The sequence below is a fragment of the Chlorocebus sabaeus genome, chromosome 12 (assembly GCF_047675955.1).
Source record: "Chlorocebus sabaeus isolate Y175 chromosome 12, mChlSab1.0.hap1, whole genome shotgun sequence".
In the NCBI taxonomy this organism is placed as follows: domain Eukaryota; kingdom Metazoa; phylum Chordata; class Mammalia; order Primates; family Cercopithecidae; genus Chlorocebus; species Chlorocebus sabaeus.
In genome coordinates, this window is record NC_132915.1 from 108293469 (window position 1) to 108580699 (window position 287231).

At 47.7% G+C, this 287231-nt stretch overlaps 4 protein-coding genes and 1 non-coding gene across 39 annotated transcripts; 3 read left to right on the plus strand and 2 right to left on the minus strand.

Annotated features, from left to right (window-relative positions):
• Positions 1 to 2715: 2715 nt before the first annotated feature.
• AK8 (adenylate kinase 8) lies at positions 2716 to 158245 on the minus strand. 5 transcript variants are annotated; one of them, XM_008005845.3, is made up of 13 exons: positions 158106 to 158245; positions 155076 to 155160; positions 146898 to 146947; positions 143867 to 143980; positions 133379 to 133447; positions 107895 to 107976; positions 107277 to 107348; positions 105802 to 106002; positions 102165 to 102296; positions 95309 to 95398; positions 73209 to 73350; positions 4567 to 4647; positions 2716 to 3062 (listed from the first exon to the last, which is right to left on the minus strand). In XM_008005845.3, exons 1-13 carry the CDS (start codon positions 158187 to 158189, stop codon positions 2825 to 2827), a joined length of 1440 nt encoding a protein of 479 aa, XP_008004036.2. In that variant the 5' UTR covers positions 158190 to 158245; the 3' UTR covers positions 2716 to 2824. The 5 variants fall into 5 exon arrangements, with proteins under 5 accessions (XP_008004036.2, XP_008004040.2, XP_008004037.2 ...); XM_008005849.3 differs by lacking the exon at positions 95309 to 95398; XM_008005846.3 differs by lacking the exon at positions 4567 to 4647.
• Positions 158246 to 158253: 8 nt separating this feature from the next.
• Positions 158254 to 171128, plus strand: SPACA9 (sperm acrosome associated 9). 5 transcript variants are annotated; one of them, XM_008005856.3, is made up of 5 exons: positions 158255 to 158370; positions 165014 to 165194; positions 168454 to 168656; positions 169375 to 169522; positions 170701 to 171128. In XM_008005856.3, the coding sequence occupies exons 2-5, from the start codon at positions 165051 to 165053 to the stop codon at positions 170701 to 170703; spliced, it is 498 nt and encodes a 165-aa protein (XP_008004047.1). In that variant the 5' UTR covers positions 158255 to 158370; positions 165014 to 165050; the 3' UTR covers positions 170704 to 171128. The 5 variants fall into 5 exon arrangements, with proteins under 5 accessions (XP_008004043.1, XP_008004047.1, XP_008004045.1 ...); XM_008005854.3 differs by having other exon boundaries at positions 171058 to 171128; XM_008005855.3 differs by having other exon boundaries at positions 158299 to 158941; positions 171058 to 171128.
• A 1324-nt stretch (positions 171129 to 172452) lies between these two features.
• TSC1 (TSC complex subunit 1) lies at positions 172453 to 226062 on the minus strand. 26 transcript variants are annotated; one of them, XM_073022040.1, is made up of 24 exons: positions 225961 to 225975; positions 223765 to 223829; positions 216107 to 216169; positions 209858 to 210043; positions 208124 to 208227; positions 206807 to 206959; positions 204476 to 204620; positions 202930 to 203084; positions 202474 to 202547; positions 193856 to 194031; positions 193015 to 193145; positions 192579 to 192690; positions 192156 to 192277; positions 188930 to 188999; positions 188054 to 188158; positions 186908 to 187466; positions 185786 to 185829; positions 185024 to 185190; positions 183988 to 184170; positions 182663 to 182773; positions 181795 to 181917; positions 178529 to 178716; positions 178290 to 178451; positions 172453 to 177856 (listed from the first exon to the last, which is right to left on the minus strand). In XM_073022040.1, the coding sequence occupies exons 4-24, from the start codon at positions 209961 to 209963 to the stop codon at positions 177337 to 177339; spliced, it is 3510 nt and encodes a 1169-aa protein (XP_072878141.1). In that variant the 5' UTR covers positions 209964 to 210043; positions 216107 to 216169; positions 223765 to 223829; positions 225961 to 225975; the 3' UTR covers positions 172453 to 177336. The 26 variants fall into 26 exon arrangements, with proteins under 26 accessions (XP_072878141.1, XP_072878154.1, XP_008004031.3 ...); XM_073022053.1 differs by lacking the exon at positions 223765 to 223829 and having other exon boundaries at positions 185024 to 185175; positions 192156 to 192274; positions 193030 to 193145; positions 225961 to 226062; XM_008005840.3 differs by lacking the exon at positions 223765 to 223829 and having other exon boundaries at positions 192156 to 192274; positions 193030 to 193145; positions 225961 to 226062.
• A 24619-nt stretch (positions 226063 to 250681) lies between these two features.
• LOC119622351 (U7 small nuclear RNA) lies at positions 250682 to 250743 on the plus strand. The gene has a single exon (XR_005239008.1). It is a non-coding gene; the product is annotated as a U7 small nuclear RNA (small nuclear RNA).
• Positions 250744 to 265895: 15152 nt separating this feature from the next.
• GFI1B (growth factor independent 1B transcriptional repressor) lies at positions 265896 to 279769 on the plus strand. Of its 2 annotated transcripts, none has more exons than XM_008005831.3 (8): positions 265896 to 265968; positions 266471 to 266848; positions 274679 to 274798; positions 275300 to 275437; positions 276207 to 276478; positions 277070 to 277207; positions 277765 to 277930; positions 278951 to 279769. In XM_008005831.3, exons 3-8 carry the CDS (start codon positions 274699 to 274701, stop codon positions 279127 to 279129), a joined length of 993 nt encoding a protein of 330 aa, XP_008004022.1. In that variant the 5' UTR covers positions 265896 to 265968; positions 266471 to 266848; positions 274679 to 274698; the 3' UTR covers positions 279130 to 279769. The 2 variants fall into 2 exon arrangements, with proteins under 2 accessions (XP_008004022.1, XP_008004021.1); XM_008005830.3 differs by having other exon boundaries at positions 277699 to 277930; positions 278951 to 279741.
• The last annotated feature ends 7462 nt before the right edge of the window (positions 279770 to 287231 follow it).

The window sequence follows — 287231 nt, forward strand, 5'->3', positions numbered from 1 at the left end:
CGTTACGTGCATTTCACATTTTAGTAGATGCTGTCACGGTGCCCTACAAGGTGACTGAACCAACTCGTATTTCCCCTGCAGTGGGAGAGAATCTGTCTCCCCAGTTTCACCAGTCAGTTCTCTCTCTCTAGGGCTGGACAGTGCGGCTACCTTGTTCACAAAAGGTGGGGGATTCATGAGAGGCAGGACAGCATAGTGGGGTCACATGCCCTAAGTCGGCCGCCGGCTGCCTGTGTGAGCTGAGGAAGCCACAGGCCTCTCTGAGCTACAGTTTTCCCATCTGGATGATGGAGATCATAAGTTTTCTCCTTTTCCAGGCTCTTGTGTGGATGAAATGAGCCTGTATGTGCCAAGACCTCACCATAGGGGCTGGCCCAGGACTGGTGCACAGCACATGGACTCCCACCTATTTGCTGTGTGCGGGTCCCTCAGATGCCTTCTTTTCCAGATCAGGCCAAGGAGGGGTGAGGACCAGGCTGATTTTTTAAATCTTGCCCAAATTCCTTTCTAAGGGGTCTGGGAAGTCATGCCCTACAAACCATAAATTCTCATCAGATGGGTTTTATTTAACTCTGTATATCGTGACTTACTTTCCAATCTGACTCTGGCGTAACAAGGGAAAATGTCAACATGTTTCACTCCAAAATCTATTTCCTTGTCATACCTTGGAACCGCCCTGCCAAGTCTCTTGTGGGAAAAATCCACATTCTATAGAGAGTCCCCTTTCCCTTTGTTTTCCTTCCTTCCTTTCCAGATTCAGGAGATAATCAGCTAAGAGCCAGGCACCCTTTTAAGTCCAATAAGAAACATTTTACAAGCTGCTCTCTCCGAAGTCTGCTGTCTGAGAGCTTCCTCTGCACGATAAAGCTTGATCTCCGCAATCCTTTATCTTAACCTCAACATTTCCTTTCTATTAATCCCAGGTCTTCAGATAAACTCAACCAATCGTCAACCAGAAAATGTTTAAATTTACCTATAGCCTGGAAGCTCCACACCACGCACAGCCCCCGCTACCCGCCCCCCAGCCCGCTTTGAGTTGTCCCGCCTTTCTGAACAAAACCAGTGTATTTCTTAAATGTATTTGATTGATGTCTCATGCCTCCCAAAAGTATATAAAACCAAGCTGTACCCTGACCACCTGGAGCACATGTTCTCAGGACCTCCTGAGGGCTGTGTCATGGGCCACAGTCACTTATATTTGGCTCAGAACAAATCTCTTGGCCGGGCGCAGTGGCTCACACCTGTAACCCCAGCACTTTGGGAGGCCAAGGCGGGCGGATCATGAGGTCTGGAGATTGAGACCATCCTGGCCAACATGGTGAAACCCCGTCTGTACTAAAAATACAAAAATTAGCTGGGTGTGGTGGCAGGCGCCTGTAGTCCCAGCTACTCGGGAGGCTGAGGCAGGAGAATTGCTTGAACCTGGGAGGCAGAGGTTGCAGTGAACCGAGATCGCACAGTGAACCGAGATTGCACTCCTGCCTGGATGACAGAGCGAGACTCCATCTTAAAAAAAAAAAAAAAAAAAAAAAAAAAACTCTTAAAATATTTTACGAAGTTTGACTCTTTTTGTCAACAGAGAGAAGGACAGTTCCTCCCCTTTTAACTTCTGTCAAGCATAGTGATTAACATGGCAATCAAACCAGAGCTTTCACCACAGGATCAGTGCCTGGAAGAAACAAGACTAAATGGAAGTAAGCACATGGATTAAAACTGAAAATGGGCTGGGCATAGCGGCTCATGCCTGTAATTCCAGCACTTTGGGAGGCTGAGGCAAGAGGTTCACTTGAGCCCAGGAGTTAGAGACCAGCCTGGGCAACATGGCGAAACCCCGTTTCTTCAAAAAATACAAAAATTACCCAGGCATGGTGGTGCATGCCTGCAGTCCCAGCTACTTGGGAGGCTGAGGTGGGAGGATGGATTGAGCCGGGGAGGTTGAGGCAGTAGTGAGCCGAGATCATACCACTGTACTCTAGTCTAGGTGACAGAGCAAGACCCTGTCTCAAAGAAAAAAAACAAGAACTGAAAACGGAGCTCTTCTATACATATGTAATTTTTTTAGGTGTTTATTTTATTTTATTTTATTTATTTATTTTTTGAGACAGAGTCTCACTGTGTCGACCAGGCTGGAGTGTAGTGGTGCGATCTCAGCTCACTGCAACGTCCGCCTCCTGGGTTCAAGCAATTCTCCTGCCTTAGCCTCCCGAGTAGCTGGGACTACAGGCGTGAGCCACCATGCCCAACTAATTTTTGTATTTTCAGTAGAGACGGTGTTGCACCATATTGACCAGGCTGGTCTCGAACTCCTGACCTTGTGATCCACCCACCTCAGCCTCCCAAAGTGCTGGGATTATAGGCGTGAGCCACTGTGCCCGGCCAAGGTGGGTGTTTTAAAAGCTATGTTTGTTGAGTGCTTCTAGAGCCAGGCACTGTGCTGAGATCTTTATCGGCATCACCACTCCTTATCCCACAGCAAGCCTGTGAGGCGGCTATGGTTTCTAGCCTCAAGTTGGTTGTGAGAAGAGAGGCACTGTGGGTTGGGACTCCAAGGACACACCATGCATTGGTGTTGGAGCCACCACTTGTCCCAGGTCCGACTCCAGAGACCCGGCCTGCACTCCACTTTACCACCACGGTGGGCTTCACCTGTCCTGTGTCCCCAGACCCCTACATGAGGCCAACTTCCAGCCACCTCACCTTCAGGACGCACGAGACTGTACCCAGCACGCTTTATTGGCTTTTTAGGGGAGCTTTGCAGAGTTTGGGGGGCTGGGAGCAGGGGATTAACTCTTTCCCTGGGGCGGCGCTCCTGGCTCTGAACCCATCAGGGGATTTTCTTGGGCAGCGGATTAATGATGCCGCTCTCGATGTATTCAAAGACGGTGTATGGGTCCTGGTCTCCGTTGAGGGTGATGGCCGACCCATACAGCTGCTCCAAGTCGGCCGAGTGCCTGTAGAACAGGTCCATTTTCAGCTTGACCTGCTCTTCAGCATCCTTCGGGTTCTGCAGGAGGCGAGCCTGGATCTCCATGGTGGGAGGTGGCTTGTACATGAGGTGGTACCTGCAAGGGAGGAAGGAAAGCAAGTGACCCACGGCCTGGCCCGGAAGCAGGGAAGAAAGGGACTCTCTACTCTATTGTGGACCAATTTGGGGTGCCCTGGCCACCACCACCATTGCCAAACATTTGCTACTGTGGACCGCTGTGTGCACACCTTTGACTGATGGGCCCTGGAGCTACAGAGAGACCCAAGATGTGCTCCCCACTCAAGGGAGAGGGAGAGAGATCAGTGATAGGAGGACAGAATACAATCATACATGGGCGAATTCTTTCCTTCCTCCTTCCCTCTCTCCCTCCTTCCCTCCTTCCTTTCTCTTTCCCTCCCTACTCTCCCTTTCTTCCCTCCCTCCCTTTCTCTTCTTCTTCCTTTTTCTTTTCTTTTTTGAGACAGGGTCTCACTCTCGCCCAGGCTGGAGTGCAGTGGCACGATCTTGGCTCACCACAACCTCCGTCTCCCAGGCCTGCACCACTACTGCCCAGCTAATTTTTGTATTTTTAGTAGAGAAGGGGTTTCACCATGTTGGCCAAGCTGGTCTCGAACTCCCGACCTCAGGTGATCCACCCGCCTTGGCCTCCCAAAGTGCTGGGATTACAGGCGTGAGCCACCGTGCCCAGTCTCTTCTTCCTTTTTCCTCCCTTCCATTCAATGTTTATCTGCACTGAGTCCAGCGTTAAATCTGCCGCTGACAGTGCTATGGTAAGTAGGACAGGCACTGGTTCTGTGCCTACTGAGCTCACAGTTAGCTGAGGGAGTGGGACATTACAGCAACTGTGGAGATGGAAGGAAGTTCCACAGCCGTTCACTGTTGGGAGAGACTCCAGGGACAAGGTGACATGAAGGCCACAGTACTTGAGATGGGAAAGCTAAAAACTCCCACGACAAATCAGGTCTATGTTTTAGAAAAATCCCTGCACTTCCTTCCTGCCCCGCCCCACCCCACTCCTGCGTCCCCACCAAGAAATGGGACCCTGATTGTCAGGAGAGATGGCAACACCTGCCTCTGAGTGACTGTGGGGTTTTCCACTGCGTTTCAACATGAGTGCCGTGCTTGTACTTGGTCAGACTGCAGAATCAAACTTGGAATTTACCTCCTGTAACTATGGGAAGCCTCAAAGGAAACTTGTGCCCGTGGGGATGGGTTTGTACAGCAACCACCGCCAGGATTCATCGTGGTTGGAGGAAAGGCCAGTGAGGAAACACACAGGCGACGCCCATCCCAGGCTGCCGTTCCACATGCCGAGATTAAGCTATTGACCTCAGGACAGAGTGGGTGAACATTTCACCATTGTGTTGCTTTAGACACACATTTTCTGGTTATTCTTCCAGGCAAAGAGGGTCAACAGATATTGCACAGAAGAGCCAATTGGATAAAGTCCATTTTGATCATCATCCTTCAGTGGTCACTAGTGTTATCCCTGCAATGGTTCCACCATGGCATTGCTCAGGCAGTTGGGTCTGGCCCCTGGCAGCCCCCAGATTGCCAATCGCCAGGAACACAGCACAAACCTCTCCCCAGTGACTGGATCAATTCTTCTCAGAGTCAGCCGCTCCATGATGGAATCAAATGGCACATTCAGGAAAAATACCCTATAAGGAAATAAACCATATTAATAATGGTTTTTATTTCCTGTATTTTATGATGCTTTGACATCCCGGGTCTTGCGAATCCTGGAGAGACTGCTTCTCCCAGGGCTGGCTAACTCCTAGAGCCAGCAAGCAGTGCGCCTGCAAAACACCGCCTTTCATGTACAGCCCAACCACTCCAGAACGTGTCCTCAACTGCTTCCTTCATCTGACTCTCACACCCCAAACCAATATTTTTCCTGCCCTAAATCACCCCAGGGCTGGGTGCCAAGCAACTAGAGACCATCCCTGCAGACCAGAGCCTGCCTGTCAAAATTATTCCAACTGCCCAATCCTACGCTCACTGTGACTTGTCTGCCTTCTGGGACATGCTCTCCCCTCACTCCTGTTGCCTCCTGACCAATCGTGGTGCCTCCTCAGGTGGTCCTGCATGGCATGGCGTGCCCCTCTTTTCTTGGGAGCTGTGAGTAATAAACTCATCTTTCAGTGACATTGGCTTCTCTGTATCATCACCTGGTTACCTCTATACCTTAGATTTGGGGTGCAATTAAGACAAGAACAAGCAGATGGTCATGGGGAGCTAATCCCAGGCTGGACTGTCGTCACCCCAGACGAGCGTGGGCATCATTTCCCGCACATGGGTGGAGCCACTGGAGCCACTGCTCAGCGCTCTGGGATACCACACTTGGAGGTCACCAGGGACAGATGTGGGACAGGAGGGCTCCCTGTAAGGATGCTCTCAGCTCCCCTGGTTCAGGGACAGCTCTCAGCCCCCATCCCTCCTGGGGGTGGGACTCCCAGGGATGGGGATCATTGTTTGGGTGAGCTTTGGGGGAACATCTTGTTCTCCAGAGCCACACAGTCTAGCTACAGAGAGGCTAGACTCTTACCTCCACTATGGACTTGCTGTGTGAGCTTGGACTACTGACCCAGCCTCTGTCAGACTCAGTTACCCCAACTCTAAAATGGGGCTAATTATAGTTCCCTAGTGTTGAAGATTTAATGAGATAAAGTGTGTGACAAGCTCAGTGCGAGGTCTGCACAGACTCGGTGCCCCAGCGTGGCAGCTGTTATAATTTAGTCACCGTTCCTGGATACCCTTCCTGGGAGTTCAGGCTCCCTGACTGCCCCTGCCCTCCTTGGAGAGGTGGGCTTGGTTGTTCTCAGCTTTCTCGCTTTCTCTTTCTCAAAGGAGCCCTGGACCCAAAGGAGCAGGACACTCCTGCCAATAAGCCCAAATCAGAACCCAGCAGAAGAGATGAAGCTCACTCCTGATTCTCAGACTGGGAGCACCGGGAAATTCATCTCTCAAACGCCTAGTTCCAATGGTTTAGTCCCTACCCCCCTTTTTAGGGCAATGGAACACTTACTTTATATAAAACCTTTTTTTTTTTCTTTTAGAGGCAGGGTTTCACATTGTTGTTCAGGCTGGAGTGCAGTGGTACAATCACAGCCTACTGCAGCCTTGACCTCCCAGGCTCCATCGATCTGCCCATCTCAGCATCCTGAGTAGCTGGGACTACAGGTGTGCACCACACGACCCAGATAATTTTTGTATCATTTTTTCAGAGATGGGGTCTCACTATGTTGCCCAGCTGGTCTCGAACTCCTGGGCTCAAGAAACCTGCCCCCTTCAGCCTCTCAAAGTGCTGGGATTACAGGCGTGAGCCACCATATCTGGCCTATATAAGACCTTAGGAGAGTGGTTCTCCACCAGGGGTGATTTTTGTCCCTCAGAAACCATCTGGCAAAATGTCTGGAGCCATGTTTTGTTTTCCCAGCTGGACGGTGATGCTGGAAAGCACCTTCTAATGTACAGGACAGCACCCACCTCAAAGAATGATCTGGCCCCAAATGCCAAGTGCATGGTCGAGGAGCCCTGTTCACACAGTGTGTGAACAAACACAATGACAAGAGGTGTGGCTGCTCCGGCTAGGAGAGGTGGGGCTGGGGAAGAGCCAAGACCCCGAAGCTCCCACCCACAGAGCTAAGCCAGGTCTTCTAGCGCTAAATCATCTTGGTTCACTTTTTAAAAATAACTTTTGGAACATTCCATTGCTCACTTACTATTCGCTCGTTTGCCCTTTAATTCATTTATACATATATTTATCAAGTGCTGGCTGCGTGTCGGGCACAGTAGGAAGCTCCAGTGTTTACCAGCTCACCGTATGGAATTTAGGCACTACATTTAAGAATCTCCTCCTTGACGACATTGACGGGGTCCTATGACTGGCATGTGCAGTGTCCACTGGGGCCAAAGTTGGTGACAACATCAGCGACAACAAGAAAACATCAGTGACAACAAACACTCCTTGTGCACCTAAAGCCTTGTATTCATTTCACTTTCAAGAAAGTAAACTCAGGCCAGAAGCACCTCTACGTGTGGAGAAAACACATACAAATGACACCTCCCTCCTTCCCTCCTAGCATAATCAAAAGATTAAATCAAAAGATGAACAGAAAGATTAAAATCCCAAATGTGGAAATCCCAAAAGCCAAATTCTGAGCGATTCGTGCGTTTTCAGTAGTGCCCAGGCTAGCTGCATCATGTTAGACGGGATTATTACCTTGTTATTGTCTTGGAAACTAAATATGGTTTCAGGAGGTGCCTATGGGTGCCAAGTCGACAATACGGTGGGAGATTTTTCAGTTATTTTCAGACTGCCTCCTCCAAGTCAGTGAACAAAAGCAGCCAGTCACTGACATCCTTGGAATTCTCCAGATGTGTTGAGTAGGCTGCCAAGAGGCCACGCTTTGGTAGGTCCAATGGGACACTGGTTCCCATGGGGCCCAGACCAGCCTTTGGGGTACAGGTGTCACCTGCTTTGTCCAGAACAATAAAGCATGTGCTCAGGAAATGCCTGTGAAGGAATGAAGAAATGAACCCACGGTACCCAGGCCTAGTATTCTTTTTAAAGTCTCTGCCCACTGCCTGTTTTTTTTTTTTTTTTTTTTCATCCCTGCCAAAAAAAAAAACCTCATCTAACTGGTAGAACTGAGAGTGATCTAAAATCCTAGGGTTGGGCGGGATCTTAGACATGTAATTTCCAGGGATCAGTTGCATCAGAATCCCATCAGGAGCCTTTGACAGTGGATGACTATGCCCCTCGCCCAGAACTACTGAGTCAGTGGCATTGGAGGGAGCCCAGTGTGGCCCTGGTGACTGGAATCCACTGCCTTGGAAAACACCCAGGCCAGGGATTCTGAGCCAGGCACCCCATGGGTCCCGTGAGCCCCGGAAATTCGATGCAAACTGCTGACTACATGGAGAATGTGTGCCCTCCTGGGTGCAGGGTGGGCTCGTCAGATTCTCAAAGGGCTGCTGGTCCTTAAACGTCATGACGAATCTGAGTCAAAACCTCATGTTTTAACTCAGCCCTCGGCAAAGCTGGGGCTGGCCCCGATCCTGCACGCTGTCCTCATGCTCACTGTTCTCCTTGGCTTGTAGACACCTTTTCATTCTCCTGATTCCCTCTGGGGCGCCACCCTGACCCCCTCGCATCCCTGTGGCTTGGCTGGAACTACCAGGTATGGATCATAATCCTGAAAGACCAATCCCCAATGTCCCAATCCCAAACGCTGAAATCCTGAAAGTTCAAAATCCCTGAAGTCTACATTATAATGTCTAAAATCCTGAAGATCACTATTTCAAAAGACGAAAATCCCAAATGTGGAAATCCTGAAAGCTGAATTCTGAGTGATTTGTGTCTTTTCGGTGGTGCCCAGGCTAGTTGTATCATCTTGGAAACTAAATATGGTTTCAGGAGGTGCCTACGGGTGCCAAGTTGACAATCGGTGGACTTGCGGACTTAATTTTATGTGTCACCTTGACTGGATGAAGGAGCACCTAGCAAGGTGGTAAAGGATTCTTTGGGGCATGTTTGTGCAGGTTTCTCCAGAGGAGAGGGCGGTGAGTCTGAGAGGGTGGGTGCGGAAGCCCGACCCTGCCCTCAGCGTTGGTGGGCCCTGCGTAATCAGCCAGGGTTCCAGAGACAACCAATACAGAAGGCGAACCGGTCTCTCTCTGAGGGCTGGACAGGCTGTGCTTCTGCTGCCTTGGACATCAGAAATTTGATTTCATGGAATTGCTTATCACAGGGCTGACTGTGTGTGAGCACTGCATATGGATATGGAAAGTTTAAAACTTCCTCAGTGAATGACCAGATGTCCTATTTTTGCATCTGCATTTGAGAAGGATAAAGTTTCTTGAGAGCTCAGCTCTCTGGATGACTATATACGTGGTGCTGACCCATCTGGGTTTTTGGTCAATCTTGTCAAAAGACTGAGGTTGTGCTGAAGTGGGAGGATCCCTTGAGCCCAGGAGTTCAAGGCCAGCCTAGGCAACATTACGAGACCCCGTATCTGAAAAACAAAACAAAAAACAAAGGTAGGTTGTCTGTCATGGTATTTCAGTTGACCACAGTTGCAAAGCTGGGTTCCCACAATTACCAACCATAGTAATAGGCATCTATACATTTCATTTTTAACCTATTTCTTTACGAAGATGATTCATCTGCTCAAAACTGTAATACCCGTGTGACTGCTATTAGTGTACCTGAGCGTTTATGTTTGTGAAATATGTTATTAGGGCCAATTTTATTGTGTAAAGTGGCCTACAAAGTGCTCTGTGGTGTTTTTAATATCTCAGATAAATCCCCTTTTCAAAATGTAAATAAACATCTTTTAAATAATTAAAAAATGTTTTTTCCAGAATTATATTTTTGGGATTTCGATCTTTCAGCATTGTGATTTTCAGAATTTTAGACTTTAGGGATTTCTGACTTTTCAGGATTTTAACATCTGAGATTATGGCATTCAGGATTATGTCTTTCAGGATTATGATCGGTTTCTGAACTAGTTTGCCCCAGGGCTGTAGGGCTGGGCCTGAGGGAGGCCCAGAGGTCACCAATCTGAGTGCTGGCTCCTCCTGGCCACAGGAATTTGTTTAGAATGCAAGGCTGATCCAAGCCAGGTCTATGAGAGGCCACCCCAGGGCTTGCTGGAGAGAAATGAGCTTCATTTCTGCTGAGGCTGCAAAGGCAATGAAGTGGAAGCCCGGGGTTGCCTGGGGCTTGCATCCGTAGAGAGCCTGAGAATGAAGTTCATGCCATGACAGCAGAAAGATGGCGAGACATTGTCTGGGGCCCTGGATCAAGCTGTGCCTGTAGCCAGCCTCAGCACTTCACTGATATGAATATATATCTATCTCTTCTCTTGCCTAAGCTGGGTTTCCTGCAATTGTTACCCAAAGGACACATCATATGTCCAGTTTTCCCAGTGCCACTTGCTTCTAGAAAATGTGTGAACTTAAAACAACTGTGAGTCCCTGAGCACAATCGCGTTCTCCTTCAAGGCCAGCTTCTCCCGTGGCCTTGCTTCTCCCTCTCTCACTTTGCCCATGCTGCTCGCTGAGTTTTGCTTCTGCCCAGTCGCCAGGAAGCCCCTCACTGGTGCCTGATGAAAACTGCAGCTGCCCGGCTGGGCGTGGTGGCTCATGCCTGTAATCCCAGCACTTTGGGAGGCCGAGGCTGGTGGATCATCTGAGGTCAGGAGTTCGAGACCAGCCTGGCCCATATAGTGAAACCCTGTCTCTACTAAAAATACCAAAAAAATTAGTCGGGTGTGGTGGTAGGCACCCGTAGTCCCAGCTACTCGGGAGGCTGAGGCAGGAGAATTGCTTGAACCCGGGAGGCAGAGGCTGCAGACAGCCAAGATTGCGCCATTGCACTCCAACCTGTGCAACAAGAGCAAAACTCTGTCTCAAAAAAAAAAAAAGAAAAGAAAACTACAGCTGCCCCTCCATGAAGCGAGTCCAACTGTTTCCCCAGCAGCCTGGAGGGGCTGGGAGCCATGAAAAGCCACGTCCTCCTTGCACATGTGCTTGATAATGACTTCCATTCACAATGTGCTGCAAAATAACAGCCACCCAAAAAAAAACCAAAAAAAACAAAAAAAAAAACATGCGAGATCGGGGAGTGTGTAAACACAGGGAGTGCAGGTGTCGCAGCGGCTTTCATCCCTGACGCTGTGAACACGCGGCCCCCCTCGCACCCCCGGTACTGCGAGGCCCGACAGCAACACGAAAACACGGCTATCACCGCGGCTGGCGGCTCTGGATGCCGACGCCAGTAGAAAGGAAGCAGGTTTGGAAATCCCTGATAATTGAAGCTGCTTCATAAACAAGCCCCATTTGAAAGATTTTTAACCCAGCGTATCAAGACTGCTTGTCGTCGTTCAAGGGAATGGCTTGTGAAAGGCTGGCAAGATCAGACGCACAAGGACACCAAATGGGTGCTTGAAGCACACTGCTGGGGACAGCCTCGCTGCGGAGGGCCCTGCTCCATGCTGGAAGCTTCTGATTATCCTGGCTCATCGCGCCCAATGGGAGGGCCAGGTGGCGGGGTGCAGGGGCAGCCCAGGCCACTCTGCTGAGAGCTACTGCCCTGTGCACACCCCCAGCCACTGGTTTTCTGTTTTCTGCTGTTTATTTACAGAGCCAGGAAAGGGAGAATGGTGAAAGTAAAGAATACTGAAAACAGGGTGTGCTGGGCAGACCCTCCTGGTGTGGGTGAGGGTAGTGGGTGCCTGGATTGGCCAGGGGCGGGCACTCTACCTGCCCCTGGGTTTGCAGAACTTCAGGCCGGTGGATGCGTCAGGAAGGGAGGTGGAAGGTGCCTTGGGAGGTGTCTCTAATCCCTGCTCCAGGTGGGCACCTGGATCAGCTGCCTCAGCACCTCCCTGGAGCTTATTAATGATGCTGCCCACCCACTGGAGTCCACGTTTAACAAGATCCTCAGTGATGTGTAGGCACATTAAGGTTGGAGAAGGGTCACGCTGATCCGTGTTTCCAAGATTTGTCTGGTGTTGAAAATTATCTGGAAGGCTTGCCTAAAATACAGATTGCAGGCATCCCTTCCCCCAAGAGCTACTGAACCAAAACCTCCAGGGGAGGGGCTGGGAGACCTTTATTTGTAAGTCAGCAGTTCCGGTGATTTTCATGCCCAGGCAGGTATGGGAGCCATGGCTCTCATCCATGGTCTCACCCTTGGCCGCACCCTGAAACCAACAAGAGTTTTGAGCATGCTGAGGCCTGGGCACCACTCCCGGAGATGCTGGTGTAATTGGTCCAGGGTGAGGCCTGAAAATGGGGATTTTTAAAAGCTCCTCACTGGGTGTGGTGGCTCACGTCTGTAACCCCAACACTTTGGAAGGCTGACACAGGAGGATCGCTTGAGCTCAGGAGTTCAAGACCAACCTGGGCAACATAGTGAGACCCCATCTCTACAAAAAGATTTTTTAAATTAGCGGAGTGTGGTAGTGCACCGATAGTTCCATCTACTTGGGAGGCTGAGGTGGGAGGGTCGCTTGAGCCCAGGAATATGAGGCTGCAGTGAGCTACAACCACACCACTGCACTCCAGCCTGGGTGACAGAGCAAGATCCTGTTTAAATAAATAAATAGATTGGGCACAGTGGCTCACGCCTGTAATCCCAGTAGTTTGGGAGGCTGAGATGGACAGATTGCCTGAGGTCAGGAGTTTGAGACCAGACTGGCCGGCATGGTGAAACCCCATCTCTACTAAAAAATACAAAAATTAGCCAGGCATGGTGGCATGCGCCTGTAGTCCCAGTTACTCAGGAGACTGAAGCATGAGAATCGCTTGAACCCCAGAGGTGGAGGTTGCAGTGAGTGGAGATCGCGCCACTGCACTCCAGCCTGGGCGACAAAGCAAGACTCCGTCTCTAAATAAGTAAATAAATAAAAGCTCCCTGGGTGGCTGTAGTGTGTAGCCAGGGTTGATTCAATGCCCTGATTCAATCTACTTAGTCTACTGGGTCCCAGAGAGCTGAGGGGTTCGTACTCTGTCACTCTGAGCATTGGTGTCAGATATCCAATGACAACTGGGGGCTCCAGACCCACCCTTGTAATGCCCCCTCCAGCCACACTGCCTGAGACTCTGTTTGAAGAACACAGGAAGCCTCCTTCCTCAATGACCTTGAAGCTCATCCCCTGCTTTCATCACTGGAAACTGAGGGTGAAATTTACTCTGGATCCACGGATGGATTTGGCAAATTGAGAGATATGATGTACAATAACTGACTGCAAATATGATGCCCAGTTCTGCCCAGAGGCAGGGGCCTGACTGTGTTGGCCTCTTGATCTTAACCAATAAGCCTCCACTATTGCAAAACCCTACACAAAGCAATATGATATAACCACAGGGAGATACTACTTCACACTCAGTAGAATGACTGTTACACGTTAAAAAACAAACCGTAAAATAAGTGTTGGCTAGACTGTAGAGCGAATGGAACTCCTGCACATTGCTGGTGGAAATAGAGCATGGTGCAGCCTCTGTGGAGAATGGTACGCCGGCTACTCAAAAAATTAAATGCAGATCCAGCAGTTCCACTTCCGAGGATACAACCAAAAGAACCGAAAGCAGGGACTTGAACAGATATTTGTACACCAATGTTCTTAGCAGCAGGATTCACAACAGCCAAAAGGTGAAAACAACCCAGCTGTTCATCAATAGATGAATGGATGAACAAAATGTGGTCCACAGTCATGCATTGCTTAATAACAGGAACACATTCTGAGAGATGTGTTGTTTCGTGAACATCATGGAGCACACTTACTCATACCTAGTTGGTATAGCCTACCACACAACTAGGCTACAGTCCTGTACAGCATGTTACTGTATTGAATACTATAGGCAATTATAATGCAATGGTAAGTACTTGTGTACCCACACATATCTAAACATAGAAAAGGCACAGTAAAAATACGGCATCAGAATCTTATGGGACCACCATTGTGTGTGTGGTCTGTCATTGACCAAAATGTTGTTATGCAGTGCATGACTGTACATACAATGAAATACTATTCGGTCTTTTTTTTTTTGAGACGAAGTCTCCCTCTTGTCCCCCAGTCTGGGGTGCAATGGTGTGATCTTGGCTCACTGCAACCTCTGCCTCCCAGGTTCAAGTGATTCTCCTGCCTCAGCCTCCTGAGTAGCTGGGATTACAGGTGTGTACCACCATGCCCAGCTCATTTTTTGTATTTTAAGTACAGACGGGGTTTCACCATGTTGGCCAGGCTGGTCTCAAACTCCTGACCTCAGGTGATCCACCTGCCTTGGCCTCCCAAAGTGCTGGGATTACAGGCGTGAGCCATCGCGCCTGGCCAATCAGTCTTAAAAAGGAATAAAATTCTGACACATGCTAAAACCTGGATGAACCTTGAGGACATTATGCTAAGTAAAATAAGACAGACACAAAAGGACAAACATTGTATGACTCAATTTTTTGAGGTCCCTAGGGTAGTCAAATTCATACAGACAGAAAGTACAATGGGGCTTCCAGGGGCAGGGGGAAGGGGAAATTGGGAGTTAGTGTTTTAGTGAGTCTAGAGTTTTAGTTTGGGATGATAAAAAAGCTCTGGAGATGAGTGGTGGTGATGTTTGTACAACAATGTGAAGGTATTTAATGCTACTAAACTTACACTTAAAGATGGTCAAAATAGTAAACTTCATGTTCTGTATATTTAACACACGCACACGCAAACACAAGCAGTTAGTAGACATTATAATGAAGGCAACTGGGGGAGAGAAGTTCTCTGACCTTGAACAAACTTACAATTTAATGAGGTTCTGAATACATGCATGTAAAGAAATAAACACATGGACAAAACAATGAACCATATGATAGTATTAATTCTACACGAACTGTAATGCAAATGCTACATAAACTCTTTCAGAAAATAGAGGAGGAAGGAATACTGATTTTATTAGTCAGCTTTTCCTTGATACCGAAAACCAGACAAAGACATTAAAATAAAACTACAGACCAACATCCCTCATAAACACAAATGCAAAAATCCTTAGTAGAATATTAGGAAATTTAATCTAGCATTACATAAAAAGAATAACATGTTACAACTAAGTGGGATTTAGCCTGTGAATGGAAAGCTAACATTCAAAAGTCAATCAATATAATTTACTGTATCATTAGAAGAAAAAGTTTATAATCATCTCAACAGATGTGGAAAAAGATTTGACAAAATTTTACACCAATTCCTGATAAAAAACTCTCACCAAACTAGAAATGGAAGGGAAATTCCTCAACCCAATAAAGGGGATTTACTTAAAAACTATAGTTAAGATCATACTTAATGCCCAAAGACTAAACACTTTCTCACTAAAATTGGGAACAAGGCAAGAATGTCCACTCTCACATCTACTATTCATCATTAAACAGTGAGTCCTGGACTGTACAATAAGACAAGAAAAGGATATAACAAGCATATAAATTGAAAACAAAAATATCCCATCACTCTCTCTATTTGTCATCTATTTGTAGATGACATGATTGTCCAAACAGAAAGTCCCAAAAAATTTTCAAAAAAGCTACTAGAGCCGGGCGCGGTGGCTCAAGCCTGTAATCCCAGCACTTTGGGAGGCCGAGGCGGGTGGATCACGAGGTCAGGAGATCAAGACCATCCTGGCTAACATGGTGAAACCCCGTCTCTACTAAAAATACAAAAAACTAGCCGGGCGTGGTGGCGGGCGCCTGTAGTCCCAGCTACTCGGAGGCTGAGGCAGGAGAATGGCGTAAACCCGGGAGGCGGAGCTTGCAGTGAGCCGAGATCGCGCCACTGCACTCCAGCCTGGGTGACACAGCGAGACTCCGTCTAAAAAAAAAAAAAAAGCTACTAGAATAGGTAAGTTTAGTGAATTCGCAGGATAAAAGATCAATATACCAAAAAAATGGTCTTTCTAGATACTGGCAATAAACAGAAATTGAAATTTTAAAGTACCATTTATAATAGTACAAAAATAAAATATTTAGATGTCAATTTAACGAATACTAGGTCTGTGTACTGAAAACTACAAAACACAAATGAAAGAAATCAATAAGACAAATAAATGGGTAAGCTATACCATGTTCATGGATGCAGAGACTCAATATTGTAAACTGTCCATCATCCTCTCCTAATAGAGCTACAGATTCAATGCAATTTCAATCAAAACATTCCAACATGTTTTTCTGTTTGTTTTTGACAGACAGGGTCTCACTCTGTTACACAGGCTGGAGTGGAGTGGTGCACAGCAATAAATAATAACTCACTGCAGCCTCAAATTCCTGGGTTCAAGTGATCCTCCCACCTCAGCCTCCTGAGTAGCTTGGAAGGCATGAGTCACCATGCCGAGACAACAAGTTTTTTTAATATTCTATACAAGTTAATTCTAAGATTTATATGGAAAAAAGGAATTAGAATTATTAAAACAATGTTTAAAAAGAAAAGCAAATTGATTTTAAGACTGACTACAAAACTTCAGTAATTCAGACAGTGTGGGGGTATTAGTGAGAAGATAGACACATAGATCAAAGGAACAGAATACAGAGTACAGAAATAGACTCCAACAAATGTCATCAATTACTTTTCAACAAGATTTGAAGGCAATTCAATGGAAAAAGACTGGTCTTTTCAACCCAGTGATGCTGGAACAACGGGACATCCACATGCAAATAATAATCTTGACCCACACCTCACAGCATATACAAAATTCAACTCAAAATGGATCACATACCTAAATGTAAAACCTAAAACTTATTAAACTTGTAGAAGAAAATCTTTATGACTTTGGGTTGAAGATTTTCCAAGATATGACACTAAAATAATGATCTATAAAATAAAGAATTGATAAGTTAGACTTTATTAAAAACCTAATAATTAAAAATATCTGCTCTTCAAGAGACATTAAGAAAATGAAAGATAAGCCACAGACTGTGAGAAAATATTTGCAAAACACATACCTGACAAAGGATTTGTATCCAGAATATATAAAAATGTGAACTACATGCACAATACTTGACATATACAAGGAGGCACAGACAGACCCCTTACTACCTTAGTATTTGCAAATGTGACACTCAAACTGGGAAGATCTGGCCTAGAAAAATAGTTTCCTGAAAAAGGTTGACTCTGCCTCCTCCTTCCATGGCAATGACGCTGTTTGGGTTTTAAATGAAGTCTCGGCTTCTGTCACACAGAGCCTTTTCTTGGGTCTGAAACACACATCCAGGGTGCACCCTTCTCAGGCAGGCTGCAGCTGACGCTGGCTGTGGAATAATTGTGGAGTGTCTCTCAAGGGGAGCTTCGCAGTGACCACCACAGAAGAAGGGACCCAGCGAGAAAGGAGAGCCATCCAGAAAAGTGCAAATGACACAGTGGATTGCCACTTAGAATGGTCGGCTTATCTTTAATTAAATGTGTGCCCGTGACACATCAGAGTGGAGATGTAACATCGCCGTCGAGCAATGGCAACCTGTGGGGCATTCATGTAACACAGAGCGGGAGTGGCCGTTTTGTATGGATTTGTCAGGACAAGGTCTCTGTCTAGGCTAAAGGGAGAGAGAGGCTGCATCCGTGCCTAGGGGCAGGTGTGAGCAACAGGCTGTTAGAGAGTGCAAACTGAAATGGAAGATGAGGATGAGCAGAGGATGAGAGGAAGAAAGCAGCCTTGGGAAGAACTGGGTGGAAAGTGCAAATGAGTCATGCAGAGGCTACCAACAAACAGAAAACCAAAGTGAGCCACTGTGGGAGGAGTCGGCCTCTGAGTACCCTGAGCGTGGGTGGTCTGAGCACTGGCGCTGGGACAGCCTTGCGGGCGCTGTGTCCTCCGCTCCTGGCATGTGCTAAGTGCTTATTTAGCACACGATTTCCCATTGTTGAATTACTTTTTTTTTTTCCCCCTTTTTTGAGACAGAGTCTCGCTCTGTCGCCCAGGCTGGAGTGCAGTGGTGTGATCTCAGCTCACTGCAACCTCCACCTCCCGGGTTCAAGTGATTCTCCTGCCTCAGCCTCCCGAGTAGCTGGGACTATAGGCGCCCGCCACCACGCCCGGCTAATTTTTTGTATTTTTAGTAGAGATTAGGTTTCACCACGTTAGCCAGGATGGTCTCGATCTCCTGATCTCGTGATCTGCCTGCTTTGGGCCTCCCAAAGTGCTGGGATGACAAGTTGGAGCCACCAAGCCCAGCCTAAGTATCTTAACATGGGCAGTTTTCACATCCTCAAGTCTATTCCCAATGACTGTTCGACTCTTTTTTTTTTTTTTTTTTAATTTAAAAAAGTTTTAAAACCGAGTGCCTCCTTTTCTGTTGGTCAGTACAATTTGATCACAATAAATATATCCTTTATAGCTCAGGGTAAATTCAAACATTCATAATAACACAAATGATACTTTGTTCAGACCACTCGTTTGGTACTCTAACAAAACCATTGTCCATTTCTAGCTAGACTGGGACGGGAGGGGCAGTTCAGGGATGTTTCCCTTGGGCAACCTCTCCTTTGAGCCAAGGATAGTTTCCAAAGGAAGTAATCCAGGGGACACACTTGCTCATTGGTGAACACTATTACAACAAACAACACAGAAGTATGTTCATGACTTTTTTTTTTTTTTTTTTTTGAGACAGGGTCTCACTCTGTCCCCCAAGGCTGGAGTGCGGTGGAGCTATTGTGGCTGGCTGCAGCCTCTATCTCCAGGGCTCAAGTGGTCCTTCCATTTCAGTCCGCCAAGTAGCTGGGACCACAGGTATGCTAATTTTTTAATTTTTAATTTTGTAGAGACTCTCCTTATGTTGCCCAGGCTGGTCTTGAATATCCTGGGCTGAAGCGGACCTCCAGCCTCAGCCTCCCAAAGTGCTGGGATTATAGGCATCAGCCACCATGCCTGGCCTGACATATTGTTAATTTAAAAAATCAGGTTATATATCAGGCAATATAAAATACTGTTTGATCCCACTCAAAAAATGTATAGAAAAGAAAAATAATGCAACATTAAGAATGATTATTTCTGGGCCGGGCATGGTGGCTTATACCTGTAATCCCAGCACTTTGGGAGGCCGAGGCAGGGGGATCACCCAAGCTCAGGAGTTTGAGACCAGACTGGCCAAGATGGCAAGACCCCATCTCTACTAAAAATATAAAAATTAGGTGCAGGCGCGGTGGCTCATGCCTGTAATCCCAGCACTTTGGGAGGCCAAGGCAGGTGGATCACAAGGTCAGGAGATTGAGACTATCCTGGCTAACACGGTGAAGCCCCGTCTCTACTAAAAATACAAAAATTAGTCGGGCATGGTGGCAGGTGCCTGTAGTCCCAGCTACTCAGGAAGCTGAGGCAGGAGAATGGCATGAACCCGGGAGGCAGAGCTTGCAGTGAGCCGAGATTGCACCACTGCACTCCAGCCTGGGCGACAGAGCAAGACTCCGTCTCAAAAAAAACAAAAACAAACAAAAAATTATCCAGGCATGCTGGCAGATGCCTGTAATCCCAGCTGCTTGGGAGGTTGAGGCAGGAGAATAGCTTGATCCTGGGAAGCAGAGGTTGCAGTGAGCTGAGATCATGTCACTGCATGCCAGTCTGGGCAACAGAGAGAGAGAGACTCTGTCTCAAAAAAAAAAAAAAAAAAAAAGACTGTTCCTGCTTATCTTTACTTTCTCTTTTCAGCTCCATATATTTAAAAAATTTTTACAACATATAATATATGATTTTTGTAAAGAGAAACAAGTCAGAGTTTTTTTTTGTTTTGTTTCATTTTTTAAGTCAACTTCAAGCCAGACACAGTGACTTGTGCCTATAATCCCAGCTACTTGGGAGGCTGAAGCAGGGAGGGCTGCTTGAGGCCAGAAGTTTGAGACCAGCCTGAGCAACATAGTGAGACCCTCTCACTAAAAACAATTAAAATAAAATTTAAAAAGTCAACTTCTACTAACATAGAAGTCAGGAAGAAAAGAGAAATACCCTGTGTACCACCAGCAACAGCCTTGCCTTCCGTAAACCAGGTCCAGGCCCCAAGGGGGAGGAAGGGCAGGTTGATGGCGGGGATGTTACGAAGTAGCGGCAGAACAAGGCCCTTACCTTGCAGGGCAAAGCACGCATTCTTGTTTGGTTCCCACACAGTGGCATGCTGGTAACCCAGCTTTTGGCAGTGAGGTGGGTCGACCCCTGATTTGTAGCATTTGCCAATATCCCCATCATCTAGTCAATTTCAAGCTGCCGCATGCCGTCCTTAAATGCGGAAGAGAAGTCCACATTCGGACCTCAGGAGCTGGTGCAGGCCAGTTCTAGCACGCCCCTGCCACAGCAGCCCTCTAAGGTGGAGCAGGGATTACTGTTCCCATTTTACCAACAAGGGTACTAGTCAGATGGCCACTTTTTATCAGGCACTGTGCTTGAAGCCAGGCACTTCCTGGGTGTTGTAATCCTCACAACACCCCAATGAGTGATTATGGATGATGCTTACTTTTCACATGAGCAAACACACGAGGTCCAGAAAGATCAGATGCCTGCACAAGGTTATTTGGCTAAAAAGGGGTAGAGACTTGAACCGAGGATAGTCTGCTTCCAAATTCGTGCCCATAACCACGTGGGGGTACCATTTCTCTCCAACAAGGAGCTCATCTTGCACTTAGTGACCGTGTGCGGTGGGCTGAGTTCCTTGCTTTGAGCCTTCTCCAGAGGTGTGAGACAAGGAACAGACATTTTTAGGGAGGTGAGAGGGAAGAAGTAAGGTTCCTGACTACGCAGTGGAATGGGCAGCTGAGATGGGTGAGACTTGGTTCTGGTCAGCTCCCAGTTTGGATTTGGGGATGAACAGAGACCTGTGCACCTCTGGCCTCCTGCAGTCTTAGAGCTGAGCACTCCCCCACCCTACTCTGGGGCTGCATCCCTCACCTGCATGGGGGACCCAGGCGAGGAACCCACCCAGGCCTTGGAAAATGCGGTTGATGAATGGTCACCTTCATCTCCAGGGCTGCACTCCTTGTCAGAAGCATTTGGCTCCTTTGTTGATGGGTGCGGATGCAGAAGGGTTGACCAATCCTAGTATCCAGAAGACTTCTTTGAGGTGGCATCTGGTGTGTTTGTCCTACTCTCAGAAGATGGTGGGCCTGGGGGTCCCATCCCCAGCCTGAGGACCCTCACTATCATCTGGCTGTTCCCAAGTGGCACCTGGCCACCCAGCCTTCCCTGCCACATGGGTGGGAGTGCCTTTTTCCCTCATTTCCTGGGATACCCTAGGCAAGTTGAATCAACCACAGCAAGACCAGCCAGTCTGTGCCAGGTCATGGCACCATCTGCACCAGCAGCTCTCAGGTGCAGGTATGGAGCACAGGAGCACACTTTAAAAACTCTGGCAGGGTCTTTCTCCTGGTTCCAGGCAGGGCCTGTGTCCGAATCCCCCCCGACATTGCTCTTTCACGCCTGTGCACACTTGGGAGTTAGCAGTCAGTGCAAAGTTCCTGCATGCTCCTGGAAACCCATCATCTTCGCTGGGCACTGCACCGCACCTTCTACCTGGCACTCAGAGCTCTAACAACCACTTAGCTTGACAGTGGGAACATTAGTCAACACCGATCAACACTGAAGTGGCCCTGTTTGGACACCAGTCAAGATCCATTGGTCAGCAACAGCCCCCAAAAAACAGCTGGGTTGCTGAACATTTCCTCTACGTCCTGAGGTACGGCCGGTGCCGAGAGGCCCCACTCAGATCCCCCTTCCAGAAAGAGCCTGAGGCTCAGCTGTAAGGAGCGTGGTTACCACAGCCTCCAGCTGAAGCATCTTGAGGGTCTGGAGCTCTAGTTTTTGTTTTTGTTTTGACATCTTTACTGAGCTATAATTCACCCGTGTAATGAGTCTAATTCAATGGATTTAGTATATTCAGAGTTGTGCCATCATCAACACTATCTAAGTATGGAATATTTTCATCACTCCAAAAAGAAACCCTGAACCCACGAAGTCACTTCCCCTTCCCCAGCTCCCAGCCCTAAGCAAGCACTGATGGACTTTCTGTCTCCACGGATTTTCCTATTCTGCACATTTCACAATACACGGCTCTCCAAGTCTCCATCTAAGATAAAAAGAAAGTGGACTTCACAAGATTGTGTTAAGGATTAAATAAGACGATCCATAGAAAGCACTTAACACATAATTACACAGAAGATCCACGAGGGCCAGTGTGCCAGGCTGCTTTCACTTAGCCTGATGTTTTCAAGGTTCATCCAGACTGTTGCATGGATCAGAGAACTTCATTCTTCGTGCAGCCAAACAGGGTTCCATTCTTTGGATCTCTCACATTTCGTTTATGCATCCACCAGTTGATGGACTTGGACTTTTTTTTTTTTTCTTGAGAGAGAGAGTCTCATTCTGTTGCCCAGGCTGGAGTGTAATGACAATCACAGCTTACTGCAGCTTCGACCTCCCGGGCTCAAGCAATCCTCCTGCTTCAGCCTCCCGAACAGCTGGGACTACAGCACATGCCACTACGCCCAGCTAATTTTAAAAAACATTTTTTGTAGAGACAGGGTCTCACCATATTGCCCAGGTTGGTCTTCCAGGCTCAAGCAATCCACTCACTGTGGCCTCCCAAAGTACTGGGATCACAGGCGTGAGCCACTGTGCTGGCCAACCAATGGGTTTTTAACCTAAGCTTTTGAGCCAAGGTCACACTCTGGGGTGATCTTTGGCCAAAGACTAAGCACGACAGGGGTACCAGGGCCTGGCATTTCTGCCCATCGCAGCCCTCCGAGGGGCTGTCAGGGGCTGCGCCAGGTCTGCGTCATGATCCACAGCTCCTCACCAACCTGACTTTGGGCTCTTTTCCTGGTCCAGGTGTGCCTTCCCCATTAACTCCTCTTCACTCCTGACCCTGCGTCAGCATCTGCTTCCCGAGATCACATCCTGACAAGGCCTTAGTGTGTAATAACAACACGGAACCCACGTGGGCCCCCACACCAGCGCTCTGCTGTTAGGCCTCCGTGAGGCCATTTCATCCTCATCACAAACTTGAGAGGCAGGGGGTGTCATTAGAACAGATGAGGGAACTGAGGGACAGAGGAGTTCAGCAACCAATCCAAGTTCTCCGGCCAGAAGTGATGGAGCCATGACTCAAAACCCAGGTGGCTTCTCCAGTGTCAGTGCCCTTGGTCACAGCACTCCATTGTGATTCCGCTCAAGGAATAAGGTGGGGACGGGGGGTTGGCCTCCCACTGCTTGGCTCAAGCCACAAGCCCTGGCTGCGTGTGTAGCTTTAGCTCCCCGGGGCTGCTCTGTGAGGCCCACGTTCAGAGCCAGCTGGAGTCAATGTCATCTTTCTCCACCTGCAACAGATCAGGTGGAAGAGATTCGAGGTGGGAAACACAGCAGATGCTCTGTCATGGAGGCCTACCCATGTGTCTCTGCTTGCGACCTGACCTGCCATCGGGTGGCCCCACAGGCACGGGTCTGAGAGCAGGGTGTGCAGGTCCGGGATCTTTGGGTCACCTGGAGGACAAGTGCATCTCCTTGTCACTGGTCACTGGAAACGGGGGAGCGGAGACATGCATAGGTGTGCTAATTTTGAGGTTTCCTTCCTCAGAGTCAGTCTCCATCAGTGACAAGCGCTGCTTTAAAATCTGTCTCTGGTGAAAAGTTACATAAGCACATTCCAGTGTTCCTCTGCCACAGCACCGCTGCTACCCACCGCCAGATTCCCCAGCCCTCACTTTTCTGCTATATAAATATCTATCTATCTATATAAACGTGCTGCAGACAAACCTGTGTTTTAACCTTTTCTGCAGCTGGAGCTTTTCCACGAATCCCTCTGTCTACAAGTGTTTTACTTCTTGGTTTTCATTTTAATCCTTTGCCTTCCATTAATCAGCACCAAAAGCGTTTTATTGATATTTCCTACCTGCCGGGCACTGGTAGTAAGCACGTTACATGCACGTGCTGTCTTATTTAATCCTCGTGAGAAGTACACGACCCCGGTACTGTGATCGTGCCCATTTCGAGGGTGCAAAGACTCGGGCTCTGAGAGGTGAAGAGTTGCCTCCAGGCTGGCCTCCAGGGCCAGCTGAATCTAGGTCGCTCCGTTGCTGCTCTGCGAAGCTCTCAGATGTAAAATAATCGTGCTTTGCTCCCTGAAGTTGGCAGAGCCCCCCTGAAGTCTCCAGTGAGGATCAGGAAACGGGCAGTGAACCTACCGGGACTCAGGCTGGCTAGCGGGCGGGACTGGAGTTGACCCTGCTTACATGCCCCCACTCTCCCGGGTGTGCGAGACCCCACCTCAGACTTCCCCGTGTCCCCCATTACGTAGCGGGTGTTCTGGCTCCCACCCTCCAATGTGCCTCCCTAAGGATACCGGGCACAGCTGTCTCTCAGGACTAAAGATGAATTCCACAGATTCCAAAAGACCCTTCGTCCCCAGTCACAGCTGCCTTGCCTAAAGAATCTGCCACCGTGGTTGTTAAACCCACACTTTAATTACTCCAAAATTATGTTAAATCCTTGCATAAATATTGCAGTGGCATCTTCTGAAGAATTTCATTACAGTAAGTTGGGTTGCCGCCAGAGCTCTCCACTAAAAAGTAAGAGGAGAATAGACACGTGCCAAAAAAAAAGGATAGATATTGTTTTCAAAATAAAAAGGCAAGGAGGTCATCCTCTGTCAGATCACGCAGGTGTCAAAGAGAAACGGTCTCATAATAGCAGAAATCTCCCATTTTACAGACCGAAGGGGAAAAAAATACCCTTCAGCCCTCTAATCTAATAGGATTCGCTTCTGGAAAAACCTAAATCTGATTAAATATTAATAACCAGTGGTATTAATTAAGGGGGAAAAGTCCATCAAGAGAACCCCAATATGTTTACAGTGTCCCCAGGAAACTGGGAAAATTCACAATCAAGTGTGTAAATGTTCTAAAAAAGGGTCCTGAATATTTTATGAATATTTGTCATAAAACAGAAATAATAACCACTGTGCAGAGCTATTAGAATTAATATTTATGCTGCCCGCCATGAAATATTCATGGGGACAGAGAAAGGGGGGCCGTAAGACAAGAATTAATTTACATTGGGCTCGGTTTACCCGCTGGCTTGATGTTTAAAGACGGTTGACAAGCCTCCATATGAATCCGCCAGTCACTTCCCGCAGTCTGCGGAGTGGAGGGGGTGGAGACGGGTCCGGGCTGCTGACAGCTCACAGATTGAGTTTCTGACAGCCCTTAAAAAAACCTAAACGGCCCCCCACCTTTTTCCCCTTCTTCTATTGCCCAAGGCGCTCTGTTCTGCCACCGTTCATCCGATCTCCCCTTCCATCTGCTGAAATTAACGAATTAATGAGCGCGACGCGCTTTACGGTGGGGCCCTATGAATGTTTACAGGCGATTAAATTATAATGCGGGGCGGCTGTATAATTCATGAACCAATTAAAGGAAGTGTTAGTTGATTTGATGGGATGAGGACGTACAAAATGCATTTAACTAATGGGGAACCGCGGGCTGCCCAGGGCCGGCTCCCTCTCTCGGATTACACGGCTAATTGCTCGACTTTACGGGGCTGTCACAGATAGCCATACATATTTCATTGTTCTCAAATACTTCAGTTGTGTGCGTCCGTGTCGCGGCTGTAATGTGGAGAAGGCCGGCCAAACTTGGGTGTAGTTACAGTGCCCGAGCTGGGCCCCGGCAGAAACCTGAGCTCCAGAGTCGGGTGTCTGGACCATTAGGTGATTAAAAAGGCTCAGCCTGCGATCGCCTTTTGTTTTACTACGTTCTCTTCAGGACACTAATTCCGGATGCTGACTTCATGACCGTGGCGGCACTGGGGCCCTGATCCCTTTTTTTTTCCGGGGAATAGAGGGGAGGTCCACAGCCCCCTGTACTGTTCAAGCCCTCTGTGCCCTTGAAACCCAATGTCCCCAGTGCAGGGGTCCCTCAGGACAGTCCACCTGAGACAATCCCCAAGCTAAGAGTTTCCCTCAGGCCTGACTTTGTCCATCCATACAAGGCGGTCACTGGGAACTTCTTTAAACGCGGCCTAAACTTGGACCCAAACTTGAAGCTGTCATCAGCTCTTTGAAGTATGTTTGGAAGGAAATCAGCAGAGAAGAGCAAATGCATCCTCCGCAAGAAGGAGTAAAATTATCCTGGTGCTCAGGAAGAGAGGATGCTTCCAGAATTCTGTGAGCCGAAGGACAGAGGAGACAAAGGTGGCTGACTTCCCAGCTGGAGCAAAGGAGATGCTGAGTTTAGGGAGATGCTGCCTTCATCCAGCAATCCCAGTGCGCTCTGCGGGGAGCAGGGTGAGACCATCGGAGCCCCGCAGCCAACCAGTCAGTCCTCCGAGATGGTTCTATTCTCTCCTCTCGCTTCCAAGCCAAAGCCTGGCATTCACCTGAGCCAAGCAAACGCACGCATACACACACACAGACACACACAAAACAAATGAAAAGCCCTGTGGTTACCACCTTCAATCCTCCCGTGGACACCTACAAAAGAATTTCTTTTACTCCCACTTTCGTGAGTAGGGCCTGGGCAGCAGCCAGAGCTGGGGCTTTGGGGTCTGCACTCCTGGGATCAAGGCTCACACCCTTCTGCAGACACCAGGGCTGTGTGGTCGAGGGCAGCCCCAGGTTCCCCATCTAAGGGGACAGGGATGGCAATAGGTGAGGAGGACTAAAAGCGCTAACCCGTGGCCTTAGTGTCGAGGCTGGCACGTGATAATTACCCAATTTAGTCAGTCAATACTGTTATCACATGATAATAGAGATTCCGACTCGTGCAACAGGGAGGCTACATCCATCACTTTTCTCTTCCACAAACGCACATGACAGTAGGGTTTGGCTTCCACCCCTTAATTGCGCAGTGGACACTGTGCTGTCAAATGAAGCAAACAATGAGGTCTAAAGAATGCCTTATGGAGGCAGCAGAATAGATCCAGGTGGGAAAGGTTGCAGAAGCCCGAGGGCCACATGTGAGGAGAGCACTCAAACAGTCTTAGCTTCAAGAACGAAAGAAGGGCCAACTGCACATTAAAAGAAAGGAAGTTCATTTGGTCTAAAATATTTAACTGGGGCCTAATTTAAAATGAAGTTATCAATTAGTAGCCAAGCTGGGTTTAACGCATTCTGGTTTCAAATCAAACGAAACTATCATTCATCAAATACCACTGCCTTAAATATTTTACCGTTGTTACCTTATATCATCTTACAAAGTAAACAGTATTCTCAATGCATACACGGGGCAACTGAGGCTCAGAGGAGCCAAGTGTCTTGGTTCAGAAATCTCTTTTAAGCAAATATTTGTGCAAGCATAAAGATATAGGGACAAGATTTCTCACTGCTGAATTACTTTTTTGAGACAGAGTCTCGCTCTGTTACCAGGCTGGAGTGCAGTGGTACGATCTCGGCTCACTGCAACCTCCGCCTCCCGAGTTCAAGCGATTCTCTTGACTCAGCCTCCTGAGTAGTTGGGACTACAGGCGTGTGCCACCACACCCAGCTAATTTTTGTATTTTTAGTAGAGACGGGGTTTCACCATGTTGGCCAGGATAGTCTCGATCTCTTGATCTGCCCACCTCAGCCTCCCAAAGTCCTGGGATCACAGGCGTAAGCCACTGCCCCTGGCTTTTTTTTTTTTTTTTTTTTTCCTTTTTTGAGATGGAGTCTGGTTCTGTTGCACAGGCTGGAGTGCAGTGGTGCGATCTTGGCTCGCTGCAGCCTCTGCCTCCCAGGTTCAAGCGATTCTCATGCCTCAACCTGTAGCTGGGATTACACCATGCCTGGCTAATTTTTTTGTATTTTATAGAGATGGGGTTTCACCATGTTGGCCTGGCTGGCCTTGAACTCCTGACCTCCAGTGATCTGCCTGCCTTGGTCTCTCAAAGTGCTGGGATTATAGGTGTAAGCCACCATGGCTTGCCTTACTTTATATGTCTGCTTTTTATTTATTTTTATTTTTACAATGAGACTGTACTATTTCTACAATTAAGAAAAACACTAATTATAAAATCACAGGCTGGAAGTGGTGGCTCACGCCTGTAATCCCAGCACTTTGGGAGGCTAAGGCAGGTGGATCGCCTGAGGTCAGGAGTTCGAGACCAGCCTGGCCAACATAATGAAACCCCGTCTCTACTAAAAATACAAAAAGTAGCCGGGCATGGTGGCAGGCGCCTGTAGTCTCAGTTACTTGGGAGTCTGAGTCAGGATAATCACTTGAACCCAAGAGGTGGAGGTTGCATGAGCTGAGACGGCGCCATTGCACTCCAGCCTGGGCAACAAGAGCTAAACTCCCTCTCAGAAATAAATAAACAAACAAATAAATAAAATCACAAGAAAAGGTTTATTGTTAAAAACAGAAAAGTGTGAATTTTCAGCTACAGGACCAACATAATGGTGATAACATGTAAGATTGGACCAGACTTCCTTATGTGCAGATCACACAATGCACAGATCTAAAGCTTCATGTGTCTGAGCAGTGGCCTCAGTCTCTTATCAAACCCCCCATATTATTGTGGAATCAGAACTTCATTTCAATGAGAGTGGGCAGACTGGGGACAAGGACACAGCAAATGCTGGCCACTGAGAAGGACAAACAGTGGGACGACCTTTCACCCAGGTGCCAGCCTCCCAGGTGCTCAGGTGTGAGAGGACTCAGGTGAGGAAGTGTGAATAGCTCAGTGCAAATCAATGCCACTGGTTTAAGAAAATCAAATGACGTTATTCGTTCATTCAACAAATATTTACCCAGTGCTTCCTAGATGCTAGTTGCTGGCTGCCCTAGAAACTAGAGATCTAGTGGTGAACGAGCCAGGCACATTCCTGGCCTCCCACAGCTTACAACGTGTGTTTAGATGCACACAGATACCATCTGCCTGTGGTACTTGGGGTTGATCTCGAGATTACAAGATGCAAATATGTCCTATGAAAAGACCAGTTTGCAATCGGCAAAGGGATGAGATCCACAAGTTGTTCAGTAAATATGGTTTGGAGAAGGAGGGTGACGTACACACTAATGTCTTGGATGGATAATGTTTCTGATGAAGTGGCTAAGTTGTTTTTGTTTGTTTGTTGTTTTGAGACTAAGTCTCACTCTTGACCCGAGGCTGGAGTGCAAAGGCGTGATCTCGGTTCACTGCAACCTCCGCCTCCCGGGTTCAAGCGATTCTCTTGCCTCAGCCTCCCGAGTAGCTGGGATTACAGGCGCCTGCCACCATGCCCGGCTAATTTTTGTATTTTTAGTACAGACGGGGTTTCACCATGTTGGCCAGACTGGTCTCAAACTCCTGACCTCAGGTGATCTGCCCATCTCGGCCTCCCAGTGTGCTGGGATTACAGGCATGAGCCACCGCGCCCGGCCAGAAGTGGCCAAGTTGTTAAACAGCTAATATTTACAATGTTTTTCACGAGCTAAGCATGCTACATAACATAATTTCATGTAATCTTCTGTTTGTAGGAGTTAGGCACAACCACCACCCATCCCCTATTTGATAGGTGTGGGAACTGGGTCTCAGGGAAGTTATCGAGCTTCTCAAGGTCCCATCCCTAGTAAAGGCAGACTCTGGGTTCAGGCACTGGACACCCTGGCCTGCCATAACCATGGGGCATGACCGCCTCTCTGGACGCTCTTGTGCGAGGCACCTCGTAAAGCGCCCTGGCTCTTCAGGGGCCCCGTGCCGGGCACTCTGTGAGGATGCACAGGATACCTCTCACTGCATCTTCATGACAAGCCTGGGACATGGGTATAACTGTCACCCCCATCTTACGGATGAGGCAGCTTGCCCCGATATCCGCCGATGAGTGACCCGGAAGAACCTGAGACCCACAGCTGCTGGACTCCAACATCCAGGGTGGGAAGCACTGGGCTGTGTTGCGGTTTCCCAAATGCAGGAAGGTCTCTTAAGTGTTCCGTATTTACTCTTTTTTTTTTTTTTTGAGATAGATTTGTTCATCGATAATTTTTATTTTTTAAATTGATGGGAAAAATCCTCTTGCAGGGATGGACTGGAGGTGAGGGCAGTTGAAGGGATGAGTGGGAAAGCCGACAGCCAGGAGCTCCCAGAACTAGCATGGACAAGAGATGCTCCAGAACTGGCAGGGACAAGAGATGCTCCCAGAACTGGCATGGACAACAGATGCTGCTGTTGGAGGACATGGGGCTGGTGTTGGGGTGGGCATGCACTTGCCATCCTTTTATTTCTTCCCCAACCTACTACCTCTGTCTTCCTATCCTCGAGATACTGACAGCACATTTTTATTGAGTTTCTGCCATGCGTAGGCATCGGGGGGAGGCCTGGGAGGCCCTGATACATCAGGCTTCTTGGCCTCTCTGTGCCCGCCCTGAACCAGCCTCTCTTCCTTCACCTTTTCTCATGGCCTCTGTCCCCCAGGCTGGAGTGCAATGGCGCGATCTCGGCTCACTGCAACCTCCGCCTTCTGGGTTCAAGCGATTCTCCTGCCTCAGCCTCCCGAGTAGCTGGGATTGCAGGCGTGCTCCACCACCCCTGGCTAATTTTTATACTTTTAGTAGAGACGGGGTTTCACCATGTGGGCCAGGCTGGTCTCGAACTCCTGACCTCAAGTGATCTGCCCACCTCCGCCTCCCAAAGTGCTGGGATTACAGGTGTGAGCCACCGTGCCCAGTCCCTCTTCATTTCTTCTACACATCTTTCTGTCCAGCATAGAGGCAGCAGTGGCCAACAGGAGACACGCACCTGTGGCCTTCCCAGCACAATTCTGAGGACTTCCCTGAATATTCCAACTCTGGGACATCCCCTCTGAGCTTTCATTCCAGGAAAACCATGCTTCCTTCTCGAATTTCTAAATAGGATCAGAAGCTCTTACTTGTGGACTAGCAAAGACAAGGGTTTAGATTCTAGCGCTTCAAATAGGACTCCGTCTGGTGAATCCCACCAGGACGTGAGCTCCCCAAGGAGAGCCACTTCAGAGAGAAGTTCCCTTAGGCTCCCTGCCCTCCCAAATCTGCACTAACTTCAGGCTGCATCCAGAGATACCAAGGGAAATTAGATACAAATTGTACCCTGGATTTGACTTTGCAATTGGAAGAAACCTCGATTTGTGAGGGTAAAGGTCACCGCCTGGAAGGCCTAACCCAAAGGCCAGCCCTGTGGCTTGGCCAGGCCAAGAGAAGCCTCCCCTAATTGCCTATGGAAAAGAACCCAGGGTTAAACTGTTTATCTGGGTTATGCTTCCAGGTTAAACTTCCTAAGTGAACCGACCCAAGGAGGTGAAACCTGAATTTCTAGATAAAGCTTTTCCATGTCTTTGGCCAGGTACACAGAACTGCAATTTAAAACTTCTGGGTTTTATGCCATGTGCCGTGGCTCATGCCTGTAATCCCAGCACTTTGAGAGGCCAAGGCAGGCAGATCATTTGAGGTCAGGAGTTCAAGACCAGTCTGGCCAACATGGTGAAACCCCGTGTCTATTAAAAATACAAAAATTAGCCAGGCGTGATGGTGCACACCTGTAATCCCAGCTACTCAGGAGGCTGAGGCAGGGGAATCGTTTGAACTGGGGAGGCAGAGGTTGCAGTGAGCCGAGATCATGCCATTGCACTCTAGCCAGGATGACAGACTGAGACTCCAAAAAAAAAAAAAAAAAAAACTTCTTGGTTTTGCTAGTTGTCTGTGAATTAAATCTATGATTCCAGCTGAGAAGCCTGCGACATCCTGGTGTCATCTCCCTCCCAGGGCCATCACCCTGCGATAATCCTGGTCTGTGTGTGACGGCTGACTAGCACAAACGCTCTCAAAGAAGTACTGTGCAGCCACTGACAGTGAGGCTGGGGACAGCATCTGTGAACATGGGTTCGTGGTATATTCCGTAGAGGAAAGGGCTGTGATATAATGTGTGCAATTAAGACCCTGTTTTCATTTTTATTATTTATTTATTTTTGAGAAGGAGTCTCGCTCCGTCGCCCAGGCTGGAGTGCAGTGGCGCAATCCGGGCTCACTGCAACCTCTGCCTCCCGGGTTCAAGCGATTTTCCTGCCTCAGCCTCCTGAGTAGCTGGGACTACAGGCATGCAGCACCATGCCCAACTAATTTTTTTTTTTTGTATTTTTAGTAGAGATGGGGTTTCATCATGTTGGTCAGGCTGGTCTCCAACTCCTGACCTCAAATGATCCGCCCGCCTCGACCTCCCAAAGCGCTGGGATTATAGGCATGAGCCCGGCCAAGACCTGTTTTTATAGAGTAATTTTTAAAATGTTGGAATAGACATATACCCAAATGTCAACATTGGTTATCTTCAGACATTGGAAATATTTTTACTTAGCTGCATTTTCTAACTTTTCTACAATAAGTAGATGCCCTGTGTAATAAAATGTTTGAAATAACCACCATCGCCACACCCCGCCCTCACCTTGTTCCTCCAGTGGTTTCCCTTCCCCCAGCTCTTCTGGAATAGACCTGGCTGTTCCTGGCCCAGGACATGGGCACTGGCTGCCCCACACCCATCCCCCCTGCAGAGCTCTTCCTCCCCTCCTCCTGCAGCTGGCTCCTTCCTTCCATTCAAGTCTGAGCTTCCATTCAAGTCTGAGCTTCCATTCAAGTCTGATCAGCCCTCCCCAGAAGCACTATCCCCTGCCAGCGCATCCAAACCAATCACCTTGCCCCTACTCGATCATGCCATGGCATTTTAATCCCACATAAATCACTTGGTCCTAGCAGGTATTTCTCCTCTGTTTATTTGTCTAATGTCCGCCTCCTCCCTTGGGAATGTTTTGCTTGTTTCTGTGGCCCCAGCATCTGGAACGGTGCCGGGCAAAGAGAAGCCTACAATAAATACTTCTGGAGTGAACAAATTGAAGTGTGAGTCCTTCCCTTACTACTAGGAATAGCAGCTGCCACAACTGGGCTCCGAGCTAAGCACTCCACATTGGGGAATCACGCCGCATTCCCACTGAGGAAGGAGCCAGGCCATTGTTGACCTCTTTTAGTCCCAGAGACATAAAGTAACCTCCCCATCACCCCCCTAGTAAGTCGGCTGGTTCTGGGCTCTCTCATCTTGCCGCTCCATTGCCAAGAACATCCCCCATCCCCTGCCAGTGGCTGAGCCTGGCCCTGCAGGACGTGGGCCTGGCAGGCAGATGGTCCTGGCCCCACTGGCAGGGTCCCCACAACTCCTATCTCAGAAGGGCTTAGGGGCAGCAGCCCAGTTAGAACTGCTCATGGGACATGTCCACAAAGCTGCACACTCTGTTTGCTTAGACGATGGGTTTATTTGGGGTGGCTGGGGCAGAGAGGGCTCATGAGTGCGGGGGCTGAAGCCATCCCTGGACTAATCCCCAGGTACTCACGTCCTGGTAGGGAAGGGCCCCGGCACAGGCTCAGGCTGGTGGCTTTAAACCAGTTTCCTTGCTGGAGGGTATGGCTCATCCCCAGGCTGGGGCGGAACGGCACCAGCGTATCCCCGCTGTGGAGAGCATGCAGCCCCTCCATGTTCACTGCGAAAGGAGACAAGTGCTCTCACACCCCATCCCCGCAGCCTCCTGGAGTGGCACTCAGGTGACAATGGTGACCGGAGGGAGCATGCACGAAGGCCTCCTCTTTGTATTTACGAATCCAGTCTCTCCACTGCCATCTGAATTAGGTCTCATCATCGCTTCCACTTCATGATGGAGAAGGAGCTCTCCAGGTGGGATAAGTCATTCAGACAGCGCAACCCACAAAGGGCACTGCAGCCCGGAGTGCGGGACGAGAAGGCAGCTCTTTGCCCTCACACCACGCTGCCTGTCTCCAAAGGACCCACTGCAGGGCGACTTGGTTAACGGCTGAGAACCAACTCAGCTCAGCAGAAACTCCAGGGAAAGAAGAGGAGGCCACATGGCCGCCTAGGACCTCTGCAACAACATGCTACCAGGAGACGGCAGAACAGGCAAGGTCAGGAAAGGGGAAGCGGATGATACTCTTTGATATTTCTGAAGTACCTCGGCCACAAGCAAGCACAGAGATGCATTTCAGTTTGGGATAGAAATGGCTATTTGCATTTCATCATCTTTGAGCAGGACCGCAGACAAATATGGGACCCATGATGGAGCCAAGTCAGCGTACTGCAGTGTGAGCCCAAGGTGATATCCAGCAGGCCTTCGAGAGGTGTGGGCACCCAGCGTGTAACATTGGCATTAACCACCAGTGACTCTGAATGTTCCTGGAAGATCAGTAAGCGTGCAAATGAGAAAACAGGATCGACCCCCATCCCTACCTGATTGGAAACATATCAGGCCGCCCCCCTTTCATATCAAGTTTCCATTGTGAAGGCTGAAACTTTCAGTGCCCATTCCTCTTGCCACTGCCCTCTCTGTGATGCTGGCGCTTCCTCCTGCCGCTGTTCCTGGCAGGACACTTGAGCCAAGGGCAGCTTCTCCTCCTCTGCCTCCCCGAGCCATGCCTTTCATACATAAGGAATCAACAGTTTCCAATTTGATTCCATTCTTCTCCAACCACTTAAAGAAAAAGGCCTTATGGCCAGAACATTACCACTGATTTTTTTTTTTTTTTTTTTTTTTTTTTTTTTGAGATGAAATTTCGCTCTTGTTGCCCAGGCTGGAGTGTAATGGTGCGATCTCGGCTCATTGCAACCTCCGCCTCCCGGATTCAAGCACTTTTCCTGCCTCAGCCTCCCAAGTAACTGGGATTACAGGCATGTGCCACCATGCCCAGCTAATTTTGTATTTTTAGTAGAGACGGGGTTTCACCGTGTTGGCCAGGCTGGTCTCGAACTCCTGACCTGAGGTAATCCGCCCGCCTCGGCCTCCTAAAGTGCTGGGATTACAGGCGTGAACCACCACTCCCCACCTTGCTGATATTTTTATCAGCATCTTTCCCTCTTTTAGCTGACAGAAACAAGCACTCACTGTCATGCCAGAATATCTGGATTACAACTTGATTGTCTAAAAGATTTGGCAGGTTTTCATATTTTCCATGTGTCAGGGACCTGGAACGCTACTGTGTCCTGGCATGCCCTCAGCTGCTTTCCTGCCTATGGTATCTCCCAGGTGCCAGGTGCCCTATCCTGCACCCCAAAAGCCACGCTGGGAGACAGTCTGCCGGTCGAGCACCCTCACACCTCAACAAATCCCACCTGACTACACCTGCTCTAAGGCAAACCTCAAAGAACGCACTCACTGTGAAGGACAGTAGTTAGCTGTATCAGATCTGTCTGTTCTGCTAGAGGCAAGCTCCTGGGGAAGGGACCGTGGAGGGCAGGACCACGCCTCACTCCCACCTTTGCATCTCCAGAGCCTGCACCGTGTGCACATAGCCCTCATCACAGGGCTTAATCAGAATTTGCTGAATGAATACGTGATCTTCCTATTGGCTGACAGCCATAAATCACCAGCTATAGAAGTGGCAGCCCCAGTAGCCATTGCATCATAGCATCCCAGGGCCAAAGAGAATACCAGAAGACCCTAATTTCACAGGCAGAGTTGCCTCAGCCCATTGACTGGCTCCAACTCTCAGATGTTTTTGTTTGTTTGTTTGTTTGTTTTTTGAGATGGCGTTTCACTCGTTTCCCAGGCTGGAGTGCAATGGTGCGATATCGGCTCACTGCAACCTCCACCTCCCAGGTTCAAGCGATTCTCCTGCCTCAGCCTCCCAAGTAGCTGGGATCACAGGCATGCGCCACCATGCCCGGCTATTTTTCTATTTTTAGTAGAGATGGGGTTTCACCACGTTGGCCAGGCTGGTCTCGAACTCTTGACCTCAAGTGATCCACCCACCTTGGCCTCTCAAAGTGCTGGGAATACAGGCGTGAGCCACCACGCCTAGCCTCAAAGATTTTTTTAAGAGGAGGTGTATTCCTCAGCTGCCCTTATCTTTCCTCCCATTGCCACCTTTGAAGACACTGAAGAGTTCTTTTTGTCCAGACTCTTCCTGGTCTACATAAATCCACTTCCCTTTGTTTTCCTCTCATAGGAAGTACAAAAACAGCAGCTCATTCTTGTATCAAAAGAATTCTCCCAAAAAAGAAGCTCCCAGGTTCTAGAGAGAAAGCTTTGAGGCCCTCAGTTTAAGCCATTCTGCCTTCCGCAGTGTCTGGGGGAAGCTGCTGTCGGGCTCAGCTCTCTCCTAGAGGCACCTTAAGGTGTGGAGCTTGGCTCCGAAAGCCAGGCAGGGAGCCAGAGGGAGGGCGCCCGCAACCTGCGAAGCTGTTTCTTACGTGATCATTTGCATACCTAAAAATTCACTGTTCATGGTAACAAATTCCTTTTAAACCACCTTCTGCACTGAGAACAAATCTGTTTTGCCAAGGTGAGGGGAGGGGCGATCAGCTGCCAGGGGCCACACTCCGAAGTGCGAACAGAATCTGAACCACTCTCTCACCGAAAATGCTGGCGTCTCACTGACCTGACTCTTTCTGACCTAGCAAGAGGGTACTGGGTTGTCCCACTCTTTGGAGCTCAAAATGGGCTCCTGTAAGCACCAGACACATATCACCTAATTTATTTCTCATCACACCCTGTGAGCAGGTACCATTATCATCATCCCCCCCTTTAGAGAGTAGGCGAATTCCGCACACCCATAAAACGACTCACTCAAGATCATTATCAGCCCTACATCTATAACTCACCGGATTGGTGTCTAGAGAGTTCTGCCTGGCTGATTTTCTCTGTTCTTCTAACTACTCCACAACTAAATGTTTCACAAAGCCATTTCCTCCCCAGATATTTATGTTCTCAAATGTTTATTGCCTCTCTATCATGATCAAGATTTTATGAGCACTCTATACCAGTTGTGAATTAAATACATAATTTCGGAATCATCGCATTCCAGTTTGGTTGCTACATTTGTCTCTATTACACTGCAGCAGTTGCCGTGGGCACCCGACAGATGACAACGGAACGCATGTGTCCAGGGGCAGCCAGAGTGACTGACATTTCAATCCAGAAGCTGCCACGGGGACCTGGTGATTCCCACCGTGAGCGGGAGAGAAGCTTCCACAGCTCACTGGGATGGGCAGAGGGTTCCAGAGCAGGACAAGGCTAGGACAGGTTCCCCAACTCACCCTCATGGCACCAATGCGGCCGTTTCCAACCTGCTGGCCTCTGGGGAAGGAGGGCCCGCCACCTCACGGCAGGTGAGGAAGACAAGGAGCAAAAGAAGGCCGTTTGTTTCCTCTGATGAGCAGTACCCACTCTCTTTTTTTTTTTTTTTTTGAGACGGAGTCTCGCTCTGGCGCCCAGGCTGGAGTGCAGTGGCCGGATCTCAGCTCACTGCAAGCTCCGCCTGCTGGGTTTACGCCATTCTCCTGCCTCAGCCTCCCGAGTAGCTGGGACTACAGGCGCCCGCCACCTCGCCCAGCTAGTTTTTTTTTTTTTTTTTGTATTTTTTAGTAGAGACGGGGTTTCACCGTGTTAGCCAGGATGGTCTCGATCTCCTGACCTCGTGATCCGCCCGTCTCGGCCTCCCAAAGTGCTGGGATTACAGGCTTGAGCCACCGTGCCCGGCCCCCACTCTCTTATAGAACAATCTGGGCTATGCCTGGGGGCCTACTGGTTAATCTGATCCTGTATGGGAAATACAGAAAGAAGATCGAGCCTGGAACAAAACTGCTACGATTTATTTTTCCCTCACATTTACCTGTATGCACTACCTGACTGACCCTCACAGCAGCTCGCACAATGTGGACTACCAATTCTACTTCGCAAGTGAAGAAACTGAGGCTCTGAAAGGCGGCAGCCACAGAGGTGGATCTGGTTCCTGTTTCCAGGCCTTTGCCCTTGCTGTTCCCTCTTGTGGCTAGCCCCTCAACACACTAAAAATGAAAATAACTGTCATTACTGGATATACTCTATCTGTATATCCATATAGAACTGCCGTGGGTAATAGAGCCATTCTTGAAAGAAAACATTTAGGGATATTTTAAATCCATCATTGATCCTAAGGGGGGAAAAAAACTCCGTAAACCTTAAGTTTCATGATGACAAACATTTCCACAGCTTGAGCATGAGGAGGGCAATTCCACCGAAAGGGGCCACTAACTTGGGCAGGGCTGCAGTTTTGATGGCTCTGGGGGCCGTCCCTCACATTGCTGTCCTGATGTCCTCATGGTCTGCCATGTGGCATCACCCAACTTAGATGAAGCCTTTGTTTCTTGGACGTTTCAGTCATTTCCAAAGCATCCATCACTTTCAGTCATCCAGTTCTTTATTGCCACCATAGAATTATGAGCTCTTGAGCACTTAGGTGGCACCCATTAAAAACAGAAGTGGAACCACCGTTCCCTTCCAGGGTTTTAATCTGGAGAAATAGTCATACGAATACGCAGAGTCACACATATGGCATGTTTATTACAGCACCATTTGCAAAGTGAAAAAGAAAGAAAAAAGTCTAAATGCTCTTCAGCAGGGCTTCCTACTCATCCATATCCTCATCAGTACTTAGTTTGGACAGACTTAATGTTTGACAAGCTGGTAGGAACAAAACAATGTACCATTATGATTTAAATTCGTATTTTCCGTTTTCCTTTTTTTGTTTGTTTATTTTTTTGAGACAGGGTCTGGCTCTGTCGCGCAGGCTGGAGTGCAATGGTGCAATCTCGGCTCACTGCAACCTCTGCTTCCCAGGTTCAAATGATTCACTTGCCTCAGCCTCCCAGGTAGCTGGGATTACAGGCCTGTGCCACACGCCTGGCTTTTTTTTTTTTTTTTTTTTCTGCATTTTTAGTAGAGACGGTTTTTCGCCATGTTGCCTAGTCTGGTCTCTAACTCCTGAGCTCAAGTGATCTGCCTGCCTCAGCCTCCCAAAGTGCTGCGATTATAGGCATGAACCACTGCATTTTCCATTTTCTAATGAGGTTTAGCAACTTTTTATGTTTTTTTGGCCCTTGTGTTTTTTCTTTTGTGAAATCCATGTTCATGTCTTAAAAAAAAAAAAAAACAAAACAGCCTGAGATATAATTCACATACTATAAAATTCACTTATTTACAGTGTACAGTTCCAGCCGGGCATGGCAGCGCACGCCTGTAATCCCAGCACTTTGGGAGGCCGAGGTGCGAGGATCGCTTGAGCCCCAGAGTTCCAGACCAGGCTGGGCAAAATGGCAAAACCCTGTCTTTACAAAAAATACTAAAATTAGCCTGGTGTGGTGGCGTGTTGTAGCCCCAGCTACTAGGGAGGCCGAGGTGAGAGGACTGCCTGAACCTGGGAGGTTGAGGCTGCAATGAGCTGTGATTGCGCCACTGCACTCCAGCCTGAGGGATACAGTGAGATCTTGTCTCAAAAAAAAAAAAAAAGAAATGTACAATTCCACAGGTTTTAGTATGCTCCCAGAATTCTATGGTCTGTTCCTGCTTTTTTTGCCCATTTTTTGTATTAAGCATGCTTTATCTCATTCATTTATAGGAGTTCTTTTTTTTTTTTTTTTTGAGATAGAGTCTCGCTCTGTCACCCAGGCTGGAGTGCAGTGGCTGGATCTCAGCTCACTGCAAGCTCCGCCTCCCGGGTTCCCGCCATTCTCCTGCCTCAGCCTCCTGAGCAGCTGGGACTACAGGCGCCCGCCACCTCGCCCGGCTAGTTTTTTGTATTTTTTTTTAGTAGAGACGGGGTTTCACCGGGTTAGCAAGGATGGTTTCGATCTCCTGACCTCGTGATCCGCCAGTCTCGGCCTCCCAAAGTGCTGGGATTACAGGCTTGAGCCACCGCACCCGGCCTATAGGAGTTCTTTATAAAGTCTGGATACTAACTCTGTTTTGGTTGCAACTAGCCTAATCCAGATTGAGTCTTTTCATTCTTCAGATGAAGGCCTTTTGCTGAATAAAAGTCCTCAATTTGGCCGGGCGTGGTGGCTCACGCCTGTGGTCCCAGCACTTTGGGAGGCCGAGGTGGGCGGATCACAAGGTCAGGAGATCGAGACCATCCTGGTGAACACAGTGAAACCCCGTCTCTACTAAAAATGCAAGAAATTGGCCGGGCGTGGTGGTGGGCGCCTGTGGTCCCAGCTACTCAGGAGGCTGAGGCAGGAGAGTGGCGTGAGCCCGGGAGGCGGAGGTTGCAGTGAGCCGAGATCATGCCACTGCACTCCAGCCTGGGCGGCAAAGCGAGGCTCCATCTCAAAAAAAGAGAAAAAAAAAGAAAAAAAGAAAAAAAAAAGTTCTCAATTTTAATGTAGTCACATTTATTTATTTTCTTTTGTTGTTTATGCTCTTTGTGCCTTGTTTTAGGAAGACTTCTCTATCCCAAGATCATAAGATAGTTTCCTGTATATTCTCCTACAAGGTTTTAAAGTCTTATCTTTCACGTTTAAGCTTTTAAACTGCCTGGAACTGATTGTTACCTATAAGGGGCAAGTAGCTGTCGAAGGTAATTTTTTTCCCACATTGGGTACCCAATTGCACAGCATAATTTATTGGAAAATCCATCTTTTCCCACTGATCTGTGGTGCTACCTCTGTCATTATCAAGTGTCCGTACAAGTGTGAGTGTTTCATTGGTTAGTAGATCTAATTTAGTGCTAACACCTCAATGTCCTAATGGTTTTAAAATAGATATTTGAGAGGGCAAGTCCTCCCACTTGGTCTTTCTTCGGGAATAACTTCATAAATTTTTAACTCTTTGCTCTTCTATGTAAAATGCAGAATGAGCACAGCAAGTTGCATCAAAAACCACCACCACCACCAACTTGGAAATTTTAATTGTGATTCCACTGGATCTATGATCAATTTGGGAAGTGGTGACATCTTTATAATATTAGCCTCCCTAACCATGAATAAGACATTGTCTCCCTTTTAGGGATTCTTATATGCCTTTTAATAAATTTACACAATTTTTCCAATAAAGGGCTTGTACATCTTTGTGTTTATTTCAGTGTATGTTTTTCTTCTGCTATACATTGTTGAATTTTTTTTTTGGAGATGGGATCTTGCTGTGTTGCCCAGGCTGGAGTGCAGTGGAATGATCATAGCTCACTGCAGTCCTGACTCCTGGGCTTAAACGATCCTCCCGCCTCAGCCTCCCAGTAGCTGAGACTACAGGCTCAAGCTGCTGTGCCTGGCCATTGTTGTTATTGTCTTAATTTTACATTTTCCAACTCTTTGTTGCCAAAGAAAGTGTAAATAATTTTTGGATCTTTAGTTATTGATCTTTTAGTTGGTAAACTTGCTAAACTAAAACTATTAACTACTCCATAGATTCTTTGGAGCTTTCTTAATGTTGAGAATATAACACCAGCCAATAATGACTTTTGGTTCTTCCGTCCCAAGTCCTAGAGGTTTTATTTACTTTTCTTGTCTTTACTGCACTGTTTAATAATGTTTCATAGAAATGATGATGGGGGAATCCTTGTCTTATGATTGATTTTAAAGGGCATGCTTCTAACATTTCACCACTAAGACCTATGTTTGCTATAGTTTGGGAAGGTATCTTTTATCAGGTTAAGGAAATCCCCTTCAGTTTATAGCTAAGAATTTTAAAATCATGAATAGATATTTAATTTTATCCAATGCTTTGTTTTTATCTATTGAAACAGCCATATCTCTTTTTCTTTAATTTCTTATTATGGTGAATTCAAGTAATAGATTTTCTAAAGTTGAATCATCCTTGAATACCCTACTACACAATTGGATTGGATTTGCTAAAATTTTGTTTAGAATTTTGGCAACTATATTTATGAATAACATTGGCCTGTAATTTTTCTTATTTATATTACTTTTGTGTTTCACATGAAGAATTTATTAATCTTATTAAATGTATTGTGATATGTTCCCTCTTTTTCTGTTTTCTGAAAAGAGTTTGTTCACAATGGGAATAATCAATTCCTTGAATATTTTGGTAAATTTCACTTGTAAACAGCATCTGGGCCTAGTGTTTAAGGGAGGGGAACAATTCACTTTTATTATTCAATTTATTTAATAGTTATGGGGCTTTGGATTTTCTATTTTTTTTTGAGACAGGGTCTCACTCAGTCGCCCAGGCTGGAGTGCAGTGGCACAATCTTGGCTGCCACCTCTGCCTCCCGGGTTCAAGCAATTCTCATGCCTCAGCCACTCGAGTAGCTGGGATTATAGGCATGTGCCACCATGTTCAGCTAATTTTGCTATTTTTAGTAGAGATGGGGTTTCGCCATGTTGGCAAGTCTGGTCTCAAACTCCTGGCCTCATGTATTTGCCCACCTCAGCCTCCCAAAGTGCTGGGATTACAGGCGTGAGCCGCTGTACCTGGCCTCTATTTCTTCTTACGTCACTACTGATAAATTTTTCCTATGAATTTATCTATTTTATCTGTTTCCAAATTTATTACCATAAAGTTGTTCATAATATTTTTCCTATCCTTGTAATCTGTTATATTTATGTTGCTATATTCATTATCTAAATGAGTTTTGTCCTCATTTTCATTTCAAATGTCAATCTGTTCTTTCTTTCCTTTCTTTCTTCCTCCCTTTTTCCCCTCTTCCCTCCCTCCCTCCTTCTCTCTCTCTCTCTCCCCCTTTCTGTCTCTTTCTTCTTTTCCTTTCTTCCTCTCTTTCTTTCTTTCATTTTCTTTTGAGACAGAGTCCTGTTCTGTCGCCCAGGCTGGAATACAGTGGTGCAATCTCGGCTCACTGCAACTTTCACTTCCCCGGTTCAAACGATTCTTGTGTCTCAGCCTGCCAAGTAGCTGAGACGACAGCTGCACGCCAGCATACCTGGCTCATTTTTGTATTTTTAGTAGAAAAGGGGTTTTACCATGTTGGCCAGGCTGGTCTCGAACTCCTGGCCATAAGTGATCCACCTGCCTCGGCCTCCCAAAGTGCTAGGATTACAGGCATGAGCCACTGCCCCTGGCCATTCCTTCTTTTTTTATTGATCAGTATTGCTAGAGATTTGTCAGCTTTATTAATTTTGCCAAGGAACCCACTTTTGCTGTACTCAAGCTCTGTTTCCTATTCCATTGGTTTCTGTTCTCTCTCCGGCTACTCTTTGAGTTTAGTAATTTTTTAACCTAGGTCAGAGGCTTAGATCATTAATTTTCAACTGTTCTTCTGAAATTTAGTTTTCACTGAATACCATTTGTATTCCTTCAGTGTGTGACTCCTTTCAATTAAAAAATCAAAGTAGATGATGCTGGAGTGACCCCAGCAAGATGGCTGGCTAGAAGCCTCTAGTTAGCTCTGCCTTCCACAAAGACAGCCAAACAGTGAATAAACAACTATATGTGAATGAAAACAAATAAAAGGGTGAGCCCTGGAGTTCATCAAAGGAGTACCAGATGCCCTGGTGAGCACAGAAACTCTGGATAGCCATATAGAAAACAGAAGGAAACAATCCCAGCACTTTGGGAGGCTGAGGCGGGTGGATCACCTGAGGTCACGAGTTCCAGACCAGCCTGACCAATATGGAGAAACACTGTCTCTACTAAAAATACAAAAATGGGTCAGGTGTGGTGGCACATGCCTGTAATCCCAGCTACTCGGGAGGCTGAGGCAGAAGAATCACTTGCACCCAGGAGGCGGAGGTTGCGTGAGCTGAGATTGTGCTACTGCACTCCAGCCTGGGTGACAAAGCGAGACTCTGCCTCAAAAAAAAAAAAAATTAAAATAAAAAGGGGCCGGGCGCGGTGGCTCAAACCTGTAATCCCAGCACTTTGGGAGGCCGAGACGGGCGAATCACGAGGTCAGGAGATCGAGACTATCCTGGCTAACACGGTGAAACCCCATCTCTACTAAAAAATACAAAAAATTAGCTGGGCGAGGTGGCGGGCGCCTGTAGTCCCAGCTACTCGGGAGGCTGAGGCAGGAGAATGGCGTGAACCCGGGAGGCGGAGCTTGCAGTGAGCCGAGATCGCGCCACTGCACTGCAGCCTGGGCGACAGAGCGAGACTCCGTCTCAAAATAAATAAATAAATAAAAATAAAAAAATAAAAAGGAAGGAAACAACAGGACTCCACTGCTCATCTTCCAGCCAGGGTCAGCCAGGAACCAGGAGGAACGCTTTCCTACAGTGAAAAGGTGGAAAAGAGGATTCCAGAAGCTCCCACCACCCTTTGGACACCTACAGTACTCACCACTGGGGTCCTCAGAGGCCCTATGCCCATGCAGAGAGCTGCCTAGTGTCTATATAGCTGTGCTCCCCTAGAGAAGGAGGTGACACAGCACCCTGCCACTGTGGCCAGCCAGATGCTGTATGACACCATCTTGAAGCTGGAGCTACCTCTGGAGTGTGCCTTGCTTTCGGGGGAAAGTCACAACAAATTTTAAAGAATTGATATCATATCAAGTATCTTTCCTGACCACAATGGCATAAAACTAGAAATCAATAACAAGAGGAACTTTTGAAACTGTACAAATACATGGAGATTAAACAACATGCTCCTGAATGACCAATGGGTCAATGAAGAAATTAAGGAGGAAATTTAAAAATTTCTTGAAACGAAGGAAAACAGAAACACATGCTCTTCAATTAAGTTTAGCCTAAAGCTGCCACCTTACGTATTTTAAGTCTGGCCTGAAGGTTGCTTTACACACAGTAAGCTGTAATCTAACTAGATGTTTAAACAGGTTGTAACTTATTTTTGTACCTATCACCAAGTTTTGGCCAACTAAGGCAGACAACTGTTCAAACCGTATTCAAATACAGCAAATGCCAAGCTGTAACCAATCCAGTTGTTTTTGTACCTCATTTCCATTTTCTGTATGTCACGTCACTTTCCTTTTTCTGTCCACAAATCCACTCCGCCTACTTAGCAGTGCTAAAGTCATTCTGAGGCTGTTCTGGTTTCGGGGGGTTGCCCAGTTCATGAATTGTTCTTTGCTCAATTAAAGTCTGCTAAATTTAATTTATCTAAAGTTTTTCTTTTAACAATCCCAAAGCCTACGGGGTACAGCAAATGCGGTATTAAAAGGGAAGTTTATAGTAATAAACACCAACATCAAAAAAAAAAAGTAGGAAGATTTCAAATAACCTAAGGATGCATTTCAAGGAACTAGAAAAGCAAAAACTAACTCAACCCCACACTGGTACAAGAAAATAAAAAATAAAGATCAGAGCAGGCCTGGCGCAATGGCTCATGCCTGTAATCCTGTCCTAGCACTTTGGGAGGCCAAAGTGGGTGGATTGCTTGAGCCCAGAAGTTCAAGACCAGCCTAGGCAACATGATGAAACCCTGTCTCTACTAAAAAATAATTTAAAAAATTATCTGGGTGTGTTGGTACGCACCTATAGTCCTAGCTACTCAGGAGGCTGCGGTGGGAGGATCACTTGAGCCTGGGAGGTGGAAGTTGCAGTGGGCTGAGATCACACCACTGCACTCCAGCCTGGGCAACAAAGCAAGACTCTGTCTCAAAAACACAAAAATAAAAACAAAAAAACAAGATCAGGGTAGAAATAAATTAAAACTAAAAGAAAAATACAAAGATCAACAAAATGAAGTCAGTTTTTAGCAAAATCAATTAGCTTGATTAACCAAGAAAAAAGGAGAAAAGACCCAAATAAATAAGCAGGAAAAAGGACACATTGCAACCGGTACCACAGATATACAAAGGCTCATTAGAGACTATTATGAACTACCATGCACCAACAAATTGGAAAATCTAACAGAACTGAATAAATTCCTGGACACATACAACCTACCAAGACTGAACCAGAAGAAATAGTAAAACTGAACAAACCAATTATGAGTGATAAGATTGAATCAGTAATAAAAAGTCTTCCATCACAGAAAAGCGCAGGACTTGATGGCTTCACTGCTGAATTCTACCAGACATTTAAAGAAGAGCTAATTGAAAGTAATGGCCAAAACCACAATTCCTTTTGCACCAACCTAATACCATTTCTTCTCAAACTTTTCTACAAAATAGAAGAGGAGGTAATTCATCCAAATGCATTCTACCAAACCCAGACAAAGATACAGCAAAAAAAGAAAACTATAGGCCAACATCACTGATGAACACAGAAGCAAAAATCCTCAACAAAACACTAACAAACTGAATCCAGCAGCACATTAAAAAGATCATTCACCGGCTGGGCACAGTAGCTCACATCTGTAATCCCAGCACTTTGGGAGGCCAAGGCAGGCAGATTGCCTGAGTTCAGGAGTTTGAGACCAGCCTGGGCAACATGGTGAAACTCCATCCTTACCAAAATACAAAAAATTAGCTGGGCGTGGGCTGAGGCAGGGGAATTGCTTGAACCCAGGAGGCGGAGGTTGTAGTGAGCCGTGCACTGCACTCCAGCCTGGGCAACAGAGTGAGACTCCGTTTCAAAAAAAAAAAAAAAAAAAAAAGATCATTCACCATAATCGTGTGGTGCATCTCAGGGATGCAAAAATGATTCAATATATGCAAATCAATAAATGCAATAGATCACACCAACAGAATGAAAGACAAAACCATATGATCATCCTAATAGATGCAGAAAAATCATTTGATACAATTCAACATCCCTTCACGATAAAAACCCTTAACAAGCTGGGGACAGTGGTGCACACCTGTAGTCCTAGCTACTCGGGAGGCTGAGGTGGGAGGATCACTTGAGCCCTGGAGTTCAAGACCAGCATGGGCAACATAGCAAGATGAGACCCTGTCTCTAAAATAAACAAACAAGAAAAACAACAACAACAAAACCCTCAACAAACGATGTATAGAAGAAGTATATATCTTGACACAATAAAGGTCATATATATGACAAACCGGTATCTAACTTTATACTGAATGGGAAAAAGTTGAAAGCTTTTCCTCTAATAACTGGAATAAAACAAGTATGCCCACTCTCATTGCTCTTATTCAATACATTACTGTAAGTCCTTGCCAAAGCAATTAGACACAAAAAAGAAATAAAGGTTATCCAAATTGGAAAGGAGGAAGTCAAATTATCCCTGTTTGCAGATAGCAAGATTTTGCATATAGGAAACCCTAAAATGCTCTACCAAAAAACCCTTTGAACTAATAAACACATTTAATAAAGTTGCAAAAGACAAAATTAACATACAAACAATTAGTAGCATTTCTATACACCAACAATAAACTGGTGGAAAAATAAATCAAGAAAGCAATCCCAATTACCGTTGGTACAAAAAAATACCTAAGAATACATTTTCTTTTTGAGACAGGGTCTTGCTCTGTTGCCCAGGCTGGAGTGCAGTGGTGTGATCACGGCTAACTGCAGCCTTAACCTCCCAGGTTCAAGCAATCCTCCCACCTCAGCCTCCTGAGTAGCTGGAACAACAAACGTGCTCCAACATGCCTGGCTAATTTATTTTTATTTTTAGTGGAGATGAGGTCTCTCTATGTTGCCCAGACTGGTCTCAAACTCTTGGGCTCAAGCAATCCTCCTGCCTCAGCCTCCTAAAGTGTTGGAATTACAGGTGTGATTCACTGTGCCTGGCCTAAATATAACATGTAATGATCACATTGGGATATTTTAATAAATTTAACCAAGGAAGTAAAAGGTCTCTACAAGGAAAACTATAAAACACTGGTGAAAGAAATTAAAGAGGTCATACATACAAAAATTGGAAAGACATTCCATGTTCATGGATTGGAAGAATTAATATTGAGAAAGTGCCCATACTACCAAAAGTGACCTACAGATTCAACACAATCCCTATCAAAATACCAACAAAATTCTTCACAGAAATAGAAAAAAAAAAAAAAAACCTTAAAAATTATATGAACTATGGAAACTATGGAACACTTCAAAGAGCCAAAACAATTGTGAGCAAAAAGAACAAAACTGGAGGCATCAAATATACTACAAAGCTATAGTAACCAAAATAGTATGGTACTGTCATAAAAACAGACACATAGACAAATGGAACAGAATAGAAATCTATAAATAAGTCCATGTATTTATAGCCAACTGATTTTTGACAAAGGTGCTAAGAACATTCAGTGGAGAAGGGGCAGTCTCTTCAATAAATGGAGCTGGGAAAACCTGATATATCTGTATGCAGAAAAATGAAACTAGATCTCTCTCTCTCCTCATAGACAAAAATCAAATCAAAATGGATTGAAGACTTTAAAAAAAGGCCCAAACCTATAAAACTACAAAAGAAAACATTGAGGAAATACTTCAGGACATTGGTCTGAGCAAATTTTTTTTGGTAAGAGCTCAAAGGACAGGCAACAAAAGCCAAAACAGACAAATGGGGCTTACATCAAGCTAAAAAGCTTCTGCATAGCAAAGGAAACAACAGAGTGAAGAGACAACCTATGGAATTAAAGGAAATATTTGCAAACTATCCATCCAGACTGAGATTAGCAGCCAGAATACACAGGAACTCAACAGCAAAGCCAATTAAAAAATGGGCAAATGATCTGAATAGACATTTCTCAAAATAAGATATACAAATGGCCAACAGGCGTATTAAAATAAAAGTTCAACATCACAAATATCATGGAAATGCAAATTAAAATCACAATGAGATATCATCTCACCCCAGTTAAAATAGCTATTAGCAAAAAAAAAAAAAAAGATGCTGGTGAGGATGTGGAGAAAGTGGAATGCTAGCACATTGCTAGCAGGGCTGTAAATTAGTACAGCTACTTTGGAAAACAGTATGGAGGTTCTGCAAAAACTAAAAACAGATCTGTCATGTGATTCCATAATCCCACTGTTGGGTGTGTATCTAAAAGAAAGAAACTTAGTATATCTAAGAGACATCTGCATGACCATGTTTACTGCAGCACTACTCACAATAGCCAAGATATGGAATCAACCTAAGTGTCCATCCACAAATTAATGGATAAAGAAAATGTGGTATGTATACACAATGAAGTACTATTCAGCCATAAAAAGAATGAAATTCTGTCATTTACAGTAACATGGATGAAACTGGAAGTCACTATGATAAGTGAAATAAGCCAGGCACAGAAAGACAAATATGGCACGTTCTCACTCATATGTGGGAGCTAAAAAAGTCAATCTCATGGAGGTAGAGAGTGGAATGATGGTTACCAGAGGCTGGGAGGGGGCGGGGGAGGTGAAGAGAGGTTGGTTACTGGGTAAGTAAATACAATTAGATAGAAGGAATAAGTTCTAGTGTGTGATAGGACAGTAGGGAGACTATAGTTAATAATACTTTATTGCATATTTCAAAATAGCCAGAAGAGATTTGAAATGTTCCCAAAATAAGGATATGATAGATGTTTAAGGTGATGGACATCTTAAATATCCCAATGTGATCATTACATGTTATATGCATGTACTAAAATATCACATGTACCCTCATAAATATGTACAATTATTATCTACCAATAAAAAATCAAAATCATTAACTTCTCAATTTTTTTTTTTTTTTTTTTTTTGAGAAGGAGTTTCGCTCTTGTTGCCCAGGCTGGAGTGCAATGGTGCCATCTTGGCTCACTGCAACCTCTGCCTCCCGGGTTCAGGCGATTCTCCTGCCTCAGTCTCCCAAGTAGCTGGGATTACAGGCATGCGCCACCACGCCCGGCTAATTTTGTATTTTTTTACTAGAGACGGGGTTTCTCCATGTTGGTCAGGCTGGTCTCAACTCCTGACCTCTGGTGATCTGCCCGCCTCGGCCTCCCAAAGGGCTGGGATTATAGGCGTAAGCCACTGTGCTGGCCAACTTTTTAATTGTTTATGCCTTTTGGATCAGCAATTTCATTTCTATGAATTTTCCCTAGGGAAATGATCAAAACGAATGCAAAAACAAATACAAATGCATATGTATGTGTATAGAAACGAATACCAGTTGTTACACTGTAATAGAAAAAAAAGGAAAAAAAAGTCTGCTAACGGAAGGTATTTAAATACATTATAATACATCTGGACAGTCTCATGCTATGCAGACACCCAGTGAGCTACATCTTTATGCAGTGATAGGGAAAGATGTCCATAATATTTTATTAAGTGAAAAAGCAAGTTACAGAAGGATATATGCAAGATTTTATTTGTCGTTAAAAATCTCCATGTTTTAAAATCCACTGGAAAATGAATCCCAGCCACACCACCGTAAGGGTTCCTTAACTGATCCAATCATTTACTTATTAGAGTGAGTGCAATACAGTTCCTGTCCGCATGGGGGAAACAGGCTGGGAGGAGGGCCAGGGGCAAGTAAGTGCTAGGAGGGGAAATGGGAGGCGGCTGGGCAGGCACTGTGGGGAGGGGCAGGGGTTCCCAAGGCAACGTCAAAATCTCCAAATATAGTTGGCCAGACGGGAATAAAAGAGAGACTGAAGAGGCAGAGCCGTCCTGCTCAGTCCAGGTACCTCCCTGCCCTTGAGCTCCAGACTCTCAGCATCTCTGGGCCCGCACTTTTTTCCGGGTAAGAGACTCCAACTGATGCTCTCTAAGGATTCCTCAAGCTCTGAAATTCTCTGCTGACATTTGCCAGCAGCAAGGCTGACTCGAATCTGAAATCTCTGAGGAAAGTGGGGGCCTCTCCCAGAATGGAACCCTCTCTGAACACTTTCCCGGGAGGGACCTTAGGCTGTGCTGCCTGTTCCCAGCGTCGCAGGCAAGAGGAGCGCAGTCACTATGGGTGGGGTGAGGGATGAGTCACTACGGGTGGGGTGAGTGCACGGGAGAGGGAGTGAATGAGCAAATGTCCAAGGAAGGGCATAAGAGAAAGGCTCCAGCAAGAATGCAAAGGAAGATTTGTCTAAAATGGCTTTTCAAGGCGGTCATGAGCTTGCCTCTAACCCAGTAAAGCGTGTGCAAGAAACATCGGCAGTGAGGGCTCCCATCTCTCATTTCTCAAAGGCCGAGCCTTTCAGCGAGGCCACTTGCCATTCCTGGTAGGTAATCAGATCGCTGTTAATTAATAAAGCTGTCAGGTGGCTCGTCCTCTCTGGTCATTAGTATCCTTTCAGAAAGAGAATCCTGCCATCGCCGCCTTGTCCGCCCCTCCGCTTGCCAGCAATTAACTTAATGCTATGCAAATGAGAGGCTCTTCCCATCATTAGCTTATAGCCACGAATGTTAATCGCATAATTGGGCCTTCAACAGGGTAATTAGACACGATTTCCTCCATTAGTCTTACAAGGCTAATTATTGTTGAGAGGAGAAGGGGACTGCTCCCAGGGCTCCAGGCGAAGAGGGGCATCTGGTTAAAGCGAATTCGGGGGCCACGTCCGCCAGGTAAAAACGGCAGTCGCGATCCATTGTCACAGCCCACTGTCTCCACCCATCGCAGGGACGGGGCTAGGGAGGGAAACGGAACCAGGGGAAGGCCTGGGGGGATCACGCCCCTGCCCCTCGCCTGGGTGCTGGGATGCACAAAAAGAACGTGGCACTTAAAAGTGAAAGCGGAAACAAACAGCAGCCCCTGCCAGCCCGGCCCGGAGGCCCAGCCCCTCACCAAGGGCCACCCCTCGGCGCTCAGCTTCCCTGGGCCTCCGCCGCTTCCTCAGTGCCATGAGGACCGCGGCTCGATGGCGTCCAGGCGCCTCTGGGTTTGACTTTCATGGCTATGAATCTCAGGATGAAAAAAGAGCCCAGAACCCTGGCTGGGGGAGGGGCTCGGGAGGGGGCGAGGGGACACCCTGCTTGAGGAGCGGGCTGGGAGCACGGAGATGACCCGGGACTTGCACATGCGTCTTGCCCTGGCTGTAACATGAGCAGCCCGCGTGAGGGTCAGCGGTGACTTCCGGGACTGAATCGGCTGGGAAGCGGGTCCCCTTTCAACAGAGACCTGGGGCAGCATGGTGGGCAGCGGGCTGGGCGGAGATGGAGACCGGGACAAGGCCGGGAAGAGCGCAATGGGTTGGCCCCTTCAAGGGGAGCCCTGGGGCACAGTGTGGGGCGGTCTTGCTCCCTGTTGACCCCCAGCCCCTGGAGCCAGGAACTCAGTGGGCTCTGGAAGCAGGTCCTAAGCGCATGGTGGACCCCCTGGCATGGGGTTACACCTTCTCTCAGGCCCAGCGGGGGTGGGCCTCCCCCATCAGGGAGACACTTTCCCCATCTCATCTCAGTGGGGAGGGAGCAGCTGGTGGCCTGGGCAAAGGCAGCACAGGAGAGGGGAGGGTCTGGCTGAGGAGGGGGCCGCAGGAGGCCTCTGGGAAGCCAGTAGGGCAGGTGTGGACTTAGTGCCAGGGTGTCCTGAAGACTCTGCGCTCAGCGGTTCAGAGCACAGGAGTCCAGGGACCCCGTCTCAGTCTGAGTCCGTCTCCACTGCCACGATGTGCTGTGTGATGTGGGCAAGATACTCAGCCTCTCGGAACCTCAGTTTCCTCAGCTGAAAGGTTCGGGTGATGCACCCTTTCCTGAGTCTTGCTGGAAGGACCAGGAGGGAAGAGGTAGGCCAGGTGCACAGCCCAGGGCCTGGCACTCCTGCCCACAGGAGACAGAGATTATGGAGGAAGGTGCTGTGGCAGATGGTGGTCCGGCTTATACTCCGAGAATTATGTCCCTGGCAACAGAATGGCCCAGGAATCCTGAACATGGCAGCCTTCTCTGGATGTTTTTATGAGATTCTGTCTATGAAAATGTGTCACCCTCCCTGGATCGTCCAATCCTCCATCTTTATATGCTTAAGCCCCTACCACAGGCTCTCAATAAGGCCATTAAGGGGTCCTTGATGGACTGAAAGGGAGCCTCTTGTAAAGAAACAAACCCTAAGGTGTCACTTGATTGAAATGTGAAGGCAGAATGAAGGTAAGCTGGAAAGTACCAGGTCTCCATCCATCTAGAACGTTCTGCCTGCAATTCCCTTCAAAAGGCTCAAGGCTCCCACCTTGTTATGGCAGTGTGGCTCCATTATGAATGGCCATTGACAAGCATGTGGTGTGAGGTCACCAGAGGGGAAAGGCTAGGATGGAGCTTCCTTTCAGAGCCTGTGTATCAGTCCGTTTTCACGCTGCTAATAAAAACATACCTGAGACTGGGTAATTTATACAGGAAAGAGGATTAATAGACTCATACTTCCACATGCCTGGGGAGGCCTCATGATCGTGGCATAAGGCAAGGAGGAGCAAGTCACATCTTACATGGATGGCAGCAGGCAAAGAGAGAGAACTTGTGCAGGGGAACTCCCCCTTAAGAAACCATCAGATCTTGTGAGACTTATTCACTATCACGAGAACAGCATGGGAAAGACCTGCCCCCATGATTTAATTACATCCCACCAGGTCCCTCCCACAACACTTGGGAATTCAAGATGTGATTTGGGTGGGGACACAGCCAAACTATATCACCCCAGAATGCTCCTGCCACCACCGTCAATGAGAGGAGCTGCTCAGCTGCCTTTGAGAGCTCATTGGGTGTTAGACTGGTGATTCCCAAATTTGTCTTCCTGAACTACCAGACTCAGAGCCTGCTGCCTACTTGATATACTGTGTAGATGTTGTTAGGGTTGAATTGTGTTCAAATTCATCTGTGAAGCCCTAACCCCCAGAACCTCAGAAGATGACTGTATTTGAACACAGGGCTTTTAAAGAGGTGGTTAAGTTAAAAGGGCCCTAAAGGGTGGACCCCAATCCAATCTGACTGGAGTCCTTATAAGAGGAGGAAATGTGGACATGCAGAGAGGCACCCAGGGCACACGTGCACAGACAGACGACCATATGAGGATGCAGTGAGAGGCCTCAGAAGAAACCAATCCTGCTGGCACCTTGATCTTGGACTTCTAGCCTCCAGGACTCTGAAGATTCAAATAAACTTCTATTAAGATATCTCGTCTGTGGTACTTTGCTGTGGCAGCCCTAGCAAACCAGTAGATTTCTAAGAGGCATCTCAAGCTTATCATGCCCAAAACTGAGCTAGTGGTCCCTCCCCAGTCCCGTTCCTCCAGCCTCCTCCTCTGGTCAGCACAAGGGCAGCCCATTCTTCCTGCTGCCCCAGCAAGCACTGGAGCTCTCCGCAACACGTCTCTTTCTCACGTGTCTTACATCCAGTGTGACAGCAAATCAATGGTACCAATTCTACCTTCAAAGGACTTCTCACTACCTCCACGGCTACCACCCTGGTCCAGGCCTCTGGCACCTCTCTCCTGGATTACTGCCAACAGCCCCATACCTGTCCTCCCAGCTGCTACCTTGTCCCCCTGCCTAGAGCCCATTCTCCACCCACTAGGTATCCTTTCACAACATCCTCTGGACCCTATCAGTCATTTGCTCAAGCCCCACACAGTGGCTCCCACGTGACTCCAAGGAAAAGCGCAATTCCTTCAGGGTCTGTGGTCTCCTGTGACCTCTCGCACCTCACCTGCGAGTCTCCCTGCTCTATAGCCAGTGGCCTCCTTGATGTTGATCAGAGTTGCCAGGCACATTCCTACCTCAGGGCCTTTGCACTGTGGTTCCAGGCCTGGACCACTCTTCTCTACATCTGTCCATGGCTCATTCCCTTACTCCATTTAAGCCTCTGCTCAAGCATTATCAGAAAGGCCTTCCCTGATGGCCCTCTATAAACAGACCACCCTGTCCTCTCCCTTCCAGCTGTCCATCTTCCCTATTCCCCTTTATCCTGTGTTATTCTCCATAGCACACCATATATTATGCATCTGGCATTAATAGACTTTCTCACTCCAGCCAGAATGTCAGACACCTGAAGCGTCTTAGCTTTTGTTTCCTTTTGAGTCCCAAGAACTCAAGTAGTGCCTGCATGCAATCGATGTTCCATAAATATTTGTTCTCTAACTGAATAAAATCATTGCCGTGTTACATGGGAGGAAACCGTGGTTCAGAGTAACAAATACCCTGACTAGCATCACACAGCCCATAAATGGCAAAGCCGGGATTCCAACTCAGTTGCCGACTTCAGAACCTCTTTCTTAACCACTGTCCTATTATGCTGCTTCCCATCACGAGAACAATATGTAAAGTCTTATGGAGGTGCAGGGCAAGGACAGGCATCAGGGGAGGCTTCCTGGAGCAGGTGGCATTTGAGCTAGGCCTTGTAAAAAGATAAGATTTGTACGAAATCCCATGATGTTCTGAAAGAAGAAACACCATGAGTAAAAACTCCGTGTTTAGGAAACAGGAAGTGGGCAGGTGTGCTAAGGTGTTGGGGGGAGAAGGGAGTGGTAGATGGGAAAGAGAGGAAGCATGGGAACCCCTCTTGCCTTGGCTTCTGGATGCTCCCCATTTCTCCTGCTCCCCACTCCAGCTTCTAGTGTGGGAGGAGTTCCTGGCCTGGCAGACCTTTATTGGGATGCATGAAGCCCTTCCCTATGACCTAGAATCCAGGCTCCTGAGACAGGCCCAGGAGAGAAAAGGAGGCTCAATGCCAGCGCCCCTGGACGGACACTGTCTGGTGGCCAGCATGGCGTGGGGGTGGCTCTGACCCTCCTGCTCATGGGGGATTGGGGCTGGTCTGGAATCTGCAGAAATCTCAAAGCCAACAAGGAGGCGATGCCTGGAGTCTCACAATCTCATAAAAAGTAAGGCTGCACTTCTATTTGTGGAAGACTCTTCTTAAAATTTTTTTTATATATTAAATAATTTCTGTGATATTTAGGAAGAAGAGCTTCAAGCTTTTAGACATCTGCCACCTGAATCTGGCAGAGGCTCAAGCTTTTAAAGCACAGTGCCGAGTTCAGCAGTTCAGCACTTTAGTTATGCCTCTAAGGAAGATGGAAAATTGAAGTATACTCTGATGTCTCCCAAAGTCCCCTATGGGTAAAGAAAAACAAATATGATTTCTCCAAGTCATCTTGGTGTCTCTGTCCTCTTGCCTTTCTCTGAGAAATAAATTTAAGTGAACGGTCGAACATCGCGCCTGCCAAAAATGGGGGCGTCTCCATCAGAGCTCGATTCAAATGCCAGCTACCCCGGGCTCTGTTCTGTTAAAGGTCAGCTGTCATTCTCCACCCAAGGCATGGAGATTGCTTTGGAGCTCTGATTTCCGTGGCGGGGAAGGCATGTTTATCTTCTCCTACGTCTTATTCACCACTGGCTTAGGCCGAACTGTTACCAGTTGAGTACAACCCGCTGGGCCCCTAATAAGAGCTTGGAATCCACAGGAGGGAAAGAAATTGAGATGCACTTTCCCAATGAAGAGTTGTAAACCTTAAAGCTAGGAAAAGAAAAGTCAGTTGGGCAGGAGGGGAGATTTCCTGGCTGTAAAGGCTGTCAGACACTACAGCAGGAAATGGAGAACAGTCATCTCTTTCTCTCCAAAGGGCATTTTACCCAGAATGCTGTGCTGAGAGCAGGGGATGGCAAAGGGACCCTGGAAAGCTCTCCCTGACCTCCAAGAGTCACCAGGAAAGTCGAACCAGCAATGCAGGCTGCACTGGGGGGCTCTTAGAAAGCTCTTAGGAAAAAATGTTAAGTGGTAAATAAACTGAGTTTCAGTATAATGCAGTGAGACTGATCGTGTCTGTTTATTTTATTTTTATTTACTTTTTAATTTTTATTACTATCACCCATGCTGGAGTGCAGTGGCGCAATCTTTGCTCACTGCAATTTCCACTTCCTGGATTCAAGCAATTCTCCTGCCTCAGCCTCTCCAGTAACTGGAATTACAGGCATGCACCACCATGCCCGGCTATTTTTTGTATTTTTAGTACAGATGGGGTTTCGCCATGTTGGCCAGGCTGGTCTCGAACTACCGACCTCAAGTGATCCGCCTGCCTCAGCCTCTGCCTCCCAAAGTGCTGGGATTATAGGCATGAGCCACTGTGCCTGGCCTCATGTCTGTTTTAAACTAGCAAAATTACTCACCAAGAAAAGACCACGCAGAGCCCTTGCTATATGGCATGACCCTATCTCTTCCTCAAGATTAAGTTCCCTGATAGAACAGGCCATCTCTCCATGGCTCCCCGGAAACTTCTTCCCACCTACCCCAGGCACCATGCAATGCTCCCTCCCAATCCTCGGCTGCCTCTTGGGGACAGCAGAGCCGTGCCTGTGGTCGCCTGGGCACTTTCTCTGCAGAAATTCACTGTATTTTTATACTCAGAAAAATCCATGGGGCTGCAGGCAGAGTTCAAAGGTTATGTACATTTTTTGATGTTGCTGCTTCAAAAGTAATTGCTCTTATGCTCTCAAACACAGACAACATACCTAGTAACAGGCTGTCATAAACTAAGTTTTAACCCAACAAAGCAGCAGCACCGGCCTCTCCCGTATTTGCCCACATCATCCTCACCGGACTCCCTCTTACACAAACACTGGAAATAAGTGGTAAAATGTCAGTGGTCCCCAGGCAGGAAAATAATGGGAGAACGTTCCTTTTTCCACTCCAGTTCTGAGTTTATTTACTGAGAGATTAAAATGCTACAGCTCCAGGGGTGGTGGGCTGCTGGCCTATCACCACTATTACTGGTCACAACCTCGGGCTCGAGGCCCAGGGGGGCATCTCTTCTTAACTGCAGGCCGGATGACCCAGATACCACCTCCCTTCTGACCTCAAAGGATTCACAGGGCTCTCTTCCCCCAGCTTTGAAGTCATGACTAAAAACTTTTGATTCCCCTTCACAGGTAATTGACTAAGCCCCCACCAACCACTTCCCTTATCCGGCTCCCACAGGCCACACTTGGGGGCAAGTTCTAGACCACCTGGGACAGCCTCTGTGCTCTGGAGCCTCCAAAATTATTTAAATTAGCCATATTAGACCCCTGGCTCCATGGAGTCTCAGACATCAATGTGATTTCATCTTTGTCTTCTTGCAAGATTGTCCTCCTGCCCCGTGTGTCACCTGGTGGAGAAGGAACTGCCTTTCTCCAACTCTGCCCCGCAAAGCCAGCCCAAGGGAAGCAGGCTGCTCAGAGGGGCCAGCCAAGGCCACAAAATCTTGTGACTGGTATTTTGGTGAGGAATTGGGTTGACCGTACTTCTCAGAAGCTCTGATCTCTACAGAAAGGCACAGAGCTCCCAATATGTGAGGAATAAATATGGTCACACAGGTGGAGCCCCTGTCGATGCCAGCTCTGCGTCCAGTGCCTCCCTGTATCAGCTCACTGAGTCCTTTCACCTGATGTCCCAAATCCCACTGTCCCTGGTTTTTTTTTTTTTTTTTTTTTTTTTTGAGACGGAGTCTCGCTCTGTCACCCAGGCTGGAGTGCAGTGGCCGGATCTCAGCTCACTGCAAGCTCCGCCTCCCAGGTTTACGCCATTCTCCTGCCTCAGCCTCCCGAGTAGCTGGGACTGCAGGCGCCCGCCACATCACCCGGCTAGTTTTTTGTATTTTTTAGTAGAGACAGGGTTTCACGGGGTTAGCCAGGATGGTCTCGATCTCCTGACCTAGTGATCCGCCCGTCTCGGCCTCCCAAAGTGCTGGGATTACAGGCTTGAGCCACCGTGCCCGGCCTGTCCCTGGTTTTTAATTGAGGAAACTGAGGTGCAGAGAAGCTAAGAACTTGCCCAAGTAGAAGCAGATCAGAGATGAGTTGCTCTGACTCCACACCGATGTTCCTTTACCCCTGCTGCCTCCCCGGCTACAGACTGAGCCTGGCTCTCTGTAGCAAACTCAGATTTCAACTTTGAATCTGTTGATAACATTATTTCAGTTGTATAGGGTATTTTCCAGTTCATCATTCCCGCCAATACATATTTTCCCAGCAAATATGTCCATTAGCCCAGCAAATGGTGGGCGGGGCTATTACTCCATTTGATGGTTAAGGAGACTTGACGCTTAGAAAGGGTAAGTAGCTGCCTATAGACCACTTGGCCAGTAGAGCAGCCAAGCAGGGCTGAGGGAAACAGGCTGTGAATTATCAGGAAGCTCTGGGGGCAAGGAAGGAAACTTGGGGTTCAAGAGAGATGGCTGCCAAATGTTTAAAGAAGGAGAAGAGCCCGGAAGAGGCAAGGCTGTGGGTCCCACCCCCAACATATGCCCCACCTTCTTCTTCACCCTTGTCCACAGACACTGTGGAAACAATGGCCACTTCCACCAAAGCTGCTCAATTTGAGGCAAAGACCTCAATCCCCAAGTGGACCTCTGTCTCGAGGTGCGAAGGGGCACGGCAGGCCTTTGCTGCATCACTGCCCATGAGACAAAGTCAGAAAGATGTCAGGTCCTGTTGCGGTCGGCCGCATGGGGGCTTCTGTTAGGACGGGGTTTCTGTGAGGATGAGGCTCGCAGCAAACTCGTCTTTAAGAAAGAGCTTTCTTCCAAAAAGAAAAGGCACCATGGCGCACACAGTCAATGATATGTATTCCAGCCCATGTCTGGTAAACTCTCGGATGATGGCAGCAAGGCAGGGTCACCCGGGTTCTATTAGCTCAATTAATGAGGAGTAAGATAAGGCTAACACCCTGCTCATCGGGCGGCTCGGGCCCAGAGCTGCAGTAATGGAGTTATTAACCTCCGTCAGCCACTGGATTTTGCTGCTGATTCCAACTCCATTTCCTAGTTCAGGCCTCCATTAATGGGCTGTTTATTATCCATAGTCCGCATAAGGATCAGCTGCAGAAATATGAGCGCTTCCTGGAAGCACCCGTGATAATGAAAGAGAGAGAGAATGGGGCGGGCAAGAAACCCTCTCTACTTTGCATTTGAATTTTTCTTAGGTCCTACTGCCATCCTCTTAAGAAATTATAGCATCCTTCTTACTTTGGACCACGTTAGAAATGACAAAGTCATTATCCAAGGGTTTCACTGTGTTGTCCCCCAAAAGCAACTGTCATGCGGAAATAAATTACGTCAAATGAGGAAGCTCTGACCTATAAACTATATGCCAGTCTGGTTTTCAATTTCATAAAGTACCACCATATTCCATCTTTTAAAATTTGACATAATCGAAACAAAAAAATCAAAACTGCGTTTAGCAGAATAATTTTATCAACGTTGTTAAATGCCGATTTAAAATTTCCAATTTGCTTCAGTTTGAACTGAAAAAAAAAAAAAATCCAGTTTTCTTGACTCGATGGGGTCCTGAACAAAAGGGCAATTTTGTCTTTGACTATTTCGGGGTCATTCGCCTCATCTGCTACCAGAAGAACAGGCTACGTTCCCCACTTCCAACTCAATGAGAAGAACAGGCTACGTTCCCCACTTCCAACCCAGGGAGAAGAACAGGCTACGTTCCCCACTTCCAACCCAGGGAGAAGAACAGGCTACGTTCCCCACTTCCAACCCAGGGAGAAGAACAGGCTACGTTCCCCACTTCCAACTCAATGAGAAGAACAGGCTACGTTCCCCACTTCCAACCCAGGGAGAAGAACAGGCTACGTTCCCCACTTCCAACCCAGGGAGAAGAACAGGCTACATTCCCTACTTCTAAGCCTTGCATCTTTAAAATGTCTTCCATAGATAAGGAAAGCAAGCAGGTCGCCATTAGAGAAAAAATATTTTTAAAGTTATTTGTACCAACCCATAGCGAGTGGATGTAGCAAATACTCTTTGAGGGTCATCCCTTCAATGTTTGCCATCTTACACTCTTTGTATTGAGCAGGAATCCAACATCACATGGGGAAGTGTCATAGTAAATGTGTTTACACTTCTTAACATATAGACGAATCTGTAGCATCCTATTCGGGGGCTGTGTGTGTGTATGCATGTATGTATTTATTTTCAGAGAGACAAGGTCTCCTTCTGTCACCCAGGCTGCGATGCAGGGGCACGATCACAGCTCACTGCAGCCTCTGATTCCTGGGCTCTGGCAATCCTCCTACCTTGGCCTCCCAAGTAGCTGGAACTACAGGTGTGCACCACCATGCGTGGCTTAGCGTGTAACTTGTTATGTGAGAACAGGCGAGAAGACAAACTCTCCCCTACACATTTGAATGAGAGTCGGCCCTGACAGGAAGTGCTCTGGGCACTCACATGCAGAGCAGGTCATAGCATCCACGGTATCCGTACAAGCTATCAACCACAGGCACACATCCTCCATCTACTCTCCAGAGCAGCAGTGCTGTGAGGTTAAAAGAGTAGAGATTATTGCCCCACTTAACAGATAAGGAAATTGACCTTAAATGTGTCTTCTTCAAACCAGCTAGCCAACAGGGAGGGATTAATGCAATCCCATTGCATAAAGGATAGAATGTAACAGTTCAGAGCAAAGAGCTGGGTTCAGGGCTGGCCCCTGCCATGGATCTTACCTGGCTGTGTGGCCTGGGGCAAGGACATGGCTTCTCTAAAGCTGGCAGACTTTCACCTGAGCAAACCTCCTTTACTGGGCTGTTGAATGGACAGAATCACATAGGAAACAACTGCATAATTGGCACTCAGTAAAGGCCAGATAGCAACACTATTACTCTTGTTGTTAAGATAATGATGATTATGAAGCAGGAGGGGGCAGGAGAGAGGAGGAGGGTAAGGGAAGAGTGTCCTCAATGGACGTGATCTGGGAACAAAGTGGGAGGGGCTGCTTCACGGCAGTCAGAGAATAAAAGGAGAATGAACTGAAAGATGAAGAAGGAGAAAGAGAAAGGCAGACAGGAAGTCGAGAAAGGCAGAGCAGAGATGCCCTGTGCAAAGCCATAGCAGTTTTGTCCTTGCAAATCGAAAAAGAAAGCTTCCAGACCCGAGGGGACAGGCTTGGCCCCGGCAGGCTGCACTGGGTGTGGAAGTTCCAGCCCCTTGTGCCTGGGGGTGGGTGTCTGCCGGCCTCCCTCCCCTCGGCAGCTCTGTTCTCTCCCACTTTCTGGAGGAAATGTCTCCGTGTGGATGGTCTGTTTAGCAAAAGCCAACAACGACAACTACAAACCCAGCACCAACGGGGAGCCATATGCAATGAGAAGAGACCTGTCACTGCCTTTCTGGGGACAACTGAACCTCTCTGGGCTCCTCTGGATGTGGGACACACATACCCATCTTATTTAAACAACAGTAATAAATAAAAATTCAGAAACCACCACATCCTCAAAGGAACCTATATAGTAATTTCCAGTTTGCACAAAATGACCTGGCACCCAAATGAGTTAATCAGAAATATCATTCTTGGGTGGTTTCCTGAGAGTCCTAAAATGTAGTCCAATGAATAGAGAAAAAGATACTCCAGAAAACAACACCAAGATTAAAACTCCCTGCTACCATTTTGCTGAATTTCATTGCCACTGACTCATCTAGGTCCCTCCTTTTACATCTTTTTCCAGGGATTTCTGAGATAGCATGACCAAGACCTTGCGGGGGAGGGTTAAGATCACAGCTTGCCCTGCCCCCTCCCTCCTTGCAGCGCGGAGGGAAAAGAGGATGCAAAAAAACAGCGGGTCTCATACACGGCAAACTTCCCAACATCAATCAGAATCCTATACTCTTTCTCTGTAGTAAGCATTAATTTTAAAAGAAAATACTGGGCTACAAACTTGCCGCATGAAATGAATTATTTTACAGTCAGGCAGAGGGCAGGTTTCTGGATGCAGCCATGAACACAGTTCTTTCTTTGTTTCTTTCTTCTTTCTTTCATCCTTTTTTTTTTTTTCTTTACTATTATTATTACGTTTTAACAAACTTTATAGCCCATTTTATTTGTTCTCAAATAACTTTTTCTCCTTCTTTTCGACAGATCAATTACTTGGTTTGTTTCCCTTACTGTATGATGTTAGAATCAAGAGATTGATACTGCTCAGTGGAATATAATTTAGTATTATGTGCCACGGGTTTATGAGGTAGGAGTCAGACAAAACATTGCATTTGAACACTATCCATTTATTAGCTCTAAGAAGAGATTTATATTTGACAAGGAGACAATAACTTTGTTTTCTGATAAGCCAAAGAAGTCTATTTTTGTGTCCAATACACGGAGTAGCTTACCCTTCCCCAATAACTCTATTTACTAGTGTGAATATATTTTAATAATAAAATTGATATATATGTAAATTTATTTTAATCTAATTTCATCGACCCTTCCTTAAAAAAAGAGCCTTTGTAGATTGTTTTCATATCTGAATTATAGATTTCTGTATCGTATTCCCAGATTGATTTCTAGGCTATAATTCTGTCAAGATTTCCTCCTGGTGTCAAAAACAGCAACACCACCAGCTAGAGTGTTTTATAATTGGCATCACAGCCGAACCAGAATTACAGTCCTGATAGTCATCCCGGTGCTAGGTGGATTCATTTTAGAATATTTCTCTTTCTTAGCCTGTATCTGAACTTGAAGGTTTATGGCTAAAATTACTTTCTGAGTTAATCATAAAAATGTTTAATTGAAAGCTAAGGTGCTGGAAACGGAAGGGACAGAGATGAGAAAGGAGGAAGGAAAATGCAACCTCAATGACTACAAAAGGATGATTAACAGCAGCATATGATTAAATCTACATTGTAAATAAAGATTTTTTTCTTCCTACCTGTCCTTCGCCCTAGGGTCAAATAAATTAAATTGGCATTATTTACTTAGTCTTTAGAACGTGATTTTCACTCCGTGGTGAACGGAGGAGGGTTTCCTTGCACCCCTGCCCTAAATCAAATGGTTCTTGAATATTCCTCCTTGTGTGCTTTTGAGCACTGTGCCCTCCCCTGTGTTGGTCCTGTAGTACTGGTGCTTGGGCTCCATAAGTAAAACAGTCATTTTTCCCCTCAGGCTTCAGAAAGCCAACACTAGATTCTCTCCCCTGACCTGTTAATGACACCCTGCCCCTGCCTTCTTTAAAGTGATTGTTGTGCATTTTCCCCAGTGCCTTTCATCTTCAGGTAGCTGATGAGCTCACAAAGAAGCTATGCAGGCCAGGAGCAGTGGCTCACGCCTGTAATCCCAGCACTTTGGGAGCCCAAGGCCGGTGGATCACTTGAGGTCAGGAGTTCGACACCAGCCTGACCAATGTCAGATGGTGAAACCCCGTCTCTACTAAAAATACAAAATTAGCTGGGCGTGGTGGCATGCGCCTGTAATCCCAGCTACTTGGGAGGCTGAGGCAGGAGAATCACTTGAATCTGGAAGGCGGAGGTTGCAGTGAGTCAAGATCGTGCCATCGCACTCCAGCCTGGGCAACAAGAGCAAAATTCTGTCTCATAAAAAAAAAAAAAAAGCCATGCAGCTGGTGCTGTGACATTAACCATGTCTGTGGCATTAACTGTGTTAGGAAGAACAGAGGGTGGACGCTTAGCCTTTGGGTACTTGGTCCCCGGAATTTCACAGGAATAATGATAGTAAAACAGGATGCTCAGGTTAAGACGGTCAGATCCCTGCTGCCCTGGGCCTAAATAGAGGTTTCAGTCTTCCAATGGGAAGCTCGGTAGCCCAAACTCTAGGGATATAATTCAGAGTTGAGGAGATTCTAACTGTGGGAAAGGCAGAATAATGCCTGCCCCCAACTCCAAGATGTTCACCTCCTAATTCTCAGATTCTGTGAATTCTCAGATTCTGTGAATAGGTTATCGTACAAGGAACAAGGAACTTTGCAGACCGGATTAAGTTAAGGACTGTGTTGATATGATAAGATTATCTCAGGTTATCTGGGTGGGCCCAATCTAATCACATAGCTCCTTAAAATCTGAGACCCTTTCCCAGCTCTGGTCTCAGGGAGACATGAGTACAGAGGAAGCGTTGGAGTTGCACTATGGCCTCAGAAGATGGTTGGAGGGGCCGTGAGCCAAGGAATGCGGGCAGCCTCCAGAAGGTGGAAGAGGTGAGGAAATGGATTCTGCCCTAGAGCCTCCAGGAAGGAATGCAGCCCTGACAGTGCCATGATTTTTAGCACTACAGAATTTAAAGACAATAAATTTGTGTTGTTTTAAGCCACCAAGGTTGTGGTAATTTATTACGGCAATATAGGTAACTAATATGCCAACTCACACTATTCTTAGACAAACCACCAGCCTATTCAAAGGTAAAGGATTTACAAAATATATCCATCTTGGGACTCAGTTATAGGTGCTACCAAAAAATGGAAGGAAAGGGGCATAAAAGTAAAAAAAAAAAAAAAAGAGAGAGAGAGAGAGACAATGAATAGCCATTAGAAAACAAATTACTCCAGGAAACATAAGAACATTTTAGATAAAACCTTACCAGAATGTTCTAAATAATTTAAAGAGAATGGGCTCCATGATACAGGAAGTGAAAGAAAAGATGATGAGATTTTTTTAAAAAGGAGATGCAAAGAAAGCTAACAAAATGAAGGAAAAATACCTAAGGGAAAAGTAAAAGCATTATGGAAACAAAAAATCAAATGAAAAGCAGCAATAAATAAACACAGCAGAGAACAGTCAGTTACCATGAAGGTCAGAGTCGAGAAAATAATACCCAAAGAGTAAGATAAAAGCCACCAGCAGAAAATCCAAATTATGAAAAGCTGATGACAAATATCTTATACACACATAATTGGTCTTACTGAAGAAGAAAACCAAGCAAATGAACCTGAAAAATATTAATATATCTACTAGAAGAAAACTCTCCTGAAACACCGTAAGTGAAAGGGTTCCTAATGTCCAGAGAAAAGTAATAAGGAGAACCAAGACTGAGCTATGGCCTGGTGATTGTAAATGAACTTAAAGAGAAGGGGGTTGGGAACACAGACAGGCAGAGAGAGACAGAGAGATCTCATGAACACCCAGGCAAAAGAAACACATGTATAGGCCGGGCGCGGTGGCTCATGCCTGTAATCCCAGCACTTTGGGAGGTCAAGGCGGGTGGATCACCTGAGGTCAGGAGTTCAAGATCAGCCTGGTCAACATAGTGAAACCCTGTCTCTACTAAAATACGAAATTAGCTGTGCATGGTGGCACACATCTGTAATCCCAGCTACTCAGGAGGCGGAGGCAGGAGAATCACTTGAAGCCAGGAGGGGAAGGTTGCAGTGAGCTGAGATTGCGCCACTCCAGCCTGGGTGACAGAATGAGACAGACAGACAGAAAGAAAAGAAAAGAAAAGAAAAGAAAAGAAAAGAAAAGAAAAGAAAAGAAAAGAAGGAAGGAAGGAAGGAAGGACGGAAGCACGGACAAGATAGACATCTGAGAGAAGGGATTTGGAACACGGAGGGCCGGGGAGGAGCTTGAGGGGAGAAAGACAGAAATACGATCAAAGAATTCTTTGCTAGATGTTGTTTACAAGTAAAAATAACAGAGAGACATTCTCAAGTATGCAAGAATTCAGGAAGTTTAGTATCTATGTACCCTTGCTGAAAATGACTCAAAGATAAATAATCCATTCAAATGAAAGGCAAAATCAAAATTAATAAATGAAGAGGTTGAAATACATAAACAGCTGGTGTTGAAATCTTAATCCAGTTTTAGAGAGAATAAAAACTTTATAAGTATAGCAATTATAGTCAAAAACAGAATATAATTGTTATATTTCTAGAAAGAAAAGTTTAATCAATACTGATTAAAAACAATAATCTGTGCATAATAGACTGGCACAGAAAAATTTCAGGATATATCTGTCCCTGGCTCCCCCAAAATGGAGAATGGTTGGAGAAGGGGGATGAGGAGGCAGTACATGTGGGATCCTTTTTTGACATCGTTTTTTTTTTTTTCTTTTGAGACTGAGTCTTGCTCTGTCGCACAGGCTGGAGTGCAGTGGCACGATCTTGGCTCACTGTAACCTCCGCCTCCTGGGTTCAAGCAGTTCCCTGCCTCAGCCTCCTGAGTAGCTGGGACTACAGGCGCCCGCTAATTTTTGTATTTTCAGTAGAGACTGGGTTTCACCATAATGTCCAGGCTGGTCTTGAACTCTGGACCTCGTGATCCACCCGCCTCGGCCTCCCAAAGTGCTGGGACTGCAGGCGTGAGCCACCGCGCCCAGCCGACATCTTTCATATGAAGGCGTCAAGATATTCTGCTGCATTTCAAAATCAACAAACTGAGAAATAAGGTTTAATCAAGTTATGTTGAAGAGACTATTAGAACTACAAACGGATATCTTCTAAATTAATGGAAGTGGGGCAGGTAAGAAGCTAATAATAACAAGAACAAAACTCAAAACACATCCCATAAAGAAAAGATGGAAAACAAAGGAAACCATAACGAAGCACAAAATAAAGTAAGAAAAGCAAAAATAAGTGGGATAGACCCAACTATTCAAGGAAAAAGACACTCAGATTGAAGAAAAAATATCAAACCCAATTTCATCCTGTCCACAGTGAAGACGACGTCTACGGGTTCCACCCATGCAACCAGAGCTTCCACATAGCTTTTTAGTAGTGTCATCAACAAAAAATAAGAGAAGCAAAATAGCTGAAAGTAAAACTTAGGAACATGCAAATGTAACAAATTAGAGTTTGGATTCCAGATAAAAATGGCTTTTTGAAAACAGCACCAGATTTTGTTTCTTCCCCAAATCCCACAGAAAAATGACAAGAAAGGTACTTTGAAAAACTAACCCGCAAGCACAGAAAGAACAGGGAAGAGGAAGGCAGTCAGACAAAGGACTTTCCCTTTTCGATGCTGGAAAGCAGACTTGGACCACAGGCAACGAGCTGAGGTGGCCTCAGAAAGCCAAATCCTAAATCAGTAATAGGAAAACTGAGAATCAACCTCATCTTCCCCAGAAAATCCTCAAAAGGCTCAGGCACAGGTGCCACCTGGGAGCTGGTGGCTGAAATAAGGGGGCTTGGTTGAAATTTGTTTGAGAAGAGAGTGAGTCCTAGATCCTTTCCTCACTCCACCCAGGTGAGTGAATGTCTCTCCTCCACTTGGGAAGAAATGAAACATTTATTCTCTAGAGAGGATAAAATACAGGCTCTTTGGGCTGAAGAATGCCAAGCACAGTTGAGAGCCTGAGTCTATGGCAAACACAAGGGAATTAGGTAAAAGTATGCAAACTGCATGCAGTATGTCAGACCCCTCCCCTGCCCTTCCCACTGTCCTGCTTCTCCCCTGGACCCCCAGAGAGGGGCTCCTGGCAGAAGGCCTTTATCCTCCAGCAGGAGACTGCATGAGTCCTCTCTGGGGAATCTGAGCAGCCCAGAGAAAAAGACCTAAAGATGTTGACACTTGGTGGGAGGGATGGCCCAATTTTATCACCCCAATGATATCACCCTACAGTGAAGACTAAGCCTGTGGGCTCTATCCATGCACTCAGAGCTTCCAAATCGCTTTTTCAGTCTCCCATGCTTAGACATGAGCAAACAACCAAGGGTAATCCAACATCTAAGGGTAAAAAAAGACTCTGCTGAGAAAGAATAAGACCAAGACAAACAAAAATTCTATAGAAACTGATTATGCAGAAAGGAAGAGGAAAAAAGCCTATCTCCCCATCCTCCCAACAAAATCAAACATGTCATTAACATTTTAAGAGATAAAAAATCCACAAAACAAGATCAAGAAACTATAAAAGGAATATTCAGAAAACAAAAAGCTCTTGAATATTACAGAAATAAACAAACCCAAGAGCAGAAATTAGAATTCAATAAAAATGTTGGAAGAGAAAGTTGAGGAAATCTCCCAAAAAGTAGAGCCAAACAAAACAAAAAGCAGTAATTGATCACACACACACACACACACACACAAAATACAAAGGAAAAAAGATATTTTTACAACATTTAGAAGGCCAGTCCTGAAGATCCAATGCCCAAATAACAGGAGTTACAGAGAGAATAGAAAAAAGGGGAAAAAATCATTAACAAAATAATTCAAGAAAATGTCCCAGGACTGAAGGACACAGGTTTCAAGATTAATTTCTGGTACAGTGGAGTAAATCTGACCTATACCGAGGATATAATGAAATTTCACTGTGAAATTTCAGAACCCTGGAGACAAAGGAAAGAGCCTACAAACTTCCACAGAAAGAAAAAAGTCACATATAAAGGATCAGGATCAGATCGGCATTGGACTTCTTAGCAACACTGGAGATTCAAAATTTGACGGGAAAATCATTTCCAGCCTATAATTTCTCACCCAATCAATCTATCCAACAAGTATGAAGATAGAATAGACACTTTCAGATAGAATAGTAGGGCCCCTCAAAATTTACCTCCCATACACTCTTTCTCAGGAAGTTACTGATAGATGTGTTCAACCAAAACAAGGTAGTAAACCAAGAAAAAGGAAGCCATGCGATACAGAAATAAAATATCTAACATGGGAGAGGGGTAAAGAGAATCTTCAGTGTAGTAGTGAATAACAATCCCAAAATGATTGTTGTGTACAGGCATAAAGGGTGACTTCTTCAATTTAGAACACATATGTTGCCGGTGTAACAGCCTACTGCTTTTAAACCATCTTTTTAACTTAAGACGCAACTAGAGGTTATGCTTTGTCAAATCAAGGGGGTATATAAAAGGAAGATGTATGACTTAGGAAACAGAGACTCCAACTCAAAAGAAAGCCAAAGGGAATTCCTCTGATTATAGTAAAGAAAAGCCCTTGATGATCAACTATGCAGTAAGCCTAGAAAAAATCCAGTCCAAACAGGAGAGGAATGGGAGTAACCAAGAAGAAAAAACAACCTGAAACTGATAGATTACACAGTATGATGGACTTTGTGGGAAACTGTTCTGAAAGGCTATTATGAGATGTGGAAATAATTAACTAATAGATACAAAGAAAACTAGACAAGTGAAAAAGCAAGATGATTATTAACTTCAGGGAAATCAAAAAGAAAGGAAAGGCAAAACAACAAAAAAAGCTAACACCTTCCAGCTGAGTTAGATGCCTTAAAGCAGGTTTCCTAGAAAAACCACACAACTGTATGCTTATATCTCATTGGCCAGAACTTAGTGTTGTGGCTCCATATAGCTGTAAAGAAGACTGGAAAATAGGATCTTTTATTTTTAGACACCAATGTACTTTTCGGAAAATTGATCTTTTGTTATTGAGGAGGAAAGTTAGAACAAATGTTGGGGTAGATAATTAGTTGTCTGTCACTGATGGTCACTTTCATCAAGAATACATTTCACAATGAACACATAGCTGACAGAAACCTTTATGCACTAAATAACATAGCACCAAAACACATAAAGCAAAAACTGTAGGAAACACAATAAAAATTAATGGCACAAGATATTCAAATTACGTTAATATATTTAAAGATAGGGAAAAGGATGATTTTCCAGGAAGAGATCAATTGCACAAGAAAAGAGAGAAATCTGAATTGACCAAACACCATGAACAAAATCAATCAAATTGTTAACAAGCTACCTCTGCCCCATAAGTGCCAGATCCTAAAAACAGTTACTGCTGGAGTTTTAAAAACTCTCTCAGATATGGAGAAAGAAAGAAAATCTATGAAACTTTCACATTACTGATACTAAAGCCTAACAAAGCACAAGAATGTGGAAAAATTCTAATCCATCCTATATATGCATATTAATGCAAAAAAACTAAATAAAAATGTAGCCAATACAATCCAACAGCATGCTAATTTCCTTGTGCTGCCATTATCATGTTATGACAAACTTAGCTGCTTAAAGATACTCAAATTTGGGCTGGGTGTGGTGGCTCACACCTGTAATCCCAGAACTTTGGGAGGCCAAGGTGGGCAGATCATGAGGTCAGGAGATCAAGACCATCCTGGCTAATATGGTGAAATTCCATCTCTACTAAAAACACAAAAAATTAGCCGGGCATGGTGGTGGGCGCCTGTAGTCCCAGCTACTCAGGAGGCTGAGGCAGGAGAATGGTGTGAACCTGGGAGGCGGAGCTTGCAATAAGCCAAGATCGCACCACTGCACTCCAGCCTGGGAGACAGAGCGAGACTCCATCTCAAAAAAAAAAAAAAAAAAGAAAAAAGAAAAAAAAAATACTCATATTCGGCTAGGTGCGGTGGCTCACGCCTGTAATTTCAGTGCTTTGGGAGGCTGACGCGGGTGGACCACCTGAGGTCAGGAGTTCAAGACCAGCCTGGCCAACATGGTGAAACCTGTCTCTAATAAAAATACAAAAATTAGCCATGCATGGGTGGCACACACTTGTAATCCCAGCTACTCAGGAGGAAGAGGCAGGAGAATCACTTGAACCTGGGAGGCAGAGATTGCAGTGAACAGAGATCATGCCACTGCACTCCAGCCTGGGCGACAGAGTGATACTCGTCTCAAAAAAAAAAAGAAAGAAAGAAAGAAAAGAAAAAAAGATAATCAAATGTATTATCTCACAGTTTCTGTAGGTCAGAAATCTGGTATGAGTCTAACTGGACTTAGGTCAAGGTATCAGCCAGAGCTGTAGTTCTCACCAGGGGTTCACTGTTTGTTGGTCGAATTCATTTCTTCTCACATTTTCCATGGCCTCCATCTTTGAGCCACCAATGCTATGTCATGCTTAGAAATCTCTCTGACTTCCTCTTCTGCCCTCAGTCAGGAGGGAACTCTGCTTTTAAGGGTTTATGTGATTATTCTGGGCCCACCCAGATAGTCCAGGTTGACCTTTCTATTTTAAGGTCAACTGATTAGTAATCTTAAGTATATATGCAAAGTCCCTTTTGTCATATAATATACATTCAAAGGCATGACAGCAGGGGAGTAAAGGTCATAAGGGTCAAAAGTCTATGTGCCACAAGCAGGAGAATCATATACCATGAAAGAACAATATGCCATGACCAAACCAGTTATTACAGGAACAAAAGATTGGCTTACTATTATTAATATAATTTATAATATCAATATGTCAAAAAGAGAAAAAACAATTTTAAAGGATGCTGAAAAGCTCTTGATAAAATTCAACAGTAACAAGAGATTTTAAATCATAGAGCTATCTTCTTTAACTTCATACGAATTGTATGCACTTCAAACCAAAAGCCAGTAGCACCTTAATGTCAGCAGTACCAGGACAGCCCTTATGGTCAGGAAAAACCACCCTGTCGATCATGACACCCTATTCTGAAAGTACCGCCCAACAAGAGTAAAATGAAAAGTATAAATATTGAAAAGGAAGAGGTGGCTGGGCGCGGTGGCTCAAGCCTGTAATCCCAGCACTTTGGGAGGCCGAGACGGGTGGATCACGAGGTCAGGAGATCGAGACCATCCTGGCTAACACGGTGAAACCCCGTCTCTACTAAGAAATACAAAAAACTAGCCAGGCGAGGTGGCAGGCGCCTGTAGTCCCAGCTACTCGGGAGGCTGAGGCCGGAGAATGGCGTGAACCCGGGAGGTGGAGCTTGCAGTGAGCTGAGACCCGGCCACTGCATTCCAGCCTGGGTGACAGAGCGAGACTCCGTCTCAAAAAAAAAAAAAAAAAAAAAAAAAAAGAAAAGGAAGAGGCAAAAGGATGAGTATTTGTAGATGACATGATCATCTACCTGAAAAACTCAAGAGAATCAACTGAAAAACTATCCAAAACAGTAGGAGGGTTTGAGAAGGTGGCTGGAGTACAAAATAAGTAAGCCAAAATCAATGTCTTTTATACACTCTTGAAAAACCCACTTAGAAAATACGGAATGAAAAGATCTTACTATAATATCAGTAAGAAGAACAAGAGATAATATACCTAGAAATAAAATAAAAAATGCGAGACCCAAGGAAGTGTTCATATTTTCACTAGAAGCAAAGACAGGATATAGCCATGTCAAATTGTAATGGGTTATATTAGTCCATTTCACACTGCTATAAGTAACTACTTCAGATTAGGTAATTTATAAAGGAAAGAGGTTTAATTGATTCACAGTTCCACATGGCTGGGGAGGCCTCAGGAAACTTACAGTCACCGCAGAAGGTAAAGGGGAAGCAAGGCACATCTTACATGGCAGCAGGAGAGAGAGAACAAATGGGGAGGTGCCACACTTTAAAACCATCAGATCTCATGAGAACTCATTCACTATCAAGAGAACAGCATGGGGGAACCGCCCCCATGACCCAATCACCTCCCACCAGGTCCCTCCTTAACATGTGGGGATTATAGGTCAAGACAAGATTTGGGTGGGAACCCAGAGCCGAATCATATCACAGATCAATTTGAAAATCTAAGGCAATTCCAGCTAAAATTTCAATGGCAGTTTCTTTTTGTACATGATAAAATCATTATAGTGTTCAGTTGGAATAATAAATATATAAAATAGACAATAAAGATTAATGAGAGGGCCTTATCCTGCATTGACTATTGAAATATAATATATGACAAAAGTAAAGCAGTTAAACAGAGTGGTACTACTGCAGAAATGGACACTCAGACAAGAGAAAGTTCAGACATAGGCCCAGTATATTGAGAGACTAAACACACAGTTTGATGATGGTCAGATCATGTGTAAAAACAGAACTGGAACCCACAACCTGCGGCAACCTGCCCAGGGAGTCAGACCACAATCTCTGCAGCAATCAGCCCCAAAGGGCCAGGACTTGATCAGGAATTGATAGCTTCCCTCATTTTTGCCACCATTTGCAAGGTAGGACCAACCAGAGAAAGTCAAATATGTTCCCTTAACCCGTCACATAGGAGGCCCCACCTCTAGTTAGCCCACCCAGCTTCCCCAAGCCAACAGCCTCCAACTAGGGCACAGTAGAACCGAAGCCTTCCCCACCTTCCACTAGAATGCTGTCACCTCTGCTGCCTGCCTGTGAGTGTCTGCCAAAACGCCAAGCAATGGTGGCTGACCCCTTGCTATTGCAAGCTCAGACTAAATAGCCTTTGTTTGCTTTTACTTGGGTGGGCTTCATTGCTCACAATATATACAATTGCGATGAGCTCTCAAGTTCAAACTAGTAGAGGGAAGACAGAACATCCAATGATAGTCAACAGTCTGAACAAATGGTTAACCATTTGGAGGGGAAAAAAAAGGCGACTCATACTGCCTACTTACATCAAAATAAATATCAGCTACATCAAAGATTTAAATGTAAAAATGAAACTGTAAAAATAGTAGAAGAAAACATCCGTTGATTTGTATAACAATTTCCCAAAGAAGGCAAGACTGGTATTTATTACTGTTTTACAGATGAGGGTCCAGCAAGGAGAGTGAAAGCCAGTATTTGAACCCAAGCCTGACTCCTAGTCCACCAGGCAGATGGGGTGAGTGGGAATGGGGGTGACCAGGAGACATTCCACTTCAGGAACACGTGAAGGCTTGTGTAACCTGGACCCCATCAGCTGAGCCTTGGAGGGGGGGTGCCCAGGGGCTTGGCCAGGGCTGCAGGCTTGGCTGAGGCCACTCACCTGTTGGGATTGTAGCCCAGGCTGTTTAGCAGGTGTGCCTGGTCCAGGTCCCGCGGGACGCCGTGCAGCACCCAGCCTTTCTGGATGCAGTCCTGCTGGTCCAGACGCTGGCTCAGCACCTTCATGAGGAGGCTGTCAGGAACTGCAGAGAAGGGCGACAAGTGAGCACCCTGCTGGCCTGTAGCCCATGGGTCCTGGGCTTCCTGACCATACTTGACCATTGATCGAGCTGCTGAAGAAGTGGGTCTAGGTGGAGCCACTTGGACAAGGCTGTCAGTGCCTATTTCCCAGGTCCCTCCTCGGTCCCCAGCAACAGGGCTGCGTGAGACAGGAAATGCGCTGGCTGACCTTGACTTCAGTCTTTCCATTTCCTGGACAAGACACCATCCCCACCTGCAACCCAGTGAGATGTAAGCAGCTGTCCCCCTGTCTTAGTCCATTTGGGCTGCTATAGCACAATCCCATAAACTGGGTGCCGGGGAAGTCTAAGATTAAGTCAGATTCAGCGCCTGGAAAGGGCCTATTTTCTGGTTCACAGATGGTGCCTTCTTGCTTCATCCTCACCTGGTGGAAGAGGTGAGGAGTCTCTCTGGGGTCTCCCTTATACGGGCACTAATCCTATCCACAAGGGCCCCCACCCTGTGACCTCACCACCTCCCAAAGGTCCCACCTAAACCATTGTCTTGGGGATTAGATTTTAGCATATGAATTTTGGGAGGACACATTCAGACCACAGCACCCACTATGGGCCCAGTTTTGACAGCAAACACTTTGCCTGGAAGCACACCAGCCCCAGCTGCAGTTTCAGTTTTCCTCAAATGGGATCGTGCCAGTGCCCCCAAAGCTCTCTGCTAGTCTGTAATGCACTAGCAACCCCCACTCCTCTCTTTCCCCAAATTCTCCAATTTTCCCCTCCTTGATGCTGAGAATGAAGTCTCTCCCGAGAATCACAGACTAGTTATAACCAAAGACTGAAATAAAGTCCTATGGAGAATGAGATATTGAGAAGCCTCTTGTTTACATTGCGGCAATTGACATTTTCCTGAAATTCATACCTCTCTTCCCAGACTCATTAAATGTCCTATGTTGCTAATGTACTGCGTTCTAGCAATTTGCACTGCGTTTCCTGCACTTTGCACTCATTTTTCCAGAAATACTTGGTAAATATTACCATTGTTTGCTATGACTGTGGCCCCGATTGGAACTGGTTCCTAGGGGTGTGGTGGCAGTGAGTTCGGCAGTTTCTCTGGAAGCTGCCTCGTTGCCCTCCTACCGACTGCCCGGGTGTCTGGCAAGAGGGCCTGAAGCACACATTTGAAACCTTCCACAGGGCCCCCCAGGCTGACAGCCAGGTGAACATGGAAGGAAGAGATGCCGAAAAATCACTACCAGCCGTTTTCCCCTGTGGCCGTGACTTGCTGGGTTGCTGCCCTTGCCACCAAAAAACCATAAACCTAATTCTAAGCAATCTACATTTCCCTGAATGTGTTCTCTCTCAAGTCCTTCATCCTTTCTTCCCCAGTCCCCAGGAAAGAGCAGAAAAGGGTTTTGCTTTCACGAGAACATCGGGCTACCTAGCATGAATGAGAAGTCACTTCAGCGAATCCCATCCCTTCTTCCCCTGCTTCAAACCTGCAGTGGCCCCCCAGTGCTCTGAGGATAAAGAACAGTCTCCTTTCCAGGGCAAGGTCTGCGCCCTGCCTTCCTCCCAGGTGAATCTTCCCAGCTTGCACCTCCCTTCGCATGTGCCACCTCCTCCATCCGGAACACCCTTCTCCCACACCCTGCCTGGGTTCAGCCTTCAAACTCAGCCTCAGGGCCACGGTGGGATGTTCCCTCCCCAGGGAAGTCTCTGCGGACAGCCCTCAGCCTGCACTTCTCATCCTCCCTCACTTGCCACCCTTGTTATCACAAGGGTACTTCTCTCTGGGTGATTCTTTCTTTAATGTCTGCGTCTCTCTCCTGGGTGGGTCCCATCAGAACAAAGGACCATGTCTCTCTCATTTTTCCCTGCCTAGAACAATGCCTGGCACATAGTAGATGTTGAATAAATAGAAGGCTTCTCTTTTTCAAACGCTTCACTGCAACTAATCAACTCTGTTAAAACCAACTTGACCAGACTTTGGGGAAGCCAGGTGGTAGAGAGAAGAACATGGGCTTGGGGCGTTCACAAATCTAGGTCTCATCTCAGCTCTTCCCTTCCTTGCTGTCTCATCTCCAGTCTCTCACTCTCCGAGTCTCAGCTTCCTATCTGCTGAAAGTGGGTCACAGGACCCATCGTGACCAGTTCACACCACATTTACAACTCCAGCACATAGCGGACACTCAGAGGTGGTGGCTGTTACTTTTCAATTCAGGAGATGTGTGTGGGGAAGTGATGCTTCATGAATATTTTCATGCTTGCCCGTGGTCAGGGCGTCTCAGCAAAGACTGTTGGCACCTGGGATAAAGGATGACCAATTAAGAACAGCCTTGGAAGTTAAAGACAGAGATCGGCAGAGAGACTCAGGGACCTCTGCCCCAGACATTTGTTTACATTGAAAGGGCTGTAAACCTAGTGATCTCCTCCTCCTCTCCTCTGAAGAAGTCGGAGTCGGTTCCTTCCAGGGTAAAGCTCGGGAGGGAGCTGGCATGTTGTCCCGCATAAGCTCCAAGAGTCACAATGTTGGGGCTCCCCTCCCGCTATAGACCCCCTGTACACTCGGGGTGCACTTGGCTCTTTCCACATTGCCTGTGAGGACCTGGGCGTGGGGAGCCAGCTCTGAGATTACTGTGTAAATGAATTTAGTCTGTTCTCTGATCCAGAGACCTTGTGTTTTCTTGCCAGGATGAATAAACACTGATTTAAAACAATGTGGGGTAAGAATCTGCCATAGAGCCTTCCAGTCCAGGCTTATCCTTAATATTTACAGATATTTTCACGGAAAGAAGAAACCAATACAGAAATAACCCTTTCCCCACGATTCACCCAGTGGGTAGTCGCTGACCATGTGGGCTGTGCCAGGCACTGTGCTTGACATGGGCTACGGGCTACACAGCAAGCCTGACTGCCAAGGCTCGCGGGCTCCTGAAATTCACGCTGTCTCTGGGAGACAAACATTACCCAGGTAACAAATAACCATTTCTGAGAGTCATGAGTACTGTGAAGAAAATCAACCAAATGATGGGAGGCTGCTGCTTTCATTGGGCCTAGGACGGCTTCTAAGGAGGCCGCATTTGGCTGGGATCAGATGGCGGATCCCGCTAATAGTCTAGGCCCACGAAGGCCTCCACTGTTCAGGGGTGAGAATTACTTGGACCAAATATTTTCTGAGTGTCATCTCCAATAATCAGGGATGGCTTGGAAACCCAGCTGCACTGCAGGTGGTCTGACCTTTGGAGCCACAGCTTTCTGAGGGCCTGGAAGGTCCTCCCATTGACCTCTTGCTTGAAAGTTAGGAAACTGAGGCCCAAGGCGGTTGTGGTTTAAGTAACGCACTCAAGGCCATCTAGTCAGCTGGAGATCAGGCTGGGATAGGACCCTGACCCCCGGCCCATAACACCCCCAACTATCCTGCTGCCTCATTACCCAATGGCCTGGAGCCCCTGAGTTCCTCACATTGGCCACTGATGAACCAATAAGGGCAAAGTTTCTCAACTGGGGAGAAATCTGACTCACAGGAAAAATGGAAGGCCAGACAGAAATACAATGAAGTTTTTGTTTTTTGTTTTTTCTGTTAGTTAACAAAGATTTCTAGAGAGAATTTCCCAACCTGCATCAAAATTTAAAATGTACATGTCTTTTGACCCAGCAATCCTACTTCTAAGAACTTGAACCTAAGCGATAATAGCCCAGAGGGGAAAAAGATGTGTACACAAAGATGTCCATTTCAGTGTTGTTTATAATAGTGACAATTGGAAATGATCTGGGTGTCCATCAATAAAGGACAGATTAAATCAAAGAAGGTTCATCTCTGCAATAGAATATTAGACAACCTTTTAAAAATAATCTCTATACTAACTTGGAAAGAGATCTATGACAGGTCGAGGCAGAAGTCTATGACAGAATGAGAAAAAAGCAGGTAAATCAATGACTTGTATACATGGTCTAATTTAAACATATATTCATATCTAATTATATTAATATATATACATGTATACATGCTGCATACACAAACACACGCACACACAGAGAGAGAGAGAGAGAGAAAAGGAGCGAGAAGGGTGGCCGCCACTTGATGGTCTATGAATCGGACCCAATCCCTCTGCTCATGGAGCCCAGGGTGGTGGAGATGAGAGGACCCGGATGTAATGCAACACAAACCGGGCAGGAAAGCAGAGGTCACAGAAGTAGGAAGTGCTGGGGACGTCGGAGGCAGGGAGGGCCAAGTTTCCAAAAGATTGAGGAAGAAACAGAATGCTCACACCGGTTCCCACTTTGAGCCAAAACCCAAACAAACCCCTCTTTGCAGGAATCAGGAAACGCAGGCTCTGCAGTTAGCACTTCCCGGAAGGCCTCATCACAAGCGCACATCAGTAACAACTGATGTAGTATCTGTTTAATACCTGCATTCCCACCCCAACCCCCATTTCATGAAAGCAGGGATCCCCCTAGTAGGGTCAGGCTCATTGCTATACCCCAGCACCCAGCACAGTACTGGGCCCATGGAAAGCACCTAATAAACACGAAGGGAGGGAGGGAGGGAGAGAAGGAAAAAAGAGAACCATTTCTAAAAACCAGGAAGTTCTTTAGTTCCTCAAGTGTTCATGGGCCAGAAAACTTAAGGATTTTTCTCACCAAGCACTGAATCAGGTCCTGCGGCAATAGAAAATAACCAAGGGAGACCCTTCCTCTCAGTCATTCCATTCATCTCTACGTGATCACCCACTCGCGAATTAAATATGCAGTCAAAAGAATGAGCCAAAAGAACTAGCACCTGGGGTTTGCTGGGAGGGGTCTCTGGGGTAGGGGAGGGTGGTTCTAGACGCAACAAGGGTGGCCACAAGCACGTGAGGTTCATTACACTAGCGATGGGTCCCACAGGTTCATTATTCTATTCTCTCTCCTTTTTAGATGTGTTTAAAGTTTTCCACTAAAAATGTGGTGTTTTTTTTTTAAAGGAACCATTTAACACCTAAAATAGGTTGAAATGGCCCCTGTGAGAGACCGTTCCTAAAGTGACAAAGGACATAATCTCCCCCGAAGGCCATGGGCGGCTCTCCCTTTCGGGGGACCTGCAGTGTGGGTGGCCTCCGGCCGTCCTGTAACTCCATCAGTTCTGGAAGCTCTGCCCAGAAGCCTGGCATCACGGGCATTTGCCCACATCTGCCTGTGTTAGCAGTCCTGTGAAAGCTCCTCTTTCGAGTCCTTTAACCTTTTATATGGAACAGCAACACATTTTTGCTCACAGTTCCTCATTGGGGCTGCGTGGCTGAGGGGCTGCACTGGTCCTCTCCCAGCGCACAGGGATTCTGTGTCATGTAGGGCTCTCCCAACTGGGTCAAGACAAGCAACAGACCCCACTGGGTGCTGCTCTGAGGCTACCGACCTTTCCCAGTCAGCACCTCTCCTCAGCGGCACGCAGGGTTGAGGGGTGAGGGGCGAACCCTGAAGACGCCGCCTTTAGTGTAATTTCCCCAAAACCCACCTGTGTCTCCTGTCCCAGCCTCTCTGAGGCTTGGTGTCTGTTTTGCTGCGGCTTGTTTGGTTTTTCCTGTCAGCTACAGACTCACGTTTCCAGCCCCGCGTGGTCTGACCAGCCAGCTTAGCACAAAGCTGAGAACGAGCTGCTCCTTGCTTCACGGTGCTCTGCCAGAAGTTTCGAGTCCCCTTGATAATGCTGTCCATTTACCCTTTCTCCTCCTCTCAGATAGAGATTTTTCAGCGTGGTCTAAAGTCTTTCACCATTAAGTCGATGCCTCAGGCTTGATTTCCGGGCTTGACAGTTAACATCTCACCCTTCATACAAGCTACCGCCAAGGGCTACCTCTCTGGAATGTCCTGTCAACCCTAAATTTAGCCAAGTGCAAGATACGAGTATCCCATTGTTTCATAACGTCACACCACATGGTTTCGTTGTGTTTTTTTTCCTCAAGATCTTCCATAAAAGATGGCAGTCCTCGAGTTGACCTCTGGGTTATTAAAATCTCAATCCATTTATTCCCCGCGGGGCTGGGTGTGCCTGGGGCTTGGCACGGGGGTAAGATGGGGATCCATGGTGGCAAGTGGGATGCTCCCAGCCCTCCACCCCCGACTGTGGGCCCGTGGCCCACCCTCCTGTCTCGAAGGGGAAGGAGTCCTGTCTAAAGGCCCAGGATCCCATCGGGCTCCCTCCTGCACAGCAGTTCCACGGCTCGGGACAGGAGTCCCAACACCTATGAGATGGAACTGGGTGACACTGACTCCTCCCGGGCTGCAGGTCTGGCTTCAGTCACCCTCAGTCACATCCAGCTCCAGGGCTGATGGGTGTGAGCAGGAAAGGGGCCGGAGAGCGCACCCAGGCCAGCTTGCAGTTTTGCAGCAGGCACCGGAGGCCCCTCCTGCTGCGCCATGCCGCCGCCTGCTGTCCGCACCGCACCGCAGAGCCAGCCCTGCAGGGACCTTGGCTTTCGGCCCATCAGTTATTGTCCCTGGGGCTGTTGAGGGAGAAGATATGAGGGGCACTAAGGTTGCTGGGGGTGGCACACAAAGATAGGACAAAAAGTGGAGCAAAGGAAATAGCTCCTTCAGCCAGTGGCTTAAAGGAAAAAACATGCCAAGGTTGATTGCTAGACCCATGATAAGCCGTGTGACCCTCCTTGGCAGCCTAGGGCAAATTGGAAAGAGCTTAGTACCTCCCCACACACCCTTGCACATGCCCCGCACACGCCACCCCTCCATGTACACTCATAAACTCTCCCACACACTACATACATGTCTACACACAACACCTGAAACTACAACACACACAGGCACGCACACACACACGTGCTCATGCACTCAGCTGCAAACACCCACACACACATTACACACCCCACACCCCTACAGCCCCCCACATGCACAACACGCAGTGTATACCCACTTATCCACACACAGTACACGAACGAAGCACACAGCCTCATTACACAAACACATTTAGCAAATACACCTACATACCTACACCGCACCCACACTCCCTCTTCTCACCCCTCACATTCGCTTCAAGCTGCCCCGTGTAACTTCTTTCCTTCTTCAAGACCTCCTTGAAATTGACGTCGGCCGGGTGCGGTGGCTGACGCCTGTAATCCCAGCACTTAGGGAGGCCGAGGCAGGCGGACCACGAGGTCAGGAGATCGAGACCATCCTGGCTATCACGGTGAAACCCCATCTCTACTAAAAATATAAAAAATAAGCCGGGCGTGGTGGTGGGCGCCTGTAGTCCCAGCTACTCGGGAGGCTGAGGCAGGAGAATGGTGTGACCCTGGGAGGTGGAGCTTGCAGTGAGCCGAGATCGCACCACTGCACTCCACCCTGGGTGACAGAGCCAGAGACTCCATCTCAAAAAAAAAAAAAGAAAAAAGAAATCGACATCAAGGTGAGCATCAGTGTTCATAGGGGCAGGCTAGCATTTGCTTCTCTTTCTCCTCCCAGCACAGTTCCTGGTCCCTGGGTCCCCGGGTCCCACCCCTCCTGAAGGGGACCCAATGGGATCCAGGAGGTCCAGGAATCTTAGAAAAGGAACAGGACTGTGGAGGAGGAAAGGGGGTTGCTTTTGGTTTTGTTTTTAATTTCCATTTCACACAACCTGGTGCCTGAAAGAAGCGGGGCTTGCATCCCGCCAGGGTCTTTACGCTAGGCTGCTGGGAGGTTTGCCCAGGCCCTGACTTAATTCAAGGAAAGCCGAACGCCTCCCATCTCTGGAGGCCATCACTCTCGGGATGGCATGGATTCCCGGCAGCTGGGCCTGCAAGCTCGTCTCGCTGCTGTCGCCGGAAATCCTGCGTGCCCTGAAGGCCCCGCAGCGCCCCAGTGCCAGGACCTGGCGCCAGGTGTTTCCGTTGGTGAAGCCGTTTGTTTGTTATTTACTACCACCTGCTGGTGGAACATGGGTTCTGCACCCCCAAGTGAACGCTGCCAGCAACGCACAGAACATTTCCAAACCAGGAGAAGATAATGAGGAGAAACCGGGATTGTTCCATCGGCCACACCCTGCGATTCCTAAGGGAGGGTAAGGCCCACCGGATCTAGCTTGCTCTTTGGTAAACTCTAGTCACTTGCCCCAGACAAACCCCCATTTGGCCGGGCCTTGGTTCCCCAAGTAGGAGATGAAATAGACATCTTCCACGGTTTCCTTAGACGCCAACATTTCTACTCTGATACCTCTATTGCTTAACAACATTTAAAATTGCCTGGCAGACAATGGCGCCAGGAAATAATAATGTTTTAATATTGGATTTTCTGTCAAGTCCAGAGAAGTAAGTACATCAGCCCTGGGTGCCCTGCAGACTAGGAGGCCACGTTGTGTCCCTCCTCCCTTGGAGAGGGCCACCCACTTTCTGTCACTCCCTTCTTTACCACGTCTACTCGGGCAAAAGGCAAAGACAACACTGAGGTGCCCACACGGCGTTGACATATCTACCTGAGGCTCAGAGATGCCCAACAGTGAACATTTCGGTTTGTCCCCTTTTTCTTCTTCTTCTTTTTTTTTTTTTTTTTGGAGACAGAGTAGTCTCGCTGTGTCGCCCAGGCTGGAGTGCAGGGGTGCAATTTTGGATCACTGCAACCTCCACCTCCTGGGTTCAAGAGATTCTCCTACCTCAGCCTCATGAGTAGCTGGGATTACAGAAGCGTGCCACTAGGCCCAGCTAATTTTATTTTGTATTTTTGGTAGAAATGGGGTTTCGCCATGTTGGCCAGGCTGGTCTTGAGCTCCTGACTTCAGGTGATGCGCCACCCTCAGCCTCCCAAAGTGCTGGGACTATAGGTATAAGCCACCACGCCTGGCCAGTTTGTCCCTTTCAAATGAAGGGGTGACAAAATAGTCTCTTTTGTTTTAGGTGACAAAAGAGACTATTCAAAAATAGACATTCTTCTATAAACAACTGGTACATCACTTAGCAAATCAGTAAGACTTCTTTATTAGAAAAGCTCAGCTAGCCTCACTGTGCAGAATGATTTGATAATTCCTCTTATTTTAAAGTACATTTTTACATCTTTCAGTGGAATATGAAAGTATCTGGGAAAATGAGCAGAGGTCAGCTAGTCTGCGTGTGAACTGGATTGTTTTAAAGTATGATGTATTCACTAAGTGTACACTGCAGATCAAAGAGTTTAAGGAACATGATTTTCCTTCCATTTTAATGAATTCAGGGCTTAGAATCGGTTTTTTCCTCCCACATCTCAAGGGCAGCGAGGATGCCAGAGCCCACACAATCTATGAGAAGAAAGTCAGCAGCAAGCAGAACCATGAGCCTAGTGTTCTGGGAGAGAAAAGATACAATAGGATATTGACTCACCAAGCATGTATGCTAGAGTGCATATGATGAGCCTGGCCCTGTTCTAAGCCTGTCTTTGTTCTAATTCAAATATTAATTCATGTAGTTTTCTCCCTATGAAAGAAGTAGCCACAGAATCCCATTTTACAGATTAGAAAACCAAGGCACAGGAAGAGGAAGTGACTCGCCCACAGCCATACAGCTCACAGGGAGTGGAGCTTGGATTTGCATACAGCCAGTCCAGCTCTGGGGCTGCTTGCTGCCACCTGACTTTTAGGAGGACGAGCACTGTGATCATGAGGACTAGAGGCCTGAACTATGCCCTACAGTCTGCATTCCACTTGCAACCTGCCTTTGGGTGACTCATTTTACCTCCTAGCCAGGGCTTCCTGTTCTTCATGGGGACAGCATTGGGCTCCAAAGCCACCGAGGTATTGGTAGGCCCCTGTGTGGCGCCCGATGTCGCCTGGGGACCCAGCTCCTGAGGGCTGTTTAGGCTGTAGCTGCCTCCCAGGCATGTGGGGCAGCCCATCCTGAACAAAACTGAAATGCTCACATCAAGCCTTCCCCGGTGTGGGAGACTAAAGATGGCCACGCCTTCTTTGCTACTCTTCCCAGGGCAGGGGCCGGGAGGGGGCCGGTGTCTCAATCCCCTCCCTGGAACCTGGGCTGGCCCCAGTGACAAGCTCCATGAATAGAATCAGACAGAAGTGCATGCTGGGGTATCTATGGTGAGGTCATGGGATGCCTGGCCGCTGGCCCCATCTTCCACCCCAACCACTGCCGCCCTTGAACTCTGTGGAGTGCTTAAGCCAGGAGCAGCCAGCCACCATGTAAAAAGGCAGGTGAAGCCAGCCCCAGGGAGAGGCTGTGAGGAGGGAAGATGCCTGGCCAGCCCCAGCCATTCCAAGCGTGCCCTCCCAGGCACCAGGCATGGCGATGAAGAATCTGTCTTGGACACACCATCCTGGCAGATGCAACATGGAGAAGAACCAAGGAACCAACCTGACGCCAGAACTGAGATCCAGATGTAAGTCCCCAGGTGAGCCAGCCCAGCTCTCTTAGGCAGTTCAAGGCGACCCACCTAAGCCCAAGTCACTACAGAGCAGAGTCGAGGCCTCCTTGCCATGTCCTGCCCCCAACCCTGACCCACTAAATCAGGAGCATAATAAACTCAGTGTCATTTTATGCCATTAAATTGGAGGGTAGCTTGTTGGGCTACAAGAGATAACTGGGGGACATACCCAAGACTGGGTAATTTACAAAGGAAAGAGGTTTAATGGACTCACACTTCGGCGAGGCTGGGGAGGCCTTGGGAAACTTACAATCATGGCAGAAAGGGAAGCAAACATGTCCTTCTTCACATAGAGGCAGCAAGGAAAAGTGCAGAGCGAAGGGGCAGAGCAGAGGAAAGCCCTTTATAAAACCATCAGATTTTGTGAGAACTCACTATCACGAGAACAGCATGGAGGTAACCACCCCCATGATTCAATTACCTCCCACGACATGTGCAAATTATGGGAACTACAGTTCAAGATGAGATTTGGGTGGGGACACAGCCAACCATATCACCGAGCATCAGAGTAATGCAACAGGAGCTCTGTCAGTTCCCAGTGACTGCAGGGACCGGGTCCCCAAAGCTGGTAGCAGTCACAGGAAATAAATAAATATAAAAAAATCTCCTGTATATAAAATATATTCACACCCGACAGGACTTGCTGTGAGTACCATTACTACCACTAAGATGATGACGATGGCAACTCCATTCTTGTTCATAATCATGGTGAGTAGTCAGTGATTGTAACCAGTGACCGTAGTAAGTAATTAGTGAATTACAGACACAATTCCCTTTACACAGAGCAAGCCAACAAATGGGATCCTAGGAAAGCTCACCTTACTGATAGGAAAACTGAAGGGAGCTCTGACGGGGTGCATGGCCTGCCCAGTAGCACAGCTGGGAGGAAGCAGAGTCTGAATGGGAACCAGGTCTGTGTGATTCTGAGCCCTGACCTGTAGCCACGGCCCCTCCCATCTGGGAGTGACAGTCACTCGCCTGTCTTCTAGAAACCCTTCAGGCTGCATGCTGCCCTCTGTGACCTGTCTGCTCTTTGTTCCTTCAAGACTAATTCTCTGGACCCTGCACGGTAGTTCACGCCTGTAATCCCAGCACTTTGGGAGGCCGAGGCGGGCGGATCACAAGGCCAAGAGATCGAGACCTGGCCAACATAGTGAAACCCTGTCTCTACTAAAAATACAAAAATTAGCTGGGCGTGGTGGCAGGTGCCTGTAGTCCTGTTACTCAGGAGGCTGAGGCAGGAGAATCGCTTGAGCCCGGGAGGCGAAGGCTGCAGTGAGCTGAGATCACGCCACTGCACTCCAACCTGGCGATGGAGCGAGACTCCATCTCAACAACAACAAAAAAAGACTAACTCTCTGAAGCCACTGGGGCTGCCCATGGAGAGGGGCCTCACCCAAATAGAAATGCAGGCAGCAGAGGGCAGCATCTGGGCCCCAGGTGCTGGGGACAGGCTGGCCTGGGATTGTCCACACCACAGGGACCCAGGTCAACTGCCACAGGCTCGCTCTTCCACTAACCTAGCTGAGCTCCTACCATGGGCCCTGCGGGAGCTGGCTCCTCAGCCCTGGAAGCGGCCGGCCGAGCAGACAGCGTGAGCAGAAACAGGGGGATCCTGGGGTGGGGAGGTCCCAGATGAGGCCATCTTGTCTCCCAGTAAACCAACCAAAGACTAGGGGGAGGTCAGAGTTCTGCAATGAAGATCATGGATGGAGTCGATCAGAGGAGGTCTGCGGTGAGGGTGAGGAGGAGGAACTCCCCTTCCCCTTCCCCGGCCTCCCGCATCCCCTGCTTCCTCAGGATCTTCCCAGGGAGGGGGTGGGGGCAGGTATATCCCTCTGTATGCCAGGAAGCCTCTTCCCTTGCCTCTCCCCGTCCCGTGTCCCTCTGCTCCCATCTTGCTTCTTCTGTCGGGTGTGCCCTTGTCACCCAGAGCAGCAGCGACAGGTGTGAAGCTGCAGGGTGTGGTGCCCGCTTCCCTCCCTCCGTGTCCGATGAGGCTGTGCCAAGTTCCCTTGCACAGGAAACCTCAGAGCCAGCTTCTGGTTGACAAACCCCAGCAAGTCCCATGTCCCCGATCATAGGTGTAGAGGCTGCAGAGGGTCACTGGGGCCGCCTCTTCCCCACCCCTCATGTCCTGCCGCTGCCTCTGCAGGCCCCACTCACAGCCCAGTGAGAAAGAACCCGTGTCAGCTCCCGTCAGGCGAGGACGTTCCCAGAGGCAAAGAGGCTTCAAGCTGCACCTGCCGTTGCGGGGGTCTGTGAGGGGCAGGAGCACAGCTCTAGGCATGCCAGGGGCTGCCCAGACAGCTACACCGAGAGACCTCCCGACTGGAGAAGAAGGCCCGGGGCCTCCAGGGTCAGGCCTGTCAGAGACAATTTCACAGCTGAGCGCACTGGAGGTTTGCTCTTCTCTGAAGCCATTGGGGTTGCCCACGGAGAGGGAAATGCTTCTAGAAGCTCTGGTCAGAGCAAGGATGACTCTGTGCACTCCGGCTCTCCCTGGACTCCCCAGAAATGTCTGGGCTGGGTTTGGTTTCTTTTTTAATCTGGATACCGGACACACAGCAACACCTGACATTCAGCCCAACAGGAAAATCTGGCTGTGCCCCTATGGTGGCTCCAGCCAGGTGACAAGGAACAGTGCTAAGCAGGCCAGACCTGCCCCCACTCCGGCACAATGTCGTCGAATGGATGCATGAATGATCTGGCATCACTCACTGCCTCAGTTTCCCCACTAGACTAGCCATTGAGCAAAGGCTTTTTGACCTTTCGGTGACGGGGCTGCCCCCTGGCAAAGCATCATTTTCATACTGGAGAGAGACAATGCACAATTTCAAAATGAAAGTCTCATGTACAAAAACTGAAGAGAAGGCCCCTCGGGAGGCACAAACCTGTTGATAGGCAAAGGTGCTCGCCCTTCCTCTAACTGTCCTCATCCCGGGCCCTCCAGCCCCCAGAACGCAAGCAACACTTTCACCCTCCCGCTCTGCTGGGCTATCTTGGCCACAGCCTTCTCTCGGGCTGAAAAGGACTCCTACCTAGTTTCCATAAGGAAATCTTTGTAGCGGTCCCAGCGGAAAAGTCAAAAGTTTGACTTGAAAAAAGGAGCTACTTCAAAAGCATTGTCAGACCGAGGTGAGGGTTCCTTTAAAATGCATAAATTACAGGGGCATCCATTAATCCACCTCTAGGCCACCCTGCAGTGGGGGCTCTGGGCTGGGGGTGCCAAAGGGACAGAGGCCAGCACACCTGGGGGAGGCAACGCGAAGGAAATCCACATAGGATAAGAGTAAATTAATGTGTTTATTACTTACTGCTTGGCGTGTGTGTGTGTGTGTGTGTGTGTGTGTGTGTGTAGAAAAATGAAAGAAAAATGTAGAGTTTTTTCAATAATAAAAAGGGAGTTGCACTGCGGGGCCCCGAAAGCTTGTGAAAAATTAAACTCGACGGATTCAAACTGTCCTATTTCCACTTCAAAAGAGAAGAGGCACTGAGCTCTTCCCAACTTATCTTCAAACGCCCAGCACCCTAGAAAGTTTCTTTAAAAAAATAAAGGCTCCTGTTCCCCCAAGCACTGTACCGGTTACTGTACCCACTGTCTCTCCCTCTTCTAATTATACCCCTGTGAGTCTATTAATCAACTGGTAAATTATTTAGAGAGTCATGCGCTGTCTTCAGCGAGTACAAACACACCGCATGCAAAGGCTTGCTGGAAACGGGCAGCGGGTCCCTCAGGGTCTCCCCTCCACGGGAAGACAGCTTGCAGCTCGCCGAAGCTGCTCTGCTAAAAACAAGAAATAGCATTCCGCTTACCTCCTCAGATGGGGAGATTCACTTTGTCTTTCAACTCAGCAACTCTTTGCAAGTTTTTAACAAAAGAGAAAAACTGGTCTATTGTCGATCTTTAGTGCGCATTTAGTGATGAGAATATTAATTCCCCCTTAAAAATGAAGCACTTTGGCTGAGCTCTGATCCATGCCTCCTGGGATCTGGACTCACAGAAGGCTCTTGAAAACACATCATCATCCCAATTGGTGGCTGCTTTGGCTTGTTTGTATTACGATGGCTGCATTTGCTAGGGTGAGGCCTCATTACCAGAAAGGGTGCAAATTAGCTTCTTGAAACGCTCTCAAATCTCCCGCCTTTTCTCGGGTTCTATTAGGCCATGAGGGACCTTTCCCAGCAGAAATATTTAGGAAATGTAGGGATGTGTGGGAGGGGCACAGGTAACAACTCGATAATGATCTGTCTTCCACATCACCTCTTCTACATACCAGGACTTTTGCTTTTAGGGGAAAGTCATTACCAATTAAATAGCTGTTTTCTCTCACGACAATGAGAACGGGATATGTCTGGTATGTGCCAAGGAATGTGAGCCTTCCTACAACAGAACTGCTCTAGCTGTTGGGAGATGCTGGCGGGGCGGGGCCACAGGGGCAGCTGCCAGTCAGGAGCTCATTGTAACTGGGCTGACAAACCAGTTGGGCAGGTGTCGCAGAGTGTATGGAGAGACAGGAGATGTGAAAAGCTAGAGTCTGACTCAGAAGCCCCACTGCTGGGGAGGTGGCGTGGCTGGCGAGCAACTGACCATGCAGTTCCAGCACGTTCCGAGTGCGCTGTGGACAGGCTGAGATGAGCATGTCATGCACCTGGAGCAAAGACAGAAACCAACAAGGACAAGACCCGCCTTCGGCTGTTTTTAATCTCTTCCCTGGATAGCTACTCTCCAGGGAAAGTCCAAGCAACACACGAGAACGAGAACAGTTCCCTGGGCCAGGGCAGAAGCCAGGCCTTCTGGCTGAAGAGCCGGTGTTGTATCATTAATTAGGCCTGGCAACCTGGGATAGGTTATATCCACCATCAACAGTCCCTGGACCCTAATTTATGGCTAAAATTCTCATGAGAAACGCTAAAATAAAGCAGTGCAGACTTCAGACTTCTTTGTGTTGGGTGAGTTTGAACAACAGATTGAGGCCCATGAGCAGGGATCGTTTTATATTAAGTGAAAATGGGGAAACAACATTCCAAGGGGCAAAGACAGAATATGGCCAATTTCCTTGGGAAGCTCTGGGCCTCCAGAATTCAGAAATTTCCAACACCCTTTGATAGGAATGGAGCTGTGGGGAAGGAGCTGAGGACATCATTTGGCGGTGGTGGCCACTGTGGGCCACCGCTGATTTAAGCAGAGAACTGAGATCTAGTAGCACCTTTGCTTGGGTTCCGGGAGGAAAGAGGGCATCCGCGCACACTGCTGTAGCACACGGTGGCACTGGAGGCTGTCGGCGGCAACCATCTCATTTTAAATGATACAGAAACAGCTGAGAACTTCTTTTTCCAAAAGCCCAGAATCGTTTTTACTTGTTTTGTACTAGTGTAAAAGTGACAGGAGCTCCCTGGCAACTAAGGCTGCATGATTTAAGCTCGACCCTGTTTATCGTATGCAGAGCAAACTCCTGGTGACTTTAATGGAGGTTGCCTGCATAAAGAACGCCACGTGTGGAGCCCTGGGGAATAAATTTGTTCTGTTCACTGCAGCTCAAGTCGGAACGAGTTTAGGAGGTCAGACCTATATATTTCAAAGTCCAGGCACAGAATAAGCATCTCCCCAGTCCTCTGTCCACAGTGCCGTCATCAAGAGCCTGGGATCAAGGGGTTGAAGATGCGCTAAGATGGGGCCCTGGGGTCCTTTGCCCAGTAAATGTGGAAAGATGGGAAAACAGCACAGTTATTAATTTTGCTGCTGATTCAAAGGAAGGAGGTGTTGGCAGCACCTGTGAGGACAAAAACAGAACATAACTAAGTCTGCAGAGGTCACGGCTGGGACATAACATCATGAGGCCTGGAGTGGGGATAAGAGCAAGAGGCTCCATGGGGAAAAGATGACATCTGGATCTATTCGGCTGAGCCGGTGATGGTGGTGAGCATGACTGTGAGGGTGGCGGGGATGCACAATAACAAAAGCTCACATCTCTGGGGCACGCAGCTCCCTGGAGAGAAGGCACAAGTCTGCAATGGCAGGGGTCCCAGTGAAAGACCAGCAGGAGGCCAGCAGCCAGGAGCACAGGCAGGGTGGAGTCCCCAGGGAAGGAGGTCCAGTACCCACTAGGGCGATGAGGGGGTGCCCAGGAAGAGTCTATAGTGCCTGGCTTGGGGAGTGGTGAGGATGGGGTTTCTGCACTGGTGGCTAGACGGTAGGGCGTTCTGGCAGTGACACCTGCAAGCTCAGAGATGACAGGGGCCTCTGCCCCACGGTGATGAGGTCTCCGTGTCTGTACAATAATCTCATTTGCTGAGCTCCTGAACCTTACAGATGAAAACTCCTAACAGGCAGGGGAGTGACTGGGTACTTTCCTATGTTCCCAGGAATGCTGCTGGCACCCATTACAGACCTAGGATTGAAGAGGGGAATCTGGAATATCTCCAAGGACTCCCCAAAGGTATATGGGGGAGCAACCAACCAGCGGCTCCTCTTCTGGAAGTTCTGAAGGCTTCAGGGGATACAGCAGCATGTCCTCCAGTTTCAGGAGGGCCCTTCTGGCTGCAGGGCAGTGCTGGGAAGCTGAATTCCACTGTTCCCTTCACCCTGTAGCCTCCCTCTTCCCCAGAGTGGGGAGTCACTCCGAGACGGGCTGAGTCCCTCCGGTTCTGCCTTCTCCCGCTGGCTGGCCTTGGCCCACAGTGCATAGGAATTTCCTTCCACGTCTGCCCCCACTCAGTCAGGGCTCTTTCTGGGGCAAGCATGGGGGCCTGTCTCCCTGTCCCCACCATTGGGGTATGGCCATACAATGGGTGGCTTGTCTCCAGGCCTGGCCTCGGAGGGGCATGTTAAGCCCAACTGTGACCTGGGATCTCAGCCACATTATCCACTCTGCGCTCTCAGCAAACTCTGAAGTCTGTCTCCTAACGGGTTCAGAACTCAGCGTATGGGGAAGGGATGTGGTTAATCACCACCCCTTGAGCACAAACAGTGGGGTACACCTGCAGGCTAGGGGACCCCTGAGTCACAGATGTCACCAATGCTCAGTGCTCAATTCGGGAAGGAGGTGGTCTCAGCCAGCTGGGCTTACTCAGAAATAAGCAGGCTGTGGTCGGCTAGGCAGAGTCTCCCTGTTCAGCCTGACCTTCCCTTCAAAACCAAACTCTGTGGAGAATCATTTAAATTTTCTTCCTGTTTCAGCCGGCGGTGAAGCAGGCCCCTGCCAGACCTGGGTGGTTCCAGCTCTGCCAGCCGAGCGCTTTGGTTTTCTCCGCAGCTTCTCTACAGCCCACTAATGAGACCCTGTTAGTGGTTATGAATGTAAATGCATTCTTTGTTATCCCTGCAAGATCAGGATTAGTGAAATGACAGAATTTATTGCTTCCGTTAGGGAGATATGATATTGGTTGTTGTTGTGTCTTTAATTTTGTAGGAAGAGCGAAAGTATAGAGGTACATTGTCTAAATAAACAAAAAGCTGTGGAAGAAAAAATTTAGCATGAAACATTGAAGATCGAAGTGATCCGGGTCTCGCTAACTTTATAGAAAATTGGGAATTGTGCCGTCAGCCTCCTTTGCATCCCCCAAATACAAGAAACAAACACAAAAACGACTCTGTGCTTGGACCACCTTTGAAAGGACTCTCGGGTTTGCTTTTAGTGGTGGATGAATTAAGCCGGCTCTGTACAAAGTTGATGTGCTTTGATTCAAGCAAATTCATTTCTGTCTCTCGAAGAGGAAGTAACAATAGGCCCCATTTACTCAAAAGATACAGTTTGAATAAGTCAGTAAAATGGTGCCCATATCTGATGGTTAATTAAGGATCTGTAAATGCCCAACTCCCTATAAGACGAGGAAGATAAGACTGTGCTGTCAAATGGTAGGAGAGAGGAGGTGAGGAAACCAGAAGGCCGAGTGCTCCATGACCTCAGAAAAAAACAACATCCTCATATGACCTTCTCAGTGACCGTGACATCCCACGATGCCTGAGAACTAAAGGGCTGTGAGGAGTCACTGTTCTCTTTCCGAACAATTGCCAAAACTACCAAATTATAACATGACTTGAAACATAGAGATAAAACAAAGAAAAATTAATGGGAAAAACGTAAACAACCGTAATATGCAAAGAGCACTGACAAACCAATTAGGACCAAAAAATAGCTTAATTGGAAAATGGACAAAGGGAAAAACAGTCAACAGACCAAGGCTATAGCGAGGTAGTTCACAAAGATAAAATACACATGACCAATTATCTTATGAAAATATGTTCAACTTTACCAACGTCACCGACAATCAGAAGACCACAATTAAAAATAAGCACATCTTTTGTCACCTAACAAAGTGGCAAAGATTCAAATGGCTGGCCATGGTAGGCAGAGTAAAACCTCCCAAAAAGATGTTCACATCCTAATCACTGGCACCTGTGAATATGTTCCCTGATATGGCAAAAAAGGGCTCTGCAAATGGGATTAAATTAAGCATCTGGAGATGAGGAGATGATCCTGGACTGTTCTGGGTCATCCCAAGGGTCCAAGGAGGTAAGAGGGTCAGAGTCAGAGAGCGAGGTGTGATAGCAGAAGCAGAGGTCAGAGAGAGAGATTGGAAAATGCTACTCTGCAGGCTTTGAAGACAGAGGAAGGGGCCATGAGCCGAGGCATGGAGATGGCCCCCAGAAGCTGGAAAAGGCAGGAAAGTAAATCCTCCCAAGTGACCCAGGAAGGAGCACAGCCCTGCTAATACCTGGATTTCAGAAATTCCAACCTACAGAACTGCAAGATAAATCTGTGCTGTTCTAAACCACGTTTGTTACGAAGCAACAGAAGTCAAATACACTGGCAATACCCAGAGGTGGCAGAGACAGGCAGGGAATGAGCATGTGCACACTGCTGGTGGGAGCGTACGGCAGTACAGCCTCACCACTGCCACTGTCCATGGACATCGCCACAGACTCAGGCCTCAGTGTATCCTAATAAGATCACCAGGGATGTTTCTCCATACAAGAGTGTGCATTTTAGTATTACTGAAGGACTGCAAATCTGGAAACCACCTACATCTTTATTTTTGTCATTTTATATTTTGAAAAAAATTCAAATGGACAAGGAAACTGCAAGATGAGTCAACGAATTTCTGCAGACCGTTCCCTGGGATTGGCCGATTGGCACGGCCTCAGCTGCTCGGCCACTGTCTCTGTTTCTGAACCACTATGCTTGTTAGTGGGGAATTAATTTACCTTCCAGACATACTATGGAATACTACCAGTAACTACTTGAAACTATATAAATTAGGTTAATTTGGTATCACATTCACTTATTTTTTAAACAAATCTTTAGGGTGCTAATCCCCACCTCAGTAAATGGGAATTTGGAGAGAACTGGAGAGAAATTATGCTTGAGGATACAACAGGTACTCCACCACTGCTGCTGCTTGCTACTGTGACCTTTTTTTTTTTTTTTTTTTTTTTTTTTTGAGACTGAGTCTCACTCTGTCACCCAGGCTAGAGTGTAGTGGTGCAATCCTGGCTCACGGCAACCTCTGCCTCCTGGGTTCAAGCGATTCTCCTGCTTCAACCTCCTGAGTAGCTAGGACTACAGGCACCCACCACCACACCTGGCTAATTTTTTTTTTTTTTTTTTTTTTTGTATTTTTAGTAGAGATGGGGTTTCACCATGTTGGCCAGGCTGGTCTCGAACTCTTGAGCTGAAAACATCCACCTGCCTCGGCCTCCCAAAGTGCTGGGATGACAGGGGTGAGTCACCGCACCCGCTGGGATGACAGGGGTGAGCCACCGCACCTGCTGGGATGATGGACAAGCCACTGCGCCCGGCCGCTAGGTGGATTTGAAGAGCAGCAGCTGCCCTGTGGCCTCCCAGGCCCTATGCACATGGATGAGGGCTGCTTCCCAGGACAACCCTGCAGGAAGGTACCTCTATCTCCATCCTGTCACCCAGAAGCCTGGGGCTTCGAGAAGGGCAAGGTGGTTTATTGGTGCCACATGGCTGGTGGACGCAGCGCTGGAATCTGAATCAGACTGGGAAGCATGAGAGCTCGTGCTGGTTTTCACCCTCCCTGGTGCCTCCTACCTCCACCTCATTCTGTGGACCACTGCAGACGCCCAGGACTGGACCCGCTCACTGCCCTGCGCCTGCACAGATCACCTCATTCTGTGGCCACCCCAGACACCCAGGACCAGACCTGCTCACTGCCCTGCACCTACACAGATCATTGCATCTGATGGCTCCTACGCCACACACTGGAACTCCGCCCTGCGGACTAGGACATCTTAAGGAGGGACTTGGGAGGGCCGGCCAGCACATCTCCCGGGGAGGCCCATTCAGCGGATGGCTGAGAGGACAGAGCCTGTTTTCATGTGCTTCCTCATCAATCTGCTCCATCTAGAAAGTGGTAGGAGAAAGCCACAAGCTTCCACCAGAAGGGTTCCTAGCCAATGCCTGCACTGCTCACTATAATGGCAGCTGCTTCTGGAATTCACTTTCTTCACAATAAGCACGTGTGCACGTCAGACTTGACAAGTGGGTGTGCACTGATTGCTGGGAGGAGCCGCAGCATGTGCAGGGGAGGAAGGTGTGGGTGAGTGAGTGGGAAATTCACTGCCCCAGGGAAGAGACAGACGGAAGATCCAGAGAAGCCCAGCCACCAACTGGCTGTGTGGCCTCAGCAGCTCAGTCCCATCTCTGTGGCTCCTTTGTGGACTCAGGAAGCCTGACTAGAATGCTCCTAAAGGTGCCCTTGCTGGTGGTCAGATCTTAGGAACGCCTTCAGACTGTGGGTCACAGAGGGCACCTGGAAAGAGGATCTGGTCCTGCTTCCCCTGTCAAACAGGCGAGCACCTAACTGCTGAGGACCAATGCCGGTCAACACTCACATCCGCAAAGCTGTCTGAACCTTCTAGCTTCTGAGTGCTGATTAAATTGGAATATTCACCCACAGTATTTTTATATTCCAAACAACAAAGGGTGTAGGGGCAGGGGGTGGTGGCTCACGCCTGTCATCCTAGCATTTTGGGAGGCTGAAGCAGGAGGGTCACTTGAGCCCAGGAGTTCGAGACCAGCCTGGGCAACATGGAGAAATCCCATCTCTACAAAGAATACAAAAAAAATTAGCCAGGCGTGGTGGCATGGACCTGTAGTCCCAGCTACTTGGGAGGCTGAGGTGGGAGGATCACCTGAGCCTAGGAGGTTGAGGCTGTCGTGAGCTGAGACTGCACCACTGTACTCCAGTCTGGGTGACAGACTGATACCCTGTCTCAAAAAAAAAAAAAAAAAAAAAGATGTTGGGAGGTCTGTGGCCTCTCCTGGCTCTCAATCTTAAGTGGTACCAGTTACGAAAAGCAAATAGTCTTGAGAAATAGGAACATTCTAAACCATCAGGGATAACCCCCACACATCCACAAACTCACCTCACTGGGGATCGGGCTCAGACACCAAGAGGCCTTACTAGAAACAGGCAATAGAGCCTTAGCTGACAAGAAAACCCAATTTCCATTTCCCAGCTGTTCTCCCCAGTTTTGAGCCCCTGGATGTTCAGAGAGCCGCACAAAGAGAAAGTTCTCTCTGCAGCCTGTAAGGTCGTGACAGTTAGTGGGAACGTGGCCTACCTGCCATCTCCTTTTCAAAAAAGGGCTGAATGAGCTCGCCAAACGTGGTCCTGTCTGCCATAGCCTCTTTCAGCAGTTGCCCACAGCAGACTGAAGGAGAGAGGAACAGAAAGGCACCCATTAAATTTTAAATAGGAGGAAGGATGAGAAAAAAAGAACCCCCAGTGCTGCCTGCTGGGGGAAAAAAAAAAAGGTCACTGAAAAAAGCATAAAAGGGTTTTTCTGTGTGTGGGTATGTGTCCAAGTAAAAGTAAATATCAAAAAGGAGCCGGGAAATAAAGAAGAGGGAGAGGTGGAATGAAAAGGAATGCATTTGGCAAAGAACACATTAAAAATGGACGGCGCGGGGAAGACACTAACGAGGATGTTGCCCACAGAGGAGCCCTGCAGGGCCTTGCTGCACCTGGAATTGCTGTGCAGAACTCGGCGCCCTCCAGGTCGCTGCGGAAGATCAGCGTTCCGGTGGAGGGCTGCTCGTCTCTGAGCAATGTGCCTCAAGTGCGTCCACATTCGCACCATTGTTACATGGAGAAGGGATGCGGCACGTTGCTTCCATAGCCCTTCCAGCTGGCAGGTCATCTCCACGGGATGGTAGGGCCACATAACAGGATAGATTCATATTTCAAGTGGGCTGACTCATCATTAAAAGGCACCACGTGGCGGTAATCCCAGCACTTTGGCTGAGGTGGGCGATCACTCAAGATAAGGAGTTCAAGACCAGCCTGGCCAACATGGTGAAAACCTGTCTCTATCAAAAATATAAAAATTAGCTGGGTGTGGTGGTATATACCTGTAATCCCAGCTACTCGGGAGGCTGAGGCAGGAGAATCGCTTGAACCTGGGAGGCGGCGGTTGCAGCCAGCCAAGATCACGCCACTGCACTCCAGCCTGGGCGACAGAGCAAGACTCCGTCTCAAAAAAAAAAAAAGGTACCATGCTGGAGTCACCTGGCCAGTGGCAGCTGCCCCCTTCTGGATACCTGCTCGCCCTGGGCAGGAGCCTCCCTCTGGCCCCACTTTCTCGAGCCCTGAGCCAGGGCTGGCACATAGGAGGTGCTGGGCAACAAGCATGACTGAATAAACACAGGCGACTCCTCCTTGGCCGTGAAAGCCCTTCCTAGCCAAAGCCAGAAGATTTAAGCTATATTTTCATGAATTGTTCATTGCACACTTTTGGCTTTCTTACCTTTAGGGCTAAGAAGTTTTCTGCCTATACTAAAGAGACCAAAAAAACATCCTACAGTTAACTGGATAGCATGAATGTTTAACAAAATTATCGTCACCAAGGATTCATTCCTCAATAATGATATGCATTCTGACAACCAAAGTGAGAGAACTTGCTGAACACCCCAGACATTCAGCTGAGATTCCAGAAAGGGCAGACCTTAGCTGCAGGGATACTCTAGCCCTAGACTAAGAACACTCTAGTCCCACTTAACAAAGCCTAAAAATAAGCTTCAATGGGATGGAGTTAATCCTCCAAACTCAATACTCTTAAAGCAGAATGATGACACAATCCAGACCGTCAAAAATATCAGAAACACAATGTCTAGCATTTAATTGAAAGCTCCTTGACATGCAAAAAAGCAGGAAAATGTTTTCTCTCCTATGAGGAGAGAAAACAGGCCATAGAATCAGATCAGGGGATGACACAGATGTCAGAATCAGCACACCAGGACTTTAAAACAGCTATTATGAGTGCATTTAAAACCTTAAAGGAAAAGATAGTTAAAATGAGTGAACAGATGGAGAATCTCAGCAAAGAAATGAAAACTGTGAAAAAGAACCAGATGGAAATTCTGGAACTGGAAAATACAGTATCTTAAATGAAACAAATCACTAGGTGTGCCGCAATCAGTGAATTTCAAGACAGGAAAAGAGGCAACAGGAAGTAGCCAAACTGCAGCAAATAGGGGGATGGGAAAGGACTGGAAGAAAAGAACCAAATCTAAGAGACCTGGAGGACAATACCATACAGTCTAACATATGTGTGGAGTTCCAGAAAGAAGAGAGACAGGCAGAAAAAAGATTTCAGAAGATAATGACAGGAGAATTTCAAAATTTCATTAAAAATTTCAACCCACACATCCAAGAATCTCTGAGATCCAAGCAGAACAAACACAAAGTAAGTCACACTTTGATACATCATAGTCAAATTGCTGAAAGCTAAAGAGAAAATATTAACAGCAGCTGGAGGCAGGGGGGGTGCTTAATATGTAGGGCAACAATGGTAAAAATAACCTCTGAGATCTCATCAGAAGAAGTGCAAGCCAGAAGACAATAGAATGACATCTTTAAAGTGTTAAGAGAAAGAAACTGTCAACGTAGATTTCTATATGCAGCCAAAACATCCTTCAAAAATGAAGATGAAATCATGTCATTTTCAGGCATATGAAAGCTGAGAAAATTTGTCACCAGCACACTTTCACTACAAGAGATGTTAAAGGAAGTTCTTCAGGCTGAGAGAAAATGATACCAGAAGGAAACTTGGATCTAAACCAAGGAGTGAAGAGTATTGATAGGTGGGTACATATAAAAGTCTTTCCCCCTTTATATCTTCACTTTTTTAAAAGATGAATGACTATTTAAAACAAAAATAATTACAATATATTGTAGGGTTTATAACATACACACAAGTAAAATGTATGTCAACTGTAAAGAAGTAAGGTAAATGGAAAAATCTACTGCTGCCGGTCTCTGATACCATACGTATTGAGGTGTAATATTCACTCAGAATAGGCTGTGACAAGCAAAAGATGAATATTTAATCCCTAGCAACCACTAACAAAATAAAGCAAAGAGATATGGCTAAAAAGGAAAGAAAGAAAATGAATTACTAAAAAATATTTGGTTAATCCAAAAGATGGCAGGAAAGGAGGAACAAAGAACAGATGACACAAGTAGAAAACAAACAAACAAAAACAGGCCAGGCATGGTGGCTCATGCCTGTAACTTCAGTGGGAGGCCAAGGCAGGAGGTTCACTTGAGCCCAAGAGTTTGAGGGTGCGATGACCTATGATTGCACCACTGTACTCCAGCCAGGGCAACAGAGCAAGACTCCGTCTCTTAAAAAAAAAAAGTGAGACCCAACTGTATGCTGCCTACAAGACACATATTTAGACTATAAGACACAGATAGTTTAAAAGAAAAAGAATAGAAGGTATATCATACAGACACGAAACATAAGAAAGTTAGAGAAACTTCATTAACATTAGACAAAGTAGACTTCAAGAAAATGAGTATTGCTAGAGAGGAAAAGCAACATTTCCTAGCAATGAAAGGGTCATTTCACCAATGAGATATAACGATCCTTACTGTATACAGTCAACCCTCCATATCCATAGTTTCTACACTCATGGAGTCCACCAACCACAGGTTGAAAATATTTGGGGTAAAAATTATGTCTGCACTGAACATGTAGTCTTTTTTCCTTGTCAATATTCCCTAAACAATACAGTATAACAACTGTTGCATAGCATTTACATTATATTAGGTATTATAAGTAATCTAGAGACGATTTAAAGTGTATAGCAGAATGTACATAGGTTATATGCAAATACTATGCCATTTTGTATCAGAGACTCGAACATCCTCGGATTTTGGTATCCAAGGAAGGTCCTGGAACCAATCTCCCATGGATACTGGGGTGTGACAGTATGCACTTAACAATAAATTACATGAAGCAAAAGCTTGCAGAGAATAGACAAATCCACAATTCAGAGTTTGGAGATTTTTGACATTTTGGGCTGGATGACTGTAAAAAATTAAAAATAAAAGAGTTGGGAGAGTTTAACACACCTCTCTCAATAACGGACATAATAAGTAGAGTGAGAATCATTAAGGACATAGAAGACTTAAACACTGTCAAACATCTTATCCTAATCAACATTATAGAACACTATATCCAACAATGCAGAATACCTACTTTTTAAGTACACTTGGAATTCACCAGTATAGACAATATATGCATATTTCAAAGGATCAAAATCACATAGGGTATGTTCTTTTACCACAATAGAATTAAATTAGAAATCAAGAATATAAAGCAATCAGGAAAATCCCCAAATATGTGGGAATTAAGCAAGGTGCATTCTAAATAGTACACGAGTCAAAAAGGAAACCAGAGGCCTAGGTGGGAGGACTGCTTCAGGCCAAGAATTTGAGACTAGACTGGGCAACATAGAGAGATCCCATCTTTACAAAAATAAAAAATTAGCTGAGCATGGTGGCATATACCTGTCGTCCCAGCTACTTGGGAGGCTGACGTGGGAGGATCACTTGAGGAGCTGGAGGCTGCAGTGAGCCATGATTACGCCACTGCATTCCAGCCAGGGTGACAGAGCAAGACCCGAAAAAAAAAAAGAAGAAAGAAAGAAAAACAAGGAAGGGAGGGAGGGAGGAAGGAAGGAAGGAAGGAAGGAAGGAAGGAAGGAAGGAAGGAAGGAAGGAGTTCATGCTCACTGTAAAAAAAAAATCTGAATTGTATAATACACAGCTCTGCCGAGATAAGTAGTTTGGTGTATGGATATTTCTTTAGGTTTTTTTCTGAGCATAAACTAACATGCTTTTTTAAACAAAAATGAGCTCACCCCCTGGATACTGCTGAGAAAATTGTTTTCTGCCCCTCTCTTACTTAGCCACGTATCACCGACATCAAATCACTTTACAGGTTTATTTTTAACAGCTGCCTCGCAATCCATTACATGGGTTTATCACAACTTATTTCACAAACCTGCAACTCTTATTAACAGAGTTGGAGGTTGCCTGTGTTTCTCATTATGCTTCTGCCACATCTCTCGCTGCATATCTGAGTGCTGGCGCAGAATAAACTCCTAGGAGTTAAATCCCAGGTCACAGGGTTTGCGCAGTTAGTGCCTTAACTAACAGTGGCTCTTGCCTTTCAGAAAGTTGTGTCCATATATAATCCCACCATCCTAAGTGGGGTCTTCTGATGAACTCTGTGGCAGTGAGTGTGGGGCTGTTTGTCTGTTTTCGTTGGTTTGGAGACGTTCTCCTATGGCTGAGAGAGTCACACATGTGAAGTTTAGAAGCAGGCCAGCGGATGGCCGCAGTGGAGCAGGCAGCACCCAGAGCTCTGGGTTCAGACAGGCATTTGCAGAGAGATCTCAAGGCTACCGCTTCCTGCCTTACGTCCCTTAAATGGGTTTGCTTAAGTATCATGATGTCTTGTGTTTATCAAGAACCCCTTGATAAATGGGAACTTCCTGAGGCAGTCTCCAAATGCTTAATTATCTAAACAAGCCCCATCATGGCTCTTAGGTAACAAGCAAAAACCATGATAAGCCTTCCTATTTTCATTTTTGGAAAAATCTAGGCAGATAATTTCATCTCTTCATAATTGGTGTGCTGAATGCAATTTAAATTTAAAAAAAAAACAAACCTTTTCTTGAATGAGAGTGTCTGCATCATAAAACAGAGCACCGAGACAATTATTTCCATAAAGCTCTGCACTGCATTACAGTATCGCTGTTGTGTGTTCAGACCCTCCCACCACCGCCAGTGCCCCTCTGCGCTCACTCTGTCCCTTCCCGTAACGATGTGTGCACGCACGTAAGCAAGTGGTGCCGCCACAGGTAGACTGCGGGTCATTGGAACAAAGAAGCCATCCCTAACACTGCTGGAAATTTTGTCTTATAACAAGAGACACAATCAAAAGGAGAAGGAATTATTGAAATTCATTTTTAAAGATGAACTCGAGGAAAAGCATTTTTTTTCTAAATGTCCTGGTTAATTTTCCATAGTAACCAAATTTGCAGAATAATTGTTCAGGTCTCTATCTTCATTTTAGGGGTGTGACTTTTGTCATGGATTCCTTGCTAGTCTCAGTGGCTTTACAACTGTAAGCTGGAGGAGGCCTAATTGAGAAGCATTTTTATTCAAAGCTTGATCCTTCCGGGGAGGCATATACATATATTTGTATGTATATACATGTACAAACATTTGTATGTATATGTGTATATACATACACAAATATATGTATATACATGTATAAACATTTGTACGTATATTTGTGTGTGTCTATATATTTGGTTGTATTCCCTCTCTACATTCATATGGTATACCTGTATAATTTGGGGGGTTGTATGCATATATTTGGGGGTGCAGGTCTCATGTTCCCTTAGAAAATACAGTAGAGGTTATTCAGGCTTGTGGAGCATGGTGTGCGTGGGGGCAGCGCTTTTAACTCCCTTCAACCTGGCAGTGTGTCTCTGCTACAGTTTCTTCCTCATTCCCATCCCTTTATCCTCCTGAACACAAGCTGGCATCCAAGACCGCCTGGGACCACACCGGGAAAGACCTGGAGAGCTGATTTCAATATTTTCTCTCCTCCTGGTAAAATATTTATTGAAACTGTGCAGAGCGAGAAGTCTTCCTCTGGTTCAGAAATTGTTTGCCTGTAAACACACTGACCTGGGTTGGGGGCGCCAAACGAGATGGGAGAAAATAAACAAACAGCACATTCCTATTATGCAGGAGCCGAGGCTTCAGGGGAGATGGCAGGGGCAAGATGGGAGCCACCCCTGGCGTATGGCACAGACAAACCCCCCGCTCCAAAGGATATAAAAAATGATGACTGAAAAATGTTCTGTCTCTTTGGGCTGTGGGCATGTTTTTAGTGGTTAATGTTTTTACGGCAATATTCTTCGGGAGGAAAAATATCTATTCCTGCAAAGATGGACTAACAGAAAATTGTTAAGAACAAAGAGCCAGAAAAAGAAGTGATACTGACCCTTCTCCCCCACACCACCCCAGATACAATGAGAGAGCTGGGGAGGAGGGGCAGGAGGCAGGGAAAGGCGCTCCAAGCTGGGCAGCCCAGCGCCTGGGGCACTCACCATTGACAAGCCTGTATTTCTGGGCCAGGAGGGCGGCCTGCAGACTTTTCCCACTGCCCACAGGCCCGAGCAGCAGCACCCTTGGAGTGAACGGGGCATTAGTACGATGGTTGCTTTGGACATAGGTCAGAGCTGGAAAGAAAGGATATGAGGATAATAAACCTAGGTCCTAGAGAACAGGAAAGCAGCTTGCAGCCCCTCTGCTTTGACTCTTTTAACGGCAGTAACTATTTTTCTCTTCACAGCACCGTGGAAGCCCTCTGTGCATCGGGCGAAGAGGCAGGGAAAAGAATTAGGTGGCAGGCCTGGGCACCAAGAGGGAGCAAGTAGTGAAGTCCACAGAAGCCACCCTCGAGCGCTGCCCTGGAATTCCTCTCAACACAGGCGTCTAAACATGTGCAGGTGTCTGCATTTCCTTCCAGGCTGAAGGAAGGATTCCTAGGGCTGGCTGTGTTGCAGCTGGGAGGCTGGTCCCAGGACATGAAAGCACTCTCTACAGGGCTGGTGGCTTTTCCTACTGATTCGGGCTGAGCCTCCCAACCGGAAGCCCCAGGACTAGGCTGGTCTTCTAGAATTGCACGCTGGCTTTCTGCTAGGTGCACCTGAATGTCAGACACAGGCTTTGATAAACGCATCCGGCCCCATAGGGGCCCAGTGCCCAGGGACTTTTAAAGGACTCGAATTAGTGGAGAGTAATTTGTGCAGCTGCACTCTGGCGACACCAACTTTGTTGCGACTCTCCAAAGAGGTAGTGATCAAATAGGTCACAAGAGTGGCCAGATGTAGCTGCACAGCCTTGGCCTGTGGTGTGCCCCTGGCATTTGGTGAACAAAGAAGTGAGGAGATGGGGTGAGTGTCTCCAACAATGAGGCCACCTGCACCATGGGGGACACTGGATGCCAAGAAGCCACAGGAAAAACATCAAACCAGTTGCCTCCTGCCGGAGCTCAGAAGCGGGGAGCCGCGAGAAAAAGCTGATGGGGTTGTAAAGGGCAGCATTTCGGGCACCTTGAGGCAGGGCAGATGCCCACAGATGAGGCACGGACCTGTGCCAGCCCCCAAGCCAGGCTTCAAAACAGGGTATCCTTCCCCAGACAGACCTTCCCCCTCCTTCCAAGGCCCCAGACTGTCCGATGCAAAGTCAGCCATGGGTGGCCCCGTTACACCTTCTTGCCGGTCTGCCTTTGCCAATGTGCCTTGCAGTGGATTCTGTGCTGGTTGAGGGGCCAGGCCATCATGCTTCCTTCAGGAACATGCCACCCAAGAACCAGGTAGATTCCTCATCCTCAGCACTACCGACATTTGGGGCCAGAAGATTCTTTGTTGGGGGGCTGTTCTGGGCACTGTAGGATGTTGAGAAGCATCCCTGGCCTCTACCCGCTGGGTGCCAGTAACACAACTGCAAGGTATGACAACCAAAAAACCTTTACGGACATTGCCAAATGTCCCCGGGGGTGTGGCGGGGGCAAAACTGCCCCCGATTGTGAACCGCTGGGATATGTTCATTGTGAAAACACTGACCTCTCAAATCTTTGCAGGACTTTTAAATTGGAAGGGTCATTAGAGAAGAACAGTCCCCTCTTTTTGGAAGGCACAGATGAGTTAGAATGGACTTTTTTCCAGGTTGTGATCAGCATCCTCGATGGCATGTACTAATTGCTACGACAAATACTCCACAGGCACCATCTCGTTTGTTTGACCCAACAATCCCCTGAGGGCTGCGTTATTCACGTCCCATTTTACAGATGAGCCAATCAGGCTGAGACTTGGCAGAGCTGGGGCAACTCTCCCAAACCTCCCGCCATGGGTACCATTCCTCCACTGAGAGAAGCCCAAAGGAAGCTACTCAGGCGAGGCTCTCTTTCTTCTCAGACCTTCCATAATCCCGTGCATCTGAAAAGCACAAATACTACAGGCAAAGCAGCCTGCTTACAAATGATGCTTAATTTACAGTAAATAACTAAGTTAATTAGAAGTAATGATCCCCCAGACAGTCTCAACATCTAATTATTCTTTTTAAAAATATGTGGTTGCTGGGTGCACTGCAGAGAGATTAAAAAAACAACACAGAGAGAATTTTGCATTCCAATTTTCAATTTATCTCTCTGCATTATTAATTAATAATAATTAATATTCAGACACTCACATTTTTATTTACAATTCCAGGCATGAATTCTTTATGAATGATCATATGAACTTTTAAATTTAATTAAGTAATTTGGAAGTAATTAATGTGTAAATTCAGAATCATGGCATAGGACAAATGTGGTGGTTGATCTTAAGAGTGCAGTGTTTGTTACTAAAGACCCTTCCGAGATGCAAAATCACTGGACAATTATAAGCCCTCATAAGCCTGGCATTTCTTCTTTAAGTAGCGACACTTTCTACTAACCCACCCGTTGGCTGACTGCCCCCTTCAGAGGGCGAGGCTGTTCAACCCACGCCGGCAAACATCGCATCTCTGAGCTCAGTGTAGCAATGAGGTTTATGTACCGAGTCTACCAGCAGGAGAGGGTGCTGGGAGAGTCAGCAGGGAAGGGCTTGAGGGAGCTCAAAACCACCTCCCCAGTGAAACAGAACTCTTCTTGGAGAGATTTGAGAGAATATATGAAAAAAAGGACTTTGTAAACTGTCAAGTGTCTTAAATATCTGTGATGTTCCCTGCGTCGTAAACGCTTCATTTACCCGACACTGCGTGGAAGGGGATAACTGGGCTTTCAGATGACTGAAGCTCAGCAAGACTTTTGAAAATGATAATACAGCTGTTCGGGGATAGAATTATTCCACCTTGCCCTTGCCTTTTTGGACAGGGTGTTGAACAATGAGAGGAGCTATGGCGTCTGATGTTTATTGAGGCCTTCCTCTGCACCAGAACTGGGCTTGTGGCTGTGGACACATGATTTGGAGAATCCCGTTTAATCCTCACCTACGCCTGGGAGGAGGGCACAAGTTTTGTTCCTATTTTAGGGATGCCAAAACTAGGGCTCCGAGGAGTTAGGAGAATTGCTGAAGGCTGCACAGCTGGGCTGCGTCGGGGCTGAGATTTGAACACGTTGCCCAGCTCAGCCATTCCCCGACCTGGCACAGGCCGCCTGCAGTGGCTCCTGAGCTGCTGGGAACATCAGCCATTGCTGTGGACAGCAAAGCAGTGCCAGGCGTGGGGCCATGTATCTCCATCCTAAATGAAGCATATTACCTGTGTTGTGTGTATGTGTGTGTGTTTTGTTGTGTTGTGTGTGGTGGTGGTGATGGTTTTGTTTTTGTGTTAATCTTTATATATTTCTTCTTTCCTCTCCCTCAAGGTCAAGCTCAAACTTCTTGCTACCATGTCCCTCCCACCCCATTCCTCGCCTCTTCTCCTCCCAACCCCATCACCACCAAATCTGCTGTGGGCCAGAGATGTGACCACGTCTGAGTGTGGTGCATTAGCCCAGGGTCTCCAAGTGGGGTGCCCCCAGGGGCTCTGCACACATGCGTTTCTGGGCAGGGAACCTGGGTCATCTGTGACTTGACTCCCAGGGTCCCAGGCATGTCCCAGACACTGGCCACTACCAGAGTAAGGGACAAAGTGGTAGAGGGCACAGTGAGCCCAGCCCTTGGCCGCCTGTCCAGGGTGGGGCTGCCTGCTTGTGTTTACCCTGGTAGAAGACGTCCACACATGGCTGGTCAGCACTGATGACTTTGAGGATTTTGGGGTAGGAGGGAATGACCCTGACGATGTTCCTATGATACTCCAGCAGTTTCTGAGCCGTCTCCAGCTCTGAGATATCCTCTGGCACCATCAGACGGTTCTGGATTTCAGATTCGGGTGGCCAGTCAAAGGTGGTGTGATAAATCTCTGCAAGGAGAGAGGTGCGCAGTTAGAAATGGCCATGCAGGGGCCCTGTGGGCGCTGCTGTGCTGGCTGGGGTGCTTGCTGTCCTGGAGGCCAGGCCCTACAAATTCCTGGGGTGTGGCTGACCATGCGGCAGGACACCGTCATTCAACACCAGCGCTTCCAGCTACTCTGAGCCTGCTCTTAACTACTGTTCTTGTTATAATACAAGAACAGGGCCCAGGGCAAGGGCTGCCGTGAACTTCTGAGCACTTATTCTGTGCCAGGCACTCTTGACAGGCACCTACCTGCAGACTCCCATTTCATCCTCAGAGCCATCACATCACCCATTAGGTTGATATTTTCTTTTTTTTTTTTTGAGACAGAGTCTCGCTCTGTTGCCCAGGCTGGAGTGCAGTGGCCGGATCTCAGCTCACTGCAAGCTCCGCCTCCCGGGTTTACGCCATTCTCCTGCCTCAGCCTCCCGAGTAGCTGGGACTACAGGCGCCCGCCACCTTGCCCGGCTAGTTTTTTGTATTTTTTAGCAGAGACAGGGTTTCACCGTGTTAGCCAGGATGGTCTCGATCTCCTGACCTCGTGATCCACCCATCTCGGCCTCCCAAAGTGCTGGGATTACAGGCTTGAGCCACCACGCCCTGCCCTAGGTTGGTATTTTCATCCCCATGTACAGATAAGAAAACTGAACCTCAGGTATCCCATGTCTACAGCCAGAAAGGGGCAGAGCTAGGGATCCACAAACCCAGGTCTATCTGCCACCATAGCCTGAGGCCCAGACCATCAAGGGCAGTCCCGCCTCCCCCCATCTTCCCGCCAGCCCCTTGCTGAACTGCCTGGTCTTCAAGGCCCAGTTCAAGGGCCCTGTCCCCTGCAGCACCTGCCAATTCTCCCAGGTAATGCTCATGCCTCTCTCTTCTGTACGCATACCAAAGAACAAGGGGTGTTAGGGAGTACATAATTTGTCCCGAGGAAAGGCAGACACGTCCCCTGGCTCCTGTGTGGGCCCCAAGCCCAGGTGCCCCGCATGACCCCCTACACTGTACTCTGGTTCTGCCACAAGAAAGTCTCCTCCTTTAACCTAAACGGGCCTCCCTTTCCTCATCTACCAGAATGTACCCCTGCCAGTGTCTTCCAGCTCAGAGCCCAGCCTGTGGCAGCCTTCCTTGTGTCCCTCTGTGGGTGCCCAGAGCAGAATGCGAGCTCGGGAAATGGTAGGCGGGCTGTCACCACCAGGGTCTCTGAAACCCCATGGGGCTGGGTGGGAGTGGCCATAGCCATACCTCCAGTTTGAGGGTCGATTCTCTTCCCCAGGTTTCTCTCGATCAGGACTGTGTCTGGAGCACTCAGTACGACTGGATGAAAAGGAAGAAAAGGAGCAAAAGCAGGCATGTCAGGAAGTGGGTGCCACACATATGAATAGCACGGACCAATATTTGCTTTAGGTTTTTTGTTTTTCTGTATAATGACGTTAAAACAACAATCATCTCCCATCCCCATGAATTCCTAAGAGAAAGGTCTTCTCACACCCAAACACAAAGAGCGTAACATCGGGACAGAGCAAGGCCCATGACTGAAAGTTTTGCCTGTTAGCAATTTCCCTCATCACAGATAACGCTATGATGGGCATCTCTGCATGCACTGAACGCCTGCATAGCATTCTAGCTGATTTCCTTCCTGGGACAAAGAATCACCAGGCTGAAGGCAAAACCCCACTTTTCTTAAGAACCAGCCGTGAATATAGTTAGCTCTGAAAAATTCAGCTGTGCTGTCCTCTTCCTTGCTGGGTCTCGGACAGTGCCTGGGCTGAGGTTGGGAGCAGGCGGCATGAGCGGGGCGTTCACTGGCCACCCCTTGGGGCTGCAGCTCTGGCAGGTGGGGGACCCTTGGGAGCTACTCACTGACGTGTCTGGGGGTGATCCCCAGGGTCTGGATCCTCAGGGCCTGCTCACGCGTCTCGGGGATGCCATCCAGAATCCAGCCCTAGACAGAGGATTCAGAGAGGTGCTCATCTGTTTTGACTTTTAGATTTTTTAGAATTATTTTAAAAGGAACATAATAGCTTTATAGAAAGACTAGAACTTTTAAGACAAAAAAATACATAAATGTTTCTGATAGCTACCTCACCCTTTAAAAACTACTTTGTGGCCAGGCGTGATGGCTCACGCCTGTAATCCCAGCACTTTGGGAGGCCGAGGTGGGCAGATCACGAGGTCAGGAGATCGAGACCATCCTGGCTAACACGGTGAAACCCTGTCTCTGCTAAAAAATACAAAAAATCAGCCGGGTGTGGTGGCGGGTGCCTGTAGTCCCAGGTACTCAGGAGGCTGAGGCAGGAGAATGGCGTGAACTCAGGAGGTAGAGCTTGCAGTGAGCCGAGATCGCGCCACTGCACTCTGGCCTCGGCGACAGAGCAAGACTCTGTCTCAAAAACACAACAACAACAACAAAACAAACAAACAAAAAACCCTACTTTGTAATATATTATTATATTCCCTTCTGAATCGTATGTTGGTGACTATAATCATAACATATATATTTTACTTTTTTTTTTTTTTTTTTTTTGAGATGGAGTCTCGCTCTGTCGCCCAGGCTGGAGTGCAGTGGCGCAATCTCGGCTCACTGCAAGCTCCGCCTCCCGGGTTCACGCCATTCTCCTACCTCAGCCTCCCCAGTAGCTGGGACTACAGGCGCCCGCCACTGCGCCCGGCTAATTTTTTTCTATTTTTTAGTAGAGACGGGGTTTCACCATGGTCTCAATCTCCTGACCCTGTGATCCGCCCGCCTCGGCCTCCCAAAGTGCTGGGATTACAGGCGTGAGCCACAGCGCCCGGCCTATTTTACATCTTGATTTCTTTTTTTTTTTTTTTTTTGATATGGAGTTTCACTCATGTTGCCCAAGCTGGAGTGCAACGGCATGATCTCAGCTCACTTCAACCTCTGCCTCCCAGGTTCAAGCAATTCTCCTGCCTCAGCCTCCCAAGTAGCTGGGATTACAGGCGTGTGCCATCACGCCCGGCTAATTTTTTGTATTTTTCGTAGAAACGGAGTTTCACCATGTTAGCCAGGCTGGTCTCAAACTCTTGACTTCAGGTGATCTGCCTGCCTTGGCCTCCCAAAGTGCTGGGATTACAAGCGTGAGCCACCACGCCCGGTCTACGTCTTGAGTTTTTCTACCACACAATAGCAACCACAAGCATCTCTTCACATCTGCACGGCTCCTCATTGTCCCCATTATCAACGGCTGTGCAATGTCCCACCAAGAGAATGTACACAGCAACTTAACTACGCCCACGAATGAACATTTCAACTGCGAGCAGTGTTCACTATCATAAATAATACCTCGACGAACATCTTTGTGCATCTAGCGCTTTCCACATTTTGGATAATTTCCTAAAGAGAGTTTCGGAGAGATTCCTGAGACCAGGGTGAAAACCCTGCTTTTGTTTTTATTTTCTGCCTCGTATATCTGCAGTAACACCCACTTTTCTTAAAAACAAACCCTGGACGATGATTCCGGTTTCTGCTCTGCAGTTACCTTCTTAAAGGACTGAAATTCCTCACTCATCAGCCCCCTCTTGGTACAGCTAGGGAACTGGTTTACAGGTTTATTTTTACTATCTATTTATAGAGATGGAGTCTTGCTACATTGCCTAGGCTGGTCTTGAACTCCTGGGCTCGAGCAATGCTCCTGCCTCAGCCTCCCAAAGTGCTCGCGTTACTGGCGTGAGCCACTGTGCCCGGCCTTTACTAACTCTTTAAATCCAATTGTGAAAGTAATATACAATCATTGCACACTGTGTGGAAAATACTGAAAAGCTGAAATAATAAGTCACTGGTAACACCTGAGACCCAAACAAGCCACTGTCAACATTCTGGTGTATCTCCTTCCAAGCAGCAAGTGCAGATACCTTTGTTCCTGGCGGCTGGGGGTTGTGGGGAGGGGAATCACACCATACATACTATTTGGTAATCTGTTACTTTCTAGCAAAAACATTTCATGAAACGTTTTCCCATGTCACAAAGTGCTCCCTGCACAGAAGTTTTCACAGCTGCCTGGTATTGCATGAACTGACCGGATGGTAACTGATCCCATATTGTTGCTCATATTGTTCAGTTTGATTCCAGTTTTCCACCATTATAAACAATGTTATATATGCATCTGGATGCCTAGCAAACATCCTCAGATAAATTTCTAAAAGTTGACACCTTCTTTTATAACTTTTGATACATTTTGCCACATTGCTGTACAAAATGACCCACCGGTTTATGAATCCAACGGCAAAGCATCTGTTTCCTTGCATCTCTGCCAAAGTTGGGCATTATCTAGGGGAAAAATATCTGTCCAGCAAAATACAGTATACCACTGCTGCTTTAATTTACATTTCTTTGATCATTAATGAGGTTCAGTATTTTTTCCATATGTTTATTAGCTGTTTGGATTTTTTTTCTTTTCCAAAATGTCTATTCGTGTCATCTATCTGTTTTCCCCTGGGGGTTTCATCCTTTTATTTATTGACAAGAGCTCTTTACATATTAAGAACGTTACCCCATTTTGGATTTTGGCAAACACTACCACAAACCCTTTGAGGCAAACTATGTTGCCAACATTTTCAGCAATTTGTCTTGCAGCCTTTTCATTTTGTGTGTGGTGTCGCTTTTAACACACCACTTTGTGGCCAAATCAATCGCTGCTTTCCTCTTTAGATTCTGGCATTGTGTGGATGCATAAAAACACCCCCCCACCCCGCAAAAGCTGATACATATTCACTTGCCTTTAAATTGTATTCTTGTGTTTTTACTCTTTACATGTAAATAGTAATGATCCGTGTAATAGGGCCGCATTTCAGTTTGCGAATGATATGCGGCTGTGATGTAATCTGTTTCCTTGTGGCTCACCACCTGTTCCAAACTCACCCCCAATACAGCCCATCTTTTCCCCTCTGAGGACACTTTTATCAGAGTCTAAATGCTGATAACGACATTGGCTCTGGCCTCTTTCTGCCTGTAGATCGTTAAATTCTTTTTTTTTTTTTTTGAGACGGAGTCTTGCTCTGTCGCCCAGGCTAGAGTGCAGCGGCCGGATCTCAGCTCACTGCAAGCTCGGCCTCCCGGGTTTATGCCATTCTCCTGCCTCAGCCTCCCAAGTAGCTGGGACTACAGGCGCCTGCCACCTTGCCTGGCTAGTTTTTTGTATTTTTAGTAGAGATGGGGTTTCACCATGTTAGCCAGGATGGTCTAGATCTCCTGACCTCGTGATCTGCCTGTCTCAGCCTCCCAAAGTGCTAGGATTACAGGCTTGAGCCACTGCGCCCGGCCTGTTAAATTCTTTTTATTTAACTGTTTAAATTGTTGTTGTTTTATAAGTTCTCACAATGTCTAGTAAAATAAACTTTCCCTTCTTTTTTCTTTTTTTTCAAAACAAGATCTTTCAGGTAAACATTAAAAATATTTTGTCAAGTTCCCAAATAGAAATTCCACTAGGATTCTGGAGTAACATTAAATGTGTAGATCAATTAACGACAAACTGACATTTTTACACTATCAAGTCAACACATTATCGTCTCATTTGCTTAAGTTGCTTTTTTATGTCCCTCAGCAATGTTCACATTAAACAATTTCTAAAGTCCTTTCAAGTCCCATGAGTTTAGAGTTGGACACACACACACACACACACACACACAGACAGTCTAATGCTTTAGACTTGATGTCCAGGTGCATTAGTAAAGTGAGCTTTGGAAGAGACTGAAAGAAAGCAGTGAATTGCTTCAAGTCTCCATTTTGCAGGTAGTGGGGTCCGGCAACTGGGAGTCAAAACTGGGAGCCCCCACTTGCTGTAAAGCCCTCCCTCTCAGCCATTATGAGACTCAGTTGCTCTAAGGTCAGAGGATGGACTGACATGGACGGACTCAGCCTCTAGGTCACTCATATCCACACCACCTGATCGACAGACACAGTGTGGGCGATGGTAGGAGATGTCTTCCTTTACAAACAAACCAAAAGGTGGTCTGGGTGCAGTGGCTCACGCCTGAAATCCCAGCACTTTAGGAAGCCAAGGCAGGAGGATTGCTTGAGGCCAGGAATTTCAAACCAGCCTGGGCAACAACATAGTGAGACCCCCACTCTACCAAAAAAGATTTTTAAAAATTAGCCAGGCGTGTTGGCACACACCTATAGTCCCAGCTACTTGGGAGGCTGAGGCAGAAAGATCCCCTTAGCCCAGGAATTTGAGGCTGCAGTGAGCTATAATCATGCCATTGCACTCCAGCCTGGGTGACAGAGTGAGACCTTGTCTCTGGAAAAAAAAAAAAAAAAAGCCTGCCTTTCTTCAATATTAAAATATTTAGGTTCCAGTAGCCTCTACTGACAGTTTAAAAAAAAAAAAAAAGCTAAACAAATTTGCAGCCTAAAGACTGTCGGAAAAATCCAGCAAGCTTTCATTAATTTCTTGAATTATACAGGAAGACTCACAGCCACGGAACCCCTGGTTTCTAGAACTAATGAAGCAAAAGTGCAAAAAAAAAATTTTAACAGCGTTTTGCTCCCTCAAGTCCTTGTTATAGCCAGCCAAGCGCCGGGCTGCAGCTCCTGGAAAGAGCAAATATCTACAGACAACAACAGAACCAGGAGACGGAGCGTCTGAGAGCTCACTCGCAGTTCTGGAAGCCGAACCAACATTTTCTGAACTTTAGCTAAATTCATACCCCCTTATTTTTCCTTTATTTGGACGGGAAGGAATTGGGAGCCCATTGATTGCTGCTGCTAGTACAAGGGCTGGTAATTCTGTTTTGAGTCCCTTTTTGAAGCTGGAAGGTTGGAACTCCGTCTTTGCTCGGCACTGAGAAAGGCCTCTGCTTTTAATATTGCATTACTGAGCAATCATTATAATCTCGCCCACAAATTTGCAGCAGGTATCAGTATGTGGTCCAAAGCTTTTAGAACTATTCAGGGGAACAGCTCTCACTGACTTTTCACTGGAGAAAGCGGGACTTCCAATTACACAGGAAAAGTGCAGCAAAATGAGGAACATCTCCCTAATTAGCCTGGCCTCACTGGAGTGTCATTCTGGTGCAGACGTGAAAATCTAAAAGGAAGAAGGTGGGGGGCTCTGGAGTGAGCCCTAGGCCACCAGCTCTCCAGGTCTGCTCTTTCTGAGTTGGGGAAATGGTACGATCACCTGGGGACTAAGAAACAAGGTCCCCGAGGAATCCCTCGAGCAGCACCCAGGCCCCATTAGAGCCGCCCCCCACCGTATGGAGAAGGCAGCTGTGGAGGCTCTTCCTCCCTGTGCCAGCCCACGCTGGTCCACACTGGTCCACCTGGAAGGGAGGGCGCCTTGACCAAACCTCTGTGGAAGGCGGGTCTATCCTACGGCACCCTCATGATGAAAGCTGCAGGCTGGGTGCTCAGAGAAGATCTTTCCCAGAGCTCTTGCTATGGTGTTATTTGCCCAGCTGCAAAATGGGCTGCACGTTCACAGGGAAGCAGCAATTTTGGCTGGGAGGACTTTAATGGCTGCAAATTCTGGCAAAGCAAGAAGTCATAAATCAGTAAATAGCACCCGACAACTGCCACGAGGGGACATTAAGACATTCCCAATAAGCCTGCGTTTCGAGGTTCGCGGGTCTCACGTCCAGGAGTGGCTGGATGTGGAGGTATCAGTCAATCCCTAATTAGAATACATTATCCATCTTCCTGACACTTCAGTGAAATGTCTATTCCACTCTGAGCTGCAGCTTTGTTCAGAGCAGGTTAATTGATATTCTGATGCCTTCGCTCACCATACCCCCGTGGCTCGGTTCTGTTTTATCACACATCAAAAAGGCCGTATGCTCAGGGCACTCCAGGCACCAGTGCAGAGCTGGAGGTCTGCACAGCTGCGAGGGGTATGGTATCACAGGAGGGACAAGCACTGAGCAGATGTCACAGATGAAAAAAAAAGGAAAGAAAAGAAGCCAGCCAGCCTGGGGAACTTGGCGAGGCCCAGCAGAGCGCGGCCTGATGCGGTACGAGCCGTCCGGCTTTGTGCGAACACTGGCCTCTTTTGCCCTCCTGACTATTATTAAAGCACAATTAGCAACTTCACATGGGAAGGCTCTGTTGCCCTCTGGGCCTCTGCCTGTTTGATGCGTTGCCTTTCCGCTCCTCCCCTCTCCTCCCAGGACCAGAGCGTGGGGCTCCCCTGGGTGCTTCCCCTAGTCCTGCCCCTGATCTGGCTCCCAGCTCCGACGGCAGACTCCACCGCAGGCATTCCCTGGAGCTGCATGCTCAATCTCTGCAGTCCCAAGGAGGCAAGGTGAGGCTGAAGACTTGCACTCAATAAATCAGTTTTGCTCAGCTCCAAGTCTGAACCAGGGCAAGCCTCACAAGAGGCACCGAAAGCCCAACGTTGCCTAATGAAATACCGCGTGGTTCCCCCACGTAGAGGAGAGAGACTCTGTCAGCCAGGAAGGAAATGCATCTTAAAAGTTCCAGTTTGGGACAGTGATATGTTCTAAAGCCAATTGGTGAGAACAATGAGACTACTTTGAGGAACACAAAAAAGTTGACAGTTACTTTGGTTTATACAAAAACATAGTAGCAGTTACTATGTAGCAGTAACTTTGGTAACACAGTAGCAGTTACTTTGGTTTATACAAAAACATAAAAACCTTAGCTTGCCATAGAACCCTAGGATGCCTTCCATATTCAACTCACCTGAAAGATGACTAGCAAGAATTTTTATCTCAAAGTTGAATCCCAAACAATATGCGCCCCCTGTTAGCACTGAACATGGAATGCATTGAACACGGAACGTTAGTATTCCACGTTCCACGTGTATGACTGTAGCAGGACCCCGTTACCCCTCAACTTGCTTTGATTCCTTCCCCTGGGCGAGGTGAGGTGTGCCCAGGGCTTTGCCTGACCTTTTTCTGGGCACAGCCTAACAGTGATTATGCTCTTACAATGCTGAAATATGCAGGAGTGATTTTTCTAAACAACAGTGTTGAATTCCACCCTTGATAATCAATGATACATGCGTGGTGTTTTTATATAAACGTGCAGATGTGGGGAGATCATTACTCCTAGATGCATAGCCTACAGGCCAATGATCTCCAGGGTATGAAAACCTGGTAAAGCCCAAATGCAGGCATTCAAGAGATGCTTTTTTTTTTTTTTTTGACAGAGTCTCGCTCTGTCGCCCAGGCTGCTGGAGTGCAATGGCACGATCTCGGCTCACTGCGACCTTCTCCTCCCGGGTTCAAGTGATTCTCCTGCCTCAGCCTCCTGAGTAGCGGAGACTACAGGCGCATGCCACCACGCCCGGCTAATGTTTTATATTTTTTAGTAGAGACGGGGTTTCATCGTGTTAGCCAGGATGGTCTTGATCTCGTGACCTCATGATCCGCCCGCCTCCGCTGCCCCAAGTGCTGGGATTACAGGCATGAGCCACCGCGCCCGACCTCAAGAGGCTTTTTACTAGTTCCTAAATAGTTTTAAAACAATTAAATCAAATTCATATCACATGTCTATGGTGCCCCTGAAGCCACTCCATGGAAGGAGACACAGTTTGAAGAACAAATTATTCTGTCCCCAGATGGAGCAGCTACCCCAGCTCTGAGGCTGGGATGGCCCCAAGACAGTCCCCTGCAGAGATAACTCACTTTGGAGGTTCACATTTAGCTCTCCAGGTCAGACATAATGTGCTTCAGATGAAAGTAACGGACATGGATAACCCAGCACCCAGGGCCCCTTCCCCTCAAACACTTTAGACCACGTCTGTGATGTAGAGCCACCTCTCTAGAAACAAGATTAGTCCTGGAAAGGATCCGTTTATTGTGATGGCGGAAAGCAGTGGCTTTGGAACCAGACGACCTGTGCCACAGCCAGTGTGTGACTTTCAACCAGTCACTTCATCCCCTCTGGCCTCACTCTCCTCTGCACAATGGGAATAATCAAAATCTCTCACTGTTGATGAAAAAATTAAACGAGGATTATAAACAAACAGGCCAGGCACTGTGGCTCATGCCCATTAAGAGCACTTTAGGAGGCCAAGGTGGGAGGACTGCTTGAGGCCAGAAGTTCTAGACTAACCTGGACAACACAGTGAGACCCCACTTCTACAAAAAAAGTAAAAAATTAGGCCAGGTGCAGTGGCTCACGCCTATAACCCCTGCCCTTTAGGAGGCCAAGGTGGGTGGACCACCTGAGGCTGAGAGTTCGAGACCAGCCTGATCAACATGGAGAAACCCCGTGTCTACTAAAAATACAAAATTAGCTGGGCATGGTGGCACATGACTGTAATCCCAGCTACTTGGGAGGCTGAGGCAGGAGAATTGCTTGAACCTGGGAGGTGGAGGTTGCGGTGAGCTGGGATCATGCCATTGCACTCCAGCCTGGGCAACAAGAGCAAAACTCCATCTCAAAAAAAAAAAAAAAGTTAGCCGGGCACAGTGACATGCACCTGTAGTCCCAGCTACTCGGGAGGCTGAGATGGAAGGATCACTTGAGTCCAAGAGTTCGAGGCTGCAGGGAGCTATAATTGTGCCACTGCACTCCAGCCTGGGTGACAGAGTGGACTCCACCTCTGAAAAAACAAACAACAAAACAAGTGTAGCGCCTGGCAACAAAGAAATGACCCAAAGTTAACTAATCTTATCATTATAATTTTGAGAAAGGTGAACGATCTTTTTCTCTACCTACTTCCAAAGAGTCCTACTTAAGTTTGTAGAACTGAATATAAAAAAATTGTTTGAAAAGGCAAATCTCGGGAAAACGGGAGCAAATGGCATTCCAGATATGAACTGAGGGAAGATCTTTAATTAAGGAGGACTTGGGGCAGGCACATTTCTCTTTTTTTGAAACTGGGGTCTCGCTATATCGCCCAGGCTGCTCTCAAACTCCTGGCCTCAAATCATCCTCCTGCCTCGGCCTCCCAAAGTGCTGGGATTATAGGTGCGCCACCACACCCAGCTGGGACAGACACATTTCAATTAGAATGCGGGGGTCTAGTGAGTTGACAGCTACTGTGATTCGCCCCAAGGTGGGCTCACGCCATTTGCCATCACTCGGCCAGCAGCCCTCCCTGAGGGGAGTTTGCTCATCCTCTAACCCACATGACTGTTTCCTTATCTGTATAACAGGAATGATGAAAATAGTGTCTGCACTTCATAGTGTTTAGGGTTACATGCAACAATGTACCTAAAGTGGTGGTACAATGTCTGGCAGACAGTAGATGCTTAATAAATGTCTCCTGGCATACACAGGCTATTCATAGTTGACAACTCATTTGAAAAACAGACCAAACTCAGCCTAAGAATGGGAGAATGGGCCAGGCATGGTGATTCACGCCTATAATCCCAGCACTTTGGGAGGCCGAGGCAGGCGGATCGTGAGGTCAAGAGATCGAGACCATCCTGGCCAACATGGTGAAACCCCATCTCTACTAAAAATACAAAAATTAGCTGGGTGTGGTGGTACACGCCTGTAGTCCCAGCTACTCGGGAGGCTGAGGCAGGAGAATCACTTGAATCCAGGAGGCAGAGGTTGCAGTGAGCCAAGATGGCGCCACTGCACTCCAGCCTGGGTGACAGAGTGAGACTCCGTCTCAAAAAAAAAAAAAAAGAATGGGAGAATGTGGAATTGGCCCCCTTCTGCTCTGCCCTTCTGCTGTGGATGCCCTGCTAGCTCTCAGGAGCAGACCTGGCACCTCTGACTCTCTGCTCAGCCTGCGAAGAGAAGAGTGATGTGGTCGGTGCTTCCGGGTCCAGTCCCGTTCCCAGCATCTCCGTACCTCTCCAATACTCTCTCCTGCTCCAAGGTCCACTTGCTTCTGCTCAAACCTCAGGCCCTGTCCTGCATCTGATCATCTCTTTTTCCTCTTCTACTGCAGTGAGAGGGATCATCTGAGGCATCACGCACCCACAGAGCATATCGGAACGCGCGTTCCTCTCCACATGGAGTGCTGTGGCTCTGTATACAGACACGTGGTCAACATGTGCCCTTAACAAGCCCGCATCACACCAACCAACTAACCACAGCCTCAGCATCAGGGTCTCTTACAGAAACACCCACAAATAAGGGGGCGTGGGGGATGTGATCACTGATCACTGTGCTCTGCCCGGCACCTCACCAAGCCCTCAGAAGCCCTGCCTCACTGTGATGCGGGCCATAAGTTTCCTGAGTGGAACTCAGACCTGCCCTTCCAATCCTCTGCAAACCTAACTGTATCTGTATTTGAGGAACACACAGTTAGGGCCTCAGCAGAGCTGTGGATCAATAAAACCGCACTCCTTGGAGGAGGCAAGTGACATCTATAAACCCGTGAGTGTCAAAACAATGGCAAGAAAATCCTGTGTTCCTACTGTCAGTGGGATGAAAGCGGTGTAATTAATGCCAGCCCAATGACACCACAAGGAGAAATAAAACAAACAGCTGGTGGTTCTATGGACCAGCATCTAGCTCCTCCACTCCGTTACCGTTTCCACTATAAAATACTGACTCATGTTATGGGCAGGAAAGCATAAATCTATGACCAAAGAGGAGGAAAAAAAGACTACAGAAATCCAACATGTAAATTCTAAACTTTTGGTTCCACAGTCAAAAGTGTGCTACATCCTCTCCCCACTTATAGTGAAAGAACCAAGTTTCCATGATATTACATGAGCTCTAAGAGGAGTCAACCTGGGAACACAAAAAAGAATTTTGCATTTTGTTTACAGTAAAGAAAACACCCCCAGCTGGTACAGTCACTTTCAGGGCTGAGGGCCTGAACTTGCTTCCCACGTGCATCAGAGACCTGACTCCAGGGATCTGCGGACATGGTCAAGGTTCAACAGAATGGTCCAAGTGTTGCATCTGATGATGGCATTCTTTCTTTAGCTCCAGAAGGAAGATAATGCAGAAGCAGACATTTGGAACCTGATGCATTTCGAGAAGGTCAGTTTTTCTTTTAGGTAATGTATTTATCCTTCCTTTGGGTCAGTGGGTGGGGCTCCTGTGCTACGGCCTCATCCGTAGAATGACAGCAGCTCTTGGAACCTGCCTGCTCCTGCCAGCCCTCTGTTTTGAGCCACCTAGAACATTTGCTGGTACACAGAAGGTGCCCCAGGAGTCTTAGCTGTTGAAAAACATCATAGGACAGTCGTGCCGTTTCAATGGGAAAATGCATCACAGTGTGACGTGGTATTCGGCACATATCAGGTGCCAGTAAATGCTAGCTGAGCATTTTGTGTACCTTATTTTTTGTTGTTGTTGTTGAGATCGAGTCTCCATCTGTCACCTAGATGGAGAGTGCAGTGGCGTGATCTCGGCTCATTGCAACCTCCGCCTCCTGGGTTCAAGTGATTCTCCTGCCTCAGCCTCCTGAGTAGCTGGGACTACAGGCGCCCGCCACCTCGCCCGGCTAATTTTTTGTATTTTTACTAGACACAGGGTTTCACCATGTTGGCCAGGCTGGTCTCGAACTCCTGACCTCAAAAGATCCACCCACCTAGGCCTCCCACAGCTGGAATTACAGGCATGAGCCACCACGTCCGGCCAATGTGTACCCTTATCTTGATGGACCATTTCTGCTCTTCACCAACTGTGTCTGGGCTTACCTTGGGCCTTCATTGTCCTTCTTCCTTGTCTTTACTGTAACATGATCACAGGCTCAATGAGTCATGGGGCAAGGTAACATTCCTTTAACACACTGAAGCAGAGACTTGTTCATATCCCATTTAACTGCTCATGGGTCCTAGTGGACAGGCTCCATGTTTCCTTCCTTTGCTTTTGATGAGAGAATAAGGAAGACTTCTCGAAGAGGTGCTGGGGAATAAGAGGCAATGTCTAGAATGCATTAGCAGGATGCGGATGGGGGCAGCATCCCTCCGTAGGCTCCTGCTCAGCAGCACCAGGGGGGACGCAGCGGGCCTAGCTTTTGTTAGTCACAGTGTGGCTTTGACTCCGCAGGGGCTGTGAGCCTCACAGTTAAGGAAGAAGAAAGAGGAGACGCTGTGAACACAATGCAGACTGAGGAGGCACCGCCCACCAGTTGAGCACTCTCTTAGTCCATTTTTTGCTGCTTATGACAGAATACTGAAACTGTGTAAATTGTAAAGAAAACATTTTTTTTTGCAAGGGGGATGGAGCCTTGCTCTGTCACCCAGGCTGGAGCGCAGTGGCGTGATCTCGGCTCACTGCAACCTCTGCCTCGCAGGTTCAAGCCAACTTCTTGCCTCAGCCTCCCAAGTAGCTGAGATTACAGGTGCCCACCAGCACGCCCGGCTAATTTTTTAATTTTTAGTAGAGATGGGGTTTCGCCATGTTGCTCAGGCTGGTCTCGAACTCCTGATCTCAGGTGATCTGCCTGCCTCGGCCTCCCACAGTGCTGGGATTACAGGCGTAAGCCACTGAGCCCGGCCCCAATCACCTCTTAAAGGCAGTACTGTGACTCTCAATGCTGCCACATTGGGGATTAAAGTTCAACATGAGCTTTGGAGGGGATGAACATTCAAACCAAAGCAAGCATCAAGAAAGCAAATTCCTGCTTCAGTCACACTGAAGGTCCTTCCCTCACGGCCCAGCTCCATTTCCAAAGGAGTGAACCGAGCATCCCACATGCTTGGCTTTCTGCATTACACTCGCGCTTGGCAACCTTTCGAACCATTCCTAACCTCCAGAGTGGTGGGACTCAATCCCAAGTGGAAACACACACACACACACACACACACGCACACACAAACCAAGGCAAGTGAACAGGCATGAGGAAGGCAGGCTGCAGCTGGCTGCGAAATTTCATTGATTTTTTTTCCTCAGGCACTACACCGAAAAGTCTGCTCACTCTCATCCACGCAGGTATGGGGATGTAATAGAACTCACTTGAGTTGTGGTTTCAAAAGTGTACCACAGGCCAGGCGTGGTGGCTCACGCCTATAATCCCAGGAATCTGGGTGGCTGAGGCAGGTGGATCACCTGAGGTCAGGAGATCGAGACCAGCCTGGTCAACATGGTGAAACCCCGTCTCTACTAAAAATACAAAATTAGCCAGTTGTGGTGGCACACACTTGCAATCCCAGCTACTTGGGAGGCTGAGGTGGGAGAATCACTTGAACCCTGGAGGCGGAGTTTGCAGTGAGCCGAGATAGCACCAAACAAAAAGTACACTGTGATGTTGCTGGCAGATCATAAACCCACCCAGAAAGTGTCCAGGACTGTTGTCTAACACAAAGCCAGGTATGAAGAAGCAGTGGACTTCTACTCATAAGGGATCCTCAAATGGCCTTCACCCAGGTCATCTAGCATGTAAAAAACATCTTAACTCTAAGTGGACCTCCGGGCCTGGCACAGTGCTAACCGCTATGCTTGGATCGTCTCATTTAATCAGAGACAGCGAGACAGCTGTTACTTCAGGACATGCGCCGCAGCACCTAAGGCCATGCTGCTTGTCTATGAATTACAGGGCGCTCTACGCAGAAAAGCACTGCAGCCCGAGCAGGCTGTCCACACCAGTCCCTGTCTGAGTGTCCCTCGCTGCTGTCTGCCAGCCCAGATATTTGAGGGACGGCTCAGGTCAGCAGATATGAGCACAAGCCACATGTGCAGCCCATAAAAATCACATTCCCGGTGCGGGAAGGCCTCTGCCTTTTGATGAATAATAAAATTCTCCGCACATGACGAGCCGTCATAATTGGGCACAAGTCTTCCCTTTGCCCCTGCAGCAGCGTGGGGGTGGCATCCGTACGCGAAAACATTTCTTTTTTTATCTGCCAGATATTTTCCAGTCTGTGATATTCCAAATGTCTGCTGCTGGTGACATAGAAATGCCTTTGTCATAAGGCCTGGCACAAGCTTACCAAGTCCAGCTGAAACCTGACCTGCCAGTCAGGGAGCCAGGAGCCTCTGCATGGTGGCCTGTAAAATGCCACACTGACCCGGCCTGTGGGACATCAACCAAATTCCTTCCTCCATCTGGGCCTCAGTTTCCCTTTTCATAAGAGGTTTTGGTGGGATGATTTCTGTAGATGGCTTTTTAAAAGACATTGATGAGACAAACTGGGATTCATCCACCAGGCGTGATCACTTTCATGTTACACATTTAGTTAATGTTTTAAAATCAAGCACCCTGGTGCTTGATTCTTGTTACAGTTGATTGCAGGAATAAAGGAGGAGGAGACAAGAAAATCTCCTGGCACAGGAGATCAGCTTGGAAGACTGGTTCTCAAAAACTTGAATCCGGGGTCCCACGGGGGCACCTCTAGCCTTAGGGTGCAGCGCTTGAACTTTCTCAAGGTGCAGGAGTCCAAGGCCAAACAGGAAACTTGAAAGCATTAATGATGGAAATAATTTTAGAATACAAGGAAGAAGTCGCTAAACAGATCCAAAATTCACAGAAAACAAAGCTAGCATACTGGCCAAAACAATCTCCCCAGAGAAGCCTGAAGACAGATGTGTTCCTGGTGTTGAAACCATTATTAGGACATTCGGATATGACTGGATAGAGTTGGTGGATTTTAAACACCTTTCCCTCCTTGGGCCACAAGCATGTTGGGATAGGAATTCACTGCCACGGTGGTGCAGAACTGGGGAATTCTCCAAATGGCATTCATTGATTCACTGATTGACTCGTTGATTGACTAACTGATTGATTGATTCATTCATTCATCCTATAAGTATTTACCCAGCATGGAGTCTATGACAGGTACCACACGAAAGATCTTCATTTCTAACTATGACAGTGCAGAGTGGGAGAGCAGAATGCTGTGAGCACGTATAACAGGCAGGTCGGCCTCATGTGGGGCTGGACAAGGTCAGGGGAGGCCTCCCTGAAGAAGTGACTTGAAGCTAAGGCTGAGGAATGAGAGCAGTTTTCTAGCTAAGGGTTGGGGTTAAGAGCACTGCGTATTCCTTTTCTATTGCTGCATAACAATCTTAGCGACTTTAGACAATACAATTATTATCATATGGTTTCCAAGGGGCAGGAGTCTAAGCACAGCTCAGCTGGGTCATCTATTCAGTCTCAAAGGCTGCAGTCAAGGTGTTGACTGGGCTGTGTTCTCATCTGGAGGCTTGACTGAGGGAGAACCCTCTTCCCAGATCATCTGGATTGTCGACAGGATCCATTTCCCTGCTGCCATATGACTGAGGGCTCTGGTTTCTTGCTTGCTGGGAGCTGGAGGCCACTGCAGTTCGTAGAGACCAGTCATGTGGGCTTCTCCAACATGGCTGCATACTTCATCATGCCAGCAAGGAGGATCTCTCTCTGGTCTGCTAAAGCACATTCTTACATAAAGTAATGTAGCACAGGAGTGACATCCCCTCACCTTTGCATATTCAGCTGGTCCTGCTCCCACTCAAGGGGAGGGGATTACATAGGCATGGACACAAGGGGGTAGGAAATCATTGAGAGTTGCTTAGTGATATAGTTTGGATATGTGTTCCCACCCAAATCTCACATTAAAATGTAATCCCCATTGTTAGATGTGGAGCCTGGTGGGAAGTGTTTGAATCATGGGGGCACCAAACCAGACTCATGGTTTGGTGCTGTCTTCACAATAGTGAGTTCTCACAAGATCTGGTTGCTTAAAAGTGTGTGGCGCCTCCCCCTCCCACTCTCTCTATCTTGCTCCTGCTCTGGCCATGTGATGTGCCTGCTCCCCCTACACCTTCTGCCATGATGGGAAACTTCCTAAGGCCTCCCCAAAGCTGAGCAGATGCCAGCACAATGCTTCCCATACAGCCTGCGGAATTGTGAGCCAATTAAACGTCTTTTCTTTATAAATTACTCAGTCTCAGGTATTTCTTTATGGCATTGCAAGAACGGCCTAATGCAATTAGGGTCTGCCAGCTGCACACACAGGCCTGAGCAAGGTGGGTGCAGGTTGAGCTGGGGAAAGGTGGCGGGTACTGAACAGGTATATGAGAGAAGTCCAGGGATGAAGCTGAGCCGCAGGCAGGCCCAGGACACACAGGGCTCCCGGAAGCAGTGGAGGGTCACAACCACATTTATTTTAAAATAACAAATGTTTCTCTATGTTTAAAATCATCCTCAGAAGGGTGCACTTTCAGGAAAGTGTGAACACCAGTTGCCTCCAGGGAAGGAAACTGGGTGGCTAAGGAACAGGAGTGACGGGGGACTTCGGTGCCTTTGGAACCATAGGAATGAATATATCGTGGTTATGAAATAAATTCCTTCATTCTTTAAAAAGCCATCCTTCCAGCAGCAATGTGAAGAAAGGATTAGGAAGAAACCAGGGTAGCTGTGGGGAGATGGATCAGGTTCCAAATAAAGGAGAGGGATTCTTAGCAATTTAAAGAAAATGGAGCACAAATGGTGACTATGGGCAAGGTAAAATTTAGAATCTCTTTGGTACTGAGCCTTTCCCTCCAAGTTTCCAGAACTTACTGCCTTATGTCTTGCCTTTTCTTTGCCCTACAGGGGTAGTCTGAAGATTCGGGCACATTCTCTTGATTGTCCCTAACAAATGGCTAATGGGAATCCAACAGGTAGAGCCAACAACGCCTTTTGATTGTTCCAATACAGAGTGCTAATTTTTCTTTCTCTAATGCATTTGATGGTCACTTCAAAAAAAAAAAAAATTCTTCAAAGAGATTGCATTAGACCAAAAAAAAAAAAGAAAAAAAGAAGAAAAAGAAACCACTCCCCTGCATTAATACAGAATCCTGATGGGTTATGATTGCGTTATTTTTCCCTGAACACTATTCCCTGCATTCTTTTTATGCTCTAAATTACCAATTCTAGTCCCTGTGTAGCTAAATAATAATAATTACCATATAAATGAATATGCATATGTGTCATTTTTCTCCCTAAAAGCAAGAAAGCCTGTTTATTTTGGATGAGGGTTTGTTTTGTTTTTGCACAACCAAAGCACATAATTAGAAGCCTAACCTCTTACTCTTGAAATCCTGTCTCCAGTGGGAAGAGATGAAAAGGCACTGGATGCCCCTTGAAGGTTAGAAGAAAGTTTAAAACAAATTGAAGGAGATATTTCTTTACTCTGCAGGTAACAACAGCGTGGACATGATCAGAATCACAGAACTATAAGGCTAGAAGGGATTTCCATGCTCAAGTCCAACCCCATGATTGTATTGATGGGAAAACTGAGGCCTAAGGAAGGAAGTGAAGCTCTCACCAAAATAACACTCACTGCCTTTTTGAGATGCAACCTTTGAAACAAGAACAGAGTGGCCAATAGTACAACACCGTGTTTGCATCTTGGTTCTGAGACTTAACTGTGGGATCTTCAGCAAGATACACAACCTCTTCAGGGCCTGGATTCTGCATCTGTGAAATAGGGTAGACAAGAGTGCCACCTCTGCAGGGCTACTGTAAGGACTCCACAGCACACAGTCCTGCCGCCGATGCTACACTCCCAGTCAAGGGGAGTCACCCAGAATATAATTGCAGCCTCTTGCATAGTGCAAGGTGCACCTGAAATGTCACGTAGCAGATAACATGCCAAACCAGGCGTGTAGGCGACAGCTACCACCATCATCAAAATAATCACAATAATAACACACATTATAAATACTCATATAGTCAATGTATTATTTATAATACAATATAATCACATATAGCGTAATGCAACTAATACCGATGTCAATCATAATTGAGATTTTAATTTATAGTATTAACGACAGATATCATCATTTTTATGATGGTGAATTGGGATGCATGGTCTTGTACTCTGTCCACACTGCAGGTGCACTATGCAAACAGGTTATGCAGACCAAGCTTTTAAATAAGTTCAGGAAGAATTCACAGAAGTTGAATGCGCATTTGAAAGACTATTCTAGGCCGGGTGCAGTGGCTCACACCTGTAATCCCAGCACTTTGGGAGGCCGAGGCGAGGGGATCACTTGGAAGTCAGGAGTTCGAGACCAGCCTGACCAACGGGGTGAAACCCCATCTCTACTAAAAATACAAAAAATTACCCAGTGTGGTGGCGGACGCCTGTAATCGCAGCTACTCAGGAGGCTGAGGCAGGAGAATTGCTTGAACCTGGGAGGCGGAGGTTGCAGTGAGCCAAGACCATGCCACTGCATTACAGCGTGGGCAACAGAATGAGACTGTCTCAAAAAAAAAAAAAAAAAAAAAAGGAAAGGCTATTCTAGATCACTGAGGGCACGTTTGGGACATCCAGCTGCAATCACAGAGAGAATCACCATATTTTACCCAGAAACTATCACTCAGTGAGGTAGAGATTTTTTTAAAAATCACGGAAACCAACCTGTCCAGGCCCGGTGGATCCTGTGTGAAAACTGTGCAGCCTTGTTAGATTCTGGAACGGGGAAGAAGCGCAGTGCGGCTTCAAGGGGGTGCACGTAGCCAGTGGGACACGCAGACGATTGTTGGCAGCCCACCCTGAGGCCCTGCATCTCTGGATTCTAGATTTCCACCTAGAATCCAGAATGCTTACCCACCAGAAGCATTTCCATCGGAATGCTGTAACTTGCAAAAATTACTTACATGAAATAGTACTGCTCCGTATGTTTTGAGGTTGGAAAGGAGAGAGACTTCAAGAGTTGCTCAGTGGTATCCAGACACCCACCCTGGGCCTTCTGCAGTGGTTGTGTGGGGTGGATGGGGCAGAGGGCCCCACAGACGCCTTGGCCCCATGCCAAGCCTCTCTTCCCGCTATGAAGTTCAGATCCACCTCTAGCTGATGTAACACCTTTGCTTGTTTATCTGGTTCACACTGTCTGTCTCTCCATGACTAGAACTTCTGTTTCTTAACAGCAAGACGTTTAACTTTCTTGTTCACTGCTTTGGCCCCTGTGCTTAGCAAAGTGATTGTTGCATACGAGAATAGATGAATGGATGAATGAATGAGTGAATGAATGAATGAATGAACACTTTTAGGAAACACTGGCTGGGGAGCCAGGTAGGCCAACAAACCATGACAAGGCTTTTGGTCGTGACTCCAGTTGAGGAACATATCAGGTGGCATGGGGACACATGGGGGCCTGTGAATGACACAAAACATGACAGGGAGTAGGTAGGCTTTGCCCAGCCTTTGAGCTTCTGTCCCAGGCTGCACGGCACAGCCCTGGAGCCCCTGGGTCACAGCGCTGGTCCTGTGTACCACATGTCTGGTCCACCCTGGCCAGCCCTGCTGCTTCCCACTGTGTGGCTCTGGGCATGCCTCAGGCCCTGCAGCTATAAAATGGGCACAATAACAGTAACATTGACCATGTAGGGTCCCATGAAGCTGGAGAAGCTGCTGGGTGCCTGATGCCAGGCTCAGACGCATGCTCAGTTCAGGTCTCTAGCTTCTCCTGGGGTGAGATGGAGAGCTGGAGCAGAGGCTCTGGGCCTGTCTTGCCCTCCTGCCTGCCTGGACCCCAGAGACTTCTGCAGTGGTCAGCAGGCCAGCTCCCGGCTTCCGCTGCACCAAGGCAGCTGGTTGAAGCAAACACTCTTGACCAGGAGAGAGGGCCGGGGGAAGAGCGGCCCGGACACAGCAGTTCCTGCTCGAGTTCCTGGGTCACAGGTGGTTTGGGGATCATAGCCTCTTCAAAGGAAATCTGAAAAGGGAAAGGCAGGTCTTCCACCACCAGGCACAGGGAAGTCCTGCTGCCTTTGCTGACTGAGACAGACTGTGGCGCCATCTCCACTGGGCCTTTCGTTTGCCAAGGGTGGTGATGGTGGCTCATGAGCAGGCTACATTTTTTAGGTGCATGTTATTCCTGAGGATAGGAACTACACAATTTCTCCCTTCCTGTGTGCTTAGAACGAATGCTCATCACACTGAGAGTCCTGGTTCCAGGAACTCTTGGCATATTGAATTTGAAACACCGCCTGATGGCTAAGACCGTATCCAGCTGTGCTTTCACAGACAGCCCCCACCCCTGCTGAGGGTGTCCAGTCCTGGGCAACTTAAGCCAAAGAAGTACCACCCCCCTATATTTGACCAAATTTGACGAGTAGCTATCATGATGAAAAAGAGAAAACGGCTTAGCCTTAAAGATCAAAGAGAGCCAGGCACGGTGGCTCATGCCTATAATCCCAGCATTTCAGGAGGCCAAGACATGTGGATCACTTGAGCCCAGGAGTTTGAGACCAGCCTGGGCAACATGGTGAGACCCTGTCGCTACAAAAAATATAAAAATTAGCCAGGCAAGGTGGTGCATGCCTGTGGCCCCAGCTCCTCAGGAAGCTGAGGCAGGAAAACCACTTCAGCCCAGTTTAAGATCAGCCTGGGCAACACTTGGGAGACCAGGTCTCACACAAAATAAAAATGAAAAATAGACGGGCATGGTGGCACGTGCCTGTAGTCCCGGCCACTCAGGAAGCTGAGGTGGGAGGATAGCATGAGCCCAGGAGGTTGAGGCTGCAGCGAGCCATGACTGTGCCATTGCACTCCAGCCTGGGCGACAGAGCAACACCCTGTTTCAAAAAAAAAAAAAAAAGAAGACTGAAGAGAAGAAAGGAAGACTCCCTTGAATGCTTCCAGCCTGGTGATCTGCTATGCAAGAATCTAATCCAACTTGGCAAATGCATAAGAAATAATGGATTAAGGCACACAGCATTTTGTATGGGAAAATGCTGGCCCATTTCCAGTCACTCGGGCCATCTTTCCCTCCCCTTTAATTCTCTGCCAAAAGATTGTTTGGCATGTCCTAGAGAAAAGAGGTGGGAAACCTTAAACATAGTGACCGACCGATGGGTCAGTTTTAGGAAAAGTTCCCGTGAGGTTGGACACTCCGAGTTAAGAGTGTGAAGTTGGAGTAAAGGGCTGGGTTTTCTGGTCCCTGCCTCACTTTGGCTGCCATTCCCTCCAGCCTAAGACGGCCCCTCCACAGTCCACTCCAGTCCCCTTCACTAGAGACTTCAGGAATAACTTGACTCTCCTGGCCATGGTTTTTCCATCACAACCCTTCTCACCATCTGCCTTGCCTTGGTCATGTTTGACTCTGTGTCCAATTGCAAATGGTGAGCCCAAGGCAGGCAACATCATCTTGCTAGAAGTGGGGGGTGCTGAGGAGGAGGGTCTCGGGTGTGGGGAAGGGTCCTAGCAGTGAAAACAACTCAGGGCCTGCAGGGGGCACTCAACTGGAAATGCAGAATCAAGCCACGGAGCTTGGAAGTCGGGTGACTGGAAGGGAACTTAGTGAAAATCAAAGTCTGTGGTGAAGCTGGCCTTTCTTCTAACACTCCTGGAAGGTGGAAGTTTGCCTTTTTTTTTTTTCTTTCTTGAGATGGAGTCTTGCTCTGTTGCTCAGGCTGGAGTGCAGTAGCGCGATCTTGGCTCACTGGAACATCTGGCTCCCAGGTTCAAGCGATTCTCCTACCTCAGCCTCCCGAGTAGCTGGGACTACAGGCACGTGCCACTGTACCTGGCTAGTTTTTTTGTATTTTTAGTAGGGACGAGGTTTCACCGTGTTAGCCAGGATGGTCTCAATCTCCTGACCTCATGATCTGCCTGTCTCAGCCTCCCAAAGTGCTGGGATTACAGGTGTGAGCCACCGCGCCCGGCTGGAAGTTTGCTTCCTATTGAGAGCTCAAGAGAAAGGACAGATACGTTTTTGTGATCGATGTGAAAGTGTTACTTAGAACAGGGGTTGGCAAGCTACAGCACCCGGGCCAAATCGGACGGCCTGCTTCTAAGATAAAATTCTTTCTAAGCACAGCCATGTCCTTTCGTGTCTGTGTTGTGTATGGCTGCCTTTGTATTACATCAGAGCTGGTCGTTGTGATAGAGGCCGTATAGCCTGCAAAGCCTCGACGAGTGTCTCTCCAGTCTTTTCAGAAAACATGTGTCCACCCCTGATTTAGAACAGCCTCTGGGCTCTGGATATCTGCCTACACCTGGGCAGAAGACCATCCACTCACAGTGAACAATTTGAGGTCAGATGTAAACACACTGTTCAGAGTCAGCGTTGCAGCCCGGCCTGCAGCGTGTTTGTGATGTAGATCCCATGGCTGAGGGCCATGCAGAACAAGCTCGTGAGAACTGCTACTCCAACACCAGCATGCTGGGAAGATTCCTGGGTACTGCTTCAGATTTGGGACTTCCCAATCAATATATATATATTTTTGAGACAGGGTCTTGCTCTGTCACTCAGGCTGGAGTGCCGAGATGCATGTTGGTTCACTGCAACCTCCTCCTCCCAGGCTCAAGCGATTCTCCTGCCTCAGCCTCCCGAGTAGCTGGGATTACCAGTGCATGCCACCATGCCCATCAAATTTTTTGTGTATTTAGTAGAGACAGGGTTTTGCCACATTGGCCAGGCTGGTCTTGAACTCCTGGGCTTAAGCGATCCTCCTGCCTCAGCCTCCCAAAGTGCTGGGATTACAGGCATGAACCACTGCATTCAACCATAATACCTTTTTTTTTTTTTTTTTTGAGACAGGGTCTCACTCTGTCACCCAGGCTGGAGCACAGTGGCATGATGTCAGCTCACTGTAACCTCCACCTCCTGGGTTAAAGCGATTCTCCCACCTCAGCCTCCCAAGTAAATGGGATTACAGGCATGTGCCACCATGCCCAGCTAATTTTTATTTATTTATTTTTTATTTATTTTTTTGAGACAGAGTCTTGCTCTGTCACCCAGGCTGGACTGCAATGGTGCCATCTCGGCTCACTGCAACCTCTGCCTCCTGGGTTCAAGCGATTGTCCCTGCCTCAGCCTCTCAAGTAGCTGGGACTACAGGTGCCCACTACCATGCCCAGCTAATTTTTGTATTTTTAGTAGAGACAGGGTTTCGCCATGTTGGCCAGGCTGGTCTTGAACTCCTGACCTCAGGTGATCCGCCCGCCTTGGCCTCCCAAAGTACTGGGACTACAGGCATGGGCCACCACGCCCAGCCAATTTTTTGTATTTTTAGTAGAGACGGGGTTTTGCTATGTTGACCAGGCTGGTCTAGAACTCCTGGCCTCAAGCAATCCTCCTGCCTTGGCCTCCCAAAGTGCTGGGATTACAGGCGTGAGCCACCATGCCCGGCCTGGTCCTAATACATTCAAGTGAGAGACAGATGGAGAGAGAGAGAGAGTCTGTATGTGCATATATATATATTTTAAAAGGACACAATTTCCAATTCTGGGAGACATGAAATGTGCACCACCCCCCTTGTCACCCCCAGTGAAAGTAGCTGTAATACATGCATAAAACACACGGGGCAGCTATTCAAGGACTCAGAAAGTTATCCAGTAGTAGGCAAGTTGGGGGAAAAGACTAGAATCCTAAATACCACCAAACCAGTATCTCCTGGCGTGGTCTTAAGGCAACCTGAAGGCTGAAGGTGGGCAGCAGATGGGAGAAGAGTGAGCTGGGAGGGGAGTGGGAAAAGGGGCTCCTAGCACTCAGAGTGGGGGTGCCTCTGTGGGGTTTTTCTTTCCTCTGTTTTCTCACACTCCTGCCTCCAGGCAGTCCTGCGTTGGCCGTGGTGGCACGGCTGTGTCAAAGGGGCCTGCAGGTACCTGAAACACTGAAAGAGGGGACCCTTCTCCAGTCCCAAGAGAACAGGGCAAAGCCCGGTCAATCCTTCCTCTCTTGTCCTCCCACCACTTGACCCTGGTCATGGGTGCAGTCTCAGGAAGTGAGTGGCAGAGCAGGATAAATAAAACCTCAGTTTCCTGGCCAAAATACCAAAAAGAGGAGCACCGGGGAACTAGGAATTACTGGGAGATGCCAGAGAGGGGAGCTCAGGGAAGTAACTAAACACAGCGTTTGATGAGATCAAAGGCTCACCCACAAGCTGTGCGCGTGTGGGCCTGACCCTAAACGGCATTTCAGAGACACTGAGACGTGAACTGTGACCAGCTCACTGCCAAGTCCCCAGGTGCCCCTGGGTGATATGCGCGCAGCACAGAGCTGCACAGTCAGTCACTGCACGGCACTGCAAAGGGGTTGAACACAGGACTGACATGGAAACCACACCCTGAGAAGCCTGGTTGGAACATGCAACCTGAACCCAACTGAATCAGTCATCTCCTTAGGCAAAAAAATGACATTTGCCATAGGATTTAAACAAGACCCAGAGCCTCATAACAATATTTAAAATGTCCAGGATTCAAAATTACTTAGCGCAGGGAGAACCAGGAACATCTCTACTCACATGAGAGCAGATACAGATGTTACCACCCCATAACTCAGATGCTGGAATTAGCGGATGAAGACTCAAAAGCAACTATTACAAGAAAGTTCCAACTGGTAAACACATGGAGAGACAGAGTCTCAGCAAAGACACAGAAGGCAGAAAGGATCGATGCAATAAAAAATTCACAGGACAAGCTCAATAGTGGAATAAAAAAATAAAGGGAAGATTCAGTGACCCTGACAATAGTTCAATACAAATTATCACATCTGATTGACAGAGAGTAAAAACAACAGGGGCTGGGCATGGTGGCTCATGCCTGTAATCTCAGCACTTTGGGAGGCCGAGGCGGGCGGATCACTTGAGGTCAGGAATTCCAGACCAGCCTGGCCAACATGGTGAAATTCTGTCTCTATTAAAAATATAAAACTTAGGCCAGGCGCAGTGGCTCACGCCAGTAATCCCAGCACTTTAGGAGGTCGAGGCGGGCGGATCACGAGGTCAGGAGATCAAGACCATCCTGGCTAACATGGTGAAACCTCATCTCTACTAAAAAATACAAAAAATTAGCAGGGGATGGTGGCACAGGCCTGTGATCCCAGCTACTCAGGAGGATGAGGCAGGAGAATAGCTTGAACCTGGGAAGCGGAGGTTGCAGTGAGCTGAGATCGCACCACTGCACTCCAGCCTCGGTGACAGAGTGAGACCCTGTCTCAAACATACATATGTACATATATACAATAAAATAAAATAAAAAGAGAGAAGTAATGACGCGACCTAATAGGGTTCCTGTGAGGACACACGAGTCGGTGTGCAAAGCCCTTCTGTGGTGCCCATCAGTGCCCAGTAGACAGGTGCTACGCTGCTGTCCTCCTGAGCCCTCCCCTGCCCTCTCCACTCTCCTCGTGCCCCGGGAGGCCGGCCTCAGTGTATTGCTCACCTGGATTCCTACCCTTTGGCTTCACTGGATCTGGCAGGAGATCAAAGGACGGGAGGTGAGAGTCTGGGGTACCCCTAATTCTGTCTCCTGCTGATGCCAGTCCCTGGCGCCTCGCCATCACTCGCCGGTTGCCTTACCCTCCCACGCTTCTGCGACTGTCCTGTCATTAAATGCTTTCCTGTGACCCCTCTGGGTGGGCTGGCTATTTCCTACGGGAACCTTGACCGATACAACGAATTCCACACTCTTCCTTTTCCTTTGACAAAAGCAAAATCCATGTCTGTAGACTGACCTTCACGGAGCTCCCGTTTGCCTGCCTTACCTTCTCTCATGCCTCTGGTCATCTCTGGTCTTGGAGATGAACACACGCCCTTCACCCTCCCCTTTATCTTGGCACTGAAAACCCCAGCTCACTGGAGTCTTACCCGCTTGACGCAATCCTCTTCAGCCAGGCGTTCCTGAATCAGCTGGACGAGCAGCGCGCTGGGAATTGTCTGAAGGAAAAAGGACACACAGAATGATGGCCTGAACCTGCATCCTGCAGCTCAGGACACAGACCAGCACACACCCCTCACCAACGCCCTGGCCTCGGGAAAGCTCTGGCCACCACCGGGCCCTGCTCTTCCTCCACCCACTGCACCCCCTTCCTTGAACTCTCTTCTACCCCCAGCATCTCTGAGGACCTCCCTCACACGTGTACTCACCTTATACTGTGCCCAAGCCCCAACATGCCCTCGCCCACCTCCACCTGAATAACTCCTGGGCTCCCTCAGAGCCTCAGCCCCAACTGCCGCCTGCAGGAAGCCCTGCCAGATCCTCCCAGGCCAGGCTGGTGCTACTTCCCGTGCTCCATCGTCCTGGATGGAGAACTCTCACTGCACTAACCACCACACATTCTAATGGCCCGCCCATGTGGCTGTGTCCCCAGTAAGTTGTAAAGCTCTTCGAGGAAAGGGACAGTGTCCTACTGACTCTGGACCCCAGACAGTGGCAGGTGGGAGGGGATTGGCTCCAAGACCCAGCAGAGGCGAGTGTGTCCATCTCTTCCCAAGTCCACGGTCAGTGACCTCATGTTGGTAACAAAATTGGCCACGGTGGGAGTGTCTATACCACAGAAATGGCAAAGGCTACGTACAATAAGGACTCCCCACCCTACCCAGTGCTGGTTGTTAAATGTTGACCAGCAGACCACTGCCCCAGCACCAAAGGGTGTCTAGGATATGGGAAGCCCTGTCGGCCATAATGAAACTTCAAATTCCTTGATTCATTCAACAAGTAGCAGTCACGATGGCTAGCGTGTGTTAAGCATATGCTATGTGCCAGGCCCTGGGCCAAGCACTCCATCCTCCGCTCTGTGTAACAACTCTGTGCCATCTGTACCTCTGTCACCCTTTTCATAGAGGAGGAAGCTGAGCCTCAGAGAGGTGAAGCCACTTCTCTAGGGTTATACCGCCAGGGAGCAGAAAGCAGGGCTTGAACTCATGCCAGTCTACCCAGAGCCTGGCATGGGAGTGACAGACAAGCCCAGATGGGTGAGCGAGGGGAGGCAGCTGGAGGCTGCCTTCCTTCTGCCTTCTCTCTTCTGAACTTTCTGACCAGCATCCATACTCCACTTTTTATAATCAAGTTTGATCTAACGTACAAAGCCTCAAACGCCCCAGGGCCAAGGCCCCCGGAAAACCCTCTCCCAAGAGTCCCCTTGCCCTGGGGTCACTGAGAGCTGAGAGTCCTTCCCAGTCCCCCAAACATTCTGCCACGGGAGACTCCCAGGCCAGCCCCAAACCACACATCTCAACATCAGGGCAAAACCAGCCTCCCAGGAATGGCAAGGAGGGGCTTCTGTCTGGGGCTGGCCATAGCCCTCGGCCACAGCTGGCTGCCCAGGTGTGCAGTTGGGTTCACACAAAAGTGCCCAGCTGAGGGGGTGAGGGCAGGGGAAATCCACCTTACACTCCTTTGTCTAAGCGGGAAGGTGCTGACGTGGGGCCAGGCAGCCCAGGTGGATGAGCACCTGTTCCTAATCTCTCAGTGTCCTGGGGCTGGTGGTGACCCTGGCAACATTCCAGTGAGCTAGACAAACATCTAGATCTTTATATTTAGAACCAACGTTTGTGAGGGCTCGGGGTGACCACCAGACCCTGAGGCTCGAGACCCCCAGGCTCGGGGTGACGCACCTAAGGGGGCAGAGCTAGGCCATCACAGAGCCACTCCAGCAGGCTGCGTGAACCCGCTGGGGCCTGCTGACTCGCAAGGGTATTTTCCTAAGGGCCCTGTGCATGGCAGAGCGTGTCCAGGCTTTGCTCTATTATGTCCTGGTGGTGAGGGTGGGGAGAATGGATAGCCCTCAACCACCTCTAACTAGTGAGGTTTGCCATTTTTCTACCCCAAATTTAATATTGTCTGTGCTCAGTGAACTGGCTTAGGTCAGCCCAAACACTGAACAACTGACAGGAAGGACCTGGAGAGACGGCAGCTGGGTGGGGCGGACAGTCCCTGCAGGGGCTCAGTTCCTACACATTCAGATGCTCTCCTGCATTCTCATGAGGCAGCCTCCTGCCTGCTTTTTCCTTGGGCTATTTGAATGGGTTCCTGACAAGAGCAGGCTGGACCTGGGCATATGAGGGTAAAGGGAGGGGATGTCCTCAGGAACCCAGGCATTCAGGGTAACTGGCTTATGGTGGGGATGGGAGGTGGGGGGAGGGGAGACAGGCCCTGGAGGGAGAGCAGGGAGGGCGGGCATGGGATCCTGATTGGGGGAAGTTAATGCTGAGTGGGGGAAGTTAATGCCGGCTTCAGGAGGAGAACCGGGTGGAAGTGGGGGAAATCTGGCCCCAGGGGGGTCCTCTGGGGACTCAGCTGCTTGTGGTCTGCACCCTGGCTGCCCACTGAGTGACCTGGATGAGTGGCTTTAATGCTCTAAGCCTCAGTTTCCTCATTTGTAAATGGGCCAAAGATAACATGTTTCAAAGAGTTTCTGTAGCGGTTAAATGAAATGATACATGTGACAAGCGTGGGGCATTGCTGGCCCTCAGCAAGGGCTCAGCACTGTGGCAATCACTGCCCCCTGAGCACCCTCGATGTCCATCTCTTCCCAAGTCCATGGTCAGTGACCTCATGTTGGTAACAAAATTGGCCACAGTGGGAGTGTCGACACCATAGAAATGGCAGAGGCTACAATAAGGACTCCCCATCCTGCCCCCAGCGCTGGTTGTTAAATATTGACCAGCAGACGACTGCCCCAGCACCAAATGGTGTCAAGGATACAGGAAGCCCTGCTGACTGATGAACTAATGAAACTTAATTCATTCAACAAGTAGCAATCACAAATCACTTCGGCTAGTGCTTGTTGAGAACATGCTAGTGCCAGGCACTGGGCCAAGCATTCCATTCTTCGCTTTGTGTAACAACTGTGTGCTATCTACACTCCACTTACAGTAACACAGGCTCCCAAAGAGGAGTCCCAAAGAGGAGTCACCCTCCTGCCCTTCTGCCTGTATGGTCTGGGTGTGCTCAAGTCCATCCTCAGATCCAGAGGAGGGCCCTGACTGGCCCAAGCCAATCCGCATACTCCACTCCTGGCCACTGTGATTGATTGAGAGGCTGCCTGGGACCCAGTCCCAGCCAATGAAAGTCAGGCCCAGGACATCAGTGCAATCATTAGGGGCAAGAACCCCTGCTTTCCACCAGATCAGAAGCTGAGAAAATGTAAGAGCAGGAGCTGCAGCAGCCACTTCACGGGCATGATGGGCGTGGAATGGAATGAAACCAGCACAAAGGGAAAGAGAGAAGCCAGACCCAGCCGCAGACTGGCTTTTCCAGGGATGGGGAATGGGAAGAAAAAAGGGCAGACTGTGAGAGAATGAGGGAGGGGCACCTCTGCTGGGAACTGGATGAATGTGTTCGCTTGAAAGTCATGGGGCCACCATGTTTCTACGAGGTAGACAGCCAAAGTCAAGACCGAGAGCAAGAGGGAGACAGAACGAATGGATGGTGCACAGAGAAAAAAGGAGACCACAGAGGCAAGAAGGAGGCGAGCCAGCATCCAGTCCCTGGCTCCAACATCTGCTGACACAGCCCTGTGTCCTTATCCTATCGCCCCCTACACCCACCCTTCTTCCCTAAGCCAGTGGTTCTCAGCTTGATTGTGCAACAGAATGCTGGCAAAGCTTCTGGAAACACAAATTGCTGGGCCCCACCCCGGGAGCTCTGATTCGGTAGCTCTGGGATAGAGCTGAGAATGTGCATTTGTAGCAAGTTTTCAAGTGACACGGATGCTGCTGGTCAGGGCATCACACCGGGAGAACCACTGGCATGAGCCCACCCACACGGGGCCCCGGGGTCTGGGGACAGCTGCTAGAGAGGGAGGGTGTCCTTCCGCCAGTGCCCGTTTCCCCCAAGTCTCCTGGGGAGCTTCCCCAGGCTGGCAAGGGAGGCAGTGGGCAGGAAGCAGCACTGTCCCTTCCCTCTGCATCTCCCCTCTGTCTCATCCTCTCCCCTCCCATCCCCTTTCATCCTTTCCCAGCCCCTCAGGTCCTCTCCCAACCCCAGGCACAGCCAGTATCCATCCTGGGGCTGTTTTTCCCAGATTCCTCTGCCCTCCCTGACAACACCCATTCAGGAGGCAGTGTTCAAACAGGTACAGGACGCAGAGGAGGGTGCCAACCAGGTCACAGAGGGTGCCAGCCAGTCAAAGAGCACCAGCTGAAAGGCGGCCAGTCTCAGTGGGACACAGCGCCCCCTGCAGCCTGCGCAGCAGGGGATAGGCCGGCGGCTTTGAGCGCAGCTACTCCTGAGCGCCCCCCGCCACTCCCCACCACTGTGCTGTCTCCACACCAGCTTTGATGTGTCATGTCAGTAGCAGGGCTTTCAGGAGCTGCTTCTCGAAGCCCTGCCAAACTGTCTTAGCAGGAATCAGCCTCCCTCCTTGCAGAGCGCTGTGATGCTCTCCCACCCAGCCCCCAAAGCCTGGCGTTTGGGGAGAATCAGGGAGAAGCTGACAGAGTGCAGTGATGCTGCTCCTGGCCACAGAGAAGGCTCAGCCCCCACTCAGGCCCCTGGCCCCGGGTCTCCCTGCTCAGTGGCACCGCAGCACCCAACTAGCTGCTTCCATGCTGCTGCCATGCACTTAAGGGCAGGACAGGCTGCGTTTGCTGCAATTTGGATTTTTCTCTTTTCCTTCCAGCACCCAGTGCAGCTTTGGTGGCTTTCCAGGCCCGGGGGCAGACTGGCTGACCTCCTAGCCCTCCAAGGTGCCGCCCCGCTGTTTTGCGGTTCTGAGGCAGCCAAGTGCGCAGGTGCCAACCCTGGCTCTGTCCCTGGGGCACCACCTGACTTCTCCCCAGTGGGCTTTCTCACACTACGATGACATGAGCCTGCATCTCCCTGTCCCACCTCCAGGCCCCACTCTCAGGGACCCTAATGTCCCTGTGTCACCATGGTGAGTGATGTCTGCTCAGAAGTTGTGGGCATTTTGAGCTACAGTGTAGCTTGGGAAGTAAAGCAGGGAGGGGAACAGGTGACACACCCCACTTCTCCATAAAGGGGCTTCTCCTGGCAGAGGAGGGAAACCCAGTAGTCGGACTTGAGCTCCCCTCAGAACTGACAGAACCTCCTTTAAAGACAATTGCCATTCCAAAGTTACAGCTGCTGCTCGGAGCTGTGAGAGCAGGTTAGGAGACAGCAGGAACTGCCTCCTAGAGTCTGGGAGGGGGAGGCTTGGGGGACCAGAGACAAGAGGAGGGAGAGGAGAGGAGAAGAGGCTTCAAAGGAAGAGAGCAGACCTCACAGCGTGGCACCCAGCAGGCGCATGGAAGAAGGTGGCAGCAAAAGAAACCCTGAACTGGACAAAGGCCAGGGAATTTTCAAAGGAGCGACAGAGCCTGGTGCTCCGGCTTCCCTGGGCTGCAGTCACCTCCTCTACCCAAAGCCTTCAAAAAAGGCCCGCTCCACGCCGCTGCCTGGAGTGGTTGACTCCGGAAAGGGAGAGAGAGACTGAGGGCGTTCCCACCGTGTCTCAGTTCAGCCTCCAGAAATGAGAGCAGCAAGGCCAGCTGGAGATGGAGTGGCCAGAAGTGAGGCAGACACCCAGCAGGACTCAGAAGCAACATCTGTGGGCTATTTCCCAGAAATCCTCAGAACTCTTTGGAGGGGACTATGTTTCTTGTGTGCAGACAGAGGTAGGATGAGGGCTCATGTTGTTTCCTTTCTCTGAGACAGGGTCTCACTCTGTCATCCAGGCTGGAGTGCAGTGGATCTATCATGGCTCACTGCAGCCTCGACCTCCCAGGCTCAGCCTCCTGGGCAGCAGGGACTACAGGCGTCCATGCCTAGCTAAATTTTCTTTTCTTTTTTGTAGAGACAGAGAAAAAAAAGAAAAGTGGCGATCCTCCCGCCTCAGCCTCCCAAAGTGCTGGGATTATAGGTGTGAGCCACTGCACCCAGCCAGACTTTTTTTTTTTTTTCTTAAACAGTAGAAATTTAAGGCTCATAAGTACAGGATTAGCACCTGAGAGTGGCTCCTCAGTGGCCTCCCCTGACTCCCCCCTCTCCTCCCTTCTCCTCCCTGCCTCTCCCTGTCCCCCCCCAACTCCTCCTCCTCGCCCCGGGTCTTCCTCACCTGAGCCTTTTTGTGGTGTTTATGATGTTGAGTCAGATTGTGGGCTTAGAGATAAGGCCAGAGAAAGCAGATGAAAGAAAAAAGACTTGGCCAAAAAGATGAATTAATTAACTTAATAAATAAGAAGAACGGGAGGCAAAGGTGGCCTTGGGCTGGGGTCCCAGGACCAGCGTTTCAGGGGAACGGGCCTGTGGAGAAGGTGCTAGAGCCACTACTGTGGGAAGAAAAGGTGGGGGTTTCTGCAGTATTACTGGAAACCACGTCCCTTTCACGGTGTTCAGTGAGAGGACTCGGGCCACTTTGACATTCATCTCAATGGCTCTCACCATGTCTTTGGGTCCCTAATCCCCTCCAGGAAGAGCTGTGGGGTCAGCATCTAGACAAAATCACTCAGGGGAGCCAGTCACCAGTCAATGACCTTGGCTGGTGTCCAGTGACAGCCAGCATCTTCAGGGCATCGAACGTCTCTTCCAGCCTGGCCTGGACCCAGAAGCATCACATGTCCCTGATGGTCGAGTGAGGGAGGGGCCCGAGCCAGAGAGGGCCCAGGAGCCATAGAATACCGTCTCCTCAGGGAGATTTCTAACCCTGGCTGGGCCCTGGTGGAATCCTCAGTGAGACTTCTAGGTGTATCATGTGTCCCTACGCGTTTACTAAAAAACGGCCCTTATCTTTGGGGTGTGGAAATAAATGAAGACCACCCAAAGGAGACAAGCCAAGGCTGTTTACTCAGAGCTTGCTGGGGCAAGGGAGTCGGCCAGCATCGTTCACATCTGGCGGACTCGAAGGCAGGGAGAGGACAGGGAGAGTTCTAGAGGAAAGGGAAGGCTCCAGGCATGCCTGCTGGAGGCTGCTGCTGGGGAGCTGGAGGCGTCTCTCTAGAGGTGGGCATTCCACAGGACTGGACAGGGGAGCACATTTGGCTTTCTCTGGCTGGTCCTAGGTTGGAAGCAGGAACAAAAACTAGAGACACTGCCAGTTATTCATGATGCCCTGGTCATTTGGGATAGGTGGTTATAGGGGTGACTTAGTTCAGCTTCCTGGACTATTGGAGGAGAATGCAGCCTGGCTTCCTGCAAGCCTGGCACAGCAGGCAGCTTCCCGGGTGGGCTCCCGTAGGTCATGGTTTGGTCTCCTGGGCGGGCTGCCGCAGACTGTGGGGCAGAGTCCTGTGTTTACGGGAGGTCTGGCCATTGTCCACGCTGAATATTCAGTCTCAGGAGATCTGGACTAAAACATCCATGGGGAAGGTCAAACGCTGTCTGGGTTTGCTTTAAAATAACCCAGGGCAGGGGGAGCAGGTGAGGGTGCAACGCGAGCCTAGACCGCCATGAGCTGACCTCTGTCGAAGCAGGGGATGGATCCATGAGGGTTCTCAGACTATCCTCACTGCTTCTGGATATTTTTATGAGATTTCATAACAAACATTTAAAAACAAACAAAAATCCCTGGCCACTGTGAACCCCTAGCATCCTGGGGCACCATCCCGGTGGGCCTCGTGACACTGCCCGATTCCAGACCCTTCCATGCCTTGGAACATCACAGTGTGCCCTTTGGGAAGGCTTTGCTTAGTGTAACTGTGGTTATGGCTCCAGGGAGTCCCTAAATCTTGCAGCCTATATCCCCTTCCCAGCTCAGAGCCAGTGCCTAGGACTTAGTAGGTCCTCAGGACTAATGTAAATGAATTAATAAATGAATTGAGTGAAACAAGCCACGGATTAATTGTTTTACTGAAGGTTCCCCGGCTCCCATACCCTGGCTTGTGCTTAGTTTTATGGCACCATCAGTCTCCTCACTGGCTGGAAGCTTCTGGGGTAAGGAGAAGAAACTCATCTTCAGCTCTCCCACAGCACTGCAGAATAGTGATTGGCAAAAAGGCAGTTAGGAAGTATTTTGGAAACTATTGGGAAATGCCTAAGATGGAGATGTCTTGGTTAACAGTGGCAACGTAAGAGAATTCTGCTTAAGACGGCAAAGCCAAGACTAGCAGGAGAAAATCAGGTATTTGAAGGCATCATTACTGCTTGCAAAAAGAGCCATAAGGACTCCAAATCAGCAGACAATTTAAAGAGGACATTTAATGAGAGGCCTTGACTGGCAGGCACTGTCTGCAGACAAGGCCACGCATGGCCAGGCCTGCCATGTGCCCACTCGCTCTTCAGAACATTTTACTCCTCGACGAGGCCTGACACCCAGGCCTTTCATCTTCCCTCCACCTGAGTTTCCGTGCCAAGGACCCCAACGAGACACCCTTGAAAGCACTTCAGTATGGTCTGAAATATGCTGATAATTAGCCAAATGAAACCCAGAAGGAATTTCCTTAAACTCCCTCCTCTCTGTTGAATTTTATAAAGCTAATAAAAACATTTTTATCTGACAAAAAAGCCTTCCCCCAAAAAGCTTATCTTCTGCAGAAAATGAGATAAGCACTTTCTTTCTTTTTTTTTTTTTTTTTTTTGAGACGGAGTCTTGCTCTGTCACCCAGGCTGGAGTGCAGTGGCCGGATCTCAGCTCACTGCAAGCTCCTCCTCTCGGGTTCACGCCATTCTCCTGCCTCAGCCTCCCGAGTAGCTGGGACTACAGGCACCTGCCACTTCGCCTGGCCAGTTTTTTCTGTATTTTTTAGTAGAGACGGGGTTTCACCGTGTTAGCCAGGATGGTCTCGATCTCCTGACCTCGTGATCCGCCCGTCTCGGCCTCCCAAAGTGCTGGGATTACAGGCTTGAGCCACCGCACCCGGCCAGCACTTTCTTTCTAAAATCACGTTCCCAGCCCGAAAGGCTGGTGTCCCCACAAGCTGAAGCCACACAGTCCAACTCTTGCAAGACCACAGGGGCGGCTGGGGGACTGAGTCGCCGTGGGGGCGGCCGCCTTGCTGAGGTGGGCTTTCCTTCTCCATCGAGCTGCTGTCATAGGCAGACTTGGGGCTGGGGGTCGGTCGAAGTCATACCCCTCTCCCTCTCTCTCTTTTTTTTCTTTTTTTTGTTAACACAGAGTCTCATTCTGTCGCTCAAGCTGGAGTCCAGTGGTATGATCTTGGCTCACTGCAACCTCAGCCTCCTGGGTTTGAGCAATTCTCCCGCCTCAGTCTCCTGGGTAGCTAGGAATATAGGCACCCACCACCATGCCCAGCTAATTTTTTTGTGCTTTTGTAGAGATAGGGTTTCACCATGTTGGCCAGGCTGGTCTCGAACTCCTGACTTCAAGTGATCGGCCGCTTCAGCCTCCCAAAGAGCTGGGTTCATAGGAGTGAGCCATCGCGCCTGGCCCATACCCCTCATCTCTGAGAACTGCCATCCCCGCCAACCAGGAGTCTTCGTGGCCACGTCTGAGCTCTGTGGCCTCACTGAGCCCTCATGGCACACCCCTCAACAGAGCTGACTGTGCCTGGGACACCTGACCAGCTAGCCTGGGCAGATCCCCCTTCCCGAGGATTTGGCTTTGAAGCTGCCTTTGTGGGTGGTCTGAACTGAGGACACAGGAGACAAGAATGGATTGGTGGTCACGAGTGGCTGGAAGCATGACAAGAAAGACAGAAGAGAGGAGGAAGGGTCCCCGCCTCAGCCTCCCAAGTAGCAGGGACTACAGGCACGTGCCACCATGCCCAGCCAGAGGTAATTTTGAAGAAATATTTTTGAGTTGCTTTTTGTATTAAAGAGAAAAAATGTGATCGAGTCTTATATTTCCCTTTAGATGTTTTTCAAATATCGAGCTGGTGGTCTTTTAGAAACAGAATACCCACACCTCCTGCAATGCTCCCTAACGTGTGTGAGAGGGACAGGGTGAATGGGCACTGCCCAGACCAGAGGGTGGGCTGTGCAGCAGGGTGCCCAGGGCTATGGGAGGGAGACACCTCTAAGGTACAGGACATGGGAGCTTTCCACTCTGGTGACAGCTGGACAGCTGCCCTTTCAACTGCTGGTGCAGCCCAGCCTGCCACCCCCTGGCGCGGGCCACCGGGTTCAGCACTTGCCTCCACGCCTTCACTCGGCTGAGCCTAAGAAGAAAAGGAGCAAGCCTGGACCATTCCACCAGGTGCTTGGACAAAACAGCCTCCTTCACTCGACTCGTGATCCTTTCCCATTGCAAAAACTCACCTCGGTACCCAGCGGGACGTAGGCCCAGTAAGGAATTATCTTCTTCCTTCCTTCACATCCTGCCTGTGTCTATTTTACTCTAGCATTTTCTTTTAATCAAAAATGAAATGGAACAAACCAAGCAATGGCTGGGTGGCAGTGGGGGTGGCGGTGGGCACTGCCACTGTGTGCCTACCCCTGTCCCCGGGGCCAGTCCTTACCTTCCTTTGCAGATAAAGCCTTTTGGCTTTGGTGGCCGTAAAGGAAAACTCGTTTAAGATCAGGTTCTCCAGGGTGAGGAGACTGCTGTTCAGATGTTTGCAGAGCCACATTGCCTGAAGAAAGGAAAGAAGAAAAGAGCATTTTCATAAAAACAATAAATACACAAATAACTCCATTAAAATGCCCAGGTCCTTCCCTTTCCTACGGGAAAAGGTTGGCCATGGGAAAGCACAATTATTTCCAGCTGGAGGAAGGCCACCAAGGGAGACCCACCCAGAAAGCACCTGCCGGCCTAAGAGCCCTGCTCGTAGCATCTCTTCTTCTACCAGCATGCACTTAAATCAAGTGGGAAGACCTATAGGCGGGCTACGTTTTAGCTGCCCTTGACATGCTTTCCAAGCTCTGTGGACCATGAGTTTCATCTCAAGGAAGATTTAGAACAGGAACTTTGAGGACAGAACCTAAGGATGGGTAACAGCCCACACTCAGTATTCTTTTTTTTCTTAAAGATTGGGAGCTGGCATGTGCTGGTCAATGGGATGTTTAGTTCATTGATAATTACTCTATAGTCTGTAACAGAAGAGTAAATTTTAAGGAAGAATAATGAACTAAAACAATCTTGACACCAAAATTGTGCTGATGACCCTTCCAGCCTCGAGATGGTTCTGAAGGCCCTTCCAGGACCCAGGGCTGGTGTGAACCTTCATTCTTCCTATTTCTGTTGCTGAGACAGAACCTCAGTGACAGCATTGGGAAGAAGCCCTTTTTGACTGTACATCGTCTTATCAGAACTGTGTGTCTCCAAAGGGCACTCAGGACTAGGGACAGCAATTCACCAAAAGGCTTGCTGCTGAAACACCAGCTGCCGGGGCCTGACCTCGACAGGGAGGACAAACTCGATCACTTCAACCATGCCGGGATGTGCCGAAAGTGAGTCTCTGCCCTCTGAATCTGCTCTGCCCGGCAGATTCCTACCAGGGACCAGAGAAGAGCTAGGACAGGACGAATTTAAATGTCAAAGACAAAAGGAGAGCCTCCCACTGAGCAACCAGACTCTTCCAGAAAAGCGAGTTCAACGAGCTTGTCTGTCTAAATGCAGAATCCGTCATCCTCACTCCCAATGTCAGAATTACCTGGGGAGTGTGTTCTAACTACTAGTTTTTTGGGGCTCTGCTCCAGGAGATTCTGATGAGGTTGGTCTGCAGGGGACTCCAGGAACCTGCATTTTTCATAGCACCCTGGAAATGCCAACGATCAGCAGGTCTGGGAGTCCCTGGCTTCTAATTGTGAAACAGCAAAATGGTTGGACTCAGCTGGGTTAAATGCAGAAACGCATGGAACCCTACAGTCTGATATGGAGGAATCAAATAGAAAAACTATAGACCAACAGGATGAGCAGATGGACAGATGAGTAGAACAGCTATACTAACTTCAAAAGCAGAGCCCATGCAGGTTAGTTTAGGCAAGGATCAGTCATTTTAACTCCTTTTCAGAAGAAAGCAGGGTGCCAGTTAAACAGGGGAACAGCCTGCCCCATCCCGTCCATGACACATGCTCACGGCGATTATACAGTCTCGGAAGAAGGGTTCGCTGATGTTCACCGACCAGGTTTTTAAAAGGTAAAAAGGGTCACATCTTGGATGAATGAAACTTTAACACGTTTCTGGCACTTAAAAATGGACTTTAGGCCGGGTACAGTGGCTCATGCCTGTAATTCCAGCACTCTGGAAGGCCGAGGCAGGCGGATCACGAGGTCAAGAGATTGAGACCGTCCTGGCCAACATAGTGAAACACTGTCTCTACTGAAAATACAAACATTAGCTGGGTGTGGTGGCACACGCCTGTAGTCCCAGCTACTCAGGAGGCTAAGGCAGAAGAATCGCTGGAACCCAGGAGGAGAAGGTCATAGTGAGCTAAGATCGCACCACTGCACTCCAGCCTAGCGACAGAGCGAGACTCAGTCACAAAAAATAAAAATAAAAAAATAAAAAGTAAAAAGGGTTCCATCTCAGATAAATGAAATTTTAACGCATTTTTGGCACTTAAAAGTGGACCTTAGGCCAGGCGTAGTGGCTCACGTCTGTAATCCCAGCTCTTTGGGAGGCTGAGGTGGGCAGATCACCTGAGGTCAGTTCAATACCAGCCTGGACAACATGGTGAAGCCGCATCTCTACTAAAAATACATAAATTCGCTGGGTGTGGTGGTGCACGCCTGTAGTCCCAGCTAGTCGGGAGGTTGAGGCATGAGAATCGCTTGAACCTAGGAGGCAGAGGTTGCAGTGAGCCCAGATTGCACCACTGCACTCCAGCCTGTGTGACACAGTGAGACTTTGTCTGAAAAAACAAAAAAGGACCTTAAAGATTGAATGTCCTAGAGGCATTCACTGTCTAGAAAACGGCATTCACTGTCCAGAAACTGGTGGTATGTGAAAAAGGGTGGGTGAGGCGGGCCCAGGCATTGCTGTATCTTCAAAGATGCATTTTCTTTAAAATGGGGAGAGAACAAAGCACATATGGCAACATGTTAAATTTGCATAACATCTGGGGGTTGGGTACATGAATATCGATGATATAGTTTGCTGTCCTTTTCTGATTCTTTTAAATATTTCACAATTAAAATGTTCAGAGTGAATCTTAAGATTCCAAGTCAAAGTCTGTGAAATGTGTGTACTGTTGGACCCAGCACTTCTACTTCTGGAAATGCATCCTAAGGACATAACGAACGGTGAGCAAGGAGAGCGTGTACGCGGGCAAGAAAAATCCCACAAAGGTGTCTCCAAGCACGTTAAAGGAATGCTCATCTCTGGATCTCTGGATGGTCGGGGAATTCTATTTTTGGTCTTTTGTAGTTTCTAGGTTTTCTGCTACAAATACACACTACCTTTCGTAATACGAAGAAAATAAGAAGGAGGAGAAGGAAAAGAAGCAAAGCTCAGTTATGCTGCAAATTCATGGAGGTGCAGTCTCATTCCAGCTCTGGAGGATAAATGAGATATTACAGCATCACAACACTTAATATGATACACTTACTATCGTTGTTTTCCCCGAGGCAGGTGGACCTAATATTACAATCCTGGGCACTGTGGAATAAAAAGATGTGAATGTCACTACTCAACATGACAAGCAGCCTCCCATGTCTGCGGTACTCAGGGTGTACTTATTTCTTTCCTCCCCAGATTTCATTTTCTGCCAGTGACACGGCCATTTGTAACCCAGCAGCTCAGAGACACTCTTGCCACGGAACGCATTCTCTGTGTTTAGAGAGGTAAGTGATCACCGAGATGGTTTATTCTTCTACCTCCAAGGGGACATGGACACAGTAACTTGTTTACCAAACTCATAAATATCAAGAACAATTGGGATTTCAAATACCATAAAGCATTTTAAACAGGGACTTTGTCTCCAGTCGCTCTCTCCAATAAGGCTGTAATTTATGTAAATCGACCTTAGAAGCTTTTCTTTATGTTTATGCCTTTTTATTTAGCAAATTGTATTCCCCATGATTTTACAGAGGGAAGTAATGGGGAAAGCCCACTACTTCCCTCTGTATGGGGAAGTGTATGGGCCAGATTTCTAAAACTCGAGAAAGGAGAGTCTGCTTTCAAAGATGGACTTTTCTATGCAAATGGAAAACACTGGCAGCTTGTTTGATTTGAGTCCCGGCTGGTTTTGGTCCCACAGAATTCCCAAGGCTACTGACAAGACTGTGATATGAACCAAGGGCTCCTGAACCTGTGACCGAGAGTCTGGGCTCACCCGGCAGGTGAAGTTCTGGTGGCAGACCCAGGCCCTGGCCATTATAGAAGCTGAGAAGGCATTTTCAGCTTCTGGGGTGGGAGCCAGGGCAGGGATTCAGCAGCCCTTTCTCTGTTCTAGGCCTGTAACCTGGGGCAAGGCTTCCCAGGACCCTCCCCATGGGGAGAGAAGCCACTGCAGGTGGAAAAACTGCTTGCAGGACAAGTCTGGAAACAAGGTGGCTTTGAGAACACATGGTCAGGTGAGAGGATGAAGTGAGACAGAGCTAGAGTGGCTGCTGGCGACGGGAAAAGAGCTGACTGGCACGGGGAGAAGGGTGCTGGAAGGCATCACCCTGGGTTGAAATGAAGGGAACAGCAGTGGGGTCCGGACAGATGCATCCACACTGCCTGCCTGCCCAACACCATCTTGACTGGGCCAGCTGTCCCTCTCCTCGTGGGGAGCCGGTAACCTTGGCCTGGCCCCTGACCCAAGGCGACAGATGAACAGATGTCCACTGCAACTCGCATGAGCCTCTAACATCTGCAAGAGAGCCTGTTCTGGCTGGGCTTCCGGGAGGGAATCTCGTCTCAGCAGAGGAGAGAGGTGCATGGTCTTCTAGTTTGGGGGCAGACACAGAAAAGGAACTAGACAGTGTCCTTTTGGCCAGCAATGTAATGGTCAGCACATCTACACCCAGCTGGCTGCTTGGGTTTAAATAGATCTTTGCCCAAAATTATGGCACCTTCCATTTTTGGAGGAAGTCAAGGTAACTCACTGAATGATCCTCTCCTCTAACCTCAGAAGCTGTGGACCTTCTTATTCTCCCTATGGCTGTTCCTTCCACGTTCCTGCCTTGCCACCTGTCATTTCCCATCAGGAACGTCCTCCCTTCCCAGTGCCCAGCACCCCCAGCCTCCCACTCCCTCTCCCTCCCTGAGATCCTTGTTCTCACTCCCTGTGGAGGCCCATGATCAAGTGGCGGGCTGCCGCAGCCTTCCACACTGGTGAATGACAGCCTGCTACTGAGAAACAGGTGGAGCTGCTGTCCCCACAGAAAGAGAAGCTCCCAAGGGCAGAGACCCAGTCTTATCCTCCTGGATCACCCCTATGGCAGCCAGAACTATGAGGGGTCACATACAGCGACCTTCAGGGCCAACTCCTTGGCTGTCCCCATCTCGTCCTATGGTCACTGTTTGTCACCTGTGTCACCACCATTACTACTGCCTTACAGAGGGCCCCCTCTGCCAGTCAGCATGTTTGGGTACAAGTGCAGAAACTGGATGCAGCTCAAGAAGAAAAGGGGGTTGACTGCTCACACCTGTAACCCCAGCACTTTGGGAGGCCGAGATGGATGGATCACTTGAGGTCAGGAGTTCGAGACCAGCCTGGTCAACATGGTGAAACCCCATTTCTACTGAAAATACAAAAAATTAGACAGGTGTGGTGGCACATGCCTGTAATCCCAGCTACTCGGGAGGCTGACACAGGAGAATCACTTGAACCTGGAAGGTGGAGGTTGCAGTGAGCTGAGATTGCACCACTGCACTCCAGCCTGGGCAATACAGCAAGACTCCGTTTCAAAATATCTATATCTATATCTATCTCTCCATCCCAGCGTGGCTCACAGAGTCCTACACAGGCTGGGAAGCCAGGCCCTCAGGGCTACCCCACAGGAACAACACCCCAAGCAAGGCCACCCAATGGGCTGGGAAGACACCACACAGTGCAGCCCGTGCCCATGATGCTGCTGTCACATGTGGGCACTGTGCCGCCATCAACCATGCTGCCCTTCTACCCAGGAAGCAGGCCCTGCGGAGCTGCCAGGTAGTGCTCCGGGCCCTGCCTGTGACTCTGAGTCTGGACTCCCCCGGCAGGTGAAGCACTGGTAGCGGGCCCAGCCCTGACTGTCATGGAAGCTGGGAAGGTGTTTTTAGCTTCTGGGGTGGGAGCCAGGGTGGGCATTCAGCGGCCCTTTCTCTGTTCTAGGCCTAGGGCCTGGGGCAAGGCCTCCCAGGGCCCTCCCTGTGGGTGAGAGAAGCCATCATAGGAAACAGTGTGGGAAACACTGCTTGCAGGACAAGTGCGGAAACAAGGTGGCTTTGAGGACACATGGTCAGGTGAGAGGATGAGGCGAGATGGGAGCCAGGGTGCCATGGGAGGTTTGTGGGGAGGGGTGGCAGGGAGGGTGGTCAAGGGTGGAGGATCCTTGGGCCATGAGGCAGAGCTCTCACTTGGACCATGGGGAGAGCGCCTGCTTGGCCAAAGTCAGATGAGGGAGCAGTGGGGAATCTGGGTCCGCTCATGCACCATCGCCTGCTGCGTCTCCGGGGCTCTGACCACAGGCCCTGCTGAAGCTCCTCCAGACACAGACGAGACCCAACAGGGCTCAGGGCGTGCAGAGCCCGAGGAGTGGGGAAACGCAGCTCGGCAAGGGCCTTTGGGGAGCAAACCTGACTCCTGAGTCACGCATTTGTCTGAGAGTTCCCGGGCTGGGGGCTGCAGGGAAACCCTCCCCTTCCAGGTTCCTGTAAGTGGCGCCCAAATGGTACACATCTATGAACAGACTTTAAAAGGGGAACATCCACGGCCTTTCTCCCCACCTAATTTCTCCCACACATTTATGTGATTAATTTCAGTTTCTTAAAATCTAACACCTTGAAACTCCAGCCCTGCTCATGAGTAATTATTTATAAACAGTGTCATAAAAGGCTGCTTGACTGCCAAGAGTAATCAACTTCTTCCAACCACTTCAAAGGAAATCAAAAAACCTTTCCATCCACAGATCCTTTTGAGGTTTAACTAGGAGCATGATTTAAAATTCACAAGAAAACCCTTAGGTATTGGAGCTCTAATACACAGCTTTCTTGGACAAACGTTTGATAAAAAACGAAACATACCATTATATACACCATCGCCTGCTTTAATATTGCCCAGGGCTACTGTAAATGCTCACTTTGTACTAAATCTGCTTTTCTGGCGGCGAAGGGGCTGCCAGCCTATGTACCGAGGCTCTCTCTGCTCCCTCGTGTGCTTGCTCACTGGGATGAGCCCGGGGCCTTCTTTCCCTCTACACCAGTCACTGGGCATGTCACTGTGTGTGGCAGTTAACCCCGGGCCCAGGAAGAGGAAGGGCTGAGGTCCTAGCTACAGTTACCACAGGCCGCTGCATGGCTGGAAAGGGGCACAATGATCTGACATACCAGCGCAGGGGAATAAAACACACATTGGATGTCACGGGCCCCTCCAAGCCTCCCGCACTCTTCTAGGACACATGAGGATTGGGCTTAGCTGATTCGAGGCTTCTCCCACTCCTAGAAAAGTCACCAAGGCGGCCGGGCGCGGTGGCTCATGACTGTAATCCCAGCACTTTGGGAGGCCGAGGCGGGTGGATCATCTGAGGTCAGGAGTTTGAGACCAGCCTGGCCAACATGGTGAAACCCCGTCTCTACTAAAAATACAAAAGTTAGCTGGGCATGGTGGTGGGTGCCTGTAATCCCAGCTAGTCAGGAGGCTGAGTCAGAAGAATCGCTTGAACCTGGGAGGCGGAGGTTGCAGTGAGCCGAGATTGCGCCGTTGCATTCCAGTCTGGGCGACAGAGTGAGACTCCGTCTCCAAAACAAACAAACAAACAAAAAACAGAAAAAGAAAAGAAAAGTCACTAAGGCAGGGTAGTTTCCCCTGTCTTCCTTCCTCCTTCCCATTTTTGCTCCACAAGCGTGGGCAGAGAGAGAGAAACCCATGGGTGTCGCTCTCTTCTTTCCATTTCAGTGGTTGGGACTTGAGCCAAAGGACAAAATGTTCCAACATCTGTAAAAGCTGCCAGCTGAGGGCCTGCGGTGGAGTGCAGGGCTGTGGGAAACAAATGAACTCTCCAAAACAGTGGTTCCTGGGACCCAGTGACTCTACTCCCTGAGAGCATCTAGCCAAAAGCTGGACTCAGCTGTTCAGGAGGACAGACCCCCAGCTGGAGGCTGGCCCCCAGCTAGAGACGGCATGAGGCAGGTCTGGATCCAAGCCCCTGCTCGAGAACAACAGAGCAGGTGCAGTGCAAAGAAAGGAGCAAGGACTCCATGGAGGGAGCTTTGGGAAAGCCCCAGACCTTCGGATGAAGGGAAAGGGGCACTAAGGAGGGTGGGAGGAGGAGACAAAGGGAGGGAGGCGGCAGCGGAGGTGGCTGTCCAGCCAACATCAACTACACTCCATCCAAACCAGAAAGATGATGTTTAAACTTTAAAATCCTGATGAAGTGGACAGTTTGACATTGAAAATTAAAGCTGCACACAGAGGAGTAAGATCAAAACATAAAGAGATTATTGAATCTGCCTCAAATTTCTTGAAATTCAAGGCTCTTGAGCTTCTAGGCTGGGGAACGAGGTAAGCCTTGAAGTAGCGGTTTAAGAACACACAGGGCCGGGCATAGCGGCCCATGCCTGTAATCTCAGTGCTTTGGGAGGCCAAGGCAATAGGATCGCTTGAGCCTAGGAGCAGGGACCAGCCTGGGCAACATAGTGAAACCCTGTCTCTACAAAAAAAAATTTAAAAATTAGCCAGGTGCAATAGCATGTACCTGTAGTCCCAGCTACTCAGGAGGCTGAGGCAGGAGGATCACTTGAGCCCAGAGGTCAAGGCTATAGTGGGCTGTAATCACCCCACTGTACTCCAGCATGAGCAACAGAGTGAGACCCTGTTTCTAAAAAGAAAAGTAAGAGGGAGGAAAGAAAAAAAGAGAAGAACACAGGGCATGCCCCAAGCAGGATTTTCAAACTAACAGCAGAAAACGTCAGTGCAACCTAACTTATGAGAGTTCAAGTGGTTACATTATTATCAAGCACTTTTTTTTAGACAGAGTCTTACTACATTGCCCAAGTTGGAACGCAGTGGGTATTCAAGATGCAGTTGTGGCACTGTGGTCTCGAACTCCTGGCCTCAAGCGATCCTCCTGTCTCAGCCTCCCAAGTAGCTGGAGCTACAGGTGCACTACCACACCCAGCTTTCAAGCACTTTTTTTTTTTTTTTTTTAGATAGGGTCTTACTCTGTTGCCCAGGCTGGAGTGCAGTGGTGCGATTTCAGCTCACTGCAACCTCCACTCCCTGGGTTCAAACGATTCTCCTGCCTCAGCCTCCAGAGTAGCTGGGATTACAGGCATGTGCCACCATGCCCAGTTAATTTTTGTATTTTTTGTTTTTGTTTTTCAGATGGAGTCTCACTCTGTCACCTAGGCTGAGGTGCAGCGGTGCGATCTCGGCTCACTGCAAGCTCCACCTCCCGGGTTCACACCATTCTCTTGCCTCAGCCTCCCCAGTAGCTGGGACTACAGGCACCCACCACCATGCCTGGCTAATTTTTTTTATTTTTAGTAGAGATGGGATTTTACCATGTTAGCCAGGATGGTCTCGATCTCCTGACCTCATGATCTGCTCGCCTCGACCTCCCAAAGCACTGGGATTACAGGCATGAGCCACCGCACCCAGCCAATTTTTGTATTTTTAGTAGAGATGGGGTTTCGCCATGTTGGCCAGGCTGGTAAGCACAATTTTTAATTTAGAAAAATCTATCAAGCTTTTTACTACTGGAAACTCGACGTCGTATCCCTGGAAGCCGCTACCCATGGTGCATCAGGGATTTCCCATTCCTTCAGCCACCACTGACCAGACCAGAGTTTCACGGCTTCCATCTGGTTTTACCAAACATGTCCATTTCACAAATGAGGAAAGTAAGGCCAGAGACAGCCACGATCTCTCACGTCTCTATATTTTAAGATGAGTGAGCTGCAGGGTACCTGACAGCGGGGAGGGAGGTGGGGGGTGGTAGGACAGAGGATTGTGCTGCACCGCACTCTCCACTCGCTCTTGGTTGACTTTTAGTCCGACTTTGTTTTCGCTTTACTTTTACTTTAGCTTTTACTTGGCTCTTACTTCACTTTTACTTTGTGTTTCCTTCTGCTTTGCCTTCCCTTTGCTGTCCATCCTTTCTCTGGTGGCGGGGTGAGATAGCTGCGTGGGGGCAGAGTTGCTGTCCGCAGCCCTGGAATAACAGAGCTTAGCAACACCCAAGCTCCCAGCACCCACTCGGCCTCAGGGTGGGGGCGGGGGCAAATGCAGGAACTTCTTCCTCTGGCAGATGGAGTCAGTGGGGCCTGGGGGCGAGCCGAGGTCTGCAGCAGTAAGGGCCACGCAGGAGGGCAGGGTAGGCTTAACATCCACCCTAAGAGCAGGTGAATCTGGAGAGACAGAACCTCCCACCTGGGCCATGTAATCAACAGCCAACCAGAGAAAGACGGTCTCTGAGAGTCGCTGCAGGGCACAGTAAACTGCACCAGGAAGGTGGGGTTGGGGAGAAGGCAAATCGGACATGGGGAACAGGGTCCCGAGGCCACCCCAGCACCACACCACCCACGCCTGGGCACACAGGACTCTCAGTCAACATCCGCTGAACAAGGGAACGTCCAGTGAATCAGCCATTTGCACCTAACCAGAGGCTCAGAAAAGGGACTCTTTCTTGGCCCTTTGTGGGGTCTCTCTTTGAACCTGCCTGCCTAGGTCCATGCAATGGCATCGGGAGCCAAGACTCCCTTCCTCTGCTGCTCCGCAGCCAGACCTGGATGCACCAGGAACTGCGTGCAGGGCACGAGGAAAAGGCTTGGAACCTCCTCTCTCACCTTTTTTTTTTCTTTTAACTACCTAGTGTCATTTCTCACCTTGGGCCTTCTGAACCTCCACACAGGGCATCTCTGGCCTCTGTCCTTAGCTGCACCAAGTGCTAATTTCACTGGTGCGCTGGTAGCTCCTTCAAAGCAGCTAATTCTCCAATGAAAGAAACATAAAAGCTCCAAGACATCAGTCCTACCCAACATCCCACACAGGACAGGACTGACCCTCCACTTGGCAAAGGGACCATGGAATAGAGTGAGGGGCCTTCCTTGTGTGAGCGCCTCCCTCCTCCTCGCTCCTGTGCTCTGGGTCTGCTGACCTGCACCGGCCAACTGCAAAGGTTTGGGGAGCTCAGAAACTCATTAACAGGCTCTGATAATGAGACCGTCGGAAAAGCCCAAGAGCTTGCCTGTCTAGGTAGACCAGAGACCAAACTTACACCTGACAAGTGGAGTGATCAGAGAGCTGAAACCCAACAGGCGACATCAGCTAGGGCAGGCGAAAGCATTAATAATTGATTCCATGGGTCATTCTGGGGTTTTCATTTTAGTAACTTGGCAAGAGAATTTTTATAAGTTGTGCTCCAAAAGAAATTAAGGCATTTTTTCAATGAACCACCACCTCAAGTTGTCGAAACCCCTCCCTTCTGACCCCTCTTCAGACACAGGTAGGACAGAATGGTGCTCAGCTCTTCTCGGGGTGGGGCAGGATCCCTGGAGAGGATGAGGAGAAGGAGGAGGAGACAGAGGAGTCAGGGAAGAAGGGGAAGGAGGAGGTGAGGGGAAGACGGAGAGGGGAAGAGCCCCAGCCAGTACTCACCATTGTCGTTGTCTTTATGCAAGTGCTGGATCATGAAGGGGATGGGGTCCTCAGGCTGATGGATCAGGAGTTGCTCCAGCATGTTCTGTGGGTGCAGGGCAGACACCCAGGTGGTTAATACCTGCAGGGGCACCTGGTCACCACACATACCAGCTACAGGGCCTGCTCTCTCCACTGCACCCCACCAAACGTGACTTCAACCTGGGACCCAGCCTCTGCCCCAGCTGGCATCTGCTTGGGTCCCCATGAGCAGAGGCATGAGGGGGGCCACGTGGTGCTGCTGCAGAGGCACCTGGGGGAGGCAGAAGTGGGGAGCCCTGCCCCTGATTCAGAGCAGGCAGTCCAGGGCTCTCTCCCCTGGGGTTCTTTGGGCTTCCCAGATGAGCCTTCTCCAAGTTCTCAAGCATCACCATTCCCCTCAGAGCCTTAGCGGATGCTGTTCCCCTAGCTAGGAAGCTTATTCCTCATCCTCATCCTGGCTAACTTCTGCTCAGTCTCAGATCTCAATGGGAACATACCTTCTTGAGTATGTGCACTAGGCAAACACGTCAGATGCTCCTACACCTGCCTACAGGCATTGCCCTGTTCCATGCCTCACCCTATTCCTACTCACCAGGCCACCATCCTCCCGGCAGGCCATAGGTTCTTTGGGCCTCCTTGTCTGCCTAGAGCCCTTGGCACCCCAGTGCCTGGTAGTCATAGCAGATGGCCGGCGCAGATGTTTGCTGGGGAACATGACCATCACCACTCCATGTGTCCCTCCAGAATGGAACAGAATATTACCGGCCAGATTTCTAAATAGTCCTGGGATGTTCTGGCCATTTCATCCAATCAGGCAAGCATATCAAGGGAAAGCAGATTCTGGGGTTGCAGAAGCCTAGGCACAGAAACGAGGAAGAGCTCACAGCAGCTGTGCTACCGCAATAAGGGGCATCCTTCAGCCCCAGGGACAAGGAGGGAAGGGCTGTAGCCCTCTTGGAGTGAAGGTGAGTGTGGGGCAGGAAAAAGAGCACCGAGCCGTGAGAAGTCTTGGTTCCAGCCCCACTGTATCTCACCAGCAAGTCCCTTCACTTCTCTGGGCCTCAGCTTCTCCGCCTGTCCAGTAGCGCAGCTGGAGTGAACTCACGTTTGTGTATCACTGGTGTGATGGAATTAGATGATTTTTCATGGTTCACACATAAATATTTTACATTTCATGTTTAAATCATCGTATATTGAACGTATTGGAAAAATAAGTACATCAAATCAATAATTTCAAGGATATCACTTAGGATGAGGCAAAAGCGGCTATTTAATTTTTTTAAAGGTGAGTTGATTAAAACCAGTGATGAGTTTAAATGGAGGTGCAGTAGTGGTTATGCAGATCTGTCCACGTGATATAACTGCACAGAACTGTATGCACAACAAAAACATCAATGCAGGGAAAAATGGAGGAAATCCAAATAAGGCCTACAGCTCAGGTAACCCTCTTGTACCAATGCCAGTTTCCTGGTTTCGACGATGTGCTACAGTTATGTTAGATATTATCACTGGGGCAATGGGGGAGGGGAGACCAGAAATCCATGCTATTTTTTAACTTCCTGTGAATCTAAAATTATTTTAAAGTCAAAAGTATAAAAAAATGGAAATGGTCAAAACCATGGGGGGAATACACAGATGACTAAGGACTGGAAATACTGGACTGAAAGCTTTCTTGTTGGGAGGCAGAGGCAGAAGGACTGTTTGAGCCCAGGAGTTCAAGACCAGTCCGGGCAACATAGCAAGACCTCGTCTCTATTAAAATTAAAAAAAAAAAAGATTAGCCAGGTATGGTGGCCTGCACCTGTAGTTTCAGCTACTCTGGAGGGGCTGAGGCAGAAGGATTGCTTAAGCCTAGGAGTTCAAGGCTGCCGTAAGCCATGACTGCATCATTGCACTCCAGCCTGGGCAACAGTGCAAGACCCTGTTTCAAAATCAGGAAAAGCTTTCCTGGGCAAGTCCTCCAACAATCATTGTGGAAAACACACTCTAGAGCAGACAGCAGGGCTCCAGATGCTCCCCCATCCTGCCCTGACCTGCTGACTTCTAACCCAGCTAGCTATTTTATTTGTGATTGGCCACTCAAGCAGTTTTAGGAATCTCTTGCTCTCCCTCTATCAGTTAACACTTTCCAAGGGGAATGTGTTTGATGGAGGTACAGACACGGGTTTCTTTGTCTGGGCTCAGCTATCTAGTGTGCAGGGCAGAGTCTCAAATGACCACAGACACCACTATGCCCTCCATGGCATGCCCCTGGTGAGCAGACAAATGTTCTGGAAACTGAGCTCCAGCTTCCCTTTGCCTCCCAGAACCTTTGAGTGGCTGAGAGTTCATCCTGTCCAGCTCCTGAAAGCCTTGACCTCCACCAAGTGCAGAAGGGAAAACTGGGGCCCTGGCGGGGGCGGGGCCCCGCCCAAAGTCACACGGTGACCTAGGGGCCCAGTCAGGCCTGGAGCCAGGATGAGAGCTTCGGAGCTGCAGGGGACGTCCGGCCCTGAGGGGGAGGGACCAGGGTGGGAGACGCTGCTGTCCCCGAGGCAGCCCTCTCCAAGGATGGAGATGCCAGCTTGAACTCGGACAATGCCCACCTCAAAAACCTGGGCCGAGAGGCTCCCCACAGATTCGACAGATGGGAACTGTCAGAGCCAGGAGAGCCCCTAGGAGACCACCTCTTCCAAGCTGGCATTTCACAGGTAGGGAAACCGAGACAAGGAAAGGACTGGTTCCAGATCTTAAGGCCCGCTGGCGGCCCAGCCAGGACCAAATCTCGGCTCAAGTGGCCCCCTTCCTCCCCCTGGGTCCGCCTGAGGCAAACCCTGGCAGGGCCAGGGGCGTCCCCAGTTCGAGGGCCCCCTCGGGGTCACGGCGACACACGAATCGGACACCTCGAGTTGGGCTGCTTCGTGGGCGCACGACTCGGCCCCAGCTACGGGTCCCGGCCGCGCACCCGACGTCGCAGTGGAGGCTCCCGAGCCGCCGCCAGCGTCGCGACAGTCAGGGGTGTCCGGTCACCTGCATCAACTCGAAGATGTGGTTCTCCTCCCCATACTGGGGCATCTCGGGGGGGATACGGTGCGGGGCGGTGGCCAAGTCCATGCAGCCGTCGCGGCGCGCCGCTCCCTAGTAACCGCGTCGCCAGGGCCGCCGCGCCGTCTGCGTCATCAGCACGCGCCGCAGCCCCGCCCTGCAGGCTCCGCGCCGGGCCCAGATACCCGAGCCTCGGTCGCGCGGGTCGCACCCGCCCCGAACTCTTCGGCTGACGCGCTCTGCGGCTCGGGCAAGTTCTTTCCCCAACCCCGACCTCGCTTTCCCCATTTGCGCATCTTAGCGGGGGACACCCTCGGGTGGCTTCCAGCTGGGCCTCCTCGTATCTGAGACCCTCGACGAAACCCAGAAGGGGGCAGGTCGGCCCTCCGAGGCGGACCCTGCTTCTGGTTCTTTCAGTGCTCCCTGGCCCCGCTCCCTGTGCCTCAGTTTCCCCATCTTTAAAATAGAGATGCGGGAATAAATGTGGGGGAGGGTGTTTGAAGAGGGAGGGGCGTCTATGGGATGGGCCGGAGGTTCGAGGATCGGGTGGAAACCTCAGCCCAACTCCTAGCGTCGAGCCCGGGTAGACCCCACCTCCGGCTCCCCGGCTCTGGCCCAGCCGCCACGTGACCCGATTGCTATGGCACCGGCGGTAACAATCAGGCCCACGGCCCCGCCCCTTCTCGCCCGACCTCCCCACCCACCCTCGCCTCCGAAGACCTGGGACGGGCCTCCCCAACCCTCCGGGGCACCGACACTCACGGAGTGACTTCAGCTTCTGGGTGCTCCGTGGAGCGAAGAGCGCTCTAAGACAAGCAAGGGTAAACAGCGATGACCGTGGGTGGGCCCACTCAGACCCCATCCCGGCCTCTGGGTCAGAAACTGGAAGCTGGGGTGGAGGATGGAAAGATGGAGGGGTCCAGAGGATGGAGGGGCCTGCATAGCTGTCTGGGTGGGTGGCGAGGGGAAGGTTCGCGCTGGAGACGGAGCTTTTCGAGTCGTGTGAATTCCCAATAGTACGGGGCAGCTTGATGTTAGTCGCAACACTGAATAGGGAGCTCTAGCTCTTGTCTGTTGCCATTAACAGTAGGAACTGTAAGAGTTTGTTGAACTCTTAACTTTGTGCTCTCGGCGAAACTCTGTTGTCTCCGTACCTTATGGAGAGGGAAAATGGCACAGTCAGTGCAGACAGCCCCAGATTCCAGTCTTGGCTCCACTTCTTACTGTGTGAGCTTGGCAAACTCTTTAGTTGCTCCGTGCCTCACTTTCCTCGCCTGTGAAGCAGGAACTGCTGAAGGATTTCAGGAGCTAATGTATTGGAGAGTAACTGGCATGCAGTAAGCACACAATATATGGGGCTACTGTTAGTAGTAGTATCTCATTTAATCGTTCCAACAACCCTGTGAAATGGGCACCTTCATTCCCATTTTACAGATGAGAAATTGGAGGATTAGAACAATGAGGAGTGGTTGGCTGGGTAACTTTGGGCGAGTCACTTCCCCTTTCTGGGCTTCTTTCCTCCTCAGTTGTTGATCATACAGCCTTAGAACCAGAAGGCCTCTTGAACAAGAGGCTAATCCAAACTCCCTCATTTGACAGATGGATAAAGTGAGGCCCAGAAAAGGGAGAAATCTTGGCTAGGGCCACCGATTAAATCGGGCAGAGCCAGGGCATGAACTCCACATCCAGGCTCCAGCTAAAGCCCTTTTCTACCAGCCACCTGCCCAGAGACGTGCCCTCCCAATGTAAAAGCCAGCACTGTTGCCTCCTCACCTCCAAACCGCTTCCTCAAAGTGTGCACACCTTGGTAGGCTTGTCAAACCCAACTGTAAAGATAGCTGGGGAAGAAAAGGAAGCTGCCTCCCCCTGAACAAAGTACACAACAGCCATGCCTGCCATTTGCACCGGAGAGGTTTGGTTTGCTTCCTGGACATTTCTGAAATGACTTGCCTTTCTCCTCATTTATTTTAAGCCCTAGGCGCTTTTCCTACCATGATTTAATCTTCTTTACCAGCCTGGAAAAATACAAATCAATTAAAGCCTAAAACCTATGGGTAATCATTTTTTCCCTCCCTGCTCCCCCAGATCGAGAAGTGCCCATATACCCTGTGCCTTTCATCCACACTAATTTGGCTGCAGTGGCTCTCGTTCAAGGGACGATCACTTCAGATAGCTTATTACAGCTCCTCTCGTGACATTCCTGGCATGCATGTCACAAGTTGCTAGGATCAAGAACGGAGTCAGTTTTGCTCTCAGCGGCTCTTGGGGCCACCAGCCAAGGTAGTGCTGTATCCCTGGAGAACTTGACAACCCCAGGAAGCTCCAAGAGGGTGACAGGGAGCTGGGCACACAAAGGGCAGCCCCCTGAATGTTTAGTCCTCCTTGCTTTGGGTCAAGGAAAAGGGAAAGTCTAGTGGTCATGGCAGTGAGGCCTAGGGCTAGGGCTCTAGTCAGTGGCTGAACCCTAGAGACGTCAGGCAGCTCTTCAGGCCCTTCGCATTCCCTATCCTCACCTCCACAGTCAGTCTGATGTCCGGTGTGTTTGTCTCTAAGTACTACCAAGGAGAAGGGGAGGAGGAAGGAGGAAGGGAGGAAGAAGGGAGGGATCCAAGTTAAGAGCCCAGACTTTATAAAGCCAGGCAGAGCTGAGCAGGAAGTCCTGACTCGCCCATTCCTTATCTGGCCTCAGTTTCCTAATCTATCCTGTGAGGATAACCATGGTACCTGGCTCTAAGACCATGGTGAGGACTTGAGCTAACATGTCCTAGAGCCGCATCCCGTGACCCGCGCTGTTCTTAGGAGGACTGGAGTGAGCCACCCTTCTTCAGGCCAGGATCTCCTTGAGGGCTGGAGCACAGCCCCAGCTGTCCTGGCACCGTACCCACCCTCCTCCTGCAAATGCCCCTCCAGCAGACAGTGGCCCTTCGTTCTCCAGGTTCCCACCTGCTTCCCTGCTTTATTTCCTCCCTATCTAAAATGCTGTTCATTTCAATCTTCCGCATGGTCTGCCTTCCCCTGTGACAGACGAGCTCCTCCAGGGCGGGGAGTCTTGTTGGACACCCCAGCACCTGAATAGTGCCTGGCACACAGTAGGAACGCACAAGTGAATGAATGCATGGAGTGCTTTTCACCCCCTTGGCTTAGAAGCTTCACCTGACACTGGGGTCCCTCAGCCTGACCCTGTCCACTGTCCTCTTCTGCATAGTCCCACGTCCCCACACACCAACCTCCAGCCCAGGGTCCCACCCCCACTGCACACCTGTCTCACCTCTCCACAGCCTCCTTCTTCTCAAGTCCGGGTTCAAACATCCCTTCCTCCGGGAGGTCAAGCCCTTAGCAGTTCCTGCTTCTTTTGAGGTACACACCATGCGTGTGATGGTGTCCCCTGCCATTGCACACACACACGCTTCAGCCACAGTCGCGTTGATGATTCTGATGATAGCACCACCACATACCGGGCCCCATGGTCCACGCCGTACACCTCTGGTCTCGTGTCAGCTCACCCCAGGCTGGGAGGCTGCTGCACACTGAGGCTTAGGGAAGATGGGCAGCTTGCCCAAGGTCAGCAAGAAGGGGTGGAACCAGGATTTGAATCCAGGCCTCTGTGATTCCAGGGCTCCAGCTCCTCTCATGACATTCCTGGTGTGCATGTCACAAGTTGCTAGGATCAAGAACAGAGTCAGTTCCTCTCAACCTCTACCAACCACAGCTCTCACCATGATGGGGGAAAAGCCAGGCCAAAAGGGCACACGCCCCTTTTCCCTGGAGCTCCACCTATGTGCTCTCTCTAACTTTCCTGGAGCTTCACCTTTTGAGTCATTTGTAAGCCCTGGGCCAAGATTAGGGCAAGGCAAGTGATGCACTCTCAGCACAAAACTTAAGGGAATGCCAACAGTTCAATCACTGAGGTGGACATTTTTCACGTTTTAATGCAATATTTTTAAAAAATCAAAAATAATGCCTAAAATCCATTTAGAGTAACATGTCAAAAATTTTAAGTAAAGGTATACTCAGTATTACTGATTTCTCCTTTTGCCTCAGGTTTCAATATGGCAAGGTGCAGCCATCTTTTCTTTACAAATTCTGACGCTGCCAGCTCATGCTCCTAATCCCAGCACATTGGGAGGCTGAGGCGGGAGGATCGCTGGAGCCCGGGAGTTCGAGACCAGCCTGAGCAACATAGGGAGACCCCATCTCTACCAAAAAAAAAAAAAAGGAAACAAGTAGTCAGGCATGGTGGCACGTACCTGAGGTCCCAGCTACTCAAGAGGCTGAGGCAGAAAGACCACTGGAGCCCAGGAGGTCAAGGTTGCAGTGAGTCATGATCACACCACCACACTCTAGCCTGTGTGAAAGAGCAAGACCCTTTCTTTAAAAAACGTTTTTGGGGCTGGGTACAGTGGCTCATGCCTGTCATCCCAGCACTTTCGGAGGCTGAGAAAGGTGGTTCACTTGAGGCCAGGAGTTCAAGACCAGCCTAGCTGACATGGTGAAATTCCATCTCTACTAAAAATACAAAAAATAGCCAGGTGTAGTGGCACACACCTGTAATCCCAGCTACTCAAGATGCTTTTTTTTTTTTTTCTTTTGGAGACAGGGTCTCACTGTGTCACCCAGGTTGGAGTGCAATACTGCGATCATGGCTCACTGCAGCCTTGACCTCCTGGGTTCAAGCGATCCTCCTGCCTCAGCCTCCCAAAGTGCTGGGATTACAGGTGTGAGCCACTCTGCCTGGCCTATTTTTATCCTGATTGCTGAGTTTTTTGGCACCTCCTTAAGTTTTGCACGGAGGCAAGTGCCTTCCTCATCTCGCCCTAGTTGGGCCTGGGTGAGCCGGACACCATGGGAGGCGCAACAGGAAACCACTGTGCGTGAGTCAGCGTGTCTGCTCCAGCCAAGGATGTGGCAGGTGTCAGTAAACCATGGCAGGCGTCATAAACCCCCACCTCATTCCCCACCCTCAGCTCTCCTTTCCATAGGAGGTTGAGCTGAAAAGAGGCCCCTGCCCTGCCTGCCCTGGCCCTGGCCCCAGCCCACCCCCAGGGGAGCTGCAACTGCCCCTGCGTCTGTTGATAGTCACAGCCCTGTGGCTCTGCTGCAGAAGCATACTCTTGTCTTTCCAGGAGACCCACTCAGTGGCTCTGAAGGTGGCTCCTCTAAGGCAGCCTTGCTGGCTTTTGGCTCCAGGGATAGACGCTCCGTGGCTGGGCTCCATCTTGCTAAAAGGCCTCTTCCCCAGCCTCCTCCAAGTTCCCTGATTTACCACACCCATCATCTGGCAGAGGCCATCTCCTGGTCTGTTCCTGTGTCTCCTTTCATTCCTCTGATGTCGTCTCCTCTTGCATCAACTGGGGATACTCCCCCTACCCCGCCTCTGTGTTGGTTTTTTTGGTTGTTTTTTGTTGTTGTTGTTGTTGTTTGTTCGTTTGTTTTTTGAGACAGGGTCTCCCTGTGTCCCCCAGGCTGGAGTGCAGTACTGTGATCATGGCTCACTGCAGCCTTGACCTCCTGGGTTCAAGCTGGACCCCCAGCTCCAGCCCTGCTCTGGACACAGCAGAAAGAAATATTTCCCAGCCTCATCTTGTTCTCATTCCTATCCACCTGGGACCTGCTTGGAAGCTTGGAATGTGCCTTCCCTGCCCCAGTCCATGCTAAATGTTCTGGCCCCTTCCATCTCCAACATCTCCCTTGGACTAGACCTGACCTCAGCACAGCCTTCTCTGACCCCTGCTCATGTGGTGACACGTTCGAGCCCGGACTTTGTTCTGGAGGCAGTGGAGGGCAGCTGAGTGTGGCAGCACTGACGATGCTGGTTAGACCTAAGGAAGCCTAGGACCCAGGGTGTCTGGGGCACAAATTTGCTGTGACACCCTAGGCAAAGCCTTTCCCTCTGAGCCTCACTTTCCCTGTAGCAGCTCAAGGGAGTTGGTTTTCTGAGTCCCTTCCCGCTCTAATGTGATAGAAATCTGTGGTCTGGAGCATTTTGCATGCACTCAGCAAAATTGTGATGTTGTGGAGCACACACCCACAGACTCTTCTGCCCACAGGAGGACTGTAGATGCTCTGTGGACCACCCAAACCACAGCAGGGACAGTCTGTGAGGTGCCAAGAGAGAGCCCTCCCCACAGCCTCCATGTTACTGATCACGGCATTCCAGCAATTAACAGGGTCAGAGAGCAGTCCACTAGCCACCAGCCCTGCCCTGAGAATGCGCAAACCTGAGACCAAGGCTCCTGCCCCCAGCCCAGGGCAGGCAGACTCACATCTTCTCAAACTAGACAGTGTAGTATTGATTCTTCTCCCCGCTTAATTCATGGGAAGGAATTCCTAGACTTTCCCACCGATTGTAGAGTGGCAGATGCTTTAAAATAATTTGATCCAAACTGATAATCTCCTGGTTTTATATCCTGTGGTATATCCCTTGATCCCAGGTTTTGCTAACACCGCAATGAGGGATTGGAGGCTGTGTGTGTACACATGTGCGTGTGTGTATGCATGTGCTTGTGTGTGTGTAGGCATGTGCTTGTGTGTGCGCGCATGTATGTGTGTGCGTGTGTGTGCGCGTGTGCGTGCGTGTGTGTAGATACCCACATCTGGAGAAACAACCAGAGAAACTCTGTCCACAGCTGATGGAAGAAGTCACATTTCATGGCAAAGAATGTGTTCATGGAGGGTAAATTTCAAGGTCAGGCTCAGCTCTGTCATGGACAGCCTGGGGGGTCTGGACAAGTGTGCAGCCTCCCAGGGCCACGCTTTCTTCTGTGGGGAGGCGCTCACAGGTGCTCCAGTGAGAGGGGCCATGGGTATCCCTCTCACCTGACAGTCCTTCCCTCCAGAGCTGGATCCGAGCACTGGGTCCCAGGACCTCATCACTATCCTCTTTCTCCCCATAGATTCCTCTTCTCCTGTAAATGACCACAGAGGAAGACAATGAATGAGGTGAAAGAATCGCTTCGCGGCATCGAGCAGAAGTACAAGCTCTTCCAGCAGCAGCAGCTCACCTTCACCGCCGCTCTGGAGCACTGCAGGGAGAACGCCCATGACAAGATCCGGCCCATCTCCAGCATCGGACAGGTGGCGCTCCCGACCCCTACCCTGGCCGAGGGGCAACAAGCCCAGCCCCCTCTCAAGAAAGATGAAACCACTGGGGCCCAGAGAGGGGAAGCACATTTGTGCCAGAATCAGGACCCAGACCCAGAACCTAAATGGTGGAATGAGTCCTTCATTTGTTTCTCCACCAAATGTGTAAGTGAATAACACAGCAGTTAAAGAGGCGGGCTTAAGACTCAGCCAGCTGGGGCTTACGTCCTAGCTCTACCATGTGCCACTGCTGTGACCTCAGGCCAGTGACTTCACCTTTCTGTGCCTCAGTGTCCTCATCTGTGACGCAGGTTCGGTGGTCACCCATAGAAAACTGGGGATTTACTGGTGACCAGAGGGATCCTGTCCCTCCCATCAGATTTCACTGGGGGTTGAGGAACGGTGGGATGCCAAGCACACTGCCAGGTGCTTTCACAGATGTTTTTATTTAACCTGCATCTCCTCCAGGGTTAGCTGCTGTCCAGGTTTGCTCTGCAGGACTTGGAGGCCTCAAGACCAAATGAGCCTTCCAGGAAGTTAGGGGCTGGAGCTGCAGTGCAGTTAGGAACACACACAGGCCGGCCCTTCGCAGCTTGGAGGGAGTCAGCTGTGGAAGGGTAACTGCCCCAAGATGGGTGGGAACAGGCACAGGGCTCAGAACTGCAGAGGAGAGATAGGCTCGGGAGGAACAAGCGACCCTCGCTGGCAGCATCCTTTAAAAACTTTTTTTCTGGCCAGGCGTGGTGGCTTAATGCCTGTAATCCCAGCACTTTGAGAGGCCGAGGCAGGTGGATCACGAGGTCAGGAGTTTGAGACCAGCCTGACCGACATGGTGAAACCCCGTCTCTACTAAAAATACAAAAATTAGCCGGGCGTGGTGGCGGGCGCCTGTAATCCCAGCTACTCAGGAGGCTGAGGCAGGAGAATTGCTTGAATCTGGGAGGCAGAGGTTGCAGTGAGCTGAGATTGCGCCATTGCACTCCAGCCTGGGCCACAGAGCAAGACTGCGTCTCAAAAAACAAAACAAAACAAAAACAAAAAAAATGAAAAACTTTTTTTCTAATTTTGGTAAAATGTTTCCTCAATTTTTTAACTCAAAAAAATGTTAAATGTAGAGGCCAGATGCAGTGGCTCATGCTGGTAATCCCAGCACTTTGGGAGGCCAAGGTGGGTGGATCACCTGAGGCCAGGAGTTTGAGACCATCCTGGCCAACATGGTGAAACCCCATCTTTACTAAAAATCCAAAAATTAGCCAGGTGTGGTGGCACACACCTGTAGTCCCAGCGACTTGGGAGGCTGAGGCATGAGAATCCCATGAACCCTGGAGGCAAAGGCTGCAGTGAGCTGAGATCACACCACTGCACTCCAGCCTGGGCGACACAGCAAGACCCTCTCTCTCTCTCTCAAAAAAAACCAGTTAAATGTACAGAAAAGCAGCACCCATATAACCCTCACCCAGATTCAGCGACTTGTGACATTTCGCCAGTTTAGCCATATTTGCCCATGCATGCAGCCCCTGAGCTACTGGAAAATAAACTTTCTCTTCTGTAAACCTGGACTTCGGGGGAAGAAAGGAAAGAAACTGCCTACATCCTTTTTCGTCCATCCTCCAGAAGCTTCGAAAGTCAACAAGTGTCCCTTCCCAGAATCTCTATCAATGCATAAGGGAGTGGCCTTCTTGCCTTAGGTTCAGCTGAAGGCTCTTGGTAAATAGTGGCCTTGTGTTCTGAGAGTTGCCTCTTACCCCTCCCCTGGCCTCCCTGAACCAAAAGTGTCCGAAGGTTCCCTGCACATCGTGCCCCGCCCCCCGGTCCCCCCACCAGTGCTCTGCTGTAGTTACACCTTGGGGCAGGTTCCTCCTCCTTGACCCCCACAGGTGCCCTTATGGGTATGTGTGTCAAAACCCTCTCGCCCTTACAAAGCTGCTGTGTGCCTGGCAATCCTTGAGAAGGAAGCACTTCAGATTGTTTGGGGAAACATCCCTTAGCAACAAAAAGGCAAACGGTTACAGCAAGAAAACCCTGATTTAGATGTAGACCTTTGTGGGTGCTGGAGGAGGTGATACCTGCATCTGTCATCAGATTGTGGAGAGTGGAACCATCTGACCGTGAAATGGGTCTGTTAACCTGGGCTGGACCACAGCCAATTCCTCCCTAGCACAAGATCAGACCTCCCGCTCTGGCTCAACCTCGGATGCAGTCACTTGGTAACCCAATAAACTCCCCTTACTCGCCTGCCCCTCCTTCCTCCAGCTTGTGAACATAGTACAGCTGAAGCCCAAAGGATTCCAGTCCCTGCTGTTTCCTCCTCAGTATGGGTGGCCCACGCTGGCATTTCTCACAATGAACTCTCTAAGTGGGATGACAGGCACTGTGGCATTAAGTCAGCGGGCAGCCCCCTTTTGCTTTAGGTAGTGGTTGGTTCAGGTGGCATGGGGACAGGTGAGGGGTAGGGCACGGAGCCACTGAGCTGGGGACAACATCCAACTAAGCCACTGGTGCCCTGGGCAGGTTATTTCACCTCTCCAGACCTCCAGTGCTCATGTCATGGTACTCATCTGTAAGATGAGAATTTAAAAAGGTACCTACTCAGTGTGTAGGGTTTAGATGAAGACAAGTGAGAGCAGGCCTGTAAAGCATTTTGCATGGTGCTGGAACACTTGATTTTATATCCGTCTATCTATCTACCCATCCATCCATCCATTTAATTAATTGTTTTTTTTTTTTTTTGAGATGGCGTCTTGCTGTGTTACCCAGGCTGCAGTGCAGTGGTGTGATCTCGGCTCACTGCAGCCTCCGCCTCCCGGGTTCAAGTGGTTTTCCTGCCTTAGCCTCCTGAGTAGCTGGGACTACAGGCATGTGCCACCACGCCTGGCTAATTTTTTTTTTCCTAGTAGAGATGGGGTTTTACCATGTTGACCAGGCTGGTCTCAAACTCCTGACCTCAAGTGATCCCTGCCCACCTCAGCCTCCCAAAGTGCTGGGATTACATGTGTGAGCCACTGTGCCCAGCCAATCCATTAATTTCATATCATCTATCTATGTATCCATCCATCCATCCATCCATCCATAGAGAGAGATACTACTATATAGAGTGGTCTGTACCTTAAAATGCTTACGCGTTACTTGCATCTCCCCCATGAATCATGGAGGGTGGGAGGGAGTAGGGTGGGTGCTCCTGGACATCTGCACCATAAGCCAGCCAGGACCTGGGTTGGCATGTCCCCAGCTTATGTGGCGGTGGCCTTTGCAGGTGCAGAGCTACATGGAACACTACTGCAACAACTCCACAGACCGGCGGATTCTGCTCATGTTCCTGGACATCTGTTCAGAGCTGAGTAAGCTCTGCCAGCACTTTGAGGCCGTGCACTCTGGCTCCCCAGTCACCAACAACCTCCTCGAGAAATGCAAAACCCTCGTTAGCCAAAGCAATGACTTAAGCAGCCTCAGAGCAAAGTAAGTCCCTCTGGTGCTGCTTTTGAGGCCCCGTGTGTGCCTGTGGGGAGGCCTCTGTCCTGCTGCTTTCCTGTTGCCTGGATCATGCGGCTCCTGTTAGACCACCCTGGGCAGGAAATCCCAGTCTCCTCTCATTTACTGGAATGACTCGGATTCAACGGAACCTCTTCTTTACGAGCATCGTAGGCATGGCAGGACACCAAGTGTCTCACGGGTGTTAGCACCAGGCAGGTGGAGAAGCGGGTGTAGAGCCCAGAGCAGTTGCCCCCAGAAGCCCACAGAGATCCTCACTGACATGCAAAGAAGTGGACGCTAGCGCTGCCTCCCAGGGGCAGCAGCACTGCCACTGAGGGCTCCTCATCCTGACAGCCTGGGAGCCCGTAGGACAGTGGGCCAGAGCCTGGGGAAACTCTGTAGATACCAGAGTGAGATGAGCCAGAGGGATGAGCCAGCCAGTTCCTCACCCCCAACCCAGGTTCTTGCGGACCATGGGGCAGTGGTTTGCACCTCCTGTCTTTCACACCAGAATTACCTGGGGCCTGTGGCACCCCAGGCCTGGTCTGCCAGAATCTCTGGGGACAGAGAGCCTGAGCATGCTGTGTGTCCAGTTCTAAAGCCTCCCCAGGTGACTCTGCTGTGCCTGAGGTCTGGCAGCTGCTTGCCACGGCATGGCAAATCCCGGGAGCATGGGCTCACCCGGCCCCCTGCCATCCTGCAGATACCCTCATGACGTGGTGAACCACCTCAGCTGTGACGAGGCCCGGAACCACTACGGAGGCGTGGTCAGCCTCATCCCCCTCGTGCTAGACTTAATGAAAGAATGGATCGCCCACTCTGAGAAGTTGCCACGCAAGGTGCTGCAGCACGTGAGTGAGCCCCAGGCACGCCAGGAGAGCACCAGGGGAGCCGCTCGTCCCGCCCAGGCCATAGGCACCCAGCCCGGGGCCACTAAACACAAGTGTAGACAGCTCACCAAAGTCAGCCTCAAACCCAGGGGATGTTCAAAACCACCCTGGAGGCCTCCTGGTGGGAAACTGTAACTCAGAGCCAGGGAGCTACATCGGTGGAGAGCTTTGCTATTTAATTTGGATTTTACTGGTTGGTCCTTTTTTCATTGGTACCCACGGCCCCTGCCACTTACTAACCCCAAAGGGAATCAGCCAATATATTACTGAGACTTCCTCTCTCTCTCTTGCTTTAACTTTTGTTTTTTTTTGTTTTTTTTTGTTTTTTAAGACAGAGTTTCGCTCTGTCGCCCAGGCTGGAGTGCAGTGGCGTGACCTCTGCCCACTGTAAGCCCGCCTCCCGGGTTCACGCCATTCTCCTGCCTCAGCCTCCCGAGTAGCTGGGACTACAGGCATCTGCCACCACGCCTGGCTAATTCTTTGTATTTTTAGTAGAGACGGGGTTTCACCGTGTTAGCCAGGATGGTCTCAATCTCCTGACCTCGTGATCTGCCCTCGTGATCAGCCTCCCAAAGTGCTGGGATTATAGGCGTGAGCCACCACGCCCGGCCCTCTTGCTTTAACTTCTAATGTTTCCGCTTCTAAGCATCAGGCTCTGTGCTGATGAAGAGGAAACCCACTTACAGGAGTTTCCCAAACAGGATGGCGTGGTAGAGGGTCCAAGGAGGGCACTGAACTGTCACCTAGGTCCTCTTTGAGCCACATCCGGCTCCAGTGCCAGGCCTGTCCCTGCTGCGGGCTGCAGCTTTGCAGTGAGCCACCAAGCTGGAGACCATCCGCTCCTTGCCCCACCACCAGCCCCAACTGTAGGCAAGGCACATGCTGTTTGCGAGCCAGGGATGCTCCCCTCCAGGATGGAGTGGGGGTGAGCATGTGGAACGCAGTGTGTTTATATTTCATTGTTATTTTTTGAAATGGAGTCTCACTCTGCCTCCCAGGCTGGCATGCAGTGGCATGATCTCGGCTCACTGCAACCTCCACCTCCAGGTTCAAGCGATTCTCCTGCCTCAGCCTCCTGAGTAGCTGGAATTACAGGCACCCGCCACCCCACCTGGCTAATTTTTGTATTTTTTTTTTAGTAGAGACGGGGCTTCACCATGTCGGCCAGGCTGGTCTTGAACTCCTGACCTCAACTGATCCACCCACCTCAGCCTCTCGAAGTGCTGGGATTACAGGTGTGAGCCACCGCGTCCGGCCAGAACTCAGTGTGTTTAGTTCTCTGGACCACAGCCAAAGGGGAATAAACCCACCTTCCCTTCTCCTTTACTTGGGAGAGGGAGACCATGACCGAAGCCAGAATTCTGATTTTACGGCTCCTGAGCAAGGGCAGTGACCTGGTTTTCACAGCATAGTTGAACCCCAACCATTGTAAAATGTGTCCCTGGCTTCTGAGCTTGCCCAAAGTAATGTCTGACTGTTGGTTTTTCCCTTCACAGGGGACGACTTAGCTTCTGTATTGTTGCTTCCTCAGGGGGAGACAGTCGAGAATAAAAAGTATTCTACCATCTCTCTGCCTGGCTTGGTTTCCTGGGATTTATCCCTGAAAGAAAACCTCCATCTCCCCTAAGACATCAAAGGACACTGGGCAGTAGCCACACATGCAGAGCCTCAGCAGACAGCAGAGAGAGGCCGCCCTAGGCAAGGGGGCATCTCCAGTCAGCTTCTAAGAGGCTCATGCCCAAGCTGCAGAGGGCGAGCCAGCATTCAGATCTTCCTCCAAGGGTAGAAGTCTAGTTAGAGATCTAGTCAGATAAGAAAACCTGAATCTTCCTGAGAAATTAAAAACTGCCACCTCCCAGTCTTAGTCTCAAAGAAGTTGCTTCAACCATTAAAATGGGCGGAGCAGGGTAGGCGTGGTGGCTCACGCCTGTAATCCCAGCACTCTGGGAGGCCGAGGCAGGTGAATCACTTGAGGCCAGGAGTTTGAGACCAGCCTGGCCAACACGATGAAAACCCGTCTCTACTAAAAATACAAAAAAACTAGCCGGGTATGGTGGCAGGCGCCCATAATCCCGGCAATTTGGGAGGCTGAGACAGGAGAATCACTTGAACCTGGGAGGCGGAGGTTGCAGTGAGTCGAGACTGGGCCACTGCACTCCAGCCTCGGCGACAGAGTAAGACTCTGTCTCAAATAAATAAACAAACACATAAAAATAAAATGGGCAGAGCAATGCTGATTTCCAGACACAGGCAGGCAGAGGCAAGCAATTGAAAGCCACATCGCAAATGAAACTCATCCCTGGTCCTTATATGGAAGTCCAGGCCAAGAGATCATAAGCCAGGGTGGATGTCAAAATGGTGTAAAGGCAGTTTCCGGCCTTCTTCCGAAGCCCATGAAGGGCATGGAGAAGGGAGTGTTGGGAGCGGCACTGTCTCCTTGGCACACTCAAATTAACACAACCCGCAAGGCTCAAGAGGGCAAGCTCTGGAGCACTGAAGTGTCAGTGCAGTGCCACCAAAAGGACTCCGAGACACCCAGCATGCCAGCATAGAGGAACGACACACCCCTGCAGACAGCCTGGCTCTGGGGGTTTCTCTGTAGACAGGATTCGAGTCACCCCCTCCCACACTATGCCCCTTGGCCACTCTTTGAGGAAGAACATGAATTTGAGGCAGATACAGGTAGGATGTGTGGCTGTGCACCAGATAATTTGCCAGAACAAAGTCTTCTTAGAGACAAAAGCCCAAATCCATTATTCATCAGGTGCCTCCTCCAGTCACCCAAGGTAGCCAAACCAGACCCTAAGGCTTCGTATCTTTGGACCAGTCCCCTGCTTGACCTATAAGCCTGCCAAGGCCAGTGTAAGCCACTCCATGTCCACACAGCAGAGTAGTGCAAAACAATAAATTTTTATTTGTTCACAGTTAAACACAAGCAACTGCCTTGACGTTTTAGAACATTCTAAGAAGGACAGCAAACCCTTTTGATTCCAATTCCCATTCACTAAGATTGTACCATTTTATCTTGCAGTTCATTTCTATGGCATCTGATGTGGATTGTTGACATGCTTTTAGGATTGAGGCGGGAAAGTTGAGACCTTTTGACAAGAGCTGACTTTCTTCAGTTTAACTAAAAGCAGTCCGTTAAAAACAATCAGTTTCTTTTCACTGATGGGACCCCTTTAAACTGCAAGTTTGCCACACATGGTTCATCCATGATTGAGTTATAAAACTAGATTATGTCTTAGCAAAATCTGTTCCTCCGTAATATATTTGTGGTCCATAGAAGTCTTCTGAAAAGTGATTACTGATTCTTCCTAGTGCAAAATGCATGGCTGCCTCTTTCATAAGCCAAAGTATTTGCTACACAGAGCAGCACCATACCCTCCTGTCCAAACACTGTAAGAGGTGGGGAAAGGGAGGGAGGGGTTGGTCTGGGGGTTCTCAGACTCTCAGGATCTCCCCTGAAAGGTCCATTCCAATGGTTAAACCAGCCTACTTATCTCAGAGGGTGGGTAATGTGGCGCTGGGAAGCGAGGAGGAAACTCCTCTGCCTTCATTAACTCGTTTCATGACCAGAAGCCGTGGGCACAGGTGTTCGGCTCTTCCAGGCAGGCTTTCCTTGTAGCTACAGCTACTCTTCCCTCAGACGAGCAGATACAGACTGCAGGACGGCATGGAAGAGACAGGAACATGCTCCCCTGGGCACATCGAAGAGTTCCGGACAGAGAAGCCACGTGGGACAAGGGTCACAGCAGCAGCCTAGGGGCCAGTCCTCGACCTAAACTTGTTTTTACCTACAGACAAAAGCTTAATCGAGTGCAATCAATGCCTTGGGGATCTTTGCAGCAGTCTGGGGGACATGTGTCACCGAACTCTGGATGTAAACAGACACACAAACATCTTCAGACTGGATACATTTTTCCAACGCTTGTTGCAGGTCAGTTTTAAAGCATGTACCCTGGAGAGTGAAGGTGCAGCAGATAAGGCGTACTGATTTGAGTCACTCCACACAAGGCAGCTTTCTTCTCCAGGTGGGGCAGAGCCCCCTGGGGGGACCACTCTCCAAGAGTATCCGCAGGAGGTAGGCGGCACTCCATCTCACCAAGGTCCTGGCCGGGCCTTCGCTCTGCCCAAACCCTCCTCCAGCCTGTACAGGCCTCCTCCCACCTCTTAGTGCTTTCAGTGAGATAAGGTGAGTCTCGCTGTGGAGAACTTCTGTTTGCTCTTCAGTTCCTTCTTCAAGTGGTATGCTCTACTATTTGGTAGAAATTCACATTGGCTTGTCACAGCACACTTCGGTTCTGCTGGCTACACGAAGCACATACCCAGTTTTCTATTCTTAACGGCGAGTCTGAGCCTCTGTGGTCTCACAGATCCTTTCATCCCCAGGACCATTTTATACATCCTCCTCTGAACAACGGCTAGACTTTTATCTTTCTCAACAAATATACCAGAAACTACATGTGCTGTTGCAAATGGGGATGGCCCAATGGTCTGGAGTTTTGTTCCCTGCTGCTCTGCTTTTACCCAGGAATGTGCGGCATGGTGGCTGAATTTTTCTAATTGTCAGTGGCTTCCAGGACCTGCTCCTGGGTTGTAACAGTTCACCTTCTCAGAACAATTTGGACTGTTTCCCCCAACCACGTCACATAAGCTTTGGCTCACAAAGTAGCTCACCTCTCGCCTCTGCACTCATCAAGCTTTAGTAAGAAGATTCTGCAGCTTAGTTCCAAAGGTCAGGCAGTTTTCTCTCCTGAAAAACTCTGTGGGCACACCTAGAGAGGCCACTCTCTGCCCACCTGCCTTAGTAATGCTGGTCCTAACACTCCTCTCCAAGGACATCTTTCACAACTTCTCCATCTAAGAAGTGACCTTGACCTTCCTACCTTTGGGTTTCAGTTTTTTTTTATATTCATGACCACGTGTTTCTTCCAATCCCATAATAACAATTTTTATAGACTTTATGGCAGAGTCTTGTCAATGGCTTTTTGAAAATCCATTACAGTTCTATCAGATGCAGATCTGTGTGTTTATTCACCTGCAGGGACTCGGGAGCTCATCTGCTCTGCGTCTTCCTATCCCCCTCCCCGCTAAAGCTGTAGTGCACCTTTTTAAAGGAATTCCATGCTGCACAGCAGCAGACTTTGGGCTCCTCGGGGCCTGTGCTGACTCTGGTTAGTGTCAGGTGGGGATCCGAGTAGGTTATGCACATTGGCCAAACAGCTGAGACAGGTACGCTCACCCACAGTGATTTCTGGATGGAGGCCATCCAATCTCAATATTTATGAATACCAAGCTGCTTAACTGGTTTCAAGATAGATTCTGCCCTGAACGCTTACTGTACTAATACCTTTGCCCAGGACTGAACTGCCTCTCAAGAGTCCTACTGTCACCTTTCCATCCTTAAAACTACTCACTGCAGCGTGACCAAGTGACTCTCGGCAGGTTTACCACTTCCAAAACCAAACCAAACCTAACTACTGACTCGAGTTCTTTGCAACATGAAAGCCTAGAGTTTTAGGCTGGGCCCCTTCAACATGACTCCAGGTCTCATTCTCCCACCCATGGTTGAGTGAAACCCACAGCCTCCTAGAACTCAGAGGCACCTGAGCTTGGAGCCACCTTTGTTATAAAGCTGAGGAAAGGGACACCCAGGCTGGATGGACGAGCTGAGGGCCCTGCGCAGACATGTCCATGGAGCTTCAGGCCTAGGCCTTTGTCCATGCTGCCCCCTTTCTTCCCTTTATTTTGACAACCTGTCCATTTCTAAAATGTGTTTTCTTTTTCACCTGGGCCTCTTTTCCTTTGCCAATTAAGGAAAAAAGCTTTAAGTGCCTGGTATCTTGTTCTGTGGCACAGATCTCTAGAAGGAAAGCACTTAAAACCAGTTTCAGGATTCACTGATGGGATTTCCTTCCCTTTCTAAATTTGTTCACGTTTTCCTTTTCTAAAACTGAACCAGGAAACTAGCATGTACTGGATTTTAAGCTTTCCTTTGGACAAAGCTGAATTAAATGTGTGGTGTCACTAATACTCCACATCTGACAATTCAGGGCCAATTGCCAGCCTGTGCTAGGCCGAGGAGTTGGGACCACGCCCTGCCACAGGCTGGGAATCCGTCACACCCAGAAAGCCTGCCTGAACAGGTTTTCTGCCGGTATAGCCAGGGTGACATAGAGTCTCCAACTGTCTACCTCCCTTTAGTTAGGAATGCTAGAATATTTATTGCCATGCTAAAAAAAAAAAAAAAAAAGACTTTTATTCTCTAGTGCTCGAAGCCTCCGTGTGCACTAAGATTTCGTACCATGACAGTTTTTTACCTCTTTGACTGAATCCTTGTATTCTTTTTAATGAAAGAATAGAAACAGGAAAGCCAAGTTCACTGGCTCCTTCCTACCAGCTCTCCTCCCCTGCCTCAGCTGGAACACCAGGCAACGATTCTTAGGATTCTAGCATTTCTTTTAGGAGCACTTGTTGAGTCTGGATACTCTGCCACTGCCACTCTTCTGACTAGTGTCATCTCTCGTGAGCACGTGGGGCAGCCTAGTGGGCATACACAGCCAGCTTTTGCCAACATTCTCCCGGACTCTGCTTAGACTGCTCTGCCATTACTAACATGGAGAGTGTGATGACATCGCTCCCTGGAGAGTCGGCCCCTGAAAGTTGGAATTGGTATGAAAAAGCTGCCCCCCTTCTGGTGGCCTAGAACCTGCTACAGTGAGGCAACCCTAACGGCCTGGGAAATGATGGTCACATACACTTTGCAGAAACTCTTTGGACCTTCAGAGCCTTTCTGCCGCACTGTCACAAATAAGCTGACATGAACAAGAGGCGTGTGCACACAAAGGGAGGCCAGCAGACAGGAAGGTTTAACAAAAGGCCCAGCAAGCTGAGATGGACTGGAGGTGCAGTTCCTCATGCTCAAGTGCTTCTCGGGTAACCTCTCCCAGTGACTGCTCCTTGCCTCCTACGGAGAACAGGTTTTACCACCTACACACCAGCCTGTGGTCACAATAGTACCAACATTCAAGCAAACACCAAATAAATAAGAGGTAGTGGGGGAAGAAGGGACAAGAGCTTTCCCAAAGGGTGTATGGTCTCCACAGTGCCAGCTCTAGATTTCTGAAACAGGCTTCTGTTTACACAGAACTTTCTAGGAAGCTTATTAGAACTGCCAAAAGAATGTAAGTGTGAATAAACCATTGTTCTTCTAGACCTGCTGCTTTAGATGCTGAACTTCAGAATCAAAAAGCAGTGGAAAAGTCTCATGTGACAGCTTTCAAGTGAAGACAACCAGCTTTGCAGGCTATGTCCTCCTGGAAGGGACAAAACCAGACTTACCTGCAATGCAACAAACTACCTGGTCTAACTGAGAGCCAACCCAGTAATCTGAGCTTCAGGAAAGCAGAAAGTGGTGTGTTAGAGTCAAAGATTAAATTTGGCCTCATATTGCACAGGTTCAAAGGACGCAACCATTCTGGGGGGAAAGGAAGAAAGTAAAGCTACTGAGGAACACCAACTGGCCCTTGGATTAGAACACACTGCGAGGTAAATGAGAGGGGTTAGGGCGGGTGGAGGGGAAGGTCAAGAGGCATTTCAATGCCAGATCCAAAAACCGTTCTGCATTCAGTCAGCTGTCCAAAGGACCTCCGTCCCATTTCCACACATGAACTTGCACTCAGACCCTGGAAACAGGAAAGCTTTGAAACGTGCATTCACACCTCCTGTTCTGTGCCAACAATATGCAAGTTAACACTGATTGACCACCATCCTTAGCTATGTTCATGATGAGTCTCATTGTAGTCCATGATATGTAGCTGTCCAACACTGTCCGGGTTCGGGGGAGATGGGTGCGGGCCATCTAGGTTCAGGGGAGTCTTGGCTTCCACACCCAAGTCTTTGCTCAGTTCCATCTTTAGGCTCTCAGAAAGGCTACTGGTCATGCCGTCCTCATCACACTGACTCTCGCTCTTATTACGAAATAACTCTCGGGCCTTCATACCCAGGAAGCTTTTTGAACTGGGAAGTGAGCCCACAGTGGTAGGGATGCTGGCGGACGGTTCTCCCGTGGTCGTCTCCCACCGACTGCTGAACGGGCCCACCCTCTGGTGTGGGGGCTTCTCCGGGGTGGAAAGCTCGCTGCTGCTGCTGCTGCTGCCTCCACCTCCTCTGCTTCCACTACTGCCCCGGGTGCTGCTGGGCCTGGGGGTCTTGGTCTCACCGTTGTGGCCAGATGCCTCTTCATTGTGCCCTACCATGGAATCTGAGCACCCGTCATTACAACAGTCAAGCCTGTAAGAAAGCCCGGGAGGAAAGAAGGAGCTGGTGATTGAGGCATCCACATTTGGAAGATGTGGAATTACACTGACACTCACTCACACTGATGCTGAACTCTGCTAGCCCACTCTCTGTTTTGTAATACTGGACTCAAGCAAGAGATCTCATCAAGAGAAACCTAAGTCACAACTAGGGATACCAGGTGGCAATCTTAAGTGTGAACACTTCCTGTGGCTGTATGGAGGGACTCAGGCCGGGAAAAGGACCATGAAGAGATCACTGGACGTTTGGAGGAAAGGAACGTCAGAGTGGGTCTCTGAAATGGAGTGAGCTGAGCGCTGCAGCCCTGTCTAATCAGCTATAACTGCTTCCCACACCATGTGACACAGTCCTTCTGCTGTAATTGACAGCTTAATCCCAAGGTCATTAATCAGTTCTTTGTTCCTACCTTTCTTCTGCTGCTTCAGCTGCTTCGGCTTTTTCTTCTTCAAGTTTTTTCAGGAGGCCATCTTTCTCCAGCCTGCCATATAAATCTAAGATCTCCAATTCAAACACCTGGGTTATCCTTTTCTGAGCCTCATACCTGCTCTCTGCGGCCTGCAGCTGTCCTCTGAAAGATATAGACCAGCCAGAATATAGGAAGTTCCACTTAATAAAAACACAGAAGCCTTTCCTGATGAAAGTTACCTTGCCTGGAGTTTGACATCCTCTAAATATTTCTTCTGTTCCAAAAGAAGGTGGTCTTTCTTGGCCAGGTGAGATTCCAGTTCCAAAATCCGTTTCTGGGAGGTGTCAAGCCTCTGAGTCTGCTGGAGAACATGGCTTCTGTTTTTTTCTAGCTCTTTCCGATAGGCAGCTTTCATCATTTCTACTTCCTTAAAAAAAAAAAAAGACTAGAATTAGTACTTATAACAAATAAACACGCTGTATCCATTTTGAAAAGACAATGTAAGAAGGACTGAGACGGCACTTTAGTAAGCTGGTAGTATTATCCTAGGAACCCTTCCTTGAAATCGATCCCCAAGGAAATCATGCAAAACATAAATAGAGATTTTGCACAAAAATAATCATCACAGCATATTTATAAAAGCAAAAACCTGGAAACATCATTTAAGTCTAATGTCAGGAGCACAGCTAAGTAAATTAAAATACATCCTATATTTCTAAGTCTTTTTAAAAAATGATATGGTATCAGTAAAAAGATTAAAAAGTGGACTACAAGACTGTGTGAATAGTACAATCAACTATGCGAACATATACGTATCCAAAACACCAAGTGAAAATCCGCCAGTATCCAGCTATCATTTCAGTCTAGTGGCACCGCAGGCCACTTGCTTTCTTTCTCCTTTTCTCCCCCTCCTGACAATAGCGCAGGTGGAACTACAGAATGGAACGCCAGTGGAGCAGGTCTGCTCAAGCAAAGCAGCCTCTGCAGACTGGGTGCCCTGACAAGGTTTGTTGATCGTGCTAAGGCAGATGGCCTGCAGCCGACAGATTGGAACAGCTTGAAACCCAGAGCAAGTACACATTAATGCTCAGAAAGAAGGCGGAAAGGATATTTTTTTAAGCCTGTGTTACTTTTGTGTGTGTATGTTTACTGTGGTAAAATGTACAAAACATAAAATTTGCCATATATTTGTTTTTTAAAAAAGATAATAAACCATAAACAGCAAGGAGATGAGCTTTCACGAAGGCGCCCCTGCCTTGATGCTGTCTGGTGAGCCCAGTGCTTCCTTGTTACAGAATGCAACTGATTTAAACTCAGAACTGGCTCTGATAATGTGGCTGTTCCAGCCGTGCTAAATGGCTCCAGACTTCAGCACAGGGTAGATGAACGCCTCTATCTGGCCTTTGTCATAAACAATAGGACTTATTCATGGATAATCATGCAAAGCACTGAACCAGGAACATCCGCCAGGAACATCCGTGCACTCTCACTAATCCTTACAGCTACCCCTACCAACTGTTCCCCCCGATTCCCCACCACTCACTCTTCCTTCTCCTCTGGATAGAACAAGAGCAACCCTAGCTCCAGGTTCAGGGGCAAATCCTGACTGGGTTGAGGCAATGACTAGGCTAGGGACGGGCACAGGACAGGCCTGGCCAACAGGGGAGATAAGTATGGTGGGAGCATCTGGGAAAGGTTTTCTTTCTTTCTTTTTTTTTTTTTTTTTGGAGACAGAGTCTCGCTCTGTTGACCAGGCTGAAGTGCAGTAGCATGATCTCGGCTCACTGAAACCTCCACCTCCAGGGTCAAGCGATTCCCCTGCCTCAGCCTCCCAAGTAGCTGGGACTACAAGTGTGGGCCACCACACCCAGCTAATTTTTTGTATTTTTAGTAGAGACGGGGTTTCATCATGTTGGCCAGGATGGTCTTGATCTCCTAACCTCGTGATCCACCCACGTCTGCCTCCCAAAGTGCTGGTATTACAGGAGTGAGCCACCACGCCCGGCCTGGGAAAGATTTTCTTGCTGAGGAATAGGAAGAGATGCTCTCCTCTTCTGTGGGACATTACTGTGTCTGCCTGTCATATCTGTGCCTGTGGCACACACCTGGCAACCATGAGTGCAGCTAGCTGGAGGACCAGGCCTGCAGGATAAGCAAGGCAGTGCAGAAGAATGGAAAGAGCCTGGCTCCTCGATGCTGTCCCTGAATGGCCAACTTGACCAACCTGAAACTCACCTGCTTCACGACCTCTTGTCAAGAGAAATAACAAAATTCTCCACTGTTAAGCCAGTTGAGTGTTTTTTGTTTTTGTTGTTTTTTTGAGATGAAGTCTTGCTATGTTGCTAGGCTTGGTCTAGAACTTCTGAGTTCAAGCAATCCTATTTCAGCCTCCCAAATAGCACTATAGGCATGTGCCACCGTGCCCAGCCCTAGTTTGGTTTTTGTTGTCTACAATTGAAGGCATCCTGACTATCACAACTCAGCTGCATCACCCCTGTTTAATGAACTGGGAAACAGGGCTCCACGAAGAGGAGGCTACTCAAGGTCCCAAAGAGCACAAGGGCTCCATGGAGGCCGCCTGTCTAGGCTTCTCTCAGGAGATGGCATGGGTGCGTTTCAGCAGCTTTTTCAGGAGCTCTCTTGTGCCGCGGATCTGTTTCTCCCCCTTTCTGTTCCCAAAGTCATTACACCTCCAAAATAAGTGATAGATGCTTTCTAGAGAAAGTACCACATCTAACATCCTTCTAAGAAAGGGAGTCTGACTCTGAGAGCTGAGAGGAGCCAAGAAATAAAGAGTAATTCTATTAGGAAAATTACTATCTCCAGTTCTAAGACTCCTCTCTACATCCGGCGAAAAGGACTCTTTATAAAGCACATGCCCAAGAAACCTAAAAAGGAGGCCCATGTGTGATGGAGAAGTTAGTGGCAGGAAGCAACTGAACAGCTACTATTAAAATTCAATTCCCACCTCATTCACTAACATTACCTGAGGCTATTTATAAAGTGACTTAAAACTTCTGCCTCGACACCACTGGTGAGGCACTAATTAACGTAAGATCATCCCAATGCTGGCCTTGTTGCCAGGACTGAACTACCATCTGCAGAAATCCAGCATTAAAAGGAAAAAAAAACTGGTATGTACGCCAATCTATACCCACAGTCCTGAGAGGTATGTTAAACAGAATTGGTCCCCCATCCTTCTTTTTTTCTCTCCCTCTTTGAAAGGGGGCCTAGGGAAGAGAAAGGAAACACTTTACACCTACTCTGTACCAATTACCATTAGGTGCTTTCAGTGCGAGTTAACTTCAAAGCAACCTAACAGGAGAAACAAGCTCACGCGGTGGCTGGAAAGTGCTTGTCTATCTGGACCAGGGGGAAGTGGGACTGCCACTCCGTCTTTTAGGAAACAAGTCATCAAGCCATTCTATATGACATGCCGGAGACATACTGTCTGGGTCTGAAATGCTTTCCCCACTAAGGTCTGGCTCCCTGAGCCCTGGCATACCTTTGTGGTATCTGAGTGCTTGTTCTGCAGTTGTTCCAAATATAGCTCGTTGACCTCCCCAAGAACCAACAGCTGCCTGTTCAAGAACTCCATCTGCTGCTGGACCGACTCACTGTTTGAGAGCTAGCCAAAAAACATAAGCAAAGTGAAAAATCCGACGACATAAAACTAGCACATGGACATGAAATAGGGAATCAGCTAGGAGCACACTATTTCAATGTTAAAGCAAAATAAACAAGTCCCATCAATTTACAGTCCCTGACATAATGGCAGGTGGGGAAGATGGCACCCAAGGACAACAAAAATAGAAATGCACTTCGGAACTGTGCTTTGCAAAGGGGACAGCACGAATGCAGTCCATCAAAACTGGCCACCCACAGAACACCTGGAGAAGGTGGACACGTATACCACCAAGGCCCAGTGGCATAAAGCCCTAGGGAAAACTCACCGTTCTTGACAAAATGATGTATGAAGTGCAGTGATTCCCAAAGAAGGAGGAATCACGCTCAAAAACCTGAACAAACTTTTGACACTTATGTAAACAAGGTGTGAAGAAAGGGTTCCATGGGATACACATAGACCAGGGTTTAGGACGGATACTTCTTTGCTGCAGGGGGCTGCCTGTGCATTGTAGGATATGTGGCAGCACCCTGGCTCTGACCCACTAGATGCCAGTAGCACCAAAAACATGAACCTAAAATGTCTCCAGACACTGCCAAATGTCAGAGAACATGGGGGCAGCAGAACTACTTCCTGTTGGGAACCCATGACACAGACACTCAAGTAATATATTTCTTTAACCTGTCTGAAGGAAGAATGTTAGCAAATGGTGTTTCAACAGATTCAGGTCTGCCTCATTTCTTCTTACCTTTTGGGAAACCTGACTGAGCAGCAGCTCAGTGTGACACACCTTGTTGTTGGCCTTCTTCAATTCTATCCGCAGCTCTGCAATCATGTTCCTGCAGTCCTCCAGTTTCGTCTACCCAAAGAGACGTGGACATGAAGTTTGAGGAGCACTGACAGGCCGGATCACAAGCCTACCTGGCCACCAGTCCACAGAGGACTGGGAATGCCTAGCTCAACGGCTATACTTTCTTGGGCCCTCAGGATTTGATATCTTAGTTTTAAAAAGTAAGTTATGGTTGATTTCTGAGTTCCTTACTGTTTAACAAAAGAAAAAAAAAGAGACCTTAGATCCTCAGTTTCCAAGTTGTGCACCAAAGAGCCCTGAGGCTACCCAGCAAACTCAGAGAGGCCGCAGAAAGATTCTAAATTTTCGAGGGAGACGCAGCGCCATCTGTTGGACACCCTGTGAATTACCAACTGGCTGGAAATGATGCTGCGTCTGTGGATGACGTCTTTGTGAAGTCGGGCTTTTTTGGGTGCAGTGATACAAAGCACCACAAGGAAAACCAGTGTGAAACAGGAAATGAGGGTGTCACTGTCCACTCTGATTTCAAGGTCTGAGATGCCATGCAGTGCCCAATAGGTGCACACGAGGCATTAGTAATTGCAGTTTTTTTTTTAATTTATGTGTATTATTTCTAAACACCTACTAAGTTCTTAGGACATTCATACTCACTAAGTTATTCAGATCGACTTAATGAGCAGAACTGTTAAGTGTTTCTTTTTGGCTGCAGAAAAAAAAAATGACTGAGACACTAAGGGAGTTACTATATGAACCAAGAAAGTTGGGGAACCTCTGCCCTAAGTAAGATTCACCTGCCATGGCCAGGCGTGGTGGCTCAAGCCTGTAATCCCAGCACTTTGGGAGGCCGAGACAGGCGGATCACGAGGTCAGGAGATCGAGACCATCCTGGCTAACACAGTGAAACCCTGTCTCTACTAAAAAATACAAGAAACTAGCCGGGCGAGGTGGCGGGTGCCTGTAGTCCCAGCTACTCGGGAGGCTGAGGCAGGAGAATAGCGTAAACCTGGGAGGCGGAGCTTGCAGTGAGCTGAGATGCGGCCGCTGCATTTCAGCCTGGGCGACAGAGCGAGACTCCGTCTCAAAAAAAAAAAAAAAAAAAAGATTCACCAGCCATGAAGAATCTCTGCCATGATTTCAGGGAGAAAAGCATTCAGCTTAGTGAAGCTGAACAAGTCGAGGACACCCAAGGAAACCAGCTGCCTCCCTCCTCACTGCTCTCCAGCATTCTCGCAGTTGGCTTTGCCTGGTGCTCCAGTTTATACCTGTAATTCCTGGCTCTGGTTGTAGAATTCCTCTCGGTCATGCTGCAGCTGTCTGATCTGGCTGTGGAGCTTGGTCACCATAGTGTCACGCTGCTCCTGAAGCTGACTGTATCTAGCTTGTTCTTTCTGCAGACTAACCTTCCACATCTGGATGTCTTTCTCTTGTAACTTCAACTGATCTTTCTAGCAGAGACCAGAAATGTCATCATTTTAGCTGTCTTCCAACACAGGCAATTTAACACACACTGCATACATTTCACCTGAATAGTCACAAGCTACCCTGACAATGTAACTACAGACCCAAACTCTTAGAGCTCTCACTACTGTTTTACTTGGCTTTAGGTCAAGGTTTTCCAAATTTTACATTAAGCAAATGGATTTTAAGTTGCTTAAAGAAATCTTCTCAGGGATCAATTTGCTTCCAATACTTTCAAAAGTCCGACTACCAACACTGGAATAAAATCTCTCACACATGGTACTAAGTTCACTAAAATGATGAGCATTTACTGAATGCCTGCAGTATGCTGGGCACTCAGCAAGTGCTACCCACATTTCTTTTAACCATCACAACTTAAAGGGCAGCTGCTGCTATTATTATTTCCATTTTATAGCATGGCTAACAGAGGCTTTAAGAGGCCAAGTTACTTTTCTAAGGAACACTGGTAGAGCCGAGATTCAAACTCCAGGTCTGACTGGCTTCACACCCACTTCATACACACTTCAGTTTTGTGCCATGAAATAGCTTTACAAGAGTTGGTTTTACACTTGGAAAAATAAAATCATCTTCTGACCCTTCATCATCATGGCCAATTACATGCAAACATACACACACAAAATCACTTGTCCCCACGGTTTCTGAGAATGATGAGGGAATTCTGAGACGTCACCATTCATGTCTTAATCTCGAGTGACCTGCCAGAAGGAGTGGGAAGGACTAGGAACTCTGACCTCCTCAGCTGCTGTGCTTTGTAAGCTATCATGCTGACCCATAACAAAACAAAAAGCAAGCTCCACCTGTCCCCTCCCCAGTCCTCACCATGGCAGCATTATGTTCCTCCAGAGCTGCCGCTTTGATCACCTTGCGGAGGAGCCGCCTGTTCCGGAGGGCATGCTGCTGCCTCTTAAAACGCTCGTAGAGTAACTGGTTGTGCAGTAAAAGCAACTGGTCTCGGAGGGTGCGGATCTCATCTGAAGGAGGAGAGCCTGATTTTAAAGCAGAGGGAGGGTGCCAGAAATGCCTTTTACAGATCGTTCCATCAAGCCCCCTTCCCATGTGGTGTTAGCTTAACAAACACAATTCTTTAAGAAACAAATCACCCCTCTCTTTGCAAATGACCACTTGGCTCCCAGCAACAGCAGGGGAGAAAGTATGGACTATGTGTCTCCCTCGTGAAGGAATGCAAAAGGTCGTATCACGTGGGATGACTCTTTCAGAGCCTGCTTTCCTTTCCCCACAAATCTAGATCACACATTTCAGACGCCCTGTTTCTCAAGACCCTTCCTTCACTGTGTGTTCTCCCGGAGGAAGACACTTCACTCTGGTCTTCTCTAGGGAAGCCTGGCAGGAAGTCTGTAGTTTTGCACTTCTACTCTCAAGTGCATGGTACTTGCCACTTTTCAAAAATAAGACATGCTGACTTGGCAACACTTGAGATCCTTTAGCCAAGCAGATAGCCTGGCTGGAGCAATAGCCAAGGGGAGATCTGTTTCCCAGAGGGCACCTCCTTCAAGGACAGAAAGGGCAACAAGCAAGCAGGAACCTTGTGGGCTGGATTTGGAGCTAAAGTAACAACTTTACCTCCAAAGTGGGTCCAGTCGACAGACTTGCTGGGTAAAGGCAACCTAGGAAGAAAGTTTTTGAGTAACAAAGTTACCGATCTTACCAAGAAAAAAACTTATCTGGACTTTTATTTGCAGCAAAGTCAGATCACTTCTTTGTGGTCAAAATCTGCAATGGCATAAGAATGTTTCAAACTCCAGGGCCACAGAGAGTTAGAGAAGCCTACAGTGGACACAATGCGAGGCAGCCCCACGGCCTAGGACCTGGTCTCCAGAGCAGAGGGCCGCAGGCTGACCTCCACTGCATACACCATGGCCTCCGTTTCTGCGGCCAGCTCTCCAGAGAAACTGAGTGGTCAAACACACTGAGAGCCGTTTTCAACCCTGTCTGTTGAAATATACAGGGAGTACACTCTGTTGTGGGGCTACTGTCACTCAAATTTAAGGAAAAAGTAGGTAATTTACCTGAGCCTATCATGCCAAATCTCATTTAAAAAGAGGGATTTTAAATATTATAATCCCTGTCAAATTCCACCATAGCATAGTACATATGTACAAGAAAAATAAAAATATTCCCCAAGCACCTGTAAAGTAGCTAATAAAAGAAGGATGGGAAACAGTTTCTCAGCTAGTCCCTTCTATGAAAACTTGGGTGCCTCAGCGGGTCTGGAGGGGACATCAGCCACCTGAACTTGCATAAAATGCTGGTGATTTTATCTCCACCTAATGAACTATACCAAAATAGAAAATAATAATAATCTGTAGCTAGAGAGGAAAACACTGTGACAGATGTTCTTATATTCTTTGAAATACCACAACCTCATTTTCAGCCTACAGCTTGCAGAGGGCACACATGAAAGCATTTGAGTGTCCTCATAGAACAGAGGCACAAAATGGCCTATATAAAAAGACTCATTTTGAAGTGGACTGCTAAGGAATCATCCCACTTTAGGTGCACAGAGGTCACACATGGTCACATATATGAAGACACAACAGCCTAGAAGGACATCTGACAAACAGCAGAGAACCAGCTGCCTCAGGGTGGGAGTGTGAAGAATGATTCTTGCTCCTCTCTTACACTTTCTGTACTTCACAATAAAATGGACCATTTAACACAGAAGAGAGGGCCCCAGTCCCTTACTTGTTCAGCTCCTTGCTGTGCGCGTCTGCTCCCTGCTGTATCAGTCTGTCCAGCACTTCCATTGGGGAGGTAGAGGGCACACCATCTTCCTCTGTGCTTCCTTTTGCTTTCTTTAAAAGCTCCTCAGTCTTCCCGATGACAAAATGATGGGCTGTCTTTGGCAATGCCACCTCAAAAAGATGATCGTACGGGGGAGGCTGCCCGCTTCCAAAGCCCACTCTCGTCGAAGGTGGAATTTTACAAGGACTGGGAGTGAGGATACTGGTCTCCAAGGAAGTCTGGCATTCCCTGTCTCCCGCAGGGCTTTCATCAGCACCGCCGCAGGGCAGGTCTATGGGAGTAAAGGCTTGCTTTGGTGTGTCAGGCCCAAGCTTGTCCAGGGAGGAGTGTAAAGGCTCAGGGTTCACGCTGGCGCCCTGAGCACTGGAGGCTGCCGAGTGGGTCTTCCGCTGAGAACCTGGGAGACTCTCTCGGTAAAAGGGAGAGTCAAAGCCTCCTCGAGGAACCACAGGCTCAGCCTCTGCTGTGGTGATCTCAGAAAGTTCTCTAGATATTGCAGCTAAGAGGAAGAAAGGAAACAAAAGAAACCACAGTCGATATTCCACCTGGGAAAGGCTAGGCAGTTTGGGATGCATGCTGCCACGTGCCAGTGTCACTGAGAGGGAGGAGAAAAAGTGGCATCTGGCTGGGCATGGTGGTTAACGCCTGTAATGCCAGAACTTTGGGAGGCTGAGGCAGGAGGATCACTTGAGCCCAGGAGTTAGAGACCAGCCTGGACGACATAGGGAGATCCCATCTCTACAAAAAATACAATAAAAATCAGCTGAGCATGGTGGTGCATGCCTGTGGTCCCAGCTACTCAGGAGGCTGAGGTGGGTGGATTGCTTGAGCCTGGGAGGTCAAGGCTGCAGTGAGCCATGATTGTGCCACTGCACTCCAGCCAGGGTGACAGAGCAACACCCTGTCTCGAAAAAAAAAAAAAAGTGGCATCACTTTACCTGGCATAGGTCCCAAACTAAACCACCCATCTTGTTACCTCAAGAGAAGAAAAATCAAGCAAGCCTGTGAGCATTGGCACAAAGTCCCAGATTCATAGCAGAGCGAGGGTCAGGTTTTATCAACTCACAGCAATCCCACATACATTACCTTCTTCTTTATCTTTTTCAATACTATCTTCTTCAGAGGCCAGATCACCTAAAAACCCTGGAAGATCACTTAGAGTGACAGAACCTTTGCTGCCAGGTGGCTCTTCTGAAGAGAAACAAAGACAACTGAAGTCAAAGAAACACAGTGTAATCCCTGTAAATGTGAAACTGCTTACACTGTACAGAATATGTCTGTAATAACTCTTCCTGCTGAACAGAGAAGGCTGGACATGGCTCTGTCCTAGGGATACTACAAAAGACTAACGTATTAAAAATAATATAAGTGGCCGGACGCAGTGGCTCACGCCTGTAATCCCAGCACTTTGGGAGACCCAGGCGGGCGGATCACAAGGTCGGGAGATCGAGACCACGGTGAAACCCCGTCTCTACTAAAAATACAAAAAAAAAAATTAGCCAGGCGGGGTGGCAGGCGCCTGTAGTCCCAGCTACTCGGGAGGCTGAGGCAGGAGAATGGCGTGAACCCGGGAGGCGGAGCTTGCAGTGAGCCGAGATCACGCCACTGCACTCCAGCCTGGGCGACAGAGCGAGACTCCGTCTCACAAAAAAAAAATAATAATAATAATATAACTAAAAGTACCAAAAATAATCCCATAGCAAATAAAATGATCAGTTCTTCATGTTTCTGAAAAGAGACATAGTTTAACCTGAAATACAGGTACTTCGCTGCAATAGCTTAAAAACTGTTTTTGATATTATTAGTTTAGCTTTCAGAATTCACTACTTGTTTCATTATTTTTAGGCCTCAGTAGTTTGGATATCCCAGAATTTCCGTGTTTCCAGTTAACTTTCTTTTCTTAAACACATACAACCCAATTAGAAGAGGCACGCAAGGCCTGTGGTGACACAGAAATTTTACCTGATCCTCTGTCATTCAGAAGATGGTGCTGTCTGTGTACACATGGTCTTGCAGAATCCATTCTCTCCTCCTGAAAAGATAAGTATCTTTATATCACAAGGCAAAAAATGTTGCACATGTTCTCGAGCATATTGTAAAGTAGTTTAAAGGTCAGCCCAGTGCAGTGAATCTCAAACTGTTTGGACGCTTTCTTTCTTTTTTTTTTTTGGACACTGAATTTCACTCTTATTGCCCAGGCTGGAGTGCAATGGCGCAATCTCGGCTCACCGAAACCTCCACCTCCCGGGTTCAAGCGATTCTCCTGCCTCAGCCTCCCGAGTAGCTGGGATTACAGGCATAAGCCACCACGCCTGGCTAATTTTTGTATTTTTAGTAGAGAGGGGGTTTGTCCACATTGGTCAGGCTGGTCTCAAACTCCCAACCTCAGGTGATCTGCCTGCCTTGGCCTCTCAAAGTGCTGGGACTGTGCCCGGCAGCTTGCTTTATAGTCTTAATATATGACTGCAGACTGGGCATGATGGCCCATGCCTATAGTCCCAGCACTCTGGGAGGCCAAGGCCAGTGGATCCCTTGAGCTCAGGAGTTTGAGGCTAGCCTGGGGAACATGGCAAAACCCCATCGCTACAAAAAATTAAAAAGTTAGCCAGGCTTGGTGACTGGTGTTTGTAGTCCCAACTACCCAGGAGGCTGAAGTGGGAGGACCACCTGAGCCAGGGAGGTCAAGGCTGCAGTGAGCTGCAATTGTGCCACTACACTCCAGCCTGGGTGACAGAGTGAGACCCTGTCTCACACACACAAAATAATAATAAGAAGAAGAAGATTGGAGAATCCCAAGAGCTTTTGTTTATGAGGCATAATTATTATATTAGAAAACTAAGAAATTTTTAAAAATTTATTAATTCCCTTAAAAATAACAAGCCCATTACAAGTTAATGTAAATTACGTATTATTAAAAAAACTGTATTTCCCGAAATAAAAATAAATTTAATGAGAAGAGTGGAACATTTTTGCCATCTCTTTAATATACGGCTTCATGAAAGACAGGGGAATTCTCATATCTACCTCTACATTCAATCTGCTGCAATATGTTATTTTGACTGAAGTGTATAAAGAAAAATTTGGGGCCCCACAGATATGTAATTACAAAAATAAACATATGTGTTGCTGTTTTTATTTTTGAGACAGGGTCTGGCTCTGTCACCTGGGCTGGAATGCAGTGGCATGATCATGGCTCACTGCAATCTCTGCCTCCTGGGCTCAAGCCATCCTCCATCAGCTCCCCAAGTAGCTGGGACTACAGATGTACACCACCACACCTGGCTTTTTCTTTTCCTTTTTTTTTTTTTTTTTTGGTAGAGATGGGGTTTTGCATGTTGCCCAAGCTGGTCTTGAAGCAATCTACCTCCCTTGGACTCCCAAAGTGCTGGATACAGGAGCGAGCCACCACGCCCAGCCACAAAAAGTAAACATATGTTGACAGACTTTTCAAATACATGTCTTTGTTATTACACCAAAATTTGACAAGTGGTAGTTTCTTAAAGTTACAAAGTGAAATTTGAAACCACATCAATGAGATTTTCCTGTGTTAAAACTCACTAGTCTACCTTGTACTTTTTGTGTGTGTGTGTGATGGAGTCTTGTTCTGTTGCCCAGGCTGGAGTGCAGTGGTGTGATCTTGACTCACTGCAACCTCTGCCTCCTGGGTTCAAGTGATTCTCCTGCCTCAGTCTCCCGAGTAGCTGGGATTACAGGTGCCTGCACCATACCCAGCTAATGTCTGTATTTAGTAGAGATGGTGTTTCAGCACATAGGCCAGGCTGGTCTTGAACTCCTGACCTCAAGTGATCCACCCGCTTCAGTCTCCCAAAGTGCTAGGATTACAGGTGTAAGCCACTGCGCCCAGCCTGCTTTGTACTTTGAATGTGCTTTTTACCTATGCATGATTCTGCAACATCATACATTGGACATTCTGAAAATATTGGCTCACCAAGTTATTCACATATTCCAAATGTTGAAACACTTCATTCATTACACAATATCAAAAACTCAAATTACTAACTAAGCTTCCAAAGACTTTTCAATTTCATAAAAGTCTTGGGGCAGCTATCAAGTTCATGGTGGTATACACACGTTTTTTAATATCCTAATTTCCACCTGAGAGTTGAATTTTATTGTTGGCAACAAATACTGTCAGTTGTTTATCTTGAAGTTACATACTCAGCTCATCATTTAAGAAACTGCCTGCCAAATATCCAAGTCTGAATAACCAGTTTGTAAGACAGCTGTTCTTTCGAATAAAACTGGCACTCCATGAAAAAAGACAGCTAGTTCACCTCTCAATTCAAATAATTGCATATGCAGTATATGTGCCTTATGCATATTTTCTATTTTGCCACAAAGAATATTACACATACATGTTCTCAAGGGCTAAGATTTAATACAATTAATAATGGTTACTGCTTAATACAGAACACTCAACTTTTTAAATTTTTTTTTTATTGTTTTTAATGGAGAGAAGATGTCAGGGAAGAATACAAGGCCTCCTAGGATAGGACACTTCAATGCCTGCCTTGATTCAGGCTAAGTTGCCACCATTTCACCCCCCATCATATTTGTGCCATCAGTGCAGATGCCAACCCAGTGGGAAAGGCAAATGACAGCTTAGTGTTATGAAAGTGGGACTGGTCAGGTGTGGTGGCTCAAACCTGTAATCCCAGGATTTTGGGAGGCCCAGGTAGGAGGATCGTTTTGAGCCCAGGAGTTTAAGACTAGCTTGGGCAACATAGTGAGACCTCACTTCTACCCAAAAAAAAAAAGTTAGCCAGGCATCATGGCACATGCCTGTAGTCCCAGCTACTTGGGAGGCTGATGCAGGAGGATTGCATGAGTCTGGGAGGTCAAGGCTGCAGTGAGCCATGATCGTGCCACTGCACTCCACCCTGGGCGACAGAGCAAGACCCTGTCTCAAAAAAAAAAAAAAAAAAAAGTAGGTTTGACCTGCTGGATTCCCTACAAGAGTTCTTCCAAAGCAGAGTTTTGGAACCACCCAGGGGTCAGCAGATCACACCTTGAGAGCAGCTTGTTAGTCTATTTTCAATTATTCTGATTCAAACCCATTGCATTTTAGGTCAGAATTCTATCTGGCATAATTAGGCTTCTCAAAGTGAGGCTTTCAAGCGAGTCACTGTGCCTTGGGCAGAGGGATAGCAGATGAGTTGGATCGCACCTTCCTGGGCGGTGTGGCTGTGGCCTGGGGGAGTGAAATGTGCACGTAGTCATCCGAATGACAGAGTGGGGCTGGAGGAGGAGAGGTTGCTGGGGTTCCCAGAGGAGTTCCTTTTCCACCTGCTTAGAGACAAGGGCAGAACATATATGAACACTGAGCCCAACTATTAGAAAAACTGCCAATTTTTTTTTCAGCCTATTACTATAAATAAAGCTGCCAGAGTTAACTTTCTAGGGATCTAGATCAGTCTCTCTCTCTTTTTTCAGGTTCACTTTACACATTCTGAAAGCCCCAGGGATTTGCAATAAGTGTCAAAAACAAGTTTACAACTGCAAGTGGTCCCTTAGATCTGAAAGAGAGCTCCTCCTGCCATTAAAAGCAGGCCAAAACCAACCAATCAAATCCAGCCTAAGACATACATACCAGTTGTACCAAAGACTTTACTGTAAGGGTGTGACAGATCAGGTGGGACATTTCCAGGAGAAGTTGGAGGAGTGGTCATACCACAAACCATAGATGGGCTCCAAAGAGTAGCCTGGGAAGTTAATAAAGAACATCAGCAGTGGCAAAGGAATGCTAAGTCATCAACAAGGTTTATATCCATGCCCAGTGTTCAGCTTAAATTTAGCTTTTTCAACTAGAAAAAGGCATCTTATTAAAAGTGTATCAAGAAACAAGTTGCATTTTATAAATCAAGACTTCAAGATGAATCTAAGAGGCAACAGTAACTTTCTTTGCTAATATGATGGATCCTTAAAAGTGACTCCTGAAATGAGCAGTGTGAAATTTTCCCAACCACATACTAAATCTGACCCAAAGGGTCAGCTTCACCAGAAAGCAGAGGAGAAAGCAGGCACACCAGTTGACACCATACTTGTGGTGGTTCAGTTATCAGCCGTGTCGATGGGGAACTCAGAGTCTGAGGTAGCTGCCCTGGCGTATTTAACAACATCAGCCGAGACGTGGAGTAAGGGGTAGAAGTAGCACACCCTAAAATGGAAGGGAAGAACACAGGGGGTTAGTGTGTGGTTTTAGATTATTCTGATTAAAAAAAAAAAAAAAAAAAAAAAAAAAAGATGATCCTCTAGACCATTTGATAATATTCAATTCCCTGTACCTAAAAAATTTGAGGGACTTAACTGACATCCTTGGGGACAAAGGAACATTTCAGAGTTTCTTTAAATGCTCCTTTGAAATCAAGCTCAATAAGGTTTGATGTCTCATTAAGCCTCAAGATAACTTGAAAAAGCACAGTACGGATAACAACTTCAGTGAGTGCGACCCACAAATGAAGCCTAGATTTTTATACGAATCCAAGTCTAAATTGTTCTGACTCATTCCAACTGTGTCAGTGCTACAGCCACCAGAGCTTAACTCTAAGTGTCTGAAAATCACAAAGATTCCCTTATGAGGTAGAGCCTGGAAGTCAAATACTTGAACCCATTTTCTTTGTTAAGGGTTGGAGACACATCACCAACTCTGTTGGCATACAATCAGGTAGGAGACCAAGGATATCTAAATTAAACTTGAAGGAGAAATTATTTAGAAGAAAATGGAGGGATATGCAAATTTAAAATATTTTGGGAAAAATTTCTAGAAACTGAACTAAGTCTTACTCCAGAAAAGAAAGTCAACAAAGACAAATAATGTTTTCCAGAGACAAAGTTGCAAAACAGATAAGTACCAAAGACACTTTTTACCATAGCTATTCTGTGTGTCAACATAAGGGCTGGTGGTGACATCGGCTGAACGATGAGGAAAGCGAGCTGAGATTTGGTGAGACACAGAATAGCCATCTTCATATGAGGCTTCTGTGGGATCTAGAGAGATTTTGGCACACTCGATCACAACATCATGAGTTTCTAATCTCTTCCACCTGTAAAAGGCAATGAAAGTCAAGAAATACAAACTACTTCAGAGTTAAATTAAATACTTCAGAGTGTCAACTCAGTGCCAGCCACGGAACTCTGATAGCAGAAAACAAGCAGGACCATGCCAGCCCAAGTCTGAAACAATTCTAGTACATAAAGAAATAGCCATTCATTTTACAATCCTATACTTTCCCTGTTTAAAATGGTTATATCAAGTTAACAAGCTAATCCGAAACAAAAATTTCCTCACTAGGCGTAGCCTCAAAATGGAAAAATGGAACATAAGCTATGCAGTAGAGTAGCAGGCAGGGAAAAATGCCCTTTGGAACAAAGGTCATCAAAAAATAGGGAGACCTGAAAACTGCCAAGCAGCTGAGGCTGACTTAAGGTCTCCTATCAAGGCCTCAGGTGTCAAATCCATCCCTAGACCAGAAACAGAGTATAAAAGACAAACTAAAGAAAGTCCAAGATAATTTTCTTTTCTTTTTCTTTTTTTCTTTTTTCTTTTTTTTTGAGATGGGGTCTCCCTCTGTTACCCAGGCTGGAGTACGGTGGCATGATTGTGGCTCACTGCTACCTCCAACTCCTAGGCTCAGGGATCCTCCTGCCACAGCCTCCCAAGTAGCTGGGACTACAGGCACATACCACCATGCCTGGCTAATATTCTTACAGAAATGGGGTCTCACTTTGTTGCTCATGCTGGTCTCAAAATACTGGCCTCAAATGATCCTTCCACCTTGGCCTCCCAAAGTGCTGGGATTACAGGCATAAGCCACCATGCCTGGATGAAGGCATGATTTTTTAAATCAATGTTAGTATGGCATAATTTGCTTACAATAAAATTAATCAATCTTGCTAAGTTTTGATAAAAGTCCCGATCATAATGAAGAACATTTCCATCACCCCAAAAGTTCCTTTGTGCCCTTTGTGGTCAGTCTCTTCCCCCACTTCTTGCAACCATCGATCTGCTAAAAGCATGCTTTTTCAGGGGGTATAATAATAGTTATTCTATAGAATATATCCCTTTGGTTGAACTTTGGGTTATTTCCTTTCTTCTTTCCATTAAAAGCTGTGCTGTGCTGAACACTGTTGTATGTCTTGACATACATACAGAAGTGAGCCACTGTGCCAGCCTCCCATGAGGATTTTTTTTTTTCTTTTGAGACAGAGTCTCGCTGTGTCACCCAGGCTGGAGTGCAGTGGCACAATCTCGACTCACTGCAACCTCCACCTTCTGGATTCAAGCGATTCTCCTCCCTCAGCCTCCTGAGTAGCTGGGATTCCAGATGCCCGCCACCATCCCCAGCTAATTTTTTGCATTTTTAGTAGAGATGGGGTTTCACCATGTTTGCCAGGCTGGTCTTGAACTCCTGACCTCAGGTGATCCACCTGCCTTGGCCTCCCAAAGTGCTGGGATTACAGATGTGAGCCACTGTACCCAGCCGAGAATATTTTTAAAACTGTCTAAAGATTCCTGTTATGTGATCCGTGGTTTCACTTCTAAGAATTTATCCTATAGAAACAGACATACAACAATGTTCAGCACAGCACAGCTTGTAATGGAAAGAAGAAAGGAAATAACCCAAAGTTCAACCAAAGGGATATATTCTATAGAATAACTATTATTACACCCCCTGAAAAAGCATGCTTTTAGCAGATCAATGGTTGCAAGAAGTCGGGGAAGAGACTGACCACAAAGGGCACAAAGGAACTTTTGAGATGGTGAAATGTTCTTTATTATGATTGGGACTTTTGTCAAAACTTAGCAAAATTGATTAATTTTATTGTAAGAAAATTATGCCATACTAAAGTTGATTTTAAAAACTATGCTTAAGGCTGGGTGCGGTGGCTCGTACCTGTAATCCCAGCATTTTGGGAGGCCAAGGCAGGTGGATTACTTGAGGCCAAGTTCAAGACCAGCCTGGGCAACGTGGCAAAACCCCACCTTTAAAAAAAAGACAAAAAAAAAAAAAATTAGCCAGGCATGGTGGCATGCACCTGTAATCCCAGCTACTTGGGTGGCTAAGACTTGAGAATCACTTGAACCTGGGAGGCGGAAGTTGCAAAGAGCCAGGAAAGCGCAACTGCACTCCAGCCTGAGCAACAGGGCCAGACTCTGAAAAAAGAAAAAAAAAATGATGCTTTCAGCTGGGTACGGCGGCTCACACTTGTAATCCCAGCACTATGGGAGGCCAAGGCAGGAGGATCACTTGAGGCCGGTGGTTCAAGACCAGCCTGGGCAACAAAGTGAGACCACACCCCATCTCTACAACGACAACAACAAAAAGCTGGGCGTGGTGGCATATGCTCATGGTCTGGCCACTCAGGAGGCTGAGGTGGGAGGACAGCTTGACCCTGGGAGGTTGAGGCTGCCATGAGCCAAGTTGTGCCACTGCACTCCAGCCTGGGCAACAGAGCAAGACTGTCTCAGGAAAAAAAAAAAATAATGCTTTCCACGTGCCTGTACTCTCAGCCACCGGGGAGGCTGAAGCAGGAGGATCACTTGAGCCCAGGAGTTCGAGATTGGCCTGGGCAACATAGCAAGACCCTGCTGCAAAAAATAATAATGCTTTCAAACATTAAATGACATAAAAGGCTTATAATATAATCTTAAATGAAAAAAAGACACAAAGTTATTCAGAGACACACCCGCAAATAGATCTGACTGTAGTAAGTATTCAAAGAACTGAAGTTACAAACAATGTTCATTTATTCTTTCAACTCTTCAGTATTTGTCAAACATTCTATAAAGGCCCTAATAATTAACAGAATATTTAAAATTGAACGCCTAGTCAAGTATAAACTATTTTCTTTTAGACAACATAACTTTGCTCTATGTGTTTCTAAGGTGGTTAGTAACTCCATCAGAGATTTGCACTTTTTTTCCAAGTTTACAGAAAATAGCACAGCAACACTAAGGGCACTCCATAGATTTACCTTAACAAAACATGTGATCCTACACAACTGCTGTAGAAAGCTTATTATATCTTAGATGCTGAAAATATGGTATTAAATACAGAAAAGAAAGTGTCCAGGGCATGGGGAGAATATAAGGCAGCATCACTAAGGAGTAAGTCTTTCGATTTCAGGGCTGCCTCTTCATTCACTACCTGGGTTCTCACTGCCTGTGGGATCTTGTTAATGGGAACAGGCTCCCATTTATGCATTCTCAGCATGACTCGAAAGTGATTGAGAGCAGGCGTTAGGACACATGTGTACACATAAGAAGATTGATTTTAGAGGAGAAAATGAGAATCATAATAAAAGAGGAATACATTTAAATGTTTTATTTTAATCAAAGTAATTTATGCACTTACAATATTTCCCTGATTCTTAAAAGGACTTTTCATATTTTAATATCCAAAACTGGGAACCATCGTCTAATCAAATGCATGCTGGTTTACTTGGCATTTTTTTCTTTCTCAGATGTATATAAAATAGAATTACAACACACATCTGACGGCATCTGAGATCCAATGAAATATGGCAGTTTAAAAAGTCAATACAGTACTAAAGTTTCCTCCCATCCCTCCCCCTGCAACCACTCTGGCAGCTGCTTCCAATTCTGTTAGCTGAATTGTTATCCCGCCTCTATAGTTCTCAAGAATATGCCCTGTGCTTTTAATTTTGTGATTTATAAATTACAGACACCATCTATTAACTTACTATTATGGGAAGTGAGGATTGAGATCTCTTCCATATATCCTTTCCTTCCTCCTCAATGCTCTCAAAATAAACATGTAACTGTTCTTGTTGTTTTCAAAACTGATTTCAACATTATGACTACCTAAGTACTACTCATGGCTGAGCCACAGAGTATACTATGGTAATATTTCCTTTATTGTAAGTTTTAATTGTTCTGTTTCTCTTCCTCACCTTTTTGTGTGTCTATTGCTAATTTTTCCTAAATGTATTCTAACAGCTCTGAAACAATGCCTAATATAACTTTTATTAATGAAATGCAAAGAATACACCAGGATTATTCCTCATCTCCCTGAAGAGCTCCCTTCTGGAGCACTTTCTCCCCCGCTTCAGATTGGACAGGCTGCTCTCAGCACTGCCTGTTATCCTGACACTTTCCCTGGACATGGTCCTGTAAAAGGGTCATGATCAGGTCCCAGTCCCCTGGATTCTGTCTTCCTCTTTCATGATTTTACTCTCATTTTGGTGGAATACATGCTCCAGTGATTAACTGAGGAAGGATATATGGGAAGGAAATTTGAGTCCATACATATCTAAAAGTGTCTCATATTTGATAGACGAGTTGGCTGGCTATAGAATTCTAGTTTAAAACCTTTTTCTCACAATTTTGAAGGTATTTCAGAAGCTAATAGCATTCTGATTTCTGATCCTTATTAATGTGATTTCGTTTTTTTCTCTCTCTGAAAGGTTAATCCCTGGTACTTTAAAATTCTACAACACTGAGACCTGGTGGCATTCTTTTTTACTGATATTTAGTTGAGCACCAGGTAAGCCCCTTTAATCTGGAAACTCACATCCTTCAATCCTAGGATTTTTTTTTGTTGTATTATTTCTTTCACAATTTCTTCCTCCTCCAAAGTTTTCTTCTCTCTCTCTTTTTTTCTGAGACAGAGTCTCGCTCTGTCACCCAAGCTGGAGTGCAGCAGCACAATCTCAGCTTACTGCAACCTCTGCCTCCTAGGTTCAAATGATTCTCCTGCCTCAGCTTCCCAAGTAGCTGGGATTATAGGCACCCACCACCATGCCCGACTAATTTTTTGCAGTTTTAGTAGAGACAAGGTTTCACCATGTTGGCCAGGCTGGTCTCAAACTCCTGACCTCAAGAGATCCGCCCGCCTCAGCCTCCCAAAGTACTAGGATTATGGGTGTGAGCCACTGCACCCAGCTCTTCTTTAAAAAAGAAAAAAAATTTAATTGGATGTTGGGACTTCCTGGACTGATCATTCTAAATTTCTCTTCTGCTCATATTACCCAGCTCTATCCTTTGGTTCTGCTTTCTGAGATATTTATCTATATCTTGGAAAAGCTGATGTCTGAGATACCAACTTTATCTCCCAATTCTTTTACTGAAATGTTTATTTTGGCTATCATTTTTAATTTTGAAGAGTTCTTCCAGTCTCAAAATGGTCTTTTTCTGTGGCATCCTTGGTAATATATTTGGTAATAAAAGTAAAATATTACTATGGTAATATTTTCTTCTGCTCTATCATTATGGTTTTGTTCTAGCTCTCTTTTCTCCTCTTTATGTTGGTGTCTGTCTCTAGTGTTAAAACCTTCCTCCAAAACCAAGCAATCTGCCTAGCCAAGGTGAGTGAGGCTCTCTATAAGCTGACTGAGGAATCTTCCAAGTTAATATAGTTGGTTGAACATATGCACCCAACTGTACAGCCTCCTGGAATCCCACTGTCTACAGTAAAGACTTCTTTGTTTTTCAATATAAACCCACAAGGAGGAGAACAGGAGAGAGAGAACAGAACCAGAAGTTTTTGAAACTAAAATACAGACAGGCAGGTGGTAACTGACACTACAAATCCACGAAAGCAGAATCCTAAGCTGCCACTGTCTCAAAGTGAAGAGTCAACTGATTATACTACAGAATCCTTAAAATCATAAGGAATTTACAGCATCTGGTACTTCTGGAACAGCAGATGAACAGCAGGTAGATAAGGGGAGCTAAAATACTGAAGACAGGGTGAAAACCACTGGAGGAGCAGTCACAGTCCCTGGGTCCTGCCCCAACTCTACACTCCTGAGCAACAGCTCTTTTCTCACCAGAAATCTGGATTATTCTCTAGAGAGAATAAAACAAGGAATGCCTGGATAAGGTATTCCAGAAATAGTTGAGGGCATGAGTGTCATTCCAAATAAGGGGACTGATTAAGTGAAGCATATACATCCTAAATGCCAAGACCACCAACCCTTCCTCACCACCCGCCTCTTTCCCCCCAGAGGCAGTCAGACCCTTACCAGTCTGAAAATCAGAAGACTATTTTCTAAAAAATGTGACCAGCTCAAGAAGAAAACAATACCGACACCACTATTTCCAACAGATGCTCAGTTCAACATACAACAAAGCTCAAAGTCAACAAGTCCCACCACTGTGAACAAAGCTGTTTTGTCTCCCCATATATAAACAGTTTACTAGATCCTTGCAGAAGGCCTCAAAGATTTAAAAAGAATAACACAAAACAGAAAAGAAGGAAGCTTAAAAGAAACAGACTATGCAAGGAAAAGAAAACTCCTTATATATGTACATAGTCATGTGTCACTTGACGACAGTGACATGTTCTGAGAAATGCATCATTAGGCAATTTCTTTGTTGTGTGAACATCAGAGTGTACTCACACAAACCTAGATGTTACAGCCTCCTAGGCTACAAACTTGCACAGCACAGTACTGTACTAAATACTGTAGGTAACTGTAACACAACAGAAGGTATTTGTGTATCTAGACATATCTGAACACAGGAAAGGTACAGTAAAGATGTGGTGGTATAATCTCACGGAACCACTATCATCTGTGGAGCCCATCATTGACTGAAATGTCATTATGCGGTGCATAGATGAACTGGATTTCTAGAAGGAAAGACAGAGAAAACAGGAAATCAAGCACAAAATAACTAAAGAAAATATCATAGAACTTGAAGAGCTTCCAGCTTAAACAATGAGAATAGATTCACACCAACGTACATCACTGGAAATTTCAGAATATTATGACAACAAAGAGAACACCGGCTCCCCTAGAGAAAAACACAGCAAATACGGATGATCAGAAATTCCAAGAGCAACATTGGAAGCAGGGTGGCAATGGAATAATACCTTCAAATTACTAACTCTCAACCTGTAAGTCTACACCAGCCAAACAACTGCATCCCTCCTCAAAAAGCTCCTAGATGATATGTCCTATTAAATAAGAGTAAACCAAGAAGACAAGATACAGGAAATGAGAGATCCAGCACAGGAGAGAGGCGAAGGAAAGCCTCAGAAGCCTAGGATGACAGCTGGGTACTAGGTACAGACGAGAACCAGTTCGGATCAGAACAGTACCTGCCAAGAGACAGGCATGTCTCAAAGTTCCTGCTGTCCTGCACTATCTTTTTAATGAGGGACAGAGCCAGGTGACCCTGGCCTGTATAACTTGTCTGTACTTAGCTTGTCTTAACTACACACTCATGAAATTCCTACTCTCCCTTCTCTGCTTGATCAGCAGAGGACATTCATTTTATCCCACAGAAGGATTCTGTCTGACCTATTCCTGGGAGCTGAAAGCAGGCACAGACAGCAGCCTCCCCCCCACCTGCCATATTTCACGCATGTCCAGTACCTTGTCCTTGCTAGAAGCCTTACCAGACGCTGTGATGAGGGTAAGCCTTGTGTTTCCCAGACTCATTCATGACCTTGTGCGTTGACTTCCCAGAAGGGGCTGTGAAACCTCAGGGACAGTGAAACCACACCAAGACTCATATGCGCTGCTCCTCCTCTCATCTCCTGCAAACCTTCAACTACTAGTGACAAGACTGACCTTCTCTTAACTAGGCTTTGCTTCCTAATCAACTAGCTTTTCAAAACAAAGCAATACCTACAGTAAAACTATAAAGAAAAGCAAGAGAATGATTAAAAGCAATCATGGTAGTTGTCTCTGAGGTAGCAGGGAGAAAGGAGAGGTTCTCCACGGGGAGCCTCTAAGGTAATGTTCTGTTTTGTTAAGCTAGGTGCCAGCTACATGTGTTTTTGTGTCCTTATCAGACTTTACATACACATTTTCTGTACTTCTCTACATATATCTCACACTAAACTGCTTTAAGCTGGCTGAGGCTCTGTGTGGTAGAGGCAGTGTCTGTGGAGAGGTAAGATTCGCTGCTGGCGGATCAGGCAGTGAGCCAGTTTTTTCAGCAGGAGATCCCCAAGTGCCAATATCCACGGGTCAGTTTCCCCAAAAAGGGCCGGGTCTCCTAAGTGAGAAGCATAATAAGCCTGGCTACCAGGCAGAGACAAGCAGAGGGACGGAGCTGGGCCTCCCACAGCTCAGTCTATAAATTTCCTCTATCTCCCTCACTCTTACCCTCAGTTCCACTCTCCACTCCAAATAATATATGACTCCCTGAAGTCCTTTCTCCATTCTGCAAAGCCAGATTTATGTATTTTCTGCAATCCCCTTGTTTTTAGCCATATGCTTCACCTCCTTCATCGCTCCATCACTGGCACTACTGAGGTGTAAGCCTTTCTGGGGGACAGGCACTTGTGCTGCAACTTTCTCCACTCTGCTAAATGTTATTAAATGTCCTCCACCTGTGAAGAGTATGTTTTAAACTCACACAAATTTTAGCTGTACGAGTGCTTCCAAGCGGACTGATTCTGTAAGTAGAACATCTATATTCCCAAATATACCTCAACAGGGATTACCTCCGAGATCACATTTTCAATCTCTCAAAAGATTCTTTAAAATTTTGACACTAGTTTCTATACCTTCGAGGGTCCAGTTCATGGTCCTTGGATCCAGTCACTAATTCCGGATGAATTCGCACATGCTCCATCATTGGCTAGAAGAGTTGAGTTAACAAATTATAAAGGGCTGAATGTTTGTGGAACATCCAAACAATGGAATATTAGTTGACAATAAAAAGGAATGAAGTACTGATACATGTTACGACACGGATGGAACCTTAAAAACATTATACTAAGTTAAAGAAGCCAGTCACAAAAGACCACATATTATATGATCCCATTTACACAAAATGTCCAGAATAGGCAAATCTATTAAGACAGAAAACAGATTAGTGGCTGCCTACGGACTGGAGTGGGGAGGAAGAAAATGGAATTTCTTTTCAAAATTTCCCTGTCTGCCATTAAATACAAAAGGTATAAATGCAGCCTATCTAAACAGTATGCTAAGTAGCAAACAAACAAGCGGTTTTAATTTACCTTGACCACTTCTTCAAAAGTCTCCAGGTTTTCTTTCATACTGTAATGAGAACGCAAAAAGGAGACAAAGTTGCAAGGGTACATTCCATAAAGGCGATGAAAGAGTGCGTACACACTGGCATGGAGATGGACGAGATAGACTTCCGCCACGTGGCCTAGAAAAGGAACCCGTTGAGAAGAGCCTCTTAGTTGGACACAGATTGAGGTTTGCAAAACAGATATAAACAAGTGGCTGCCAGCATGACTTTTAATCTATGTATATTCCCACCTCACTCCAAAGACAGGAAGAGTGGTTTTCTAAAATGCAAACAAATCTGGACACACCAGACACCCTTATCTCAAATCCATCAGTGGCTCCCTATAACCTTTGGATAAACTCCAATCTACTAGTGTGATTCATGAAAGCCCTTCCCGATCTAACTTCTGCCCTCCTCTCCAGCCACTGCCCAAAAAGGATCCCAAACATTCTCACAATACCGAACTATCTTTATGATGACAGATCTCTGTAAAATTTATACTTTTCCACTGCTGAATTCAGCATGAGCTTCTTGAGAAAAAAAAAAGTCTTACTCATCTCTCGGTGCTTTGCACTGGACCTGGTATTTAACAAGCACTCAATATTTACAGAATGAATGTGTGAGAATCTTTTAAATCAGTATGTAGTCTTAGCTATGTAGATTTATAATTACAGAGTGAAAAAAACTATTATCTAGAAATTAGCTTAAAGAACTAAGAGTGAAAGAAATTGAACATCTTAATTTAGCCTTACCTAGACCCCGTGGAAACCCATGGCCACAGTATACATAAAGTTTCTCCACAATAATGAACAGACCATTCCTTTCTCCCAAAGATTCTACTAAACAAGCAGGCACCACGTGGGCCTATGCTTATAATTGAATCCTGTATAGGAAGCCACAGTGTTCTGTCTCATAGGTCTGACAGACTTCATCCTTTTGACAGGAATACCTCACACTGGGATAACCCAAAGATTCCAAATTTCATATGCTTACAGCTTCTGATCCCTTTGATAGAGCTCTGCTACCTGCTGATAGGGGAAAAAACAAAAAAACAAAAACAAAAAAAACCCACTGCATTTGAAATTGGAGTGCTAATCAGGACACACCGCATTTCCCTCTGACTCCTACGGTACAACGAGTGGGTTCTCAAATCTGACATTTGTGCTCTGTCACAACACAGCAGAAAAGGAAGACAGAAATGTCCCACAAGCTTAGTCCTGTACTGCTGCAATACAGACGGAGGCTGCTTTTCAGTTAATCAACAATCATGAAGTTTTACATCCTACTGCTCAATTTCTCTAACAACCAATTCTTTTAAGCCAACAAAATTAAAAAGTTATCTCAACAGTCATGTTTCTTATATGTGCCTGTAATGGATGCACCCAAGGTATTCCCTCATCTGTCTGGTGAAAACCACTCATTTCAGCTATAAAAGTCTACATGTCCAGTCCTTACAGCATATGAGCAATTAATCAATAATGAAAGCATTCACCTCACAGGGCCCAATAGGTATATGAGGATATCTGTACCTGGTTTCTTCAGGCACCATGATGAAAGACGGCCAAAAATGTCAAAGAAATCAAGAAGATGCTGTTTCCCAGACTGTGGAATCATTGGTAGCATGGTTATCAACACCAAGACGCCTGTTGTGAGGACAACGACGTCAGTGTCCATCTGCAGGAGAAAAGGTTAAACAGGAAACGTCTGTCAGGCACTGGCACCAGGATCGGCATTGTACAGTATGTGAAGAGGCTCTAAACACTGAGAGAATCACAAATCACAAGTTGACTCACACACTCATTTCCCTATCCATAAGGATTACTGAGGGGACAACATTCAAACAGACTCAACAGGAACACTGAGACCCAGCTCTACTGTAATGAGTCAGTGAGGACCATTTACAACACACCTATGCAAAGGTATCCAGGAGATGAGTTCAAACTTGACTTGGGGACACTCAAGTCCTGAAGCCTTAGGATGCCCTATTTACAGCACTTGGATGAAAACAAAAGGAGTTGCTCTTCAACAAAACACAGGAGCACTGCTCTGTTTTCATTCATTCAACCAAATCTTAAGATATTTACTTTTTGTTAATTAAAACAAAACAAAACAAAACAAAAAAACACTACACATTGACAAGTAACTTACTATTTTTTAAAGAACTACAACAGACGTATAACTGAAGGAGAAATTAGTATAGCACTAACAAGTCAACTTAAAGGCTCACTTCAAAGCAGTATTTAGAGACCAGTAAATTAAAATATATATATATATATGGAAACCTTTGAGCATGCCTATAGTTTAAATATTAAGTCAAACAAATAACTTCAAGCTAACTGAAGACACTTAACACCCAATGAATACTCAATCAAGTCTCACTAGCTAGCTATAGCAGCTCACCTGAACCATAATTAAATCATGAATGTTTGCCAGGTAGATGAAATTCAGATTTATGAAACAAGATATTAATCAAAAGACTACTATGTAGGTTAAGACATCCATTATTCCTATTGGAATAGGAATCTATGAGTCTGGGAATAAAGTTTTAAATATATTTTGATTTTTACATCAAGCATCAAGTCTTTCATTGTGGAAGATATCCAGTAAGAATAATATATTGGTAGGAGAATTGAGAATATATGAGACTACATAATGATTCTCAGCAAAAAGAACTAGCCCTGATTTCATTTATCCTAACAGTCTAACTGAAGACTCGTCCATGATTAATATTCAAAACTTACTCTTTTGGAAAAGATAAGTGTTTTGCAATTGGAACTAAATGATGTGCCTCGAAATTAGATGATATTCTCACCAATCCATTAATTAGATGATATTCTCACCAATCCATTAATTAGATGATATTCTCACCAATCCATTAATTAGATGATATTCTCACCAATCCATTAATTAGATGATATTCTCACCAATCCATTAATTAGATGATATTCTCACCAATCCATTAATTAGATTACATTCTCATCAATCAATTTGCTTAAAAAATATTAAGTTGTTAAAACTGTTCCTATTTTTTCAGAATTAAATGCATGTTTTTATAATACCCTACCAATGTGACTCCTTGGGACCCACCTCTAGGGATAATAAAAGAGTTACCCTTCTTGGCAGACACAAAAATCAATTTGCATGGTGCTGTATCAGATGAATCCAATGGTACTGCCATCCTGGAACAAATACTACTGGATATTTTCATGTCTCTGTGAGGTACAGGCAGTTAATATTAACCACATTTTTCTTATTTTATAGATAGAAAACAAGTCCAGGAACTAAAACAGATTAAACAAATAACCCTGAGTATGGCTGCACACCACTGTTAAAACTAAAATCATAAAGTTCTATTTAGATTTTGACTCCCTATATAGAAAAATGAACTAAATTTAGTGCCAAAAATTGAATGCAACTTAGTAGAACTTACATCAACAAAATCTGAATTATAGCTGCAACCAGACCATATTCCTAAATGTTTAATAGAAACTTTAAGCCATTCTTCTATTAGCTAAAAGATAATTTAGAAACAGGGATTCCCAAAAGATAATCCAGGATATTTTTAAATGAGGGAAGGCTAAACGATGATGAAATCAAGAGGTTTGGAATAATGTAACATTGAACCCATCTGATCGAAATTTTTCCATATTTGCGTGGACGAGGTATTCAACAGTCACAGTGATATATCTGAGAACTTACTAAGTACCAACTCTAGACAACATTCTGTTTGAGAAAAGCCAAATGCCTAGAAGGTTTTCAACTCTAAAAGTTAAAATCTCGCTTCCTTGCTTTAAGTTACTTAAAATTTCAGAAACTATACTCATAAAGCCATTTCATTCAAATCCTTACAAACATCCTACCTTGAGACATTTTAGTAAAGAAGGCAAAAGAGGTGCTTGAGACAGCTTATGCTTCCAAGATGGCTGCAGTCTTATGACATGACCCAGTAACGAGAGGATGGATAAACGAGTGGCGGCTTTACCCACATATTCATTAATCCTGTCCAAGAGGTGCTGAAAATGCAAAAGAAGAAGGGAAATCCTCACATGAATATATGAAGTTAACAAAAATAAAGACAACAATGATGTGCCCCAGTCTCTCAAGTCTTGTCTCTAATGTAAAGCAAGGCTCATGCAGATAAAATATCAAATTCAACATTTTAAAAACCACGTTAGCAAACAAAACACTGCTGCATTTGGCCTGACAAAAGGCAGCCAGTTTGCATCTCATGAAAAAGGATCCTACAATACACGCATGCAAAAAGGGGGAGACTTGTTCACAGTCCCTCAATAACCACTAGTGTCAAACTGTGTTAGGTTATTGAAGCCATGAGGGCATCCCGCAGGAAACAGCCACTTATTGCTAGAGCAACCCAACCTACATGGTTTGATCTCAAGTAACAATTAGGTAGTAGAAGTAACAATTCAGACCAGAGTAAATAAAAAAACAAGATGGGCCAGGCGCAGTGGCTCATGCCTGCAATCCCTGCACTTTGGGGGGCTGAGGCAGGAGGACAGCATGAGGCCAGGAGTTCAAGGTTACAGTGAGCTATGATTGTGCCACTATGCTCCAGTCTGGGCAACAGAATGAGACCCCACCTCTTTAGAAAACAAAACAAAACAAGATGTACTGCAAAAGGCATGCAATACAAGGTCTTCAAATCCTGGGGCAGTTGCTCTCATATACACACTTAAGACTTACCAAAGTCTGCAATAACAATGCTTTATTACCTACTTACTAAAAACAAAAGGAAAACATGAAGGAGCCCTCCAAGTACCTGGTGCTAGGAAACAAGACTCATTAATTTGCCATGTAAGTCCTTTGTACTTGAAGCTTTTCCATATTGATAAAAGTCTAAAAATCCTATTCAAAGTATGGGTTGAAATATGGGTATCTATGGGCCAAACCATCACTATACAATTATAGTACTGGAAATGTAAGATTTCTTTAAACAAGATCTTTAACAGTCTCTGAAATATGTTTTATTTTGTAAACTTTTCAAGAATCATGGGTCCTACAAATTAATTTTTATATGTAGTTATAAACTGGGAACAATGTCATCAGTAGCACACAGAAATCAAAAGAATAAGCTTGGGATAAATTGCACAGTGGCCATGCACAGAAGCTGTTGTACTCATGGAGAACATATGAAATGCCTACGACACATCAGCTGTTACCTTGTCATGTGGCTCTTGTAAGGTGGTCAGGATGTGCAACGCCGGCTGAGAGTTGGTTTCCAGGTAATAATCCACCAAAGTGTTTACAAGCATAGGACCACGGTCTAAATCAAGAAAAGGGCAACGGATGATACTTACTCCCCTTAACATCCTAAATTTACCTTACACAGCTGCCTGTCACAAAATCTAGAAAATATTTCTTTATATGCTATTCTAAGTGTTATGCAGCATTACATTTCTGCCTTCTTAATTTAATAATAGGATAATCACAAGCTTATTTGGCTAAATATGCATAAAAACATATGAAGTCCTTTTATTTTTATTGCTTTTTTTTTTTGAGATGGAGTCTCGCTCTGTTGCCAGGCTGGAGTGCAGTGGCACAATCTCAGTTCACTGCAACCTCTGCCTCCTGGGTTCAAGCAATTCTTGTGCCTCAGCCTCCCCAGTAGCTAGCTGAGATTACAGGCACCTGCCACCACGCCTGGCTAATTTTTGTATTTGTTTTTTTTTTTTTTTTTTGATATGGAGTCTCGCTCTGTTGCCCAGGCTGGAGTGCAGTGGCATAATCTCAGCTCAATGCAAGCTCCGCCTCCCGGGTTCACGCCATTCTCCTGCCTCAGCCTCCCAAGTAGCTGGGATTACAGGTGTGAGCTACCACACCCGGCCAATTTTTGTATTTTTAGTAGAGATGGGGTTTCACCATGTTGGCCAAGATGGTCTCGATCTCCTGACCTCATGATCCACCTGCCTCGACCTCCCCAAGTGCTGGGATTACAGGCGTGAGCCACCGCACCCGGCCCTCTATTGCTTTTTTAATTACAAAAAATAATCCATATCTATTGTTAAAAATCCAGGCGATGTAAAAGTACATAAAATAAAAGTGAAAGTGCTCCTGCCACCTGCCTCCCAACCCCTCTTCACAGATAAACACCCTTAAGTTTAGAGTGTGTCTCTTCAAACCTTTTTCTACTTGTATAATCGCACACATGCAGCCCTCATGTCCACAGACGCAGACACAGTTTGTGCACGTGTGTTTTTTCCACTGAACAATGTGTTGTAACCACCTTCCCATGTCAGCATCTATGGCCTATTTCATTTCTTTCCGTCCTCCAAGTGTTCTACTGCATGGCTCCATATAACTAATTTAACCATTCACCTACTGAAGGATACTTGGGTTTTTCCAATTTCTCACTATACTTCACTCGAAGCTATAAGAAGATACAGATTCTTATAAATGGCCCAAATGGTATGTGTTTTAAAACTGATGACTGATACTCCAAACGGCTGAACATCAATTCACATTCCTGCTCACAGTGCCCATCTCTATACTCAGTATTTAATTTTGCCAACCTGGCAAGCAAAAAAGGGTACTATTTAAATTTGTATTTCTCATACTAAAAAGAGGTTAAGCACTTTTCATATTAAAAACCACATATATGATTTATAGTTAAAGCGATGTCTGGAATTTGCTTTAAAATATTTGGAGGGTGGGAGAGTCAGGGAGGAAAGAATTTGAAACTGGGTTCATGGGGTTCACTACATGATTCTTACTTCATGTGTGGGCATACTTGAGTATTTCTATAATTGAAAGTTTAAAACACATATAGATACTCTCTTTGGGTGTTTAAAAAACTCTTCAGAAGATGAAAACTAAAATTATCAGCAGGATTCTAGTGGCTCTAAATCAATCTCTTCTTTTTAGCAGATAAGCTAAAAGGATATTATTTTGCTAACCAGAATTGAGGTTCTCTTTAAAGACAGCTGTCACGTCGTCCCGCACACCCAGCATCGGGGAGTCCAGCATGGCGAGGAGCTCCCCGACATTCGCTTGTTGGGCCATTCTCTCCCTCAAAGGCGCTGTGCCAGCTCCAGGACGTGTGCTACAGGTTCTGAAGGTTCTTCATTGGCGCCACTACCAGACTGACAAAAAGGAAGATGAAGAGTCACTAAATGGCCCCATTTTTCTCCACACACAAAAAAATACCTGCAAGACAAACCAATGCATGTGTTCAATGCAATGGAAAGTTTGACCAGAATTCTCTGGTTTGAACAGTGAGTACGTTTGGCTGAGAAAAGAAGATAAAGCATATGAACAATTATTTGGCGAGTTTATGAAGAAGGTTTCTACAAAATACAACAATCAGAAAGAAACCTTAAAAACTGATACCAGTCACAGCAACTTAATAATAGGATCAAATCTAAGTTTTACTCCTACTTCTGATTCTACCTTGGGTTTTGGCTAAGACTATATTTATATTTCAAATTATTGATCTAAAAAGCAGATAATCTTTTTTCAGCAAAAGAACTAAATACACACTATTTCCTTCTTGACAATCTCATCAATGGCTAAGAGTTAGTACAGCTGGTTAGGTCACAATTCTGTTAAGTCCAACACCTAGCATAAACTGGGGGTCATTTCTCTGTTTTAGCATACACCTGTCATCTGAGACATCTAACTGTACATCCAAATACCACTGGCTGCAGGGAGGTATTCATAGATGGGCTCATCAGGGCAAACCTTCAAAAACTCACCCTTCAAAACCCAAGCTCTCCACGGTAGTAGAGCAGCTGCTTTATCTTGATATACAAAAAGCAGCTCATTCCCCAAGTGTTAACTATACACACTTATGATTTCTCCCTTACTTTGGTCTCTGAGGCTGTATTTGCAAAAACAAGTAACAACAGTTATTCATAAGACAAGCACTGTACACCTTTTACAAACATCATTGTAAATACTCCTAATATGACCACCATGTAATTGGCACTTTTGTCCCCATTGTACAGGGAGCAGAATGGAGATCAAGCCGTTTGTTCTGGGTCACAAAGCTAGCAAGAGGCAAAACCGGAGGAGAAAAACTGATATTGGAACCTGGATCTGACTTACTCCAAAGCTCCAGGCCCTTAAGTGTCACACTAAGCTAACCTGTGGTTTTCATCATCACAGCAACTCTGTGATGTGATGTGAGCAGGTATCATCCTTATTTTACACATGGGGATATGGATGTCCAAAAAGGATAACATTTCCTTTTCTTTCAGTAAGTGTAAGTAGCAGTTCTTAAGCTTCAATGTGCATCAAAACTACCTGGGGTATTTGCTAGAAATGCAATACCTGGGCCCCTTCCAAAACTGAATTTTGGGCTCAGGAATCTGTATTTTAATAAGCACTCCAGGTAATTCTTAAAATGAGACACAAACTAGTTTTGAGAAACACTATGATAAAGAAAAATCCAACTGAAGAGTTAAGCTGAGGCCAGATGTAGAGGCTGAGGCCGGGCATGGTGGCTCACGCCTAAAATCCCAGCACAGTGGGAGGCCGAGGCAGGTGGATCACCTGAGGTCAGGAGTTTGAGACCAGCCTGGACAACATGGTGAAGCCCCATCTCTACTAAAAATACAAAAATTAGCTGGTGTGGTGGCAGGCACCTGTAATCCCAGCTACTCAGGAGGCTGAGGCAGGAGAATTGCTTGAGCCTGCGAGGCAGAGGTTGCAGTGAGTCAAGGTCGTGCCACTGCACTCCAGCCTGGGCAACAAAGCAAGATTCTGCCTCAAAAAAAAAAAAAAAAAAAAAAGGGAGAGAGAGAGAGAAGCCCCTTTTGCAAGAATGCCACATTTAAATTAGCAATGACCCCCAAAACTGCCAGGTATTAACTTGCTAGCATCTATGTTCCTGTTTAATTACAATCTTGTGACATTCACTGGTTTTGGCTCTCAGTAAGTTAGAAGGTCATTTAGCAGAAAAATCAATTAAAATGTCTAAATGCCTTTTTGATACCATGGTATAGGAAGTTGCTGACTCATATCTATAAATAAAAATCTTACAAGTAAATCACGTAGGAAGTTAATTTCAAAGGGCTCCAAAATGTGAGACCACCATTGGTAAGATTCTACCGCAAAAGTTCAAAACTAAAAAGTAATTAGTATGGTAACAGGTACATACAAACATTTGCTGCATAGCACCTGTATATTATCATAAAAAATACCAGTAAAAATCTTTGGGCCACCACTTTCAAGGTGACTTTTTAATAGCACACTTGTCCAGCTAACCCCCACATTGATTTCTACTTCAGGTAAATCACAAATGATTCTCAATTAGTGACAAAGAATGTTGTTCATAAACTTAAAAGTATCTTGTCCCTAAGTTTGGTTTTGTTTCAATAAAATTGTTACTTACCTACTATCTGTCTAGGGAGACTCTGAGTTTGCCTTCTGTGTAGTCAGAAGACGATAATGTCAGATCTGGGCCTCCACACGCAGGCAGCCCCAGAGCCCAGAGTGACACGAGCTCAATTTTAAACAAAGATGGCGCCCATCCAGTCAACTTGGCGATAGTGTGGGCTAATCAGCTTGGGCTACCTAGCCTGTTTTTGTTTGCAAAATAAGGTTTTATTCTAAAACATATCAGAAACACATTTTGGCAACAAGTATTTCTCTCTGGTTCCAAAATTCTACTGTCGGCCGCGTTGGTGGTATAGTGGTGAGCATAGCTGCCTTCCAAAATACTACTGTTTGCCATAGTTTTTAATCTCCAGGAAAAATATAAACATTGGGTTTTATGTGAGATTCTTTGCATAAGTGGCTCGAGTTCAAGCATTTCTGACATTCTAAAAAGCCCTCCTAAGAGTTAAATCATAGCTTTTGGGATCAGTCCCATAACTAGAATATCTCCTTTTTAAGCACATTCAAACATTTGAGGGTACAGTAAGTGCAAGGTGTTAAGTAGGTAAGACAGACTTGGCCAGTTCTATGAAGAATTAAATGTTCTATAGCAGAAAAAAAGACATGGTTCAATATGTGCACAAAAAAGGGGAAGAAACCAGCCCAACTTGGACTCAGTCAGGGGTGGTGGTGGTGGTGGATGAAATGTACACATGTTAAACACATTTTACAGCCTATAGAGACTGGCTGAGAAAAGTCACTTAAAGATCAGCACCACAGACACAATGAAGCATCAGTGTGTTAGCCACAAAAGTCTCTAGCCATAAAAGTCTCTTTTCCACTTTGGAAGTAACTCACCATAGAAAATACCATACGGGAGAAGTTAAATGACAGCAACTGGGTGAATGGATTTCTGTATCCTATATGCTAAAGCAACATTCCATTTAGTTTAATATTATCTTTAGTGGCCACATACAGTGCACAGTACAGTGTTGTAGATGATGCTAGTCATATTAAGAGGGCATGACCTTCAAGGCCAATCTCTACTCCAAAATCCATCACTCTGCCATCTTCTGGATCTCAGTAAAAGGCACTACCATCAGTCTAAAGCGAACACCCAGGTGACTCCTTGACTCTTTCACCACCCCCAACACCATATCTAATCCATCAGCAAACCCTTTGCTATCACCTCAGTCGAAGCCCCCATCATCTCTCAGAGACAAGGGAGCAGCAGCCCCCCTCACTACTCTCCCTGCTTGTATTCATGCTACCCTACAAAATTCATTTGCCACCAAATAACCACAAGAGACATTGAGATATGAACATCAGAATCTCACTCCTCTGTTTAAAATCATCCGGTGGCTTCCCATGGAATTAATAAGAGCCAATAACATTATGGAACTTATGAAACTCATGAGTAGTCTACAAGGCCTCCTAAGATCCAGCAAGTTATTAACCTCCCAACCTCCCTCTGCCTCTTCATTCCTCTGCTCTAGTCCCAGTCTTCCCAAACACAGGAATACTGGTTCTTTCTTGCTCAAGGCCTTTGCACTTGCTGTTCCCTCTCTGCATGGAACACTCTTATCCCACATCCTTGCACAGCTGACTGTCTCACAGATCTCTGATGGGCCTCCCCTGACCACCCAATCTAAAGCAGCAGGGAGGTTCTTAGTCATCACTTTTCAATAAAAGATACTTTGTAATTCATGAGAAACCTTGAACCAAGTTTAAACTACACAGCTAGTAACCAGATTTGATCCAACAATACTTACGATCTCAAAAAACATGGAAAGCAGGGATCTGCCAAAGTTCAGTTTCAGTCTCTATACTTAGCCAAAATCTGGTGGCTGTCTGGCTTTGGCACAGGTGTTTTGTTTTTGTTTTTTAATTGAGACAGAGTCTCGCTCTGTCGCTCAGGCTGGAGTGCAACGGCACAATCTTGGCCCACTGCAACCTCCACCTCCCAGGTTCAAGCGATTCTCCTGCCTCAGCCTCCCAAGTAGCTGAGATCACAGGCGCACACCACCATGCCTAGCTAATTTGTATACTTTTAGTAGAGACGGGGTTTTACCATGTTGGTCAGGCTGGTCTCGAACTCCTGACCTCAGGTGATCCTCCCACCTTGGCCTCCCAAAGTGCTGGGATTACAGGTGTGAGCCACCACACCTGACCAAAAATGTCTTAAAAATGAGGACAAAAGTATAAGCAAGAGTACCCCATGAAAAAAGAAAAATGCTATTAAAAGTTGGGGGTTTTTTTTGTTTCAAAATAAAAATAATTGCTAAAGGCAGCCAACAATTTTTAGTAATTGAAGAGTAAGGATCTTTGAGGCTTGCCAAGCTATGAATCCCAGGTACAAGGTTCCTTCCAGAAAACCATCTACCAGAAACTTTCCTGAATTCTGCTTTGTCCAAAAATGTTACCAATGAGGCTGTGTGCCAGCTGAGATGATATTACACACCTGTGACATAGTGACCACAGGAGTAACCTAGCAGCCAGTAGTGTCCACAAAGTATTTTTCCTATATTAAAATTTCGAACTTCTAAAATCTGACTACTAAAATGCAATACAATTACTATGGTGAAAAATGTTTAATAAAATTTAAGATTTACTTTTGTATCTCAGAATTTACATTTTATGATGGTGATATTTAGCTTGGACCTCAATGATCTGAACACTTAACCATTTGACTTTGGGTTCAAATTCATATACAGTGGACTTCTAAAAAAAAGGAACAGTATGAAGCACACACAAAAACACTGAAAATGAAAAATCAAACTCAGAAAATTTTCCCTACTTGTGAGAGAACAATACTTAACTTTCTTGTTAGACAGTCTACAGTTTGTATCAAGACCCTACTTACGAACTGATGTAGAGCTGTAAGACAAAAATCTCTACCTTATTTCACAATTCCTATGACAGAGGTGAGGCAGACAGTGACAGAATATAGTAAACAGCAACCACTGAGCCTTGGCATGAGTCACACAGCTGTCCATGTATAAAGACAGCAGACCAAGCACCTCCTGCCTTCCCTAAACCCTTCCTATACACAACTCTTTGCACTTGGCACTATTACTGCTAAACCAAAATTACAGTTCAGTGATCAGTTAGGCCACTAAGAGGAAATTCCATCCACAGAAATGCCAGCACCTCAACATTTATGAAGGATATATTCTGAGACAGGATCCTCCAATTCCTAAAAACTACTATAGCATATAACTTATCTCTCAAAAATTAATTTAAGACAACAGATATAGCCATGTTAAGATGCAAATGCTCACTCACCAGCTCAAGGGTTCTTGGCCCAGGATGTACATTAGAATCACCTGGAGAGCTTACAGAAAGTCTGGAGCATATCACATTTGGTTTGTTTTTATAAACCCATGCGGATTTCTAAGGTGCAGCCAGGGCTAAGAACCTCTGCACTAGTTAAATGACTTGTGTCAGCACACAGGCTTTAATTTAATGAAGTGGTTAAAACCAAACTTTGCTGCTAAACAGAGCTGAATTGAGTCCACCAAGTACTAGCTATACTCCTTTAGGAAAACTACGTGACATCTTTGAACCTGAATCCTCACCTGTAAAATGGGGATACACCGAAAGTGTGGCTGTGAAGAAGAAAAGTAATCCATACAATGCACTTTGCACAGTGTCAGGCACTGAATAAGCAACTAATAATCATCAGTAATGCTAATTACTTCATGCCATAGATGGTCCAGTTCCTGGCAAGTAGCTAAAACTGTAAATGTTAAATCCCTGAATGCACAACCATGGGCAAGATAATTCCCTCCCATCTTCCTCTAACCACTGGCCTGGTTAGACCTTACCTGTTCTACGGACAACTGGTACTTCAGTTTCCAGTGCTGTCAACCTGGGGTCTTTCATGGTCACTGAAGGAAGAAAACAAATGCACAATGAAGCAAAATCCCAGATGCAATCAGAAGCGAGTTAGGGGTTCATCTGGCACAAGCTTCTTCCTCCGCTATCCCCAACAGGTGGCCATCATGTTTCCACTGGAATGAACACTCATAATCACTGGAAGCACGTGCCTCTCCCCGTCTACATTTCTGAACAGCTGGTTGCTGGAAAATTCTTTATATTGTGCTGAACTTGTAATCTCTGTCTTTTGTTAATGTCTGTTAGAGGTATAAATGAATGGGCAGGATAGGCCCTAGAATTAGAGAGTTCCGGGTTAAAATCCAAGCTCTGCAACTTATTAGTGTGTAACATTTGGCTATTTATCTTAAGTCTCCAAGGTCTAACTGTAAGTTACCTTGTCTGTAAAGTTAGAATAATGATGGCATCAAGCTCATAAGGCTTGTGGGGATTACATGAGATGATGCATCCTATTGCCCTCGGCACAATGTGGGGCACACCGAAGTTACCGGAGGAGCCATGTGAGGCAGGTCCAGGACAGTGAGGGGCACAAAGCACTGAGTGGGCCAGCAGGCCCTCACTGCCCGCCACAGTTCCCACAGTCCTCACCCCTCCACAACCCTCCCCACCACCTTGCCTCACTGGCCTTTCAGTTCCTTGGTCAAGCCACATGCTCCCCATTCCTGAGCCTAAGAGACTCGACCTTTGGCTCCTCCTAAACTCACTCTTCATCCTTAAAATCTCAGCTTAAATGCTCACTTCCTCGGAGAAGCCCTCCTAGGCTCCACTTCCCTCCCACTCCCACCTTCCAGACTAGGTCAGGTCCCCTGTTATGCTCTTGCAGCCTATATTTCTTGTGTCACTTACCACAACCCAATTAAATAAGCTCGATTAATCACTGAACATGTCTCCTTCACTAGCAGTTACATCCAGGGAGAGACTGCAGCTTACTCAGTACTGTATTTCAAGCAGCTACCAAGGTGTCTGGCACTTCTTGATTGAATGACTAGGAGTTAAAATCTTTCTTTCTTTTCATTTTCTTTCTTTTCTTTCTCTCTTTCTCTTTTACAGACAGGGTCTAACTCTTAGACTAGAGTACAGTGGCGCCATCATAGTTCACTGCAACCTCAAACTCCTAGGCTCAAGCGATCCTCCCACCTCAGTCTCCCGAGTAGCTAGGAATACAGGCACACACCACCATGCCCGACTAATTCTTTTTTAAAGATGGGGTCTCACTATGTTGCCCAGGCTATGCCCAAACTCCTAGCCTCAAGCAATCCTCCCATCAAGGCCTCCCAAGGTGCTAGTATTACAGATGTGAGCCACTGCACCTGGCCAGTATTTCTTAAATAAATGTCCAAAGCCTAATTCTGCCTTCAGGCAGCATGACTTAAATTTAATCCTTCTATAAGAGACATAAAATATTTGTGAACAGCTACCATTTTTCTATTTTCTTCCCCCTTTTACCCCACTTTGTCCAAATTAACTTGTATTAAATATCAGTGCTAAATGAGTATATATCAATACATTCTAGTTTGCTTTTAAAATATGGGTCCTTCAAACTATATTTAGGTACAATCTGATCACTAGATTGTAAACTCCATAAGGACAGGAACCATCTGGGACACCTAGGGTCTATCCTGGCACCTGGCACACAAGAGGCAAATACACCCTGCTCAGATCAGGTAAGATGTAATCAGCTTCTTTGGCAGGCATTCCAGAGTTGAATAGAGTGTGAAAGCTGAGCTTCATATACTACGGACACCCAATTACCCTAAACACGGAAAAAACTTGAACCAACTTCTTAAATGTACAACCATGGCCAAAGTCAAATTAGTGGACTGAGGAGCTCTCTAACAATTAAAATCACTGTTCCAGATGACAGGGTAATTCTATTTCCACGTGGAACACATTCCAGACATTAAACTCCACTGGTTTCTTCAGTGGCACCTGCAAGCCTGTGAACAATGCTGCAGGCAGGCTGGTCCTCCGGAAAAGAGGGATCATACCATTCTGTCAGGGAGTGCTTGCCTGGTCGGACTCAATGCAAGTCATAGGGCTTGAATTAAACTGCAGGAGCCCAGGCCGGGCACGGTGTCTCACACCTGTAATCCCAGCACTTCGGGAGGCCAAGGTGGGCAGATCACCTGAGGTTGGGAGTTTGAGACCAGCCTAACCAACATGGAGAAACCCCGTCTCTACCGAAAATACAAAACTAGCCGGGCATGGTGGCGCATGCCTGTAATCCCAGCTACTCGGGAGGCTGAAGCAGGAGAATCGCTGGAACCCAGGAGGCGGAGGTTGCAGTGAGCAGAGATCATGCCATTGCACTCCAGCCTGGGCAACAAGAGCAAAACTCCATCTCAAAATAAATAGATAAATAAATAAATAAAGTGCAGAAGCCTCTAATCTTAAAATCAGAATCTTAAAATAAGCAGTTAGTCCAGTGAGTCATATAGACTTCCTCTTGCAACTAATCCTGGTTGGACATTTTACCTGAGAAGAACTATCTAAGGCAAGGGTAAAATTAGGATCTACACCAGATGAGATCCTGTAGACTGCCCAGCCACAACCCCTGTCCTCCATCAAGGCCCTACTCTAGGAGAGTAGTGCACACCACCAAAAGGTGGTGGTGGTTGGTTTGTTTTGTTTTGTTTTTTGAGATAGAGCCCCGCTCTGTCGCCCAGGCTGGAGTGCAGTGGCCTGACCATGGCTCACGGTTCACTGTGACCTTCGCCTCCCAGGCTCCAGCAAACATCCCACCTCAACCTCCCAAGTAGCTGGGAATACAGGCACACACCACCATGCCTGGCTAATTTTTGTAATTTTTGTAGAGACAGGGTCTCCCTATGTTGCCCAGGCTGGTCTAGAACTCCTGGACTCAAGTGATCCATCCACCTCAGCCTCCCACAGTGCTGGGATTACAGGCGTGAGCCACCACCCCCTTACCTAGCAGAATGTTTCTGTCCAATGCTCAGTGTTAAGACTTTTAACTTCTTTATCACTGCACTAAAAATGATAATGGTACTAAATTGGTAGCAATTTTATGTTGGTATGTCAAAGGCTACCTACTATTCTACTCTTATTTATATTTTTAAGTGTTTATTGACTTATTCATTTGTATTTCAATCCTGCCCTACGGGGGGTACTACCAGGCACAATCACCCTGGTCAGTAAAGGGAGATGTGACTTGTGAACCTCCTGAAGGGAAGGGAGGCGTGCAGATGGAAACACATGGCAGAGCAGAACACCAGTATCAATCCATGTCCTTATCTTCGAAAGCCAAATCTAAAAAGAAACCTGACTCCAGATCTAGACTTTTTTCCCTTTCATATTGGACCCAAAAGTTGTGTTCTCACTTATGTTCATCATTATAACTTCACTTCTATAAGCAACCTTTTTGAATAAAACGTAGGTTTGCGGAAGAAGAAAAGGGCTCTGTGTTTTAAGTATTTTGAGATGAAACGGAAGGCACATAGGTCAATCTGTTTTCACCATTCATCTTAACTAATATCATTCTTTAGGTGTTTACAGACGGATGGCTTATATGCCTAGGATGACACATGAAGTCCAGCCTAACAGCCATGGATAGCTGTCATTAGCAGGACCCATATGCCATTTTTTTCACATATCTCTGCCCTAGCCAAGATGCATTATGAGCTGTGAGAGCCAAGAGGTATATATACCTTTTGAAAATACTAGTGGCAGACACCTAAGATGTCTTTAGAAAGGGTTTATCTGAAATTACAGGGGAATATTCGAACTTTTCAAAAACAAGTGCGGCGATATGTGGCCTAGACACTACCCTCCACGACTCCTCAGGATTGTAGGTAACGTCAAATAGGTGACTGCAGATCAATTTGCCTAAGATAATTTTGTACACATTTGTCTATGATGTAAAAATACACTGCATGTGTAAATGAAGGCGGATGTCTCTTCACTATAACTTGTTTTCTATATCCAATTTTTTATCCATAAAAATTCAAGGACAAGTCAGACACAGGCCCAGGCATGGAGGGACTATTTTATTATCAGGTACAGTTAGATAGAGCAGAAACGTTAGGTTAATGCTCTGCTCTGGCTCAGGAATTCTCAGGTGACTTCTTAGGGTAATATTCTATCAAGTGAACCAAGGCGCCTTCAGCACAAATGCATCTAAAAAGGGTAAGATACTTGCTCCCATTCTCTCTTCCTATCAGTGCCTAGAAGGAAGGAGAAAAGGGTAGGAAATAACTACTTACTATGTGAGAGTAAAACAGCTGATGGTAAAACCTGCCAATACGTGTAGTCATGTGTGATTTAAAAGGTCTCAGCAGTGGGAGTCCCTCTCAAGGACAAACTGGGGTAGGAGAGATCCAACTTGCCAGATTCTCCATTCAGAATTTCTGCCATTAGGGGCCTTGATGGATGGTTTGCTAAAGCTTACATCCTATCGCAAAGGTGAAGAATCTTCTAGTAACTTCCGTATCAGGCCAGAGCTTGATTGTGGTAAGGCGTATCTCTTCAATAAATAATGCTTATGTTTTGACTTTCTATTAACAGGAACAACACTATTTACTAAGAAAATACAGGCCAAACAGATACCATGTATATTTCAAAAAGACACTACCCAGAGCTTCTCCTAAAAGAAATACAAAGCAAACTGTGAGGTATCTTTAGGTTTCAGGTTTACAGGACTGAAATAGAAGTATTCTAGGGAAAAAGGGTATAGTTTGATAGTCTAGGGCAGTGGTTCTCAAAATGTGGTCCTGGCACCACTAGCAGGAGCATCACCTGGGTATTTGTTAGAAATGTAACTTCTCAAGCCTTTCCCCAGATCTCTGAATTAGATACTTTGGGGGTGGGGTCTTCTAGGTAATTCTGATATCCACTAAAGGTTCAGAACCACCGGTCTAGGAAAAAGAAGGATGAAGGTAAAAAACATTCATTCATTAATATACCTCCGTTGAGGTTCAAAAGGAAAAAAATATATATCGTGCATAAACCTTGGGAAGAAGGCTCAATGGAATTCTCCCAGGTGCTAAAGGTACCAGCACAGACCGAATGCCAAGCCTGACAAGCACTTAGCAGATTACATACCTGGATATACTACAGAAGTTTAACAAAATAATTTATAATCAGATGGTACATAAGGCCACCTTCTGACTTGGGCCTTTCCTGCCTACTAGTTAAAAAACAAAAAAATTGCCGGGCGCGGTGGCTCAAGCCTGTAATCCCAGCACTTTGGGAGGCCGAGATGGGTGGATCACGAGGTCAGGAGATCGAGACCATCCTGGCTAACACGGTGAAACCCCATCTCTACTAAAAATACAAAAAAATTAGCCGGGCCTGGTGGCAGGCGCCTGTAGTCCCAGCTACTCGGGAGGCTGAGGCAGGAGAATGGCCTGAACCCAGGAGGCGGAGCTTGCAGTGAGCCGAGATAGTGCCACTGCACTCCAGCCTGGGCGACAGAGCAAGACTCCGCCTCAAAAAATAAATAAATAAATAAATAAATAAAAAACAAAAAAATTGTTTTTAATAAAGCCTAAGTCCATTTTTAGAGCAGTAATCTATCTAAAATGATCAGCTGGGTTTCAAGCTGGGTCCATAAAGTCCCTGAAGCCATATCCAAAATTCCATGTCTGTATGAATTTTTTTGGTGATGATGGGACATGAAGGGTAGAAGAGAAATATGGTCCACAGCTTCCCACAGATTTTCAGAGGGGAACTGAGTCCACACACCTTCCCACCACCACCAAAGTTAAGAACCACTGACCTGACCTGTGAGTTAATTTATGAGGTCAGCAGATGAAGCAGTTTATCACAGAGGAAGACTAAATGTTTGGGCTGTGGCGTCAACCGAAAAGGTTCATATTCCAGCTCAGCCACCAAGTAACTTTAGGCAACTTACTCTAAGCCTGTTTCCTCCTCCCATGCTGCCTCTTAAGGCTGTAAGAAGTTAATGGGGAATCAGACATGTAAAATACCACAGTGTTTGGCACATGAGTACTCAAAAAATATAAACTTTATTGTAACAATATTACTACTTAACAAAAATGTATTGCTGGGTACATAATACTTAGCAGTCTATCCATTTAACAACTGCTATTTGAAACATTGATAAAACCATTGTGTAACTTAAAATGGATACAGTTCAAGTTTGTTACTATGCTCTGTGAACTACTCAAAGTAGCAGTCTTAATTATTGCAGACATTAAGGTCACTGCCTCTGCTCTTCCTACAGCTCCCCTCTGAGTCTTCCATCACATCACCAACAGAAGGGCAAAACTGTCCTTTGTTACTCAAACACTTCCCGGCCTCTACTGCCATCATATTTACTTAAGAGAGTGACCTGTGAGTTGTAGGGCAGTAACTACTATGCTTTGTCTTGGACTAAAGCACAGTTTTTAAGGCATTTTACTTAGTAGGTGTAAATCTGAATTCATTCAACTGTAAAAAGTATTGTTACCTTTTGCTGATTCCCTGTTCATAACAAAAGTTAGCACTGAACAAGAGAAAGGACAAGAAACTGACAAGGTCCTGAGACAGTATATTTTACATACAGCGTGTAAAATTTGAATTTTTATTCTCCCCCATGAAAACAGACATAAGGTTACTAAATTCTAGCAACTACAGGCTTAAAAAGTAAACCAGAGAAAGAATAATCTCAAATTGTCGACAGTTTACCTCTTTCAGATGAACTTAAATGGAGAATGAGTATTTCATGCCATCCAAATTATATTAGTTACCAATTCATGATCTGAGGTTAAAAAAAACAAACTCAGTGTTTGAGTGTATGCTACACAGACACACTTCAAGCAAACAGCCACAGATTTTAATGCTACTAAGTACACTTTCTTTCATGCCTTCGGCTACTTAAATGACAAAACCAATGCAAAGACTAACCTCTCAGAGATTTATAGCATGGGAAACTTATAGGGAATTACCTTTTTAAAAAGTATTATGATGTAAAGGAAAGGATAAATGCTAAACAGATCTTCACCCAACAGGGTAGGCGCAAAGTCACCAATTTGCTTGGTTATTACAGAACCATTAACACGTTGCCTCAATCGATTTAGTCGGAATGTTTAAATGACACCCCAAAGGACTTTAAATCACAGAAATGTAGGCCTAGAAATACTCATTAATTTACATTCCAACCTTTACTTCACCGATGAAGACACTGAGGCTCAGAGAACTTGTGACCCACTGAAGGTCAAAAGCTATCTGACTCTTTAGGAGAGCCTGAAATGGTTGAGATATTGCTGTATGTGGCTCATCGGCATTCAAGAATATCCAATTAATTCCAGGAAAAGCTAATTTTAGTTCACTATGGGCCTGGAACCCAGAAATAAACATACTTGTAGCCTAACAAACTTCAAATGAAGACAGAGCTATAAGATCAAGTCAGCTCTAATTCAGAGCCCAAAATTCACCCAATACTACATACATAAGAGGCCAGAAGCTATTTTAAGAAATACCTCTGCGATAAATAATAAATGAAAATAGCCAGATTGATACTTGAAGCCAGTGGTCCTCAACCTCTGGTGCACATCGGAATCAGTCTTCTTCCAAAATACATACACAAGGTGTCCGAATATGTAGGTCTACCTACTATAGTGCCAAATACCTGTACATCGAGGTTCTCATGACCACTATGGTGTCAGATCTCTTGTTTCCAGCAAGTTCATTATTCTGCAAACATTACATACAGAGGTATATATTAGATTTGCCCTAGTAAGACGGCTAAGTTTCATCTCACGAGTGAAACCAGGCATGCACAGAAGGCATCATATTACACCACAACAGTAGCAGTATCAGTTTTTACTCTTAATCCAGTGAGGAAGACGACAACTGAGTCACAGGACTTGAAGCACTCTAATTTTACGAAACAAAAAGGCCGGTAGCCACCTGCTTTCTAACCAGGAATTCAGGAACATCCCAAGCGTTTATGACACCAGGAAATGTATGAAGCAGAGAAAGTTTACATCATCTCCCCTTCTAGGCACGTGATGTAAGAGTGTTTTGGATAAGATATTAACTTTAGTAAGAGGATATTTTCCGTTTACATCTTCTATAAATACCCCTTAAGTTTACACCAGGTGGTTAGAGGAAGATTCTGCAGCTCCCCAGGGCAATAGCAAAGAATGTTTCAGTGTTTCTGAGGAGCCTCATTTGCCTGATGCATGACTGTTAAAGGTACATTTCCCTACACGACCCTAAATCAGTTTTCACATTTGCATATTCCAGGTTTACTCAGGAATGCTCAACTTAAGAATCACAGGTGGTTGTTCGGTAAATCAAAGGCTCCCCAAAGATTAGGTTTTATAATGCTTCCCAAAATTTACAGCTCCACTTTGCCAGGCTGTTTGAATTCAGATGACTCCAAGTTGATCCCAAAATTATAAATCAAAGTATCTCAGAAGAGTATTATTCTATTTTAGCACTTTTATAGCTTACTCTATGCAACGTGAAGTGTTATTTCTATGCTTTCTATTTAAAAAAAAAGAAAAAGGCCAGCAAGGATTTTAGCAGGACTTTTTTCTGCAGTAAACTCATCAGTTTTATTAAAATATCAAGTACTTTTTAGCCTAATTTAGACTAACAAATTTACATGCACAACACTGCCATCCCAAACAAAAGCTAAGGCGGATAAGCCAAGTGCATCCCCCCACTTTAACATTAAACAGAACACACGTGCATAAACCTTGGCTAAATGATAAATTTTAATCACGTACAGGTCAGCTTTGATCCAATAACATAAATTTAAGAGTCATATCTTTGGAGTCAGTCAGATTCCAGCAGTTCCAGTCCTGGCTCAGATACAATCGGGGTGTGATCTTTACGCAAAGTACCCTGCTCTCTCCCGGCCTCAGTTTCTTCATTTGAGAAGACTGGAGGTGTTAATAGTGGCTGCCTCTTCTCTTTGTCGTGAGGACCAAAGGAGATAATGACTGCCAAGCACCTCCACAGTGCCTGGCACACAGAGAGCAAGCACTCCATTAACATTAGCTGTTGTTCTTAGGAGGACCGCGTCCTCTCCCAAGTCCCCAACACAAATCCAAAACACACAAAGCAAAACTCTTTAACAGGAAACACAAAGAAAAAGCTTTAATTCTACAAGGTCCCTCCGACTGCAGGCTCTTCATCCTCCAGTTCCTCAAATGAATGAATGAACGCCCAGGAGTGGCTCTGCAAATAGCTGTCTCTTAGGAATCACCTTTGCCGACTTTAAGGTAACTGTCTTTCACCATCAATTAAACACCCACAAGTACACCCAGAGCGAGGCACAACAGTCATGCAAATTTCAGCGGAGACACCGAGTCCGGGCGAGTCCTTGATCCCCACAGGCAACCTCCATTCATTCTCCACGCCCCTCTACCCCGACCTCTCTCTTTAAGTTCTAGGACCAGCCCTACCCTCGCGACCCTTCCCCTCCCGCTAAGGGTCTCTACCGTGCCCTCCGCACCTAGCGTGAACCTGTCACCCCACCAAGTGAGGGGCTGACGAAGGGGCCCACCTCACCCCTGCCCGAGGGACCGAGGCCCGGGGTGCAGCCGTCCCCTCGGGCGCCAAGGAGGGGCGAAGTGCCCGGTCCGGCTCGCCTCTCCTCCCCAGGGACCAGCCAGTCCCGGCCGGGCCCGCCGGAGATAGCGCGTAATAAGAGGGAGGGGAGAGCTCTCCGACCCCCCCCTTTCCCGGGATCCCTACCAAGCAAGTGAGCCTCTTGCTCCAGCCCCTCCGAGCCTCCCCGACTGGAGTCATGGTGCCGAGGCTGCCCCAGGAAGCCCCCATAAAAAGGAGGGGGAGACACCCCCATACTCACCCACCGTCTCCTCCCCCTCAGCTGTTTACCTCACAGTCCCTCCAGCCTACAGGGCGCCGCCATCTTGGACGTACAGCACCTCCCCCGTCGTGAAAGGGCCAAGGCCGTCGGCGGCCTCCGCCACGAAAAAGAGTCCCCCTCCAGAGCTCCCCTGCTTCTCGAAAGGAAGGACAGACGGCCGCGCTCCGCAGCCTCGCCGGAAGGAAAAGGCTCTCCCACTCATAACTCACAATGCGGGTTGGACGAGAAAAAAAAAAAGCAACGAGGGTTTTAATGGAAGGGGGCGGGGCCAGGCGGAAGGATCCCGAAAGGATGCTGCTAAGAGATCTTGTGACTCCGCGAAGGAGGCAAAAAGAAGGGCCGGCGCGGCGGGAGGAGCCAAGCGAGAGCCCAAGGGGCGGGGCGGGTGGTCACGTGACTGGCGGGCGGGGGGACACGGCGGAGAGGCGTAAACAAGCTGGAGGAGGCTGGGTGTGGTTCGAGCGCCCTCCCCTTTGCCCCCCCCGAGGTCGTTTCTGCCCTTCGCTTGCCTGGCGACCCCCGAGGGTCTCTCTGTGGGCGGCCATAGAGCAGCGATCCTGTTTCCCAAGGAGCCGCTGGGGCCCGCGTGGGTGAAGGGCCTACTTGGGAGCCTTGGAGTTGCGGCTCACCTAGGAAGGGGCGGAAAGCTGGGGGCCAGGGCAGCCCTCCTTCCTGGGCTGAACATTTGCAGAAACCCGCCTCCGGGATTGCGGGGGACCGCCCTGGCGTCTGCCTTCAGGTAGCTCACACTTCACACCTAGTCATGACATCTAGGGAAAACGAGCCCTAGTAGGAGGCAGCTTGAAAATCAGAAGGCCTTATTGCGTTTCCTGCTGAAACAAGGCTTTAGGTCCTCCAAGCCTCAGTTTCTTCCTCTGTGAAACAGGCATAATGACATCTGTGACGTGAAGAATCAAGGAGATGAAGTATGGACAGCGTTTAGCCCAGAGCCCTGCGCCTAGTAAACGCTCACTCACTACATAGGTGGCCGTTATTACGAGGCTGAGTATGATGGGCTCCCTCCAGCACGAACACAAAAGCTCTGTGAGAGGAGGCAGAGCGAGATGAAGTCGAACTGCGGGATATGAAAGGCATTTTGAAGGAGCAGGCATCAGGCTGGGTTTTAAAGGAAAGGTAGGTTTTATGAAATTAGGTTGGTGCAAAAGTCATCACGGTTTTTGCCATTAAAACCGCGATGAGTTTTGCACCAACCTAATAGAACCAGGCGAGGCGGCTGGGGAGAGGCCATTGCAGGCAGAGGGAACCAAAGGAGCAAGAGCCTAGGGACAAAAAGGTGCTGGGTGGGTTATGGGAATAACAGGTTTTGTCATGGGAACCAATTGGGTCACAGTGCAGGGCAGCCATAGTTAAGGGGGGCCAGATGTGTCAGTAGCCAGCACCGTGGCTGTTGTCAGAATTCGGAGCCGGCCCTGGATGGTACTGGGTAGGGCCGCTGCTAGTCAGTATAGGGCCTTGGTGAGAATTAGAAAAATGGCACCCCTGGGTTGTATTTTGGCCCCTGTCCACCAGCTCCAAACCCTCCTAGGCCCTTGAGCAGTGAACAACCTTTATAAACATAGGTCTAGAGCCATGAAGGCTTAGGAGGGAGGTGAAAATTGAGCTATTTCCTCTGTTCTAACACAGTCGCTGGGGGGAAGCTAAGAGTTCTAGATTCAAACAGACCAGAGTTGGAATGTAGGTTTCATCATACTAACTGGATGAGCCTTAGTCTCCTCACCTGCCACATAGGGCTAATAATAATGCCAGCTTATGGGGATTTGGGGTGAATTCAGACATTAAGCTCTAAGTGGCACACAGCCTACTCCAGTTAATGTTATTTTTGATAACTGTTAAGTGCCAGCTGTCAGCGTTCATCACTTGCAGAAACGAATCCACCAAACACTAAATTCTTCTGTGTCACCACCCGAGCATAGTCTGCATGGGGTCCAGAGATGGAATGGTCGAGGGAAATGGGGAAGGATCTGGGTTCTCTCAGTTCCACGAATCTGCAAACTACTTCACAAAAACAAACTCTTCCCTTTGCATTCACACCAGGGCAAGGATTCACATGTCTTCAGAGATTTCTGAGACCACCAGTGATGGGAGACCTAAGGAGGAGGGCAGGGGGAGCAGCGCTGCTCTGGAACTCTGACCCAGGAAGTGCCCCACACCCTGACCTTCCTTGGTTCCATGACCTCATCCTGCAGGAATGCGTTCTGCCATGGAGGAGAGCAGCCATACGCAGAGCTCATCAACTGCTCGCTCTCCAGGAGGCCATAACCGCATTGTCACTGTTTCTACACTGTCTGGAAGAAGCATGGTCATTGTTAGCTCATTATGGACCACCAGTGGCTTGCGAGAAGAGGCCGAAGATGACAGGCAAAGACAGCTCTACCACCATCTCCCGCCACTTACCAGGCTGGGCCACCAAGATGTTTTCTACTTCTCTGGGGTTGATTTTTGTCGTTTGCTTAACAGACACTATTCAGAACACTACCTTCCACACAGCACCTTGGGGCCTCCCTGTGACGGGGCTTCCTGGCTGGCCTGTCTGAGCAGGAAAGGGCTGAGCCCTGCGTAGGCAGGCATGCTGACGGGATGCACGTGGTGGGGGACATCTGCTGCATTTGGCTGTGTGACATCTCCCCCTGGCCTTCTGAATAGGTGAACCGCCCTTCCTCGATTCTTTCAGTGCTGATGGCCCTCACAGTCACAGTACCAGCCCCAGGCCACAGCAGGTGGACCAGGCCTGGCCAATCTGAGATGCCCATCATGGAGGTTGTTAAAAGAAAACTTAAGTTCAATGAGATGAAATTTAATTGAGCAAAGAAAAAAGAAAGAAAGAATTCATGAATCAGGCGGCCTCCAGAATCACAGCAGATTCAGAGAGACTCCAGGGGTCAGAACAAATTTATAGACAAAGTACAGTGGCCTGGCGCAGTAGCTCACTTCTATAATCCCAGCACTTTGGGAGGCCAAGACAGGTAGATGGCTTGAGGTCAGGAGTTCAAGACCAGCCCGGCCAACATGGTGAAACTCTGTCTCTACTAAAAATACAAAAATTAGCTGGACATGGTGGCAGGCACCTACAATCCAAGATACTTAGGAGGCTGAGGCAGGAGAATCACTTGAACCTGGGAAGTAGAGGTTGTAGTGAGCTGAAATTGTGCCACTGCACTCCACCCTGGGCAACAAAGTGAGACTTGGTCTCCAAAAAACAAACAACAACAAAAAAACAAAAAGTGACGTACAGGAGTCGAAAGTGAGGTACAGAAACAGATTGGTTGCAGCTCGGCGTTTGCCTTATTTGAACAGTTTGAACACTCAGCAGTCTATGAGTGGTTGAAGCATGGCTGCTGGGATTGGCCAATACTCAGCTATTGTTACAGGTGCATACAACTAAGTTAAGTTTTCAATTTTGCGTGCCTGTTAAGCTGGGTTACCGTTCGTCCACAAGGACTCAAATATATAAGTACGGAGTCCTTCTCAGGCCATATTTGCCATATTTCGTTTGCTTTAATAAGCGGACGTGGTTGGTCTAGAGTGGACCTGTGACTTGAGCTGGACTAGAGTGCTCCTCTGGGTCTTTAGAGATGGGTGTTCTTTTTTTAAAAAGCAATTTTTCTCTTTCCTTTGGGGTCACTAAACTGCGATGAGGAAGCTGTGGCCTCTCCCTTCCCCTGTCCTACAGCAAGGTGTGTGACAAGTCGAGTTAAAGAGTGAAAGAGACAGAAACAGAGATGGAAAGAGAAATTCACACTGCTATCTTCTGCATTTCCAGAGTCCCTGAAACCAGCTTTGCCCTGGCCTTCCAAGTTCCCTGAAGCCATAACTATTTTGGCCAATGCTAGTTTCATTGGATTTCTGTCCCTCATAAACAAAAGGCCTTCTGAATGTAGTGGGATTCAGAGGCCTTTGGAAGGACACCACCAGTCAAAAATATTTCCCACTCTGTGCCCGAAGTTCATCCACTTGAATTGCTTTTTGGCTTTAGCTTTCAGCTGTCTGTGCGGCAGCCTCCTGGCCAGGTGCCCTGCTATTAGTGGGCATCCCCTACAGGATGGGGTCTGAGCTTCTGCTGGTAGTCCCCAAGGCGCTCTGCGGCCCTGGCCTCTCTAGTGCATCAGTTTCCCCTTGCTGTCTAGCACCATGTCCTCCAGTACCAAGGAACGCCCAGAGGCTTCACACCGCCCTTCGTTGGCTCAGGCCGTCTCCTCTCCTTCCGCACCAGATGGCCTCTGCAGCCTGTGCTGGTCATTCTCCATTTGCCCTTCTCTGTCTGGACTCCCCTCTAAGCCACACCTGCTAAGCATGTCCTCTCCCTCCTCTCAGATTTCACCAAAGTGCGGCAGGGTCAGGTGAGCGAGGAAGAACCTTCCCACCTGGCCTGGCCTGGCCGTGATGCACAGCTCCTGCTGCGTGGCCTGTCTCACCCTTGCTGTTAGTAATGGTTCCCCTCACTCACTCTTCACACTCAGAGGTGATCACGGATCCCCCACAGCTCACTAGTCCTTAGGTGCTTCAGCACCTGTTTTTTCTCTGAAGCTGCTCACACCTGTCTTTTTAATTATCCCTTGGAGGGTGCTACTGTTTCCCGCCAGGATCCCAACTGCTACAGCCCCTTCTTAGAGAATCTGCCTTCAGCCCGGGCTACTCACTGTGAATCAAGCCAAACCCACAGATACGCACACACACACACACACACCCTGATTGGACCTGGATCAGGGCTGAAAACCTTCCTCACACTGAACCAGCCAGATTCTCCTTCTTGAGAATTTGAACTGAGAGACCCCAAGACTGAGATGCATTGTGTTGGTGGAGGATTGTAACTTTACACAGCTGCAGGGGGATCATTCAAACTGCTGTACTCCAGGAGAGGCAGATCACTTAGTAAACACCTCAAACAGGTGCCTTTGGGGGTTGTGCAATAAGATGGGACTGTGCTGGTCCGTGGGGGATAATATGGAGTTGGACCCAGCTGTGGCCGTCAGCAGCACTCTGGACAGCAGAGGTTAAGCAGGAAGAGTTACTAGGAGCCTTGCTGAGGAAGCCGGCATGCCCAGACCGGCAAGGAGCAGCTGTGGCAACAGAGAGGAAGGAGATCTGCAGGACTAACCCATTGCCCAGGAGGCCTGCTTGGGTCTGGAAGATGCCCCTGTATCTTTTCAATAAATTCCACTTTTTCACGCCTGTAATTCCCACACTTTGGGAGGCTGAGGCAGGAGGATTGCTTGGGGCCAGGAGTTCGAGAGAAGCCTGGGCAACATAGCAAGACTGTATCTCTACAAAAAATGAAAATTAGCCAGACACGGTGGCATGCAACCGAAGTACCAGCTACTTGAGTGGCTGAGGCAGGAGGATCACTTGACCCCAGAACATTGAACCTGCAGTGAGCCACAATTGTGCCACTGCACTCCAGCCTGAGTGACAGAGTAAGATCCTTCCTCTAAAAAGTAAAAATAACACACACACAAATTCCACTTTTACCTGAGCTAGAAGATGTTTGCTTCCGTTCCTGACAACCAACACCACCATGGAGGCTGGAGGTGGCCAAGAATGCTTTCCTTTCTTCGTCACCCAGATGCCACCTCCAGCCAAGAATGCTTTCCTTTCTTTGTCACCCAGATCATACCTGTTCTTCCTCCAAGACTCAACTCCAATGTGATCCCCACCAGGAAGTCTTCTTGGGACCCCCAGGATGGCATTAAAGGCCCATGCCCTGAGCCCACTGCCCCTACCAAATGCACACCTCCGTTCCTTCCACCACACCGCCTGCTTACTCAGGTTGTGTTTATGGGCCTGTCTCCCAAGTTTTTAAGAACTCTGCTACCCCCAGGAGGTAGGATGGATAAGAGGGCCCTTGAAACCTCTACTTCAAGGTCAAAAGACAGGAACAGGCCAGGCTTGGTGGCTCACACCGGTAATCCCAGCAGTTTTTTGTTTGTTTTTGCTTTTGTTTTTGAGACGGAGTCTCACTCTGTCGCCCAGGCTGGGGTGCAGTGGCCCGATCTCAGCTCACTGAAAGCTCTGCCTTCCGGGTTCATGCCATTCTTCTGCCACAATCTCCTGAGTAGCTGGGACTACAGGCGCCCACCGCCACGCCTGGCTACTTTTTTTTTTTTTGTATTTTTAGTAGAAACGGGGTTTCACTGTTTCACTGTGTTAGCCAGGATGGTCTCGATCTCCTGACCTCGTGATCCGCCCGCCTTGGCCTCCCAAAGTGTTGGGATTACAGGTGTGAGCCACCACACCCAGCCAATCCCAACACTTTGAGAGGCCGAGGCAGGTGACCCCCTGGAAACCAGGAGTTCAAGACCAGCCTGAGCATCACAATGAGACCCCATCCCTACAAAAAAAATTTTTTAAATTAGCCAGGCATAGTGGTTCACACCTGTAGTTCCAGCAATTTGGGTGTCTGAGGCAGGAGGATCACTTGAGCTCAGGAGTTGGAAGCTGCAGTGAGCCATGATCCTGTCACTGCACTCCAGTCTGGGCAACAGAGTGAGACCCTGTCTCAAGGAAAAAAAAAAAAAAAAGCTTAGAATAAATCTTTCAAGACTTAGGCTAAGACTAAGGCTAAGTGGGAGCAGCGTCAGGGGGAAGAGCTACTCTTGCTGCATGGCTCGGTGTCCATGGTAGCTCAAGCGCCCGCAGGGCTGGCCGCCATCTTGGTTTGCTGTTATTCCAACAATTGGAGTAAAATTTATTGTCTCACAGTTCTAGAGGCTAGAAGTCCAAGATCAAGGTGTCAGCAGGGTTGGTTCCTTCTGAAGGCTTTGAGGAGATCTGGTCCCTGCCTCTTCCCCAGCTTCTGGAGTTTGGCTGGCCATCCTGAGGCTCAACCCCTCCTCCTGGTTCATTCCTTGGCTTGAGATGCATCACACTGTTCTCTGCCTTCATGTTCACACGACATTCTCCCTGTGAACTTGTCTCTGTGTCCAAAATTTCCCTGCATTATAACTACACCAGTAACGTTGCGTTGGGAGCACACCCTATTCCAGCATGACCTCATTTTAACTAATTACATCTGCAGCGACCTTATACGTAGTCACATTCTGAGGAACTGCAAGTTAGGACATCAACATCTCAATGTTTGGGGGAATAAATTCAGCCCACAACAGGTCCCAAGGGCTGAGTTAGTCACATTACTATCCATGGTTTGTGCAGGGGCCCTCTCTAATTTTTATACTTGCATTTGTTTGTTCCCCTTTTTTAATTTTTAATTTTTATTTTTTTCTTGAGATGGAGTCTTGCTCTGTCGCCCAAGCTGGAGTGCAGTGGCACAATCTCAGCTCACTGCAACCTCTGCCTCCCAGCTTCAAGCAATTCTCCTGCCTCAGCCTCCTGAGTAGCTGGGATTGCAGGCACAAGCCACCACACCTGGCTAGTTTTTGTATTTTCAGTAGAGGCGAGTTTCACCATGTTGGCCAGGCTGGTCTCGACCTCCTGACCTCAAGTGATCCCCCCACCTCGGCCTCCCAAAATGCTGGGATTACAGGTGTGAGCCACCACACCCGGCCCTGTTTGTTCCCTTTTATCTTCGTTCCCCACATCCAGTTTCCTCCTTGCACATAAGCAACCATTGCCACACATATCACGTGTATCCTTTGGTCTGTATGTTTCCTTGCAAAATGTATGTGTGTGTATTTTTAATTTATGTAAGTGGAATTATGTTATAGGTGGCAATCTGTTTCTTACTTTCCCCCCCATTCAGCATCGTTATGAAGCTCCATCTAGCTACTGAGAATTATTCTGTAATGTGAACCTACCCTAATCTACTTTCCACTCTCTCAGGGATTGACATCTGCAGTAGCACCAGAAGTAACATTGTGATAAACATCACTGTACACTATACACTATATGCACTGTACACTGCACACTATAAACTATACACTATGCACTATACATTGTACACTGTACACTATGCACTATACACTGTGCACTATGCACTATACATTGTACACTGTACACTATGCACTATACACTGTGCACTATGCACTATACAATATACTCTATACACTATGCACTATACATTGTACACTGTGCACTATGCACTATACATTATGCACTCTGCACTATACACTATGCACTATGCACTACACACTGCACTATACACTATGCACTATACGTTGTACACTATACACTATACACTATGCACTATACCCTATGCACTACACACTGCACTATGCACTATGCACTATACACTATGCACTGTGCACTATGCACTATACACTATGCACTATACACTATACATTGTACACTGTACACTATACACTATGCACTATACCCTATGCACTATGCACTATACCCTATGCACTATGCACTATACACTGCACTATGCACTATGCACTACACACTCGACACTATGCACTATACACTATGCACTGTGCACTATGCACTATACACTATACACTATTCACTATACATTGTACACTGTACACTATACACTATGCACTATACTCTATGCACTATGCACTATACACTGCACTATGCACTATGCACTGTGCACTATGCACTATACACTATGCACTATATACACTATGCACTATACATTGTACACTGTACACTATACACTATGCACTATACCCTATGCACTATGCACTATACTCTGCACCATGCACTCTGCACTATACACTATACACTATGCACTATACCCTATGCACTATGCACTATACACTGCACTATGCATTATGCACTACACTATGCACTACACACTATACACTATACACTATGCACTATACACTATACAGTACGCGCTACACACTATACACTATGCACTACACACTATACAGTATACACTACGCACTACACACTATATACGCTATGCACTACGCACTACACTATGCACTATACGCTATGCACTATGCACTACGCACTACACACTATACACTATGCACTATACACTATGCACTATGCACTATGCGCTACGCACTACACACTACGCACCATACACTATGCACTATCACTATGCACTATACACTATGCACTATGCACTATGTGCTATGCACTACACACTACACACTACGCACCATACACTATGCACTATACACTATGCACTATACACTATGCGCTATACACCATGCACTGTACTGTTCCCTTGTGGATCCAGCTCAGAATTTATTTGGGATACACAACTGGGAGGAAAACTGATGGGTCATAGGGTGCATGGACTTACTTTTTTTTTTTTTCTTTTACAGACAGGTCTTGCTCTGTTGCCCAGGCTGGAGTACAGTGACTCAAACACGGCTTACAGCCTCTACCTCCTGGTCTCAAGGGATTCTCTCCTCTAACCCCCCAGGTAACAGGATCGCAGGCTTATGCCACAATGCCTGGAAGTTTTTTTTGTTTTTTTTTTTTTGTAGAGGCGGGTCTTGCCATGCTGCTCAGACTGTAGACTTACTTTTTTTTTTAAGTTCCGGGGTACATGTGCAGGATGTGCAGGTTTGTTACATAGGTAAACGTGTGCCATGATGGCTTGCTGCACCTATCAACCCGTCACCTAGGTATTAAGCCCAGTGTGCATTAGCTTTTCCTGATGCTCGTCCTCTCCCTGCCCCCACCGACAGGCCCCAGTGTGTGTTGTTCCCCTCCCTGTGTCCATGTGTTCTCATTGTTCAGCTCCCACTTATAATTGAGAACATGTGGTGTTTGGTTTTTCAGACTTTTTTTTTTTTTTTTTTTTTTGAGATGAAGTCTTGCCCTTCTCCCCCAGACTGGAGTGCAATGGTGCCATCTCAGCTCACTGCAACCTCCGCCTCCTGGGTTCAAGCAACTCTCCTGCCTCAGCCTCCCTAGTAGCTGGGATTACAGGTGCATACCACCACGCCCAGCTAATTTTTTGTATTTTAAGTAGAGACGGGTTTCACCACGTTGGCCAGGTTGGTCTCAAACTACTCACCTCAGGTGATCTGCCCGCCTTGGCCTCCCAAAGTGCTGGGATTACAGGTGTGAGCCACTGCACCCAGCCTAGACTTACTTTTTTTTTTTTTTTTTTTTTTGGAGACAGAGTCTCGCTCTGTCGCCCAGGCTGGAGTGCCGTGGCTGGATCTCAGCTCACTGCAAGCTCCGCCTCCCAGGTTTACGCCATTCTCCTGCCTCAGCCTCCCGAGTAGCTGGGACTACAGGCGCCCACCACCTCGCCCAGCTAGATTTTTGTATTTTTTAGTAGAGACGGGGTTTCACCATGTTAGCCAGGATGGTCTTGATCTCCTGACCTCGTGATCCGCCCGTCTCAGCCTCCCAAAGTGCTGGGATTACAGGCTTGAGCCACCGCACCCGGCCTAGACTTACTTTTAAGATACACCATCAAATTATTCTCCAGGACGCCTGCCCCAGCCTACACTTTCACTAGAACCCCACAAAAGTGTCCATATCCCTGTCCACACTTGGTGTTGACTAGCTCTTTAATTTTTTCAGTATAACGGGCTAAAGGGACATGTTCTTTTTTAATTGGCCTCTCTTTGACATAATGAGATGGAGCATTTTTATATCCTTGTTATGAGTCTGTGGGTTACTTTCTCTGTAGATTGCTGGCTCTTATCTTTTGACCATTTTCCCAGTACAATTACTATCTTTTTCTTGATTTGCTGAAGTGCCCTATGTTTTCTATACATGTGTCCCTCATTGGTTATAGATATTTCTTTTTCTTTTTTCTTTTTTTTGAGACGGAGTTTTGCTCTGTCGCCTAGGCTGAAGTGCAGTGGCACAATCTCAGCTCACTGCAACCTCTGCCTCCTGGGTTCAAGCGATTCTCCTGCCTCAGCCTCCTGAGTAGCTGGGACTACAGACGCCTACCACCATGCCTGGCTAATTTTCGTATTTTCAGTAGAGACGGGATTTCACTATGTTGGCCAGGCTGGTCTTGAACTCCTGACCTCATGATCTGCCTGCCTTGGCCTCCCAAAGCGCTGGGATTACAGGCGTGAGCCACCACGCCCAACTGGTTATAGCTATTTCAAGTGTCTTCTCACAATCTGTTATCTACCTATTAACTATCTATATTATGCCCCATTGGAAAAGGTCATTAACTTGAGTGTTATCAAACTCACTTCTTTTTCTTTTTGACTTACTCTTTGGGTTTTTGAGATTTTGTTTAACAATGCCTTTTCCAACCCTTAATCACACACAAAAGAAATGCTTAAGCTTTCTCTGTTTGTATGTGGTTTTTTTTGTTGTTTGTTTGTTTGTTTGTTTTTGAGATAGGGTCTTACTCTGTCACCCAGGATTGAGTGCAGTGGTGCAAACATGACTCACTGCAGCCTTGACCTCTGGGGCTCAGACCATCCTTCTGCCTTAGCCTCCCGTGTAGCTGAGACCCCAGGAGTGTGGCACCACACCCAGCTAGTTATTTTATTTTATTTTATTAGAAATAGGGTCTCACTTTGTTGCCCAGGCCGGTCTTGAACTTCTGGGCTCAAGCGATCCTCTTGCCTGGACCTCCCAAAGTGCTGGGATTACAGGTGTGAGCCACCCTGCGGGGCCATTTGTATGTTTCATATTTATATTGTTACATAAAAAATATATTTGAACATAAAATATATATTAAAATATATTAAAACATAAAAAATATATTTATGTTTCACATTTCACTTTTAGGCCTCTACAGAGGCCATGAAAAATGTGCCACTCAGTTTTTCTGCTAATTGTTGAAGGCCCAGCTGCCGCCACTCTAGATCTATACCCCATTTGCAATGAAGCCACACATCTCGTGAGCCACTCCCAGCCCGTGACTAGGCACAGCAGGGGCCCTAATGCAGGATAGCTCTGAGGAGGTGTGGGACTCTGACAGTGGAGGACATGGGCCTGAGAACTCTTCATCAACCTGATCAAACCTCTCTTGGAACTGCAAAGCAGTCGGAGACTCTTCTCCCAGTCTATTATCTCCCTATTAACTATCTATATTGTAGCTCATTGGAAAAGAGTCATTAATTTTGATGTTATCAAAATCACTCCTTTTTTTTTTTTTTTTTTTTTGGAGACGGAGTCTCACTCTGTCGCCCAGGCTGGAGTGCAGTGGCCGCATCTCAGCTCACTGCAAGCTCCGCTTCCCGGGTCTATGCCATTCTCCTGCCTCAGCCTCCCAAGTAGCTGGGACTACAGGTGCCCGCCACCTCGCCCAGCTAGTTTTTTGTATTTTTTAGTAGAGACGGGCTTTCACTGTGTTAGCCAGGATAGTCTCGATCTCCTGACCTCGTGATCCGCCCGCCTCGGCCTCCCAAAGTGCTGGGATTACAGGCTTGAGCCACTGTGCCCGGCCAAAATTCACTTATTTTTCTTTTTGACTTGCACTTTGGGTTTTTGAGATTCTGTTTAGCAATGCCGCTTTCAACCCTTAGTCACACGCAATCCCCCTTTCCTCACAGGTTTCAGATCCATATCATAGCTGAAGGCTCTCTCTGCTCTGTCCAGCTCCTCCTCTGTGTGGGACATTTATTCGAGTTTTAAAATGTCCTTCCCAAAAGTCTACTTTAGTATTATTCTATTATGTATTTTCGAGACAGTGTCTCACTCCAGTCCAGACTAGAGTGCGGTGGCCTGATCATAACTCACTGCAACCTGGAATGCCTAGGTTCAAGCCATCCTCCTGCCTGAGCCTCCCGAGTAGCTGGGACTACAGGCACACACCACCACACTGGGATCATTTTTTTTATTTTTTGTAGAGGTGGGCTCTCATCATGTTGCCCAGGCTGGTCTTGAACTCCTGGGTTCAAGCAAATCTCCCACCTCAACCCCCCGAAGTGCTGGGAACACAGGTGTGAGCCACCATGCCTGACCTGTAGTGTATTATTGATTTATTGTTAGGTATTTTATAGTTTTTAATATTATTTTGTGGTGTTTTTTTTTTAATTTTCAACTTGGTTGTTATTGAAGTAGAGAAATTCTGTTGATTTTTGTAGGTTGATCTTATGTCTTGCACTTAGTCGAACTCTCTAATTTTACTAGTTTGTCATTTTATTTTTATTTATGTTGAGTTTTCTAGGTATATTATCACATCACCTGAAAATAAAACAGTTTTATCTCTCCTTTTTTTTTTTTTTTTTTTTTTTTGAGATGAACTCTTGCTCTGTTGTCCAGGCTGGAGTATAGTGGCATGATCATGGCTCACTGCAGCCTCAAATTCCCAGGCTCAAGTGATCCTCCCACCTCAACCTCCCGGGTAGCTGAGACTACAGACATGCCTGGTTAATTTTTAAATTTTTTTTGTAGAGGTGAAGTCTCCCTATGTTGCCCAGGCTGGTCTTGAACTCCTGGAGTCAAGTGAAATTCCCGCCATGGTCTCCCAAAGTGCTGGGATTACAGTCATGAGCCATCACACTCGGCCTGTCTCTTCTTTTTAAATTATAACTCTCCTCATTTCTCTTTCCCTTTTTATAGTGTTGGCTGGGACCTCCAGTACTATGTCAACCAGTAGTGGTGATATTAGGCATCTATCATTATTCCCAATCTTCAAGGAAATGCATATAAATGTTCTACAGTAGGTATAATGTTTGCTTTAAGACTTTTGTCTATGTCTTTTACCAAATTAAAGAATAGATGTGGGCCTTATCCAGTGCTTTTTCTGCATTCATTGAATAGTCAGAAATATCTTTATTTTAGCCTATCAATGTGGTGAAGTACACAGATACATTTGTTTGATGGTGATTTATCCTTGCACTCCTAGACAAGCACAACTTGATCATGCTGTATTTTAAAAAATACTTGTTGATTTGGTTAATTCATGTTTTATTAAGGATTTTTGCATTTATTTTATGCGCTTATGGTTCTTTTAATTGGAACATATAGACCATTTACATTTAATATAATTATCAGCGTAGTTGGGCTTCAGTTTACCTTCTTGATATTTGCTTTCTATTTTTCCATCTGTTCTTTGTTCCTTTCTTTTGTCTTTTTCAGCTCCTTTTGGATTAATTTAGCATTTTTTAGAATTCCATTTTACCACCACTATTGGCTTCTTTGCTGTGCCTCTTCGTTTTATGCTTTTAGTGATTGCTCTAGGATTTATTTTTTTGTTTGTTTTTTTTGTTTTTTTTTTTTTGAGACGGAGTCTGGCTCTGTCGCCCAGGCTGGAGTGCAGTGGCCGGATCTCAGCTCACTGCAAGCTCCGCCTCCCGGGTTTACGCCATTCTCCTGCCTCAGCCTCCCGAGTAGCTGGGACTACAGGCGCCGCCACCACGCCCGGCTAGTTTTTTGTATTTTTTAGTAGAGACGGGGTTTCACCGTGTTAGCCAGGATGGTCTCGATCTCCTGACCTCGTGATCCGCCCATCTCGGCCTCCCAAAGTGCTGGGATTACAGGCTTGAGCCACCGCGCCCGGCCAAGGATTTAAAATGTGACTCTTTAACTTATCACCGTCTGTATTCAGTGGCTACTATACCATTTCAGATATAATTTAAGAACCTTATAACAATATACTTCTGGCCAGGCATGGTGGCTCCATGCCTGTAATCCCAGCACTTTGGGAGGTCGAGGCAGGTGGATTACTTGAATCCAGGAGTTCGAGACCAGCCTGGGGCAACATGGCAAAACAGTGTGTCTACTGAAAACACAAAAATTAGCTGGGCATGGTGACGAGTACCTGTAGTCCCAACTACTTGAGAGGCTAAGACAGGAGGATTGCTTGAGCCCAGGAGGCGGAGGTTGCAGTGAGACACCATGGCCCACTGTACTCCAGCCTGGGTAACAGAGTGAGATCCCATCTCAAAACTAAAATAGGCCCGGCACGGTGGCTCATGCCTGTAATCCCAGCACTTTGGGAGGCCGAGGTAGGCAGATCACGAGGTCAGGAGATTGAGACCATCCTGGCTAACACGGTGAAACCCTGTCTCTACTAAAAATATAAAAACATAGCTGGGTATGGTGGCACTTGCCTGTAGTCCCAGCTGCTTGGGAGGCTGACACTTGAACCCGGGAGGCGGAGGTTGCAGTGAGCCAAGATCGCGCCACTGTACTCCAGCCTGGGCGACAGAGTGAGACTCCGTCTTAAAAATAAATAAATAAATAAAATAAACTATACACTTCTATTTCCTGCCCCCTGTTCTTTGTGCTATTGTTGTCATAAATTTTACTTCTACATAGGTTATAAAACCCTAGGTAGGGGTTTATATTATAAAAATATTGTTATTATTTTTACTTTAAAGAATCAATTTTTTGTGTGTGTGCTCGTCTGTCGCCAAGGCTAGAATGCAGTGGCGCGATCTCAGCCCACTGCAACCTCCACCTCCCAGGGCTCAAGCAGTCCTCCCACCTCAGCCTCCTGGGTAGCTGGGACTACAGGAACGTGCACCACCACACCCAGATAATATTTGCATTTTTTGTAGAAACAGGGTTTTGCCGGCAGGGTGCAGTGGCTCACTCCTGTAATCCCAGCACTTTGGAAGGCTGAGGTGGGTAGGTTGCTTGAGGTCAGGAGTTGGAGACCAGCCTGACCAATATGGTAAAACCCCATCTCTACTAAAAATACAAAAATTAGCCAGGTGTGGTAGTGCATGACTGTAATCCTGGCTACTTGGGAGGTTGAGGCAGGAGAATCGCTTGAACCCAGGAAGCAGAAGTTGCAGTGAGCTGAGATCATGCCACTGCACTCCAGCCTGGATAACAGAGCAAGACTCTGTCTCAAGAAAAAAAGAAAAAAAACAGGATTTTGCTATGTTGCTCAGGGCAGTCTCAAACCCTGGGCTCAAGTGATCCTCCTACCTTGGCCTCACAGAAGTGCTGGGATTACAGGTGTGAGCAACCACATCTGGCCAATTTTTTTTTTTTTTTTTTTTTTTTGAGACGGAATCTCCCTCTGTTGCCTGAGCTGGAGTGCAGTGGTGCAATCTCGGCTCACTGCACCTCCTCCTCCTGGGTTCAAGTGATTCTTCTGCCTCAGCCTCCTGAGTAGCTGGGACACATGGCATGCACCATGCCCAGCTATTTTTTTTTATTTTTGGTAGAGATGGGGTCTCACTATGTTGGCCAGGATGGTCTCGATCTCTTGACCTCATGATCCACCCGCCTTGGCCTCCCAAAGTGCTGGGATTACAGGCGTGAGCCATTGCACCCGGCCAAATATTTTTTAAAGAAACAAAAAACTGAGAAAAAATATTTTATATTTGCCCACATATTTACCATTGCTAGCATTCTTCATTTCTTTGTGTAGATCCAAGTTTGCATCTGGTATTATTTTCCTCCTACTTAACTTCCTTTAACATTTTTTATAAAATGAGCATGCAATAAATTCTCTTGACCTTTGTCTGAAAAAGTATTTTACCTTCAATTTTGAAAGATATTTTTGCTGGGTATAGAATTCTAGGTTGACGGTTTCCTTCTTTCAGCTTTTTTTCCTTTTTTTTTTTTTTTTTTTTTTTTGAGACAGGGTCTTACTCTGTCACCCGGGATGGAGTGCAGTGGTGTGTTAATAGCTCACTGCAACCTCAAAGTCTTGGGCTCAAGCAATCCTCCCATCTCAGCCTCTCAAGTAGCTGGGACTATGGGTGCGTGCCACCATGACCAGCTACTTTTTAAAACATTTTTATTAGAGATGAAGTCTCACTATGTTTCCCAGGCTAGTCTTGAACTCCTGACCTTAAGTGACCCTCCCACCTCGGTCTCCCAAAGGATTGGGATTACAGGCATTAGCTACCATGCCCAGCCTCTTTCAGCTTTTTAAATATGTCGTTCCATTCTATCTTAATTGACAAAATTTCTGAGGAGAAATTTGTGGTAATTCTTACCTTTGTTCCTTTTTTTTCTGAAGGTAATTTAAATTCTCAACATAAACTGATTGGTTGATTGATTTGAAATCATCCTGAGTGTATTAGTAAGAGTTCTCCAGAGAAACAGAACCAACACGATGTGTGTGTGTGCATATGTGTGTGTGTATGTCTAAGGAATTGACGCACATGATTTTTGAGTCTGGCATGTCCAAAATGTTCTGGATGGGTTGGCAGGCTGAAGACCTGGGAACAGAGAAGAACCACTGTTGCAGTTCACGTCCAAAGGCTGTCTGTTGGCAGAATTCCCTCTTGCTTGTGGGAGGTCAGTCTTTTGATCTACTCAGGCCTTGAATTGAATGGATGAGGCCCACCCACATAGTGGAAGGCAAAATGCTCATCTCATCCAAAAACACGTTTGACCACACATGTGGCCACTGTGGCCCAGACAAATTGAGACGTAAAATTAGTCATTATACTGAGTGTCTAGGAAAACAAGTTCCTTGGCCTCTTAAACTATGGTTTTGTTGTTGTTTTTTAAACCATTCTAAGGTAAAACTTTCTTCTTCCAAAGAAAAGCTACCATCATACCCTTTTCCACCTCCTCCTTTTTTTTTTTGGCAAAGAAAAGCATTGTTGTAGATTAGAGAACTGTCATTTCCATGGATCATCTTCTAAAAAGCCTTGCTTAGCAAGTAGACCTGAAAATTTAAAAATCATGTGTCAGCATAGGATACGAATGTTGGCAAAAGTGACAGGCTGCTCAATAAATCCCAGGAAATATCCTAAAGGGGCCAGTCCCAGACAGAGATTCCAGGAACCCGTGGATGCTCTTCCATCCTTCCCTGCCAAAGTATAGCAGTTTGACTTCTCCAAGTGCACTCTTTAAAATGTACCACCTGTTGCTGGATTCATTCAAAACAACACATATATCTCAAGCCTTCCCTTTTTGGGAAGAATTTTGACCAAAGAATGCATTAGTTGTCTATTGCTGTGGAGTAATTAATTCTGAAATGTAGTTATTAGAAACATAGAATTGGAACAACACCACCTATTATCTCACAGTTTCTGTGGATCAGGAATATGGGTGTAGTTTAGCTGGGTCCTGTGGCTCAGGGCCCCTCACAAGGCTGCAGTCTAGATGTCAGCTGGGGCTACAGTCATCCCAAGGCTTGACAGGGCAAGGATGCACTCCCAAGCTCACACACAGTTGCTGACAAGATACAGTTCCTTGTCGTGTGTGCTTTTCCATAGGGCAGCTCACAATATGGCAGCTGGCTCCCATCAGAGAGAACAAAAAAGAGAGTGCAAATAAGATGGAAGACAGGTTCTGTCATAACCTAACCCTGCAAGTGTGCCATTTCATCACGTTTTCTATCGTATTCTTTAGAAGGAAGTCACTAGGTAGTCTCAGTGAGTGCCTAAGGAAGTTACTGCTCACACCCAATGAGAGGGGGCCACACAGGTTGTAAATTTCAGGATTTAGGCATCTTTGGGGGTGATTTGCTTCCAATGCTTAGCACACAAATGTGCATGGCCTGGAAAACACCTTTCTCTAATGGCTGCCCTGACACCTCCAGACAAAGTAGCAGATCCTTCTGTGGTCCCCATAGTACTCTTCTGTTCATACATCTACCATCCCAGTCATCACAGTAATAATGTAGCAGCTAGCACTTATTGAGGAGTTGCTATGAGCCCATATTGTTCTAAGCACTCTATGTGTATTAAGTGAAGAGTATGTAGTCGTTTATGTGTCAATGCAGAGAAGCACTCTTTCATTCAACAATGACGTACTAGCATCTCCTCTGCGCTTCTTTGCTAGGCATGGGGGAACTCAGTAGTGAACAAGAGAGAGTCCCCAGACTCTAGAACCTTATGTAGACCAGGGTGGGAGATAGAGACATACAAGCACAATTGTAATACAACCCAGTGCATGTTGTCATAGCATAAGTCAAAGACACTTTAGTAGCAGACACCCAGACCACTTTTGTCGGTGGTAGCATTTCAATTCAGATATGAAGAAGAACTGGCAGTTAGTTAGCCAGGAAAAGAGAGAGAAAGTTAGAAAGTAGGAACACGTGTAATAGTAACAGGAATGAGAAAGCCAGGAGCAGCTGAGAAGCAACCAGCGTGACTGTAACCAAGCATGCTGGGGAAAGAGAGGCAAGAAATACTAATGTCAGCCAACAGGCAATGTGTATTGAGTACCAAGCAGTTTCCTATGGTTTTGCGTGCATATATTTACCTTCAGAATAATCCTATGCAGTAGGTGTAATTTTACAGGTAAGGAAACTGAGTCAGAGAGACTTGCCCCAGTCACCAGATAATGAACGTCTGAGTCACAACCACTGGAGACACAGCAGGGGCAGATCACGAGGGGTCAGTCATGTAAAGATGTTTAACCTTGATCCTGAGCTCAGTGAGGAGCCTTGAAGGATTTTAATTGGGTCGACATCTGCTGGGGTGTGGAGAATGGGGCCAGGCCAGGAGGCAGGGAGGGGCTGTTTAGAAATGGGATGCAGTAGGCCGGGCGCGGTGGCTCAAGCCTGTAATCCCAGCACTTTGGGAGGCCGAGACGGGCGGATCACGAGGTCAGGAGATCGAGACCAGCCTGGCTAACACGGTGAAACCCCATCTCTACTAAAAAAATACAAAAAACTAGCCGGGCGAGGTGGCAGGCGCCTGTAGTCCCAGCTACTCGGGAGGCTGAGGCAGGAGAATGGTAAACCCGGGAGGCGGAGCTTGCGGTGAGCTGAGATCCGGCCACTGCGCTCTAGCCGGGGCGACAGAACGAGACTCCGTCTCAAAAAAAAAAAAAAAAAAAAAAAAAAAGAAATGGGATACAGTACTCCAGGGGAGTGGTGATGATAGCCTGGATTAAGGTGGCAAGACAGGAGATAGAGGAGAAAGAGGATGTGTTAGGCTGTTCTTGCGTTGCTACAAAGAAATATGCGAGACTGGGTAATTTATAAAGAAAAGAGATTTAATTGGCTCACAGTTCTGCAGGTTGTACAGGAACCATAGCAGCATGTGCCTCTGAGAAGGCTTCAGGAAGCTTCCAGTCATGGCGGAAGGCAAATGGAAAGCAGGCACATCACACAGAGAAAGCACGAGCAAGAAAGAGTGAGGAGGTGCCATACACTTTTAAATGACTGGATCTCATGAGAAGTCATTCACTATCAAGAGGACAGTACCAAGGTACTAAACCATCCATGAGAAATCTGCCCCCATGATCTAATCACCTCCCACCAGACCCCACCTCCAGTATTCGGGATTACATGTCAACATGAGATTTGGGCAGGGACACACATCCAAACTTCATCAGAAGGTGAACTCAGGATTTTGGCTGGGGTGTGGGTGGTGCCATTCCCTGAGACATGAGGTGGGAACTGGACCAGAGAACGTGTGCTGATGTCACTTTGGGACCAGCTCAATTGAGATGCCAGAGAGACAGGCCCAGTGGACATGGATTTGGAGTCTAGACTTGAAGGCAGAGGCCAAGATTTGGGAAGTGCCGGCATTCAGAGGGTAAATGAGAGACTGGGAGAACTGGCCATGGCAGCTGAGGGTGTGCAGTGTGTGAGCCGGGCCCTCTGGTGATGATGGAGAGGGCTGACTTATTGGGATCCTGGCTCTGCAACCAAGCTGTGTGGTCCTGGGTGAGTCTCCAAGCCTCAGTTTCTCCATCTGTAAAATGGAGATGACACCAATACCTTAAATTCTGAGCTCAGAAGGTTCCCAGGAGAGTGATATGGTTTGTCTGTGTCCCCACCCAAATCTCATCTTAAACTGTAGTTCCCATAATCCCCATGTGTCATGGGAGGGAAACTGGGAGGTAATTGAATCATGGGGGTGGTTCTCACATGTTGTGCTCGGGATAACGAGTGAGTTCTCACGAGACCTGATGGCTTTCCCCACTTTGCTCAGCACTTCTCCTTCCTGCTTCCACATGAAGAAGGATGTGTTTGCTTCCCCTCCTGCCATGATTGTAAGTTTCCTGAGGCCCTCCCAGCCCTGAGGAAGTGTGAGTCAATTAAACCACTTTCCTTTATAAATTACCCAGTCTCGGGATTTCTTCACAGCAGCGTGAGAACAGATTAATACGGACAGTCCAGTGAGAGACACGCGTGAATACCTAGCAGAATGCCCACACAGTGTGAGGATTGAGTAGATATTGTTATTGTCGATGCCTGCTATATTCATTTCCCAGGGCTGTCATAACAAGTTACTGCAAACTGGGTGGCTTAAAACAACAGATTATTCTCTCACAATTCTCGAGGCCAAAAGCCCCAAACCCAAGGTGTCAGTCAGCAGGGTTGATTCCTTCTGAAGATTCCAAGGAAGCAGCTGTTCTCTGGCTCTTTCCGAGCTTCTGGTGGTCACCGGTCATACTTGGTGTTCCTTGGCTGTGGCTGCATCAGCCCAGTCTCTGCCTCCATCTTCATGCAGACTTCTCCTCTGTGTCCCTCTGTGTTTGCTCCTCTTCTTATGAGGACCCCAGGCATTGGATTTAAAACCCACCTCACCCCAGTGTGAACTCAGCTGAATCAAACTACATCTTCAAAGACCTCCTTTCCAAATAAAGTCACATTCTGGGGTTCCAGGTAAGTCCCCTATACCTGCTGTCAAGGAGCATGGACCCAGCAGATGACATGGGAAGGACCGACCCTACTGTGATCAAGGCCGGGTCCAGCCCAGAACCAACCTACAAAGTGCTGCAGGAGAAAGAGGTCAAAATCAGAGTGATGAGGACAACTTGCTGGTAAGGGTGAGACTTGAACTTTGCTTCTGGTTTCATCAAGAATTTGATCAACGGTGATGGAGCAGATGGACTTTATGACAGTAGGGACCCAGCTTGAGCAGAGAGGCATGGAAGCAAGATCACAGAAAGCTTGCTTGCTTTATAAATGATCAGGTACAGGGAATAGGAGGCAAGAAAAGCCATGTGTGAAGGACCCTGGGCTAAATAAGCAGCCTGGACTGTATCTGTAGGCAACACAGAGCCCCTAGAAGTTTGTGAGTTCAAGAAAGAAGGAAAGAGCTGTCTGTTGAATGTTGGCAAAGGCTTCATCTTGACATTGATGCCTGCCAATTTTATTTTATTTATTTATTTTTTGAGACAGGGTCTCGCTCTGTCCCAGGTTGGAGTGCAGTGGTGCAATCATAGTTCACTACAGCCTCGAGCTCTTGGGCTCAAGTGATCCTCCCACCTCAGCCTCCCAAAGAGCTGGGAATATGGACATGTATTCCCAGGATACATTCCCAGGCATGTATTCCCTGGATACTTTTTTAATTTTTTTATTTTTTTAGAGATTGGCGCTAACTATGTTGCCCAGTCTAGTTTCGAACTCCTGGTCTAAGAGATCCTCCCACCTCAGCCTCCCAAAACATCGGGGTTACAGACATGAGCCACTGAGGCTGGCTCAATTTAAATTTAAAATTCTGGGTGTTTTGTCTCCTTGGGTAGGCTGCCTCCTCTCTCAAATCCCTGATCACGTCTCTACACACCCTCAGCAATAAATTGTGCAGGACCACACTCGCAGCGTGTTGGATGTTAGAGAGTTTCATGGTCACCGTGAGACCATTTCTCACTCCCCCAAGCAGCAGCATTCACAACTAGAGGTTTTATTTTAGCTGCGCCTCCCCTGAAGCATATGCAGTGACCATTTGGAAAAAGATAAAGTTAGATTCCTCTCCACACCCTACACCAGAATAAACTTTAAGTGTCAAAAGTGAAATCATACGAGTGCTGGAAGAAAACATGTGTGAATTCTCTGTAATCAAGAGGGGAGGGAAGAAAAAGCCATTTCTAAAAATGGCTGAACAGTCGGAAAAAATAGAAGACGGGTAAGTTAGGCGACCTCAAAAAACCAAAGCAAAACAAAACAAAACAAAAACCTTTTGCATGGTAAGAAGAAAGTAAGCAAAGCAAAGTGGAAAGATAAATGATAGACGGAGAGAAAACGTTTGCAACTTGTATCACAAACGGCCTCTCTAATATACAGAGAACTAGTATATCACAATCTTAACTGTGAAAAGTCAATTATTTGTGGGGCCGGGCGCGGTGGCTCACGCCTGTAATCGCAGCACTTTGGGAGCCGGAGGTGGGCGGATCACGAGGTCGGCAGATGGAGACCATCCTGGCTAACACGGTGAAACCCTGTCTCTACTAAAAATACAAAAAATTAGCCGGGCGTGGTGGCAGGCACCTGTAGTCCCAGCTACTCGGGAGGCTGAGGCAGTAGAATGGCGTGAACCCGGGAGGTGGAGGTTGCAGTGAGCTGAGATCGCACCACTGCACTCCAGCCTGGGCGACAGAGCGACACTCTGCCTCAAAAAAAAAAAAAAACAAAAACAAAAACAAAAAGAAAGTCCAATTATTTGTTAGAAAAAAAAAAGACAAAAGGCATGAATGGAAAGTTTGCAGAAAAACGCTCACTCAACATAAGGGAAACACAGGCCGAGTGCGGTGGCTCACACCTGTAATCCCAGCACTTTGGGAGGCTGAGGTGGGTGGATCATGAGGTGAGGAGATCGAGACCATCCTGGCTAACATGGTGAAACCCGGTCTCTACTGAAAATACAAAAAAAAAATTAGCCGGGCGCGGTGGCCGGCGCCTATAATCCCAGCTAAATACAAAAAATACAAAAATACAAAAAAAAAAAAAGAAAAAAAATACTAAAAATACAAAATACAAAAAAATACAAAAATACACACACACACAAAAACCCAGAAAACAAAAAACAAATAGCTGGGCATGGTGGCATGGGCCTGTAGTCCCAGCTACTTGGGAGGCTGAGGCAGGAGAATCTCTTGAACCTGGGAGGCAGGGCTTGTAGTGAACTGATACGGCACCACTGCACTCTAGCCTGGGCTACAGAGTGAGACTCTGTCTCAAAAAAAAAAAAAAAAAAACCGGAAACTATTTTTTCTCTTTGTTTACATGTTGTACACTAGTAGGCTGGGTTCAGTAATACATATATGAGAACGTGCATTTCAAAAATATTATTGGTTGGGCATGGTGGCTCATGCCTGTTATCCCAGCACTTTGGGAGGCCAAGGCGAGCAGATCACAAGGTCAGGAGTTCAAGACCAGCCTGACCAATATGGTGAAACCCCATCTCTACTAAAAATACGAAAATTAGCGGTGTGTGGTGGCATGCACCTGTAGTCCCAGCTACTCAGGAGGTGGAGGCAGAATAACATCTTGAACCTGGGAGGTGGAGGTTGCAGTGAGCCAAGATCATGCCAGATGCATTCCAGTCTGGGTGACAGAGCCAGATTCCGTCTCCAAAAAAAAATTATTATTGTTATTATTATTATTTTCTCTTTTTTTTTTTTTTTTTTTTTGAGACAGAGTCTTGCTGTGTCACCCAGGCTAGAGTGCAGTGGCGCGATCTCAGCTCACTGCAAGCTCCGCCTCCTGGGTTCACGCCACTCTTCTGCTTCAGCCTCCTGACTAGCTAGGACTACAGGAGCCTGCCATCATACCCGGCTAATTTTTTTTTTTTTTTGGTAGAGACGTGGTTTCACCGTGTTAGCCAGGATGGTCTCGATCTCCTGACCTCGTGATCTTCCTGCCTTTGCCTCCCAAAGTGCTGGGATTACAGGTGTAAGCCACCGTGCCAGGCCTATTTTCTCTCTTGAGACAGAGTCTCGCTGTCATCCAGGCTGGAGTGCGATGGTGCAATCTCAGCTCACTGCAACCTCTGCCTCCCAGGTTCAAGCAATTCTCCTGCCTCAGCCTCCCAAGTAGCTGGAATTACAGGCATATGCCACCATGCATGGCTAATTTTTGTATTTTTAGTAGAGATGTGGTTTCACCATGTTGGCCAGGCTGGTCTCGAACTCCTGATCTCAAGTGATCCACCCCCCTTCAGCCTCCCTAAGTGCTGGGATTACAGGTGTGAGCTGCTGTGTCCGGCCAAAAAAATATTTCTTATGGCATTATCTGCAAAAGTTGAATATTGGATACAACCCAAATGTCAATTAATAGGGGACTGATTAGTGTTACAGTTCTTTTAGAATTTGTCTAGCAGGCTTTCTGGTTTTTGCCCAAAAGACTCTAAAAAAGTTTAAAAAAAAAAAAAAATAGGGGACTGATTGAATAAACTATAGAGCAATAAGATGCAGAAATAAAAATGCTAATTTTGTCAAAAACCAAGATTTCCAATGTAAGAGAAAAGAGACACAAATATAAAATCAAGTATTTTTAAAAACCTATAACGCAGGCCAGGCATGGTGGATCCCACCTGTAATCCCAGCACTTTGGGAGGCCGAGGTAGGAAGATCACCTGAGGTCAGAAGTTCAAGACCAGCCTAGCCAACATGGTGAAACCCCCATCTCTACTAAAAAAAAAAAATTACCCACATGTGGTGACGCACGCCTGTAATCCTAGCTACTTGGGAGGCTGAGGCAGGAAAATCGCTTGAACCTGGGAGGTGGAGGTTGCAGTGAGCTGAGACCACGCCATTTCTCTCCAGCCTGGGCAACAAAAGCAAAACTCCATCTCTAAATAAATAAATAAATAAATAAAATGAAATAAAAACCTATAATGCTGAGAGAAATTACTTAATGGGTACAATATACACTATGTGGTGATGGATACACTAAAATACCAGACTTCACTATGATACGATCTATGCATATAGCAAAACTGCTCTCGGACCCCTTCACTGCATACAAACAAAATCCAATAATGCTAAATTCAAACCGAGAATATCAATAGGAACTTGTGAAAATTGTCTGACTCAAAATGGAGCCACTTGTATTGAAAGCCCTGACAAACAGAGCCGGGGAAGGCCATGATGGGCGGGTTCTCATGCATCAATGCCTGGTCACAATCACTATCACAAAAGATTTTGCAAAAACCACAACCTTGCACAAAGGCGGTCACAATTCTACACACGCACAAATACTTTTGTGAGGACATCTGCCCAGCAATGGCCTGTCCAATCTTGGACTGTGCTATCCTTGTTATTGATCCTTGTAGCCAAGGATAATTATCTCAAAACAATTCTTGTTCCTTTTTTTTTATTTTCCAGAGTCCCGGGCTGGAGTGCAGTGGCGTGATCTTGGCTCACTGCAACTTCTGCCTCCTGGCTTCAAACGAGTCTCCTGCCTCAGCCTCCCGAGTAGCTGGGATTACAGGCACCTGACACTATGCCCAGCTAATTTTTGTATTTTTAGTAGAGTTGGGATTTCGTCATCTTGGCCAGGCTGGTCCTCATTTTTTCTTTAAAAACCTTTACCTTCCTTTACCTCCCAGAATATGCACATGTTAATTTCCTATGGCACCCACATTCCCATTGCAACGCATATACCTGAATAAACGTTATTTTCTATAAGAGAGTATTTCTCTTTGTTTTTTGTTTAGATTGACAAAGTCATAATTACAAAAATAAATTTAAAGAAATCAATTTCCTAGTTCTGAACACTGAAACAGCTCAGAGGCAGGTGCCCAGTAACAAGAGCTCCTGGCCAGGGCTTTAGATCCCAGCCCTAACTAAATAGAACAAGGCTGAAAGAAATGGCTGCTTCCAGAAATGCAGTAGGGGAAGTACAAGTGGGTCACCTTCTTGTGTGAGAAAGCAAGGACATGCTGGAAGATTGATGGGGAGATGTCAAACCCATACAGAAACCATCCTGGAGGTGCTGTCTGTGACAAAATTTGAGGAAACTGTAGTGGGTTGAATAGAGGCACCCCAAAAAGATAGGTCCAAATATTAACCCCTAGTACCTGTGAATGTGACCGTATTTGGGAAAAAGATCTGTGCAGATGTAATTAATGGTCTCAAAATGAGACCATCTTGGATTAGCCGGCTGGGTTCTAAATCCAATGTCCCGTGTCCTTACATAAGACAGAATGAGGAAAGACATAGACACGGAGTGGGAGGCCCCATGAAGGCAGAGGCAGAGATTGGAGTGGCGCAGCTACAGGCCAAGGAATGACAAAGATTGCCCACAGCCAGCAGGCACCGGGAGAAAGGCCTGGGTCAGGTTGTCGCTCGGAGACTCCAGAAGGAGCCAATCCTGCCGACACCTTGATTTCTGACTTCCAGCCTCCAGAATTGAGAGGCAATAACTTTCTGTTGTTTTAAGTCACCCAACATGTAATTGCTATAGTATCCACAGGAGCCATAAAATAGAATTTCTGCAACTTAATGTAAAACGTTGAATAAATAAAAATCCGTGAGTTCTGGCACATGTTTACCTATGTAACAAACCTGCATGTCCTGCACATGTATCCCAGAACTTAAAATTAAATTAAATTATTTTTGAAATCCATGAGTTCATTGTGATGCTGAAGTTTAAGGGGGAAAAGAGAATAGACAAGAAAAATAGGCCAGGCACAGTGGCTCACACCTGGTTTCTCGGCACTTTGAGAGGTCAAGGCAGGAGAATTACTTGTGGTCAGGAGTTTGAGACCAGCCTGGGCAACATAGTGAGACCCCACCTCTACAAGAAATAAAAAAAATTGGACAGGCGTGGTGGCACGTACCTATAGTTCCAGCTACTCAGCGGACTGAGGTGAGGTGGGAGAATCACTTGAGCCTCAGGAGTTGAGACTACAGTAAGCCATGATCACACCACTGCACTTCAGCCTTGGCAACGAAATGAGATCCTGTCTCAAAAAGAAAAAAGAAAAGAAAAGAAAAGAACAAGAACAAGAAAAAAGAAGAAGAAAACCCAGTTACATCACCTTGCTATGAACATCAGCAATTAAGGATTAAGGCGAGAAGACAAATCACTTACACTCTCGTTTTTTAGAACTTTGGTTCATCCCCGGCTAATGAGAGAAAGCTCTTTTTCTTTTTTTTTTTTTTTCTTTTTGAGACAAAGTCTCGATCTGTCGCCCAGGCTGGAGTGCAGTGGCCAGATCTCAGCTCACTGCAAGCTCCGCCTCCTGGGTTCACACCATTCTCCTGCCTCACCCTCCCGAGTAGCTGGGACTACAGGCGCCCGCCACCTCGCCCGGCTAGTTTTTTGTATTTTTTAGTAGAGACGGGGTTTCACCGTGTTAGCCAGGATGGTCTCGATCTCCTGACCTCGTGATCCACCTGTCTCGACCTCCCAAAGTGCTGGGATCACAGGCTTGAGCCACTGCGCCCGACCAAGAAAGCTCTTCTTTACCGATAATAAATGTAGAAGGAATGATAGAATTGGAATTGGAAGAACAATAGTTTTGAAGCCACCAGTGACGTTATTGATTATAGCAAGGAGGCGCAATGGATGCCGAAACCAGTAAGGGAGGCTGTAGAGAACAGGATGTTTGCTTGGCGATGAAGTCCTAATCCACAGATTGCTTCTTAATTCACTGTTATGATGGAGAGAACTGGGTGTCACCATTTTAACCAAACTCAGCATCACTAAGGTGGAACGACCTGTTGTTAGGTACCTCCTGATGCAGGGAAACCCACAGCATCACCTGTGAAGTATCCGCGCCTAAAACATCTCATCTGAATCCAGTTCAGCCTAGGACCTGACTGCCAAGACACAGTGAGATCTTGAAAAGAATGTTTATTCAGGAATAGGCATTGCAATGGGAATATGTGTTCCAAGACCCAGGGTGCTAGGGTTTGAATGTCCTCTTCAAAACTCATGTTGAAATTTAATTGCCGTTGGGAAGGAATTAAGAGGCAGGGCCTTTAACAGGTGATTCGGTCATGCCCTCATCAGTAGATTAATACTGTTACCATGGAGAGAATTAGTCCTCTGGCGAGGGAAGTTCAGCCCCCACCTGTGTTCTCTCTGTCTTCTGTGCTTGCCTGCCCTTCTGTCTTTCTCCATGGGATAATGCAGCACGAAAGCCCTCACCAGACGTGGCCCCTCAATCTTCCCAGCCTCCAGAACTGTGAGCCAAATACGTCTCTTTTCTTTATAAGTTACCCAGTCTGTGGCATTCTGTTATAGCAGCAGAAAACGGACTAAGACACAGCAGGTGGAGGAAGAGGTTAAATGGCACCATGATGAAACAATGAGAAAATCCCGAATGCTGAACCTTCTACTGGACTGGCCTGGGCTCTTTTAGGGGGAAAGATCATTATCAAAAGAAAGGGGCAGGGGGTGCTGTTCCATCATAAAGGAAACCAAAGACATGATACACTCATGCAATGCTTGCAACTTGGCTGGATCCTGATTCTAAAAGAGCAACTATAGAAGAAAACTGGGGGAAATTGCAAAAATGTCCATATGGACTGGATATTTGACAATATTTGGAAACTACTGGTAATTTTCTTAGGTACGATAATGACATTGTAGTTGTGTGATTATGTATGAAAGGAATATCCTTATGTTTAGGAGATATATGCTCCAGTATGGGTGAAATGTCATGATATCTATTATATATACACACACATTTGTATACACGTGTGTGTATATTTATTTTTTCTTTTTTTCTGAGACAGAGTCTTGCTCTGTCACTCAGGCTAGAGTGCAGTAGGGCAATCTCGGCTCACTGCAACCTCTGCCTCCGGGTTCAAGCAATTCTTCTACCTCAGCCTCCCGAGTAGCTGGGATTACAGGCATTAATTTTTGTATTTTTAGTAGAGATGGAGTTTCACCGTGTTGGCAAGGATGGTCTTGAACTCCTGACCTCAAATGATCCACCTGCCTTGGCCTCCCGAAGTGCTGGGATTGGAGGCATGAGCCACCATGCCCGGTCATTCTTTTTTTGTTTGTTTAATTTGAGACAGCATCTTGCTCTGTCACCCAGGCTGGAGTGCACTGGTGATCATAGCTCACTGCAGCCTCTGTCTCCCAGGGTCAAGTGATCCTTCTGCCTCAGCACTCTGAGTAGCTGGGACTACAGATGCATGCCACCACACCTGGCTAATTAATTTTTTTTTTTTCAGTAGAGACGAGGTCTCACTACAGTGCCTAGGCTGGTCTCGAACTCCTGGGCTCAAGCAATCCTCCCACTTCAGTCTCCCAAAGTGCTGGGATTATAGGTGTGAGCCACCAGACCCGGGCTGCAATATATGCATTTTTAATGTTTTATTAAAGTAAAATATAATTGTATACACTTACATATGCATGGGGGACAGAAAGCATATTTGGCAGATGCTAACTATTTGTTGAATATAGGTAGTAGATATCGGAGTGTTCATTAGATAAGATTAATTCACTTTTTGGTTTGAAATTTTATATAATATAAATGTTAAAAAATATTTGAAGGTCAAAATATAATTAGAATATTCGGTAAGAAAAGTTTGAGATCCTGGGCCGGGCACGGTGGCTCAAGCCTGTAATCCCAGCACTTTGGGAGGCCGAGACGGGCGAATCACAAGGTCAGGAGATTGATACCATCCTGGCTAACATGGTGAAACCCCGTCTCCACTAAAAAATACAAAAAACTAGCCAGGCGAGGTGGCAGGCGCCTGTAGTCCCAGCTACTCGGGAGGCTGAGGCAGGAGAATGGCGTGAACTCGGGAGGCGGAGCTTGCAGTGAGCTGAAATCTGGCCACTGCACTCCAGCCTGGGCGACAGTGAGACTCCGACTCAAAAAAAAAAAAAAAAGAAAGAAAAGTTTGAGATCCTAATCACAAGGTAGGAACATTCCTTGGGCTCTAGATCTTACTTCACCCCCCTGTACCTCTGCTTTCCCCATCTGTGAAAATGAAGACGTCACACACAGAACACACACTTTATCATCCTAATTGTTTTTAAGCATATAGTTCAGTGGCATCGGCTTAAGTACATTCATATCATTCCACAACCACCACCACCACCCATCTCCAGAACTTTTTCATGTCGCAAAATCAAAACTCTGTCCCCATTAAATACAAACTCCCCAATCGCCTGTCCCCCAACCCCTGGCAACCATCATTCCACTTTCTGTCTCTATGATTTATTTTATTATTATTATTTTTTTTTTGAGACAGAGGCTCACTCTGTCTCCTAGGCTGGAGTGCAGTGGCACGATCTCGGCTCACTGCAACCTCTGCCTCCCGGGTTCAAGCACTTCTCATGTCTCAGCCTCCTGAGTAGCTGGGACTACAGGCGCACACCACCAGGCCCGGCTAATTTTTTTGTATTTTTGGTAGAGATTGGGTTTCGCCATGTTGGCCAGGCAGGTCTTGAACTCCAGACCTCAGGTGATCCGCCTGCCTCAGTCTCCCAAAGTGTTGGGATTACAGGCGTTAGCCACTGCACCCAGCCTGTCTGTATTATTTTGACTACTCTAGGTAAGTCAGGTAAATGAAATGACCGCATTTGTCTTTCTCTGACTGGTTTATTTCACTTAACATCACGTCCTCAGGGATAATCCAGGTCATTGCCTGTGTCACAGCCTCATTCCTTTCTAAGGCTGAATAATAATATTCTGTTGTATGGACAAACCACATTTCATGTATGCATGCGTCGTCACTGACACTTGGCATGCTTCTACCTTTTGGCTGATGTAAATAACACTACTGCGAAGGTCTCTCCAGGTGCCTGCTTTCAGTGTGTCTGGGTCTATACTCTCACGTGGGACTGCTGGAACCGGGCGAGATGATTTGTAAAGAACTCTTTCCTGTTTTCCAAGTGAGCTTATTACAGGTGTCCCTTTAAAACTGCAAACCATTCATCTTGCAGAAATGTGTTAACAGATCGCTTTCACAAGCCCGCTCTCCCAGCATCTCCATCGTCCTTGGCGAAAGGAGCCTCTTTTTATCATCCCGACTCTCATGGGTTGCTAAAAAGCAGCAGGAAGAGAACAATGTTCATCCTTCAGGGGAATTATCACAAAACACTCAAAATCTCTGAAGGCAGGCCGGGCGCGGTGGCTCAAGCCTGTAATTCCAGCACTTTGGGAGGCCGAGACGGGCGGATCACGAGGTCAGGAGATCGAGACCATCCTGGCTAACACAGTGAAACCCCGTCTCTACTAAAAAATACAAAAAACTAGCCAGGCGAGGTAGCGGGCACCTGTAGTCCCAGCTACTCAGGAGGCTGAGGCAGGAGAATGGCGTGAACCCGGGAGGCGGAGCTTGCAGTGAGCTGAGATCTGGCCACTGCACTCCAGCCTGGGGGACAGAGCGAGACTCCGTCTCAAAAAAAAAAAAAAAAAAAAAAAAAAAAAAAAAAAATTCTCTGAAGGCAGCTGGTACATGCAAAATAGATGTAAATCGCATGCAAATCCCGGCTGCTAGAGGGCTCCCTGGTGTTGATTCCCCCACCTTGGCCTCCCGCCTTCCAGCACATTCCTAGTGCTGACCAGTGTTGAGATGGAACCCCATCGATGAGAGAAGAGACGGATCTTTCCCAAATGGGTTTTTTTTAAAATTTCCAAGTCTTCTGCAAAGGCGAGCACATTCTCTGAAGTCTTCCCACAGTGCCCTTCATTTCCTTTGAGGTGTTTCTTCCTGGGTCTGGAGACTGAAGCTAAGCCCTGGGTCCAGGGCTCCCTGACCCAGACAGGAGACAGGGCCTCTCCCCATCAGTAGCCACAGGAAGCTCCTCAGTTTGCTGAACCTGCCCAGACACCAGGCCAGCACCTGCTGGGGGTGCTACTCAAAGGGGCTTGACTGGGGAGGTGAGGACCCACTGGGAGATTTGTACCCTTCTGAGGCTGGCTAATGAACACACACACACAAACACACGTACACACACACACACACAGAAACACACACACACACAAACACACACACACAGAGCTTGTTGGGAAGAGCAGAGAGTTGCAAGCATCCGTGGCCATGCTTCCTGATCTGTGACATACAGTATGCTGCTCATCAGAAAAGCTTGGCGGGGGGCCGTGTCTGTGCCCTAGTGGATCAGGCATATTGCCCCTACTTATGTGGTTGGCCATGGTGCCAGCCCTGCCTAGGGGTTGGTTCTTGGTTTTCCATCACAGGCTCGGTAATTCCCTGCGGCAAAATGCTCCAAAAGACTAAGAGATGAGGCATGTAAAGCCCCTCCACCCTGTCTGGCCTGGGGTGAGCGTCAACAACCTTTCACTCGCTCCTCCTTCAACTCTGCAGCCTCAGAGTGGGATTCCTGTGAGTCTCTACGGAGGACGCCAATGCGGAAGTCATCGAGAGTTTATGGGGCAGTAACCAAATGTCAGGTGTTTCATTAATCATCAACCTGCCATGTAAATTAGCACCGCTCACCCGGTAAGAATCAAGCTGACGTCACCTAATTCTAACCCTGCCGCAACTAAGACTGCTCTTAACCATCCAGTTAAAGAGAGAAAGGGCAGAGTTTTATAGTCGGCTGTTGAATATTTCTGCTGAGAAATAATAACTCACGATTTTGCCCAGGCCAGTCTTGAACTCCTGGGTTCAAGCAACCCTCCATAGTGCTGAGATTATGGGTGCGAGCCACTGCGCCCGGCCCAGATGGACTTCTCAATCTTCTTGTTATTTCCTCAACCTAGGGGCCCATGGGTTAGGCACCCGTGCCAGGGTTTTCAGGGGGCGTCAAGCAGACCTCTCTCCTGTACTTTGCCTGCACCCAGAGTCCCTGACTCCCACCCAAGTTCCCTGTGTCCCCCCCACATTTCTTCCATGCTCCTCTGAGGCACACCAGCCATCTCGAGAAGTGGATGCACCCCAAACCTCACCCCATGGCCTCCCACCCGAATACTGCCCTTCCCCATCTGAGGTTCCCTAAGGCAGGAGGGTTGAAGGGTTTAACATCCAAGCTGGGGCAGTTGTCATCTGCCTGTGTGGTTACTCAAAAGCAGAGGGTCAGTGTGGACTAATTTGAATTGAAAACATTATAAGCACATACAAGTGGGAAAGAGATGGAGACAGGGAAAGGGAAGTAGGGAGGGAAAGAGGGCAAGAGAGACAGAGGTAGAGAGAGAAAGAAACGAGAAAAATACACTTCAAAAATGTTACTGTTGGCCAGGCATGGTGGCTCATGTCTGTAATCACAGCACTTTGGGAGGCTGAGACAGGCAGATCCCTTGAGGTCAGGAGTTCGAGGCCAGCCTGGCCAACATGGCAAAACCCTGTCTCCACTAAAAATACGAAAATTAGCTGGATATGGTGGCACGTGCCTGTAATCCCAGCTATTAGGGAGGCTAAGGCAGGAGAATCACTTGAACCAGAGTGGCAGAGGTTGCAGTGAGCTGAGATGGTGCCACTGTACTCCAGCCTGGGTGACAAAGCAAGACTGTCCTTAAAAAAAAAAAAAAAAAGTTGAGTTGGGTGCGGTAGCTGACGCCTGTAATCCCAGCACTTTGGGAGGCCGAGGAGGGCAGATCTCTTGGACTCAGGAGTTTGAGACCAACCTGGACAACACAGCAAGACCCTGTATCTACAAATTTTTTTTTTAAATTAGCCAGGTGGCCAGGGGCAGTGGCTCACATCTGTAATCCCAGCACTTTTGGAAGCCAAGGGGGGAAGATCTCTTGATGTCAGGCATTCGAGACCAGCCTGACCGACATGGTGAAACCCTGTCTCTACTAAAAATACAGAAATTAGCTGGGTGTGGTGGTGGGCACCTGTAGTGCCAGCTACTCGGGAGGCTGAGGCAGGAGAATCACTTGAACCTGGGAGGTGGAAGTTGCAGTGAGCCGAGATCACACCACTGCACTCCAGCCTGGGCAACGGAGCTATACTCCTTCTCAAAAACAAGCAAACAAAAATGAGCTGGGTGTGGTGGCACGTGCTTATGGTCCTAGCTACTCGGAAGGCTGAGGCAGGAGGATCACTTGAGCCCAGGAGGTCAAGGCCGCAGTGAGCCATGATGGAGCCACTGCACTCCAGCCTGGGTGACAGAGTAAGAGCCTGTCTCAATGAAAAAAAAGTTAATAGGGGTGGGACAGAGGTGCATATTCTTCTTTTTCTTATTTCAACTCTGATCATATATTACTCTTGTAATTTAAACAGCGTGTATTTGTACACAGATAATTGTTTTCACTTTTTTCAGGCTGCTTTTTGTTCGAGGAAAGATAGGCAGGAGTGCCACCATGTGGTGGGATGGTGAATTGCTTCCCGTGTGAAGCGCAGCGCTTGGGTCCTAGTGTGGGGAGTCATAGAGGGCAGTGCCAGCCCCGATGACAGGCAGGGTTTGCAAGCGGGGCTCCCGCACGTTGGCTGCCTGCAGTCCCTGGCAAGGAGCCTGGACCTAGAAAGAGGTCCGTAGCCGCCGATGACCAGGTGGACATTTCCTACTTGGCCTGCTGCCCACTGCTGTCCACCCTCCAGGGCACTAGCAGCGGGACAGAGCCAGTAGGCACTTCTCTGGCACCAAGATGTACATAGAGCAGACTGGCTCCAATGCCCAGCCGGCTCTCTGGGGGTCCCTGGAGGGCAGAGACTACCGGGTCCATCGTACCATTCCCAGGACTGTTGGGTTCAGCTCATGACCATCATGTTCTGTGGCTGTTCTGGGCCAAGGCCAGAAGCTGCCCAAGTTCACAGAGCTGATGCCCGGCAGTGTCGTAGCCTCGGTGTCACCCAGCACAGAACATTCACCCCCAAGCCCCCACGACCCCCGCACAGAGCTTCCCTAGCCCACCTGCACCTGCCTGAGCTGTCCGTATAGAGGACCCGTGGCCCGGCCTTGGCAGTGCTGGTTCCCATGTATTCAGCCCTGATATGGTCCCTGCAGACCAGCATGTGCTAAGGCCGGGCCCACACCTGTTGTCCACGGACAGAGGACCCCATGACGTTCCTGCCTTTAAGGAGCCACCAGTCTCACCGAAAAGCAAGTGAGGCTCCATGAGTAACCGAGCAAGACAGGAATCCAAGGGTTGTCATGGATGGGCCAAATCCTGTAGACAACAGATGACTTCCTGGATTGTGGGGCGTGTGGGAGGGCTTCCTGGAGGCGTTGAGAGCTGGATTGGGCTGTGAAGGAGGGGCTGAAAAGAAAGAACCTTTCCAGACAAGGGGAACAGTGTGGCAAGAAAGGACACAGCATCTCCAGGTGATGATGAGAGGACAGTTAGAAGGTAAAAGGTAGAAGCCATGGCCCCAAACCCCTCTCTGGCCTTATTCTGTTCAATGACAGCTGTTGTTCCCGCTCAAACCCATCTTTTCCTCTACACTTGAGTCCTCATCGTTTTGGCGGGAAAGTCTCCAGCCCTGGCCAATAAGAGGCCCATATCCCTCCCCCTGGCCACAATGATTGGTGCTGGGATATGCTTGTGACCGGGCTGGGCCAATCAGAGTCAACCCTAGCAATCTTGCTGAAGCAATTGAGGAGAAATCTCTCTCTCCACTGGGGTTCCTAGGCTCGCAGACGAGAGCCGGATAAAGTGGGTAGAGATCACGGCGTGAAAGGATGAGGCCAACACAGCGGGAAGCCAAGCCGAGAGATGAAGAGTCATTCATTCATTCATTCATTCACTCTGTGAAGATATCACTAGTGTCCCCCACACTCTGTCCTAAGCCCCAGAGAGTCTAAGCTCTGAGCTGTGTGCCTGGAAAAACAGTTCCTGCTCTTGTAGCATGGACTTCCTTGTGGGAAGTCAGAGCAATAAATAAATGAATTAAAAGATAGGAAAATGGCCGGGCGCGGTGGCTCACGCCTGTAATCCCAGCACTTTGGGAGGCCGAAGCAGGCGAATCACGAGGTCAGGAGATCGAGACCATCCTGGCTAATACGGTGAAACCCTGTCTCTACTAAAAATACAAAAAAACTAGCCGGGCGTGGTGGCGGGTGCCTGTAGTCCCAGCTACTCGGGAGGCTGAGGCAGGAGAATGGCGGGAACCCGGGAGGGGGAGCTTGCAGTGAGCCGAGATCGCGCCACTGCACTCCAGCCTGGGCGACAGAGCGAGACTCCATCTCAAAAAAATAAATAAATAAAAATAAAAATAAAAGTAAAGAAACCCCATCGTTACTAAAAATACAAAAAATTAGCCAGGTGTGGTGGTGGGCACCTTTAATCCCAGCTACTCAGGAGGCTGAGCAAGGATAATCGCTTGAACCGGGGAGGAGGAGGCTGCAGTGAGCTGGGATTGGGCCACTGCACTCCAGCCTAGGCGACAGAGCCAGACTCCATCTCAAAATGAAACAAAAACAAAAAAAAGGTAAGAAGATAAGCAAGGTATTTTCAGATAAGTGTGAATACTAAGAAGAAAGCGGTGGGTGAAGGAATAGAAAGTGACTGGGGTGGGGAGGTCCTACTTTAGTTGAAGATCAAGGAGGTCTTTCTGCAGAAGTAACATTTTCGCTAAGACCTGGTTGACAAGGAGACAGCCTCGGGGATATCAGAGAGTTAGGCCATCCAGGCAGTGGGCACGAGAAGTGCCAATGACTTGAATGAGATTCCAGACGATATCATTTAAGCATCTGGATCCAACCATGTCAGAAGCTGAAAATTTTCTATGACCTGAACTAATTGTTTTGTTGTGGTTACTAAATGAGTTTACATTGGGTTTCTGAGCTGGGCACGGTGGCATGCGCCTGTAATCCAAGCTACTCAGGAGCTTGGGAGGATTCCTTGAGGCCAGGAGTTCAAGACCAGGCTGGGCTACAGAGCAAGACTCCATCTTTTTGAAACTTTCTGCAACTCGCATCTGGAAAAGTGCTGATATTTGAAAGGGTGCTGACGTCGTGAAAAACATGGGAGTACCGATTTCTGAAGCTGAGATTTCTGTCCTAAAGGTACAGGGAAATTATTGAAGGTTTTTAAACCAGGGAAGAATCTTCCTGATCTTTGTTCTTTTTCTCTCTCTAGGCTCAGCTCTCAAATGTCCTAACTTTCCCTCCCCTTCCTTTAGTCTCTGCATTTCTTCCCTAATGAACTCGCCTGCTGTCAGCTCCCTTCAGGGGACCTCCAGTTCTTTGCACATGCTGTTCCTTTTTGAGATACTTTTCCCTACCTTCCTTCTCCCAACTCACTTAGCCTAGGCATCAACTTAGATATCACTTCTTTCACCAACCCCCCAAGCCTGGGTCCATTTGCAAATGCCCCAGACATCTTTTGTGTACCATGTTTATATCACAGCACTTGTTACCCCAAATTGTAAATTTCAGATTGCTCTTTGCTACCCTCTAGACCAGGAAGAAACATGTAAAGTCTGGCTGTTGTTTGTAACCCCAGCATGTGGTGCCTTTTTGTAGGGACATGATACACACGCCACACGCTTTAGATAAGGGAGGGTGGGAAAGACCTGATATGTGAAAGGTATGCAATGGTAACTGTTAAATGGATGAATAAACTGATGGATGGGCACGGGAATGTGGAAGTGATTTAGCTCTTGTGAGAGACTAAATGAAGGTGTTGACTCCACGGTTGCTCACTAAGGGAAGTGCTGGTAGCTTTTTAGGCAGCCCCGGAGGGGACACAGAACATGGGAGGTCCAGGGCTCTATGGGCCTGGGCGAGGCTGACTGGGGACTCCTGGCTTCAATTGCTATGCCAGGAGACTGGTGGCCTGGCCACTACTCTCCCATCAAGGGGAGCTTCATCTGCAGGCTGGGTCCCTGGTCTAGGTCTGGGAAGGCTGTCCCTGAGTCAGTTACTCAAGGGGGAAGGTAGGGACCCTAAAGTGGGATTACAACCTTAGAACAGCAGTTGAACTGCAAGTGCCTGATACAGCAACTTCCTATTAGAAAACACCCTTAAAAAATGGAGGAAGCATTTGGTGAGATAAACCATGAAACACGTGAAACCATTCAAGACGTCAATAAAGGCTGCAGACGAATTTAGGAAACACTTCCATAAAATCATGTTTCACGGAAAATGACTTGCTGATTTACAGTAGCAAAATGTGGATTTGTGTGTATAAGGACGTGAGAACATGAGGAAACTGTGGACTTGTTGACTTGGAAAGAATGTTTTAAGTTTTCTGCATAATAACAAATAGTTCTAGCTGATTGTTGGCAATGTACAACATCCACAGAATACTCAAGATGTGTCCCCTGGCTGGGTGCAGCAGCTCGTGCCTGTAATCCCAGCACTTTGGGAGGCTGAGGCAGAAGGATCGCTTGAGGCCAGGAGCATTCAAGATCAGTCTATTGTGAATACTGCCGCTATAAAGGGTTTTGGGATTTTGGGTCTATACCCAGAAGTAGATTCACTCACTTTTGACTTTGCATTCTCTGAACTTTGGAGGAGATACTTGAGAACTTCTAAATGTCAAATAAAAATAAAGATTTAGACCAGCCTGGACAGCATAGCAAGACCCCATTGCTACAAAAAATTTAAAAAATTAACCAGGCATAGTGGTGCACCTGTATGTAGTCCCAGCTAGTCAAGAGGCTGAAAGAGGCTGAAGCAGGAGGATCTCTTGAGCCAGGGAGGTCGAGCCTGCAGTGAACTACGATTTCAACACTGCACTCCAGTCTGGGCTACAAAGCCAACTCCTGTCTCTAAGAAAATAATAATAATAATAATAATAATAATAATAATAATATTATTATTATTTTTTGAGACGGAGTTTTGCTCTTGTTGCCAGGCAATGTTGTGATCTGGACTCACCACAACCTCTGCCTTCCAGGTTCAAGTGATTCTCTGCCTCAGCCTCCTGAGTAGCTGGGATTACAGGCATGCGCCACCACGCCCAGCTAATTTTGTATTTTTTGTAGAGATGGGGTTTCTCCATGTTGGTCAGGCTGGTCTCGAACTCCTGACCTCAGGTGATCCTTGCCTGCCTCGGCCTCTCAAAGTGCTGGGATTACAGGCATGAACCACTGTGCCTGGCCAATAATAATTTTTTAAAAAGATGTTTCTTTCCACCAAGAGAAGCAATGGAGCTGGGAGCAGTGGTCTGCTGTCTGTGGCCTAGGGCTGGGACTGACACCCTAGCATTACTGAGGCCTGGTGACCACAGGGTTGTGGCCTCCTGGCTGGTGCTCCAGGACAGGCCCAGCAGAAAGACCTCGCCTGAAACATCCCTTTTTCTTCATCTTGAACCTTGGACTTGCAGTTTAAATCGGGGCTTCCTGTCACCAGACTTGTTTTCTTTATGAGGGAAACACAATCCCTCCAGCGCCTGGGCTGGAAGAGCAGGCAAAGCAGTCTAACAGTGCTCTGTTTGTGGCGTTCTCATCTTATGCAAAACCTCCTGAAATAAATCAGTCATCCTGCAAGCGGGAAGAGGTGGGGGCCAGAGGAGGAGGGAGAAGGTGGGGAGCCAGGGGATGGGATGCCCTGCCAAATGGGAAGAAATGCCCCAGCCGGCTCAGCCAAGCTTTCCCGTCCCCACTCCCCGCCCCCCCTCCACCATCAATGGGACACCCCAGAGGCCCCCATTGGCCGCCTCATCACTTTGTCTGCCACCAGAGGGCGGCACACGCGGGCTCTGGCACCTGGCTTTCAATCTGTATGGCAGCTTCAGCAGGCCAAGCGTCTCCTGGCCTCCGAACTCACTGCCACACCTCCACGGTGCCTCTACCCGCTCAAAGGTCATATCTGGGGGAAATGCAAATTTGATGTTTCTTCTGAAATGTGACCTCTGCAAGGACAAGGGGGGCCTCTATGAATGTGGCCGGCTCGGGATGTAGGGGCTTTGCACAAGCCTGGCTGTCACAAGCCTCAGGGTGCTGAACTTGGGGAGGGAGGGATGGGAGGAGGGAGAGAGGAGGGAGGCAGGGAAAAACGGAAAAAAAAGGAGGGAGGAAAAGAGGGAAGAGAGAGAGAGGAGAGGAGGAGAGGGAGGGAGGGAAGGAAGGAAGGAGGGAGGAAGAAGGAAAATAAGGAAGGGAAGGAAGAAGGGAGGGAGGAAGAAAGAAAGGAGGAAGAGAAGGAAGGAAAAGGGAAGGAAGGAGGGAAGGGAAAAAAAGGCAAGAGAAAAGAAAGAAGAAAAAACCAAAGAGCCATGACTATGCAAAATCGAGTTTTATAAGTTAGTATTTAACTTCAATTTTTAAAATTTAATAATTTAGCCATCACTTTCTTTTTGTGCAGATGTTATTCAAAATTTCCAGCAAAATTCTGAATTTCTCTGCAGAGAGAAAGCGCTCCGCTCCAAGTGTCGAGGGTTAGAAATGAGAATTCGAAGTCTTGCGTCCTGGAAAGTTTTGATAAGCAAATACGGCTGAGCTCCCGCGCTCTCTTCATTGGCTGCTTCTTCACCGCCAGATTTTGACACAAATAATCAGATTGAAAATCAGGGAGGGGAACAGAAGAGGAAAAACACACAGAGAGACAGAGAAAAAAGGAGAAGTATCTATTTGTGCAAAGAGTCACACAGTTGACAGAGCAGAGACCAGTCCCGAGCGAGGCTTTGCAGTTCCCACCTCGGGAAGCTCCGGCAGAACCCAGGCGAGGGACAGCTCCGGCCAGGTGAGTGCTGGAGGATGCGTTTCTGCGCTTTTCTTTTGAAATGTGCCTGCGCGCCACAGATGGCTTCACAGTAGGTTCCCTGGCTCGTCCTGCAGTCCTAGGAAGGGTGAGGTGGGCCGGAAAAGCTCTGGAAGGCAAGGAGCCAAGGGAGAAACAAGGTGAGGACGTAACCTCATCTGAGACACTCTGCTGGGAATTACACCTTTGCCGGCTGTGCAGAAACACTTTTCAAAACTTGATTTTAGGCTGACAGGCGTCACCTTCGGGCACAAAGTCATACCCACAACCCAGCTGTCCTGGGGACCTGGGCAGTGCTCAGGGAGACACACTTCCAAGTGTCTGAGTTGTGTTCCCCCTCGGAGACAGTCCCAGACTCTGAGGACTTAACTAAGGTTCCTGGGACACGTTTTTGTTGTTGTTGTTGTTGTTGTTGTTTGTTTTTTGTTTTTTTTTCCTGAGACGGAGTCTCACTCTGTCATCCAGGCTGGAGTGCAGTGACGCGATCTCACTGAAACCTCTGCCTCACAAATTCAAGCAACTCTCATGCCTCAGCCTCCCAAGTAGCTGGGATTACAGGCACGCGTTACGACACCTGGCTAATTTTTGTATTTTTAGTAGAGACGGATTTCACCATGTTGGCCAGGCTGGTCTCGAACTCTTGGCCTCAAATGATCCACCCACCTCGGCCTCCCAAAGTGTTGGGATTACAGGCATTAGCCACTGCGCCCAGCCAATTCCCGGGACACTTTGAGAGTCAGGCACTCTCCCCCTCAGAGCCTACTACGGGGAGATGACAAGGCTACCCTCTCCCACACACTGCCCAGGCCCCAGGAACAATAGGAACAACCATGGGGAGATACTGTTTCAGCTCTCCTTTCCCTGTAGACTGTAGTTAGCCCTTTCCACCTATTTTTGTAGGAAAAAGAAAAAACAACAACAAGTTTAAATGTTAAGGCATCTGGGGAGACATGTTCACTCTAAAATAGGACTTGTAAAGAGGAGGTCTGCAGAATTGACGTGGGTATATGCCTGTGCACATTTTTCTGGGGAGAAAGTCCACAGCTTTCATGAGTTCTTAGGGAGCAAATTCAGTTACAATCTGTGGGCGTGAGTCTGGTAGATATTAGAAGCTAGCCGAGCTGTGCCTGACCGCCTGGACGCGCCTGTATGTTTCTTAGTAGGCAACAGGTAAAATATTTCTTCCAAGTCTAGCAAAGTGTCAAGTTTCTTGTCCTTAGAAGTGTTGCAGAAGGAATTCTTTGGACAAGAAAATGCATAATTCTCCTTGCTCTTTCTGTCAGATTTTGGTCTTCCTGAAGAGTGTTCTTGGGGAACGTTGGAGAGCTATACCTGGTTTAGGTTTGATTAATGGAATCACTCAAAACCAGTGCAGACTATTGCCCCAAAGCTTTAAGGAGGGGAGGGGAGGGTGGGTGGGAATCTTATTGCACAGTACAAGGATTTTCAAAGGCTCTGGGACCACATGGCTCCAGAATACCCAGGGAAAACAGCCTGATCAAATTGGATTCTTCACTGTCTGTGCCCCAATATCCAGACCCTTGGTTGAAACAACAGCAAACGCCACCACCCTTAGTCTAGAGGGAGGCTTTTCATGTGTTCCTTGCCAGGAATTCAAGCCAATGGGAGCTGCTTTAGTCTAAAATATAGAGATATGCAGAAAGAGTTTCATTCACTCACTTTTCTTTTTATTTTGATAAAATACACATGACAAAATTTACAATTTTAGCCATTTTCAAGTGTACCATCCAACGGTATTAAGTATATTCACATTGCTGTGCGACCGTCACCACCACCCATCCACAGAACTGTTTCATCTCGTCAAGCTGAAACTTCATACTTATTACACAGTAACTTCCATTCCCTTCCCCTCGCACTGGCAGCATCTATCTTTTTCTGTCTCTATGAAATTGCCTATTTTAGGGACTCATATAAGGAATCACACAGCATTCGTCCTTTTGTGACTAGCTTATTTCACTTAGCATAAATCTTTCAGGTTCATCCATGTTGTAGCATGTCCATCATTTCCTTTCTTTTTAAGGCCGAATAATGTTCAATCATATCGCTAGACAACATTTTATTTGTTTGTTTGTTTGAGACGGAGTCTGTTGCAAGGCTGGAGTGTAATGGTGCGATCTTGGCTCACTGCAACCTCTGCCTCCCTGGTTCAAGCGATTCTCCTACCTCAGCCTCCTGAGTAGCTGGGATTACAGGCACCCACCACCGCACCTGGCTGATTTTTGTATTTTTAGCAGAGGCGGGGTTTTGCCATGTTGGCCAGGCTGGTCTCGAACCCCTGACCTCAGGTGATCTGCCCACCTCGGCCTCCTAAAGTGCCGAGACTACAGGCGTGAGCCACTCAGAGCGGCCTTAGACCACATGTTGTTTGGACATTCATCTGCCATGAACACCTGGCTTGCTTCCACCTTATGCCTATTGTGAATAGTGCTGCTATAAACATGAGTATGCAAATATCTATTTGAGTCTCTCCTTCCGATGATTTTGGGTCTATACCCAGAAGTAGATTCACTCCCTTTTGACATTGCATTCTCTGAGCTTTGGAGGAGACATGTGAGAACTCCTTCTAAACTTCAAATAAAAATAATGATTTAGACCAGCCTGGGCAACATGGCAAAACTCCGTCTCTACAAAAAGTACAAAAATGAGCCAGGTTTGGTGGCGTACGCCTGTAGTCCCAGTTACTCGAGAAGCTGAGATGGGAGCATCGCTTGGGCCTGGGAGGTGGAGGTCACAATGGGCCAAGATCAAACCACTGCACTGCAGCCCAGGTGACAGAGTGAGACCCTGTTTCAAAATAATAATAATGATGATGATAATGATAACGATTACTTTCTGCTGGGGCCCCTGGGCCTGACCTGGGTGCATTTTCCCCTGACTCCTCCTTGGACAAGTCTTGTTGTTTCCCCTTGTTTTTTTTTTTTTTTTTTTTTTTTTTTTTGAGACAGAGTCTCACTCTGTCACCGAGGCTGGAGTGCAGTGGCACCATCTCGGCTCACCGCAATCTTCACCTTCGCCTTTTGGGTTTCAGTGATTCTCCTGCCTCCCAAGTAGCTGGAATTACAGGTGTCCACCACCACACCCAGCTAAGTTTTGTATCTTTAGTAAAGACAGGGTTGCCTGTCTTTACCATGTTGGCCAGGCTGGTCTTGAACTCCTGACTTCAGGTGATCCGCCTGCCTTGGCCTCCCAAAGTGCTGGGATTACAGGCATGAGCCACAACGCCCGGCCTCCCTTGAGTCTTTAAACATAAAGGAAGTCAAAAGGGTCCTCTGTAGTTGACCCTGAGAACCAGCTGAGTCTTACCCAACCCTCCCAAAAAGGGAACCCGAGTGACAAGTCTTTTAGTCAAGGTGGTTCAATCTCTCACTGAAGGTCAACGAATTCTACATGGGATTTTAGAGCAAAAGGGAAGTTTAGAAATCTCTCAGCCCAACCGTCCCTTTTGAGAGATAGGAAAACCAAGCCCCAGGTTGGTGGCTGATGTGGTCACAAACTCCAGGACCCCAAATCAGACTCGATTCCTTGGGCAACACAAGGGGCCTCATTACAGGGACCTCACAGGCCTGTTGATCCAAGTCCTACTGGAAGTTAGGGTGCTGGCTCCTGCCAGGGTGCAGGGTCGCCTGTCTTCAAGGAGCACTGACTGAGATTCTGACTCAGGGTCGGGGCGCTCTACCAGGATCGGGGGGTTATGAAGTGATGTTAACAGTGGGCCTCTTTCCGGAGGTCCGATACTATCAGGGCCTCTGTTTTATGAAGAAATCCTAAGCTTCTTTCATAATCTGTGCTCTTAGCTCTTTCTCAGAACGGAGTTCGTGTGAATCAAAACCAAGTGGTTGTTAATTAACTACAGTATAGGTGATTGGTTCCTGTTTTTTCTTTAAAAAAAAAAAAAAAAAAAAAACCTCTTCTAACAGGGGCCAAAAGGAAGTTCGCCAGGTGCATTTGGCCCCTCTGTAAGCCGGAGGGCTTGGCTGTGGCATTGGCTGTGTCCCTGTCACTTGCCAAGCTCAGGGGAGAGCACACTGGGGGGAGGCAAGAGAAGGGGTGTGGGGCTCAGGGGAGATCACTAGAGTAGGCGTGAGAATCACCTTCCTGAAGCTGGAGAACTCTAGAAGCCAGCCCCACCCTGCACTGTGCCTAAGTGAAAAGTGCTTGGCCAGGGCTCTTGAGTGCTAGAAAGTGTCCTCGTTGTGGGGCCCATTGTTGGAGTCAGTTGACCTGAGGTCTCCTTGGGCCCTGAGCCCAAAGGAAGATCAATGCTTCCTGAAGGAAGGTCTGTCCCTGGCCTGGCCCCTCTGAAACTCTTCAGAGGGTCACGTGGGTCTTTTAGGAGCCTCGAAAAGACTTGGGGGTCAGAGGGTTTGATTTTTCTCCCTTTTTTTTTTTTTTTTTTTTTGAGACGGCGTCTGGCTCTGTCGCCCAGGCTGAAGCGCGGTGGTGATGCGATCTCAGCTCACTGCAACCTCCGCCTCCCGGGTTCAAGCAATTCTCCTGCCTCAGCCTCCTGAGTAGCTGAGACTATAGCACGCGCCACCATGCCCAGCTAATTTTTGTATTTTTAGTAGAGACGAGGTTTCACTGTGTTGGCCAGGCTGGTCTTGAATTCCTGATCTCGTGATCTGCCCACCTTGGCCTCCCAAAGTGCTGGGATTACAGGCATGAGCCACCGTGCCCGGCCTGATTTTTCTCCCCTCTTGCCCCAGCACCCCGCATTTCCCTCTGTACTGCAGGTGGTGGTCACCAGGTGCTGTGAGGACCTCTGACAGGGCTGGGTGGCACAGTGGCTTGAGAGTAAAATCCTAACAGGCCAGGAGCCCTGGATCGGTGTCACTTTCCTCTCTACACCTCAGTTTTCCTACCTGCAACCTGGGAAGACACTGCTTGACACAGGCACGTGAGGGAGTTTCAAACTGCTGTTTTCATCCCTAGCACATCGGCTCCACTCCCTCTGCAGAGACAAAGCCATGCCAGGCACTGCCCAGCACTTGGCACCCAGTCTGCACCGAGTAACTGCCCACCTCCTGGGCTGAAAGTCAAGAGCATGGAGGCCTGGGGCCAGACAGACCCCAGTCGTGCCCTGCCCACTCTGCCCCGGGATCCTGAGCCCTCCAGGCCTCAGCTCCTCCTTTATGAAATGGGACAGCAGCGGGACTCAGCATCTGGATTAAGCATCAGGATTAAAGGTGTAATAAACAAGGCAGGCTAAGCAGCCCCCTGCCACAAGGGTTGACGGGCGCCTCCTTCTATCACAGAAGCCTCGGCGAGTACCTTTGGTTCTAGCTGATTTCCTCATAAATATTACGCGGGAAAAAAGATCATCTTTTGATATTTTGATAGGCAAACCATGCCCCTCACAGGCCCCTTCAAAACAAAGTGCGAGTCGAACCCCGCACCCCCAGCCCTCCTCCTGCTCACTGGGTCCCCTCCTCTCCCCCTAGGGTCTGGTGTCCCCAAGGGCTTTCTTGAAGCATAGAAGAGTTAGAAGCGGGAAGGAAGGGGGGTGTGGGGAGCCCTGGTGAGGGAGGGGGAGGAGGCAGGAGGAGGAAGACGTGTCCCTGGGAGATAAGGCCGTGGGCTGCCCCCGGCCCGAGCCTGTGTTCAGACAGCCGAGCATCTGACCGCGGGAAGGGACCCCAGAGGCCTTCAAGGCCCTTTCTCCTAATTTTAGAGCTCAGAGAGTACAGGGCCTCGAGCACGGCCCTGGCTTCGGGGAGCTGCTGCAGCCCTTGACACAGGGCTCACCCCATCTTTTGAATGCACCTGCAGTGGGCTGGGCGCTGGGATGCGCGGATGGGCACATGCTGAGCGCCTCCCATGCTCGCTCCTGATGGATAAAGGTCCTTTCTCACTCCCCACAATCCCATGGGGTTGGATTGGGATCCCCATTTAGCAGATATGGCCACTGAGGCTCGGTGATGAGTCTTACAGCTGGCAAGGGCTGGGCCTGAGCTTGGCCCTCTGTGCAGAGCCCCCAGTCCAAACTCCTGATGTCCCCAGGCTCTGGGCCAGGAGGAAGCAGATCTGGGCACAGTCAGGTCCCTCTTCTGCCTGGCTCTGGGTCATCCCTTTGGGGAAGGGGTGAGTCCCTGGCCCTTTTCCCAGCTGCATTCTCTAATCTCCCACCTCCCACCCTGCTCCTGGGCCAAGGCCTTATCATCCTGGCCCTCACTGCTATTCTGAAGCAGCTGTGATCCCTTTCCCGCCTTCTCTGGACCCTATCACCCCTGCAGCCTTGCATGGCGGCTGGCCCACGGGGATGAGGGGTGGGACTCTTCCGAGGCCTCAGGCGTGGGCCTGGTGTTGGTCTGGGTGCAGCCTGGGGGCAGAAAAGATAGAGGACCATAGGATGATGCTCTCCAGGAGCCCCCGGGGGAGCCTCACAGGCTGAGTGCAGGGATGTGAACCATTCTGGGGGCCAGGCGGGGCTCTCAGCTCCAGAGGGCTCTGCAGGGGAAGCCAGGAGTCCTGGGGTGGTCAGGCTGGTCAAGCCCTGTCACTCCCCAGCCCTACCTGGGATGGTCCCCTGACTGATGTGGTCCTTGGTTTCTTCCCCCGCTCCCTGACCGGTGGGGTCAGTAGTGACGCTGGGCTGCCCACGGAAGCTGGGGGATATTCACCTCTTCTCCTGTGTCCGTGAAACTTCAGGCGTCCGGGTGCAGTGCAGTGGGGGCTCCTCTCAGGTCTTGAGTCCCCCCACCCCATTCCTCAGACAGAGAAGGCCCCTGTCTCTCTAGGGAACAGAGCCTGGGCCAGGGCTGTGGACAAGGCACAGCCCTGCTCTGGCAGCCGTGGCTTGTAGCTTGCAGGAGCACGTGGATTGGCAATGTCCCCTCGTTTGCTTCAGCTTCTCTGCCAGAGCCCCCTGTGATAGACACTGAGCACCTGTGGTGCCCTTGTCAGCACTGCAAGCCTGGACATCCCCCCTTACAGCAAAGGGAATAGGCCCAGAGAGGTTAAGTGTCTGTCCCAGATTGCACAGCAAGTGAGCTGAGATTCTAACCCGTGAACCGCTGATTCCAAAACCTAAGCTCAGACCATCTGTTTCTATGGCCTCTGAAGGTGAATCTCACTGGTACCCAAATGTAACTTTCTAGAATTGGGGTCCACCGTGTGTCACAGAGGGAGACCTTAGCCCCTGCTTTTCCTTTTCTGCTCCATTGCAGCCCAGATCGTGCCAATGGGAGCAGGCTTGTCTGAGCGTTTTCTAGGGGGCGATGCATTTGTTTCCTGGTGAAGGAGCAGTGAGGGAAGTTAGGATTTGTAGCTGCCGTAACAAAATAGCACAAACAGGTGACTTAAAAACAACAGAAATTTATTCTTTCATGGTTCCGGGGTCTAGAAATCCAAAATCGAGGTGTCCACAAAGTGGGTTCTTTCTGGAGACTCCAGGGAAGAGTGTTTCGTGCCCCTCTCCGAGTTCTGGCAGCTGCCAGCACTGCCTGGCATCCTCTGGCTGATAGAAGCATCACTCTCTGCTCTGTTGTCACAGGACATTCTCCCTGGGTGTCTGTGTCTCTGGGTCCAAATTTCCATCTTCTTATAAGGACACTAGTCATCTTAGATTGAGGGTCCATCCGAACCCAGAATGACCTCTTCATAACTTGATTACATCCGCAAAAGCACACTATTACTAATAAGGTCACATTCACAGGTTCTGGGTGGACATGAACTTTGGGGCCCACTGTTCAAGCCAGTAGAGCTGGTGTTTGAGCTCAGGAGGAGGTTCTGAGATATGGGGGGTATTGTTCTCTTGTCCTTCCCAACCGCTCCCATCCCTCCCTGTTGCAGGTGTGGGGTGCACACTGAAAATGCCACGCTCCTTCCTGGTGAAGAGCAAGAAGGCTCACACCTACCACCATCCCCGTGTGCAGGAGGATGAACCGCTCTGGCCTCCTGCCCTTACCCCGGGTGAGTCAGAGCCAAGGCTGGCGCCCTGCTGAACCCACCGGAGTCTTTCTGCTCTGTGTGATGGGGGTGCAGCAGCGTCCCTCCGGCAGCAGCCTCTTCTTCCAAGCCTGGAAGCAGGAGTGCAGTAAATGTGGGTTGCAGATGAAAGGGGTAGATGAATGAATGATGCCCTCATCCCTTCTGCCCTGTTGGGGAGATGAGAATGTCGGGTTGGAGCCCATACTCAGTTACTGACATGTGGGGCCTCACTGGAGGCTCCATCTAGGGCTGGAGCTGGGTTGCTCAGAAAAACGGACTGGTCCAAAGTCTTTCCCAGGATCTCCTCCTGGCCTCTTCTCACCCCCCTGCCCTGGGCAGGGCCCGGGAGAATGAGCCGCCAGAAGCAGCCGCAAGTGGATGTCTATCTGGGCCTCCTTCTCCTAGGGAGGGTGTGCCCTCCTTGCTCCCTCTGGCTTCCCAGAAGCTGTGGCTACTGATGCTGATGGTCCTATCTCCCTACAGTGCCCAGAGACCAGGCCCCGAGCAACAGCCCTGTCCTTAGCACCCTATTCCCAAACCAGTGCCTGGACTGGACCAACTTCAAGCGAGAGCCGGAGCTGGAGCAGGACCAGAACTTGGCCAGGATGGCCCCGGCACCAGGTACCCAGCTGCGACCCCCTGTCATTCCCCAGGGAATGCCAAGGGGAGGAAGGATGAAGGGACTCTTACAACACGGCCCCTTGGGGCCCTGGAGTCAGGAAGGACCCACAAAGTCACTGGATGCAGCCCGGGCTCTGTGGTTTCCGCTTGGGCCTCCCAGACAGGGAGCTAATTCCCAGATGCGGGCTAGGTGGGGGAAGAGGTAAGAAGCAGCAGCTGGGCTGGTCCATGCAAGGGGTGAGGCGGGCACTCTGGAGTGAGGGCGGGGCTGTTTCTGGACTGGAAAAGCTGAGGAGCCACAGGGACACAGGCATCCCCAGCAGTAAGTATTGGGTTGACACCCTGAAACCCTCCGCATGAGGTGATGAAGGTGGTGGTGGGTGGTAGAGGGTGGTGGGAAGTGGGTGCCCTATGTTTGTTTTATTTCATTTTATTTTTTGAGACAGGGTCTCACTCTGTTGCCCAGGCTGGAGTGCAGTGGCACGATCTCAGCTCACTGCAACATCCGCCTCTCCGGTTCAAGTGATTCTCCTGCCTCATCCTCCCTAGTAGCTGGGATGATAGGTGTGAGCCACCACCCCTGGCTAATTTTTGTATTTTTTTGGTAGAGACAGGGTTTCACCATGTTGGTCCGGCCGGTCTCAAACTCCTGACCTCAAGTGATCCTCCTGCCTTGGCCTCCCAAAGTGCCGGAATTGCAGGCGTGAGCCATCGTGCCCAGCCCCCTGTGTTTAAATGAGTAACCAGGCATGTGTCCCTATCTCCACAGAGGGCCCCATTGTGCTGTCCCGACCCCAGGATGGGGACTCTCCACTGTCCGACTCACCCCCATTCTACAAGCCCAGCTTCTCCTGGGACATCCTGGCCTCAACGTATGGCCACAGCTACCGGCAGGCCCCCTCCACCATGCAGTCAGCCTTCCTGGAGCACTCCGTCAGCCTGTACGGCAGTCCTCTGGTGCCCAGCACCGAGCCCGCCTTGGACTTCAGCCTCCGCTACTCCCCGGGCATGGACGCGTACCACTGTGTGAAGTGCAACAAGGTGGGCAGTGGGGGGTGTGGGTGGGCACCTGGGCGCTGCTCTCTGCACTCCCTCTCAGCGCACTGGTAGCTCTGGGTGTTCCTTGTGCTGTGAACGTTGGGACTCTGGTGGGATTAATGATCAAAACGTTCGCCCTCATCACCATTCATTGAGCTCTGATCATGTGCCTGGCCCTGTGCTAAGCAGTTGACAGGCATGAGTGCCAGGAGGCAGATAAGGGTTAAGGTTCAGAGAGGTTAAGTCACTTTTCCAGGATCAGACAGCAAGTAGCTATCAGAACCAGCATGCAAACCTGGCTCTGGCCAGCCCCAGCTCTTAACCACCGGGCTATTCAGCCTCTAGAGGAGCCAAGGAGGGGGCTCCAGATCCCCTCTCTCACACCCAACTTTGTAGATGGAAGACCGAGCCACAGAGAGGAAAAGGGACCTCCCTGGGACACACAGCAAACAAGTAGCAGAACTGGCGATCCAGTGTCCCTTCCTCTGTGCACCCTGCCTTGGCCGGAGCTGGGCGTGGAAGAGACTATGGGACCCCAGGCCTGTTCCCCTCTCTGCAGCCCCCAGTGGCCTCACACGCTGCCCCTGCTTCCAGGTCTTCTCCACCCCTCACGGGCTCGAAGTGCACGTGCGACGCTCCCATAGTGGGACCCGGCCCTTCGCCTGTGACGTCTGCGGTAAAACCTTCGGCCACGCCGTGAGCCTGGAGCAGCACACGCACGTCCACTCCCAGGTGGGCACCTGGCCCCGTGCGGGACTCCCAGCCCCACTCCTTTTCTGTGCTTCCCCAGGGAGCCTGGGGGCTGCGGCTGGGTCCCTCCCCCTGCTCCTGGGGGTGATACAGATTGGGAGGGGTCCCCTAGTACCCACCTCCCTGAGTCTGGGTCTCCAACACCTGCCGTTAACAGACTTCCTACCCTTAACTAAACCACTGTGCAGACCACAACCATCCCTGCCTCAAGGAACTCACTCTGGGTTAGTGGTCATGAAATGTGACCCTCTAAAAAATTTCTGAGATCAGTCAGTCCATCAGTCAATCAACAAACATTTACTGAGTTTTATTTTAAGCGGTATACCGTGAAGATTACAAGGAAAAATCCCACAGGAGGCCAACGAGGCTCCAAGCTCCAGTTTCACCTCAGAGGCAGAGATGAGGGGTTCCCGGGTCCTGCTCCTCCAGGCCCTATCCTCCAGGCCACCCCAATGGAGTGTCCTATTCCGCAGGGGATCCCGGCCGGGTCCAGTCCTGCGCCTGCGCCTGATCCCCCGGGGCCTCGTTTCCTCCGGCAGGAGCGCAGCTTTGAGTGCCGCATGTGCGGCAAGGCCTTCAAGCGCTCGTCCACGCTGTCCACCCACCTGCTCATCCACTCAGACACGCGGCCCTACCCCTGCCAGTTCTGCGGCAAGCGTTTCCACCAGAAGTCGGACATGAAGAAACACACCTACATCCACACAGGTGAGTGAGTCTCACCTGCCTGCACCCCCTGGGCAGAGCACCCCCACCTTTCCCTAAGAGATGCATCAGAGGCCCCCAGCGTGAGGCTGGGAGTGGGGTCTAGTTACAAAGTCGAAGGCCACTGATGATGGAGGGCTGGGCGCCTGTGCTGCTTAAGTGTACTTAATACATGGAAAAATTACAGGAAGGAAACAGCAAAATCTCAACACTGGTGATCTCATGGCAGAAGTGAGACTAGCAATCGAATTGCTCATTCATTTGTTCACTCATTCACTCACTCACTTGCTCATTCATTTGTTCACTCATTTGCTCATTTATTCACACATGGGCTCACTCGTTTGCTCATTCATTTGTCCACTCATTCATTCATTTGCTCATTCATTTGTTCACTCATTCTCTCACTCATTTGCTCATTTGTTCACTCATTCACTCATTTGCTCATTCATTTGTTCACTCATCCTCTCACTCATTTGCTCATTCATTTGTTCACTCACTCATTTGCTTATTCATTTGTTCACTCATTCATTCATTTGCTCATTCATTTGTTCACTCATTCATTCATTCATTTTCTCATTCATTTGCTCACTCATTCATTCATTTGCTCATTCATTTGTTCACTCATTCTCTCACTTATTTGCTCATTCCTTTGTTCACTCATTCATTTGCTTATTCCTTTGTTCACTCATTCATTCATTCATTTGCTCATTCATTCCCTCCTTGCTATTAGCTGAGTGCCTCTTTTGTGCCAGGTGTACCAGACTTGGAAATGCGTTGATAAACAAGATGACTCAGCTGCTGCCCCTAACCACCCTATAATCCAGTAGGGGTGGGAGGAGGGTCCAAGTTGTGTCTTCGCTTCTCTCTCCTTTCTAATTATTTTCTAAAGTGAATGTGAGTTGGCCACGAGAGAAAACATAGGGAGTTATTGGAAAATGAACCCGGGGGCGGGGCAGTGGAGCGGCAGGCCTGGTGAAGAGGCCCTGACCCCGCCCTTGCTGTGCTGCGCTCCCCTCCCTGCAGGTGAGAAGCCGCACAAGTGCCAGGTGTGCGGAAAGGCCTTCAGCCAGAGCTCCAACCTCATCACCCACAGCCGCAAGCACACAGGCTTCAAGCCCTTCAGCTGTGAGCTGTGCACCAAAGGCTTTCAGCGCAAGGTGGACCTGCGGCGGCACCGCGAGAGCCAGCACAATCTCAAGTGAGGCTGCGCCGGCTCCCAGCTCCTGGCCAGCCTGCCCTGCGGTCCTGTCACCTGGAGGCCAGCCTCTCATGCCCAAATCTCCAGTCTCCTGGAGGTGGGACTGGACAGGAGTCTTCCAGCTTGTTTTGAGACTCACAAAAGTGTTGTGCGACCTTGGGCAAGTCACTTTCCCTCTCTGGATCAACATTTCTCCTGCTGCCAAGTGTGGGAGCCTGGCTGGGTCTTTCTGAGCAGAAGTTGTTTCCACGTGTGCTCAGGCGCCTTCCTCTAGCAGAGCACAGAAAGCTAGAATACCCGCAGGGAGACAGGGATGCGGAGAGTAGACGACCAGAGCTAGGACTCACAGACAGACCCTCCACCTGCCTGCTGCCCACTGAGCTGGGACCTAGTCACCTTGGATTTTAGCAGGCCTCTTTCTGGCTGCAATGGGCAGAGTCAGAGCTGCCTCCCACCCCAGTCAGAGGCCTGGCACCCCCTCTGCTTCGGCCAGATGTGCTGGCTGACCCCGACTTCCGACCAGCACTCAGCTGGCCGCTGAGGATTCCAGCGCTACAACCAGGCCATGAGGCTGGAGAAACTGGCAGTTATTGCTGTCAAAAGCCTGTTCTGTCAATTGCTGTCAATAAAATTAAAGATACAGATTTGCCGCCATGTGACCAGCATTCATTGCCTCTGAGGTCCAGGGTACTGCACGAGGCTTTGGGGGATGACGGGGGGAGGCTTGAGGAGCAGAGAAAGCTATGGAGGCACTCACAGGCGAGTTGTGGAGACCAGTATTCAGCCCCCACGTGCACAGACCCACTGAAGAGCCAGTAGCAAGCAGAAGGGGCCCATGCGACAAGACCACAGGGGTGAGCAAGGCTAGTGCAGCTGGGGCGGTATCCGTTTCCTGTGGCTGCTGTGACAAATGACCACAAACTTAGTGGCTTAAAACAACACACACTTACTCTCTTACAATTCTCGAGCCAGAAACTCAAAATGAGTCTCATGGGGCTAAATCAAGGTGTTAGCAGGACTGCGTTCCTACAGGAGGCTCCCAGGAGAGTCTGTTTTCCTGTCCCTTTCACCTTCCCAAGGCCGTCTGTATTCCTCTGATCTTGGCCCCTTCCTGTGCCTTCAAAGCACATCACTCGGACCTCTGCTTCTGCCTCCATCTCTGTCTTCTGCCTTCGACCTTCTTGCCTCTCTCTTATAAGGACGCTTCTGATTACACTGAGCTCAGGTATAAATCGTCCCATCTCAAGATCCTGAACGTAATCACTGTGGTCGGCTGAATAATGACCGCAAAGATGATATCTACATCCTAAGCCTGGAACTTGTGAGTGGGACGTTATAGGGCAAAAGGTCCCAACCCTGGAACCTGTGAGTGTAACGTTGTAGGGCAAAAGGGACTTTGCGGGTGTGATGAAGCTAAGCCTGGTGCTGCACCTGTCTAGCTGTGTGACTTCAGGTGAGTTCCTGAACCTCTCTGGGGCTCAGCTTCCTCCTCTGTAAAATGGTAAACACAGCAGTCCCTTCCACCGATTCGCTGAGACCATTCTTACAAAGTGGCATGAAGGGCCAGCCCAGCATGTAGTAAGTGCTGCCGAGTTGTGAACATCCCTTTTTGTAGTCCTGTCCATCCTACAAGGCCCACTTAGCCGTCTCCTCCATGAAGCTTCCCTCGGTCATCCAGCCAGAAGGTCTTCTCTCTCCTCTGATACTGAGAAACTCAGTTTCCTTGTTTACAGCTTAGGAGCCATTGAATGTGGAATGCAATTATGTGTGGATAACTTCAGAAGGTCTTCTGTCTGAGCTCCAGCCGCACCCACCCCCCCATCCCGCACCAATCCTGTGCCTGGCCCACAGCCATGGACACCTCTGATTGAGCTTGCAGGTACTGAGCTAAGCCAAGGGTTTCCACACATTGTCTCTAACCCACACAACCCTCTACAATTTTACAGATGGGGCAACTGAGGCCCAGAGAGGTCAGCCATTAATAAAAAACATGGATATGGGCCGTGCGCTCACGCCTGTAATCCCAGCACTCTGGGAGACCAAGGCGGGCAGATCACTTGAGGTCAGGAGTTCGAGACCCGCCTGGCCAACATGGTAAAACCTGTCTCTACTCAAAATACAAAAATTAGCTGGGCATGGTGGCGCGTGCCTGTAATCCCAGCTACTTGGGAAGCTGAGGCAGGAGAATTGTTTGAACCTGGGAGGTGGAAGTTGCAATGAGCCAAGATCATGCCACTGCATCCAGCCTGGGCAACAGAGCAAGACTCCATCTCAGAAACAAACAAATAAACAAAAAATAGATGGGAGGGCTTACCCTTTCCAGGTGTGCTCAGGTGCCTTCCTCTAGCAGAGCACAGAAAGCTAGAATACCCCCAGGGAGACAGGGATGCTGAGAGTAGACCAGAGCTGGGACCCACAGACAGACCCTCTTTCCTAGAGAAAGAAGGATTCTTTCCAAAGAAACGCTGCTATCGTCAGACGGTTTCTGTGTATAGTGTGATTTAGCCTTGGGTTCATGAACCGACTTGTTTAACGTGTATTTGATTGAATGCCAACTCATGAGGCTCAACCTGTCATGAAATGGCGAATGTCCCATGCAAATGCCCAATTCCCATCCATTGTGAACAGCTCAAACCTGGAACAAACTAGAAGCTGTTCACATGGATCGTCGGAATGAAAGACAAGTCCTCAGACTCGTGTTTGTGGTTGCAGAGAGGCCCACAGAGCTGGCTGGACACGGCTGAGACCCGTTCTGGTGCTCCCCAGGCGTGCGCCACAAGCCTCCGGGGGTTCATTTGCTTTAGACGGAGTAAGAGATTACATTGCTCAAATAACTGGGAGGAACTCTGTGTTAACGTTCAGTCTATTGCAACCGCTTCTTAGAGCCTATATCGTGTAATACACTTGTGTCCATCCCCGAGGGGAGGATTTGGGTATTCAGCGTTTTCCTAAGGTTAATTTGGGAACCAGAGAGGTTGGCCGAGTTGCCCAAAGTCACGCAGCAGGCAAAGGCACAGCTGGGATGAGAAACTGACTCTGAGTTGAGCCTATCTTTTTGGAGCCTGTGTACCCTCCCTCCCACCGAGACCCAAAAGTGTTTCTTCCAGGTCTCTCCTGTGGTGTGCAGGGGGCTAAGGGCCCCCAAGAGGAATGGGACTCTCACCCACCCCCAGGCTCTGCATTTGGCTGGGCAGAACCCTGACATCCATTTCCTGCCAGAGGCTCTTCCTGTTTCCTTTAGCCAGAATTCCCCTAAGCAAACCTGTCAGGTGAGCGGAGTGGGCTCAGGGCTTGGGATTTGCATGGGAGAGTGATCTACCCTCCTCAGCAAGCTCCCTGTGGGTGTCCTGTCTTGAAATCCAGCTCTTGAAATCAGGAGAAGAGGGACCCTGGTGGCCAGAGCACCGGAGCCAGCAAAGCCTTAGAAACCAGCTGTTTGCATCTCTCCTCCTGTCCAGGAGGACAGCGAAGCCCAGCAAGCGGGAAGGGCCTTGCCCAAAGCCACACTTCTGGAGCCAGGCCTGGAATGGGCTCCTGACTCATCTCTTACACACACATGCGCACACACACAATGGATTGGGAGCTGCTTTGCATACTCCCTGTTTGCTAAACAAAACCAAACCAGTATCAGGATTTCAGCCACTTCTGCAGCAGGGCGGGGCAAGGCGGAGGAGCTGAGCTGTGAGGGGAAGCCACACAATGTTCCTTCTTCGTCGACTGAGGTTTGGTGAGATCGAGATTAAGCTTGTCGGGCTCCTCCAGGGACTGGGTGTGTGGGGTGGCGCCAGAGGGAGGCCACAGCAGCCTCAGAGCAGTGGGGGCTGGAACCCCATTTGCATATCGCAGAGAAAGAGGGCAGGTAGTGAGGAAGCCTGTGACACCTGCTTCCAGGGGAAGACTCCGCACTGGCTGGAAGGCTTGGCTTGGGCTTCCTGGCCCTGCTGAGGCAGTGGATTGGAGCTTAGGGGTTGGTCTTAGCCAGAGGGCGGTGCTGCTGACCCTTCCTCATCCCTGAGAAGCTGCTGCGGCATGGCCTCATGGGCACAGCTGGGAGCCCCCAGGAGAAGGCAGCCCTGAAGAAGACTTGCAGATGGGCCCCAGTGGGAGCAGAGTTCCCTGGATGTTCCGTCTCCTTCTGGAAGCAGAGGCTAAGCCCATGACACTGGGGCGGAGAGGTGGCCTAGGAGGTGCTGTGGGCACCACCCATCTGCAGTCTGTGATTTCAGGGGAGTTCAAGCTCCCCCACCAATTCCCGTCGGCTTCCCTGCGGCCGACTACCTGGCCTGCAGTTCCTGCCATCGGAATTGCAATGTGACCTGGAAGGCACTGTCCAGCCCTGTGGAGACTGTCCATGGCTTCCATGTGCCACACAAGGAAACGGAGGCCCAGAGAGGAGAGGTGCTAGCCCAAGGTCACATTGCCATTAACAGCAAAGTACGACAGAACTCAGGTTTTCCAGCCCCAGTCCAGTGGCCTTCCCAGCAGGGCCTCTGGGTTGCTTGACTCCAGGGGACTCCGTGTACATAGAATATGGTGCAAATGGTGTTGGTGGGCTAGCTGGCTGGAAGGGTTCCTTAGACTGCGGCACTGACGCCCTGCTTCCAAGGATTGGATGGGGACACGTGAGACCTCAGGATGCTGCTGGTGACATGAGCTGGAATATCAGTTCACTCGATGGTAATTAACAAAACCAATATTTTAATATCAAAACTAACCAGCCACATTAGGGAGTGGAATGCAACATCTGAATTAATTTTCAGATAAAATGTCCTGTTCGTGGTGACAGCTTCAGGCTACACTGCAGGCCCTGCACTCTGCAGGAGAAGCCCCTCTTCCAAGCAGGCCACATCCCACAGGGCAACCAGGCCCAGGACCAGGGCCTCCTGAGGGACAGACTGAGAGGTGCCCAGGAAGCCCTCCATGGAAATCACTGATAAGGATGGAAATGCATCTCCCAGGGTGAGCCTGGAGAATTGTGCGTGTGTGCACTCACACATGTGTGTTGGCCCCAGCCTGTCTCTATCTGCCCATGGCTGGAATGAGCTGGCCTGGAAGCAGGGGTGGACAGACCAAGGCAAGGAGGCAGGGACCGGGCACTGGGGCTATAGGGAAGTGGAATGAAGCAGGTTCTGTATGATCCGGAAGATCAGGACCTGTCCCAAAGGTTCCCTGGAGATCAGACATTTCCCACCCCACTGCCTGGAGAACAGAGCTCCAGCCCCAGCTGCTCACCATGACCTAGCCTTCAGGGCTGACCCTAGTCCCCTGACTTCAAACCCCTCTCTGCAATCCCTGCCCTATGGGAGCTCCCACTCAGTGTGGTGTGGGTGAGGGCTGTTCCACGGGAAGGAGCTGAGAACATAGAAGAATCTGGGTTGGCCAGAAGTGCGAGAAGGAAGCAGGAAGAAGTGCAGGAAGCGGACAGAGCATGGCACACGCTGTGCATTGGGGGAGACTGAAGACCCCTAGGAGTTCCTAAAGGCATTGCAGCCATTGACATGGGCCCGAAGCCCCAAGGGAGCTGATGTGACATGGGCTGAGCTTTAGAAGGAAGACCCAGGTGGGTGTGCAGTGTGGCTTGGAGGCAAGAGCAGGGGCACTGGCTGGAGGCCGGTCGTGTCAATACCAGGAGCGACAGCAGCTCCAGCCTCAGCGTCAGTCTGGCCTGAGCTTTCCCTTCTCCCCTGTTGAGGCTGCTCAGGGAGGGGAGGGCGACCCTGCCCTGGATGGAGGGCAGGACCCAGAGCAATGAGGCCCCACCCCTCCCCGCCTCCTGGGGTCACTGGACAAGCAGCAGGGTCCTTCTTGCTATTCCTAAATGGCCTTAAGAGAACGCTCAATGCTGTTTCCCACCCTCAAGCCTTTGCCCCTGGTGTTCCCTCTGCCTGAAATGCCCTCTTCTTGTTCTGAACCCTCTCAGCCTTAAGTCAAGTTCGTAAGAAAAGCTTTTGAAATGTGATCTCCCACGACCCTCCATTCCACTCCTAGGAATATATCTTCAAGAAATAGACATGGGACGGGCACAGTGGCTCACATCTATCATCACAGCACTTTGGAAGGTCCAAGTGGGAGGATTGCTTGAGCCCAGGAGTTCAAGACCAGCCTGGGCAACATAGCGAGATCCCATCTCCACCAAAAAAACAAACAAACGAAAAAAACCCCACAAAAGTTGGCCAAGCGCGGAGGCTCACACCTGTAATCCCAGCACTTTGGGAGGCTGAGAAGGGTGGATCAGGAGTTCCTGACCAGGCTGGTCAGGAGGTCAGGAGTTCAAGACCAGGCCGGCCAACATGGTGAAACCTCATCTCTACTAAAAATAGGAAAAAAAATAAAAATAGCCGGGTGTGGTGGTGGTGGTTGCCTGTAATCCCAGCTACTCAGGAGGCTGAGGCAGGAGGATTTCTGGAACCCAAGAGGCGGACCTGAGAAGCGGAGGTTGCAGTGAGCCGTGATCATGCCACTGCACTCCAGCCTGAGTGACAACGCAAGACTCCGTCTCAAAAAAAAAAAAAAAAAAAAGTTGAGAAGTAGTTACAGATGGGAATGCAGATTCAGCTGCAAGAGCTTCTTTGCAACCTGTTTATAATGGCAAAAAAAAAAAAATCAGAACCATCCTAATGCCCATGGGAGGAGGCTGGCCACACCGTTGGTGCAACAGATGACCACATGGCCAGGAAAAGGAGCAAGCATGCTTTAGAAGGCCACCGGGGGAGGAGTTTATCAGGCTGATGTGGAGTGAAGAATGCATGCTGCATGTTAGCGTGCAGATTCTGTGAGCATCTGTGTATGCTGAAGAAACACAGCTGAAGAAAGTCCACAAAACCATGGGTGGCAGTTATTTCTGGGGGCTGGAACAGAGGGTTAAATTTCACTCTCAGTGCCACCTTTAAAAGAGACTTGCAGCCGGGCTTTGCGGTGGCTCATGTCTGTAATCCCAGTGCTCTGTGAGGCCAAGGCAGGTGGATCCCTTGAGTTCAGGAGTTTGAGACCAGCCTGGGCAACATAGTGAGACCCTCGTCTCTGCAACAATTAAAAAAATTAGCCAGGCCAGGCATGGTGGCTCACGCCTGTAATCCCAGTGTTTGGGAGGCCAGGGTGGGTGGATCACTTGAGGTCAGGAGTTCAAAATCAACCTGGCTAACATGGTGAAACCCTGTCTCTACTAAAAATACAAAAATTTGGCTGGGTGCGGCAGCTTAAGCCTGTATTCCCAGCACTTGGGGAGGCCAAGGCAGGCGGATCATGAGGTCAGGAGATCGAGACCATCCTGGCTAACACAGTGAAGCCCCATCTCTACTAAAAATACAAAAAATTAGCCAGGCATGGTGGCGGGTACCTGTAGTCCCAGTTACTCGGGAGGAGAGGCAGGAGAATGGTGTGAACTCAGGAGGCAGAGCTTGCAGTGAGCAGAGATTGTGCCACTGCACTCCAGCCTGGGCAGCAGAGCGAGACTCTGTCTCAAAAAAAACCCAAAACAAAACAAAACAAAAATTTGGCAGGCGCCTGTAATCCCAGCTACTCGGGAGGCTGAAGCATGAGAATCGCTTGAACCCCAGAGGCAGAGGTTGCAGTGAGCGGAAATCGTGCCACTGCACTCTAGCCCGGGCAACAGAGCAAGACTCCATCTCAAAAAATTTTTTTTTAAAGAGACTTGCATTTGTTGTAGATTTTTGGTAACCCAAAAAAATAGAAGTGAAAATAATTTTGCAGAATAAATGTATTGCCAGAGGAAGCTATTGATATCTTAAGTGAAAATGTGGTTTAGAAAATCAGTACACAACCCACGATTCCGTGTTGTTAATTACACACACACACGGAAGGAAGGGCGCAAGGATAGACGGCAGCGTCTTTTTTCTTCTTATTTTTTAGTGTGTGTGTTTTATTTTTCTGTATTGGGCATACATGATAACATTATCACTGGCATGACAAAAAAGGCTCTCTTCACTGAAATATAATTTCCCGGCCTCGAGGTTTGTGTCTCTGTCCCCTCCCTCAAAGCTGCAGGCCCCTTCAGGCCCCTGTAGTGCAGTGCACAGCCTTGCAGGCAGGTGCCTTTCTACTTTACAAGTGCTGGCTGTCTCGCCCCCACCCCGCTACTCTGTGAGC

What these genes read in the sequence shown, in the direction of transcription:
- SPACA9 (XM_008005852.3), top strand. Translation starts at nt 165,051, where the DNA reads ATGAATGAGGTGAAAGAATCGCTTCGCGGCATCGAGCAGAAGTACAAG. An exon ending in CCATCTCCAGCATCGGACAG is followed by an intron (nt 165,195 to 168,453) that starts GTGGCGCTCCCG and finishes TGGCCTTTGCAG; the next exon opens with GTGCAGAGCTACATGGAACA. An exon ending in TTAAGCAGCCTCAGAGCAAA is followed by an intron (nt 168,657 to 169,374) that starts GTAAGTCCCTCT and finishes GCCATCCTGCAG; the next exon opens with ATACCCTCATGACGTGGTGA.
- AK8 (XM_008005845.3), bottom strand. Translation starts at nt 158,189, where the DNA reads ATGGACTTGGCCACCGCCCCGCACCGTATCCCCCCCGAGATGCCCCAG. An exon ending in CCTCGGGGAAAACAACGATA is followed by an intron (nt 143,981 to 146,897) that starts GTAAGTGTATCA and finishes TCCTTTCTTCAG; the next exon opens with GCAATGTGGCTCTGCAAACA. An exon ending in GATCCAGTCACTGGGGAGAG is followed by an intron (nt 3,063 to 4,566) that starts GTTTGTGCTGTG and finishes CCTCCCTTGCAG; the next exon opens with GTACCACCTCATGTACAAGC.
- TSC1 (XM_008005838.3), bottom strand. Translation starts at nt 209,963, where the DNA reads ATGGCCCAACAAGCGAATGTCGGGGAGCTCCTCGCCATGCTGGACTCC. An exon ending in CATGAACTGGACCCTCGAAG is followed by an intron (nt 194,032 to 202,473) that starts GTATAGAAACTA and finishes TGCCTTTTACAG; the next exon opens with GTGGAAGAGATTAGAAACTC. An exon ending in CGACTGGACCCACTTTGGAG is followed by an intron (nt 185,191 to 185,785) that starts GTAAAGTTGTTA and finishes CTTTAAAATCAG; the next exon opens with GCTCTCCTCCTTCAGATGAG.
- GFI1B (XM_008005830.3), top strand. Translation starts at nt 274,699, where the DNA reads ATGCCACGCTCCTTCCTGGTGAAGAGCAAGAAGGCTCACACCTACCAC. An exon ending in CAGGATGGCCCCGGCACCAG is followed by an intron (nt 275,438 to 276,206) that starts GTACCCAGCTGC and finishes CTATCTCCACAG; the next exon opens with AGGGCCCCATTGTGCTGTCC. An exon ending in ACACACCTACATCCACACAG is followed by an intron (nt 277,931 to 278,950) that starts GTGAGTGAGTCT and finishes CCCTCCCTGCAG; the next exon opens with GTGAGAAGCCGCACAAGTGC.